The 284,525-nt window shown below is 49.3% G+C and overlaps 4 protein-coding genes across 4 annotated transcripts; 3 read left to right on the forward strand and 1 right to left on the reverse strand.

The window, feature by feature from the left end:
• Window positions 1-1,081: 1,081 nt before the first annotated feature.
• On the forward strand, window positions 1,082-18,745 carry ACCSL (1-aminocyclopropane-1-carboxylate synthase homolog (inactive) like). Its single transcript, XM_040980271.1, has 15 exons — window positions 1,082-1,576; window positions 2,718-2,777; window positions 3,175-3,245; window positions 3,647-3,716; window positions 3,970-4,036; window positions 4,971-5,068; window positions 5,378-5,455; window positions 5,776-5,876; window positions 6,779-6,868; window positions 8,194-8,239; window positions 8,333-8,474; window positions 10,401-10,543; window positions 10,628-10,781; window positions 11,821-11,902; window positions 18,037-18,745. Exons 1-15 carry the CDS (start codon window positions 1,082-1,084, stop codon window positions 18,743-18,745), a joined length of 2,406 nt encoding a protein of 801 aa, XP_040836205.1.
• A 2,172-nt stretch (window positions 18,746-20,917) lies between these two features.
• Window positions 20,918-38,686, forward strand: ACCS (1-aminocyclopropane-1-carboxylate synthase homolog (inactive)). The gene is made up of 15 exons (XM_040980142.1): window positions 20,918-21,125; window positions 22,755-22,814; window positions 25,722-25,792; window positions 27,384-27,453; window positions 28,194-28,260; window positions 29,453-29,550; window positions 30,747-30,824; window positions 31,583-31,683; window positions 32,315-32,404; window positions 33,872-33,917; window positions 34,037-34,178; window positions 36,861-37,003; window positions 37,082-37,235; window positions 37,355-37,573; window positions 38,451-38,686. Exons 1-14 carry the CDS (start codon window positions 21,000-21,002, stop codon window positions 37,471-37,473), a joined length of 1,365 nt encoding a protein of 454 aa, XP_040836076.1. The 5' UTR covers window positions 20,918-20,999; the 3' UTR covers window positions 37,474-37,573; window positions 38,451-38,686.
• Window positions 38,687-45,536: 6,850 nt separating this feature from the next.
• On the forward strand, window positions 45,537-190,700 carry EXT2 (exostosin glycosyltransferase 2). Its single transcript, XM_040980143.1, has 14 exons — window positions 45,537-45,665; window positions 57,654-58,219; window positions 59,445-59,534; window positions 64,975-65,091; window positions 73,244-73,439; window positions 76,090-76,229; window positions 81,310-81,403; window positions 110,053-110,184; window positions 135,496-135,685; window positions 150,831-150,997; window positions 178,551-178,694; window positions 180,134-180,262; window positions 182,614-182,696; window positions 189,515-190,700. The coding sequence occupies exons 2-14, from the start codon at window positions 57,684-57,686 to the stop codon at window positions 189,651-189,653; spliced, it is 2,157 nt and encodes a 718-aa protein (XP_040836077.1). The 5' UTR covers window positions 45,537-45,665; window positions 57,654-57,683; the 3' UTR covers window positions 189,654-190,700.
• Window positions 190,701-205,968: 15,268 nt separating this feature from the next.
• On the reverse strand, window positions 205,969-245,924 carry ALX4 (ALX homeobox 4). Its single transcript, XM_040980324.1, has 4 exons — window positions 245,419-245,924; window positions 213,534-213,844; window positions 208,060-208,188; window positions 205,969-206,535 (listed from the first exon to the last, which is right to left on the reverse strand). The coding sequence occupies exons 1-4, from the start codon at window positions 245,876-245,878 to the stop codon at window positions 206,206-206,208; spliced, it is 1,230 nt and encodes a 409-aa protein (XP_040836258.1). The 5' UTR covers window positions 245,879-245,924; the 3' UTR covers window positions 205,969-206,205.
• Between the last annotated feature and the right edge of the window lie 38,601 nt (window positions 245,925-284,525).

Here is a 284,525-nt window from a genome sequence, read left to right on the forward strand (position 1 = left end):
GGTATTGTCCTAAAGAATAAGCAGCAGTTGCTTGCCTATGGTTCCCTTACTGGGTTGTTGTTTGACTCTTTGATTCTCCAAAGTCTTAAGAAGGTTTTTCTTGTTATCCTAACTTCTCAGAAAAGAAGTTGATCTAAATACTCCAAAGCTTTTCAAGTGCAGTCCTTGGAACTTGCTAGAAATGAAGATTCTCAGATTTCGCTTCAGAATCAAACCCAAGAGTAAGACTTTGCTAATTGTGGCCTCACTAGCCCCTGAGGTATTTGTGGTTGGCTTCAAAGTTTGGAAACCAAGATACTGATGATGATCTTGACAATTTTTGATGGTCACCAGTAAGGACCAAGACAGCTGTCACAACTGGTACTTTGAAGGCATCTTTAGAAAGCCATATGAGGAAAGATAGAGGCCAAGTTTCTGGTAGGGACAAAGTGGAGGTAAATAGATACGAACAAGGGCTGATGTTCTTGAACACGGTCAGCAAACTTTAGCTGCAGAAGATCAGAGAGTAAAACTTTTTGATTTGGACCACAGCATCTCTCAATGGTGCTGTTGTAAAAAGCAGCCATAATCAGTCCGTAAATAAAGCTCAGAGTAAAACTTCATAGGGTAAGGTGACAGGTAAATTTGGCCCTCAGGCAATCATTTATTGACTTCTACTTAGCAAAATGCTTATTTACTATTTTTGTTACCATTTTTTTTAAAGCAGCAGAATTTATTTTTAAGTTGAAGACCCAACAAAGCAGGGACCCCTCTGTTGAAGAATCCAAAAGTTGCCGGTTCAGTTCCCCATTTCTTTGAAGTGGACCCCAGGGTTTTTTGACAGAATGAATTCTACTGCCATTGAAGTTGAGGGTTCTAGTTTCTCGACTTGGGTTCACTCAGGCATTGCTGTTGCACAAATAGGTGATTCTTCCTTAGTTACTCCAAGCTCATAACCAAGGAGTGGGCTGGATAAGGTCACCTCTGTTCCCAACCATGCCGGGAACTTTAAGGTTGGAGAACGTCTCCCTTGTTGCAGCATGATTCCCCTTTCTTGGTAGGTTCCAGGAAGCCTGCTGAGGCGAACACGAACACCTGGAGGATGAGTCACCGACCAGGCACCCCTACCGTCCTCCGCAGCCAGTCAAGGAGTCAGCTCCTTAGAGACTGTAGGGTCTACATCAGTCTGCTGGAAATGCTACTGGAATTACAGCAGTCTGTGCAGGATCACTTCGCGCACCTGAGAACCTTGCAGGAGGAACAGAGTCACACTGAAGCCATCTGCAAGCATGAAGACCAGCTGAACGACCTGATTCGCATGGTGATCAAACTCATGTGGTCTGAGGCTATGAGTGGCCTGGAGCTGCAGGAGCCTCTCTCAGTCCTAAATTCCAGGGCTGCTGTTGGAGGTGTACAGAGGGTGAACTCGTCCTCTCAGCCCTACCGCCCAACTCCCCAACAAAGTGAATCTGGAGCTACACTTGTCAGCCAGGACCTCTCCAGTCGTGGAATTGAAATCGCTGCCTCTTTCCAGTTGGGATTCCAGGACTACCAGGCCTACCAAAGAGACAAATACCACAAGGACAAGAACAGCATGGTAAGAATGAGAGGTGTTATCCCGGAGGGCCCCAGTCACTAAGTTTCTGATTTCTGTGCTAAGTGCTGTGTGTCTCTGCTTCACATCCTATGAAGGGAATGCTGATGTCTCCTTGAAGGTAAGGGCATAGTCACAGAAATTAGGTGACATGCACCAGAAAGTTGGAGAGTTGAATTCCGATTCCCTTAACTTCCTACAAGCATTCCCTAAATCCCAGATCTTGCCCATAAGCATCTAGTTTCTATGGTCTCAGGGGTGAATGAACCTGCTTTTATGGAACTTAGCAGAATGGTGAATGTGGCCAACCAACGGATTAATAATAATCCCAAGGGCACTAAAAGGGAACCTGATTCAGCTGTCTTGGCAGGTGTTTTAAAGACTGAAGCAGGTGGTGGTGATTCCCCAGGAATGAGTGCGTGGAAGTTATCAACTGGGAAGGAAGGCCCATGCAGAAGAAATGGAGACAATGAGTGCCATGGCGAAGCATGGACAGCCATGGAGGGATGTGTTCAATGACAGGCACAGACCAGAGGTTCTTAGTGCAATAGGTCCACAGCAGAGTACAGCACTCACCATGGCTTCTCTTATGCTTCTGTCTAAGTGAGGTGTGGCCAGTGACCATCTGCTTTTCTTGGGCTGAGTCCACTCCATTGTGCTTTGCGAGTCAAAATATCTTAATAACCTGGAGAGTCTTTATATGTAATTATGAATAGCAGAGACAGATTCTGGGCAAGGCCTGTGATGTTCTAGCAGGTGAATTTCTGCCCATCACCAAAGGTCATACAGCTGATAGAATATTGAAGTCTACTTGACATCCAGGATTATACAGAATATTCTTCCTAAGAGCTGAGACAACTCACATAAGGACTTAGTCTGGTGTCTTGCACAGAGTAAGAACTCAATGGCTGGTAGATATATAATGCTTATATTGAGACTCTAGATGGGAGGAATTTGCAAGCTTTAAGACTTTTGGTTCATGGGAAAATTCTAACACTTAAAGTTGTCAACCATAGATTGCAGTACTTCATGGGGAAGTGAGATCTCTATTGTGGTAACCCAAGATGAAATATTTCCCCATATGCTTGAAGCGGTCCATAAAGCGTAGAATGAGACACTGATCTCAAGCTCCTTCCATCTCCAGGGCTTCATTAACCTTGGCACCAGTGAGAACAAACTCTGCATTGACCTGATTACTGAGAGGGTAAGTTGTATATTGGGCTGTCTATGCTGAGCTTCACCCATTAAGCCCAGTCACTTTAGAATGTTCCTCAGCATTTGGTAGATAGAAGAGGGGGACATAGGGATTTGGGAAAGGGGTGGAGAAATCCTTCTAGAACAGTGTATGTAAGTTCCAGCCTATGCTGATTGCATCCAGGCGTATTCTCTAGTTGGGCTGCTAACAGTCTCTAGGTTGCTTCCCAGTGAGGTGTCTGTAGTTTCTGTGTGTTTTATGACAAGAAGATGGAGGCCTCTGGTCATTAAGACACGAGCAGCAAGCACAGCTATTCTTCCAGCAGGCCAACTATATGCAAACACTCCTGTGTATGAAATAGGTAGACCTTTTGATCTGGTTGTCTTTATGTTCTATTTGTCAACAGTTGTGCCAGAGTGACATGAACCACATCGAGGATGTCCTGCTGCAATATCCTGATTGGAGAGGGCATCCATTGTAAGTGACCCTCTACGCCTAGGCTCCTTCCTCATCCATGGATACCTTCCCTTGTCCAGGGAGAGTTCAAATACCAGATTCTGGGTTGGCTGCCCCCCCCCCCATTTCCTTGGGTAACAGCTGCTAGGAAATGCCTAGAGCTAAAGTTCTTTAACAGCTTCAGATACTAGAGATAACACTGTTCTACAATTCAAAAGGCTCAAGTTACTGTCCCAACTCTCCTTCAGCATCTGTGTGACTTGGAGAGTTGATAGCCTCAGTTGATAGTCTTGCAAAATGAAGTTGGACTGGATGGCAAAGGCAATTTTTAGGTTGGACAGTCTGTCCTTGGAAAAAGGTTGGGGTGTAGGCCCTGAAAGAAGGGAGCCTGGGAACCACAGGGTCTCTGGGTGTGTTCACAGCCTGCGGGAAGAACTAGCTCGGTTCCTGACCTACTACTGCAAAGCACCTGCCAGCCTTAATCCAGATAATGTGAGTCAGTCGCTCAGCCTTCCTGTGGACCTGGTAGTGGGCTGTTTCCTTGGGGCGGAGGGGCGGGCTCTTGATGCTTCCTAGGGGATACAAGCAGAACCAGTGGGAACTTTCAGGACTAGGGTGGAGTGAAGGTCTGTGGGTCCCAGTAGAAGAGGCTGCTTGTGGCTATTGCTTCCGGGGGAGGGAGGTAGCATGGCTGCACCTTACAGATACTGGTTTGTGATTTCTTTGTCTCGTACACTATTGTTAGGTGGTTGTTCTTAATGGCTGCTGCTCTGTCTTCTCTGCATTAGCCATGGTTCTGTGTGAACCAGGGGGTAAGTAGAGGGGCCCTACTTTCCATCCTGGCAAGATCCTGGCACCTGAGGGAATTCGCAGGCACCAGGCTTTAAAGAGAAAAGAACATCTTGACTCCAGGTCTTTACCTAAAGTACTGGGACATCTCTGATGCCTAGGAAGTCACCATATTTTAGGGCAGTGATGGGTTTTGATTTCCTCAAGGCGATATACCTCAGGAACAATGACAATGGAAGGCAACCCCTTATATTAGTAATTGGACTTTGCGGTTCAGTTACAACATAGAAAGCCCTGGTAACTGATTTAAACTATATGGACTACTTCCTACCTCAAAAAAAAAAAAGCCTAATTATAATTGGTCTTGGACCAAAGAAATGAGAGAGACCAATTCTCAACCTCCCTCCTAATGATGCCTTATCAAGACCCTGAGGTCTTGATGGTCTCTGGGTACATGCAAAGAAGTGGCCAAGATGGTTCTGTTGCACTAATAAGGACCGAGTCTTTGCTTCATGAGGCCAAATGCATGAGAAGAAAGACATATGATATCACTAGGTCCAAATAACCCAAGTTGTCCTTGTGCATGGGCATCCTTGCCCTCGAGTCTGTGGCCTGGAACAGATAAAACATTCCTGGTGCTCAGACAGCCAACCATCAGCAAGCCTAGCTTCACTTGTGCCTGGGACGCTGAGCCATATATAGCCTTATTGTTTGCCTTCTCTCATAATACACTCCAGGAGAGGAAAATAGTTTTGTTTCCAAATAACATCTGTAAGAATGGATAGTTTTGTAGATCCTGTGTGCAAGAACATTAATCCCTGGACGGAAGGGATGACCCAACTGACATTTACTGCTGGTAACCTTGTTGCTGGTGGGGCTGGGCATGGGGGTGGGGAGGTAGTGTATTCTGACAGAGGGAACCTGAATTGATAACTTTGCCTCCTTATGCCTTTCCAGATGCCTTTCTCATCCCCACTCCCTTCTATGGTGGCTTCATCTTTAGCTCCTACTTGTATGCCAAAGTTGAACTGATTTGCGTCCACCTAGAGAGTGAGGTCAGAATGGAGCCCTCCCCTGATCAGTTCACCTGGGCAATGCATGAGTCTAGAGCCATTTAAAGGAAATATGGGTCCTACCTTTATTTACTTGTGAGTGAAGGTCGGGGAGAAGGTAAAGAATGTGATAACCACTACACTACAGAAACGGAGCTAAGGGTAAAGAATGAACAAGGCTTGTGGTGGTACTGGCACCTGGCACAAAGGCCAGGGCTTGTGTAAATTCCTGGGAATGGATCTTTGAGGCCCAGGTGCTTTTCATGGTGGGGCAGGGTAGGGTGGCATTTCTCAGTGTTGCTTCTCTTCTAGATCACCGAGGAGAACACCAGTCCTTTCCAGCTCACTGTGAAAAAGCTGGAGCGAGCCATGGTTGAAGCTAGACTCAAGGTGAGGAGGAAATAACTATTTTCAGGGTGATCACTACTGGCTGTGAACAAAGTTCAGTACTGAGACAGGAGGACAATTTGCTCAACACCTGGTGGACTCACTAGTTGGAGACTGTGAATGATGCCCGAGCCATTTCCCATAGGGGCCATGCAACCAGACCCTCTTGCTTTCCCCTCTGTGGACATGATGGTAGGTGCTAACTTGAGATCCTACCCAGGTCGTCTTAATGTCGGCTACCAGGCACTTTGTCCTACAGGGCTGCTTGACTGCATTGGGGGTGGATGTGAAGGGCTCCTGTTCACTCACATTTGCATTCTTAGGGGAAAAGAGTCAAAGGCCTTGTGCTAATCAACCCACAGAATCCTTTGGGTGACATCTACTCCCAAGAGTCACTGAAGGAATACCTGGAATTTGCCAAGAGGTATGAGTTTCACCCCTCAAGACTCTGAGGTTCCTGAAAGGATTCACATCATTCATAGTCCACTCAAACTAGAAAATAACTTACCCTAAATAATGTTGTCAAACATTGCAGAGCTGCATACAATGAACTGAAACTGAATGTGCCCATGCATTTGCTGCTTTGATCAATCTGCCCTTTCTTTGCTATCTGTTGCTTAGTACAAATATTCACCCAATGGTCATTGTATACTTTGAGAATGTGTCCCTGTAGAACATCAATGGTCCATTGCTAAGAACATTCTAGAATCCTGAATCGGTTCTAGCTGGGCAAGTAAATTTTGCACTTTTTCTCAGAAGGAATAGACCTATTTAAACTTCATGGCTAACCCTAATCACTAATAGCAGAACGCAGGGATAGAGGCACAAACATTCAAGCTCAGTGGGCAAGACTTCAACAGAACGAGGTGTAAAGCCCAGCTCCAGCACCTGCTAGCAGATGGAATTCACTTAAAGGGAAACTAGGCTTGAAGAGGTTATCTGTGAAATGGAGATGACCACACAAAGGCTTGTTGGAGTAAATGAAATGATGTACATATATGGAGCTCACTTGGTGCCACCAACTCGGCTCAGACCCTGGCTGGGGATTCCTGATTGTATCAGACTAAAACACTGAAAGAGGGCACCCACCCTCTTTCCACTGGTCTCTGACGGTCGAAAGGTTCAAGAAGTTCTCATGTGTTTCTGTGTTCCCTCTAAGCCATGTTCAAGGGTCCCTTGTGATCTATCACCTCTTGCTACCTTACAAGGGTTACGTGGGCTGCTGGGGAAAATTGGAGGATCTTCTCTGTACCCAGAGAGGAACATTAGGTAAATGAAAATTGGAGAGAAGCTAGATCTTGTTCTTTCTCTTCCACCTAACTACAGGAATTACTTGCATGTGATCATAGATGAGATTTACATGCTCACTGTGTTTGATGACTCTCTCAAGTTCCACAGCGTGCTGAGCATAGAAAGGTGAGTTGTGGCTCTCATTGCCAAGTCCAGCTGAGACAGATTCCTGCTTTGCAGGAGTCTGTGTGCCATCAACTTATTTGCTATCTGACAGTGACTGAGTTAAGTGGGGTAGTGAGTATAGTAAGTAAAGCCTTCAACTTCCGTGTGTCTTCTAGCATAAATGCTATTTTGTATATAAGATGGCTTGAGATTGAGACAAACTATACTGGCAAAGTTTATTAGAAAGTGCCAAAGCAGGTCAGGGTGTTCCTGTAGAGCACAGGTAAAGCACACAGCAAGACGGAACTTTTTAAAACTTATTCTTTGGCCCCAGAGATAAGATTCCAACAAAGCAAGGGAAGGGCATTCCTGGCAGAAGGAACAGTTTAGCAAAGGTTGGCAGTAAGGGATAGATGAGGGGTGGGGGTTCTCTAGCACAGTGGGTAAGACTCGGCTTGGAACACTTGCATTCCATATTGGAATGTGGCTCCTGTCTTGGATCTTCCCTTTCCAAAGCCAGATTCTCCCTAAAGCATACCCAGGAAGGGAGCAGATGAGGGCTCAAGTACTTGGGTCCCTATCAAGTCCTTGGAATAGCTGGATTAAATTCCAGGCTTCTGTCATGGACATGGCTTAATCCTTGCTGCTGTGGCCATTTGAGGACTACATCAAGCAGTTGGGAGCTCTTTCTCCCTCTGCCTTTCACATAAAATGAAATTACGTAAAAAGCTTTTAAAATAGCTATAGGTGAGCATTTTCTAAAAATTGTGAATGGGACACGTTTAGTTAAGATACCTGTGCTCCATGCTGTGGCACCTGGCTTACTGCTCAGCTCCTCCTTTGCCTGTGGCTTCCTGACAATGCAGATCCCAAGAGGGAGCAAGTGCAGCTTCAAGTAATTGGGTTCCTTCCACCCATGTGGGAGGCCTGGACTGCTCCCAGCTCCTGACTTTGGCCTGGCCTGGTGTTCTGTATTGCAAAGATTTGGGGATGGGTGCTCGATAAGTCTGCCTCACAAAGTATTCAAGTGTGGGTGGCCCACATCTGGAGAGCCAGCTGCAAAGAAGGTAGCTTTGGAGCAGGTGTAGAAACAGCCCAAGTCAGGCTTCTGAACTGGACTTGAGGGTCCTATTCAGTGGGTGTGCGGGAGCTGCTCCATCTCAACCTTCATGGGGAATTTGTGACTTCTGGCTTAACTGGAGGAGCAGTTTCTTAAACTTTGCGATCCTCAGGCCATGCTGCCTAGGAAGGATCTGAAGTCTGTCTTCCCATTTCTGCTTATAGATCCCAAGTCTGCATCCTTCAAATACTTCTGCATAACTTTGATTTTTGCATTTGTTCTCCAGCTTGCCTGACCCCAACAGGACCCACGTGATCTGGGGAACTAGTAAGGTGAGCCCCAGTTGCCCATCCATGATGGGAAAGGGAGAAGTGAATGGAAGGCAGACAAACCAGATGTTCCCTCTTCTACCTCTCTTCCTCTAGGATTTTGGCATCTCTGGCTTCCGCTTTGGCGCTCTGTACACCCACAACAAGGATGTGGCCTCTGCTGTGTGCTCCTTTGGCTACCTCCACAGTACCTCTGGCACTGCCCAGTACAAACTACACCGCCTGCTCCAAGACAAAGGTACTGGGCTCCACCTCCAGGCCAGCGTCTCGGGCAGATATCATGGCCACGGAGAGTCCCAGCAAATCATGCTAGATTTGCTTGGGACTCTGGTGTGTTCTCAACTTGCTGAGTTCACTCTTTGTCTCACGTTAAACCATGGCAGGATGTGAAGTTTGGAGGAGGGCAGATTATAGCTCAGATGGGGCAGTCACATGTGGATAGGAAGCAGAGATCTTGTTCTATAACACAGAATGGTCTTTGAGTTGCTGCACTCTGCCTGGGAATAGTTATAATAGTTATTCTGAGGCCTGAAAGTAGAAACTTCAGAAACTGGTCTTTGTGTGATTGTCTTTTGCACCCCAACACTGTGCTCACTTCAGACAAAGGTAACAAGAGGTTCTGAAACTTAATAAAATCTAATCTTGCCTCCCCAAGTGGCTGAAAAAGAACCATCCTTGAAACAAGTTGACATCATAAGGTCTACGGCATCTACATTCACCTTCTCCATTAAGCTCAAGAGAATTCTGACCTCCAAGGACAATTCCCTCTTTAATGCCAAGGCCCAAGCGTGGCAAAGACCCCTTTTGAAAATTCAGATCCAGGCTGGAAGTTTTAAACTTATAGCTGTGATGTATTGAGACAGTCACGTCACTCGATTGGTTAGCTGAAAGCGAATAGCTTTTAAACAATAGATGGGCAAGAGGGTAGATCAGATGAAGGCCACAGGATAGTTCCTACGTAATGCCAGACACGTTGACATTTTGGCAGAAATCAGATCCTAACTAATAGAATATTGGTTTTTAACCTTGGATGCACCTTGGAATTCCTTGGAACTTCAATTTGAAAGTTGTTTTTTTAATCTAAAACACAGGCTATTTCTGTGACACATCAGGTTAAGCCTTCACCTGCAATGCTGGCATTCCATGCTAGAACACAAGTTTTAACCCTGGCTTCTCTGCTTCCAATTAAGCTCTCTGCTGATGTACCTGGGAATGAAGCAGAGGATGGCTCACATACTTGAGTCCCTATCACGCACATGGGATACCCAGATGGAGTTCCAGACTCCTGGCTTTGGCCTGGCCTAGCCCTGGCTATTGTGTTTTTGAGAAATGAACCAGCGGATGAAAGATCCCTGGCTCTTTGTCCCCATCTCTGTTACTCTTTCAAATAAATAGATGAGTAAACGATTAAGACACATAAACAGGAAGATCTTCTATCTACTATTTCACTCCTGAAATATGCATAACATCTGAGGCTGGACCAGGTTAACCAGGAGCCTAGAACTCAGTCTGGACCTCCTATGTGGATGGCAGAGAACTATGTCCTTGAGCCATCTTCTGCTTATCCAGATGTGTCCATGTCATGAGGAAGCTGGAATAAGGAGATAGGATTCAAACTTGGGCACTTTGACATGGGATGTAGGCAACACATCAAGTGGTGTCTTAATTACTTGGGAATCTTAAATATTGATGTGTGGGCTCCATCCCCAGTGATTCTAAGATCTAGGGGGTATAAACTGGGCATCAGAGCTTCTTAAAGCCCCCCCCCCTTGCCAAGTTCTATCACAGAGCTATAACAAAGAGCATCCCCAAGCATGCCTGAGGTTCTCTGTATCCTATGTGAGGTGAAAAGGACCTTGAGTTCTACTGTTTGCCCAGTGCACAATGGTGGCATCCAGTCCTCAGAGCTACCTGGGCTCCTTGTCTCAGGGGTGTGAACTCTAAGGGAACCTTCCTTCTAGACCATTAGGAAGCTTGTTATCAGTAGAGCCATAGAGGAGAGGTGGGTGGGTTGGGTATAACGGACGTCAGCTAGGCTATCAGGCTGAGTCGGTCTTGGTTACCAACATGGCTTGCATGGAATCTAAATGGGAAGCATCTGGGGAGGAACCATCTGGCAAATCCCTGCTATCAGTTCCATGATGGCTTTCTTCTGCCCATCCAGAATGGATCAACACAGTGTACCTGCCAACTAACCACTCACGGCTCAGGAAGGCCTACAATTATGTCACTGGTCAGCTGAAGCTATTGGGAATCCCCTTTCTCAGTGGTGGCGCTGGCCTCTACGTCTGGATCAACTTGAAGTCAGTGAGTCCAGGCAGTAAGAAACCTCGTGTACTCGGGTGGACCTGTCAGGTGGGTCTTAGGCTTAGCACTACTCTTCTTCCCTAGTACCTAGAACCATGTACATTTAATGAAGAACTGGCCCTCCATCAGCACTTTCTGGACATGAAGCTGATGTTATCTCGTGGCAAAAGCTTCAAGTGTAAAGAGCCTGGCTGGTTCCGCCTCATGTTTGCAGAAAAACTTCCAACGCTGGAAGTGGGTGAGTGGTGCTGGCCTTCTGATCCTGGCACTCCCTAAAGATACTCCACCAACTCCTCTGCAACTCAATACCTGAATCTTCCTTTTCTCTTTATTAACTCCAACCCCTCTCCACTTGTTTCCATTTGTATCTCTAATTTAGCTTCTTGGTATATAGAAATTGCCTAATACCTCCAGTTCTACCTGTTCACTTTTGATACCTTTTTGGATAACCACATTTTGCCTGCCATTGAGGGAGGCAATGGATCATATGTTAATATAGAAGTACTCTGTCAGGGGTGGGCATTCTGCATAGTGCTTACAATGCCATCTGTGATGCCTGCATCTCATTGTGAAGTAGCTGGCTTGAGATCAGGCTCTTCCTAATGCACACTTTGGGAACCAGCAAGTGATGACTCAAATAGCTGGGTCTCTGCCACCCAGTGGGGAACATCCAAATTGAACTTCTGGCTCCTGGCTTTGGCCTGGCCTAGCTTTGGTTGCTGTATGCACTGGGGAGGTGAACCAGTGGATGGGAGATCTTTCACCCAGCTTCAACAATTTTTAAAAATTGTTCATTCTTGTGGACTGGCAGTCTAGCAGGTATGAAGGGTAGATGGCCATAGAAGAGCCTGTAGTTTGGTAATACAAAGCTTCAATTCTGATCCAAGGGTATTGCATTCAATTACCTTTTACATGTCAGACACCTGCTGAGAATATAGCAATGAATAATTCATTGCCATGAATGTTTATGTTAAGGAATGTTGTTTGGCTAGTGGGGTAAACAGCAAATGAAAGAACTAAAGACCAATAGAAATCTGAATACAGCCAAGGCCATGAGCTAGGGCACAGGATTTGATAAGGGACATGGAAGCATCAAGCAGGCTGCTGATGCAATAAGGTTTTTTTTCAAAATCAGGTTTGTAACTTGGAAATCATGCTGGCATGCAGTAGTCTTGCACCCCAGACTTTTTTCGTCTGCCCCAAACTGCCTGTGTCTGGAGCCCACCAGAAATAATTGCACTAATGCTTGCTCCTGTCTCCATTTGTACCCTCTCTAGCCATGCAGCGGTTGCACAGCGCGTTACAGATTCAGAAACAGATTCAGGAACAGAAACGGATAGAGAAGATGCTGGCGGATGCGTCTGTTTCCCAGCCCCCGGCTCTATCCAATCACATGCTTGGGGCTGGGGGAGGGGAGGTGTGAAGACTAGGGTGTTGCTGTGACTAAGCAAACAGGCTCCTCCACAAACGGTCTTATCTGACCCACCATGAGCCTCCACGAGCTAAGCATTTGCCGTCTTAAGAAGCTTTGCCTCTTTTTAATCTTTGCTTTTATACCCAAAATGTTTTTATTGGGATCAGGATGGGAAGGTGTGGAGGTACCTAGATGGATAAAGGGAGCTGTCTGGGTACCTATTTTAGATGAGTTTGGTTCTTATGTTGATTACCTAATAAATTCCATATTCTCTTAAATCCCAAGCCTTGGACTTCTCATTCACTCTTCATAATCACCTTTAGGGGAGAGACTTTTAAATACTAAGGCAGGGGCCTGGCGCGGTGGCGCAAGTGGTTAAAGGTCCTCGCCTTGCACGCCCGGGATCCCATATGGGCGCCGGTTCTAATCCCGGCAGCCCCGCTTCCCTTCCAGCTCCCTGCCTGTGGCCTGGGAAAGCAGTCGAGGACGGCCCAAAGCTTTGGGACCCTGCACCCGCGTGGGAGACCCAGAAGAGGCTCCTGGCTTCGGATCGGCATAGTATCGGCCCGTTGCGCTCACTTGGGGAGTGAATCATCGGACGGAAGATCTTCCTCTCTCTCTCTCTCCTCTCTGTATATCCGCCTTTCCAATAAAAAAAAAAATAAAAAAATAAATAAATACTAAGGCAGGTCATATATCAAGTCTGTGGTCAGGGGCAGTTTAGAAAGGAAGCAGTTCCAATGGATGAATAATTTATAGGTGATGGCTGTCAAGTTCCATAGAATTCTCTTCAAGAATTATCTCCATCTAATGGGTATGTGTGTGTGTGTGTGCAATTTCAGCTACTTCCTATTCCAAATTCAGGTTCCCTCCCCCCTCCTAGTTTTTACAAGTCTTTTTTTTTTTAAGATTTATTTTTATTTCAAAGGTAGTTACATAGAGGTGAGACCAAGACCTTGCAAATGATTCACTCCCCAAATGATCATAATGGCTAGCTGAATCAGTTCAGTTCCAAAGCCAGGAGCCTTTCCCAGATCTCTCACATGAGTGCAGGAATCCAAGCACTTCAGCTGTCCTCTGCTTTTCAGGCCATTAGCAGGAAGCCAGACTGAAAGTGGAGCAGTCAAGATACAAACTGGAATCCACATGGAATACTGACACTGTAGGTGGAAGCTTAACTTGCTATGCCATGGTGCCAACCCCTTTACAAGGTTTTAAAATTACTTTCTGGTGACAAGCTTAGTGGCTTAGTCCATTCAGGCTGCTACAACAGAATAGCAGAAACTGGGTGATTTATAAACAACCAAGTTGGCTAAAGCCCAGAATCATTATCTTGGTAGATTGAATGTCTGATAACGGCTGTGCTTCCTATAACCCTTCACAGGGCAGAAGGTACAAAGGGTCTCCCTCTGCCTGCATGACCCAGTCACCCCAAGCCCAATGTGCTGCCTTGGGAATATGGATTTCAATATAGGACTTTGAGGGGGTGGACACACATGTTCATAGCACCTGAGGGTCTTCCAATTCCATCTCTAGTGTTCTCCACTATTGGAATCACAGTCAACTCTGAGCCTCTCTGCAGAGCCCTCACCCTGAATCTGACACAATAGAGCAAGAGCTACCACCATCCTCCAAACAACCAGAAAGCCCTCGGGGGAGCATGTGCCTGGCCCAGGGTGAAGACCTCACTTGGGATGCCCACACCCATCTCCGAGTGCTTGGGTTTGAGACTCAGCTCTGCTTCAGCCCAAGCTTCCTGCTAGTGCATACCTTCGGAAGCAGCAAGTAATGGCTCAAGTTGTTGAAACTCACACTGAGTTCTAGGTTCCTGATGTTAGCCTGGCCTAACTCCAGCTGTTGCAGGCATGTGGAAACTGAACTGGCAGATGGAAGATATGTGTGTCTGTCTGCTTTTCAAATACAAACCAAACTTTTTCAGGCTCATGTGTGGTGTTTTTGGAATTATTTAAGATGGCAAGATGATCCTGAAGCATTTCCATGTGGGAGTATTCATGAAATCTTTGCATGGTGGGGAAAGTATCAGAAAGTCTGATGTGTACATGAGTGTGCTCCAAAAAGTTGGTGCAAAAATGGAATTAAAAGATTGACGCAAACAAAATTTGGTAATCATGCATAGGTTATTTCATGATGCATATTTCCCATGAACTTTCTGGCAACCCTTAGTGTACATTCATAGATACAGAGCTTTGAGACACATTTCAGATGTGCTAGCTGTTCTTCAAGCTGAGTTTGTATGACCCAAGTGGAGGCAAAGGCATCCTCAAAGAGTGAGTACATGTGCCCATGATACCAACCCTTTAAAGAGAAAAATAAGGTGTAATTTGTCTCCTCGAATAAGGAACACAGGCCATAAATGTACTAACGTTTCAAAACTTCTACTCAAGTGACCCACATCCTGAACAAGGAATAGAACATTTCTACCATTCAAGATAAGAATTTCTTGCTCATTGCCAGCCAATTCTTGTCCCCATACTTCCCCATGTATTAAATTCTCTAGACCCAATTTTTATTAAGATTGCTTAATGTTGTACTTTGAGAGGCAGTGCTCACCCACTGGCTCACTCCCCAGATACCTTCAATAGCTGGGGCCTCACCAGGGCTGGGCTAGAAATGCAATGCTGGACTATTAAGTGGGTGGTAGGAGCCCAGTTGCCTGAGCCATTACCCTCTGCTTCCCATGGTTTACATCAGCAGAAGCTGGAGTCGGGAGCTGGTGGTAGGAACAAAACCCAGGAACCCAGTGTTCACTCAAGTGCTCACTCAAGTTCTGCCAGTTTTAGTACTCTGTAAATGGAATCACAGTGAAGTCCTGTGTGTCCAGCTTCACTCATCAACAAGTAATACTGATCCATGCTACCGTGTGTTAGTAGTCCATTCTTCTTTATTGCAGAGGAATACACTTGCATCAATATTTCATGGCTTGTTTATTCATTTACTGTTGAATATTGGGGTGTTTCTTGTTTGGGGAGCCTTGTGAATCAAAGTTATGAATATTTGTGCACACATTTTATGCTCATGTATTTAATTTTTACAGGTAAATATGTAGAAAGAATAGGTCATAGATTGATATTTCATAGAATGAAATGAGCAGATTTCATTCTGCTTTCAGTGTACTCTTGGGCAATTCACATGGTTTTCGTGACATGTCAGCATTTTTTTTTCTTTTTGAAAAAGGTGAATTATTTGAATTTGCATTGAATTATTGAGTTCTTTCTAGATTCTAGATACAAATCCTTTGTCAAACACTTGTCCAATCTAGGATTTTCTTTTTCCTTTTCTTAGTAGCAAAAGCTTTAAATTTCCACGGATCAACTTTTGGTTGTGCATTTTGTGTCTAGTCAGATTTTTGGCTGTGAAGATTTTTCTTCTGCAAGTGTGTTAGTCGCAGCACTTACATTTAGGTCTATTGTCTATTTTTCAGATAATTTTTTGCATGTGGTATGAGATAAAGATCAAGGTTTAGCCCTTATGGATACTTTCTTCCTTTTCGATTTGTACACTATTTATTTATTTATTGTAATTATACTTCTAGAATCTCTGCAATAGAACCAAATAAGTAGGAGAGGGCATCTTTGCCAAGTTCTCCAACTGAGCAGGATTGAGTTCAGTCTTTTGCTCTGAAATATGTTACTGTAAGTATTTTTCAAACTACTGAGATAGAAGTTCCTTCTGGTCTTAGCTTGTCAAGACTTTCACCATCGATGGGAAATAAATTTTGGCAGATGTTCTTACTTGCTTCTATAGAGATTATATTACTTTTCTCCCTTAATAAAGTAAATTACATTGATTTTTTGTAAAGCTATTGAGAAACCAACTTGCTATTCCTTCAGAAGGATCCACTTGGTGTCATCATGCATCTTCCTTTTAGATATTGTTGGATATGGTTTCAACACATTATTAAGAATTTTGCATCTTGGCTCAGTGTCATAGCCTAGTGGCTTAAATCCTCATCTTGCATGTGCCTGAATCCCATATGGGATCTGATTCGTGTCCTGGCTGCTCCACTTCCGATCCAGCTCCTTGTTTGTGGCACAGCCTCAGGATTCTGCATCCATGTGGGAGACCCAAAAGAAACTCCTGCCCCCTGGCTTTGGATTGGCTCAGCTCCAATCATTGTAACCATTTGGGAATTGGGAAGATCTTTGTTTCTCCAGCTCTCTGTAAACCTGATTTTCCAATAAAAATAAATATATTTAAAGAATTTGCATCTATTTTCCTGAGGGGCATTGTTCTGTGATTTTGGAGGGATAATGCATTATTTGTTTTGATATCACAATAATAACAGCCACAAAATTGTTTTAGGATTTGCCTTGGCACATGCAGCATGTTCAAGTTTTCCATGTTTTGTGCCAGTTTTAGTAATCTGTGTCTTCCAGTGAAAATTTCCATTTCACCTAGGTTTAGTGATTGGCATAACATTGTTTTTATTTATGTTTACTTATCATCCTTTCTGCAAGATCTTCTCTTTCCAGATATTGTGAATGTTACATCAATTGTATGAATCTTTTCCAAGAACCAACTTTGAGTTTTGCTCGTATTTTTGTGCTATTAATTCTTTTCTCTATTTTATAAGCATTCTTTGTTTCCTTTTCTTTGCCTAGGGCATCATTTGGACTTTTTCCAGCTACTTAATGCAGAAGCTTAGCTCACTGACTTTAAGCTGCTCCTTTTCCAATAGAAGCATTTCAAGCCACTCGTGTCTTTCTAAGCACTGCTTTAACTATAGCTCATAAATTTTGATATGCTGGGATTTTATGATCCTCCAGCTAAAACTATTTTCTACTTTCCCTTGTGATTTCTTCTGCTTTTCAAAATCTACGGGTTAGTCAGCTTATGTTTCTTGGTTTCTAGGTATTTGGCGAATTATTCAGGTCCCATTGTTAATGATTTTCACTTTAAACCCACTGCGACTAGAGTAGATGGTGTGATTTCAGTCCTTCAAAATTTACTGAGATTTGCTCATGGGTGCACTTGTTGGAGCGTCTGATTTAACCTGCTCAGTGCTTCACGGGTAATTTTGCGATTGCTCTGTATCATAGTCTATAAATGTCAATTAGGTTAACCTGTTTTATAATTGTTCATCAGAAGGCCCATTGTTCTCAGTGGAAGTCTGCAGTCCTTAACGGTTTATTTTCAAAGATTCATGATCTAGCTCCTTCCTCCCAGATTTTCTCCCAATCCCCTCAAGCTCCAGTGACAGTGGACTTGCTGGGTTCTGTTTTCCCACCTTCAAGTCCCTGCCAAACTCCTCCTTCTGCTCCAACACCTCCAATGTGCCACGGCTCTGTCTTCAGAACCCAACTATCGCTTGCAATGAACGCATGAGGCATCATCCCCCCACAGTATCCTGCAGCCTTGCTAAATTCACTGATTAGCCACAGTATTAAGGTCATTATTATTAGTCCCGTGAGTAGGCCATTAGTATTCGCCCTAGTATCCTTTAAATGAGTGAAGTAGGCGTTGTCTGTGAATAGAAACTATTTTCCATCTTCCCTTTTCAGGGTGCGTGCTTTTTCTTTATTGTAGATGTACTGCTAAGAATAAAAGCAGTGAGAGAGGACACTCTTGCCTTGTCCTGTTAAGCGTCTGTAGGGCTTTGAAGGGATGGAAATAATTCTCCCTGCTGTAGGTACCCACGGCATCCAGAAATTCCCTTTTAACTTATTTGAGAGGGATGGAGGGAAGGAGACTCCCCACTACTACCTGCCTCCTACAGTGTGCACAGCTGGAAACTAGTCTCTGAAGTGCAACCTTCTGCAGGGGTTCACCTGTGACAGGGGACAAAGATGTCCCAAGCGGCATCCCTCAGAGTTCAGGAGTTGGCTTATGAGCTTTAAAAGGAGGACAGAGAAACTGCAAACTGAGGGAGAGAAAGTTGACATCAGAGGCACAAGCGTTCCCAGGGGCTCGCTTTGCTAAACTCTGAAAAGCCGAGGGGTGGTGAGCCTCCTGGTGCCAGCCAGGAAGGATCCCAGCCAGCTCCGGGCTGGGAGCCGGTGATCAAGCCCTTCCTGGAGGACTCTCCTCAGTTCCAGCCGCTCTTCCGTGTTCGGCGTAGGCAGGGATCGGCCAGCCACCCCACCCCACCCGACCCGACCCTACTACCACCAGCATCACGCGTGCGCCCCCCTAAAGCGCAGGCCTCGGCCCAGGGGCTTCATTCACCGAGCGCCAGGTGGGGCAGATGCGCTCGGGGCAGTCCCGGAAATCCGGCCCGGGCGCCCCGTGTCCGGCCGCACTGGTTCCGGGGCCCTCCCGGACTCAGCCGCGCGTCCAGCACTGGGGGACAGCCTTCGGGCCTCAGATCGCACGTGAGCAGAGCGGTGTCGGCGCTGCCGCCCAACCGGGGCGGTCCCCAAGCTGGCCGAGAAGCTGACAGCCGGGCCTTCTTCCCTCCGTGCGCTTTACGAAAGCGTCTCGGCTCTTCCGTCTCGACCCGCGCACACTTCCTCCCGGAATCCGGGAGCCGTCTCTCCCGTGGCCTCCTCCGTCCTACCGGGGAGGACCTGTCGGTGTTTAATGCCCGCCAGCCGTACCTCTTTGCGGAATCCCAAAGCCGATCTCCGACGTCTGTGTGGCTGTGCGCTCCCGGTGGACACCTGGAGCCGGGAGCGGTTCGCTCCCCGTCCCAGGCCGAGCCCCTACGCAGGCCTCCTCTGCCAGCCCCGCTGCCACTCCAAAGACCCGGGCTATTCACCGAGGTGAGCGCTGGGGAGAGCCCAGCCAGTTCGGGAAGGGCGCTGAAGACTTCGTGGAGCGTAATTTAGCTCCAAGGGGGTCACTGGGCTGCCCCCTCCTCACCTATCTTTTGATATATCCAAGCTTGTACGCACACCAGGACTGGGAAAATGGGGGAGGTGTTGTGAGGTTGATCAGAGATCACATTAAACACAAAGATGTTGAAGTTTACAGTCTGTATTTACTGGCTGGATAGCAGCCACAGAGCAAGACGCTGATAGACTAAAGCAAAAATGTTTTTAAACCTTAAAATCACATCCTGTTTGACACAGGTGACAGAGGGAGCGATCACGCAGACACAGTAGCGTAATTAACAGCCTTATTGTGTATTCTAATGGTGCTAGGCAGTCAGATGGTCGACCTTCCCCTTATCCTCAGATTAGCACTGAATCAACTACAGTCCGGCCAAAACACAGGTCTTTCATATCAACCTTTACTAGGCAGTGAGCCGTTGAGATCTTGGGAGTTGCCATGCATCCCTAGAAGGCTCCAAAGAAAATAACCCTTTGAGGAAAGAGTACCCAACCTTGAGAACACAACCCTCATGCCTGCTCCCTGCTTGCTGTAGCCTAGTGATTCCTAGGCTTAAACATGCTGGACTACGAGGTGACGGTTACCACGGTAACCGGAGGAGGGCAGAGCTTGCTGACCCTGATCTCAGGCTGTGACCCAGAAGGACAGAATTCTGAGGCAGTGGGGTCACTGCTTCACCAATGAGGGGCTGAAACAACCCCCGCTTCATCTTCTGTGTCAAAAGGAGCTAAAAAGCTCCTGCAACTCTCTTCCTGGCTCTTCTGCCTCTGTAGCCCTCTCCTTCACCTGTGTGTGCCTGCTACAGGGGAAGGGAAGCCCATGACCATGGTTCCCTGAAATAAAGGCCATCTAAATTCGTTTGTATATTCACCTGAGTTATTCTTTCCCTGGTGGTTGGCAAATCTAACACAAAGAATTCCTAAGAGTTCCACCTTTGTTGTAGAGGTGGGGTGACACAGCAACTGCTGTGTTGTTGGGTGGCCTCCATAAAGCTAGGGTTCTTTGCAGTGTTTGGATCCTAGCTAGTCTGATCACTGTGGGGGAAGCAGAAACTGCTTACCAGAGCTAAGTAGGGTGAGACCAGCTGCTCCTGGCATCCCATCCCACTAATGCCAGGTTCCTACCCATCCTCTGTTCCAGACCACCAGCTTGTCTCATCCTACCATTATGCCATCAGGTCCCCAAGTTCTGCGCTGCTAAGAACTTCATTTTCTCTCTCTCTCTCTCTCTCTCTCACACACACACACACACACACATACACACGTGTTTATTTGAAAGGGGGGAAGAGCATTGGCAGCACAGTGGGTAAAGCTACCACCTATGATGGCAGCATTCCATATGGGCACTGGTTGAAATGCTGGCTGTTCCACTTCCAAACCAGCTCCTTTCTAATGCACCTGGGATATCCAGAAGATGTTCCTGGCTCCTGGCTTCAGTTTGGTCCTGCCCCAGTCTTTGGGGCCATTTGGGAAGACCTCTCCTTCTCTGTCTATACTGTGCCTTTCCAAAAAATATAAAATAAGTCTTAAAAATTGATATCTACCCATTGATTTACTCCTCGACTGTCAACAATGGTCAGCGTGGGGCCAGGCCAAAAGCTGGGAACTCCAACTGGGTGACCTGTGTGGGTGGCAAGGACCCAACCACTCAGGCCATCGCCCGCTGCCTCCCAGGGTGTGCATTGGCAGGAAACTGGAATAGGAAGCAGAACCAGGACTCACACCCAGGCACTCCACTGTGGGATGCAGGCGTCCCCAGCACCACTTTGCCAAACACTTGCCCTGCTTACAGACTCAGCCCATTGAACCTTAGCTAGGATGGAAAAAGAATCTCAGGGGCTTCTTTGGTTACAGAACAAAAAACTTACACAGGTGTGGAAAAAGGGAAAACAGCAATAGAGTAAGGGTGTGTAAAGCAGGTGTACTCCTGGCACGGACTAGCTGCTTATCAGATGTGGCTTGTTGGAATGATTGTGCAGGTTGTAACAAAGGCAGGAAGTGGTCAGTAGATATTGCCCATCTCCAACAACTGCCTAAAGAGAGCCCTTGAGCAGGCCTGGGCATTGAGTGCTGCTTTCTTTTACAGATGTCTGCCCTTTCTTCGAAGGAGTCCAAGGCCCCTGCCACCTGTCTGGGTCCAACTTCCACACAAGACCCGTGCAGTGGCGACAGGGATGATCTGGAAAGTGAATGCTCCAGGACACCACATCAGAAGCTGCTGGGGGCCTATGCGGTGGGCGATCCCACTGCCATGGTCTCCTGTGACAGCCCCTTCTTGTCCTCTCGAGGCAAAGTCATTAAGTGGTTCTGGGACTCCGCTGAGGAAGGTTACAGGACTTACCGTATGGATGCATATGATGAGGACAAGAACCCCAGCGTGAGTGAAGCCCCCTCCCCACTGGGACCCAAGAGGGGGGCTGCAAGGTGGCCTAACTCGCTATGGCTGATAGAACCCAGCTTGCTCTTTTCAAGTGAGAAGAGTGTGGCTGGGCCATGTGTTTTTGCGGGCAGAGTTAAACAGATTTGTAGACGGATGGGTTGTGGATGGGAGGAACCTCCCAGTTTTTTTCTTTGCTGTCGTCTTAGCTCATTTGAGTTCTGCTTTTATTTTTTCTCTTGTAAGATTTATTATTTATCTTTTTTTTTTAATTTGGAAAGTCAGATTTTACAGAGAGAAGCAGAGACAAAGAGAAAGATCTTCTGTCTATTGGTTCACTCCCCAAGCGGCCACAGTGGCCAGAACTGAGTGGATCTGAAGCCAGGAGCCAGGAGCTTCTTCCAGTTCTGCCACGTGGGTGCAGAGTCCCAAGGCTTTGGGCCATCCTCGACTCTTTCCCAGGTCACAAGCAGGGAGCTGGATGGGAAGTGGGGTAGCTGGGACATGAGCTGGTGCCCATATGGGATCCTGGAACATACAAGGTTAGGACCTTAGCCACTAGGCCATTGCACTGGGCCCTGAATTATGCTGTTTCATCTTGCTTTCCTGCTCCTGGTAACTCAGAGAGCAGGAGTCAGTTGGGCAGCAGTCTTGCACTGCACCCTCTCTAGGGGTCTGGAAGGGAGAACTTGGCTTGCTCCCTCCGTCCTCCCTCCTAATGGAATAAATGCACAGAGAGAGGTGGCTGTCAGGCCTCCTGGGGTAACATTCACACAGAGTATCTTCTTGATCTATTTCCACCCTTGTCTCTGTATCCAAGTGCCAATTTACCATGCTTATTCTTTCATCCTGTAAACATGTCCTGAGTCTGCCTATACCCTTTGAGAGATGTGTAGTAATGTCTTGGGCATGCGTCCGGCCATCAGTAGGGGAGACATCACCTCCACTAGTCCCTGTGTCCTGGGCCCAACTCTGACCTGAGCTGTGAAGGAGATAGGTAAAGGGCTAACTCGTACTCTGTCTCTTTATGTTTCACAAATACAAAACAAATTTTTATTTTAAAAATGCTAATGGACAGATGTTGTACCTAGCTCTTAAGGTGCCTGTTAGGATACCCGTGTTCCCCATTGAAGTACTTCTGCTCAACACTCAGTTCCCGCTCTTATCTCCCTCCAGCTTTCTGCTAATGCACACCCTGGGAGGCAGCAGTGACGGCTCCGCTGGTTGGCTGGCTGCCACCTGGTGTTCTTGGCTCCGCCTTCAGTATAGCTCAGCTGTTTGGGACGTAGGCTAGTGGATAGGAGCTCTCTCTGGCTGTCTCTCTACACATTAAATAAGTAACTTTTAAAGAAAGATGACTTTTAGAAAAATTGTCTACTGGACCCAGAAGAGAAGATGACTTCTGGGTGATGTTTGGAGGAGGCTTCCTGGAAGAAGTGATATTAAGACATCTCTCTAGAAATGGGGAGAGGGGATCTGGGAGCCATGGGGCAGGACATGGCTTGAGCGGGATAAGGGGAGTAGTCACAAGGGTGGGCTGGTGGGTTGTGGAGGATCTCTGTGGGCTCCTCAGACCTGTCCCTGGTACCCTCTATCATGCTTATACTGCTTCTGTCCTCTCATCCCCAGGGCATCATTAATTTGGGCACCAGCGAGAACAAGCTCTGCTTTGACCTATTGTCCAGGCGGGTAAGTCCTGGGGGGTACCACGAGCTGTGTCACCATCCTCTGGAGGCAGCTTTGCTGGAATGTTGCCTCTGCGAGGGCCTGTAAAAGCCTCGGCAGCTGGGGCCTGGGAGTCAGGGGACCCTCGGCTCCAGCTCAGCCTTGGGGACAACTGCCTGTCTCCTCTTGGGCCTGTCACTTCCTGCTCCTGCTCTTGTCTGCTCAGACTCTCGCTGGCCCAATGCCTCCTGCTTTCTTGGCCCCTTGGTCTTAGAAGGAAGATGCTCCATGCTGTGTAGTGGGTATATCCCAGCTGGCACTTTAGGAGAACAAGATAAGACCCTCATTACAGTTCTGCTGATTTCCATAGCATTGTGGAACGCGGTTGGGGAGGAAGAGAAAGAGGCATTGCAAAACACTGTATAGTCATTGCTTCATGCAGGCCTGAGAGGAGATCATTTCAAATGCATGAATGGTTATACCATGCAGTAAGTCAGGAGGCAGGGATATTTGAATACTTCCCACCTTTGTTTTGAGGGTAATTCATTTAATTCTAAAGCTTATGTTAATTTAAGTTTACTTCTTAACATGACTTGCAAAATGCCTGGCAGTTTTGTAGTTAAATTTCTTGAGCTGGTCTTCTCCAGCAAGTCACAGCGAGCCCCTGTACGTGGGTCTCCCCAGGCTGCTGTGTTTGTTTGGATTTGCAGAAACTACAGTGCTTACCTCAAAGGAGCCAGTTTTTAAAAGTGAATGAATCTCAGCTTCTAAAAGCAGAGGTGGTAGGGAGGAGGTATTTGAGGGTCTTTATTTTTTGTTTGTTTGTTTGTTTGTTTGTTTTGACCATGAAGAGGAATCTTTAGGCACAGCAACTGAGATGCCTCTTGGGACTCCTTTGTTCCATGTCATGGTGCCTGGTTTAAGTCCTGGCTCTCTAGTATCAATTCCAGCTAATGTGCACCCTTGGGAGACAGCAGGTGACAGCTGACACAATCGGGTCCCTGCCACCTGGGAGACCTGGATTGAGTTCCCTGCTCCTGGCTTTGGTCTGGCCCAGATGCAGCTGTTTCTGGCATTTGAGAGAAAAACAGGCAGATATAGAAATCTGTTCCACTGATCTGCTCCCCAGGTGACACCAGCAGTGGGGACTGACCGGGCCAGGTCCAATGTAGGAACTAGAAACTCAATCCTGGTCACCCACAGGGTGGCAAGAACCAGCAACTTGGGACATCATTGTCCCAGGATCAACATTATCAAGAAGAAGGAGCGAGAAACTGAGCCAGTTTGTCAAGCCCAGGTCCTCTGGTATGCAGTATGTCTGTGTTCACTGCTATGCCACTCTGCTTGTCACAGTAGATTTTAAAGCCCTGTCTCACCAAACTCATCTCCTCCTTCTAAAACAGCTCAGCACTGAAATATACGCAGGCTGAGCCACATATATCATTGTAAATATTCTGCTAAAAAGTAAAAAAAAAAAAAAAAAGACAAATTTAATTTTAATGTGTTTTATTTCATCCAATATCTCTAAATTGTGATATCTTCAATATATAACTGATGTAAAAATATTAATGCTATATTTCACATCCATTTTTATTTTTTTAAAAAATATTTATTTACTTATTTATTTATTTGAAAGGCACAGTAACAGAAGGAAAACTGAGAGACACAGAGAAATTCCATCCACTGGTTCACTCTTCAAATGGCTGGGTATGTCTGAAGCCAGGAGCCAGGAGCTTCTTCCAGGTGTCCCACGTGGGTGCAGAGGCTGGAGCACTTGGGGGAATCTTCCACTGCTTTCCCAGGCACATTAGCAGGGAGCTAGATCAGAAGTAGAGCAGCTGGATCTCAAGCTGGTACTCACATGTGGCGGCTTACCCTGCTATACCACAGTGCTGTCCCTCACATCCATTATTCACACCAAGTCTTGAGAATCCAGTATGTCTCAGTTTGCGCTAGCCACTGTTCCAGTGGTCAGTGGCCATGGTTGACCAGTGGATTCCCTATTGGATTGGCTGTAAGTGATGAAGAAAGGGAAAGAAATTTGCACAGATATGTAGAAGTGGCTGGTTCTCGTTCTTCCTTCCAGTCCCACTGCCCAAGGCCCCATGTATAATTAGCCATTCTTTGACTTGTGATGGCCTAGCAATGACTAATCCAGCACCTGTCACGGAGTGGATGGACTAGAAACTGCTACGTGCCCTGAGGTGGCCCAGAGCCAGCAGGAAGCAGTAGTTGAGTCCCTCCAGGAGGTGAAACCAAGACTAAGGTGATGGCACCATTTCTGGAGCCTCTTCCATCATACCTTGCAGAGCTCAATGTTGTGCTTTCCCCTCCTTGTTCTGCCAAATCCACCTCCTGAGAGAAATACCGTAGAAAGAGCACTGGGTCAGTAATCAGAAGTTCTAGAGTTTTGGTCTCTGCCACCTGCTGGCTTTGGAATGCTGGCCAATTATCCCACTTCCTCTTCTTCTTTTCTTTAAAGATTTGTTTTTATTGAAAAGGCATATTTACAGAGAGAAGGTGAGGCAGAGAGAAAGTTCTTCCATCTACTGGTTTATTCTCCAATGGCTGTAACAGCCAGAGTTGAGCCAATCTGAAGCCAGGAGCCAGGAGCTTCTTCTAGATCTCCTATGTGAGCGCAGGTTCCACCTCTGTTGCTTTCTCAGGCCACAAGTAGGGAGCTGGATGGGAAGTGGAGCAGCTGGAACACAAACCAGTGTCAATATTGGATCCTGGTGTTTATAGGTGGAGGATTAGCCAATTGAGCCAGCTCAGCAAGTGCCCACCACCAAACCCACTTCTTTGAGCCTCAGTTTCCATGCATGGCTGCCTTTCTTGTAGTTTCTCTGATGAGCAGAGCAAGCCCTGGACTTGAAGGACCTGGTGCTGGGCCGCCAGCCTTCAACCCTGCTCTTCTCTCCCTGTGTCCAGCTGACTCAGAGTGACATGCTGCGGGTGGAGCCGGCGCTGCTGCAGTATGCTGACTGGAGGGGACACCTGTTGTAAGTGCTTACTTTGTAGCTTCCCTGGGAATGGACAGAAGTGTCTGGAAACATTTCAGAGTCATCATAATGGCAAAGGGACATGCTGTTGGTGCCTAGTGGTACACACGAGGTGTTGCTGAAGCTTCAATATTGCCCTGAGGGATAGTCTGCCTCCAACCCCAAAGTCAATAGTGGCAGGTTGAGAAAGCCTCATGCTGGGGACCTGGTGGTCACAGGCCCCTTCAGACACCTGCAGGGAACTGGTGTCCCTGCTAGGCCCTTCTAGCTCAGCAGCTGCCAGCTAGGTTTCACGGGCCTGGGTTGGAGGCATGTGGACAGGGGTCAGGGGAGGAGTCCTTGTGCCTACCTCCATTGTAGCTCTGGAGGAGCCAGTTTGGGGCCTTTGCCTGCTAGGGAGCTGGGAAATGGCAACAGGACTCCCAGTATCTGTTCTCACTGAGCACATCCTAAGACCCAGACCCTGTTTATAGGGCTTGGTGGCCCAGCAGGACTCAGTATCAAGACTGGTTCTGAAGTGCACATTCTCAAAATAATTAAGTCAGTGGGTGCTGGAGGCACAGCCATGGGCTCAAGTGTGGACTCAGCCGTTTTGTGGTGGTGGTGGTTCATATTTCTGTTTCTTGGAAAGGCGGAGTGACAGAGAACAGGAAAGGCAGAAAGATTTTCTATCTACTGGTTCACTCCCAAGGGTCACAATGGCCAGAGCTGAGCCGATCTGAAGCCAGGAGCTTCTTCTGGGTCTCCCAAGTGGTTGCAGAGTCCCAAGGTTTTCCCAGGCCACAAACGGAGCTGGATGAGAAGTGGAGCAGCCAGGATATGAACTGGTGCCCATGTTGGATGCTGATGCTTGCAGACAGAGTATTAGTCAGTTTCCCGAACTCTGCCACTTTTTTTTTTAGATTTATTTATTTTTATTGGAAAGTCAGTTATACAGAGAGAGGACAGACAAAGAGGAAAGATCTTCTGTCTGCTCAAGTAGCTACAATGGCCGGGGCTGAGCCAATCCGAAGCCAGAAGCCTGGAGCCTTTTGTGGATCTCCCACACAAGTGCATGGTTGCAAGGCTTTGGGTAGTTCTTGATTGCTTTTCTAGGCCACAGGCAGGGAGCTGGATGGAAAGTGGAGCAGCCGGGATTAGAACAAATGGCATCGGTCTATCAAACCTCAGTTGCTGTGTCTGTGGAATAGGAATAGCAGATGTGTCTGTCACACTCTGTTAAGATTGAGTAAAATTCTCCCAATAGCATCTGTACATGGACGGCTCAGTAAGTGTTCACGTAGGAGCTATGGTAATAGTTGCGACAGTTGTGGTGTTAGAATCACTGCTGGTTCGTCATGCACAAGTGTCACATTTGACATCCCTGAAATCTGATGAGGTGGCGGCTGGGAGTCCTAGAACTGCCGAGCATGATAGTGGTAGCACATGTGTGTATAAGAGGAGGGTGCCTAGGAATGGCGTTGGATCCTCAGTGTGGTCCCCCATGAGGACCCAGGGGAGAGGAATGGCAGCTGCCTGGAGGAACTGTGGAGTGGGATGTGGTTTGGGAACACTCTGGTACACACTGCCTACCTGTCTGTCTCGTCTCCAGCCTCCGGGAGGAAGTGGCCAAGTTCCTGTCTTTCTATTGCAAGAGCCCAGTACCCCTCAAACCAGAGAATGTGAGTAGCCCTCTGCCCTTTCTGCTCTTCTGCCACCCGCCCCCAGCTTCCAGCTTTTGTCTGGCCAAAGATAAGGCAGAGTTAGGGTCTGCCTTTTGCTTGGAGTTTACTGGGAAGCTTTTCTTGACATGAGAGAAAGAGGTAGGCAAGGAGGGAGCCAGCGCTGCCACCCACTTGTTTACTCTCCACTTGCCCAGAGCAGCCAGGGTCAAACTAGCCTGAAGCTGGTACCCTACTACCTAAGTATCATCTGTTGCCTCCTGGGGTGCACATCAGCAGGAAGCTGGCATGGGGAGGGGAGCTGGAGCTGGAGCTCAAGCACTCCATGTGGGATGTGGGCATCTCAGGTCATGTCTGGGCTGCTGCACCAAGCTCCCTGCACACACTAAGGTGGAAGTTGTTTCCAAGCAGAGTGAGGAGTGCCTCCCTCCTCTCCCCCCTGCCCTATCAGCCCTTCATTTTTAGTCTTTGGGTTGTTTCTGCTGATGCTGCACGGTAACCTCGTTGTAGAGCCCTGGGCAGAACTAGCATGGTGACCTGCTCCATGCTTTCTTGCCCAGTTGATCTGGAGCAGAGTCTCATGAATGAACTTGACCATTAGGCGTGGCCTCCAGGTACCTCCCTGGGCTGGTTTGGAATCAGGCCTCCTAGGGCATGGAAGAGGGCTCTGTCTCTACTCCTGTGTTATCCTTGCTCTCTCCTCAGTTGAGTCATCTCTGTCCCATGTGTGTCACCCCCAGGTGGTCGTTCTGAATGGTTGTGCCTCTCTCTTCTCTGCCCTGGCCACGGTGCTGTGTGAAGTCGGGGGTAAGTAGACTCCCTGGTCCACCACGTGCTGGAGGCTGCCCAGCCTCGTGGGCTGTAGTGGGATGGTTTGGACCTTAGAGAATAGCCTAGACCTTGCTTGACTTCAGTGAGTGGCTTCCTTGGGAGTGAAGACACCTAGGGGAGGTCTAACGTGATGTCAGGTTCTGGAATTCCTCTCTGTGACTATCATGGCTTGTCCTTACCGCTCACATGGTGGTTATCGCATCCTTATGTAACAATGTGTCTTAAACCAGGAAGCAAGGGATGAAGTATGGCTGCCTCCTTTTTATCAGGAGGGGAAGTGGAAATTCCTTTTCTTCACGAAGTCCCAGGAGAGCTGCCTACATACTGACTCATAAGTCCACTCCTGGCAAGCAGGACCAGGAAAGCCAAGCTTGGCTTGGGTCCAATGGGGTTGATCTCCCAGGGCCGGGGGGTGAGGTTCACCTTCTTTGCATACAGTCCTGGTCATAGCAATTCTCTTGGTGAGGAAAAAAATTGGAGTGGCTGTGGAGTGGGCAGGCCAAGTGCCTGCTGGAAGAAATGCAGTCAGAGTAGGGACTGGTCAGGACCAGGGTTATCGCATGCAGGGGACATGGGCCCATGATGTTGTTCATGACATCTATTGATCATGTGCTATCTTCTGGACACTGACCTAACACTGATCATGTATCCTCCAACTCTCCTATGAGACAGAGTCTGCAGTTATGCCCATTTCACAGATGAGGAGACCAAGGCAAGGAGGTGAAATACCTTGTGAAACTCACACAAAGAGAGGGAATAACTAGGATCAGAACCATACAAGGAAAGAGCCATTGTAATGACACAATAGGCCAGTCTACCTATTTTAGACCATCAGGAATGGGGATTATCTCCAGAAATATATTTGCTTCCCTGGTCTGTAAAATGAGAATGTTCTTCATGCCTGCTTTGGAGAGTGATGGTCAGGATCCAATAAGATAAAATGAACGACATGGTCAGCCTGGGTCCCTGCTCAGCAAATGGTATCTGTCCATCATCGCAAAGGGACTTATCTCCTGAGTGCAGTCCTTAGAAGAGTTTTGAAAGAGTGGGTACAGGCACCAGATGTTCCCTAAGGATTTTGAAGACTTGGAGAGGCAGTGGGACCAATGGACAGGGGTCTAGGCTATTCCCGCCAGAGCATGACAGGTCCTGTCCACTCCACCCCCAGAGGCATTCCTGATCCCCGCCCCTTACTACGGAGCCATCACCCAGCACGTCTATCTGAGTGGTAACGTCCGACTAGTCTGTGTCTACCTGGACAGTGAGGTAAGAGTCCCCGGACACCTGGGGAGATCCTGGCCACTTCCTGTGTCTAAATCTGAAGGTGGATGGGAGAGGAAGTTAATGCTGAGGCCACTGGGGTTGCAGTGAGCAAGGAATGGAGCCTTCTGTGGCTACACGGCTACCCAGAGGGCCCAGGCTCCAAGTCCTGGATCCCTGTGGTCAGTGTAGAAGCCAAGTCAGTCTCAGACATGGCAGAGCAGGAACAAGCCATAAAGATCTGCACGTGGAAATCCTGGGACACCAAACAGAAATCCCCGTGGCCTCTGCCAGCAGCTTGAGAGTAAGATGGCAGTAAGAGGAGGGAGTAGCCCCACCTGAGTGTTTGGAGAATGTTCCAAAGGGTCTGGAGATTACAGGGGAGGAGAGACTCAATGGCTCAGGTCTAGGGGTTGGTGAATCTTTTTTTTTTTTTTGGAAGGTCAGATATACAGAGGGTGATTCTTTTTAAAAAGATTTATTTGTGAGCCTGGTACAGTAGTCCAGTGGCTAAAGTCCTTGCCTTGCACACACCGGGATCCCATATTAATGCTGGCTTCCTGTCCTGACCACGCCACTTCCCATCCAGCTCTCTGCTTGTGGCCTGGGAAAGCAGTTGAGAATAGCCCAAGGCCTTGGGACCCTGCACTTGTGTAGGAGAGCCGGAGGAGGCTTCTGGCCCCTGGCTTTGGTTTGGCTCAGCTTTGGCTGTTGCAGCCACTTGGAGAGTAAATCAGCAGATGGAAGATCTTCTTCCTCTCTGCATATCTGCTTTTCCAATAAAAATAAATAGATCTTTAATAAATAAATAAAAGATTTATTTGTTTGTTTGAAAGAATTACAGTGAAAGAGGAAGGAAAGGAGAGCAAGGGAAGGGGAGGGAGAGATAGAGTGGGAGATCTTCCATCTGCTGGGCCACTCCCCAGATGGATGCAGTAGCCAGGACTGGGCCAGGCTGAAGCTAGGAGCCAGTCGCTTCTTCTGTCTCCCAGGGGGTGGCAGGGGCCCAAGGACTTGGGTCATCTTCTGCTGTTTTTCTCAGGCCATTAGCAAGGAGCTGGATTAGAAGTGGAACAGTCAGAACTTGAACCGGTACACATATGGGATGCAGTTGTTACAGGCGGTGGCTTTATCCACCATGCTACATTGCTGCATCTGAGCCCTTGTGTTTTGAATGATGGCTTTGGTGGGTCTTTTTCTAGGTCACTGGGCCAGGCACGCGCCCTTTCCAGCTAACAGTGGAGAAGCTAGAGGTGGCCCTCCAAGGAGCCGTTTCTGAGGTCTGGAGGTCAAATCAAGTCCAGGGCTGGGAAGAGGGAAGTGGGTGGATGTGAACAGGGCATGGACCACCTTTCTGTGGAAGTGGAGCTTGTAGGCTCTGGTAGGACAGGTGGAAAGCAGGTAGCAAAGAGCTAAGCTGGGAGTTAGACAGGATTTTCCCAGGGAGGGTCTCTGTATCAGGAAAAGACCCCAAAATGTTGGTGTATGGATGATCTACGAGGGAGCTTCATTCACACTCGCCCTGCCCTCCCAATCTGATTCTGACTTGGTGTACAGGGGCAGAGTGTACCCATAGTTCAATAAGTCCCTAGTACCCTGAGGGGTATGCAGCTCACTCCAAGGGCATCTGAGGGCTCCCCACAGAGACAAAGGCCTGTATGTCGGGGTTCCTCTCCAGCCCATGTTGTAGCCATCTGTCTCCCTCATTGCTTTTCACCTTGCCCGTTAAAGCTATGTGGGCTCATTGCATGAATTTTCATGTGCAATGCCCTACGCACACTTCTCCCACAGAGGCACCCTCCACTGGCGTTGATGCCCCAGGACCTTTGTTTTCTCTGCAATTTTATCACAGTCACAATGCTGCAGATGCACTTCTGTGCCCTTCTGGTTTGCTTCATGGAAGGTCATGCATTTGTCCCCATCACATGCCCACCCCCACTAGTGGAGGCTTGGGGGTGCGCCCCAGTGATGGGCTTGGCCTGAGAGGACCAGGTACCTGAGAGCTCCTGAGAGTCTACTGCCTCCTGCCTGGTTTCAGGGTGTGAAAGTCAAAGGCCTCATCCTCATCAATCCCCAGAACCCGCTGGGTGACGTCTATTCCCCAGCAGAGCTGCGAGAGTACCTGGAGTTTGCTAAGAGGTGAGGTGCCCACACTGTCCCTCCTCCCCTCAATGCCTGCACAAAGCAAGCCTCTGACATGGACTCTGGAAGACCCTGATGCCTTCTTTCTCCCCCTGTGCCCGCCTAACTGCTTGGATCATTCCCTGACAGTGGAGCAGGGAAGGGGGGGTGACTCATGGGCTGTCATTTCTTCTCTGCTCCCCACATGTCTTTAGCTATAATGGCTATCATATGTTGCCTGGCTTGGGGGCCAGGTGCTTTACTAAGCACTTTAGGGGTACTGCATTTTGTGTAACCCTCAAACACCCCCAGTGTTAGGAGTGGAGTGTGGGCCTGTTCATTGGTCAAATTGGGGTGGAATGCGGGCATGTCTGACTTGAGCCCTGGTGGCCCTTGATGGAGGTCTCTGGTGGCGCTGCCTCTCCCCTATAGAGCTTGAAAGACTCTGCTGTCACCTGCTTTGTGTATGTGGACCCCTGTTCGGTTAAAAAAAAAAACCTAGATGAAATGAAAGTGTTTTTGGAGCACCTTGATAACCCTGGGCTAGCCCGTGTTCTCTCTGGATTTTTATGCACTGGCAGCCACCCTTGGTCAGGACACGTTGGTCTATAAATCAAGTTCTCTCCTCTCTGTCACCTGCTGCTGCCAGGCATGAGCTGCACGTGATCATGGATGAGGTCTACATGTTAACCGTGTTTGATGAGGCAGTGGAGTACCGCAGCGTCCTGAGCCTGGAAAGGTGAGGCTCTCCTGACACATAGAACTCTGCCAGCCCCCAGTTCTCTCACAGCGCCCTGGCTTCTCTGACTCAACCCACAGGGCAATGCCTCATCCATCTGGCTGGTCCCACTGGTCCTCAGGTGCCCGAGGGAGGAGGGGGTAAGAAGGAGGAATGGGCTGGATTCACGGTTTTCAGTCATTCCATGGGTCGGCACGCACTGGCCTACCTTGCTGTCTCCCTCAGACCCAGGGTAGCTCCAGTTTAATTCACTCATTTAGTCATTCAGCAGATACTTCTGGAGCCCCATGCGTGTGTCACTCCCAGCTCTTTAAATATTGGGCTCCAGAGAAATCTGTTTCAGGAGGAGAAAGAAGAGAGGGGAGGAGAGAGGCATGAGAGGAGAGACATGAGGAGTGGGGGGGCGGGAAGGGAGAGGGCTCTTCTGATTCACTCCCTAAATGGCCACAACAGCTGGGACTGGGATCGGCCAAAGCCAGGAGTCGGGAACTCCATGCACCTGTCTCAATATCTGAGCTATCTCTTGGTGTCTCCCAGAGTACATATTAGCAGGAAGCTGATGCAAACCCAGCCCACTCTAATAGGACGTCCCAACCAGTCTTGATTACCTGGCCAAACACCCACCCTAAATCTTGGACTTTGTAGTTAAGTGAAGAATTTGTAGCCAAATCACCTTACGAACACTTGGGCCCACCCCCTGTGAAGGCTATGAATGTGACCTTCATAGATTGCAGCAGTTGTCAAGCTTTGTTCAAGACCTCCACACTGCCGAGTCTGCTCCATTAGCTCTCCTGGGGAATCTTACACTTTTCATAGGCTCCCCTGGGTAGTCCTCCTCATTCTCTGTTGGCTCACCCAGGGAGTCCTCCCCCTTCTCTGTTGGCTCACCCAGAGTCCTCTCCATTCTCCATGGACCAGAAATTTAGCAGCCAACTACACAGCTGATCACTTGGTTACAGCAATGATAAGTGGTAGAGTGAAATCTGAGAGAGAATTTCTTGCTTGGGGTATACCGCTGGCCTATCTGCTGGGAGTGGTCAAGGAAGTCTTTTGAGGTTGAGACACTTGAGCTATAAATCAGGAGGCCCCAAAATTTTCCCGTGATGTGCCAGAACATAAGTGTTTTAGATTTATAGGCCGTCTGACCAATGAACATCTCACTCCCTCTGCCGCATGGACAGTACGTGAAGGAATGAGCATAGCTGTGTTCAAATAAAACTTTATTTACAGAAACAAACAGCAGGCTGCTTTTAGCCTGTGGGTTACACCTTGCTAAGCCTGCTCCACAGGATGCCTGGGGATCAGTATTTTCAGAGAGGTACAGCAGAGTCTGGCTCAGGCCTGGGACCAGATGCGTCCATCCATTTCATATGTTCAGGCAAACACATATGAGCCTCCTCCCCATCCTCCCACGCCACTCCCACTTCTGTGTCATGCTTGTTTTTTCCCACTCTGTGCTCTCTGCAGGCTGCCTGACCCCCAGAGGACACATGTGATGTGGGCTACCAGCAAGGTGGGTTCCTGGTTGGCCATGGGAGGGCGTCAGGGAGGCGGGAAGGCAGAGGGGCTGGTGGAGTTGGTCTCCTGCGGGAAGCACTGGCTGGCCCCGAATTATACCATCTGTTCCTCTAGGACTTTGGGATGTCTGGGCTCCGCTTCGGCACGCTCTACACAGAAAACCGTGATGTGGCCACTGCTGTGGCCTCCCTCTGCCGCCATTATTGCCTTAGTGGCATGGTCCAGCACCAAGTGGCACAGCTGCTCCGGGACCACGGTGACTGCCTGGGGCCCAAGACCTTAAAATGAGGGGGGGGGGGGAGGACTGTACTGAGTGTGGGATTATAGATGCTTGTCCCCTGAGAACTCATGGCAGTGATTAAGCACGCCAGCCTTGGGCCCACTCTGGCCACCTCCTGGCTGAGCAGCCCATTGCTCCACACACATCGCCTCCAGCCGGTTTTTTCAGCTGTGAATCAGGGTTCCTAATGACACCTGCCTAATGGTGCCTCCTAATAGTATGATTTGTAGTTAGCTTAGTAAGCACCATACCTGGCCGGTAATGGGGACTTAATTGGTATGACTCATTATTATCTGCAGTGAACAACACTTTAAAAGAGAGCAGGAGCTGTTTAGAAAAGATTGTTATAGTGAAGCCTTTCTCTCTGGATCTATTCTGTTCCGAGGTCCGCATGGTGAGTGTAGATATTTATCTTTGATTGCCACCCTTTATTGAGCCCTACAGATGCTCTTCTTGTACCATCTACTTTGTCCCTATGAGAATCCCAGGCAGCCAGAAGCCCTGTTGTCCACATTGTCTCACAGATAGCCTGACACGAGCCCCAGGGAGTCCACACCCAGTGCCGCTGCCGATATTTAAAAACACGGTGACATCAAGCATTGACAAGGACGCAGCTGGTACTCTCATGGGTTGCTGGTGGAATGTCAGGGGGTTCAGCCACTGTGGAACACAATTCAGCAGTGTCTCAGAAAGCAAAGCCCACACATGCAGAATGACACAGTTAGCCCATCCCTGGATACAATCCGGCTCTGTGCAGTGATGGTTCAGTTGGTGATGGGTGGTTGGTGATCGTATATGATCTGAAAATGTACCCCAGTGATGTTGTAGCCACCCTGGCTTTGTGGAAGTACCCTCTGTGATGTTCACATGACTGTTGAATTGCCCTGTGGCACATTTGCTCAGAACACTTCCTGATCTTTAGACCACACGTGACTGTCTTGGTCTTCAGGGTCCCACACATCTCATGAACGTTTAACAGCTATAATCACAGCCCATTATGGGACTCAACCCAGATGTTCTTCATTAATGATTGAACACGTGGACTGTGGCACATCCACACAGTGGAGCACAGTTCAAACCCTGTGACAGCATGGGCCCTTCTCAGGTCATCTGGCTAAATGCAAGGGAGCTAGTCCTGGAAGATGACGTGCTCTAGGGGTCTACTTCTGGGACCTTCTGGAAAGTAAGACGTAAGGCTGGATCGGTGGTTGGTGAGGAAGTAGTGGAGGGGGTACTTCACACAGCATGAGGGTGCTGTTTGGTAATGTGGGCTGCTCTGAATCCGGACTCTGGTGAGAGTAAGACAAATCTATACATGTTGTACATTCCCAGAACGTCACACAAAGATGCTCAATTATGAGAGGTGTAGCTGCCCTGGGCTTCACTCTATCGGGTGCCATGCTGGGGCCATTCTGGGCCTGAGCTTTGTACTGGCTATGTAATGTAAAAACATAATTTTTAAAATGTATTCATTTGGGGTTTGTACTATGGCATAGTAGGCTAAACCTCCGTCTGTGGTGCTAGCATCCCATATAGGCACAAGTTCAAGCCCCAGCTGTCCCACTTCCCATTAAGCTACCTGTTTATGGCCTGGAAAAGCATGGGAGACCCAGAGGAAGCTCCTGGCTCCTGGCTTTCCATGGGCTCAGCTCTGGCCTTTATGGCCAGTTGTGGGAGTGAACCAGTGAATAGAAGATCTCTGTATCTCCTTCTCTCTGTAATTCTTTCAAATAGAAATAAAATATGCCTGTTAAAAATGTGTTTATTTATTTGGAAAGCAGAGAAGAGACAGAATTGCACAGAGAAAAATTGTCTGTCTGCTCGTTCACTCCCCAGAGGCTTGCAACAGCTGGGTCTGGGCCAGGCAGAAGGCAGGCGCCGGGGGCTCCCTCATGGGTGACAGAGACGCAGGTACTGGCGCCATCGCCTGCTCCCTCTCCACCCCCTGGGACAGGCATTCACAGACATCGGGGGTGGAGCCAGAGCTTGGACCCAGCCACTCTGATGCTGGTCATGGGTCTCCCAGGTGGTTTCCTAGCCACACTGCCACCTGCCTGTTCCCTAGAGCACCACTTTCTAACTGAGCAGGCCCTTGCTTTGCTTCTGTCCTGAGAAACTTGGCACTCTGAGCTACAGCATGGACAGCATGGAAGCAGGACCTGGAGCTGCCAGGGCTGAGTCTCAGGATTTACAATCTTTTTTTTTTTAAGATTTATTTTATTTTTATTGGAAAGGCGGATATACAGAGAGGAGAGACAGAGAGGAAGATCTTCCCTCCGATGATTCACTCCCCAAGTGAGCACAACGGCCGATGCTATGCCAATCCGAAGCCAGGAGCCACTTCTGGGTCTCCCACACGGGTGCAGGGTCCCAAAGCTTTGGGCCATCTCGACTGTCTTCCCAGGCCACAGGCAGGGAGCTGAATGGGAAGCGGGGCTGCCGGGATTAGAACTGGCACCCATATGAGATCCCGGGCGTGCAAGGCGAGGACCTTAACCACTGCACCATCGCGCCTGGCCCGATTTATGGTCTTGATCTCACCTGCCAGCACGCCATCTCAGTGGGTACCTGGTAGCATTTTTCTTTCTGTCCTATAAGCAAGGTAGAGTGGAGGATTGCTAGAACATTGATCTTTGACCTCCCTTTCACCCTAAACAGACTGGATCAGCCAAGTATATGTGCCAGAAAACCATGCCCGGCTCAAGGCTGCCCATGCCTACATCTCTGACGAGCTCCGTGCTCTGGGGGTCCCTTTTCTGAATCGTGGGGCCGGCCTCTTCATCTGGATCAACTTGCAGAAGGTAGGAGAGGTGGCTCCAGCATCCTTCCAGGAGGGGAGGGGCTCAGCTGTACTCAGAGCCTCTCTTGTGTGCTCCTAGTACCTGCCGCAGGTCACCTTCGAAGAAGAAAGGTTGCTGGGTCGCTGCTTTTTGGACAACAAGGTGCTGCTGTCCCCTGGTAAGGCTTTCCAGTGTAAAGAGCCAGGCTGGTTCCGCATGGTCTTCTCCGACAAGGCCCACCGGCTCCGTCTGGGTAAGGCAGCCCACCTTCCCTACCACAGCATCCTACTGCCTCTTCATCCTGTCCCTACTGCTTGTCTGGCCCCAGTGGCTTCAGCCATCCATCCTGACTGGTCCCTGCCTCCCCTCTAGGGATGCAGAGGGTCCGGCAGGTGCTTGAAGGCAGATCCCAAGTGGCAGAAGACCCATCTCCAGCCCCATCCCCGCCACCTCCATCCTGGACCGAGGAGCCCAGAGACCAGCACAGGTGACCTGGTCCCTGCCTCCTAAGCAGCCACTGCATCTGACCCAGGACCTGGTGTGGCTGCAGGCAACTGGCTTCCCAGGAAGTTGTTCAGCTCAGTTTTACCTGTGAGGAAGAACTCTTTTCTTGCCTTTTTCAATAGCAGTGGGAGACTCTTTCAGCCAAGATTCAAATTTAGCTGCCCTTGTCTTCTACTAATCCACATGGTGATGAACTTGATGTACCTGCTGTGGGTCATTCACAGGTTGAGGGAGTCCTGCCTGTTCTCAGCCACAGCCCTCAGTCTCCAGGGAGCCTAGCAAAGAAAATACAACTGACCTAGACCTTGTTTTTCCTGGTGACTTTATGTGTGGTGCTTGGTTGCTGGGAAACCAACCAGAGAAACAGCACCTCTGAGAGCGAGCATGTCCAGAACATTTTTAAAAAGTGGTACTTCCCCAACAACAAGGAGGATGGAATTAATCCTGTTAACTCCCATCAGGGGAACAGGGGAACAGGGACTCTGGGGGAAGGGGAAATGACATGTCCCCTCCAGCACCTGTCTCCAGGACCCTCTTCCCCTCCTGCCTGGGAAGGAGCCTCCCTCACTGGGGTCCCCAAAGCCGAGTGACCTAGCGATGACTATGGGGAGAGAATTTGGGACTGGAACAGAGGCTTCTGTGGGCCAGGCTGATGGGGACTGGCCTGCCACGCTGAGTGCAAAGGGCCGCCTATTCCATCTGCGGACGCGCATCAGCTCAGAGCCTAAACGAGCTTTCATCTAGCCTACAGCTCCTGCTTAGGAGAGTGGGAGCTTTCCTGGTTCCTCCTTTAAGAAAATCAGTGCAATCAATTCTTCCATTCTATGAACCGGACTGTTTGGTTGAAATTTGTTCTCCTTTTTCAGAGTGCCATTCATTCATTCATTCATTCATTCTCCCCTCCCCCATATTCTGTCGCATGCTTTCTGTGTGCTAGACCCTGTGCTGGGTAATTTATTTACAGGTGGGAACCTGAGTCTCAAAGAGATGGCATGATGCCATCTATGATGGCCACGCAAAAGCATCTCAGAACCAGGATTCAAAGTCAGCTGTTCTTGCCACACTCCCCACAGCAGCTCCAGCAGCCTCCCGCTCCCTCCAGTCCTGAGAACCAGCTCTGCGTTGTCCCACCATAATCTGCCATCTCATACATATTCATTTTGTTTGAAAGAGAGACGGAGATATTCCATCCCCTGGATTATTCCCCAAAATGCTCACAGCAGCCAGGGCTGGGCCAGGCTGACTCAGGAGCCTAGAGCTCAAGTCTGGTCTCCTCCGTGGGTGGCAGGGGTCCACGTACTTGAGCTGCCTCCCAGGGTGTATAGCAGCAGGAAGCTGGAATCAGACGTGAACCCACGCACTCAACTGATGTGAGTATCCAAAGTGTTAGCTTAACCACTGTACCAAGTGCCCACTCGACCTTTAGTTATTTTGAATGTCATTGGTTATAGGGAACACTACCTTTCTATTCCCGATTGTGAAAAATGCCGGTGTCAGGATTGGTTGTGTTGCAATGGGTTAAGTCTGCACCCTGTTACTCCAAGCCCATGTGAACATTGATTTGAGTCCCGCCTGCTCTGCTTCTGATCCAACTCCCTACTAATATGCCTGAGAGAGAAGCAGAGGATGGCACAAGTGTTTAGGCTGCGTGTGGGAAACCCTGAAGGAGGTCCCGAGCTGCTGGCTTTAGCCTAGCCCAACCTTGGCTGTTATGGCCATTTGGGGAATGATCCAGTGGGTGGAACCTCAACTCTCCCTCTCTAACTCTGCATTGCAGATAATAAATAATTTTTTAAAAAGATTTATTTGTTTTAATTTAAAGAATAATAGAGGGGGAATGGAGAGAGAGAGAGAAAGAAAGAGAAAGAAACCAAGATAGATCTTCCATCCACTCATTTACTCCTCAAATGGCTGCTATGGCCAGAGCTGAGTTGGTCCAAAGCTAGGAGCCAGGAGCTTTTCTCCGTCTTTTACATATATTTTAAGGACCAAGAACTTGGGCCATCCTCTGCTCTTTTCCAAGGAGCAGGAACATTAGCAGGGAGCTGGACCAGAAGTGGAGCAGCCAGGACAAAAACAGGTACCTATATGGGATGCTGGGCCCAACACAGAGGATTTTCTGTGTCACCAGGCTGGCCTCAAACATATAAATCCTTTTTTTAAAATTTAAGATGTATTTGTTTTTATTGGAAAGGCAAATCTATGGAGAGGACAAAGATCTGCCATCTGCTGGTTCATTCCCCAAGTGCCCACAGTGGCTGTAGCTGAGCCAATCTGAAGGTAGGAGCCAGGAACCTATTCTGGGTCTCCCCACACAAGTGCATGCTCCCAAGGCTTTGGGTGGTTCTTGACTACTTTCCCAGGCCACAATCAGGGAGCTGGATGGGAAATGAAACAGCTGGGACATAAACTGGCACCCATGTGGGATTCTGGCGCATGCAAGGTGAGTATTTAACCACTAGTCTACCATGCTGGGCCCAACAAATAAGACTTAAAAAGAAAACAAACCCAGGAAATGCACTCCCAGTTTATATAAGTTAACCTAGGACAAACTCACCCTCCCTCTAACTCCTGAACCAAGGTTCCATTTATGAAGTTCATGTGCCCCATGGAAATAGCAACAGAGATAGAGAGTTCAACGGAGATGGAGATTTCAACAGGCACTCAGGAGAAAGCAGTGGCATTTGCAATGGCTTGAAAGCAAATAGTAGAGCCGTCTGTGCATGCACAGTGTTGCAAGGCCAAGGCATGTGCAAGGTGAACTCTTGGAGAGGTTGTCCACAGGGAGCAGGCTGGGGTCTGGAGGAATGTGTGTGCCATATTAAGGAGTTATCTGAACAGATGTCCCATCTAATCTAGTGTTTCTTTCCACAGTTTTGGTAACCCACAGTCAACTGTGGTTTAAAAATGTCAAGGTGGGACCCAGCGTGATAACCTAGTGGCTAAATTTTCACCTTGCTTGCACCGGGATTCCACATGGGCACCTATTCACATCCTGGCTGCTCCACTTCCTTTCCAGCTCCCTGCTTCTGACCTGAGAAAGCAGTAGAGAATGGCCCAAAGCCTTGGGACTCTGCATCTACATGGGAGACCCAGAAGAAGCTCCTGGCTCCTGGTTTTGAATCAGCATGGCTCTACTGTTGTGGCTACTTGGGGAGTGAATCAGCAGATGGAAGATCTTTCTGTTTGTCTCTCCTCCTCTCTGTATATCTGCCTTTCCAATAAAAATAAGTAAATCATTTTTTTAAAAAGTCAAGGTGGCAGGGTTAGGGAGGGCACTGTGGCATAGTAGGCTAAGCCTCAGCCGGTGGTGCTGGCATACCATATAGACGTTGGTTCAAGTCCTGGCTGCTCCACTTCTAATCCAGCTCCCTGATAATATACCTGGGAAAGCAGCAGAAGAAGATCCAAGTGCTTGAGCTCCTGCACCCACACAGAAGAACTGGATGGATCTCCTGGCTCCTGGCAGACCAGCCCAGCTCCAGCCACTGTGGCCATTTGCGGAGTGAACTAGTGGATTGAAGATCTCTCTCTCTCTCCCCTTCCCCATGTCTTGCCTCTCTTTGCAACTCTGCCTTTCAAAGAAAAATGAATGGTTTTTTTTTTGAAAGAAAATATCAAATGTAATGTAAAACTAAAGAAATAAGCAATCCATACATTTTAACCAACTTTTATTACAAGAAGTCCTTCTGTTCTCCTACTATGCCAATTTTGTGTTTTAAGCTGTATCACAGGTATAGAAATATAAGAGAAAAGTGGAATTGTGCAGCTTGCTACTGTCTGTGATTCTAGGCTCCTGCCAGACATCTTGGGGCATGTACTGTGTGGTATAGGGACGCTGCTGCAGGGGAGTGGGAGTGTCAGCAGGTCTGAAGCAGGAATGTGGATTGCCTGTCCTCTCCAGCTGCACTTCCTGCTGAGAGCAGAGGGGTTGGCTGGGGCAAGACGTAACCTGGGGCCCAGGGGTCTTGCTCATCTGAACCCCAAAGGGGCTTTCAGCAAGGTTTGTAGGCCCAGCAGGGACCAGGGCTAGGGAAGCTTGCTTTTGCTTCTTAAGGCTCAACAAGCTCGGATGTTTGATAATGTACATGCTTTGTTCGTGTCCATGGGGGTTGCTTCCAGGTCCCTGTGGGTAGCAGGATCTGTGGGTGCTCTCTGTTACATAAAAGGGTGTAGTATTCGCATGTAATCCACACACATCCTCGGGTACACTTATGTGAAAGAAAGACACACACAGAGGGAGTAGGAGAGGGAGGGAGGGAGATAAGAAAGAGTTCTTCTAACCACTGATCTACTTAACTGCCTACAACAGTCAAGGCTGGGTCAGCTCAAGCCAACATCCAGGAACTCTGGGGATCGCACAGCGATGGCAGAGACCCGCTGAGCTGTCACTGCTGCTCCCCAGGGTGTGCACGGACAGGAAGCCGACATCGAGTGTAGACCGAGGGCTGGAACTCAGGCACTCTGACATGGAAGGCAGGTGTCCCAAGTGATGGCTTAGCTGCTGTGCCAAACACCTACCCTTCATATACTTTAAGTCATCTCTAGATTGCTTATAATGCTCAATATGATGTAGTGCTTTGTAAACAATTATCATGTTGTATGGTGCAGGGTAGTGTTTAGAAAGTTATTGTTAAAAATAATCGTGTCTGAGGACTGGCTGAAATCATTCTAGATCTTTCGAACTAGACACAACCTTTTCATCTTTTGAACCCTAACACTTGTTTATATAAGCCACATTTCATACTCTACCTTCAGTAGTGTTACTTGTGTATTTGTTTGATTCCTCTGTGCTCATTAAGAAAAAAAGATTCATTATTTGAAAGAAAGAGAGAATCTTCCATCCTGCAGTAGCCAAGGCTGAGCCAGGAGCCTCTGCTGGGACTCCCGTGTGAGTGGCAGGGGCCCAATCACCTGGCCATTTCCATTGTTTTTCCTAGGCTATTAGTGGGCAGCTGATCAGCAGTGGAACAGCTGGGATATGAACCAGTACCTCTACAGGATGCTGGCATTGCAGGCAGCAGCTTGATGTGCTATGCCACAATGATATCCCTGAGCTCCTTTTATCAATTCTACAAATAGTTATTGAGTATTTGCTATCGGTTGGGCATGCTGCAAGTGTAAGGTCATAAAAAGTGAGTAAGGTAGTTTTCTGCATAGATCTGGCTTGGTAAAACTCTTTAACACAGAGAGTCCTCATTAATGAAAAAATAATGATTAATTAAAACATGTTTTTAAAAAATCTATCCCAGCTGTGGGCTACAGCTTAGGTTATGTTGTACCTAGGCAAGGTTACACTGCTGTGAGAAAAGCAGCTAATAGCTGGCAGGCATCCTGGGCCAGGTTAATGCCAAATCTGTGTTAACCATACCAGTGTGCCAGTATGGTTGTCTAGCCTTTTAATTTTATTTTTCTAAAGATATGTGTGCATGTCGGGTCCATGAGTCCTGGGGATGGAGCGTTCTGGCAGGGTCCAGGTCTCCTGGCCTGGGTCCTTAGGCCCATCTGCACAGTAGATTCCAGGTCCATGAGCCCTGGGGGGCAGGGAGTAGGTCTATTGGGCCAGGGCGCCATTGACGCCAAGTGAATCCCACTGGCTGCCTGGTAGCACAGTTATGGGGGCTTGGTGTGTGAGCTTGCAGGGGGTCTGGATGGTGGCACAGGTAGGGGGTATGGGGACACGAGGGCTCATCTCCAGGATTGGTGGTCTGACAAAGTGCATGTGTCAGAACTGGCCCTCCTTGGGAGAAAAACACGGAGCAGTGGACGGCAGGCCCTGATGCACATGGAGGCTATGGCAGCCCATTGGTGCCCACAGAGGACATCTGGTACCATAACAGGACGGAGGACAAAACATCAAATATCTGGGGAAACGGAGACTTTCAGGTCAACTATGTCAGCCAATGGGGATTGGAAGAAATTCCTCATCCTTGGATCAGCGAGATCGACAGCATTTCAGAACTATCAAAGCCACCTGAGCAGAACCCTCGGGACATACTCCACATTGGTGACCCTGGGATGACATAGGATGGTCCTTCCCCATCCCTGGGGTACTCGGGTACTGGGGTGACTGGGGAGCTGGGTGTGGCATCTCCTCTTTTCTCCCGCCCCTTTCCTTCAGATACAGAAAGAACATCATCAAAAATAAAATTTAAAAAACTCATACGAAGAAGGAAAAAAAAAAAAAAGAGGGTAAAGCTCCCATCCCACGACAGTGTTGTTGATCTGTTTTTGAAAAGTAGAACTCCTGGGGTGAGAAGACTTACAACACAGTGGCACTCATGGATAGTCACCACTGTCCCCGATCCATGTGTCAAACGGGCAAACGGTGCTGGATTCCTTATCACTGGGATGTGTATTCAGATGGCAGAGCAATGCTGTCTTGGGTGTGGAGGAGGAGAATGCGTTTGTCCCAAGCCCCCAGATCTGTGACAAGCAGGCATTTACTCTCAGAAATGTTCCTGGGAACTCTGTTGCAGTAGGGAGCCTGTGTGCAGAGTCAGAGCCAATGAACGTTTTCTCATTTCAAGGCGAATGAACACTGAAGCCATGACAGCTTCCTGCAGAGGGCGCTGAAGCATAGCTGGGCTCAGGATGGATTAGATTTCGCAGGCTAGACCCAAAACTCCACTCTGACAGCAACGCAGTCCCCATGGGGTCATTTTCCTTGTTAATTAATTAATTAATTAATGAAAAGGCAGTTCTTGGGCCCAGCGTAGCAGCCTAGCGGCTAAATTCCTCGCCTTGCACATGCTGGGATCCCATATGGGCACTGGTTCTAATCTAATCTGAAATCTGACTTTCCAATAAAAACAAACCTAAAAAAAAAAAAAAAAAAAAAGGAAGGAAAAGGCAGATCTACAGAGAGGAGGAGAGACAGAGAAAGATCTTCCACCTGCTGTTTCACTCCCTAAGCGGACACAACAGCCTATCCAAAGCCAGGAGCCAGGAACCTCTTTCAGGTCTCCCATGCAGGTTCAGGGTCCCAAGGCTTTGGGCTGTCCTTGACTGTTTTCCTAGGCCACAAGCAGGAAGCCGGATTAGAAGTGGAGCAACTGGGACATGAACCAGCACCCGTATGGAATCCCAGTGCTTGAAGGGAGCCAGTTGAGCCATTGTGCCAGGCCCAGGGTTATTTTTTTTAAATCTCTCATTCATATCACTCTGTACTTTGATTCACTGGACACGACTACTGTCTTACTACAGGGATTTTTCTGCGCTTGTTTAAAGCTGACTAATACAGATTCACAGGAAGAAAATGAAAATCCCTCCGTTTTTGTCCCCGCAACTACTAATTGCTCTTGGATTCCTGCCAGAGGGGAAAATAAATGCCTGAATATGAACATCTGTTTGTTTATTTTTCTCTCTTCTGCATACATTTTTTTAAACCTCCTGGTCCAATGCTTTAGATCATGCTTTCTTACAAATGTGTCTTGGCTCTATCTTCCTACCAATATATTTTGCAGTTTTGCATTTCCTTCCATTTTAGCCATGTCCAATAGTTTATTTTTGTTCATTCCAGTATTTTTTCTATTATTAGAAATAGTCCTTTTGTGTCATTGTCTGTACCGGCAATGTCAGGACACAATTGAATAGCACATTGATGGGCTTATGACTGCTTATGACTATTGTAATAATATGGGAGAAATCAGTTAGGAAGAGGGAACTTGGGGAGGAAGGGAAAGAAAGTCCCAGAGCCTACAGAATTGTATCATAAAATTAAAAATGAAATAATGAGGGGAAAAATCTAGTCCTGAGTGTTTTTGGCAGGTTTTGTTGGGACTGTTGGAAGAGTGTGGTCATTTGACACTTTGATGCCTAGTGTCAGGCTGGTGTATCCAGGAAGATTGCACGCTCCCCAGCACTGGTCGCGACCAGTTTCCGCTTGAGAAGTGGGGCGCGGGGACTCCCTTGGGCTGCACCTGCCCGGGGAGCCCATCCAGCGCGGCCCTGACTCCTCCTGTCCAGCAGGGGGCTCCCGCACGCGCAGTGCGCTCCGTGTCAGGAGCCGCTGGACCGGATCCCCGGAGTCGTGTTCCTGGCCCGGCCGCGTAGCCTTGACCCGTGGCGGTGGCCGCTCCCGACTCGGTGCGGTTGGACCCGGGCAGCCGTGGCCGGCGCCCCGCGGCATGAGCCGGTGACTGAGCACCGGGCCGACCGGGAGGCAGCCGTGGCCGAGGTAAGCGCGGCGCGCGAGGGCCGCGGCCGGGCGCGGGCCGGCGGGGAGGCTCGGTGGAGGCCCGTGGGCTGCGGGGCCGCGTCCTGGCAGCTCCCGCTTTGCCTGCCGCATCCCACTCGGGGGTCCCTCGGCCACCCCTGTCCCCCCAACAGCTGGCCTGCCCTGAGGACCCGCCCACCCTGTCCCCCCAGCGGCTGGCCTGCCCTGAGGACCCGCCCACCCCTGTCCCCCCAGCGGCTGGCCTGCCCTGAGGACCCGCCCACCCCTGTCCCCCCAACAGCTGGCCTGCCCCGAGGATCCGCCCACCTTCCGGCGGGACCTCCCCTTCCTGAGAACTCCAGGGATGCCTTGGCACCTCGCCTTGGTGTGGGACAGGAAAGGTGGCCGGGCCGCAGTGGCATGGCTGTCCACTAGAAGCTCCGGGATCGTTGGTTAGCCAAATCAGGGTTAGGGTGGCTTGGAGCGTGAGGTCCTGGCTTGGTCTGTTTCCTGGGAAGTGCTGCTGTAGTTGGGCCCTTGACTGACTTATCAACAGGTGTTCTGGCTGTAAATCTGTGATTGCCCGAGCGCTGTCAGTTCAGAGCTGCCAGGCTCAGTTCCGGGAAGGAGACCTGTGGGTGGGTTTCCACGGTAGCCCCTCACTTCCCTGGTTGCAGGCTGCCTGCCTGGCTGTGAATTCCAGCTGCCTCGTTTTCTGGTTGTGTCGCGTTGGACACCTCTTCTGGTACACTTTCCCTGGCTGTGAAGTGACAGGAATGACAGGCTGTCACTGAGCATGGTTACGATGATGAAATACGCCAACGTTTTTGTTCCAAGGATTTATTTATTTTCCTTGAAAGCCAAAGTTTACAGAGAGAGGGGTGGGGAAAAACAGACACCCAGAGAGATCTTTCATCCACTGGTTTATTCTCCAATTGGCCTCAGCTGCCAGGTCTATACCTGGCTGGTCCTTGGAGCCAGGAGCTTCTTCCAGGTCTCCCAAGTGGGTGTACAGACTCGAACCCTTGGGTCATCCTCTGATGCTTTCCCAGGGCATAAGCAGAGAGCTGGATAGGATGTGGAGCAGTTGGGATTTGAACCGGCGCCCATAGAGGATGCTGGTGCCACACGCAGAGGATTAGCTTGCTACGCTACTTTGTGGACTGAATGTGGAAACTCTGACAGATGCTAAATGAGTCCTTGCTGCCTAATGGGAGACCTGGATGAGTTTCCTGCTCCTGGCTTTCACCTTGACTCAGCCTTGGCAGTCATTGGAGTCTGCAAAATGAACATTTAATAACTCTTATTTCTCAGTTTCTCCTTATGTCTATGTCTCAAATAAGTAGGTAAATAAATAAAAGTTTAGGAAAACCTTGCCATAGGAAGAAGTGAAGCGTGGGTCTTCCTGCTTTTGCTGACTTGGTTCCTTTGCTTTCAGGAGAGGTGTGAGGGGTTTAGCTCCAGTGTCCCACTGGCTCAGGGAGTTCCCCTAGGGGGGTTTCTGTAGGAAGGTGAACCGGATGAGAGCCTGTGCCTGGAACAGTGGATGCTGTGGACTGGATAGAACCTGACTCAGCAGGCAGAAGTTATCCCCCAGCTCATCTTAGACGTCAGTCATTCCAGGAACAGAAAATGTAGCTAATCCTGACAGCAGGTTGGGATTCAGAAACTTCGCTGGTGACTCAGTGCAGTGTGGCTGGCTGGGTGGTGCCACCGGCCCTCAGGGACAGAGCTGCGGTGTTTCCAGGAGGTTGAGGTGTGTGGGACTTTGGTTGGACGTGTAGAATAAGCAGGCCTTGGCAGCAGAACCTTTGCAGTCTGTCACCTTTGGGGCAGGCAGCACTGTTTTCTTTGGAGGGAAGGTGTGTGCTGTGTTGCCTGCAAGGATGGTGCAGGCATATCCTGCCTTCTTGGCTTGTGCAGTGAGAACTCTGGGGGTTCATCTGTGTTTCAGAAGTAACACTAGAGGGGACCTGGCTCTGAGGTGCCACAGGAAAAGTCACTGCCTGCAGTGCCGACATCTCATCTGGGCACCAGTTTGAATCCCGGCTGTTCCACTTCCATGCTCAATGTGCCTGCGAAAGCAGCAGATGGCTGAAGCCCTGGTCTCCCTGCACCCATACGGGAGACCCAGAAGAAGCTGTGGGCTCCAAGCTGTGGCATGATGAAGTCCCTGGCCCATTGTAGCCATTTGGGGAGTAAACGAGTGGATTTAAAATTTTAAGATCTTTCTCTTCCTCTGCCTTTCAAATCAATCAATAATTAAAAAAAAAAAAATGCTAGCCTGTCTAGAGTCAAGTTTTACAGGAGGGATGTAGGTAAGCCCAGGGTTTTATAGGCAGCAGTGGGTGGCATGAGGGCATTTGAATAGAGATGGGAGAGGCGCTACTGGGGAGTAGGGACACAATACTCACGGTCTCTGGAAGGATCCAGCCATCTGCTGCTTTTGGAAGTGTCTTCCAGCTCAGGACAGGCAGGAATTGGAGGAAGCTGAATGCTCCGGGTACCAAGGGATCTGGGGGAGGAAAGACGCATTCATTCATTCAGCAAACATTTGTGTGGACCTGGCCCGTGTCCTAGTGCCATGTCCTAGATGCTGGCTGTACTGAATAGATGGAAAACTGAGTATAACAGAGACAACAGCAGGACCACTAATCTACCCTTAAACACCACCATCCCATGTGGGTGCCGGTACATATCCTGGCTTCTCCACTTCCCATCCAGCTCCGTTTGTGGCCTGGGAACGCAGCCAAGGATGGCCCAAAGCCTTGGGACCCTGCACCCATGTGGGCGATTGGAAGAGGCTCCTGGTTCCTGGTTTCGAATCAACTCAGCTTTTGCCATTGTAGCCACTTGAGGAGTGAATCAATGGATGGAAGAGCTTCCTCTCTTGGGTTCTCCTTCCCTCTATGAATCTGCTTTTCCAATAAAACAAACAAATAAATCTAAAGGAGAGAAAGAACAGCTAATGGAAATGAGGGCGTTGTCAGCGCGTGGGGCAAGAGGGTGACGGGGTGTTGTGCAATGTGGGGGACCAATGAGGTTCTCTGTCTCCCCAGCCCTACTCAGTATGGATTGGTTTTTTATTATTTTTCCACTTACCGCCCCCACCCCTGTCCTGTTTATTTTATTCCAAGTGTTTTTTCCTACCCCATGTGCATGCTGTCTCTCTCAACGTTTTATTCCCCAGAGTTTGAGGAGACTTCCTGGGGTCTGTTTGGGCTGGTGGGCACGTTACCTGTCTGGGGGCACCGCTTGGCTGGTGGGGATGGGCTGTGGCAGGGGAGTGCCAGAGTATCCTGCCCTTTCTGGGACCACTCAGGGATGGGTGCAAGTTCTTCAGCAAACTCCCTCAGAGTGGAGTCCTTCCTGGTCAGCCATTGGCAGTCAGCAGGAGTCACACCTGGTGGCTTCCCCTTCCTATCCAGCTTCTCCCTGGATACGTTGGACTCCCGTGCTCCCTTTCTGCAGGTCCTGAGCTGACTTTTCAGGGTGGCAGGGCACAAGCTTAGCTGGTACTAGAAGCAGCTCTAGAAAGCAGGTCTAGAGGATGGCCTTGGGAAACTGAGGGCCCTTGGAACTGTAACATCATGAGTGCAAGACTTTCTCTTTCTTTTTAAGATTTATTTATTTTTATTGGAAAGGCAGATTTACAGAGAGAAGGAGAGACAGAGAGAATCTTCTATCCACTGGTTCATTTGCTGAGTGGCTGCAACAGTTGGAGCTGAGCCAGTCCGGAGCCAAGAGCTTCATCCTGGTCTCCTACGTGGGTGCAGGGTCCCAAGGCTTTGGACCATCCTCAACTGCGTTCCCAGGCCACAAGCAGGGAGCTGGATGGGAAGTAAAGCATCTGGATACTAACTGGTGCCCATATAGAACCCTGGTGCTTGAAGGGAAAGGATTAGCCAGTTGAGCCAGTGTGCTGGGCCCAAGTGTAAGACTTTCTACAGGGCTCTGTTGGGTGAGATTGAGGTTGAAAAGCAAGCATTAGGTGCAGAACTTGACAAGTACCTGGCCCATGGTGTTGAAGAGGATGGTGGAGCTGCCTGGCTCCTGTTATTTCCCATAGATGGTGGAGTCGAGTGGAGCCCCGGCTTAGCACAGCCAGGCATGAAGGCGGGACTCACAGTCTAAGACAGACGGTTCCATGGCAGTGTCTCCCATGGAGCACCAGGCTCAGGGTGAGGTTGCGCTCGAGGCAGGAGTACACGGGAAGGTGGACATCCAGGGCTGAGCTAGGGACGACACAGAGAGCCCAGGGTTCCCAGGTGCCCTTGGGGACACTGGTTTTGTGGGCGTGTCTTTGCCTGGGACTAAGCAGAGAACCCCCATCCCTGTCTCGCTGGAGCCGGATGTCTTGCAAGATGAAGCTTGTCCCTCTCACCCTTGGCCTCTACCTTCCTGTGCAGGCAGGTGCAGTCCCTGACAGAGCAGCAGCACCTGGCCCTGGGGACCGGCTGGAAGGGAGGGTCACATGCGGTGGGGATAGGGTCGAAGAGCGCTAGCTAGGAGGGCAGCATTGTCGTCTGATGCAGGGCCAGAGTCTATCCTAACCGCTGCTGGGCAGGCTCCTTCAAGCACAAGCGCCTGACACCAGCGGTTCTCACCTGCAAGGGTCTTTGCCTCCCCCAAGGGACATTTGGCAACATCTGGACATGTTGTTGGTTGCTATGGTTATGGGATGAACTGCCTACAATGGATGGAGTGAAAATGGCCCCAAATACCCTCTCCTGCCATGAATAAGATGGAGAAGGCAGATGGCAGAATCTTGAGGAAGAAGATAATGAGGAGGACAGGAAAAGTGGGACTTTTTTTTTAAAAGGATTTAAAAAATATTTGTTTTAAAGGCTAAGTTACAGGGAGAAGGGCAGACAGAGGTCTTTTATTTGTGATTCACTCCCCAAATGGTTGAGCTTCTTCCAGGTCTCCCACGTGGGTGCAGAGGCCCAAGGACTTGAGCCAGCCTCTGCTGCTTTCCCATGCCATAAGCAGGGAAGTGGATCGGAAGTGGAGCGGCCAGAACATAAACTGACGTTCCTGTGGGATGCCAGTGCCTCAGGCAGAGGATTTCTTCACTGTGCAGGCCCTGCAAGTGGAGACTTTTAAGTTATCACTGAGGCCAGAGACACTGCACCTGCCCACACTCCCAGGGGTAAGAGCCCCCGACTCCACCTGGTAACTTGACCTGCTGAACGAGGGTGCAGTGTCTTTGAGAAGCTCCTCAGGTTGGGCTCGCTGTTCTATATCTGCCCGGATTGACGTAAACAGATGTTACCGCAGGACTGGGTTCCCAGGTGTTGATGTGGATGATCGGATCCGAAATGGCAGAGGTCAGGCACCTGTGTAGGGCAGAGAGGCTGGGCTCACACCAGGGGCCTTCTGACCCCATGTGATGCTCCTGGGGCATGGTGCCCTGCAGGACACTGATGATGTGAAGCTGGCTGCCCTGTTAGTGGACTTGTCTAGCCAGGAAACACATCTGAGTTGGCACATTGAAGGCCAGTGCCAGCTGCTGCAGTGGGAAAAGCCAGGCTCTCACCTGGCTTCAGTGCAGCATTTGATCAGAAAAAGTATGCAGCTGGGAAAGTGAGAATGCAGTCTGTGAGGGCCATGGGCAGCAGGCTCCGGGCTGACACCAGGCGTTGCCAAGCAGTAGTGAGGAGAGGAGTTCCATAGCAGTGTCCTCACTCCCGTTCCTCCTGAGGGACAGGTGGCATCTATCTGGGTCTGCAGAGGCCGGAAGCCCAGCAGCCCCTATGGTTCCAGCAATAAGTAGCTTAATAACCATGCTTTGCAAAAGTAATTTGCACAGTTTATTTGAAAGACAGAGAGAGAGAGCAAGAGTGAGAATGAGCACACTTGTGTCCACTGGTTCACTCCCCAAATGCCTGACACCTACATGGCAGGATGGAGCCAGCTCCCCTTGGCAGGTGGGAGGGCCCATCACTACCGTATTCCGGAGTCTGCATTTAGCAGCAAACTGGCATCCGGAGCTGGGCCAGGAGTTGAACCGAGGAAGTGCCGCACTGGTGTCCTTAGGTGACATCTCCAGGTGAACCCTGTGCGTCGGCTTTCCCTTGTGGGCTGCTCTTCCCTCGTTCCCTTACTCTGACTCCCCCTCCCTTGTAAGTTAACTACTTGCACCCTGGTCTTTGTCTCTCCTCTTTTGCCTGTTGGAGGCAGCTATGGTGGGTGTTCTGAAGCTATAACAGTTGGCAGGCTCTGGAGTGATGGTTGCCAGTGCCACTCTTGGCAGAACTTGCAGAGCCCTTGGGGTGGGCTCTGCAGTCAACTCAAGTTCCCCTCGTGGGGGAGAGCCAGTGGTTGCCTGCTCGCCAACTCTAGTGTCTGCTTGTGGTTTCACTTCTGCCCATCTTTCTCGGGGGTGTGCGGTGCTGGCCCCTCTCCTGCAACCTTCCCTGTCTGGTCCTTTTGTCTGTGATCGGTGTTTTGTATGTGTGTTTTGTTTGTTCATCACTCGTTGGAGTTGTTCATCTGTCCTCGCTGGTCACGTGTGCTGCAAAGATCGTCTTCACCTTTGGAGCTCGTCTTCAGTTCTCATGAGGTTCTGCTGGAAACGTTTCTGAACTGTGACACTGCCTTTGTTCTTGATGAAAACATCGCTTACCTGGCACAGTGAATTTAGCATTTTACCTGTTCCTGGTTTATACTTCTTGTATTTTGTTATAGAAATGACTGTCTGCCTGAAGGCATAAATATTCTTCAATTGTGTCCTAAGTATTTTTAGAGTTTTACCCTTTGCAATTCATTTACAAATATAGTTTAAGTAGGTTTTCCTCCCATCTGGTTGCTTTTAGTGTTTTTCTTCCACTTTCTTTTACGGGCAGTTTGCTTTCTTCATTTCTTGATTTAATAGTTGTGTATTGATACAACCAAGGGGGGTTGTGGTGGTGTGTACTCTGCCTGAAGTTGAGCCTTTTGGCTCTGTGAGTGGGAATCTTGGACCATCTTTGGATCCCCATGGCTGCGCCTGCATGTGTCCAATGTCACGGAGCCTCCAAGAAATGAGAGTGAAGTAAGCAATTCATGGCAGGATTATGGTGACAACACTTAGGACCCTTTGGAAGGGTCGTGGGGACCTTGTGGGATGCCTGGGTTTTGAGAACCACTACCCTGACATGCAGGGATCACGAACGACATCACGGCCTCTGCAGGTGCACTGGGCAGATTCATCCTTTCTCCTCTGAGTTCTGGCATCATTTCTGTAAAATCAGAATATGTGAATATTTGTTTGGACCTGGAATCTTTTCTGTGCTTGGAATTTTCTGTATTTTTAAATTTTTTATCTAGTTAATAATTACAGCTATTCAGGTTCACTTTTTCTCCTTGAGCACCACCACCTTTTAAAAAGATTTATTTTATTTGTTTGCAAGGCATAGTTACAGAGAGGGAGAGAGAGAGATCTTTCATCAGCAGATCTGTTCCCAAATGGTCAAACCAAAGCCAGAAACTTTTCCGTTTCTCCCATGTAGGTGCAGGGACCCAGGGACTTGCTGTGTGGGGAGCTGGATTGGAAGTGGAGCAGCTGGGACACCTGTGGGCCTCATGTGGACTAGATCAGGAAAAAGCCAGGCTGGGCTGATTGTTCCTACTAGTGCAAATAAAATTAAAGTGGGTGAAGGTCGTTTGGGCTTAGCTGCAGCATCAACCCGCAGAAGCTAGCGCTGGGGGCTAATTCTGTCAAGTCAAACCACAGAAACACCTGGAGAGTGCATAATCTGGGAGTGGGAGAGGCCTGGGAGGGAAATAGTGGGCTCCTCCCTCTTGGGTTACCACTCCCACAGGAGGGCAGGAAAAGTAGGATGGGGGCTGGGGTGGCTAGGCAGAGAGGCACTCAGCAACATCCATGAGGGCTTGATTGTTGAGCTGGTTAGATGGAACTAAGCTTCAATACCCATTGACGTGTACAAGAGCCAAATGGGATGTGGGACAGACTGGACTAGTCTGCTACACATACTGGCAAAGCAGGGTAGGGGGCGGGCCTGGTGGGGTTATTGTGGGTCTCTCTGACTAGGCTGCAGCTCCCTCTGGTTTACGTGAGGACTGAGTACGTGCTGGGCAGAACCAGGCTGGACTGCAACACCCATTGGTTCCAGTGGAAGTGGGGGTTGAAAACAGAACCAACCCAGCAATTGCAACCACCAGCTGATCAGGGTGATGAACTGTGCCAGACCCTGTACTTGCTAGTACATACAAGAATCTGGTCTGGGAACACCTCAGACAAAGTTTCTTTGGGGATCTCCCCAATCAAACTGCTGGACTCAGAACCCTAGCCATGAAAAGACAGAAGACAAAACAAGTCAGTCAACCACTTCAGCCGTATGTTGGCAGGGCAAACAGACTCTAAGATGGACTGTGTCAATCAGTGGATTCTTCAATGACCTCATCATGCTTGGAGTGGCGAGACTGGCAGCAATTCATAACTATTGAACTATCAAACCACTTGAGCAAGAATCTCGGAGCTTGCCCCTCATCTGGGACCTGGGGTGGGTGGGAGACTGGGTGGGGCTTCTCCCTCAATATTCCCCTTTACCTCAGATACATGAAGGAAACAATATGGGAATAATAGTCTCACCCACTTTCCTGTAGCCCTTGAACCTTTTTATGCTAATTAGCTATGTAAAGATTGTCAAAAACATAATTTAAAAAAATGGAAAAAGTTAAAAAAAAAAAAAAGGAAGTGGAGCAGCTGGGAGTTGAACTGGCGCCCATATGGCGTGCTGGCACTGTAGTCAGCAGCTTTACCCACTACACCACAATGCCTGCCTTGAGACTTGATAAATCTATTCTTTAAGAGTCTTCCCACTTCTTTTCTATGTTAGAGTATATTGGCATAAGATAGTGTCTTACCTATGTGCAGTTTTTAGAATTATCCTGCCCTTCTGATTGTATATGTTTATTCATTTTTATCTGTAGCTTAACAAATTCATTGTAACAATCTCTTTTCTTTCAAGACAGAATACAAATTATGAACCTGAGGAAAGTGTTCACAGCACACACAGTCAACAAGGATTGCAATCAGTTATGTCAAATGTCATATTTTTTAAAAAAATGCTGCTTTTTAGCCTTGCAGATTATTTGTTTTGTTTAAATATTTATAAAGTTTATTTATTTATTTATTTGAAAGACAGAGTGATGGGGAGGCAAACAGAAAGAGAGAGCGAGATCTTTTATTTGCTGATTTAATGCTCAGATTTGGGGCTGGACCAGTCTGAAGCCAAGAGCCAGAAGCTCTGTCTGGGGCTCCCATGTGGAGGGCAGGAACTATAAGAATTTGAGCCATTACTGCTCCTTGCAGGGTTTGCATGGACAGGAAGCTGGCAGTGGAGGCAGTGGGGATTCCCATCCGGGCACTCTGATACAGGATGAGGATGTCCTGGGTGGCATCGGAAGTGTGCTCCTTCTGGAAGCCCGGCCCGGGCATCTGGGTGTCAGCAGACCCCCCTTGAGGATTGCCCTCACATGCTCGTGAGCCACACGCGTCGTCAATACCCGGCCCAGCGATGTACAGTTCTTTACGTGTGTTCTTCCCCAACCCTGCCAGGGAACTCCCAGGGGACCCATGCAATGGCACGGAAGCCACCCATAGCATAGGGTGGGCCTGGGTTAGGATGAGAGTGAGCCGAGCTGATACGCATACACCATATACACATATACCATATACACATACACACACACGTACCAAAGACCGTCGCTCAGCTGGCATGTGCAAAGGTATGTTCTTTAGTCCATGGCGGGCAACTTCCTTGATGTGCTCCACTTCCTGCTCTTAGAGAATTGAAGTGACTGCGCAATACATTGTCTGCAGGGAGCTGTCAGCAGTCCCAGCCTTCAGCATTGGGCAGGAAGCAGGTGCCTTGTGTAGGCCGTGCTGGAGGGGCGTCATTCATCCCAACATGCAAGCGGTCGCTCAGCCCTCAGGTGGTCTCTGAGCTTTCCACTCTCCTCGTTCTCCAGTGATGGCATTTCTGAAAGATCACCAAGTAGACTGAGACTTCGACATTGCATTGCCCAAGTGGCTTGGAGTCGCAAGAGCAGGCTGTGGCAGCCATGGCAGTCACCCTGCAGGCCCTGCCCTCCACACATGGTGCTGGGCATCAGCTCAGGGAGGTTGCTTTGGGAGGGATCTTCAACTGTGCTCTGTTGGGGAACTCTTCATTGTCAGCCGAAAACCGGGTATTTTCTTTCTTTTTTTTTTTTTTTAAGATTTATTATATATATATATTTTTTTATTGGAAAGGCGGATACACAGAGAGGAGAGACAGAGAGGAAGATCTTCCCTCCGATGATTCACTCCCCAAGTGAGCACAATGGCCGATGCTATGCCATTCCAAAGCCAGGAGCCTCTTCAGGGTCTCCCATGCAGGTGCAGGGTCCCAAGGCTTTGGGCCGTTCTCGACTGCTTTCCCAGGCCACAAGCAGGGAGCTGGATGGGAAGTGGGGCTGCTGAGATTAGAACTGGCGCCCATATGGGATCCCGGGCGTGCAAGGCGAGGACTTTAACCACTGCGCCATTGCGCCGGGCCCTGGGTATTTTCTTTATGTCTCAGTTGGCTGTTGCATTTGCTTTTTGCTGTATAACCACTTACCCCCAGACTCAGTCATTCAAAACGACAACAGCAAGCACTCACTGGTCCCTGATACTGCAGGCTGGGCCTGGCTTGATGGGCAAGGCTCCTCTCTGCTGCACACAGCCTCTTCAGGGCCTCCCCCAGCATGCCTCCCCCTGGGGACCCAGCAGCTGGGAGAGGGTCTGGGGGCGACAGAGCAGAAAGTTCTAAAGTTCCGAGCTGTTGCTTCTGCCATGTCCACTTGGTCAAGGCATGTGGCAGAGCTGGCCCAGAAGCGGGGGGCAGAGACGGAGCCTCAGGAGTGGGGCTCACAGGGGAGGTGGGGGTGCAGTGGGTCTGTGGCAGGCTGTTGATGCCCGCCTTTGAAAGTGAAGCCCCACACTGCCCTTCTCTCTTCCTCCTCTCCACTCCCCTTCTTTCCCTTTGTCTCTCCTACCACACCCTTAACTATCACATTCATCAAACACATCCATATATATATTTATTTATTTTATTTATTTATTTATTTATTTATTTATTTTATTTTAAAATGTAAAGATTAATCTTTTCCTCTGATGACTCTGTACTTTATTGACACTTTCCTAGTGATATTTGGGAGTCAGAGAGAGAGAAGGGGAGAGGAGATTAAAAGAGAAGACACTGTCCTGTCCGCTGGGATACTCTTCAAATGCCTGCAACATCTGGGACTGGCCCTGGCCAAAGCCCAGAGCTACAGACTCCTCCCAGGTCCCCCGTGCGGGTGGCTGGAACCCAGCAGTTTGCCTTCTAGGGTCTGTGTTAGCAGGAAGCCAGAGGGGACATGGAACCCACCAGGTGAACCAGTGTGGCTTCTAACTTTCTGGCCAAATGCTTGCCCCCTAGTGGTGATTTTGTGTTGTGCATTTCATTATTTAGTCTTCCCTTACTAGAATGCTAAGAGGAGGTTTTGCTTTCGTCCTTTTTTCCAAGGCGGATGCTTACTACTGATTGGAATAAATAAGTAAATGAAAACATATGTTAGAATTATCAAGAAGCATTTTGTATCATTTTGTATCATTTCATGTCAGGCAAGTATTTCCAAGTAAAATGAAGTAACTATCTTTAGCTATTCCACTTTTGAGTTTGTTTCCTTGGTCAGCACCCCAGTTCTCAGCACCCCCCAAGTTTACCAGCTTATGCTGTATAGTTATATTTTTAGACTACATTTCTATATGACATATTTCTACAATTAATGTTATACTTTGCTATAGGATTTCATTGTACATAGTTGGATGTATTCATTGAAAGAATCAAATATCCCAGTGTTCACTTTTTTTTTTCCATCAAACCAACTTAAGGGAAAGATACAGGCTTATTAAAAGTTGAACTAGCCCTTCTAGAATGTCATTTGCAGCCCTCCCTCACTGACTTCTCCCTTTCCTGTCCTCCTGGTGACCAGGCGTGCAGGGACGAGGCCGTGTGTGTCATTATGTGTGCGTCAGTCAAGTACAGCATCCGGGGTCCTGCCCTCATCCCGAGGATGAAGACCAAGCATCGCATCTACTACATCACCCTCTTCTCCATCGTCCTCCTGGGTCTCCTCTTTACGGGCGTGTTCCAGTTCTGGCCACACTCCATCGAGTCCTCCAGCGACGGGAGCGTAGGGAAGCGCAGTGTCCGGGACGTGCCGGTGGTCAGGCTGCCGGCTGACAGCCCCATCCCGGAGCGGGGCGACCTCAGTTGCAGAATGCACACGTGCTTTGACGTCTACCGCTGTGGCTTCAACCCCAAGAACAAGATCAAGGTGTACATCTACTCTCTGAAGAAGTACGTGGATGACCTCGGCATCGCGGTCAGCCACACCATCTCCCGCGAGTACAACGAGCTGCTCACCGCCATCTCGGACAGCGACTACTACACCGACGACATCAGCCGTGCCTGCCTCTTCGTGCCCTCCATCGACGTGCTGAACCAGACCCCGCTCCGCATCAAGGAGACGGCGCAGGCGTTGGCCCAGCTGTCCAGGTCGCTAACGGGTGCACGCCAGAGCCCCAGGGGTCCTTACGGCAGCCAAGGGAAGGAGAGAGAGGAACATGTTCTCTGTCCCCTGTGAGCCAGCGTCGAGATGCTGCCGACTTCCCGACGGGCCATGCAGAGCAGTCCCCCAACTCCAGCACCTGCGTAGGGGCAGATTACACACTTAAGACGGCTCCGCTTCCCCTAGTTTTCCTGTGGCGCGTAAGCATGCCCCTCCATCACTTACATAACAGCCGTGCACTGCAAGCCGTCTGTAAATATAGGTTAGCCCAAGGAGGAATTCCATAGCCCTGCGCTTAAGGAATACCATCGTGAAGAATTGATTTTCCTCATTTGAGAGGAAGGGCCTTTGGCTGCGGATCCACATCCCCAATGCCAGCAGCAGCAGGGATTAGCATTCAGGAGCGCAGTCCTGCCCTCCCCCCCCATAGGCGACAGGAAACCTATTTCTTGTGCCATTAGTGCTGCCTCCCAGGGTCTGCATTAGCAGGAAGCTGGGATTGGGAGCCCGAGTGGGGAGCCAAACGGAGGCACCATACCGTGAGATTACCATGAAATGCAGACGTCTTAACTGTTAGGCTGGATGCCTGCCCCCATCGTTAACTGTTGTGACATCACTCTTCAATCATTTTTCTATTAAAAATATGTTTTTGTACATATGCATGGATAAACTTTTTTTCTTAAGAATGAAATCACACAGTACGTTCTTTTTGGCTTTTTTCCCCCTTCTTAATGGAGCAGGAATATATTTCCAAATATTTAATGTTTTCTTAATCATAGTTTTCAGGGTTCTTTTTTTTTCCCCATTTTGTATTTACCAGCCTTTTTAATTTAAATTTTCAGGGTTCTATAGTGCTCCACTGTGGATATTCCATAGTGTATGTAGCCAGCCTTGCCTTGTGTGTTTGCTTATTGTCAACTCTGTAACCAATCGGCAAGCACTGACGCAGCTTTCAGAACTCTAAGGAGCCATGTCATAGCAGACAGGTTTGGGAACACGCCCATCTCTTTCTCTGCCAAGGAGACAGTCTCATGCCCGATCCACTGCAGGGACTAGGGGATGTGCTGGGTGCTATGGCTCAGTGCCCCTGTCGGTGCTGGGTGCTATGGCTCAGTGCCCCTATCAGGTGCTGGCAGGGGTCTTGGCTGTTTCCTGTCTGGTCATGGACTCTGCTCACACGTGGCTTCTCCCACGGGCTTCGTTTCCTTACAGGTGGGACCGAGGCACCAATCACCTGTTATTCAACATGCTGCCTGGAGGTCCCCCAGATTACAACACTGCCTTGGACGTGCCCAGGGACAGGTGAGTGCGTCTGTGTCCTGGGGCTGGGGAGGTGGTGCGTGGTCTCCATGGAGCAGATAGATGCAGCCCCTCTAAACCAAGAGGGACACACGACCCTGGGAGTAGAACGGCACAGGTATTTCCATAAGACCCGCATCAGTTGAGACCTGCTCGAGTGTGTTGGAGGAAACTGGCTACAGTGAGTGCCTTTGCGCAGTCTCTATAAAACAAACAAACAAAAAATCTGTTTTCTAAGCTTGGGTTCTGGGTGTCAGAGGCCATGTTTGTGATGGGCTTATGTCGGTTCCCTCTGCCTTTGGGCTCCCTTGCTAAAAGTAGCCCTGTGGGTTGGGGAGGGAAGAGGCTGTGGACGTGTGGCAGAAAGGCCTGAAGCCCATGACTTAGGGCCAGGGACGGCGTGCCCTGCTGGCCTGTGCTCTCTGCCATGGCAGTCCCATCTCACTCCTGCCCCCTCACCTTCCTCACTCTTGTTTTCTTTCCCTCCCCTGTAGAGTCTCCCAAACAGGCATCTATGTTCCTTTGCCCTGGACATCTGCCCGTTGTGCTCAACTCAACCCCTGTGGCCTGAAGCTCATGGAGAGCTCTGGAATGTGGGGCTGAGTAAGACATTCTTCTCAGTGCGTGGGTCCAGGCCTGGAGGGAAGGGGGAGGTTTGGGCCCTGTAAGTGGCCTGGTTAGTATTTAAGGCTTAGGAGCTTACCTGTGAGCTCATTTATCCTTGGTCTCATTTAAGTTGACACTTAACTCTTGGAACCATTGTTACTGAGAGAGGTTAGCAGCTGTCAGAAGCTAAGGGGCCGTTTATGGAAATCTGTATTCAGGACTGCTTTCCCCCAGAAGATTAGATCGACATCTTCTTGGCTCTAAGCAATGATCTCGAGCCAATTTTGAGTTTCTGTCTGGAAATAACAACTCTCACTGCAAAGAGTGACCCTCGGCTTTGGTACAGAAACCCCTGTGGACGATAGGGGGCAGCCCCGCCACGCGGAGGCGGCAGAAGCCAGCCGCCAGCGCAAGGGGGCTTGCTCCAGCATGGGGCTCCCACGCCAGGATGGGGAGTGCGTGGGGAGTGCGTGGCGCTGTGCGTCTGGTTGTTCAGGGGGAAGGAAACTGATTTCATGAAAACAGACGGAGGACAGGAACCGTGGGTGAGGCAGCATCCTCGCCTCTTGTGCTTCTTGGCAAAAGGGCTGTTCTGCTAGGGAACATTTCACTTTATGTTGGCAGTTTGATAGCTGCATGTGTGGTGGAGCGGGATACCTTTTTTTTTTTTTTTTTTTTTTTTTTTAAGCAAGCACATGTGTCTGACACGATTTTATTTTGCTGCAGGAAGGTATCAAGCAGGCAAGAGAAAGTTTGTGTGCTTGCTGGTGCCTCTGGGCTCGGGGTCGTGGTTTTTCCCATGATTACGGGCAGTCTAGAGCATAACATCAACGCCATGGTCCCGCTCCGTCTTCCCACGCAAGACACTTCCCTGTGAGTCCCAGAGGCCTTCTCAGTGGGACAAGGAACAGTAGATTGGATCCTTCATTTTTCATATCCTTGGTCCTTGCTCTTAACTTCAGAGGAGGCAAGAACCACAAATATAGAATAGTTTGTAGCCGGGGCTGACTGTCACCGGTGGGCTAGATGAGTCCGTCTTGAGAACGGATGAATCAAAAGGTGGGGAGTAGTAACTGGAGAATTATTTTGCTTCAGGAAATGCACAGGGCTAGACCGAGGGAAGTGTCCACTCAGTGACCGAACCTGAAAATTTGAATTCCAGAATGTTGCAGCAGCCATGTGACTGACTGGGTCAGGGATGTGGAACTGGCAACGTCCCTTTGTATATTCCCCAATCCAGGAACTCCCAGGACTCCGAAACACTGCTGCTCCCCAGGCTTCTGTGTTCCCTTTTCATGGCATCCGCTACTTTGTTTATCTTTAGGTTTATCAAATCTTCTACCTACACAGACAAAAGGGTTTCCTTTGAACAGTTTGTAAATATATGGAGAGAAAATGCAAAGCTCTGTGTTCAGCCCCATCAAGTGCAGCCGACTGGCGGAGTGCTTCAAAAAAGTGGGCAGAAAATCAAAAAATTTGAAATCCATGCATCCTTGGGATCTGAAAAAAAAATTCATGGAAAGCATAATGTTATGAAAAAAAATACATGGATTTCAAAATTTCTGGCAGTAAAGTAAGCTTACCTGTTCATTTCCTTTTCCATGAACTTTTGGAAGTACCTGTGTAACAAGCAGAAGAGCTAGGGGAATACGTGTAGAGGGCCGGAGTTGGGCCAGGGCAGGGACGGGGAAGGCCGGCAGTGACCGAGACCCCCGGGTCAGAGGGCCTGGCTCAACGTGCTGGAGAGCTCTGCCAGGACAACAGTTGGCTTGTCACACTAATACTTTTTTTTTTTAATATTTATTCTTTTTTTTTTATTGGAAAGGCAGATTTCACAGACGAGAGAAAAAGAGAAAGATTTTCCATCCACTGGTTCACTCCTTAAATGGCTGCAGTGGCTGGAGCTAAGCCTATCTGAAGCCAGGAACTTCTTTCAGGTCTCCCACGTGGGTGCAGGGTCCCAAGGAGCCATCCTCGACTGCTTTCCCAGTCCACAGGCAAGGAGCTGGATGGGAAGTAGAGCAGCCAAGACTTGAAGTGATGCCCATATGGGATTCTAGTGTTCACAAGAGGAGGATTGGCCAATTGAGCCACCACGTTGGGCCCTGCACTAATACTTTTTTAGCTCCAGGTTTTCTATGCAGTCTCCTGTAGCTTTGGAATGGATCCTAAGCTTGGGGCCACATAAAGGGAAAACGGAACATGCTCAGAAATTTCACCTTTCGGGGCCCGGCATGATAGCTTAGTGGCTAACATCCTTGCCTTGCATGTGCTGGGATCCCATATGGGTGCTGGATCTAACCCCAGCTGCACTACTTCCCATCCAGCTCCCTGCCTGTGGCCTAGTAAAGCAATTGAGGATAGCCCAAAGCCTTGGGACCCTGCATTCACGTGGGAGACCCAGAGGAAGCTCCTGGCTCCTGACTTCAGACTGGCTCAGCTCTGGCCATTGCATCCACTTGAGCAGTGAATCAATGGATGGAAGATCTTCCTCTCTGTCTCTCCTCCTCTCTGTATATATGACTTTCCAATGAAAATAAATAAGTTTGTTTAAAAAAAAAGTGGTTTACCAAAAAATCTGGAACAGATAGACAGAGAACAACAGGGAAAGCTTAGAAACAGGCAGAAAACGGTCAGCGTGGATTCACTTATACCTCACTAGGTGGGACACAAAGATTAGTTACTCCTCACTAGGGTATTGAAGATTTCTCTGCACACTCCTCCTAAAACTGTTCACCTAAATTGTTGACACATGTCTTGTTAGAGTTATAGAGTTAGACTACCCGAAAACAGCCAGGTTCAGCAAAATCATGCTTCAATGCTATAAACTGCTAAATACTAAAATTAAAATAGACACGAGACAGCTGAATAGTAATCTATAGCCATTTTAAGGTGTATAGAACCCGGTTGTATATAAACTAAAATTGAAATGTCAATGAAGTAGTCACAGGATGTAGTTAAGAACTTGCATTTTTTTTTTTAACATATTGGTTACTCAATACCATGTCAATTAATTCCATAACGTTACAAATTGTTACTGATGCTATGTCGGGGCTTTTAATTGATCAGAATGATACTCTGCTTGCTTTACCTTCAGACCAGAGATGGTCTCCCCAAGAAACCATTGAACTTATCTGGACAATAAGATGCTGGACTTTATGCTTGGTGTATGCTTGCAATGAAAGATTCTCAGCTGAACTTGAACTGTGGTTATGCAGCAAGGTGGAGGAACCCACCATGGGGGGAGAGTTTGGGGAGGGGTGGGGAGAATCCCAGTACCTATAAAACTGTGCCACATAATGCAATGTAATCAATAAAAAAAAAAAAGTGGTTTGCAAAAAAACTGGAGATAAAAAAAAGAAAAATTTACCTTTCAGTCCACGTAAAGTGTGTTCTATAAAGTGAGTGGCGTTCAGATTGTTTCCTGTATTCTGTGGATAGGGCAGCCTTGGCTGGATGCAGGGAATGGAGCAGAATTCTAGTGAGGGTTGGTGCTGGTGAGGCCAGGTTGACCAGTTGTCGTTTCTGAGATGGCACGTGTCTAGTGGCTCTAAGTTGTATGTTCTTCTGTCATTGGTCTTTCCCTCTGACTCCCCAGACTGATGTGCAGGTTGGGGCTACAGGGATGGAAGGACAGTATCTGCCGGCATGGAGGACACCGGGGTCCCTTTTCTTCATACATGCTCTCCCCCTTTTCTGGGTCTGTGATACAACAGCCTAATCCCCCGTGACTCTGGCTGCTCTGGGCTGCCTGGATGCCTGTCTACTGGAGCCATGTCTGCTGAGCCACGGGCCCCAGTACGGTCTGCTTGCCATCATGCTTGTGGAGCCTGCCCAAGTTCAGAGCTGCATGCTAATCAGGAAAAACAAGACCGTATGTTGGTACTGAGGATCACCATTACACTCTGCAGAGCAGACTGGCAGCTGGAGAGAATCGAAGCCACCACGTCACCTCACTCACCAGTGCTTGGTTTCACTAAGCAAAAACAAGCAGTGTAGGATTTCCAGGGATAGCCTAAAAGTCTTTGAACCTAAACCGGTCATGTTCGAAGGGAATGCAGGTTGTCATCAGGACGAGGAAAGGATTGGTAGCAATCAGCATTACAGAAAATGTGATTTCTTGGTTCTGACATCTTGGCTCTGACTGTGCAGTGCCTGCAACTGGTGCAACCCCACCCTACGAAGTGATTCTGAGGGCTCAGGGGCAGAAGCATGGAAAGTCGGGGTGGTACACACCTGCCCCTTTTCTCTGGTGGAGTGTAATGGTGGGACCTGCCAGGTCCAGTGAGAGCAGCGCTGTTCCTGCTCTCTAGTTAGGGAGGAGAAAAGCTCCTGCAGGTGGAGGACCCCCTGACCAGCAGCTCTGGGCGGGGATCAGAGGACCAGCGGGCCACATGTCTTGTGGGCTGTGGGGCCTTCTGGCCACTGCTGCTTTCCATAGTTGCTCTCCCCTCAAGGGCCAGCGGGTAGGTGGGAAATGACTGCCCGTGCCAGCCTTCCCAAGCAGGCCTGTGTTGGTTCCTGTCCCGGTAACTGGGCTCAGGATTAAGTGTGGCTTTGTGAGGAGGTGCAGGTGAGTAGCATCTACAATTTACAGAGGGTGACCTTGGAGCAAGGGGTCTTTTACACAATGGAAAGTGAGCCCAGACAGAGTGGAACCCTGCAAGACCTGTGGTTCTGGGATAGGACACCCCGAGTGTAGGGAGTGGGGGAGCGTGCCACGAACGTTAGCCAGCAGGCATATTCAACTGGGTCATTCCCGTCTGTTTTCTGCAGAATGTGTCAGAGTGAAGAACCTCTTTTTGGTTTATTGTTTGAAACAGTCCTTTTCTTTCAGGGCCCTGCTGGCCGGCGGTGGCTTTTCCACATGGACCTACAGACAGGGCTACGACGTCAGCATTCCGGTCTACAGTCCGCTGTCGGCCGAGGTGGATCTGCCCGACAAAGGCCCCGGGTAAGCATGGCTGGCTGCGGCTCTTCCTGAACCTGCAAGCCACCGTGAGGCTTGTGTTATGCCTGTTGTGGCAGTGAGAGAACGTCAGTGGCAGGCTGGGGTCCTTGGGTCTGCCATCTGTCCCAGCCAAGCCTGCTGGCTTGTTACTCTGTCTTAGGACATTCCCAGTGCCCTCTCTCTCTCAAGTTTTCCAAGCTGGGAATCTACCTGGCAACCTTTCACTCCTTCCTCTCCTCCACTTTCTGCATGAAGACGATATGTCTCGGTGGCTCTGCATCCAGAACATTCCTCAGGTCAGCCTGCTTCCTGTCTCTGCAGCTACCTCAGATCAGGCTGCTGTCCTCTCTGCCCTGGACCGCCGAGAGGGCTTCCTGTTTCCCTTCCTGCCTCTAGTCGGACCCCTGACTTCATAGCACCCTTACGATAAAGCGCAGACTTCTCAGTGTCTCCACTGTGTTTTCTGTCTTGTGGCTGAGACCAACTTGTGAAGCATCTTTTAGCCATTCGTCTACAAGTTCTGTAATTCAGATCACGGATAAAGCCCAGTGAGATTCTTTTTTCCTTCCACCCTCCAGCAAGTGGTCAGTGAACCTGTTGTTTAGCTCATCTTCCTGGAGTTTGTGCCTTTAGAGCACTCCTAGGGTTGACTTATATTTATTATTTATTGTGATCCACTAATATACCACAAAAACCATTCTTAAAGTGTACAATCAGTGCTTATTTAGTATCTTACAAAGTTGTGCAATTATCAATACTACTAATTACTGAACATTTCCATCAGTTCAAAATAAATCCAAACAACCAAGTTTTGAAAAATCTTGCAGTGAACATCGTGTGTACTGCTCCCAAGATTCCACTCTTGGCATTTTACTTATCCTAGCTTTCTATGATCCATTTTAAGTCTTCCTCTCTTCTTACTCACTATGAAGTTGGACATAGTCTTAGTCTGTTTTCTGTTACTGTCAGTTAATACCATAGACAGAACGATTCCCAAGGAAGCATGGTCATTCAGCTCTAGGCTCTGCGGGCTGGGAAGCCAGGTCTGGTGAGGTCCTCCTTGCTGTGGGGGCTCTGCCGAGTGTCTCAGGAAGCTCAGTCCTGTTAACGGGGGGCCCTTCCTCCTAAGGTCGCGTTAGTCTTCATGACTTCTCCTGGGTTCCACCGGCAAAGACCACAGTTGGATTAGGTTGCTATTCTCTTCTTCCTATAAAATGGGAAATATATTTGAGCATGAATTTTGGTGGGTGCATCCAATCCTAGCAGATACTGATTTTGTTTTTAGCAGTAGTAATATTTATGATGAAATAGGAGCAAAAATGGGCCTATACTAAATTTTTTTCTTAGATTTTCATGTTGTGTGATTCTCATAGAAAATCCTTAGACTTAAAAAAAAAAGTAGTTCAGGCCTTGTTTTTAGGTTCTGTTTCCATAAGTTAAGGGAGGGTGAAATGGGTGAGCCCAACTGGTACCTTTTGGGGCAGTTGAAGTGTTTGCATGAGATGCAAAAAATTATGCTCAGTAGGGAGAAGAGTTTACTGCTTCTGTGAGCATTTAAATGTGTGCTAAAGAATTTTTTTTTTTTTTGCCATTTTTCTTTTTTTTTTTCCTCCGAGAGTTTTGGAAATTTTAAATTCAGTTCAGGTCGGTTTGAACCTTTAGGGAAAGCCTGTTTGGACCAAGGCTTGGCCAGCCTGGTGGATCTTGGTGGGAAGAGAGGAGTGAATTTGTCTCTAGGAGATCTTGGCCATGTACCGATTTTTAAAATTTGTTTCTAGATTCGTTTTGCTTATTGGAAGGAGAAGGAGTCAGATCTTCCATCCGTTAACCCACACCCTAAATGCCATCTGTGCCCAGAGCCAGGCGAGGACAAAACCAGGAACTTGATTGGGCAGGAACCCAACCGTGTGAGCCATCACCTGCTGCCTCCCAGGGTGGGTGGCAGGAAACTGGGGTCTTGTGTAGAGCTGGGACTCAAATGGGAGCACTGGGCTACAGGAAGTGGGCGCTCTGGCTAGTGGGCCAAGTGCTCACCCTAGCCGTTTCGGATGGCCAGGGCAAGAGAGTGCACGGGAGAGCGTCCCCAGGACCAGTCTCAGCCTTCGTGATCTGCCAGGAGACCTTGGAGAACTCAGCGTGGAACTGTACTCATAGCTGTGATTTATCACAGCAGGTGCATACAAAACAGCGACAGAAAAGGGAATAGACCCGTGGGGTGAGACCCAGGGAAGCCAGGCGCCAGTTGGTTGCCAGGTGGTTTCTTACTGCGCAGTCACCCAGGGCATGCTTCATTTCCTCAGCAACAAATTGTGACAGCTGTGAGATGTCCTCCCAGGGCGTCACAGCCTCCGGGCCTGGGGCCTTTCCGGGGAGCTGATGGCATTGTCTGTGACTGCCTGGCACACACTTGGAGCAGAACTCCAGACTCCCAGAAGCAAAGCGTGGGGTGGTCACATCAGGTTGAACAGTTGGAACACAGTGAGCCACTCTTTCCTGTCCTGGGATGGTAGAAAGCCTTCCCAAGTTCAAGTTCTCCAGGGCTGGCTGGAGGCCACTCTCCCAAGCAGGCCTTCCAAAGGACAGCAGTCCAGCTAGCTCGGTTAACTCGTTTCTGGCTGGGTAGTCCCTGACAGTGAGGAATTCAGGTGTATAAGTCAGCAGTGCCAAGTTGAGAATCCCGGGACCGGGTGGAGAGTGGCCACGAGGAGGTGCTGTCTGCCCCTGGGCTTCCTGTGGACACAGTCTCTACAGGGACTGGTCTAATCTCTGCTCTCTAAACCAGCCCTCTTGGGTTACTTAGGACTCTCGGTTTCTTTCAGATTTAGCGCAAGGAAGAACATCCTGGAAAGATCTGGTGAAAGCAAAGTGAAGGAGTTGTGAGAATCAGTTGTGAACAATCTGCTTGGTTGGGGGCACGTTGCTAGTTAATTTACCCTAAGTTGTCAGACACAACGAAACAGAAGCTCTTTCATGACATAAGTTCAGGTTTCCCTGTCTGTAAGATCATGCAGCCCCAGTGACTGGGGTAAGAGCATCCAGTCTGAGTTCTCCCTCCCCTGGTCTTTGGTGCATGACTACTCCGTTTCCCTGCCAGTGTGCAGCTGGACCATGCATCGTGGGCTGACTTAGGAGACCTCTCCCTTCCTGACATCCCCTACCCCCAATCAGGTAAGCTTTGAACTCTCTCTCTTTCAGGGCAGGAGCCCAGGGCCACCTCCAGTGCTGCTCCCAGTGAGAGTTGCTTTATAAGGGAATTCCCACATCTCTCAAGGGCAACCCCAGAGAGCCTTGTTTTTATTTTGATTTGAAATCTCCCTCGGGGAATTTGGGAAGCTGAGCTTGGCTATTGATAGCTTCTTCTCACAGCTGGGCTGGCCTCAGCTGGAATTCCTGTCTTTTTCCTCTTACGGAGAACTAAGCTGGGAGTTTACTAGCGTTCTGTAGAGGGAGACTGCAGATTTCTCAGCACAGTTTTACTGGGAGGAAGCGCTCAAAGTCAAGGGCTGGTCATTTTAAGGTTGTCAAAGGAAAAAACAGTCCACCATAGTTTGCTTAGAACAGATGTGGGCATGCTCCCGTGGGTGAGCCAGCCTGCTAACTGGGGGTGGGGAGCAGAGGGCGGGGGTGGGTGGCGCCCTGCAGACCCTTGCTGGCGTCTGCACGTTGGTGTTGGACTTGGATTCACGGTGGAGAAGGACCCTGTTATCCTGGTAACTGAGTCTCTGAAACAGAACTCTGTTTCTTAACAGTGAAATCTAACCCCCAGAGCCTTTCTTTACTCAAGAGTTTCCTTGACATTTCTTTGACCACACGTTCAGGTCTGGATTTACTTCTGCATCTGCGTAAATAGACATCGCTGCGCGTCTACGTGTATTGAAAACCGTGCATTCGTATCGGTTTCTCCAAGGCCGCTGCACACCGCAGGGGCCTTCTGGTGTTTTTCCATATTTGTCACTCCTGTCTCTGTGAGCAATCTGGCCTCTGTTAGTCTCAGTATCTTCATGCGTTTGGTCAACCCGCTCCTGTTATCAAACTTGTGTTGGCACCACTGCTCTGGCACCATGTCCAGGCCCTCCTCACACCCACCTGACTCTGCCCGCTCCACCCCTGCACTGATATCTCCTCTCTCTTCTTAGGTTCCCACCCTGGGATTATACTGCCATCATCACCATCTTCCTTATAACTTGGACACCCTTGTTGGCTGGCCCCAGCTCTCACTCTATTCTGGGCTGCCAAGACCTCATCCTAACCTCACTGGCTTCTGGCATCAGAGGCAGGAGTGCCATGGCTGCTGCATACCCCCACTCCCAGCGTGGGAGCCTTCCTCTTCCTGCAAGAGCTTTGATGCCCTGGCCTGGCCACTTCCCTGCTCCTCCTGTAACAGAAGGGCTGCCCCTCAGTTTCACCAGTCCATGTGTGTCATCTCTTCCCTCACACCCACCACTGCAGACATGCCCTCTGTTCTCCTGGGAGCCCTGCTGTGTAGACACTTGCTCCACCCTTCTTGAGTGCCCGCATATCTGCTCTTGTTCTGGACACCCACAGAGCGCTTGCTTTGTTCTTTCACTTGAATTACTTAGCTGGAAAGACTCCTAGAATACCTAGCAGGTTCCAGTGCCCCGTGACATCAGAGAATCAGGCTTTACTGGTTGGAAGAACCTTCAGGGATTATTTAGCTTGAATGTGATGCGTGATTTCTCACCATAACTTTTCAATGAAAACTTCCCTGCTGCAGAGTGACGGTTCACCTGCTCCCTCACTAAGGGCTTCTTCCCCTTCTGATAGCAGTCCTTGTTTCGGCTGGGATCCCCGCCTGCTTGTGGTTTTGACACTGAATCTTTCTCTTGCTTGACAAGTTCAAGTAGAGAAATAATTTCCATGGAGATGGTGTTGCCTCTGCGACTGTGACCTTGCCATCACTATGCATTCCCTCTGAAAGTGATCGCTTTCACAGAAATGACTGAGGCTCAGGGCTGGGTGTCCTGGAGTCAGCTTCAGAGTCTGGAAGGAATACTTTTGGTCCTAGCTGTTTGACACATTGGGAGAAATTGTAATTTCAAAGGAAACTGATTAGGGAAAAGCAACCTCCTGTAGAGGTGATGGTTACTCCCCTGTATCTTTCTTTCTCTACTTCCTCTTGTGCCTGGATCTCAGCTTCCACCCAGGGCAGTCGGGAGGACATGGTCTGCACTTAACACTGCTAGCACTGGTGGTATTGAGCCCAGAAATAAGGCCAGTGTGGCTGAGGGATGGAATTTCTCATTTCATTTCATTCTAACCAGTTGAAATACAGATGGCCTCATATGGCCAACTGCCATTGGACCCAGATGCTGCAGGGAATCTGCCGTTTTCATTCTGTCCTAACTGTGATGGGGGGAATACCCTTTGGCACTTAGTACAGCTGAATAAACAAGTCGCTGGGGGCGCAGAACTGTAGCCTAACCACTGAAGTCCTCTTCTTGCACACGCTGGGATCCCATATGGGTGCAGGTTCTAATCATGGTGGCCCTGCTTCCCATCCAGCTCCCTGCTTATGTGGCCTAGGAAAGCAGCAGATGATGGCCCAAAGTCTTGGGACCCTGTACCTGCATGTAGGGGACCTAGAAAGAAGCTCCTGGCTTCAGATTGGTGCAGCTCTGGCCATTGTGGCCACTTGGGGAGTAACTCATCAGACAGAAGATCTTCCTCTCTGTCATCCTCTCTGTATATCTGACTTTCCAATAAAAATAATAAATCTTAAAAAAAAAAAGTTGCTGGAAGACATGATGGCGAAGATTGATAAGAGCAGCCTGGCTGGGCCGTGTGTTGCTGTTTTCCAGAGTTTGTGGAGCTGATCTGGCGCGTGAAACAGGTGCAGCCTCTTCTGTCATTGCTTTCTGGGCCTTCCGCCTACAGCTCAACTCAGAGCAGCAGCAGATGAGCTGCCCAAATAGAGTAATTATTCTGTGTGGGTAAAGTCAAGTCTCCTTTGGACCAGAGCTTCCAAGTAAGTCTAAGAAATGAAGAAGAAGTAACCCCTTCCCTCCTTTTCTCCCTAAAGCACAGGGAGGGAGGGAAGCTTGCAAACTATCTTAGTTTCCAGGCTCGCTGTGCCTGGTGTCATTGCCTTTGAGAAATGTGGCACCGACCTTGCCCTGGCCTGTAGCAGCTGCCGTAGCAGCTTGAGCTGGCTGTAATTGAGTTCAGCTCCTCAGGCAGAGGGTCTGATTTCTTCTGGGAACCTGCTGGGTGCCTGGTCTGTTCTTGGGTGCTGGTTTGCTGGCTCCTTCCCCTGCCTAGCCACTGTGCTCTGTGCCCTCTCTCTCTCAGTGCCCCCTCTCCATCTTGCGAGCGCCTCTCCTTCCAGTAGGGCATTGCTTGCTATCTGTTCTCTCTCGGGGGTTTAGTCGTGCCAGCAGGCCCCAAGGTTACCCAGGGTGAGGCAGACGGGGTGCGGGGTGGGGCGCAGGGGGAGGTAGGGGCCTTTGGCTGAAAGTACCACCAGAGACAAGCTGGTGAGGAATGTCTACTTTATTATGCACAAGTTACAGGTTTTAAAGGGTAAGGAAGGGGAGGGCAGGAGGGAGTCTTCTGGCAGACCCCACACCCACCAAAGACACTGTAATTGGCTGTATGACAGGTCTGTCTCCCTAGATTTTCCAGTGATGTCAGAGGTCATGTTCAGGTGTACTCCCCTTGACCTTCTAGCCATGTTGGAGACCACACACCATGTGTAGGCCTGAAGGCTGGGCCTCAGGCCAAGGGGAAGGTTAGGATTAAGCCATGCCCTTCAGGCAGCAGGGCGGGGGTTGGGGTGATTGCCCACAGTTCTCCCCAAAATCTGCCCTCAGATTCAGGCTCTCTAACTTTGTGCTAACATGTTTATCTCTGGTGGCTAGCTCCTCAGCACTTAGCCTCTTCAGGCTCCTTTCTTTGAAGCATCCTTGGCAGCCAGATGTTAAGGCTAGCTCCTTGCCTTGGTGAAGAAACTGTTTTACAGTTCTTATTTTCAGTTCCCAGGTCACATGGCCTTGAGGGTGGGGACCGTTTCTGTGGCTCCTCCGTAGGGTGGCAATGCTACTTGACAGCTTGCCTTTCAAGCTTCCTTCTTACCCAGATGAAGGCTGCAGCCCACTCTCACTTCCTTTTCACGTATATGTGAGCATCGCGTGCTGGAGCAGACGTTTAGTGGTGTGATTAAGCTGCATCATCCCACCTGGAAGTACCTGGGTTCAAGTCTAACTCTGGCTCCTCACCTTGAGAAGCACAGGTGCTGGCTTATGTCCCTGGGTTCTGGCCACCTGCGTGGCACACCTGGATTGCATCCCAGCTTCTGGCACCAAACACAGCCTACCCCCCAGCCATGGTGGGCATTCGAGAGTAAAACTGCGGTTGGGATCTTTCTCTCTTCCTCTCTCCCTACCTGTCAAATTGATAGAATAATAAAAATAGTATTTTATATTTGTTACCAGAAATGCCCGGTGGATTCTTTCCTCAGCTTAGTATAGAAATAAAAAGCCGGGAATCTGTTGCTGACAGAAAAGTTTATTTGGGAAGGGACCAGGTGAGCAGGGAAGGGAGAGGGAAGGGGAAGCACCTGTGGAAAGGAAGCCAGGAGGTGGGGGGCCTCTGAGGGAGAGACACCAAAGGTTTGAGGAAGGGTCTTGGGATTTTAAGCACCCCCTGACCCCTCCTTGTTGGGCGGGGAACCTACAGGTAAGATGTTCCCTCCATCGGTGGTCTCTTAATCAGGTGGCAGTGTTGGTGCCGCCCACCTGAAGGTGTGGCCTGGATGGTCTCATATTCATTCCAAGAATGGATCACTTTCTCTCTTCCTGTGCACCCATACACACACGCGCGTGCGTATGTGTGCTTTCTAAATTTGGCATATTCTAAACATTTTTATCACAATATTTTCCCAGATAAAATGTTTGTGACTACATAATATTTTGCCATGTGAAGAGACTATGCTTTAATTTTTATAGCACACAACATATATTTGGTCTCATACTGTATACTCTGTCCCCTAAAGGCCCTCTTCCTTCCCAAGAAACAAATCAGTAGGTGTCAAACTTAGCAAGAAAATGTCCATTGCTCTAAGTCTAATGTCCAAGTTTGCCTTTCCTTGATGCCCACACCAGCTGCCATTTCCTAGTGCCCTGCTTCTCTCCTGCAGCCCACGGCGGTACTTCCTCCTGTCCTCTCAGATGGCCATCCACCCCGAGTTCAGAGACGACCTGCAGGCCCTGCAGGCCCAGCACGGCGAATCGGTGCTGCTGCTGAACAAGTGCACCAACCTTTCAGAGGACATCCTTTCCTTCCGGAAGCGCTGCCACAAGCACGAGGTCTTCGACTACCCCCAGGTGCTGCAGGTGCGTAGCATCGACTACCTCCAGGGGTTGCAGGTGAGGGTCAGTAGAGGCCATCTCCAGGGAGTCAAGCTGACCCCAACAAGGAGTTATCTGGTGGGGAGAAGAGGTTGCCTTGCCCTTTTTGGTGTCTGCCAACTGTCAGTGCTTGTGTGTGTGGCATGTCGTGTTCATGCTCCTTTCAAACATTGTCCTCTAAGCACTCCAGTAGATTCACAACAGCAACAACAACATATAGACAGAGGAGACACATGTATTTTTGCTTTTACCCCTTCTGTCCATCAGGAGGTCCAGAGAAACTTAGTTCTTTAAGGTGACACCTAGCAGCTCCCAGCATGCCAACCCCAGAGCCACCATCATGTTTCCTTGGGAGTGGAAGGGCCTGTGTGGCCATCCTGTTGCTTTGGTTTTGGAGTTTTTGCCACCCTTAGCATATGTCACCAGGAGCAGGAATGCCAGCCCCGGAATGAGGTCATAGGCTGGCAGCGCCCCACCGCCCTGACTGAGAGTAAGTCAGCGCCTTCAGGGGTGTTTCATACGCAGGGTGTTTGACATTCCGGGGGGCGGGGACAGGAAAGGAGACTTTTTCTTTTAAAGATTTATTTATTTTTATTGAAAAGGCAGATATACAGAGAGGAGGAGAGACAGAGAGGAAGATCTTCCGTCTGATGATTCACTCCCCAGTGACTGCAATGGCTGGAGCTGAGCCAGTCCAAAGCCAGGAGCCAGGAGCTGTTCCAGGTCTCCCACACACAAGTGCAGGGTCCCAAGGCTTTGGGCCGTCTTTGACTGCTTTCCCAGGACACAAGTAGGGAGCTGGATGGGAAGTGGAGCAGCCAGGATTAGAGCCGGTGCCCATATGGGATCCTGGCACATGTAAGGCGAGGACTTTAGCCACTATGCTATCACGCTGGGCCCAGGAAAGGAGACTCTTAAGCTTTGTTCCCTAAGTATTTTAAGCACAGGCAGGTTCTAGGAGAAACACCAAGGAGCTGGTGTGGTTTCTTATTTTTGTTTTTGTTTTTCGATCTCCAGAGAGCTAGCCCATACTGAGATGGTTAAAATACTTTCTCTCAAGTGCTGCATCTGCCTCTGGAATGTCTGACTGATAACAGTGGTGATGGGAACAGGGGTATTTATAGTAACCCTTGTCTAGACAGGAAAAATGGCGTTGATCAGCATGCGTGCCCACATGTGGCTGCTGCTTGCACCTGCTCCTGCGGGCGCCGTGACGGGCTCTCCCCCTCTGCTGCCGCCGCTTCCTTCTCCCCCACCCAGATAGGGTTGGCAATTCAAGCTCCTCCACAGCTTGTCTGAACCTCGCTTTTCTCTGGCTGTAAAAATTAGATTATATGTGTGTGTGTGTTAACCTTTTTTTGTTGTTTTTTCTTTCTTGCCTCCCAGGAGGCTGAAACAGGGAGAAACACAATGGCATATGATCAGAGTCTTTCCTTAGGTTTGCCCAAGAGAACTATTTGCACTCCTAACACAGCTCTCATTTTCCCAAATATTCCCTGTTAGGTGGGTGGCATGCCTGAAGGAAAAATAAGAAAAAGTTTTCAAGTTGGTCCTTTTTTGAGATTGGTTGTTTGTAAGTAGAACAAACCTGCCTTACTGACTTTTGAAAGGCACCACAGTCATGAAGTCCTGTATGCAGATCACATTGCTAAGTGGCCTGAGGAGGGGAAAGGTAAAGAGAGGCTTGGTATTTTCCCTTTAGAAGGATGGGTGTGGAAGTCAGGCTTGGGGGCCATGAAGACCTGTAAAATCATTTAATCTGGCTCTGCCAAGGCCACTATTGGCAGGGCTGGAATTGCACTGCATCTTTAGCTCATTTTTAAGTCATCATTCTGTATAACCTAAGATGCTGTAAATAGCCAATGGGCCCTTGCAGGACAATGGTTCCCTGTCCTGGTTTAGAGGGTCCTGTAGCATGTCCCAGACAAATAGCTAAATTTCAAGATAGCAGATGTTAAGTTCTACACTTGGGGCCTGCACATGTGCCTTGGTGTGAGCACAGCACCCATGGCTAAGGGAAGACAGTCTGTGGGAAGGTCTATTGGTTAGCATCCAGAGGAAAACTTGACATTGGCTTCAGGCTTTCTCACCATGTGCGATGTGAGGTGTTGATAGAACATTGAACACCGAAATGTGGAATGTTACTGCCAGTTAAACTTCTGAAGTTCAGCATGTTGGAACTGTTTTTGTTTTTGTTTTGTTTTGTTTCCTTCTTTTTTTTAATTTAAAGACAGACAGTGTGTGTTGTGGTATGTTACTTCGCTCTCCAACAGCCACTGAGGGTGAAGGCAGACCTTGGGAAGCCAGTCCAGGTCTGCCATGTTGGTGGTGGGGACCTACTGTCTGAGTCACCCCTGCTCCCTCCCAGCGTTTGCATTAGCAGGAAGCTGGGCACAGGAGCTGGAGCTGAGACTCAAACTGAGGTACTCCAACCTGGAACGCGAGTGTCTCCAGTGTGGCATATGGGTGTCTTAACCAGTGTCTCAGCTGCTAGGCCAAACACCCGCCCCTCTTTTGGCTAAGATGCCCCAGTATTGCTTAGTTTTAACCCTTTGGGGAACCCCGTGGTCTGCAGGAATCAGAGTAGATCAGTAAAACTGATTGGTTACCCTCACCTGTCTTTGTATTCCTGCAGGAAGCCACTTTCTGTGTGGTCCTCCGTGGAGCTCGGCTGGGCCAGGCGGCACTGAGTGACGTGTTGCAGGCTGGCTGCATCCCCGTGATCATTGCGGACTCCTACATCCTGCCTTTCTCCGAAGTCCTCGACTGGAAGAGGTGGGCATTCCCTGCTAGTCAACTTGAGTGGCTCCACACGTCTTAGAAATAAAAAGTCCCATAGGTCATTGGCGCCTAGAGCTAGGTCTGAGAGCTGCGATTTGCGCATTCCTCCCTGAAAATGCAGCTTCAGAAATGCTCCAAAAATTGGGGAACTCTTTGAGTCTGACACGGTGCCCCAAGTGGGAAGTTCAACAGCTAAACTCCTGTGGTGGTCAGTCAAAATGCAGGCGCTCTAACAATACCCCTGGTATGCTGTCTTCAGGTACTTACGTGTGTGACAGAAATAAATTTCGACTTTAGACTTTCTGGGCCCCATCTCTGAGATATCTTCATTGTAAATACAAATATTTAAACATACAGAAAACCAAAAGTCCCTGAAATCTGAAACCTTTGCAGTCCCAGGCATTTTGACTGTGAGACACAGCCTGTACTCGTTGAGACTGTTTGCACTGCGTTTTCCCCCCAAGAGAGTTAGTTCACAAGCTAAGGCCCCCGGGGGACCGTGTGCGCCAGCTGGCTGTTTTTGCCAAGTCAAGTCTTGCTGAAACAAAGCCACACCACTTCATTTGTGCCATTGTGTTTTTTTGGCACAGTTGGGCAGTTGCGGGGACTCTCTAGCTTATGAGGCCTGAGATGCTGTCTGTCTTGCCCTTGGAGAAAAGTTAGTAACCCCTGACCTAGAGTCGTGATGACTGCTGTGACTGCAGGGTGGGCTCACCTGAAGTGCCTCAGGAAGGACTGCTTGGCCTTATCCCTAGGGATTTGAGCTTGTCAGATCCAACAAACCAGTAACTGGTTTGTAGCCCACGATTGAGTTGGTTTGCTCTGGGAGCCTCTGTCAGATTGGCATAATGCACCTGCTAGGGGTAGAGCACCTCTCTACACAGGCAGAAGCTTAGAACTCTTTCCAGTGTTCAGATGAACAAGGAGTTGAGTCTGCGTGATTATGGCTAGTAGTGCCATTGTGGGCAAACTAGCCCCACATCCTCAAGTGCCTTCCTTGCCTCAATACTTTTGGACATCAAAGGTTTACTGGAAACGAACTCCTCTGTCTTACTCTAGTTATAAATTACTTTCTCCCCTCTCAAAATCTTTGGTTTTTCAATCCAAATTGGATTATCCCAAGTATGTGTGCAATTTAAATAACACAGATTCATTCATTTATTCACTGATATTTGTTGGAAAGCCTGTTGTGAAAAACAGAGTTTGCGGGCCCGGCGCGGTGGCGCAAGTGGTTAAAGGTCCTCGCCTTGCACGCCCGGGATCCCATATGGGCGCCGGTTCTAATCCCGGCAGCCCCGCTTCCCTTCCAGCTCCCTGCCTGTGGCCTGGGAAAGCAGTCAAGGACGGCCCAAAGCTTTGGGAACCTGCACCCGCGTGGGAGACCCGGAAGAGGCTCCTGGCTTCGGATCGGCATAGTATCGACCCGTTGCACTCACTTGGGGAGTGAATCATCGGACGGAAGATCTTCCTCTCTGTCTCTCCTCTCTGTATATCTGCCTTTCCAATAAAAAAATAATAAAAATAAATCTTTAAAAAAAAAACAGAGTTTGTTTCGGAGCAGGCTAGAATCTAGTGGGGGAGGACAAGCCAGCCACTGTAACATTTTGTGGTAGACACATAGCAGTTATATACACAGGGTACCATGGAAGCCAGAAGGGGCCAGGGAGCCTTGCTCGGCTTACAGGGCAGGAGCAGAAACAGGTGTTCTCTACACCTTGGAGCAGTCCTGAGCCATCTCCAGCATTTACCCACTGATGAAAACATTTGTAATTTCCAGGCCCAGAATTACAGAGATGACCAAGGTTCATGGTTTAATGCTGGATGATAGATAAGCAACCCAGCAAATGCCTGGCACTGGGCTAAGACATGGGCCTAGCTTGATGGGCAGCTGGAGGAGCGAGTGGGAGCCATGTGACCCTGTTGGTGGGGGATTGGCAAGGGCTGCACAGAAACGATGACTCAGGCTGAGCCTGCAAGGCTGTCTTGGTGAGCGTCCAGAGCCGCTTGCATAGTTGCAGATGTGGGGAGAGTTACAGAAGGGCCCTGGACGAGGGGTCAGAAGGCTTTGGTTCTGGCCAGCTTTGTGATTATGGCAAATCATTTAACCTGGCTTTTTACTTTTTTTTTAATTCCTGATTTTTAAAAAGATTTTTAAAAGATTTATTTATTGTTATTGGAAAGACAGATTTACAGAGAAAAGGGGACAGAAAAATCTTCCATCTGCTGGTTCACTCCACGAGCAGCTGCCATGGTTAGAGCTGAGTTGATCCAAAGCCAAGAGCTCGGAGCCTCTTCTAGGTGTCCTATATGGGTGCAGGAATCCGAGGACTTGGGCCATTCTGCACTGCTTTCTCAGGCCATAAGCAGGAAGCTGGATGGGAATTAGGGCCTCTGGTACACAAATCAGTGCCATATGGAATGCTGCTGCTTGCAGGCAGAGGATTAACTAGTTGAGCCATCGCCTCTTCATTTAACCTGTTTTAAGCCTTGGTTTTCCCATTGGTGTAACAGGAATCCCTTATTTATTTTCACAGATATTATTTGTTAATTTTATTTTAATGCCGATAACATAGTTGCGAGGGATGCATGCCCATGTGGGCCTACGGTGGCCAAGGCATGGAAGAAGGTGGGTGGGACAAATGTTTCAGTTTTCCTTTTTTGCTCCTGTATCCATTGTGGTAGAAGGGCCACTCCTTGCTGTCAAACTACATCAGCACCTGAGGAAGGGGGGCAGTCCTATGATAATGCCTTAGAGACCCCGGTGTGGGACAGAGTGTTCCAAAGCTGTTACTTGAATGGTTTGATAGTTCTGCGATTTTGTTGAGTTTCACCAGAATTAAGAAAAATCTTTCCAAAGTCTCTTGGTTGGCCAATTTCACTTTAGTGCATCCACAAACTCAGGAACATGCTGCAAAGCTTGGCCAGGAGAGGGGTCCAACTTGTTCTGCTGTGCATTCTCTGACAAGGAACACCACATCGTATACTGGCCTAAATGAGCTGGTTGTGTGGATTTGAGCAAGCTGCCCACCACACAGTTACCAGCAACTAAGGAAACCTAGTCCCAATGCATGTACTCCAAGGTTGGACCACATATATTGTGATTTTTTTGTGGGGCCTGGGTTTGAGTCTAACTCACTAGCTAAAGATTGCCCCAAGAAACCTCGCCTGGGGTGACCTCAGACTTGACTCTTGTGTGCACTAGCCAGTGCAAGGTCATTTCCTGCATCAGTCAGTGCACAGTGGATGCAGCTGCTTGGTCAGCTCCACCCCCAGCCCCATCCTCTCATGCAAATTGGTGGGTGCAACAGCCTAGGCCAGCCCAACCATCACAGGCCCAGTCTTCACACACACCAACAGGTACTGTGGATTAGTCAGGGCAATGCCCGATAATCCCCACCAGGCCAGTGCCCAGCCCTGGTTTTTGTATGTACTAGTATGTTCTGTGGGCCTAACCCAGTCTGTCCTGCATCCTATTCAGCTCTCACACATACCCCAGGATACTGCAGCTTAGCTCAACCTGACTTGCCCCAGACTCAGCCCATACATGTGCTGCTGGGTGCTCCTGCCTTGACCAGCCTGGCCTGCCACCAGCCCTGTCTGTCATGCTCACCAGTAAAAACTGCATCCTCAGCTAGGGAGTGCCCACAGTTTCTTTCTCACGCCCACTCCCAGCCTCCAATCTTGTGCTTGCCAGGAGATATTGTGGTCCAGCCTGACATGATTCACTTAGTCCTGGCAGTTGCCAGCAGCTGCAACAGCTTAGCCCAGCCTAGTCTGCCCCAGACCCAGCTCGCATGCTAGCTGATGAATGCTAAAGTCTTGCCTACACTGGCCCACTCCCAGTCGCAGTTTTCACACTCACCAGTGGAAATAGTGGCCTAGCAGAGAAGTCCTAGATGTTCCTTCACCAGGCCTGCTCTTAGATGGGTCTTGTGTGTGCCAGCGGGTGCCGTGGCCCAGTCTGAGATGGGCCCCAGTATAACCATTCACCAGCAGGTGCTACAGCCTGCTCAGCTTGGCTTGCCCCCAGTCCCAGCCATCCTTGGTATAGCAGCCTAGCCCAGCCTGGCCTACCCCATGTCTTCATGTGAATTGGTGGGTATTATGATCCAATCAGCCTGACTTGCTCTTGCTCATGCCAGTGTGTGCTGTGTTCTGACCCAGCTCAGCCTGCCCTCAGACCTAGTTCACACATATGCCAGCAGCCCAGCCTGGCCTGGCTTACCCCAAGTTCTGGCTCTCATGCTCACCAGCCAGATCTATGGCCTACTAGGGTAGTTCACCAAGCTCCCTACCAAGCCAATTCCCAGCTGCTCCCCAAACTGACATGCCTGGCTCTCACTGGTGTTTTTCTTGTAGTTTTGTCTAATACTTGAGTTGGACTGAGCCTGTGGGAACACAGTCAGATCTTGCCACACCTTTGCCCAGAACCTCCCGGTACTTTCCGTTCTAGAGGAAGGCAGGTCTTCCCAGGGCTCCTGCTGTGCTGGATGCCTTTCTCCACTCCACATCCCCTTATCTCCTGTTGTTTTCTCTCTCATTTCTCTGTCCTAGCCATGGCAGCCTCTTCACTAGTTAGTCCCTCTGTTGGGAACAGTTTTTCCACAGGCATTTTTATGGCCCAGTTATCCCCTTCCTTTCCTTTTTGATTTGTTTGTGAAACCAGGACTTCCTTAAGTATATGCCAATATATTTGAGTAGATAGCTGAGGGAGAGAAGCTACTTATTTAATGAAGCTTACGTAGGGAGACAAAATTTTACATGCAGAGGCCCTTATGTAAAAGGCTAGAGGTGCAGTATATTCAAATGACTGGTAACAGTCCTGATGTGGACAGATCCCACCAGTGACACAGAGCCAGAACAAAAGTCTAGTGGAGTTGTGGATGAGGTGTGAGAGTGCAGCTGGTGGACAAACTCCTTTGCAGAGCATGCCCATGAGGAAAGGAGGGAAAAGAGAGAGAGACAGAGAGAGAGAGAGAGCAAGCTTGTGGGGAGAGCTGAGAGGGCTGAGGGACTACTGAAAGTGTGGGCTGTAGTCTCTGTGTGGGTCACTCATTTTGCCATCGTCCCCCAGAGCATCTGTGGTGATCCCAGAAGAAAAGATAGCTGACATGTACAAGATTTTGCAGAGCATCCCCCAGAGACAAATCCAAGAAATGCAGCGACAGGTAAGAGTGCCAAGCAGCCATGCCCGGGTATGGGGGGGTGACACAGTGGTGCTGGATTCCTCTGTATTGCTCAGATATAGATGTATAGCAGTGAGTTAATCTCCTCACTGTTATCAACGGGCCAGACTTAATGCTTCATGTATTTTTAAAGATTTATTTATTTATTTTATTTATTTGAAAGAATTAAGAAGAGAGAGTATAAGAGATTTTCCATCTTCTAGGTTACTCCCCAGTTGGCCTTAACAGCCAGGAGATGGGCCAGGCCAAAGCTGAGACCCATGAGCTTCATCTAGCTCTCCCACAAGGGTGCAGAAGCCCAAGCACCTGGGCCATCTTCCTTCTGCTGCATTCTTGGGGAGGTTAGTAGGGAGCTGGATTGGAAGTGGGACATCTGAATCTTGAACTGGCACCCCTGTGCCATACTGGCACTGGAGATGGCAGATTCATTTGCTGCATCACAGTGTCAGCTCCACATTTAAATGCTTAAACAGGAAGAAGTATGTTTACAAAAGATAAAAAGGCCCTGGCTGAAGGCATGGTGAGAGTTAGTGCAGGTATTCGGTCCACTGTTTATTGACTGAGTTTCTTGTCTCACCGTGATTAAGCCTGTAGATTCAGGAGGGGAAGGGTTTAATGTCCTCTCTCACGGTGAACTCTATGCCTTGTCCAAGCCGTCATAGACTCAGCTATGCAGCATTCTTGTCTGAGAAGAAAAGAAACCATACATTGATTTGAGGCCTTCTGTAGTTTTCACTCATGTTTGTTTTATGTTTCTGGCCTTCGCTGATGTTATTTAGCTACTGACCTTATCTGAGTTTTAGTGAATCAGAAAAGTCAGTGCAGAAGTCTCTAATTTTTCATTCTAGACCAAGGTCCTTAAAACTCATGGAGAAAAAAAAAAATGCTTCTTAAAGACTCACAGGGGTGGGGTTCTCTTTGTAAGCTTTTAGGATATTGTTGCCTATCCTCATAAGCAAACATAGACTCATAGGCAACACCATCTTTTTTTAAAATTTACTTATTTATTTGAAAGGCAGAGCTAGAGAGAGAGAGAGAGAGAGAGCTTCCTGCCACTGGTTCACTCTCTAAGTGGCCACAACGGTTAAGGCTGAACTCTGCCAAAACCAGGAGCCAGAAGCTTTCTTGGATCTTTCATGTGAGTACAGGGGACTAAGTATTTGGGCCATTTTCTGCTGCTTTCCCAGGCACATTAGCAGGAAACTGGGGAGTACAGCAGCCAGAATTTAAACTGACCTTATGTGGGGTACTGAAATCACAGGTGGAAGCTTAACTCTCTGCATCTCAATGTGAGCCCTGATACTAGGTTTTAGTTTTAAAAAGGTCAAGAAAAGTTCCAGAAGAGACACGTGAGCAAGATTTTTCAGGTACCTTCTGCCTCCACCATCCTCACGCTAGGAGAGAGTTATGTGATTTTCAGAGCAGAGAACCCGCCATCATCACAGGAACTTGTTATTGCGTGAGAGGTGGCTGGAGCCCCAGGCCCTGGTCACTCCCAGGAGTCGACTCCGAGCTGTAGAGCAGTGCACGTGGAATGAAGGCAGGTCCTTTAAAGCAAGATACTTATCAGTTATTTCAGCTCATATTTACTCGGAGATCAAAGGCTTGGGCTTGAGCCTCATTCTGTCCCTGTGGTCTGCTTGGCCAGACTTGGATTTCCTCATTTATTAAATGAAGGCATTGGCTCCATCTCCTGTGTTCTGTACAGCTATTTTAAAAACCTTATGACATTCTCAGGCCTTGGCCACTCTCCTCAATGGCATTAGTAATTAATAGTGGTCATCTCGTCTTTCCTTGAACTCCCCTGGCACGAGGGCCAGTCACCACCCCTCCGGGAGAGGACACTCCATGGTGACTGCTCCCAGAAGGAAGGGGCTCTTCCAGTTGCTGCCGCCCTCTTTCCCCAAGCAGCCTGCTGATGGGGCTCTCATGCCTGCCATCCTACTCCCCATTCTCGGAGCATTCTCTGCTCCTCACATGGCCTCCTGTCTTCTCTAGCCCTACCCTCTCTAGACTGGACTGTTTTCAGCGAGATAGGGGATAACGTTGTTGTAGGAATTCCCGGTGGTGTGTAAAGGACAACAAGGTTCAAGCACTACGGGGAGCCAATGGACACTCTCCCACTCCACCCCTGCCCCTCACACTGGGACAACTGGATGTTGTCTTTGTCACCCAGTAGGCGGGAGTGGGGCACGCAGTTACTTTGATTGACATCCACTGTCAGTGGTAAAGGTCTCATCTCTCCAGGATGGGAGAGTGGTATTCTGTTCTATAACAAGGCATCTTCTTTTACCTTCTGTTAATTTGATTGTAATGAGAGTCACTAAACAGTAAGATTAAAACAAAAATAAAATAAGAATTAACATTTACCTGCTTTTGTGAAGTCTTTAAAGGACTCTCCCAAGGGCACTTAGGTTTGCATCTCCCCCCAGGCACAGGCTGCTGGGGGAGCCTTGTGGTTTGTTGCCTTAGCGCCCCAGATGCTAGTTAGGGGACCTGTGGAGACTGCTGTGGCTTAAGGAGGCTGCACAGAGCACTGTAGCCAGCAGAGGTCTCCATTTGCTTTTAAGTGGTGCCTTTTCCATCTGGGCCTTTAAATCTTCCCCAGAAATGCAAGAGCCTTGAGTCCCTTGGTGCTCCGCTAGTGCTCGGCTGGACCTTATAGGACTCTCTGGAGACCAGGTCTGCTGGAGGCAGGAGAAATGGCACTTAGCATGGGACTTTACGCTCGCTGGAAGGGCTCAAGTTAGCATTTTGGAGCTGGTTCGAATTGTGGGGCAGGAACTTGGTGAAAAAGTCCCTTGCGGCAGCATGAATAGAGGGGCTGCAGTCTGCCCAGTGCCTGCACTAGGGACAGCCCTTGTCAGGACTTGAGAATTCAAATGAACTGGGGCAGGAAAGCATCCCACTGGAACCAGAAAAAGAAACTGCACTCCCCAGTTGACCTTGGGTGCGGTGGTGAAGCAGCCATAAAGTTAAAAACCAGGCTAGAGGCTAAAACCAGGTAACAAGACCAGACTTTGGAGGAAAAGCATACGTGTGTCTTGTCACTGATCTCAGGGCCACAGGATGGCAGACAAGCCCTGAGAGATGATGGCCTTTGTAGAGGTAATTAAAAACACTTCCCTAAATGAGTAGAGAATAGTAATTGTAACAATATAAAGCCAGCTAATCAGCTGGCCTTTTATTGTCCTGTGGGCTAATTAGCTTGTGAGCTTAATTAATTTATTGAAACCCTAAATTTTTTTTCCCCAAAGAGAGATCATGGCAGAAAATACAGCAGTCTGAAACCCTCACTCAGAGAGCTACTAGTCCTCTCCTTGGAGGTGTGAGTGTTAAGTGCAAAGCAAGTTGACAAGATGGTGCCCATTTTCCCAAGCATTTCAGGCGCCTGAAATGGAAGTGGGGAAAATTGGCAGGCTGGACTTATTAGGGAGGCAGCATTTGAGGTAGACCTTGAAGGTGAGGCGTTTTGTCCGCTGTCTTTCTTGCTTTGGAAGGCAAAGAGAAGTTTGCAGCTGAGTATAACATTTATATCTCAAGTCTTGCTTGCGTCATAAGGAAAAGCACTCAATCTAGGGTTCTGGAAGGTTGGGGAGGCGCTCCTTGTGTAGCTAGGACTGTTTGTGTGCACAGGGTGGAAGGTTAAAATTGATGCCTAGTTTATCTCTCGAGACGAGTTTCCAAACATTCTTTTATTGGCCAGTGGCTCCACCAGCAGTGACCTCTGACCGCAGCCACACTAGGAGGTGGAAGTCAGGAGCCCGCCTTACCTTTGAACTCTTCTTTGTACTGGGAGCCTTTGAGGAGGCAGAAATAGCCAGCATCTTCTTTTCTCTGTGGTCTTTGGCACTCTGGGCAATGTGAAGAGACCCGTGTCTTTTCAGTAACACAGAACCCATCTCAGTGTCCCTTTCCTGTTTTCCCATTAATCATACCAAGTACCTGCGCTGCAAAGAGGTGCTGGGCATGGAATGGACTGATGAGGATAAAGACAGAAACACTCTACTTGCAGAAAGGAAATCCCTTTCCTGCTAGCTGGGCAGGATGGGCCACAGAATGGGGGTCACGTACTTTATTTGTAGCCCCTACCATAGTGGGTTTTATTTCTGGTATTCAGTGTCTATCACCAGAGTAGTTTAGAAACTACAAATGTGAAGGGGTCAAAGACTATACAGCCAGCGTTCTCTGCCATGGGTCAGCTCCCAGGTGGTATGCTGAAAATGGGAGGGAGGAGGCTGTTTGAGGGCCAACGCTCTCAGCAAATGGGCCATGAGGACATGCAGCTTCGTGAGCCTCCCTGGGTCCCAGCTGTGTCGTGAGATGGCAGAAGTTAACTCCCAGAAACCCATGTTGCCTTGCTTTTCCTGCTTTGGATTTCTGATGTGGCTTGAGTCTCCCCAGCTCTATCACTGAGACCATTGGCCATGGGTTCTGTTTCATCGTCCCTCCTCCCCAAACTGGGAGGGGTAGGGCATCTTAAAAGCGAGGACACAGATGTTACTGTACACCATGCTGCCTCAGCCAGCTCTTAGCAGCCAGCCAAAGTACGATGATTTTGCTTAGAGTATACATTCTTCCAATCTTGGATCTTTCGTCATGTGCTTTGTGGTGCTTTCTGATTGTGATGTTTGAAGATTGTAGAAACACTTAGCTGCCCAGGTCTGCCATCATGGCCATGACAGTCCCATCTGTGTCCGTCTCCCCCACCCCCTGCCCCGCATAGTGCAGTGTACAAAGCAGACTGTCAGCACGGGAGCATGGTAAGCACTGGGAGAGTGAGCTGACTGTTTGGATGGAGGATCAGGAACCATGAAGTAGTTCTCCCGCTGTGAGAGCCAGGGAGTGCATGTCGAGGCCCACAGAGCTGCTGGGCCTGGCTGGAAGGCGGAACTCAGCACCCTCTTCCCAGCAGTTCAGTGTGACCCCTTACTGAAGAGTCTTCTCCAAAAGCAGGAAGCTTGAGAGCTTTAGTCCTGGATACACCCCTGGGAATGCAAGAGAGGAAGGCACCAAAGAGTGCTCTGGTGATTTCTAGAATTGGTATCACAGTGTCTGTCATTCTTATCCACGCCATTCCTCCACCACATGTGTGCTATGAAATTGAGAATTTTAAAAATACATGTCAATTAAACTCAGAGCTTTAAATAAATAAATATATATGTATATATATATATATATATATATATATATATATTTGTCACATACTCCCCAGTTCACACTCAAGCTGTCCTGCCCCTGTGTACCTCCCTGCCCCATGCTGGGTATCCGGCCTCTGCTTCTGTCCTCACCCAGAGAAAGCGACTGGAGTGTATCTCGGTGAGCAGAGCATGCTGATCTGACCCAACTCTTCCCGTGGGACACACACAGCCGTGATTTTAATGCAGAGCAAAGCTCTCAGGCCGGCGGGACGGGCCACATGTGATGGGTGCAATCTCTTGTGTGGAATTCTGGAGTTCCTGCCTTTTCAGTAGCTCTGTTTACTCTGGGTTTGTGGTTTCCCCTGGTGTGTCAGCCCATCCCGTGATGGGCCCCGGTCAGCACACGCTGTCTGACGTTGGATACAATCAGAACTCTCAGAACCGGAGCTCTGGAGGAAGAGCATTTTTGTGTGTTCCACTTCTAAACTTCTTCCTCTTCTTCTTTTTTCCTTTTTAAAAGTTATTTTTAACTTTGTTATTAAGAATCCTATTGGAAAGAGATTTTTACCATGTATCTGATGGGAAGCCAAGAAAAGCATCTTAATAGAACTCTCTCAAATTTATAGCGCACCAGAGCCTGTAAATAAATTTTTCTGTCTTTAAGCTCTGGCTGGGCTTGCTGTTGTTTTGTATAGCTTCTGAGATTTAAATCCTCACAGTCCAGATGGAGAGAACATAAGGTGAGTTTTCCCTGGCAGCCCCGCTCTGGCTTGGCTGGAGGCTAGCCTCACAGCATAGTGGACGGCCCTAAGTCTGGATTGGGGCATGGAGCTCATTGGGAGGCCAGTTCTGACATTTCCCAGAGCAGCTCTCCCAAGCTTTGCTGCTCATGATTTCATACCGCAAAGCAATCAAATCACCCCCATACGAAACAACTGCCTTGCTCCTGCTATTATACAGACGTACTGATAGGGGGTTAAAAATAGGAAGGCCTGTGGATTGCTGGGAAGGGTACTGCCAGTACCACCTTAACTCCTAGGCCACCTCAGGGCTCAGATGGGTTAATGCCATCAGCATGGCCCCTGAAATGGGAGCAAATCAGGAGGCAAAAAGCATCTTCAGTGTTGGGAGTCTGGGATGGGCTGTAGGGGTCCCCACTGCCACCTGGAGGTTTGCAGCTGTGACAGAGGGCAGCCAGTCTGGCGACGCCAGGTGCAGCTGACCCAGGCTGGCTGCAAAGTGCTGTGTGCAGGCAGCAAAGAACTTTGTGGAAGATTGGAACGGAGGGAGGGTAGATGACAAGTGGCCTGCAACAAGATGTGTGAGGAAAGGGGGCACACTGTCTAACGAAGGCAATTTAGACAGAACGAAACCCGAGAGCTGGAAGGAATCTGAGAAGCAATTGAAGCCATTCCTCATATTTCACAAATGACAGATAAGCCTCCGAGTTCAGGTGAGCCTGAGAAGGTGTCGTGGGGCGGGAACTAAGCTGACTCCCTGGCTGGTGACTTTTCAACATGTCTTTGAACTATGTACTACTATATCTTCCAAACTAACTGTAATGATTTATAAGATCATGAAATCAATTTGGTGGGTCAAGACCGACATTTTATGTAAGGGGACACTTATCAGGGAGTATTATACATGGTTTGTTATTTCAGTACCGTGAAGTCATACACAATGTATTTATGTTTCTTACTTTTGAATGGGGAACACTTGAATGTGAATCTAAGCTTTGTGGGTCTGCAGCTTTGTGACTAAGGGCAAGTTCTTAATTTTCCCAGGCTTCCATTTTCCTCTCTAGAAACTGGGGCTGATAAGATTCTAGAATGCCCCTTGCTGGGTGGACTAAAGGAGATCATTAGCTTAGAGCCTGTGGGGTCTGGTCCCCACCGCCCACCCTGCTGGCAGCTGCCACTGCTGGCAGCTGGACCAGGTCTGCATTGGAGTATTGCGAGGAGCCCCTGGGTGAGTGGGGCTGGATCTTGGTAACTGCTCCAAGTTTCCCGCATGGATGTGTTATGCATTTGCTTCTGGGCTTGGAAATTTAAAGCATAATATATTCCTGTGGGTTTGGGTGTATTGTTTACATTTTGGCATGGAAAGCGGGGTCACCTCTCTGACTTTCTGTTAGGGTCAGAATGACTTGTAGGGAGATAAAAATCAGTGATTTCCTAGCTGACTTTTTTTTTTAAGTACAGTGTCATATTTAAATAAAATTATTGTACTACTACTTTTTTTCACCTTTCCAGTGGGGAGAGGAAAAATTATTCCAAGTCTTTTCTTCACACCCCTTCTTCTAATCTGTTTTCTGCTCAGTCATGATTTCTATTCATTTTGTTACATAAATAAATAAATAAGTCAGAATTGGTGTTTGGGTAGTGAACAGCTGAATTGCTATGGAGTCTGATGCGTCTGAACTCAAAAAAGTTCATGTGAGTTTCAAGGGTCCAGGCTGGCTGTCTCCTAGAAGCTGCTGTGGGGCCGGTCCTTCGGGGAGAAGAGGTCCCAGGGGTGCACTTCCATGGCCCTCTGTTTCTCCCCTTCCCTCTCCTCTAGTCTGCTACCCTGCCTCCCTTCCCCCATCCATTTCCAGCCGCATCCCATGCTGCATTTAAAATCCCCTTGGAGAGTGGAGCCCAGCTCCAGCCCCCAGATGATTCAGGCCAGGGGCTAAAAACACTCTCATAAATCTGCAGCTCATTTTAATGCCACGTTAAAACAGTGTGAGCGGCTGGTTTCCGTGGCCCCTGCCCTTTTTCTTTATGGGCTCCTTTGGCTCTTCTTTATAAAGAGGCCCTGTGCAGTCATTTTAAAGTTCTTATCAGTTTGCTGACAGCTATATGGGCCTTTCTGCCGAGTCCAAGAGCTCAGGCCAGCGTGTGAAACTTCTGATATTAAAATTGGAGAAAGCGGCCAGGCACAAGGGATCGGGTGGTAGAGCAGTGATTTGTAGGTAAAAAAAGACCAGGAGATGATTAACCTTTGTGGGTCCAGAACCCCATCTTTGGCTGTGGATTGGGGCGGAGAGGAGGGAAACGGGCAGGCCAGGCAGGAGTTTTTCTTGAGTTTTAAGTTTTATCCAATGATTGCAAATGCGACTGCGCTGGTACCTCTCGCATCCGCAGAGGAGTGGGGGCAGGATTAGGGCAGCTGGCGTGCAGAGTCCTTCCCACAAGCAGTCTGGCTGGCTGGGTCGCTGCCCTCGGGTCTGTATCAGCTCCAGCTCTGGTGCACAGTTATCAGACTGTTTGCTGCCCGTTTTAGGTCAGATTCCTCCCTCAGTAATCCCCCGGGTGCTTCCTGGAAACCAGGTCTTCTGTAAATGTCAGCCCCGGTGCTTGGCTTTTCTTCCCAGTCTCAGTTACAGAGCAGTGGACGGGGAGCTGCCGCTCGCTCTTGCCTGCCACTTTTCCTTTCTTTCTTTGCTGGAATCTCTTGCAGCAGACAGCTGAGGGGAAGGAAAAACCATTACTTGGACCTAGGCCAGTGGCTTGATGGGAGCTTCAGGTCTTTGGCATCTCCTGCCCAGAATGTTTTTCCAGGCTTTTTTTTTTTTTTCCAAAGAGCATTCTTGCTCTCTCCTTTCAGCTTTCCAACCTGGACTTGCAGAGGTGGGGGGTACCTCATATTCGACCCACAAAATGTACTCTCTGACTTCCTGCTCAGGGTTCTTCTACCTTTTAGGAAGAGATTTGTAGTGATAAGCACACCTCCTGGGGATATCTCTATCTGGCTATGTATTAACGACTCTGTTCCCCGCTTTTAGCATGAACATTTATTTTTCCTTTTTCAAGTCATCTGGACATGAGCAGTTTTGTAAATGTAAAGTAGTCAGAACCTGGGGATGAGGGGAAAAGCAAGGAATTTTTATAGTGGGTTAACCAAACATATATAGCTGTTGATCAAGGGGGTTGTCCCTGAGCGAACAGTAAAACACACTGATTCATTTATTATTTGTATAGCTCCTGGGGAGAGAGTAATTAGATCTCCAAACCAAATGGACAAGCAAACCAAACAAAATGCCCCAATCCCCAAAGCGGTTGAATTACGTGTTCATATTTTCCTGTTGACTAAAACAGAGCAGCAAACGGGGCATTGTTGCTTGTAGTGTAATTTAACAGATGAAATAATTTAAGTCTATTGGAGGTTGCCCCTAAATCCCTGTGGGGACTTCAGAAAGCTCATGGCAAATAATGGAATTAAATGCTAAATTCATAGAATCCATATAAAATTAAAAAATTTTTAAGTCCCTAAAAATTTTTCATACTGTATATTTTCCATAGTTTTGAAATTTTATCTATTTTGTTCGAAAGGCAGAGAGAGACAGACACATACATAGCTCCAGTGTATTAGTTTCTTCCCCAGAATTCTGCAGCTGCTGAAACTGCCCAGGCAACTCTGGAAGCTGAGGACTCAGGGTAGGTCTCCCACATAGGCAGCAGGGGCCCAGGACTTGAGCCCCTGCCTGCTGCCTCTAAGGGTACACACTAGCAGAAAGCTGGAACTGAAAGCGGAGCCGGGATTCAAACCCAAATACTCTGGTATGAGACGTGGACATCCCAGTGCAAACTGAGATACCCCCCCTCAAACCTCAGCCCTGCTCCGTGAGCTTTATGAAAGCCTTATTTATATACGGATTTCAATTTTTTTTTGCATTCTTTTCATTTTAGAAAAATGGAATTAAAAGATGTATTTATTTTTATGCAAGTGGTTTTTTTAAATAAATGTGATTTTTTTCCATAGACTTTGTGAAATCCTCACGTGGGATCCTGGATATTTTTCACTGCATGAAGGTCATTGTGGTTGGAACAGCTTGTTTTCTCCAAGGGCATTAGTTTGATAACTGCTTCTAAAGCTAATTATGGGTTAATCCCTTGCAATGAGTCCCAGTATGGCACATTGTTTCAGGAAATGGCCTCTCTAATAAAGGTTTTAAATATTAATTTGCTGCCTCGGTAAGAGTTGCCTAACTTTGGGGGGCTGGTGTCCCATAGGGGAGCACTATCATTTGCCAGCTGTTTCTGAAACATAAGTGCTTGTTACAGGAAATGCAGTATAGGAGTTGTGAATTCATTACATTAGAAAAATATCTAGGTATACAAAACAGCAGCCTGCAAATTATCAAGTGTTGATATGTTTTTTAGAAAATTCTGCTTTCAAGCCTTCAGTAAATATCTGAGTCATATAATAAGCCATTTTATCTCTTTGCACAACTTTAACCCGTTGTGGATACTATAACATGAAAACATGGGCAACAGTAGAAATAGAGGACTTCTGTATATAAATGTCTAGATAATATACTCACAGCCATTGTCTTCCTCAGCATTGCAGAGCTGAGAGAATATGGAGTTGTCTCACTATTTTTGGCCTGGCATAATTTGAGGTTTTGCAATACTTTTTACTCTTACAATTTCATGTAGAATGCTGTGGCAGCATTTGTTTCATTGTCTTCAGTTAAACCTGTTAATGATCCAATAGATCTGGGCTGGTATAAAAATAGCTTCTTGGGAAGCATGGCTGGCTATGCAGTTACCACTTTCTTAGAAACCTGAGGGCTAGCTCGTTACGTTAGATACGACTTCCTGCCCAGACTGATAGGGACTTGAATAGCAGGAAAGTAGCTTACTTCTCATAATTCAGATTCCAATACTTTAAAAAGCATTATTATTATTCTTTTAAATAGAGAAAAAGAGTGTACTCATCTAGCTCCATAAGACTAAGGCTGGACTGGATTGGAAGTAGGAGCCAGAAACTCAGTCCAGATCTTCCATGCGGGTAGCAATCGTGTGTCTCACCCCCACACGGCACTTGGGTAGAAGCTGATACAGAGAATGGAGCTGGGGTGTGAACTCAGACGTGGCCATCCTGACTGGTAGCTTTGGTTCTAAACCAAATGTCTGCCACCCCTCCCCCAATTCTAGCCTCTTTTTTTTCTTTCTTTCTTTCTTTCTTTTTTTTTAATATACTAAATGGAGCAAGGAGTTTCAAGTTTTGAAGACCGTATGCATACTGAAGTGTTTCCAGTGTTTGGTTCATCTGATCAGATCTGGGTGACCTCACGTGTGTATCATTTGTATTTCCTAAAGGCCTTTGAGTTTTTCAGCCTTTGTGGCTGAAAGATACAGATGGAGGGATGAATAAAGCAGAGTAGCCTCTCGATATGCAGGGATGAGAACAGCTAGAAGCTGATGGTACGTGGGTGGTCTAAATAATGTCTTCAATAACTCCGCTGGATTCTCACCAGCTCTGAGTAACCACATTGATATTCCTCACAATCACTCTTCCTAGCAAGTTACAGGTAACTTAGCATATGGCATATCAGCAAGCATATGCTGTGGAATTTTTTTTGACATATTGGAAATCACAGAAGAAAAGGATTTCAACTGTCTAATCAACCAGGGTAATGATTTAAGTAAAAAAAAAAAAAACTTATTTTATTTGAAATGCAGAAAGAGAAATAGATCATCTTCTCTCCATTAGTTCACTTGTCAAATGCCCACAACAGCCAGGGGTGGGCTACTTCAAAGCCAGGAACCCAGAACTCTATTGATGTTTTTCATATGTCTGGCACAGACCCAAGTACTTAAGCCATCACCTGCTGCCTCCCAGGGTGCACGGTAGCAGGAAGCTGGATCAAAAGCAGAGTTGCCAAGACTCAAATCAGGCATTTGGCTATGGGCTGTGTACGTCCCAGGTGGCAGTGCTTTGGCACAGATCTTTGTATCCCTCCCATGGTGATTTGTATCAGAGTTGAGGGAGGGATTAGAACTAGGGAGGAAGGGGTGGGTAGACAAACTGCACGTGCCACACCCTCCAGTTCTGATAGGCTCCCCGGGCAGAGGACAGGGATCACATTTGATGGTTGCTACTAACATGAACCACAGGTACCATGACTCAAGTGAGAAATAGCAAAGAAAAGACGTGAAAACTGTGCACATAGCAAGTGTAGTTATTTCATGCGCCTCCCCCTGGTGAAAATTCCCAGCTGTTTGCTACCCCTTTCAGGCCACATTGCTAAGCCTTCAGTAATCTCCTTGAGTGCTCTGTGGAAGCCAGGCCCTCCATAAATGTCAGTGTGCAACCGCTCACCCTTTCTTACCATCTCAGTTTCAGAGACAGGGACAGAGAGCTGCTCCTTCCTGTCCGCTACTGCTCTGCACTTCTTTCTCTCTGCTGGAATCTCTTGCCACAGATAGCGGAGGGGAGTTCTCTCTCAGGACCACCAGCGGGGCCAGTCCCAATATCCTGTATTCCAAAGACAGTGCTTTGCAGCAGGGACACAATTTAGAGGGTACTTGTGTGCACTGGTCAGGTGGACCATTGAGTTGTGGCCTTGACCACAAGACCGCAAGAGTCTCCATTTTCCTTTTTCTTGGGAACACGTAGTAATAGTGGGAAGGGCTGCTATGGGAGCTAGATAGTACTCTCTGCCAGTAAAGTAAAATACCTTCCCCAAAGTGTCTCCTTGGTATTCTCTAGAGGCTTGACCATGTGGACCATACCCTAGGGGAGGGAACTTTGCTGTATCCCGCATGTCATGGTGATGGCTCTAAGGTGCAGAGAACCCCTGAGGTCTGTCTGTTGGACGACTGTCCCCTCAGTCCCTTCACATGTTGGGTTTGCCTGTGTGTTTTAATTAAAAGGGACAGTCCTTTCAAGTGAGTCTAGTTGGAGCGAGGCTTGTTTTACTTTTGCCTTCTCTAATCAAACAAACCTATGCTTTCTTTCTCGTGGTTTTAGCATAGCAAACATGGGAAACCTCACCCCAGGCAGATTCCTCCATAGCTAGGTGACCCAATTCATGCCCTTATTTATTTATTTATTTTGGATGCCAGATTTTGACAAACAATTCCCAGCCAGCCTTTCAACTCTTGTATGGAAGCAGGCAAGAGAGAGAGTAGGTCGGCTGCTGGGAGGCAGAGGTATGGCTGACTCAGGATGGGCCCAGCAGACATGAAGCCCTAGACTCTGCCGAGGAGGCTTGACCAAACACAGTTTTATTGGTTAGCGGCTCCTGCTTTAGTAACCTTTCACCTCTGTGGCTCTTGGCAGTGCAAGCCGCTGGCCAGCCTTGCCTTTGAACTCCTCATGGCTCCGGCCACCTCAAAGGCTCCCAGGCAGAGCCGTATGTTTTCCTTGGGACCCCTCTCCCAGCAGGGTCTCAGCAGTTGGGAAAACCGATCCTGCCTTAGAGCACGGACATATTTGAAGGTGAGACCCCTGAGACTTGAAACCTATGGCTTTCTATTTCAGGAGCTGTCTGTCACACACGAGGAAACATGAGTCGGCCTTCTCCCTTCCCTCCGCGACCTGTGTCTTTTCCCAGAGGACAGGAGGTTGCCATGTTAGAACATTCCCTAGGAGTATTTTTAAGACCTCTCGTATCCTCAGGCTCTTTCCCCCACCAAACCCCCATTCTTCTGACTTTCCCCAAGGAGTGTTTATTTTGTGCAGTTTTTCTTCTTTGTCCAATACCCAAGCGTCTAAGCTGCAAGCCACTGTTGGTCTCTGAGAGATCTCCCTGACAATGATGAGGCCATGGAGAAGGTCCCAGGGGCTCACATGTCCCATCTGTGCTTTCTATCAAAGCCCTTCAGCCTGGAACAGAGCAGGTGTGTTTTACCTGCCCTCCTGTGTCCAATTCTCCTACAAGGGAAATGAGATCCCGCCAGAGACAGCGATAACATGGCTGGCTCCACATCTGCTTGGGTTCTTACCTGAGGCCCAGGCATGAAGCATTTGGTACTGAGAGGCAAACTCTGAGACCTGGGGATATGAGATGATTTCCAGGTATCTTCTTTGGCAGGAAATCAAATTTTCCACTCTAAAAATATTGAACAGAAAATGGCTCTTCTGTCCATGATATTTTCATCTTAGAAAGGGAGGATTTAGGGAAGGGTGTTTACTACAGTGGGCAAGACACTTGTGGGAATGCCACTCTTGCAGAGTGAGAGAGATCACACCAGACAAGTTTAGGATGCATTAACGAGTCATTGCTTGCCAAGCTTGGTGATGGCAGCACATATTACTCCAGGAACCACCAGCATGTTTGGAGTCTCCCCTTCCAAATTACAGCCGTTCATCTGATGATAACGGAACAGAAATTAGCCAATGAAAAGTCACAGTGGCAATCCAGTCTGATTCAAAACCCTGAGAAGAAAAAATGGTCTTTGTGAAATCCGTCTGCTAAACTGAAGACTATATTCCAGCTTCCCCAGCAATATAAATTATTCTAAGAGGCCTGCAGTGAGCAACCTGGACACACTTACAAAACTGCAAATGTTCAACTCTTCCTGGCTCCTCTTGCCCCCATTTACATTATTGCTAAGCCTCTCCTGAACTCTTGAAGGCACACAAATTAGAAATACAGAACATCTTAGCATTTTCATCTTTGCTGACTTGCTCAAGTAATGAACAGAGGGTGAGGGATATAGACATACAGGGGCCATATTCAAGGGCTCTCTCTGTCATCAGAGTCTGTCCACAGGAAGCCAGAGAGCAAGAGGGCACTAGGGAAATCAAGAGTCAGAGTGCTAGAGCAACGGAAGCATGTGACAGAGAGAGAGAGAGAGACCACCTCCTCATCATGGGCAACAGTGCAGTAGCACTCCCCTTCCTCTCCCCACTGCCTCAGGTTCCAGGTGATGATAGGTGAGAGTGTTATTTGACTCACTTGTGAGCAGAAAGGATTGCATAGGTGGGGGAGGTGTGGTTTCCAAGCTCGTGACCCTGAACTAGCTGCCTGAGACCATAACACCTCCATCCCAAATTGGAGTGCCTGGGATCAGGGCTCACCTCCGCTTCCACTCCAGCTTCCTGCTGATGAGCACCCTGAACGGCAGCAGGCACCCATATTTTGATACTTGACCTTACATGGGGGACACCTAGATTGAGTCCCTGCCTCCCAGCTTCAGCCTGGCCCAGCCCTAGCTGTTGTGAGCATTTAGGGAGTGAACCAGCAAGCAGGAGCTTTTTCTGCCTGCCTGCCTCATTCTAAGAGGTCCGCAGTGAACAACCTGGACACACAAAACTGCAAACATTCATTTCTCTATGCTTTTCAAATAAATACCGTCGAATGAAAAAATGGAAAGAAAAAAGGAGCAGTTGTTATCCTGGTGCAGTGGGTTAAGCAGTCTGTAGTGCCTGTTGGAATCCTAGCTGCTCCATTTCCCCGCTAATGCACCTGTGGAAACAAAGGAGCATGGACCCTTACACCCACATGGGAGACCCAGATGAAACTCCTGGTTCCTGGTTTCAACCTGGCCCAGTACTGGCTGTTCTGGCCCTTTAGGAAGTGAACCAGCAAAAGGAAGATTGATCTGGGCCTGGTACAGTAGCCTAGTAGCTAAAGTCCTTGCTTGCATATGCTAGGATCCCATGTGGGCACCAGTTCATATCCTGGCTGCTCCAGTTCCTTCCAGCTCCCTTCCTGTAACCTGGGAAAGCTGTGGAGGATGGTCTAAGTCCTTGGGATGCTGCACCCATGTGGGAGACCTAGAAGAAGCTCCTGGCTCCTGGCTTCAGATAAGATTTAGTCTCTGAACCATCATACCAGGCTCCCCCCACCCCAATTTTTTTTTTCAAGATTCACTTTATGTATTTGAAAGACAGAGTTACTAAGGGATAAGAGTTTGAGTGAGAAAGAAGATCTTCCATTCACTAGGTGACTCCTCAAATAGCTCTAAAGGCCAGGGCTGAGTTAGGTCAAAGCTAGGAGCTTCATCCAGGCTCCCATTGGGTCACAGGATCCCAAGTACTTGAGCCATAATCTGCTGCTTTTCCCAGGCCATTAGAAGGGAACTAGCTAGAACACAATCTAGGCAACACCAGCTTTGCTTACCACCACCAAAGTGATAGCCCCCTTAATTTTTTTTTTTCCATGCCAGAAATCTGATCTGTTTGGCTATACTAAGTTCCTGGTCATACCTATTTCATATGTGTGTTTTTCAGAGCTTGGTATTCTCCTTGGCCAATAGCCCGGAGTGTATGTTATTTATAAACCTAAGGAGACACAGAAGCTCCTGTATTTTCCTTCTGTGAGACATGCAGATATCTCAAATTGTTCCTACTGACCCGTTAGCAGAGCTTACTAGCACCACACACCTGTGTCACAAGCCGCAACGTGTGCATTCATGCTAACGGGCCAGACCTGGGCAGGCGAATTTCTGTGTTTCATTGGCTGTTTTTTTGTACTCTGCATTTTTTTTTTTTTGCTATGGACAGTTCATTGACATCAGTGGGGCCTTTAACCTGTCTGTGGACCTGAGAGATGAGCTTCATCCTTAGTGAAGTAGTTTCTTTGATTTGAGCAGCTAAACGCCTACTTTTCTGGTGATGTGCATTCTTCAGGGTGACGTGTGAGTTGCTGGTCGCAGCCATAGAGAAGCACACCTGAGTGCTAGCAGTGGGCAGGAGCAGGAATGGTGGTTGAACACATGTCTCGTCATTCTGTCCTTTTCAAGATTCCAGTGCATGATGTTTGGTGAGTCCGTTGCCTTCAGACATCTTCATTCCGCTGTCTGCTTGTTTTTATATTCCTTAGTAAGGATTAGATTCCAGCTGTACAGGTGTAACAGTTACAGAGGAACAAGTTCAAGGGTGAAGGTGAGTATTGTGTTGCCTGGACAGCTACTCCCTAAATGCTGTTGAGGAAACTTCTTGCTTATTATTATTCCCAGAAGGGTCTTACAACATCACTCAAGGCAGACTGGGAACAGCCATTGCCACTGTATGAGGTCAGAGGTTAAATGCCTCTCTTAAATTAGCTAAGAGCACATGGGACCATGTCTAGGGAAAGGAGACTTCTGGAAAAGTTGAACTCTGCCAAACATGAGGAATCTTATAGTCCTTGATTGATTCCTTTTCTAAGGACCACAGCACAACAGCTGCTCTGGTGTTAGCTGAGTTACATCAGGAAGTCTAGAGAAAAGCAGGACCAGTAACCCCCATGAACCTGTCATCGGCTCAATCGTCTCATCATAAAGTAGGGATAATGTCCTAGAACTGTAAGGATTAAATGAATTCATACAAGTAAAGCACTTAGACCAGTGGCCAGTACAGAACGCAGGCTGGTTTGCGCAGCAGGTGACACGTTGAGCCCACGCTGTATATTCAGCATGGTTGTGAGCGCTGGCCATGCACGAGTTAACAAAACAGGCATGAATCACTGTCTACTTGGGTCTTAGATTCCTCATGATGGTAACGGACATCAGCTGTCACCTGAGGTCAGATGTTGGAGGCTAACTAAGTGTGAGCATGAAAGTCACCTTTTCATGTTTTGTCCGGGGTCCTCGGTCTTGTACCTGAGAGAATATGGCTTCAGAGATGTTCCTGTATGGGAGATGGGCTATAGGGTGTATATTCTTGCTTTTGTTTTCTGTTTACACCCTATCCCCAGCTTTGCTTCTCCACTCTGGACTCTTAAAGAGGAGCTGGGGATCCCCATGCTTGACTCTCAGTGCTCCAGGCACTGCTCCTCCCTCTACATCCTTTCTCTGATAACTCAGGGCTTCAAACTTTATAGAGTCAGCCTTGTAACCCGATGCCACGCAAGCGTGTAAGGAGCTTGTAAATGCATATTGGCCCTTGGAAGAAACCACTTTGTCTAATTAAAAACTCTTGTGAACTTGGTGAGTACACTGTTTTGCTATCGGGAAGTTTTGCCCTGGACTTCATCATTCAGACTTTTTCCGATTATTAAGGAATATATGCCATCACTATTTGATTTTTCTGGTCACTCTAGCTGCATGTTAATTCTTTAATCGCCCCCCATAAATATAAATACTGAGGCTGGAGATGAAAGGAAGGAACACTTTACTTGGAAATGGATGACATGTGTTTATTTATGGGCCTTTGGGGATGATGGGCGGGGGGCAGGTTGCAGCCAGCTCTGTTTAAGAATCAGGTTTGACTACTGGTCTGTGGACTGACTTTGCTGACCTTTGACTGATTCAGAGCTTAGCATGGGAAAGTAAAGTCTAGAACTCCTAGAAATCAGGCCACACAAAGGGGAAATTGTTGTATATCCAGCTTGGCCTACAGGGTTGGGGCTGTGACCACTACAGAGAGTTCTTCTGAACTGGGGGACCATCCTAGGAGGGCCTGACCTAGAAGATGAGGTGAAGCCTCTTCATCTCAGTACAGGAGGCAGGAGGCTGAATGGTTCCTAGAGATGCCGGGCGTGGACCAAGAGGGAACTTAGTGAGACAGGTTGTAAGCAAGTTTTCAGAGTCCTGAGAAGGGTGAGAAAGAGAAGAGTTCAGTAATGGTTCATGTTAAGGTGGATTTTTCCCTGTTTTCATTACTTAGGTAGAGAGTGCTATTAAAAACAAAAAAAACCAGAAAACAAAACAAAACAAACAAACAAAAATGCTGCCCATAAACTGGGACCGACCGTGCCATGGACAGGTCAAAAAAAAAAAAAAAAGGCCAACCCACTGTGGACTCTGAATTTTAATATTTTAGAAGGCTGGAAATATGAGATAAACTTAAAAAAAAAAAGAAAATTAAGGTTAAATTCTAGGAGAGGTTGATTCCCAGCAAGGATGATTGGGTTCTGTGTGGGATCACAGGGGAGCAAATGTGGGCTCACTAAGATATGAGGCCCTGAGCTGTGGCTTTGGGGCCAGTGCTGTAGTGCAGTGCGTTAGGCCATGGCATGCAATACCAGCATCCCATGTTGGAGCTCTACTTCCAATCCAGCTCCCTGCTAATGCTCTTGGGAAGGCAGCAGAGGATGGCCCAAGTGACTGGGTCCCTGACACCCATGCAGGAGACCTGGATGGAGTTACAGACTCTTGCCTTTGGCTTTGCCTAGCCCTAGTCATTACCACCACTTGGGGAATGAACCAAGGGATAAAAGATGAAATCTCTCACTCTGGCTCTGCCTCTCCCTCTCTCCCTCCCCATCCCTCTCCCTCACTCTTCTTTTCACATAAATAAGTCTTTTTAAAGAATGGTTCTGTATTGCTGTTCTAAAGCAGCACTGTTTGTGATAGATAAGCCAAGTTAGTCAATTTTGCTGCGGCTGGGAACATTTCTCTGACAATCAAGATAGAGTTCATCACCTAATCTATTCCCATTTTCTGGGACTCAGGCCTTATTCAATAGAATGTTCAGACTCCAGTGTCAAGAAGCTGTGAGAAACCGAAGAAACCCAGCACCCTAACACTGGAATATTTATGTGCTGTTTTCTTTAATCCTTGCCCGCAGGTAGGAGCTAGTAAATTTTGCACTTCTGGGCCTGCCAACAAAGAGTGTGTGTTCTACTTGGGAAGAGAAGTGTGCTTGCTTGTAACAGAGAGGGATGGAGAATAGATGATGCTATTGTGAGAACTTCAGCGTTACATGAATTAGAAAAGAAGGGTCTTGGGGTAGTTTCGAGAAGGAGATGAACTTTGAAATACAGATGGGATTTTTTAAAAGAACCAAGCTTCCATTTTTTAAGAGCAGTTTTAGATTCACAACAAAACTGAAAAGAAAATACAGAGAGTTAGCAATGTAACATGACCCCTTAGACAGGCTACCTCCTCAGCTGTTGCCATTGTACCCCACAGTGGTACTTCCCGTTCCGGAACCTATAGTTGTGTTTCCCAAAAGTTTACGTTTGGGTTCATTCTGCGCATTGTGCATTTTGTGGGTTTGGACAGATGTGTGATGGTGCATGTCCACCGTGTGGTATCATTGAGTGCCTTAAAAATGCTCTGTGCTCTACCTGTTCATTTCTGCCTTCACCCAACCCCTGGTAACCGTGGATCTTTGTGCTGTATCTGGGGTTTTGTCTTTCTTGAAGTTGTAGAGGTGAAACCATGTGGTATGTAGCCTGTTCATACTGACTTCTTTCACTTAGAAATACATATTTAAGCTTCTCTATGTGTTTTCATGGCATGAAATTTTGTTTCTTTTCAGCACTGTATAATATTCCGTTGTCTGGATATACCACAGTTCATTTACTCACCCACTGAAGGACAATTTGTTGCTTCAAGTTTGGGAAGTTATGAGTAAAACTGCTTTAAACATCTATACATCCATGTGTAGCCTTTTTTTTTTTGGTATGGGCATAGATTTTTAATATGTTAGAGTTTCACAGAGCACAGCTGTGAGCTCATTCAGTAAGAGTAAAGCTCTGTGGGAACCTGACAAACTGTCTTCTGCGTCCTCTTGCCCCACATCTTCACCAGCATTACGTGTTGTCAATGTTTTGGATTTTTGCCATTCTAATAGGTGTGCTTTGGTATCTCCTATTAATTTGCAACTTCCTAATGAAACATGGTGCTGGACATTGCTTCATGTGTGTGCTTGTATCACATCTTCTTTGGTAAGGTGTATGTTTTGCATTCTGGTTGTTTATCATCTTGTTAACTTTTACAAGTCCTTTGTATATTCTGGGTAACAGTTCTTTATCAGATGTATCATTTTGTGTGTGTGTGCCAAGTAATGGTCATGAGTTTGTTGGGCTGGTGGAAAAGTGATTTGCCCACATTATCAGAGCATGATGAGTTGAATGGCCTGTGGATATGTATTAGTTGGGTGTCACAGGCTCTGTGGGCTGTTAGGTGTCAATAGAGGGGATGAATGTTGGAGTCCCTGAGTGCCACACTACATTCTGGATTACAGCTGTGCTTGGTGGGGAAATAAAATATAGCTACAGCCACCAAAAACTTGTGAAAGGAGCTCTGCTGTTCTTACGTGGATCAGTGTCTACGACTTTGGTGTAAAATTCCAGTGTGTATTTAACTGAGATGTGAGGTGCTGTGTTTAATAACAGAAGATGATGAGGCTGAAGTGGGGAAGATTGTGCTGGTTAGTAAGAAAATGTCTCCACAGGCAGCAGGAACTTCTAAGAGGAGGCAAACAAAACAGCCTCTGAATTCCAGGGGTGAAAGGAAGAGCACCTATATTTTACATAGCAAGTGATTTTAACTGTAAGTGCATAGGCAAAATATGTATTTTAGGTAGAGGACAAAGATTACAGTATGTCGATGCATTCCCCATGTATTACCTCATTTGTTTTTATTTTAAAGAATGTAGGTTCTATTTATTACTTTCTCTGGAATTCCAGAGTCAAGGTATACCAAATATTTGTGATTTTTCCCATTCCTCCAGAGAAACTGATAACATGGGCATAATGCAGGCTTACAAAGCCTCCCAACTTCACCCCACAACACTGTTCATGAAAAGTGCCTTAGAGGGGCTATGTTGATATTCTTTTCGTTCTCTAAGTTTAGGTAAGTTGTCATTCAACTGTTTATAAAAATGGAGTAAAGCAAAAAAGAATAACTTGCCCTCAAAAAGAAAAAAAAAAAAGGTGGTGTGGGATAGCTTCTAGTAAAACTCAACTAGAAATGAGGATGCTTGGATTCTAGTTTGGATTTTGGGGGCTGTCTGATAAAGATGGTGGGTCTCTGTTCTGACCCCTGAGGCCATAGGGAAGGTCATCAGGCTCCTGATTTTTGCATTGTCACTGTTGGAGCAGGTCAAGAGGAAAAGGAGCTATGGAGTACCGTGTGGCCTCTGGACAGGAGGCCCTGGAACATTGCAAGTGCAGGGGACATGAGGAGACTCTGGACCATGTGCTGGGAGTATTTTACTGTTTCAGTTTCTCATTTTATGTCTTTCTGTATTGTCTGTCTCAGAATATCAAAGTAGTTATTACTGTTTTTAGTCTAAATACTAAAGATAGAAGTAGTTTATGTGCCATTTTTACAGCACTAGAGCATGCTGTATTTGTGTAGTTACTCTCAACCAGTCAGCTGTACCTTCTTTGGTTTATCTTTCTTTCCATTTGCAGGACTTTCTTGGCTGTTTCTTTTAGGATGTATCTGGGGGCAATAGCTTTTCTCAGCTTCTGATTCTATGGGAATGCCTTTAACTCTCTTTTCTGTCTAAATGATACTTTGCTTGAGTACTGTATGTATAGTTAGCAGTTTTTCTCCTTTGATGCCATGAATGTCACATCCCACTCTCTTCCTGTCTATAAGGTAGCTACCTACACATTCCTAGTCAGGCAAATCGGCTCACCCTTGTGTGCTCTGTTCTTGTGAAACTTCGAGAATTCTCAGTTTGTAACCTTACAGTGCCGATTATAGTATTACTTTGGTATATTTGGTTTAGCTTGAACTTCTTCTACCTGCATAGTTGTGTTTTTGTGAGGGTGGAGAATTTTCTGGTTTTTACACCTTTGGCCTTCTCTAACCCCTCCTGAGATCCATTGACTTGGATATTTGCTCTTTTAATGCAGTCCTAAAGTGAGCTTTTTTTTTTTCATTCCTTTCCACTGTGTTCTTCTTTGTCTATTTCCAAGTATGCTGTCTTTGGGTTAATTCTTCTCTGTTTGAGTTAGTGTACAATTGATGCTATCTATTGTGTTTTTAATTTCACTTAGTTTACTTTTCAGCTCAAAGATTTCTATTTGATTATTTAAAGATTGTGTGTACATGTTTTTAAAGTTTCTTTATTAAATCATTGAGTTGTTTCTGTATTTTCTTAAAGCTAAGTTTCTTTGAAATAGCTATTTTGAATTCTATATCTGAAAATTTGTAGATATCATTTACTATATAGCCAGTTTGGGACATAATTTGCTTATTAGGTGAGGCCGTGGTAACCTGAAAGTTCTTGATGTTGTCCTTTTTTTTTTAAGATTTATTTTTTTTTTACTTGAAGATTTACAAAGAGAAGGAGAGAGACAGAGAGAAAAAAGAGAGAGATCTTTCAGCTACTGGTTTACTCTCCAAGCGACTACAAATGACTAGAGCTGAGCCAATCTGAGGCCAATTTCATCCTGGTTTCCTACATGGGTTCAGGGTCCCAAGGACTTAAGCTGTCCTCCATTGCTTTCCCAGGCCACAAGCAGGGATCTGGATCAGAAGTGGAGTATCTGGGACACCAGCCATTGCCTACATGGGAGGCCAATGCTGTAGGTGAAGAGTTAGCCAGTGCCAGTCTTAAGTTCTTTATGTTTGTTGATATATTCTGTGCATTGAAGGTTTAAGCACTTCTCTTAGTCTTCATCATCTGACTTTGTAGCTCTCCATCCAGAAATTCTAGCATTCATAGTTACTGTCTCTGAGCCCTTGGACGCTACCACTGTTGAGATTTGTTGTCCACTGTTGATGTGTTGTTGCTATTTCAGCACTAGAGGGCACACCTACCCTAGGTTTCCCCAATATGAAATTACTGTGTTGCTGAAAGTGAACCAGGAAAGTTCTGAAAGAGAATGTTCCATACTTTAAGCTTCTACCTGAGACCAGGCTACATCCAGATGTCTCTCACAATCATCAGTCCTATGGAGGCTCCCTAGCATTCTATCTGGCTGTGGACCTCATCTTGGAGAGATCAGTCCCAGGTTGGTCTGCAATGACTTAGAACCATGTCTCTTCACTTCCCTTCCCTTAAGTGGATGGTTACCTCTCCATACTGTGCTGTCTGGGGTTGGAGGAGGAATGGGTGGACAGTCCTGTGGCTACCAGTGCTGTAAGGCTGGTGGAAAGCCTGCTGAAACTAAGCCACTAACCCGAGGATTTGGATTGTTAGCATCTGCCCAGGGTTGACTTTCACTAGCTTACCACTGAATTCCAAGATGCAGTCTTGGCCTCAATTTTGTCCCTTTTTTTCCGCCTTATAACTGGAATTTTATTCCTCGTTGTCTACCTGGTGTTTGAGGGAGGAGGAAGTCCTTTAGCTGTTCAGGTTGAGACTAAGCCGAGTTACACCTGAGTCTTACAGCCACCGAGCACTACTCAGCTCCATGTTGGCTTGTAGCAGGCCCGTATGAGTTTGACTTTGCTTCAGTCCAAAATAGGATCTGACTTACTAATGCAAAGATCTCTACCTGATGCCAATGCAAGTCTAGAGAATCCATCTTTGAGTACTCCTCTAGGGGTAGGGCTCTTTGGGCTGTGTCTGGTGCTGCATCCAAGCATGACAGGCATTGCATAGAACTCCAAGGCACAATTCTGTACTCAGTTCACACTTCATTACTCAAGTGGCTGGAATTCTGCTATCTGCCAGAAGTTAGGAGAGAGGTGATGGACGGAATACCTTGGCTGCCTGGCCAAGCAGCGTCCAGAGGCTCAGTGTGTGGGTGTTAGTCTGGGAGTAAGAGTAATGGGTCCCCATCTAACCTTAGATTTTACTATAATGGGTTTGGTACAGGGTTTTGGTTCTGAGGTCTGGGCTTAGCTTTCTTTCAGCCTCCAAGGCAGGAGGAGTAGACTTGCTCTACTTGTTAGAGCTGAGTGAGGAATGGATGACATAGACAATTCTTTTTTCTTCTTCAGTGTGTCTTATTTAATCTAAAACCAACCACCATGGTCTTTGTTATTGGGCTTGGGAGAGTTTCTTCTCCTCCAGCACTTTTGAATAGCAAGAAGTTCAACAGATGAGCAAATTAAGAATAAGGCAGGGTGCTCCCTAACTGGTGTTTTTAGGGTGTGCCCTTAAATTTATATGTATTCCTCTCAAGCACATCCAATGGAAAAGAAGTTTCAATGAATGTGGATCCCCTTTCTAGTGCTTCTAAACTGGTTGATGATACACACTCAGTTGTAAGAGTTTATTAACATTTTGGCTGCTCTCTCTGGCTATTTTGGTATCAGTTTCTACAGCCTCTGTTTGTGCCTTTTCCAAGCTGAAAGAATTTCTAGGTCCCTGTTCCCCTTGGAGAGCCCCTTAGACCACTGTGTCCACTGGGCTGCATAAGAACAGCAAGCTCTGGGATGGGCCAAGACAGTTGTGATGTGTTCAGCTCTATGGCTTTCTCCATCCTACTCAGAGGAGGATCCTTTATGTTGAGAGAGCCGAGGGGTTGGAAGAGGAGACAAGGAGCAGGATCTAAGCATGTTATGTGTCACTGACACTTGGGGGATTGAGCTAGTTTGTTTTTTGTTCATTTTCATTTTATTATGTGGATTTCATTTAAAAAATCTTTGTTATATCAGAATGAAACCACTAGATCTGGGTCACATTAGGGAATATCTGATTAAAAGGGCCATACAAAGGTGATTAGTTTGTTGTAAGGCCTGGCAAGCCATTGCTGAATGCTACTTGCGGGTCGTTAATGTTGTCAAAGGGGGTTGGTACTGTTGGACAGGTGTTCTGGCTGCTCTGGGTGTAACACACCTGTGGCATGGCCTGAAGACCATTGCCTGCCCCATTTCTATCTTGCTGGACCTTTCAGGAGCAGACTTCCTTTGTTCTACTTCAATCCATTACCCCATCTTCCTTGTGCCTTTTATAATGTGTTATATAAGATGCAGTTTCACTATCAAAGGACGGCTTTCCTCTGACCTCCTGGATTGGTACTTAGAGGGTTTGGAAAAGTTTCATGAGGTGCCAGAGCGCCTGTGTCACTTCATGCCTGTGAGGGAATGGAGTCAGAGGATTTTGCTCTTTCAATAGATGTTGAATTACCTGCTCTGGGAGTTCAGTGTTGAGCAAAACCAGACGTTTTCCCACTCTCCTGGGCTGTCCTATTTCCTGGAAGCTTCGCGATTCAGCCATTAGCAGGGGCACTGAGCACTGTCTTTTTCAGCAGAGTTCTGTCACACTCCCACAAGATGTGTTTTATTATTTCTCTGTTCTCTGCTGGGTTAAAGGGTTTTGTTTCTTCACTGTCTCCAGGAATTGGGAAAAATGTAGGATCCCATCTTCTCTCCCTCGCCTATTCTCACCCCAGAACAGTGCAACCAAGCATCACATGGATCCCAGTAAGAAGGCAGGATGGAGGGATGTCTTTTGCTGACTGCCTTTTCCACACTTGCATTGAGTGAAGACTTTGTAATACCCATCCTAGCACTCTGTGTGACAGGTGATGTGATCTTCATCCTATAGATGAAGGAGACACAGAAGGATATAGGTAACTAAAAATCAGGCAACGGTCTCCCTAACTGATGTCCTCGCACCATACCTTTGGGCTTCCCTGAAACACCTGTTGTTGCTATTCTTGTTGACTTGACTTTGTTGGAAGCCAGAGAAACCGATCTCATTTAGTTGATGTGTAAACTGTTTATGCCCCAGTCCTTTTCACCTGATCCAGCCATGCCCTGCTCCCTGGGAGCTTTATCATAGAGATTTTTATACTTTCATGCTATAAATTCTGCGCATTTTATAAAATCACAGTGTGTGTTTATTTTTCACCAAGAGAGGCTCAAGGCTTTGCTCAGGCTTAACATTGATATGACCTGTTCCTGTGTGACTTCAACCTGTGTGGGCTCTACAATGCTGAGGGCGGCTGCTGGAGAATGTTCTGTTGAAAATGCTTCAGATGGGTCTCAGTGTGGCCTGTGTGTTGGGGGGAACCCATGGTGAACATTTATGTGCATTCGCTCTCTGGCTGAGCACAGAGGTACTTTTGCAGGTTGCCAGCATAGCGGAAAGCTCCTTCCTCTTGTTGGACAGCGGCTGGCACTGCATCCTGCAAAGGACTATAAATTACAAAGCCTCTCCAGCACGGGAAGGGGCTGTGAACATCCTGCAGAAACAGTTAAGCTGGAGCACTCACACTGGAGCTGTGATTATTGGCATGACTTGCTTCCTCTCTGAGTGAACTGCAGTTGGGTGGGCAGGGTGAGACAATCTGAGTCATCTTAAATGAGAAGCTCTGTCCCATGCTTGTGTCTCTGTCTTGAGTTCTAGGAGACTTGTTTCAGGTCTTTGTTTTCTATGAAGTCCCCAAGCACCCAGATTGCACGTAAGGAAAAAATGTTGAGACTTCTAAGTTTGAACATGGTTCCTTTGCATGTGCTTTAAGATCAAGGAATAATGATAATAGGCCCAGTTGTGTAAAAAGGGGGGTGGTAAATCTAAAGATATATGCGTGTTGGTTTGTGGACCCCTGTGTCTTAGTAAAATTTTATACCTTTTAGTTTCTTGGAAAAGAACCATTTCCTAAAAGTTAATGTGTGCTGGGACTTTAACACTCCAGAATGAAGTAGAAAGATCTGAACTTAAGTGAGGAATCATAGATTTGAGTTGTAACTTCTCATCTTTGATCTCAGTTTCCTCACATGTAAGATGAACATCTCTGCCACCAAATAAGCGTTAAGCTGATTAAAAAGACTAGATAATATCGTGAGCGTGAAAGTGTTTTTTGTAACAGGCAAAACTGATGATTGCAAAGATTTTTTTTAAATGTTATTTCTATACCCAGAGACCACACAATCTAACCACAAAGAAAAAAATGCTCAGTGAAAACAGAAAAACAACTACAGGCCAGTCGAGAGCATTCACTAGCCTGTATAGTAAGGCACCGAGTGCTCTGGGGTTTTGCAGACAAGGGAGACCACTAACAGTTGGAGTCATCAGTAACAGTTGCTTCAGGTCTAAGATGGATTCTTTCAAGGGCTCGTAAAACTCAAGTACTTGGGCAGGATGCAGAGAGAGAGAAAGCAGCAGTGTGACTTTGAGCAGGAATGGGAATTAGGGTGAATGGAGCATATCCAGGAAGTAGCCAAGACAGCGGCTGGACCCAGGTGGGGTAGCTGTCATGCCTTCTCATGACCAGTGGAGAGATTTTCCAAATCATTCAGGTGTGAGCCTAGGCTGTTCACTCATAATAGAAGGAACACATGCCGGGAAGCAGAACAATCATCAAATATAGGCTGGAAAATGTCCTATTCCTCTACTTCTCCTTGTTATCCTTCTTGTTTCCCTTGGTGAAATGTTCGTGTGTGCACCCCATTGCAGAAATCCCAAGAGCCTCTTCTTTTCAGGCGAAAGCAGGGCTGTAAGCACGAGGGGCAGATCATCCACAGCAGCCTCCTGCCTTTGTTGAGTCTGCTTTGGTGGCCTCGGAGGCTCACATGATAATGGCTTGACGTCCAGAATCTTGTGAGAGTGAGCTATGGATGGCGCTTAGTCTGGTCATGGCATCTGAATGTGGGGCTCGGAGAGTTACTGGACGAGGCTGTTAGAGCGGAGTGCCTGTGATGCCAGATCTTGGACTTTGAGCCTCCAAAGTTGTGCCAAAAATAACCCTCTTCTTTAATGATCAGCCCCACTTGGCATCTTCGTTGTAACCATGTAGACCAAGTTAGGAACTGAGTTTGACCTCTGCTTCATTACAAGCCATCTTCTTTTTTCTTTTTTTTTTTCTTGTCTACTTTCCCCTCTTTTTTTGTGTGTGTGAACCAAGATTTATTTATTTACTTATTTATTTATTTAATGATACAGTTCCATAGGCTTCTGGCATTTCCTTTATCCCAGCCCAAAGCCATCTATTTTCAAAGAAATTTTCTGTGGTGTAACAGTACTGATACCTTACCTCACATGGTCTGCTGTATTTAAGTTGAACTCCAAGTGCATTCCCTTGGCTGGCATTCCATTCTGATCATGCTTGATCAATGCATTTCTTGGGTGGAACAGGCTTGAGGAGCAGGGAGACTTTGCTGTGGGAATAAAGGAACTTCCCAGACCTGGAATGGCCCTGCTGGAACATCCTATTCCCACTGCTCACTTTCCTGCTCACTAACATCAAGTTTTGTATTGCAGGCGCAGTGGTTCTGGGAAGCATACTTCCGGTCAATTAAAGCCATCGCCCTGGCCACCTTGCAGATCATCAATGACCGGATCTATCCCTATGCAGCGATCTCCTATGAGGAATGGAATGACCCTCCCGCTGTGGTAAGTGAATCCCACCACCGGCCACACAAGCTATGGTTCAGCTATCGGGAAGGTGGAAAGGAAAACACTGCAGTTGTAACAGTGATTTAAATTCTCACTTTCTAAGATGAGCGTGTGCTTTGTATTTCAAATAGTTTTCCTGATGCTGAAGAAGACAGTCTGTTTATTATTCATTGCAGAGATAAATGCGGAAGCCTGAGGCTACCTGAAAAATCAAAGATAACCTGATGGCTTTTGCAGCTGTAGCACTTAGAGCTCCTGACAAAGTTGTATAAGCAACTCAGTCACCATGAGTTCTGTTGAGAGGGCCTGATCTCAGCCGAGGACTGTACGGAGTGCTCGCTGTGTGTGATTGCAGTTAACATTTCCGGGACCCAGGAAAGTCAGACATGAGCAGAAATGACGTGGAAGCATCTGCAGGCACTTGGTCAATGGTGGGGCCAAGGCTCCATTTCTCTCCATCTTCCTTGCCTAAAGGAGTCACAGACACTTGGGTCCTTGTAGGGATTATGACAGTGGCTTCCAGCTCTGCTTTCATCCTCCTGGAAAATGCCTGGAGATCTAAAACTGGCAGTTGCTGCCCCTTAGCTGCCTGCAAGCGTACCTGGCCCTGCAGCTCCCCAGTCTTGACTTCAGGGCTCTCAGAGCTGGATCTCTTCTTCATTGTTCCTTGTAAACATTGCCATCTTTCTGGCCAGCTCACCTTGTCCTCCAGTTCTACCATCTCTGAGTGATGCCAAACACAGCCACCTGGCTTGAGACGCAGTTTTGTCCTGTCAACCTCCTCTTTGTGTCTGCCACCGAAGGTGACTTTCCGGGTTGTCCTATTCGTACATAAGTATAATTATCCAAGTTTACAACACAAATAGCTTTTTGCTTCATGTATACTGTCAGTAGTTTCTGGGCTTCTTTTTTTTTTTTTGAAACTTATTTATTTATTGGAAAGTCAGATATACAGAGAGGAGGAGAGACAGAGAGGAAGATCTTCTGTTTGATGACTCACTCCCCAAGCAGCCGAAATGGCTGTAGCTGAGCTGATCTGAAGCTAGGAGCCCAGAGCCTCTGCTGGTTCTCCCACATGGGTACAGGGCCCCAAGGCTTTGGGCCATTCTCTGCTGCTTTCCCAGGCCACAAGCAGGGAGCTGGATGGGAAGTGCAGCTGCCGGGATTAGAACCGTCACCATACGGGATCCCTGGGCGTTCAAGGCAAGGACTTTAGCCGCTAGGCCATGCCGCTGGGCCCCTCTGGGCTTATTTCTATTTCACTTTGGGTCTACTTCAGTTTCTTAGGATAAGCGTATCTATTCATAAACACTGAGGCTGTGTTCCTTTTTTTCTGTTTTCTTGCAGTAATACAAGGAACATACTTTCACAAATGTTTATACTAAAGTGTGTGAATTTATCTAACAAATTAATTTCAACTAAGACATTGCTTAAAGAAAATATAGTTTGAATGTTGAAAGAGAATTTTAAAAATTGCCCCTTCAATAATCTATAGCAATTTATAGTTCTGTAGGTAACACTGTGGGTGTCTGAGTGTTCCATGCTTTCCATAAGTCCGAGTTCTTGAGTATTTGCTCATCTGTGAGTTGAGTACATCTCCTGTGTGTTTTTCACGTGGAAGGCTACGACCTTGGTCATGCTACCCTATATAATCCTGTTTGTGTTTTGATTGGCATCACATAAATTTTTAGATTGTCTCAGGTATTTTTTCACTCTCGAGGCATTTGTTGAATGCCTGCTGTGCTCCAGGTGGTGCTCCTGGTACTTTGAAAGTCTCAGTGGACTAGGTAAAGAAGCGCCCATGCTTTGGGACTGCCTCATTGCAATGGATCTTGCTATCTGACAGACAGACCTGTTTAATAGAAAAATGTAAGAGATTTTTCACAGGTCATGATAAATGCCTTTTTAGGCTTTTTAAGCTCTCTTATGCTCTGATAACTGCTTCCTGACATTGTAGTTGGATTATCATTTCTATGACACATTTTGGCATTAATTTTGTAAGTCTTATTGAGGTCTACATTTTTCCCTTTTTGAGTGAGTTCTGCTGTATTTTCTAGATGTATAATCACATCTACAAATGCTAAGTTTGATCGCTTTTCCCAATGTGTTTTTTTCTGTGTAACTACATTGGCTAGCACTCGGGGACAGTGGTCAGTTATGAAGTGAATGTTCAAAGAGTAGATAGAGATAATGAAGTGGCTCCTCCAGAAGGAACAGAGGTACAGAGGGAGGAGGGCACATGGTGGCCTAGAGCTCCCTGGACCTCAGAGTGGCCGGAGGAGGGAAAGGGAGGAGCCAGAGAGGGCCCAAATCAGAAAACACCTTTCCTCGGGTGTCGGAGTGTCATCTGTGGGAAATGGAAAGTTGCTGAGGCATTGGGCACAGGGTGTAAAATTGCATTTCAGCTGCATCTGACACCAGTGTGAAGAATGGATTGTGCACTACAGCAGGGTAAGACAGGAAACAGGAGACTAACTCAGTAACCCAGGTGGGAATCAATAGAGCACAGATTTGAGCTATGGCTAGGGGAAGTGACTTTTTAACCAGTGAATGAAGGAACATTGCAGAACACTGAGTGTGTAATTTATCCAGATAGGGAATCTGGACAAGCGCGTCATGGGTGAGGATGGCATTGCAATCCACATGTAGTGTAAAAGCAGGGCCTCCCGTAGTCAGACTCTCCCTCTGTTGCCTTTGTAGCTTCTCCCTCCTGCTTCCTCTCTGGGAGCTGTATGTTTCTTCCTGTGCATGCCCCATGCCTCCCTTCTCAGAGCCTGTGTTGACCTTCCACTGCATGCCTTTCTGCATCGTGACCTCCACCTGTCGACATTTGATGCATACGCCAGTGCCTGTTCGTATTCCCCTTGAGATCTTCCCAACGCTTAGGCAGGAAGTAATCTTTTCCTCCTTGTAACTCTTAGAGCATGTTGTCTCTGTTTTCTTTCCTGTCACTTAACATGTATAGAAGTACAAGCTCCTGTAAAGTTTTAAGCACCTGAAGGGAATTTTTGGCTTATCATGATATTCTTTGTAATACCTGGGACAAATGTGATCCAGGCAGCAGGAGACCGTTGCTATGTAAAGGAAGGAAGGAGGGAGAGAGGGGAAGAAGGGCTTCCCAGGACTTGAGCAATCCAAAACTCATCACATGCCAACAGTGTATCTGTTATTGTATTTGATCCTCACCACACTGAGAAGATAAAGGAAAGTGCTAGATTCTTTCTCACTAGGAAAGCAGTCCTAATGAAACTCAGAGTGCCTAATAACTTCTCTCAGGACATGCGTTGGGCAAGTCACATACACCGCTAAAGACCCAGGTCTTCTACCTGGAAGTATTCTGGAATTGCCGCTGTGGTTCTCTGGAAGCCTTGGAGCCTCCCGCGGCCTGAAGCACTGCTGCTGTGGCCGGCATATGGTACATGTTTGAGATGCAGCTCGTCACATCTGCTGCTCTGTAGGAGAATTCACACAGGTGGGAGGGTCGTGACCCCAGCACAAGTGTGGAAATGGTGAGGCCTTACCCTGTACTTTCATCTAACACGCTAAGAGGAGTTTAATAAGGATAAACGGTTTACATTTTAAAAGAACATAGACCAGGAGGAAATCAAAGATGAAATTCTTCATTCTGAAACAGCGTGTTAGAGTATAGGACAAAATGGTCCAAGAGCTGAGCTCTTTAGCCACTTGGCTAAGACCATAAACATGAAAAATATAATTTCTAGATATACAACTAGAAAATGGAGTCTGCGTTATTTCCTTTAGTTCTTTCTTAAATAGTCTTGATTAAGACCCGTTTGGAAAAAAAAAATCCTCTCCAGGGCCTTTGGTGTTCATGACAGTTCTGGGAGCTCGGGTGATGAGTGTGCTGATTGAAAGCAGTCGGTTGTACATTTCTGCATCTTCAGTGAGAGCTTCTGACAGGGGTCTGAGGAGCGATGATTTGTTTGTAGATAGCTTCTCCCTTCCAGAAATATTTCACCCACTCTCAGTGCAGTGGCTCAGAGTCCAGCCTGCAGGGGAGTCTTCCCCCCACTAGATTCCATCAGATTTATAATGTCAGACACCCCTGAGGTGGGAGTAGGTATGGATCGGGGCCAATAAATCAAGGAATTGTCTGGGCTGTTGGAGAGGAGCTGTCAGGGCCTCAAGCCATGCACAGAGCACGCTCAGCCTGGGGAGAGGAGGCAGGAGTCCAAGGCTGTCTTCTGGCCAGGTGTGGCTGCTTCGCTTTCATGTGAAATGGTCCACGTGTAGGAGGAGACCACAGGGAAGGGTGACCTCACATAGTCTTCACGTGGCACTACACCTTGAATCCTGGGAAAGCCTGACACCTTGTCCTGGAGCATTATCTGAAAGCTGAAGCTCTGTCCAAACTGGAGACCACCTCTTTGTTCCGAGTCTTCTCTTTGGGAGGTGTTTGTTACCCAGTTAAGAGTCTTTGTGTTTGTGTCATGAATGGTCTTAGCTTCTCATGTCAGAAGTTGCGTGTGAGTTTTAACATCACAGTCTCACCGCACTTTGCTTTTTTCTTCCTTTGTTAGATATCAGCAAAACTTTATCATCTCCCCCAAATACTCTACTTCTATAGTATTTTGGCAGCACTGCCGTTCCCAGTCCGCATCATACATCAGGGCTAGCCTGGCCAGCTGGGACCTGCTGGACCCCCTCCCTTGCATCATGTCTCTTCTGTGCCAGAACTGCGTGGATCAAGGGGACGGAGGCCAAAACAGGAGTGCATTTACTTGAATTTTTGCATTTTGGCATATGCCACCAACACCACATCCTCTCAGAAAAGTTTTTTTTTTTTTTTAAAAAAAAAAAGAAAAAAGTGATTTGATCTTAAGTCTTTATGGGAAGTAGTTTTCTGTATTTTTTTTTTTTGCCAGTGTGATTGGAAAACTTATACTCCACTTATCAGCACATCATCATTTTATTTACTTTTTATACTGAGTTTTATTCACGCTTCTAAGTGTAGATTATGCTAATTAGATGTCCCAGATTTTTGTCTTACCTTCGTTCCTTATGCCAGACCTAGAACAGAAAGGGGAACTTATAGAGGAGCCCATACTATTGCTAAAAACTGGTGAAAAAAATGGGGAAGTGACGTGAAATGGATGATTGGATCCAGCATAAGCCTGAAGCTGCCTAACAGAACCCACTCCTTGGAAATACCTGCAGAATGACACTGAACTGCATTTAGCACCTTAGATGGACGTGGAAGGGAGGGGCACACACTCACCCTTAACCTGGAGATTCTGGGTATCTTGGTCTAAGTCCATTTATTTTGAAAAAGCAGGGTCTGGGGATGGGCCAGGTGAGAATATTGACAAAGAGCACTGATTGGCAAATACCATCCATGAAGACCAGCAATGGACAAAACAAGCCAAGCTTGCTAGGGGCTGTGGCTGTCACACTTTCCTGAGCACCAGATAATCCTGTAAAGCTTGCTGCAGTGGAGTGCTGCCATCCCACCCCACGAATTCAGGCTGGCCAGGAGCCCAGCATTTGCATTTCTTCTTTTTTTTTTTTTTAAGATTTGTTTATTTTATTGGAAAGACAGATGTACAGAGAGGAGGAGAAACAGAGGAAGATCTTCCATCTGATGATTCACTCCCCAAGAGACCACAATGGCCGGTGCTTCACTGATCCGAAGCCAGGAGCCAGGAACTTCTTTCTGGGTTTCCCATGCAGGTGCAGGGTCCCAAGGCTTTGGGCCGTCCTCAGCTGCTTTCCCAGGCCACAAGCAGGGAGCTAGATGGGAAGTAGAGATGCTGGGATTAGAACAGGCGCCCATGTGGGATCCCGGTGCATTCAAGGTGAGGACCTTATTACACTATCATGCCGAGCCCAGCATTTGCATTTCTAACAAGTGCTAAATGTCGGTGTTCATGCCACTGGTTTGGGAACTGTATTTTGCCATGGACTTCGACTCACTCTGTGCAACCCAACTCAGCTGCCTGAGTTAAAAGCTGTTCCTCTCTCCCCATCAGTTCCTCTGCTTGACCCCCTTGGGTTTGTTGTACTAGATGCATCTGGAGACTCAGTTGAGCCTTGGTTTCAGCTGCACGAGTTGCAGCTGCCTATATTTGGGAGTCTGGGACAGCAGCTCTCAAAATTATGGTTGTACAGGCAGCTGAGAATATCACGGAGCTGTAAATACTAACAAGCAATAAATCACAGTGCAGGATGAAGAAGCCCCGCAGCTCTGATGGACGAAGCACAACTCTTAAGTTGAAAAGATACCAAGGCCCGGTGCGATGGCGCAGTCCTCCCCTTGCACGCCCGGGACCGATGCATAGCATTGGCCGTTGCGCTCACTTGGGGAGTGAATCATCAGATGGAAGATCTTCCTCTCTGTCTCTCCTCTCTGTGTATCCGCCTTTCCAATAAAAATAATGATAAAAATAAATCTTTTAAAAAAAAAGAAAAGATACCAGGTTAGCAGTCTATTTAATTCAACACTGTGCCATCCAACTTCCAGGTTGTGGAATGTTTCTCTGGAATTTGGAAGCCTGCCCTGGAGGTCTTCTTTTTGGCTTATTCATCCTTCTTCACACTGCCTTGAGAGCATAAAAATGGGGATGAAATTCAGAAATTTTAGCTTAAATTTTAAGTCTGTTTAAGTTGTTGGAATCAGTTGTGTCACAGCAATAGAGTCACACTAAACACAAGTGATCCAGTGTACTGCTCTAAATTTCAGCCCTTTCTTTGAGGACTCTGTCTCCTGTGGAAACAAGTTAGAAAGTCTCAGTTCACCAGCATCTGGGTGCTTGGGAAAGTTGAACTGGGTCCATGCATGGAGGGATGCAGGTAAATCCCACGAGCTGAATCTGGAGACCTAGGCAAGTTTCAGAGAGAAAACAAGCAGGCATGGGGCCAAAGCAGATGCAGGCAGGGAATATGAGGAACGTGAAAAGACCAACTCAAGGGTGCTGGTAAGATAACTCTGTCATTCCTGTCTTCTTCACGGGGCAGGGGGAGATCTGCCCGTGGAGTACACATCCACACGCATGCAGGTCAGCTCACTGTGAGTCCAGGCGGCTGGAGGACTTTGCACACGTTGCTCTCCAGCCATGTCCTTACCCTCCAATGCTTGCTGACGGCTCCAGCTGTCGTAAGGCAGAATGTGACTGTTTCCTTCCAACGCACAGCTTGTGCAAGGGAGTGAGGAGCATGAGAGTCTGTGGGAACCTGATTGGGCAGTGGACTAATCCAGAACATGCTGGATATTTTCACAAAGCCATCCTTAGTGCAGCAGCTATCACTCCTTAACACATCAGGTTCCCTGTTTCTGGACTCTGGGAATTCCCTCTTGGATGTCTGGGCAAATGGTTGTGCAACAGTTTTCAGAAACGTGTGTGGCTGAACATCACCAGCTCAAGACGATGGGTTCTGTTTCCATTTCTAAATTCTCTGTTCTTTCCCCTGCTGCCTGCCCCACCCCAGCCCCAGTTAAATCACAGGTGGGTCATTCCAGCTGCAGATTAGAAACATGTTCACACTGTTCCAGGTAGAAGTGGATTCTTCATTTGTTGGCTTCCCTACCCTTGCCTGCCCCACCTCAATTTCTTAGTTGTTGCTTTCAAAAGTGTGTGACTCCACACATGATGGCTTACACATCCAAACCACAAAATAAATGATGACTATCAGTGCCTGTTCCCAAGGCGCAGCTGCTTTCAGCTCTTCTAACTTTCATCTGAGACTTTCTTCCCATCTCATTATCCACCAGATAGTGACATGTTTAAGGTTTCTTACCCAAGCACCTTTTTTTTTTTTTTTTTTTTAGAAAAAGAAAACTTACTTTAGAGAGAAGTCATTGGCTGGTTAGCTCTTCAAATGCCCACAATATTCAGGGATGGGCAGGTCAAAGTCTGGAGATGGAAACAGTTCAGGCCTCTCATGTGGGTCGCAAGGACCCAGCTGCTCGAGTCATCATCCCCCCGCCGCCCCCTCACCTGTCAGTGTGCATTAGCAGGAAGCTGGACTCAATCCCAAGATCTCCCAAACGGGGTGAAGGAGTCAGGCAGCATCCGTGCCAGGCCCAAGGCCTGCCACAGAGACCTCTTTTTAATGCCTTTGGCCTTGCACCTTTTCTTCTCTTCCCGCCCCATACTCATTGCCCCTCATCCACCTTTCTGGTTGGGTTGTCTCATCATTTTTCCTGAAAGCGGTATTTGTCCTGTATGTGTTATTGGGACTACATGAATGTAGCTATCTGAGAATGTAACTTCTAAGAAAGAAACTATGGGACATCATTTTTTTTTCCACCTTGCATGTCTGGAGGTATTCCCATTCTATTTCACATGTTATATATAGTCAGGCTGATGTGATGTGTTTTGGTTTACTTTGTTTTGTTTTCAGAAATGTCTATGTATTCATCTCTTGTGTTTGAAACTCCCCATTTTTTAAAAAAATATATATATATATGTATTATTAATTATATTGCATTATGTGACACAGTTTCATAGGCTCTGGAAATTCCCCAACCCCTCCCCGTACCCTCCCCCCATGGTGGATTCCTCCACCTTTTGAAACTCCCCATTTTAATCTTGAGAAGTGAGATGTCATTGTAACTCATGATCCTTTCTGTGATCTGTTTTTCTCCTGGCACATTTATATTCCAGAATTTGATGATGAAATGCCCTGGGATGTTGGTGTTTTTGGTTAATTGGGTGCTGATTCAGGCATTTAAACTGGAAATGCTGTTTAATGCCAAGTGATATTTTATTGTTTTGATAATTCCTCCGCTTTCTCTTTCCTCTCTTTGTGGAACTTCCATTCCCATAGACAGTAAATGTACTAGTTTGATCTTTGTTGCTTGTTTTTAATGTAGTTGATAGGCAGAGAGGGAGAGCCAGGCAGAGAGAACTCCATCTACTGGTTCACTTCTCAGATGCCCTCAGCAGCCAGGTCTGGGCCAGAGCCAGGAGCTGAGAACTCAGCCTGGGTCTGCCACACGGATGGCGGGGCCCGGAGTGCTTGGCCTACTGCCTCCAGGGTCTGCCTTGGTGGCGAAGCTGGAGACAGAAGCCTGAGCAAGGAATCAAACATATGCCTTTTGACATGGGATGTGGGGTTCTTATCAGCTGATCTTTAGACTTGTTAGTAAGCTCTCAGATATTTTTCAATTTTATCTCCTAAACCTTCTTTTGATTAAAAAAAATTTTATTTGCTTTTAGTATCTGAGAGTTTTTTTTTCTCCTGACATCCAGGGAATATTTTTTATCTTCCCCTTCTTGTTTTAAGGATGCAGCATGGTCTCTTTAGATAGCATCGTCATTTATCTCTTTGTTCTTCAGCTCCCTGTGTATTTTTTTCTGTGACTTTTTTTTTTTTTTTTTGTCTTTAAGTTGTCTTGAGTATTGGAAGCTTCCATCACATGCCAGGTGATGCCTGGTAGTCTGCTTGTATGTGAGTGGGCTCTGAACCCAGGGCTGCGGATAAGGCTCCTGGGTTTGGGGGTGTGGCTGGGCTGGGCATCCCAGTTGTTTACCCACCTGGTGATATGGGGCTGTTTTTCTCCGGCTGGTTCACTGACACAGAGAATGAAAGCCTGTGCTCCTTAATCCGCAGGGTTTGGGGTGGTGTCCTGCCCTGCCATCCTAGAGGCTGCCTCTGAGTCTGAAAACTCGCTAACGCATTTTCCCCAGAAGATAATCCTCTCTGGCAGTGGGGAGAGAGTTGTCCCGTCTGGGTTGGGTCTAAAGGATCCTGAGACTAAACTGTTCCCTGTTCTTGTTCTGTGGGCCCTTGCCTCCAGGACACTGAGTGCCGCCAATTCCTGCATCTTGCTGTCATCCTTGGGAAGTTTAGGATTGTTGATTTATTTCTTCTTTATTTTTTTCTCTGCTACATAGTTTGTTGTTTGTGGCATCTACATTTTGTTTGTTTAAACAGACCTAGAAGATCTCTAATTTTAACTTTTATGTTGACATAGTTTAGAATCAAAATTTTAAAAATTACGCAGAACCTGCCTGGGTCACCATCACCCAGACTCCCACATGCTAGTGTCTTCCCCCTGGAACGTGATGCCCCTTCCCCGGCACTGTGTATATTTTGGACTTTTTAGACATTACACATGTGTTGCCCAGTTACCCCTAAACACATCCCCGGCCACATCATCTGGAGCCCAGTGCTGCTAGAATATTATTTACTCCATGGACCCGATAGATTTTTGTCAATTAAAATCCCAGACCACACATTGAGGTCAGTTGTCCATCTACCTGCTGCCTTTCCTGAGTCTGAACAATTCCTGAGTCTTTCGACTCTGGCCCGTTAGAAGAGAACGTGTCAGCCATCTTGCAAGATTTGAGCTCCTCTGCTGCTCTTGATTGAGTCCAGTGATGTGCTTTGGACAAGAAGTCCCATACTCACCTTCTCTCAAGCTGAAGCTGTCCTTTGCTCCCATCTCTGACGTCTCTGACGGGGCCTTGCAACAGAAGTTTCCACTGGGTTTCTTCAAGGTCAAGTTACTGTCTTCTCTTTTTGATTGTGTTGTGGGGAAATACTTTGAGACTGCGTAAATATCCTGTGACTCCTCCAACTTTCACCGCCTGGTTTGAGCTTCCACCGGTGAGCCTTGCCTGAATCAGATGTTGCAGTGGTTGCCAAACGGTGATTTTCTAATTCTCACTTGGCTTTTGCAGCGGTTTTCCCTGTCTAACCTGAGGAGTGCATCATTTTTCAGCTGTGGAAAAATCTCAGCCACTTTCGCTTTCCATATTAACACGTCTGTAATTCCTACTAGGAATCCTATTAGATCAACTTAGACCTAATGTCCTAACCCCGGTTTTATTTTTCATCAGCTTTTCCATGTCTTGTCTTCCTGTGCTACATGCTAGATAGGTTTTTTTCTGTTTTCTTCAGCTGTGACTAGTTTTTTTGTGTTTTTTTTTTCACCAATTCATTGTGATTTAAAAGTCAGTATTTATGGGTCTACATCCTGTTTCTCAAATAGATGTGTCATATTTATTTCTTCTTTCATATCTTCAGTCACTTGAGACCCTTCAAACTCTCTGATTATACATATTTTTGAGTCATTTGCCTGCTACTGTTGATTGTATTGCGTTGTTGCCTAAAGTTGCATAATGTTGGAGTTTGAGTTCATCTTCAGTGAGGTTTTCTGTGGAAATCTGCAAGCTGTATTAGGGGATCCGAGGGGCTTCTAAGAGGTTCATGGAAAACATGCATTGGCTTCAAATTCCATTTTGCTACAAACACTGTGATGTGTTGTCATACGTGCCGCTGTGTGGCAGTGATGCCTCTGAGTTCTGCAGATTACCAGTACCATGAAGGTCGGAGACAGTGAGGGAAGAATACAGGGGACAGTTTGTCCGCGTGGACCCCTGACTTAGAGAACACTCGGTGCTTTGTCAGTGAGACCTGCTCGTCCCCTGCTGGTACAGGCAGCCACAGTTGTGTTCTCTTCATTTCAGATATGGTATAATGTAATAATGTATCTGTTTTAATGTGGCCGCTACAATGTTTCTAGCTTGTGTTTCTTGTGAATAATGCTACTATGAAAGTTTTTTTTTTATCCATATGTATAAGGGCACTTCAAGTTTTTGCAAAATGCATATTATGGAAAAACTTATGCATAAGCTTATTTTATTGTTTTATTAAAAATTTACTTGGAAGTCAGTTACAGGGCAGGGGGGTGGGGGCACAAAGAGAGAGAGAGAGATGTTCCTTCCACTGGTTCTCTTCCCAAATGGCCACGGTGGCCAGTGCTAGGCTGATATGAAACCAGGACCCAGGAGCTTCTTCCAGGTCTCCCACAAGGGTGCAGAGGCCCAAGAACTTGGACCAATCTTCACTGCTTTCCTGTGCAATGAGCAGGGAGCTGCATTGGAAGTGGAGGAGTCAGGACAAGAACTGGCACCCATATGGGATGCTTAGCTTGCTATACCACCACACTAACCCCACACTTTAAAAACTTATTTTCAAAGTCCACATTCCATGAACTTTTTGAAGTGTCCTCATGGTTTTCAGAGTTTGTGTTTTGCTTCTTCCATGTGCTCCAGGGAAATCATAGAGGTAAATCATTTTTAAAATCTGTTTCTCAGGGGTTTCCATGCTATACTTTAAAACCCCAGGCCTAGCCCCTGTTACTGCTCTGAGGGGAAGGAAGAGTCCCCTCAGTCCCTCACCACCCTAAGCACGGGATGATAATGTAAATGGTTTTTGTTGCTTCTGTATAGTAGGAAGTTTGTCTGGTCTAGCCAACATCACCTGTGCAGGCCTTTGAGAATTCTGGCTTTAGATGCTAGTCTTACTTCACAGTCCCTTCTTTCCTGGCCTCCAAGCTCCATCACTTCTTTTCTTCTCCTTTTTTTTTTCTTATCTATTTATTTCTATTGAAAAGTCAGATATATGGAGAGGAGGAGAGACAGAGAGGAAGATCTTTCATCCTATGATTCACTCCCCAAGTGGCCACAATGGCTTGAGGTGAGCTGATCCCAAGCCAGGAACCAGGAACCTCTTCTAGGTCTCCCATGCGGTTGTAGGGTCCCAAAGCTTTGGGCCGTTCTCAACTGCTTTCCCAGGCCACAAGCAGGGAGCTGAATGGGAAATTGGGCCATTGGGATTAGAACCAGCGTCCTTATAGGATCCCGGTATATGCAAGGTGAGGACTTTAGCCACTAGGCTACCACACTGTGCCCATCTTCTGACAGCATGAGCATTAAAACCCACATCCCCTTACCGATATCTGAGTTTGATATCCAGCTTCAGTGCCTGAGTGCAACTTCCTGCTCACACAGGCCCCAGGAGGCAGTAGTGATGGTGCAAGTTATTGGGTCTCTGTTAGTCATGTTGGAGAACTGGATTGAGTTCCCAGCTCCTGGCTGTCATGGGCATTTGAGAAGTGAACTGGTGGACAGGAGCTCTCTCTTTGTCTTTCTCTCTGCCTCACAAATAAAATAACCAACAGACACACAACCCCAAGCCCTAGTGTTGCCCAGCCTAGCAGCAACTTTGTCCTTTCTGGTGTCACTCTTTGTGTTCGCCAATTATTTACACTTTGCTCTGTTTTTGAGAAACTTATGGACCTGACTTCCTGGTAGCTATTTCAAAGCTTTTGCATTATATGTTGTCTTACATTTCTGCATATTTTTCAGCAAGAAGGTTTTGAAAAGGAAGGCTTTACCTGTTTTACCTCCTAAAAGTCTCTTGAACTCTGCTCTGTCCTTGCCTGTTCTCCTTGCTTCTTGCTCCCCTTTTCCCCCAGGCACAAGTAGAGTGAAAATAAAGTACCATGTGCCTTCCTGGAGATGCAGGAGAATACAGAGTGAACATGTGGGGTTTCTCTCCCGTCAGCTGAAAAGGGCATAAAAGCCTGGGTCCTAACTGCCAATGTTCTGAGCTTGGATGCTGCACACTGTAATTCCATCATTCCAGAGAGTTCCTGTTTCTCAGCCCACTGAAGTCTTCCCCCTAATATGTAACTGCCATCTCTGATATAGGCACTGGCTTCCCACAGAAATCCCTGTGCCAGGGCCAGAGAATGAGTATTCCAAGTGTGGGATAGTCAGATGCAGTTGCAAGTTTATTTTACCGCTCATGAGAAATAGTACTTTAAGCTGTCATTAACATCTTGGGATCATAAAACAGGCTTGTTTGTTTGGATCAAATAAGTTACTAGTTTGGGTTGTTTTTTTTTTTTTTCTCATTGAAGCATTGCTTTTAACTGTTTTCAGCATGCTTCCACAGTAACAGAGCCAGGGATAATGATTGCCTGTTTGAATACCACACTCTAAAAATAATCCAGATCTTTTGGCGCTGTCAAACAGCTGAACCGTTATTTTTAATGTATCAAATTATAAACCAATAAAATCAATGGTGTGGTGTCTTTGCCAGTGTCTTAGGCAATCATACCCTAAGATATATTTAGTAAGGTTTATTGCTTACAGACCGATATAACTCATGAATTATTAAAAGTATCAGATGGAACCCCCTCTCTCCTCATTCCAAATTCTAATGGCTTGTGTCGAACCATTTAACTGGCTTCTGTCCATCCCATGGGTGGAAGCCGCAGCCAGATGAGAGCTCTTAGAAACGACTGGCTTCCTTTCCAGGCACCAGGAGGCTGAAATGTCAACTTTTTCCTCCACTACCTGAAAAGCCATCAGTGGCCACCCTTCCTGCACGTCTTGACAGTAGTTTGGCTTTATAGCAGAAGGGTGGGCATGTAGCCAAATGTGAATTTCAGTGCTGTATAAAGAAAAAAAAATGCAGTAGCGAAAACACAGATAATAACAGGAATTTTCAAGAAGCATTTAGATGGGCTTAACCTGGGAGCCTTCTGTGAGCTAATTGTAGCACAGACATTTCTGCAGGGTGAGTTCTAATCCCTCTCTTCACTTTAGATGATGGGAGTGATTTGAGATAATTTACTGAATCTCTTCGCAACCATTTTCCCATCTGGGGGACTGGGTCTAGGGAGAATAATAATTTCCGGGCAGTGGTGTGACAGTTAGCAACTGATTAATAATTGTTGAGTAAAGCCACTGAAACAGGCATTTTGGAATCAAAGCTGGCTTCAAAACCATTGACTCTCTTGACCCTGTACAGGCTTTTTTAATCTCTGAAGTTCATTCTCGTCATCTGTAAAATCTTGTTAATACGTACTCAGTAGAATTCTTATGAGAGATCATTACTGTGTGTCTGTCGCTCCTATGAAAGGTGAAATGCTCCTAGTAAGACCGGTCTGGCGGCTGGTCCTCTGTGCCTGTAGGGAATTGACTTGAGGACTTCCTCCAGATACCGAAATCTATGGGTGCTCAAGGTTCTTACAGAAAATGGTGCACTATTTGCATATAACTTTCACATCTTCCCATTTACCTGAAATTGTCTTTAGATATCTATAGTACCTAACAGAATGCAAATGTTTTATAAATAGCTGTTATACTGTTGTTTAGGGAATAATGACAAGTGAGACATCTATACATGTTCAGCATAACATTTTATGTGTTTGAGTATGTCTCATCTGCAGCTGGCTGGATCTGTGGGTATAAGACCTGCAGTTATGGAAGGCTTTTCATTTAATGCCTTTTTAGGCACAGATTTTAGAGCTGACTGAGATTTATAGGAGATTTCAGTTTTTTGCACCCAGATTGGTCCTCTGATGTTTTTTGTTGCACATAATCCTGGCATCCTCAAGAGCGGCATTCTATTAGCTCCGTGTTTAGAGAAGAAAGTAGGATATTTTTATTTCAAGGCCCACCTCCTTGTTCTCTCATTTTGCAAACGAGGAAATAAACATTAAAGAAATGTGATGGCTTGCCTACCGTAGAGAGTGTCTCTTCCATGTTCCGTCTATTATAACATAAGGCCAAATTGTCATAATAATTGTGTTCTTCTCACCCCAAACTTGAACCCCCAGTCATCCGAAGAATAGCTTGGTTTAAATGAAAATTGAAAGTATAAATGTGAGGGTAGAAAGACTTCCCTGCAGGGTCAGGGATTGTGGTACAGTAGATTAAACCACTGCTTGGGATGTTCCCAGTACCTGTGAGAGTGCCTAGTTCAAGTCCCATCCTTCCCACTTGTAATCTAGCTTCCTGCTGATGTGCTTGGAAGGCAGTATATGAAGGCTCAAGTATTGAGTCCCTGCCGCCTCTAGAGGAGACTTAGATGAAATGCTGGCTTCAAGCTGGTCCAGTCCTAGCTCTTGCAGACATTTAGGGATTGAACCAGCAGAAGCTAGGTCTCTCTTTTTCTCTTTTTCTTTCTCTTTTGCACTTTCACTCTGCCTTTCAAGTAATAAATAAGTATATCTTTTAGACTTCTGGGGTGGCATTCAACCTACTGATAAAATGCCAGTTCAGATGCTTGTGTCCACACAAGCAAGGTTTGATTCCTGGCTCCCAGTTCCAGCTTCCTTCCAGTGCAGGCCATAAGATGCAGCATCCATGTGGGAGACTTGGATTGAGCTCCTGGTTCCCAGCTCTGGCCCTGGGCAAATCCTGGCCAGTGTGGGCCTTTGTGGGCTCTTTCTGAACATTCTCTTTGTCTCTCTTTCAAAAAAAAAAAAAGAGTCCTATTCCTGACTTTCTGGTACATTAGATATGCTAAGTGACCTTCCTAACTGAATATCTGTGATACTTACTGAATGTTACCCACCCACCCCAAATCAATACATAACCTTACCTGGTGTGAAAGCATGATAGTTGCTGATTCCCAAACAAAGTGGAACTATATACCTTGGGAGTTGAGTGACAGCCAGAGTAAGGCTTTGCTATGGAGATTTATGTAGCATTTAAAGATACAGGGCTTCCACCTGATAACTGAGTGTAGTAGAAGATGAAGGCAGGATCTAAAGCCTGCTTCTTGTCCACATGGAACCTCCTAGATGATCTCTATGCCTTCATTGAAGGGGTATAGAAGTAGTCATCCTGTCTTGGCTATCATGCTGAGCAGTGCTAAGCACTGCTACAAGTATGGTGTCCACTTAAACCTAAGAAGGGAATTAATTGAAAGTGGCTCTGAGCTGATAGGAACCATTAGAGGTAGACACAAAATAATTCTTATAGATTGAAAGAAGGGAGCAGTGTGCTGGCTAATCCTATATCTGCAAGTGATAGCATCCTGTTTTGAAGTCATTTTTTGTCCCGGCTATTCTACTTTTCATCCAGCTCTGCTGCTTATAGCCTGGGGAAAAACAACAAAGGATGGCCAAAGTTCTTAAGACTCTGCAAGCACATGGGAGTCTTGGAAGAGGCTTCTGCCTCCTGCTTTCAGATCTGCTCAGCTCAAGGTGTTGCGACCATTTGGGGGATGAACCAGTGAATAGAAGATCAATCTCTTTGTAAATCTGCCCTTCTGACAAAAATAAATAAATATATTTTTTTAAAAAGTGTATCTCCTGCTACTTCTATAGTCAAAAATCTACATGCTGCTATACATTAAAAAAAAGCTAATGAAAATGAACAGCTTATCATTTCAAAACTATAAACCTTTAAGTAAATAAGACAACATCATGAGTGAGAACCCAGAGAAACATACCTACACTAACTTCCAATGATGAGACTAGATTGGGTGGCATTTGACTCAAATAAAACTTCCAGAAGGCTATTCTAAGAGACAAGAGAGTAAAACACACACACAAGAAAGAAAAATGAAGTAATGTGAAAAACACAGAGACCGGGTTCAGTACACATCCAGTCAGAGCTCCAAAAGAAGGAGAGAAGGGGAGTAGAAATAGGCCCTTTTGAAAGAATAATAGCTGAGTATTTTCTATACAGGAAAACTGTCAGACAACAGGTAGAGTAAATAAAAATAAATCCACGGGGAGGCAATCACAAAAGGATGGGACAGGATCTTGGAAGCTTGCAGACAGAAAGGCAGAGACTGGCAGTGACTGCTGTGGTGACCCCATGTTGGCCTGTTTGACCCAGTTTCTTCAGGTCTTAAGAGGTCCAGAACCTGTTGCTTTCACATATATACTTGTGGTCAATGTGTCCCAACTCTTCCTTGTGGAAAAACTATTGACAATAGATTATAGGAATTCTAAATTTATAATTCACCCTCTTATCTTGGCCAAACCTAAAATCTTAAAGGTTTTTATCCTTTTGTTTGATTCATCTTTCGTGAGTTTATGCATTGTCAGTGAGATTTGGCCTTTGATGTTATTCTTGTTTTTCACAACAATCATTATTTGAGAGTGAGCTGAATGAAAGGAATGCTGTAAGCACACAGATGTCACCCTTTCTTCACACCTCCTCTCTGGAACCAGGAGATGCTACCTGAAGATGCTGAGGGTTGTAAGTCTCCAGGCCCAGCTTAGAGCAGACCTGTGAGTGGCTGAGGCTGTCGAGGTTTAATGGTTAAGGCAACATGGGCAGCATTACTGATTGCCCCCTTCCAATCTCCCTGCAACCATTAACATAAATATCATCTCACCATTTTGGACAAGGGACACCACCCTTATGCATGTTAGTAATATGAGGCTAATGCTTAACCCCTTACTTTGTTTCATGTGCCTCATGAGCCTTGGCCGGTACCCACCCGTAGGGAGTCTCTGTGAGCCAAGAGGAGAACTGAAAGGGTTAACTCCTCTTGGTTTTGCCCTTTGACCACTTCAGGATGAGAGGCATGATGAAATACTTTTCAAAGTCTTCAGTGGAAACACATCATGCATAATTGGAGCAAAAAAGAATAAATCAAAGCTTTTTCCCCCTTTTAGTCTGGTAATTCATAATTGAAACCACATTGAGGTAAGAGTTGATAACTTCAAAACAACCAAGAAAACTGGCTTTGCTATCAAGGTAGGAATAGGTAACGCTGGTCATTACCAGGACCTCAAAAGCTTCTATGAAACATGCCTGTCCTCTTCCTTTCTTCTCTGACTTCTCACTTTTCTGTCCAGACATAATACCTTTATTTAAATCTAATATGAACTGACTCAGATATCTGCTGAAGTCTCCTATTTTCACATGAAGTTATGCATAGTGACATAAAACATCTCTGATATGGTGAGTAACACTAATAAAATTCCAAATCGTTATGCCCTGTAGCTTGATCTCTGTTGTGCTGGACTTTTCAACTCTTTAAGGTTGAAAGAGGCCTGGGGGTGGTAATGCAATGTGGTTTTCTTCTGTCAGGGCTGCACAATCCCTGAATAGCTCAGCAAGAACACTGCAGCATGGTAGCCACGGGCTAGGCTTTTCCTCACCATGCCGCAGTGACCTGGGCTAGAACAGCATAGGCCAAGCTCATCATGCAGGGCTTCTGTGACCTTCCGACCATCAGCGAGTAAAGCAGCATTGTGGCAAGGGCCTAACAACCTCCTTCTGCAGAGTTGCCAAGAACACAACTAGTTGTTTGGATCTCAATCTCTCTTGAAGGTGAATGCCCTTTGAATTGGCCTTTGCCTGAAAGCCCCAGCTGCCAAGATGTCTTTCTGAAACCTGAGTCCCACAGCTCTCTCTCACTAGTTTTTCTGCTCCCTGCTAACTCAGACAGCGGGCTCTCCACACTAAGCGACAAAACGACAAAAACTTTTCGACAGTGGTGTTGTGACCAGACGCTTGGCACAGCTCTTTTGGAGTGCTGGTGTGTGACTGCAGTTTAACCATGGAAACTTCTCACTGGAGTACCATCGATGAGTGATTTGTTGTAGGAGTCAGAAGGGTGGACACAAGGTGAACACAGTTACTCTGGGCAAAAGCTGCTTCTCTGTCAAAAGAATACATCCTTTTGGTTTCTTCCCCATCTGTGAGTGAACAGCTTCACTGGGGCATTTGAAATCTGCATCAATCTCCCGGATGCAGAAGGTGCAGCTGCCACTCATGGGCTTCGCCTCTCCTCCGGGTCTCTGTGGCTGAGTGCCTGGCTCTGTGCCCTCTCCAGCTATAATGCAGAGTTCCTCAGGCAGCAGAGTTAATTGCCAGCATTGTTTGCCTTTTCCCTGGCAGAAGCCAGAACCTTGAGTAAATTATGGAGGTTTAAATTTGCTTGATTTCCTGCAGAAAGTGGGGTCAAGAGGTCCCAGACTGTAGACACTCTTTGGTCAGCCAGCAGGGGATCCGTTCTTAAAGGTATTTCAGGGGTGACTAAATGCCATTTTTGAAATATCTCCATCCAGTCCATTTTTTCCTGTGGGGGACAGTTTGTTGACTTTAGCCCAAGTGTGGTGCTGTGTCCGTGTGAAGCTCTGCACCCCAATTAGGGCCTCCTTTCTTCATGCTACCACTGGGCTCATACAGCAAGTGGGATCAGGGCCAAGGAGGTGACAGGCAGTGGGCACAGAAGCCTCCTTGCAGATCAGCATTTCCTATTTCCGGCCTCTAGATTTATCAGCAGGACAATACTCAGAAAGAAAATTTCAAAAGAAACTAACAAAAAAATTAAACTTGTAACAGCACTTGTATCCTTTAAGGCTTCTCTTGGCATGGCTTCCGCCTGCCTGTGTCTGACTTCCTCCCATTTGTGTTCCTCCCTCCTCCTCCTGGTACACTGTGACCTTGTCTTTATACTTGCTCAGTTTGTTCACTGATCATGCATGTGTATATATGACTACACACATACACACGCGCACGCACACACACACACACACACGCACTTATTTGAGAGACATGATAAATCAAGGAGTTCCCATTCAGTGCTTAACTCCCCAAATCGACACCATGGCTGCTGCTAGGCTGGGCTACAGCTGACCACCGGGAACTCAGTCCAGGTCTCCCACATGGCTGGTAGACACCCAGGCTTTCAAGCCATCACCACCGGCTCAGCATTGTCGGGCAGCTGGAGCTGGCACTCAAGTGGTATTCCAATATGAATATACTGGTGTCTTAACTGGTCTTTGGATCACTGGGCCATTGCCTTCCGTGCTTCTCCCATCTGGCATTTTTGACCATTCCTCTCCTGCTTATCCTTGGAATTCTCTTGGGTTTCCTCTTGACCTCCCAGGTAGATGGAGGTGAGTTTAAGGAATACCTTTAACACTCTGTGTGAATGGCTTGTTATTTGGCATGATACTTCGCCTTCTTACCTGTGTCTTTCCTGGTGGATGACCAACCTTTTAAGAGGAAGGAATGTGTCTGTCTCTTGTGTCTTTAGCACTTTTCCAGGCTTATGGATCAATCCAGGAAATGTTAGCTAAACTAATGAGAACCAGAAATAATAGTAGCAGGAATGCCTGCTGAATCCCTAATACCAGCACTTCAGAGGTAAGAAGAATATAAATTGGGAAGAGCTGTTTGTCTTAAATCACCATTCAGAGAGTTCTGTGCTGAACCATCTGCTAAGTGTTAGTGTCTATAATCTCATTTAATCGCTGTTAGCCTGAAAGACAGGCACTGTCACATTCCCATTTTACAGAAGAAGAGTCTGTTGCTTGCGGACCTGACTTCATGCATCACAAAAGCAGTAAATGGCAAAACCCAGTTAAACATCCCTATAAAAACCTATGCTTCTCTAGAATGCTTAGTGTGGTAGGCTTCTTGGTAAGGACATGGAAAGTGAATTGTTGGAAATCATTTCACATTTCACCTCACTTATTTAAGTGTGACTTGGCTGTTCATAGCCACACATCCAGAGGACAAACAGAACACGGCCCCCACACATGCTGTGAGTATAACCTGTGTGGTGTGTGCCAATTTTTGATGAGTTCACACCAGGCCACTGTGCTGGGTGCCAGGTGTTCATGGCCCTTGCTTTTTTGGAATTTTTAGCAACAAGCTAAAATCTGAGGAGTAGAGAAGATCAAGAAAGGCAACGACATCAGTGGAGTGTATTTGGATAAGAAGAGGCAGAAGTAGAGTTGGGTCAAACCAGGCCCTGAGAGCCCGACAGGGTAATGTGCTGAAAGAGGCCTCGGTAGTACCCTGGCTTGAGTCTTGCCAAAAACAAAACCAAGAGAAATGGGTCCCTTTATGCAAGATGCTTGCACCTGCCAAGTGCCCTGCAGGTATCAGTTCATCTACATTGAATACTGCTGCCAAGAGAGTGATGGTTGAGGCTTTCATAGGAAGCTGGGGTACACAAGAGCTCAGGGCTGTGACCCAGGTTACACCACTGGCAAGTTGAAAGATCCCAGACTCAGATTAAGGACTGGTGATTCCCAGCATACCCAGGGGTGCTGACTCACTGTGGAAGTCCTAGGCATCCATCCTGGCTGTATGTCCCACCGTCAAGGACGGGACCTGTCTCTTAGTAACTATCTGCCCAGTAGCTGGGCTACTGCCTCCCGCGTTCATGGCAGCTTCTGTGTTTTATGGGAAAGTGTTGGCCAGACTTCAGGCCTCACTGGGCTCCTCTGTGTACTCTGTCTGCTCCACAGGCTGCCGGCTCTGCTTCTCCAGTTTCCAGGCCCTGTTTGGGATGCAAGTGAGCAGTGTGGAAAAACTGAACAGCAGGAAAAACAACTGTCCACTTCCCAGCCAACCATCCCCTCCTGCCGTCCTCCTCCTTCCCCAGCCATCCACTTCCCAAGTGAAGCTGGCACAGCAGAGGACACCAGATCTGTTGTCTTGCTAGGCCTTCTGGCTCCTTCTCCTGGGCAGTGCCTTGAAATCAGAGCCAGGCTGCCTTTCAGGAGGTGCCTCAGTTACATTCCAGGGCATTCACTTTCTGAAAACAAGCTTTGCATCTCTCAGGGAATTTTCCTCTGCTCTTGATGTCATAAAGGCATAAAGTGTGCTGGCCTTTTCTACCTTCTCTCAAAGAACAGACCTCATTTTGTTGGAGTTTTAATAGTTTTTCCTTCTGTGTTTGCAGGGTATTTACTTTTTTAAATTTATGTGCACACTCTATGTCAGTGTTAGGTAGTTGGATGTTTTTATGGCAGGCATTCTCTGAAGTCCTGGGCTTGGATGGGTTCTTGCCTGTTGACCCAGACTGCAAAGAGTCAAGAACTTTCAGGACCTTTGTCTTGGAGAAGAGCTGGAGGAAGCAACCTTTGGAGTCCCCATGCTACCATTTCCCAGCTGTATAAAATGCTGACGCTTGCCCAGGACTCCGAGTGTCCCTGGAGTAGAGTGTGAGGAACCCTGGAACCCCTGCTGTCTGGGTTCACACTGCTAGAGCTCCCACCCAGAACATAGCATTGGCTGTGGTTAGCCGTTGCTAACCCTACTGCCAATCATCTGTGAAATGAGAACCACCAGGAACCCTCTGTCTTAAGGGTTAGTGTAACTCTCTCAAATGAGAGAATACCTATAAAGTGCAGTGCCTGCTCCATCATTCTCGGCTCTTTCACCTGAAATGGTCACACATGAAATGATCTCTCACCCTTCTTTCAAAAATTTTATTTTATTTGTTTCTTTTCCACTTATCTTTTCCACTGATCTTGTTGTAAGAGACCACAGAAGTAGGCAAATGGGCTGGGTCTGCGGATGAGAGACAATGAACCATGCATTGTGACTTAAGCACAGGGCTAGCTACTGACTTCCAAAAAGCCAGCAAGAGATGAAGAATGAGATTTGGGATAGAAAAAAAATTTTTTTAAGTTCCTGAAACTATAATCAGACACTAAGGAAACCGAGACACCTCCTTAGGATTCCAGCTCCATGTCCTTGCGTGATGTCATGAGAACCCCAGGGTCAGTCCCAGTAAGATAACCTTTCCTATTGTGTCTCGCTGTTGTGAAATCTAATTAGGGCATGTTGTGGACATTTTGGCTTTAATATCCTGATTACTCCAGGCATCCTGCTCAGCCGCCTTGAGTTCTCAGCCCATGTGTACCCCATGTGTTTGTGTACATTTCCTAGGCCGCACTGTTACATCTGGCAAGCAGCTGTGGCCGTGCACATGGTGATGGGTGTCCATCAGGGATATGGATGAGATGGACACAGGACCCTGGGGATCCCAGAAAGAGTAAGGCAGCCAGACCAACACATAGGACGTTTCATGCTGAGCCACTTTCTAGCAGAGATAGAGTTCAGTTCTGGGCTTTCCACACAATAACTTACGGACATGAACTTAATGCCACTGAATTTTATACTTGAACATTATGAAAATAACATTTGATATTATACATGTTTGTTACAATTTAAAACATTAACAGTGTAACAAGCTCAGACTCTTACATGCTTGAAATGGTTGGATTGTGTGGTTTATGGGTTATATGCTAACAAAGCCGTTAAAAAGTGTAAGAGCATTTTAAGGATCCTTTGCTATTTAATATCAGTTCAAAAATATTTTTGTTTCCATTGCTGCTGTATTTAACTTATGTAGTGCTCTCAAAATCATTTGATTCTTTTAGTGTAATAGTTTAGCAGAAACAGATAGAATTACTCTCATTTTATATTAAACCTTTATTATTGAAAAGAATGACCAACGTACAGAGAGAGTTTTAGAATTAAACAGTGGGTCTCACATGTTCACCATCTAGATCCTCACTTTGAGATGAATTCCCTTAATCTCGTCAAAGTGATGTGGCTTCAGGTAGCAGCAGCAGCAATAATTTTGTTTTATCTTTTGTTTGTTTGGATTTTTTATTATTATTAGTCTTTTTTTTTTCCACTTCACTGTGCTGGCTTTTTGTTGACCACTGTCCCCCCCCCACACACACACACACACATTCTCTTGAAAGTTTGTACGTCTTGGATCCTCTATAATGAGAACTTGTTGAATTTCCTGGATAGATGTGTTTTTCCCATATTCTGTGTTTTCTTTTCCTGGGACCTCCTATTAAATGGTTGTTGGACCGCCTGGGTTTCTCATCTTTCCTGTTCATCTCTCTCTTTTGTTCTAGACTGGAGTATTTTATCTTTTTTCTTTTAGTCTTTCAGTTCTCTTCTTTAGGAAAAAAAAAATATTTAAACTATCATGTTTTGTAATGCCTAAGAGTTCTTTCTGTTCCTTGATAGATCTTTTTAAATAAAAGTAGTGATTTATTTCCATGTCATGGGTGGGAAATCTTAGCTCCCGGAGGATATAATTTGTTGGTGGCATTTTCATGTCTGGGCTTCTTCTATTGTCTCTGCTTCCTCTGAGTTTCTTTCTTTGTTCCTCTGGTTTCTGTTGTTCATGCTGAAGATGCTCTTGAAATGTGTGTAGCTCTAGAATCTGGTCATGATTAGGAGGGGCATTCTTAAAAACTGGGAGGCTGCCTGCTGCCGGGAGGGCTTTCCTGTAGGTGGAGGGGGTGCCACGCTAACCTTGTGGCTGCCCGCATTTGAGGAAGAAGATGGAGAGAAGGGCTGCAGGATGTTTCAAAGGCAGATCTGTAGCCTGCTTCATCCTCCCAAGTGTGCCGGTTCATCCCTGTGTGGAGTGGCAGTTTTGGCAGAGGAAGGAACTTGCTGGCCTGGGCGAAGACGGGCTGTGTGAATCTGAGTCTGGAACCACTCCTCACACAGATCACTGCACCTCTCTTCCTGGTTTAAACCTATTCCTCCCCTTTCCTTTCAGAGGCACCCAGTAAGTTTAATCCCTGGGTCCTTTAGGGTCCCCAGGTTGAAGCTGCTTACCTTCATGGCTTCTCTCCTGCTGGGGACTTAGGTCTTCCTCTCGCACCCCTCTTCTGCGGCCCCTCCTGCTTCAGGAAGATGGGAACGTCCCCACCCCACTGCTGGTGCTTCCTCCTTCGCCTTATCGTTACAGCCTGATCCCCTCTCACTCTCCTCAGGCGCCATTGGAGGGCAACCAGGGAGGGAATGGAGATAGTTACCTACCCCCTTTTCAGGGGCACCAGAGCCAAACTGAATGAAAGGAAGTCCCAACAAAGCAAGGGCAGAAAGCCTTTCGAAGGTGGCCCAGCTCTTGGGCAGGTCATCGTGAAGGCCCCCAGATCTGCCATGTGTGGGTTTCGTGACAATAGTACTGCACCAGCCCCATGACCCATGCTTCTCTGTCCCCTTGCAGAAGTGGAGCAGCGTGAGCAACCCCCTCTTCCTCCCACTGATCCCACCACAGTCCCAGGGCTTCACGGCCATCGTCCTCACCTACGACCGAGTGGAGAGCCTCTTCCGAGTCATCACCGAAGTGTCCAAGGTGCCAAGTCTCTCCAAGCTGCTGGTTGTGTGGAATAATCAAAATAAAAACCCTCCAGAAGGTAAGGAGCGTGAGCACGTGGTGTGTTCATTACCCCTCTTCAGGCTGTAATGCACTGTCAGCTGGATTGATTTTGGATAGCCAATATTATTTGCATCCTTTGTTTTGAGTGAGTGTTCCTGTTTTGTCAACAATATTCTTCCCGCGGCAGCCTGACCCCGGTTTTCTCAGTCATCTCGTTCATGTTCTGGGGTGGCCCATTGAACTCCCAGCCCCGGCATCTTCTGTAGCCACAAGTGTTTGAGGACCCAGGGATCAAGAGGATCAAAGGCTGTCAACCTCGGGAAAACAGACTTGAGCTGATGTGTTTACATGGAAACGCAGCTTAAAAGGCATTCGTTTTCTCCTTTCTTATCTCTGCTCTGATACTCTGCTCTCCCTTTAAAAGAAAAAAATGGATGGCCGCCATCTGATTGGAAAAGCCAGCCGCAGAACATGCACTGCGTGCAGGCTCACTGTCAGGCCTCAGAGGGCTTGTCCTGAATCATGGTCTTCCTCGCCTTGGCCACCCCTGCAATCGGCCAGCTGGCAGCTAGGGTTGGGAACTGTATGATTCATTGGATTTGCTTTTTAATTCAGGATGCTCCGAGTATGTTCCACCTGCATTTAGTTTCTCATTCAGTCTGTCTATTACTGCTCCTAATCCCAGGGACTTCAAAGCTCCTGCCATTTATAGCCTATTAAAGCCAGGAAGTTTCTGATGGATTAGAGTGAGGAATGAGTTTGAAGTTTGTAATGTGCACCACTGTCACCGATAAGGACTGGTTTATGGCCTGACAGTAGTATCTGCACTTTTTATGGCTTGCCCCCTTTTCACCGAATAGACTGATGGAGGAATAGGCAGCCAGCCATGGAATACCATGGTAGATCAGAGTCAAGGCTGGGAAACAGAAATCTACCTCAAGGAGAGCCTTTAGTTCCTCCTGAGATATTGCAGTTGCACTTGGTGCGATTTTATTTCCCGAAAGTATCATCTACCTTCTTTTTAGCTTTGCAGAAGGTAAAATGGCTCTTTTAACTGAAGAGCCCACATTATGCTGCGATGCATGCATTGTTGCTTTTTTTTTTAATTAACTGATTTTGTTTTTGCCATTCTTTTTTCCCCTCTCATTCTTTATTCTAGAATGTGATCAGTTTTCTGGATCTTTGGTTATTTGTTGTTTTGTTTTGTTTCATTTTTGTTTTGTTTTTTGTTTTGTTTTTGTCTGATTTAAATAAAGGAGCGGGACAGTAGCAGAAGAAAAGAAGATATTGGCAGTAGCTGGGAAGGGAGGATGAGAGTAACAAAGGAAAGAACAGGCTGATAGAGGAGATTCCAGGGCACTGTGGGGAGAAGGCCCCCTCCACCTGCTAGCGTGGGCCCATCAGTACTGCTCACCTCTCCGCAGAGAGAAGTGAGCTGGTTGCTGTTAATACAGGGTGTTCCAGAAGGTTACAGACCCCTCCTTCCATGGGCAGTGGCACTTCCTGTCTCTCTGTGTTCATACATATTGCCATGCTCCTGGTCACGTGGCCACCCACACTCAGAGCATGCCTCAGGCTCCTCTCGAAGCCCTACACATGAGTATAGTTTGCAAGTTTTGCTGCTAAAGACAAGGGGATTCCACCTTGTAGAAGACCCAGGTAGGCACTGGGACTGGAGGGGAGCTCCTTACAGTACTTGAGTCACGTTTTTTTAATTTGTATATATATTTTTATTGGAAAGGCAGACTTCCAGAGAAAAGGAGAGACAAAGAGAGAGATCTTCCATCTGTTGGTTCACTCCCCAAATGGCTGCAATGGCTAGAGTGGAGCTGAGCTGTGACTATCTGATCTGAAACCAGGAGCTTCTGCCGGGTGTCCAACATGGGAGCAGGGTCCCAAAGCCTTGGGCCATCCTCCACTGCTTTCCCAGGCCACAAGTAGGGAGCTGGAAGGGAAATGAAACAGCCAGGACATGACTAGGGATCATATGAAATCCCGGCTCTTGGTGAGTGTGTAGTCATTGAGTCATTGTGCTGGGCCCTTCTCATGGGCGGCTGTTGTTGCAGGACTGTGAGAAAAGAGAGAGCCTCCTAGCATAGCCATACCTAAAGGCAGTGCTGCACACACAGGCATGGGAGTTGGGTGCTCAGTTTCCGTTTTTTGGTAGAACCTGGTAAAATGTAGCAGTTAATTTTATGACCAAGAGTTTAATTTATTTTGCAACTCTTTTGGCTCTGAGGGCAAGACAGAGTCCTTAACTGATGAGGCCCTAATGTTAACACATTTCAAGACTGCCCTGCTGGTGTGTAGGTCAGGGCTCCATCAGTGTGGTTGTTTGGGGAGCACGTGAACCATACTCAGTCTTCTGTGGGGTGTTTGTTCAGTTGGTAAGCGGTGCTGTCAGTTTGGGTCCCCATGCCAGCAAAGGCATCTGATTTTTCATGTACAACATTAGTAACATACATATTTAAAGAAAAGAAAAAAGCCCAAGTCCAAGGCTTTGAAATATTAGAGGCGCAAAAATGATGTTTTTCACTTTCTCTACATTTACTAAAATAAACATTGTGGTTGAAGTGTCTGCTGCCGGGAGGATTAGTGTAGGCAGAAACTTACCCCGCCACATGCACTATTTTTTTTTCTTTTTTCTTAATCTTCAACCTAACGAGGTATTTTTTTTCCCTTTTGGTTACAGTTACATCTAAATTGCCTGGTTTGAAATTCAAGTAAATACTTAAGTTGAGGCAATAGAACTTTCCAGGGACTTTTCATCATGTTGGGCTTGAGCTCTGTCAGAAGCAAAAGCAGCCTGCTGCCTTCTCCCTCCCAACTCTTCACTTTCCAAACGGGATGAGTCCAAAGCTGATTGAGTTGGGCCGCAGTCCTGTGTTACCCTGTGCACCACAGATAGGGGCAGCCCAGCCAGTGGAGTTGACACCAGTGGGCAGAGCAGGACTGGCCAGGTGTGACAGGTGGGCATTCCAGCAGAAGCATCTGCCACCTTCCTTTCCAGCTGAATGTGGGGACTGTGGGGAGTGATTGTCATGGGCACCAGCCATGCCCCACACAAGGCAGGCCCTGTGGTCTCTGGTTTGTATGGAGAGGATCTCTGATCATTTACTTTGTGGCTGTGTGGGAAGCAGTGAGTGGCAAGACGGGCTTGGAGCATCTTTAATAACCCTGAACATTTTATAGTGCCTGCGCCAACTCGCAGAGAAATTGCCTTTGCCCACATCTCATTTGGTACCCGGTGTGGGGAAAAACGTTTATCAATATGTTTATTTAAAAACCCTTGATGGGGCCCGTCGCGATGGCGCAAGTGGTTAAGGTCCTCGCCTTGCACACCCAGGACCCCATATGGGCGCCAGTTCTAATCTCAGCAGCCCCACTTCCCATCCAGCTCTCTGCTTGTGGCCCGGGAAAGCAGTCGAGGACGGCCCAAAGCTTGGGACCCTGCACCCGCGTGGGAGACCTGGAAGAGGCTCCTGGCTTCGGATAGGCATAGCATCGGCCGTTGCGCTCACTTGGGGAGTGACTCATTGGACGGATGATCTTCCTCTCTGTCTCTCCTCTCTGTATATCCGCCTTTCCAATGAAAAAAATAATAGAAATAAATCTTTAAAAAAAAAAAAAACCCTTGATGGGGAGAATCAAGATGGCAGAATAGGGTAAGGACACATTTAAACAGATGGAGAAATATTAGCCAGTATGAGGCAGAGAGGGCATATTCCAGGAAATAGAAGAGGACAGAACAATAACAGAGGGGTACCTGGAGACTGACAGACACAGGAAAGAAGTGGACACAACAGTGTGGTGTTGCAATGACCGATACCCCAGCAGTATTCAGCACTTGTGATCTGATCTCCACCAGCAGCCAGAACTCCACCAGCAACAAGGTGGGAAGGGATGTTTACCAGGGGCTCCAGAGGTGAACCCAGACAAAGAACTGCTTGTACTGCTCATCTGTTTGATTTGACCAAGAACAGTGACAGTGCTGCATCCCAGACAAGGGGTACAGGAACAAGGTGGATTTCACAACCCAGTCCACCTCCTAGAGCCATATGGGGTGCCATTTGTTTAAGGAGGCAAGAGCTGTGGGGCATGACTGCGAATGCACGGAGCTGGGAGTGAACTCATTTCTGACTCAGTGAACTGCAACACCATGGCATCCTACAGGTTCCACACAAGACAGGTCCGGGTAGCCCTCAGACCTGACAGCCAGCAGATCAAGAACCCTAGAAGTGGCACATCAAGTACCATTTCTTACAGTGTGGCAAAGAATTTAAGACTTCAGGGGACAACAGTGAGCTGTGCATGCACTGAGCTTGGTGAGAACTCACTGAGCTCAGTGGATTGCACTGGTCCCACAGGAAAATAATACTGACTATGGCATTGTACAGGTCAAAATACGTTCATGTGGCCCTCAGACCTAACAGCCAACTGGTTCTGGCATGATCAGCACCATCATATAGGGCAGCTGGTGTCTCCTTAATCCTGGGACCTATTCCAACTGGAAGTGGGAGAAAGGTTGAACAGACAACAGTACAGCCTCAGCATGGTATCACAGGAGGTAGAGACCAGGGAGCCAGGACCAGCCACTATGGAGACCATGGTGGAAATCTAACATAACAACCCAGACCTGGAACACGCTGGAGGATTGGCACAAGTGACTATAAACAAAGAGCCATGTACCAACTGCAATAAGTAGAAATCGAACTATAGACCTGTGGGTGATAGAGATTAGAAACCTGCCCCAAGAAGAAGAATCTGATAACCAGAAGAACAATGACCAAAAGCAAAAGAAGAGACAGAGGCACAATGAATTATTATTGAAGACTCCCCTGCAAAGGAGTAAAACCCTATGCCAACCTCAGAGTTCACTGAAGAAGACATCGAGAAAATAAGAGATACAGAATTCAAAACACTTGTTACAAAACTTCTTATCAACAATGAGAAACATGTAAAGCAGGCATTCAAAGAATATGTTACACTAGAAATGAATCACATAAAGCTGATATATCAGAAATGAAGAATACAGTGGAGCAAATTGAAAGTACAGTGGAGAATCTCCAGAATAGAATGAAGGAGGCAGAAGAAAGAATCTCAAAATTAGAAGATATTTCCTGTCACCATGGGGAAACAAAGAAAAAGCTGGAAGCAGAGCTGGATCTGGCCAATAACAGTATTCAAGAATTGAAAAACACTAATAAAAGGCCAAACATGAGAGTTATGGGAGTCCCAGAAGGTGCAGAAAGAGAAGCTGAGTTTAAAAATGTGTTTAATGAAATAATAAGGGAAAATTTCCCTAATCTAGAGAAAGAATTGGGAAACAACATCCAGGATGGACACTGTACTCCCAACAGAATTGACCAAAAGCAATCTTCACCAAGACACATGATTATCAAGCTCTCTTCGATCGAACATTAGGAAAAGATCCTCCAATGTGCATGTGAAAAAAATCAAATGACATATAAAGGAGTGCCAATTAAACTCACAGGAGACCTCTCACAGGAAACTACAGGCAAGAAAGGACTAGAGCGACATATTCCAGATTCTATAAGTAAATAATTATTAGCCCAGGATAACATACCCAGCAAAACTTTCCTTTGTCTTTGAAAATGAAATAAAATTCTTCCACAGTAAAGAAATTTAAAAGAATATGCCTCTTCCAAATCTGCCCTACAAAGTATATTTAAAGATGTTCTCTTGACAGAGAAGAGGAATTGTGCCCACCAAAACCAAAGACAAATGTGAGGAACATCCCAGTAAAATAAAGACTAAATCAATGAACATCCCATTGCTAAAATGACAAAACCAAATTACCACCTATATGTATTAACCCTGAATGTAAATGGCTTAAACTCATCAATTTAATGTCATAGATTAGACTAGAGTAGACTAGAGTAAAAAAACAAAACCCATCTATTTGTTGCCTACAGGAGACATATCTCACCAACAAAGATCAGCGGAAACTATATCTCATGGATGTGAATTTTTTTGTTAGTTTTACCTCTTCAAAATACTTTCTTCTCATTAAATTCTTCACTGACTCATAGATCATACAGTAGCACAATTTTCTTCAAGAAGGTTCTTGATTTTCTTTTTCATTTCTTCAGCGACACATTTGTCATTCAGTAGTTGTTTAACTTTATGGTGCTGTTAATTTCTCTTTTTTTCTTCCTGTTGTTGATTTTGTTTTGTGGCTTTTCATTTAAGGAGATGTATAGTAACTGTGTAATGGAGACTATCGTATCTAGTAGCATGCTGTTTAGCTTCATGGCATTGAAAATTTCTATTTTTCCTTCCTGTTGTTGATTTTGCTTTGTGGCTTTTCATTTAAGTGGATATCTAGTAACTGTGTAATGGAGAATATGATATCCAGATGTGAGAATACAATGCAGTATGCATCTCTACTTCCAAAGATGTATTTCCAGTGAAACTGTTTACTCTATCTTGACAGTAGGATCCTGGACTGTGCCATTGTCCATGCCCACAATGATGGACATATGATTGTATATGAAAAACTCTACTATAGTAATAATATAGGGGAACTCAATGAGTAGGGAGGGAATTGGGGAGGGAATTGAGGAGGGGTTAAGGGGAAATCCCACGATCTATGGAACTGTATCATAAAATGATAATAATAAAAAAGGAGTAAAATTTAAAAAAAAAAAAACCTTGATGAGGCTCGTGTGGTGGGTAACACACTAATCCTCCACATGCCGCGCTATATGGACACTGGTTTATGACCCGGCTGCTCCACTTCCAGTCCAGCTCCCTGATTATGGCCTGGAAAAGCTGCAGAGGATAGACCAGGTCCTTGGACCGCTGCACTGATGTTGGCAACCCAGAAGAGTTTCCTGGGTCCTGACTTTGGATCAGCTCAGCTTTGGGCATTGCAGCCATCTAGGGAGTGAGCCAGTGGATAGAAAATAATTAACTCTCCCTCTCACTCTGTACTGCTAAGTTTCAGGCAAAATAAATAAATCTTTAAAAACAAAATGAAGTAATTCTCCCTGTCACCCCCACGTCCCCATTGTATGAAGGGTTCTTTTTCTCCTTTTAGCTGAGCTAAAGCTCATACTGTGAGATTGTCAAGTCAGCTATATCAACTGTTTTTCATAAGTCAGCATTGTATTAGAAAATTCTCGGTTTCCAGGCTTCCTTCTATGGGTGCAGGTGAGATCTGTTTTGCCTGCTACAAACTCACAGAGGGAGACCCAGCTATAATAGCCTGTTGTTAGCAATTGGAATTTAAAGGAATAAGACTCCTCCGGGTCTGAGCCATAGAATTAGGGTCTGCAGGTTTGTGGCCCTGAACTGGCTTCCCTTCACATCCACCAAGCTCGTACACATCCCTCTGTGGAGACCTAGTCAAGTTGTCAGCACAGACGTGATGTTCGCAGGACTTCACCACGACCCCATGTCACTGTCCCCATTCGCTGCGTGCCTTTTACTCCCTAGGAACAGGAGCCCTGCTGGGAGCTTGAGACGTTTTGTCTCCAGTCTTTATAACCTGTCTGCAAGGACTGTTCCCATTTTACAAATGTAGGAAGGATTAAAGTCAGCTTGGTGGAGCATTCTGCCTAAAGGACAGAGCTACTACCATGGCAAGAACAGAAGCAAACCTCTGGATGCAGAGGGCCAGTCTTGTGTGCTGAGCCCTTTGTGTCTATGTAGGCAACCATGTCACTGCTGGGTGGAGGGGCGGTCACCATGCTTTGTCTGTGCTTGGATCTGAGATTGTAACAAACAACTGGATTCTCATAACGGCCTCAGATGACAAGCAAATTGATTTTCTTTTTTTTGGGAAAATTTTCTTTTAATTACATTGCATTATATGACACAGTTTCATAGGCTCTGGGATTCCCCCAACTCCTCCCCATGCCCTCTCCCCATGGTGGATTATCTCCACCTTGTTGCAATATTATAGTTCAAATTCAGTCAAGATTCTTTCATTGCAAGCATATACCAAGTATAGAGTCCAGCATCTTATTGCCCAGATAAATTCAATGGTCTGAAGGTAGAGCTGGCAGAGTATCATCCTGATCAATTAAAAGCCCCAACGTAACAACAACAATTTTGGGAGCGGGGGGCGGGAATCTTAAAAGTAAGGGAAACATTAAAAAACAAACAAGCAAAAATTTCTGTTCCTTATCTATTCTCTTTCCTGGCTCATGCTCTCTTCTCGCTCTACTGTTCAGTTCTCACATCTTTTCCAAGGCAACCTTTCCAGAAGGTTCCAAGGCAATCCTTCCTGAAGCCCAGGGCCAGGTCAGGGCACCCTGTTTTGCTCTTGGCTGTCGAGGTAACAGTTGCTCTTTGATAGCTGCTGCACTCAAAACCCCTGTCTGCCCCAAAAAGGATGCCATGGAGTTCCCTTGCGGTCTGAAGGAGTGAAAAACAGCGCAATTCCCTTTACAGCCCATGTGACGTGGTGACATTCTGTCCGACAACTCCATGGAGTTGGAGGCTCCTTTGGCCAGAGGTGACTTGCAGGCCTCCCGGGCCTAACTTGAAACAGCAGAAAACAGCGCCCCAGCTTTAGGCAGCTGCTTAGGTTACCTTGTACCTAGGCAAGTGTTACACAGCTGGGAGAAAGCAGCCATTCTGGGCCTGATGAATGCCAAGTTTATGTTAACCAGACTGGTGTGCCAGCATCGTTGCCTATTTTATTTTATTTTCTTTCTTCATTGTTTTTCTGAAAGTATGTGGAGATGGGGAGCTCCAGGACAGGACATGCCACCCTGGCTCCTGGGTGCTGCAGGTGCTTGAAGAAAGGGAGTCTGGGGACATATGAGAATAGAATCAGCTGGGGGTATTTGACAGGGGAGGAATGACTTCTGGGGGCTTCCATGTACGTGGCCACTGCCCTTACAGTTAGGCAAGGGAACTTAGGGTAGCTTAGAAGGGTGAAATTGGAGGACATGTCTGGGTGAGACCAAGGTACCTGTGCACATGGGAGGTCTGGTCTGAGCTAAGGAGCATTGTCCACTTTCCTCTGGTACACACAAAAGCTGGGGCTAAGAGACAAATCTGGTTGGGCTAGGCTGCAGTACCAACCCATGAGTGTCGAGGCAGGAAATAGGACATGTCAGGATGGACCATAGCACCTTCTGTAACACAAGAGAAGTAGATCTGGGAGAGATTCTGTAGGGAACTTATGGACGCACTTCTATGAGACTACAGCACCCACCGGTTTGTGTGAGAGCTGGGAGTAGTGACAGACTGAGCGAGGCTATACCACAGAACTTACCCAACAGGAACTTACCTGACACTTTTGGGGGCCAGGGCTGGAAGGAGGCTGAGCTTGGCCATGCTGCATTACCTGTCAACACATGGAAGAGCTGGAACTGAGGAAAAGCCATGCCAAGCAGAGCTGTGGCACCCAATAGCATGTGTGGGATCCAGGGCTGGGAGCAGGCCTGGTGGAAAGAACTTGGGGTACTCACCTACTATGCCAAAGCCCCTGCTGGGGAACACAGTAGCTGGAGTTAAGGGCATACCATGCCAGGCAAGGCTGCAGTACTCAGCATTCGTGTGAGCCATGTATGGTGACATGCCAGGTAGGAGCAGGCTGTGGCACCTGCTATCACCCATAAAAGCCAGGACAGAATGTTGACCCTGCCTAGCTGTGCTGGGCTATAGCCATTGCCAGCAGACACGAGATCTAGGGCTAAGGAACAAGCTTGGTAGGAGAACTTTTGGGATTCTTCTGCTGGGATATAGCTCCTACTGATGAGTACAACACCAAGAGCTGTCATTATGGGTATAGGTTAGGGATAGAGAGGGATGGGGGCTCTAGTACCCACTGGTGTTCATGAGAACAAAAATAGGTGTGAGTTGGGCCACTCTGGGTCACAGCACCCATCAAGTAACTTGGGAGCCGTTTCGGGGGTGGGCACACTGGGTTGGGCTGAAACACCCACTGGTAAGAGCCAGAGTGGGTGCAGGCCAGTTAGACTGGGGCACCATGTCCAGTGGTACCAGGACTGGGGGCCAGCCATGTCAGACCGGGCCACAGTACCCACTGGCTCGCACAACATCCAGGGCTCAGAGAAGGCCTGATAGAGGAACTTGGAGACCTTCCCTACTAGGCCATAGCTCCTGCTGGTAAGCACTAGGGTTGGAGCAGGCTAGACCAGGCTAGGCCACAGCACTCATCAGCACACATGTGGGCCAGAATCCAGGCCAGTGCACACACTGATATGAACAAGAGCCAGGATGCGATGCAGGCCAGACTAGGTTATACTATAACACCCACCAGATCATGTGAGAGCTGGGACTGGGAGTAGGCCAGACTGGGCTAGGCTGCTGTACCCTGCACCAGTGAGAGCTGAGGTAGGGGTAGGCTGGGCTGAACCAGGCAGGAGCACCTGCTGGTGAGTGCCAAGACTGGGAGGTAGGCTATTTCAGATTGGGCAGCAACACTTGCTGGCATGCACAAGACCCAGGGCTAGGAACAGGCCTGATGGGAAAACCTAAAGGACTCCCCTGCTGGACTACTATTTCTAGTGGTGAGTATGATAGCTAGCCAGTTCAGACAAGACCATCAGCTGGCATTTGGGCTGGGTCTGGGACCACATCAGGCTGGACTGGGCTGCTGTACCCACTGACACAATAGAGATCCAGCTGACCTAGGCTGCAGCACCCCTTGGCTGGCACAAGATCCAGGACTGGGAGCAACATTGATAGGGAAACTAGTTACTCCCCTACTACACTGCAGCTCCTGCTTGAGGACATGAGAACCAGGGCTTGGGGCAGGCCAGGCTCATCAATGTGGCAACACCTATCAGCATAAGTATGGACCTGGTCTGGTGGCGGGTCAGGCTGAGCTAAGCTGTAGCATGCATGGTGTTCACAGGAGCTAGATGGGATGTGGGATGGACCACTGGCACATGCAAAAACCTGGGCTGGTGGGGCTTATTGGGGGGCACCGTGGCTAAGCCACAGCACCCACTAGTGTGCCTGAAAACTGGACCTGTGGTGGATTGGGCTGGGCCAGGCTGCAGTTTGCATGAGAGATGGGTCTGGAGGCGGAGCTGACCAGGCAGCTTCATCTACTAGTATGTGCATTGGCTGGTGCAGGCAACAGACTAAACCTGAGCATGCACTAGCTAGGCACTCAAGAGTCAAGTCTGAAGTCAGTCCAGATAAGGTTTCTTGAAGGACTCAAACCCAAGCTACAGGGAAAATCATAATGTGATCCGATCTTGGAGAGCATGTATTGGGACTGGGCCTCCTCAGTTGGTGCCTATGCAGTGGATAGCAGGCCTAGATGCACACTTGGACATGACAGCTAGCTCATCTACACCAACAGAGGGTGAGTGCCTTATCAGAGGAATAGAACAAGTTGGACCACTCTCCTGGCCAAACTTTGCAACATGTCACTGGGCCTGGGTATGCACTAAGGTGGACTTGGTCAATGAATAGACCTTAGAAAGATTTTCTCAACCCTGGAACAACACAGGCAACAACTTCTCAAAACTATCAAAACCACTCAGGTAACACTCCAGAACATCCTTCCCCACACTGGGATCTCTAAGGTGTTATCCCGCCATTTAAGAAGTTGAGTTAGTTTGACAGCAAGGAGAAGTCTGCTCCCCTCCCCTGCCTGCAGACCAGGATAATTAAAGGAGAAGAACTAAAACATTTGTTATGTCCACCTTCCTCCATGCCTTGACCCTCCCCACCCTAATCAGAGGCCAACATGGGCATGCATCCATCTCAATTATGTAAATGAGTAAAAATAAAATTTTTAAAAGAAAAAAAAAAAGAAACATATTTCTGAGAAGGCCACACCTTATTCTGCAGTTCCTTCTGCACCCTAAGTTGTCCTTGGCTTTCATCGCTCTCTATAGTTGTTCTCATCAAAGACTTTCCAGGGGCTGGTTGGTGCTTTATGGGTTCTGTCTCCAGTAATCCTGTAGCTGTCTGTAGAGGAAGATTGTGGAAAGCTGTCTGGAATTGAACATGCTGTACACACTCTGAGTGAAAGTCCACATCCCACCCAGCACACGCGCCTGTTTCTACTTAGCCAAAACAGCCTACCTCCTCTGGATGCAGTGGGAAAACCAGAGCTCTCTGTGGTCCCTTGGAATCAAGGGAAAAAAAAAAAAAAAACCCATTCTTTTGTGCCATCAACATGTGCATCTGTCTCAGTTCTCAAGGATCGAGAACTGGTATTGGACTGGTCATAGTTGAGCACAGAGGGCTTGCCCCTGAGGCCAGCATGGTGACCTAACAGGTACCACTTTGCCTCTACTTACCAAGCCTCCTTAACAGTCCTCTGGTTCTGGAAATAGATGGGAAGGGACAGCTCTCGTTCTGTGGCTGTCACCCATGTGCTGGGCACCGTGCCACTGAAGGCAGCTATGTTCACCTGCACAGGAAGATGGCATTGTTCCTCCTGCGTGGTTGAAGAAGCAAGTTTAGGCTTGTTCAGGGTCACATGGTTAATGATAGTGAACCAAAACAGTGTTTCCTGAGATTCTCTGTGATCTGTTCCCTCCTCCTGAAATGCCAGGCCCTCCCCTTGTTTAGTTGCCCACCTGATGTCAAGTGGAAATCTGGCCTCAGTATATTTAAAGTAAAAGCCATGTGTTGCTGAAGGCATTTGATATCAGTTTATACCAGCAGAGTCTGTACCTCTTTTATGTCTAAGCCCGTTTCCTTGTTGTTTTCAGCTATCCATGGGTCACGGCTCTAGCTCCAGAGGCCACAGAGTGCAAGGCCCTTTTCACCCAATAACCTTGCTGATATCTCAAGTGTATTAGTCAAGGTCCACCTAACAGACAGAAGCCATATGCAAGGATTTGAACAAGAAGGCTTGACTGTAAAGAGTTATGAATTTTTAGCAGGATGTATCTTGTCACTGGTAAAGTGGTCCCTGAAGTTAGCAGGATAAAAACTTGGAGATTGAGACCTTATGGGGACAGAGGCTGCAGTTCACTGAATGGGGAGGTTGGCTGAGGGGAACCCGGGCCAAGGCTGATGCCAGCTCTCCCTTGAATACGCACAGAATTGCACCGCTCACTGTCCACAGGTGGTTGCATTTGTTGGTAATCTGGCAAGAACTTCAGGGCAGTGTCCCTGGAACTTCCTGGAAGGGGAGCTGGCTGAGCTGCCAGAGGGGGCATTTATAGAAATGACTAGGAAACTGCCTGCAGGGGTGCTGGGAAATCCACTAGGATTGGGGCACTCAGAGCCTGAGGGCTAGCGTCCCCAGAGATACCTCTTAGGCTTGCAGGAGGTGAGTGCCACTTTCTGCCTGCTTCCTGGCCAAGAACTTCAGGAGCCAGCCATGAAAGAGGTCCACCTCTGCCAGAACAGCCCACACCCTCCTGTTCTCTCCCCCAAGTGGCCCTCTAGCTTCCTCCACAGGCACGGCTCAACACCATGCCAACTTCACGGCAGGGTAAGAAAGGCTGGATCTGAAGCAGAGAGGCCATGAGTTGGTAACTGGCACACTTTTTTTTTTTTAGGATTTATTTGCTTTTATTGAAAAGACTGATTTATGGAGAGACAGAGAAAGTTAGCACTTTCCATTATATTGTGGTTCCCAAATTCCAACCCAGAGTCTAGTACAGCATTTCTGAAGAGTAAGCCGGACCCCAGGGACTTCCTTGAGATGCTTTCAGAGAGCCTGGTGGTTGGAATTCTTTTCATAATATTCCTAAGTCACAATTTCTCTTTGGTTCTCTTACAAGTACAAACTGGGATTTTCCAGAGGCCATGTGAAATGCAATGACATCATCACTCCGATGGCTAATGGAATGAATGTGTGCTTGTGGATTCCTATGCTTTAGAATACCCTCAATTGGGGCCCGGCGCCATGGCCTAGTGGCTGAAGTCCTCACCTTGAACGTGCCAGGATCTCATATGGGCGCCGGTTCTAATCCCAGCAGCTCCAGTTCCCATCCAGTTCCCTGCTTGTGGCCTGGAAAAGCAGCCAAGGATGGCCCAAAGCCTTGGGACCCTGCACCCACAAGGGAGACCCGGAAAAGGATCTAGGCTCCTAGCTTCAGATTGGCGCAGCACCTGCTGCTGTGGTCACTTGGGGGAGTGATTTATCAGACAGAAGATATTTCTGTCTCTCCTCCTCTCTATATATATCTGACTTTGCAATAAAAATAAATAAATCTTTTTTAAAAAAAATACCCTCAATTGGCATTTCTGATACAGTAAATCATGATGCTGTATGTGTGTGTCCCATATAAACAGAACTTATGATTTTTAAGAGCATAAAAGGAATCTGAAGATAAAATGTTTCGGGACAAACTAATTGACAGCTGGGCTGTTACTGTCTGCATTTTAAATATTATCAGTTAATCCTGTACTAAGAGGATTGGAGGAAAGGCACACTCATTCCATGAGATGTCCTTGCATGCGCAGTTTAGCAGCACAGATGGCCGTCCGTCTTTGCACTGTGCGGGTTTGTGGTAGTGGGTGGTGTCTCGAGCCCCAGCTGTATCCCTGGTGTAGGTAGGGTGTGCTAACCTGAGCGAATCACACAGGATTGACTAGAGGTGGTAGTGTTCTGAGAACAAAACTGTGATCCTGAGAATAGTGTGATAGGGACTCTTCCTGTCACTGTGGCCTTGGTCAAGTCATTTTGCTTCCGTGCCTCTCACTGGGAAGTTGAAACCACTTAATTCCTTCTGCTTAAAACAGTAGAGAGCTGCTAAAGTCCTCACCTTGAACGCTTTAGGATCCCATATGGGCACCGGTTCTAATCCCAGCTGCCCCACTTCCCATCCAGCTCACTGCTTGTGGCCTGGGAAAGTAGTTGCGGATGACCCAAAGCCTTAGGACACTGCACCAGCATGGGAGACCTGGAGGAAGTTCCTGGCTTTGGATTGGTGCAGCACAAGCCATTGAGGCTACTTGGGGTGAATCATCGGATGAAGATCTTCCGCTCTGTCTCTCCTCCTTTCTGTATATCTGACTTTGCAATGAAAATAAATAAATCTTTAAAAACAAAACAACAACAACAAAAAACAATAGAGAGGTGGGAGAGTATGTGTGTGTTGATGAAAATGTGAGATTTCCACCGTGGAGCCTCTGTGACACGGGCTGGGAACATCAGCTGACTTCATCTAATTTGTGACACAGTGCCTTCCCCACGTCAGCTCACAGGAATTGGGAAACTAGTAAATACCTATTTTCTTTGTTTGTTTTTTCAGATTCTCTCTGGCCCAAAATTCGGGTTCCATTGAAAGTCGTAAGGACAGCTGAAAACAAGCTGAGTAACCGCTTCTTCCCTTACGATGAGATCGAGACAGAAGCCGTTCTGGCCATTGATGATGACATCATTATGCTGACTTCCGATGAGCTGCAGTTCGGTTATGAGGTAAGGAGCCTTAAAACCGTATTGGTATGTGTAATGTCTCCTATCACTCACTGTTTGTGTCTCTTACAACAGAGTTTTCCATGTTCTTCTGGAAAGTCATGGTTTCTGGAATCTCCCAGTAGAGTTCAAAGTGTGTGTGTGTGTGTGTGTGTGTGTGTGTGAGAGAGAGAGAGAGAGAGAGAGAGTGAGTTAGTTAGTTATAGAGCTGTTCTTTTAAGCCTTAGGGAAGCCCTGTCCCATGATAATTGTGCAGGTCACCGGTTTGGGGAACTCCCAGGGATAGTCCCAGGAGACATTTTCAAAAGAGCGTCTAGAGCATTTAGCAGGCACTTAATTGATGTCTCCTTGACCAGCACTTCCCCCTAACTCAAGCAGCTGGGCAGCGCAACAATAAAAACATCAGTCAGCACAGAGGCTGGTGACACTGACAAACAGAAAGCAGGCCCTGTTGATGGCTTTCCGTCTCGCCCTCTGCGTTTTAAGTGGAGGGGCTGGCTGCCTGTCTTCAGGGAGAAACAATCTCTCTCACCATTCATTCAATGTGGCTGATGGATTAGGCTGGGTTCAAGGGTTAAGTACGGAGACCAGGAAAGGTCTCCCCAGGGGAAAGTGCCAGAACCCAGGCCTGGTGAAAAGCAGTAGGAATTGATGAGCCCCGTCAAGGAAGATGACCATGCTGACCATCACGAGCATGATGGCGACAGGCAGGGGCCTATGACACCGGGTGGAGTGGCGGGATCAGAGGCATGGGGTAGAGTGGAGAAATCATGTCCTTCCCCCACCCCCACCCCAGGGCCAGTCTGCCTTAGGAAGAAAGGAAACCATCTTATGGAAATTTCTCAGAATTTACTGCATTCACAATTCTTAAGAAATCATGAAATTGTATTAAATGAAACTGTATCTCTCACACATTCTCAACCCCTTAAATTGAAGTGCCTTTTAAAGGATAAAGAAAGAGTAACACCAACTCCATCACCACAATCACCACCAAAAGTTTAGAAGCTCCAGTTTTACCCCAAGTGTTTTTGTTTTGTTTTTGTTTTTACTCATTATTTTCTTTATTTTTGACGATCTTTTCATAGTTAATTAGGGTAAAAAGGTTCAAGGGCTACAGGAAAGTGGGTAAGACTATTATTTCCACATTTTTTTCCTGTATCTGCAGTAAAGGGGGAGGTAAAGGGAAAAGCCCCACCCAGTCACCCACCCATCCCAGGTCCCTGATGAGGGGCATGCTCCTAGGGTCTTGCTCAAGTGGTTTTGATAGTTCAACAGCTATGAATTCCTGCCAGTCTCACCACTCTAAACACGATGAGGTCGCTGAAGAATCCACGGGTTGACATAGTCCATCTTAGAGTATCCGTTTGCCCAGTTTTTCACTGCCAACATATGGCTGGGGGTAGTTGCCGGACTTAGAACCCTAACCATGAAAAGACAGAGGACAGAACAAATCGATCAACTACCCCAGGTATTTTTAATGTGGCTCCCTTTGCATGGCAAAGAAATTGTTATAGAATAGCTTGTTGGGTGATACTAAGGTTGATGTTGTTGCTGACCAGTGAAAGGGGAATAACTCATTAAACCGACATTTGTCTTCTTGGAGTACATTCTGAGAGCTGTCTCACCTCATCACATCTAGGGTTGTGGATGATATTTACTAAACTGTCATTGTTTAGGAGGGCAAATGGCTGACTCGTTGCTCCAGCTTAGCTATAAAACTAGTTGTTTCTCTTCCTTGCATCTGATGGCTTCAATCTTTGCCTGTTGTGTTTTGTGTTTGTGACACAAGTAAGGTGGAAAAATAGAACAATCACAATGATACAGCCAAGAGAAATAGGTGCTACCTTGTGAGTGGCTTCCTGTAGTCTGAAGGAAATCTAATGAAGAAAGGTGGACTCCATGTATTCCTGGAATTTGTTTTTTTAAGCTTGAGTTGAAACACTGAGGTCTCATGAACATTGACACCTGGGTTCCTTTTCAGTCTTGTATTTGTTCCCAGCAAGAAAGAGGGTGTTTGTAAGCGTAATCGCAGCCCTTTAAAGCATGACCAGTGGGTAGTGTGAGGTTCCATGTTACTCCCAAAGAAGAATTTCGCATTAGAGGAGCGAGATCAGGAACAGACCCATCTCCACTGGTCTGGGTCTTCTCCAGACACAGTGACATCCACCTTCACTAAGCAACATACTACGTTCCCATCACAGATCTATTGCCAAAATGAGTAGGTGGGTTTTGCTATCTCGTGCTAAAATTAAGAAAGCTTATGTAGACAGTTTGCCTGAATTCACAGAGCTCCCAGTTGAGATTTAAATGCATGTTTCTCTGACACTGTGCTGTCCTTCCTGAGGGTCTGACCCTGAATGCACAAGCCAGAGATCACTGAGCCTCGCAAGCAGTAGTAAAGCCATCGTTGTGTTATTTGCCCACTGGTAAAGTATTATTAATAAGTTAGGATAGCTCTGAACCAAAATTCCTCTTTCTTCACTGACCAGTTTATGACCATGGATGAGATGTTTGACATCTCTGGATTTTAGTTTATTTCATATAAGATGCCAATGATACAGAGTGGATGTTTGGCTTAATGACTAAGATACTCGCATCCCATGTTAGCATATTTGGTTTGATTCTAAGCTCCAGCACCCAGCCTGCTACTAATACTGACCCTAAGAAACAGCAGTGATGGTCAAGTAATTGGATCCCTGCCACCTATGTAGGAGCCCTAGATTGCATCTTTGACTACTGGCTTCAGCTTGGTCAGTCACAGCCTTTAAGGCATTTGGACAGTGAACCAGTGAGTAGGAGCTCTCTGTTTGTCACTCTGTCAACTTTTAAGTAGCAAGACCACCTACTTCACAAGTTTATCATGTGCCGTGGAGTAAATTACATAGTGCTTGCCACATATGAAGTGCTAAGTGCACTTTCCGTGCGATGGATAGTTAGGTCACGTGCTCTCCAGATGCCATTTTGGCTGCTTCTACTATTGTGAATTACTAATGATTCCACTCATGGCTCTGTTGTGATGTGTGAAAGATTGTCTGCTGCTTTTGCTGTTTCTTGGGGACATTTCTTTCCTGAAGAGGACACTTAGTTTGGTTTAGATCCAAGAAGACAGAGATTATGATTCCTCAAAATCCCATTTCTATGCCAGAGCCTAAGCTTACTTTTTAATGTAGGCATTGGGAACAAATTGATAGAACAAATAAATTAACTAGTTAATAAGAAGAAGTACTTCAGGGGAGTTGTGTTGAAACCAAGAACTACTTCCTTGTGACTTTGACCGTGATCTCTTGGGGTTATATCCATCTTGTTGATTCCCTCACATCCTTTGACACTCAGCACAGTTGTTGCCATCTCAAAGAAGTTCTCTAGAAGTCTCATCTAGGTTAGATTCACAACATGTTGAACCTTTTTGCAATCAAATAATTAATTATGAACTATGTTATGCAGTGTCTTCTTGTTTTCTTATAAAATATAATCACTGTAGGCCAAAAGCCATGGCTGTCTTATTTGTTGCTGTACAAGCCTAATCCAGTTCATTACATTCAATAGTCACTGAATAGTGGTTGATGAGTGAGTAATCGCCATCGTAGGCAGGCAAGTGAAAGATGCAGAACAGCTCATTTCGGCCCGTGTGCACTTGCACTTTGCTGTGAGATGCAATCTGGATACAACCATTTTGGAAAGTTTGCAGTTTAAAATGCGAACCATGTGTCTACCATTTGAGCCAGTCATTCTTCCTATGGACATTTAACCTAGAGAAATAAAAACATACACAAGTAAAGACGGCTATACGAATGCTTGCACGCTGGTGCTGTTAGCAGCTTTGGGTTTCAGTACCCAAAAACTGAAGGAAAAAGCGATGTCTAGCAGCACTTCCACAGATGAACAAATTGTGGTATATCCAAACAGCTGTAGAATACAACTCAGAAGAAATGTAACAGAGGGCACAGAGAAGCTCTCGGGGAGTGGCTATCTTACTTGGGGTAAGAGCTTTACTGATGCACACACATGTCAGATTACATCAGTCACGCATTTTCAAGGTTCAGTTTATTGTTTACTGTTAATTGTTAAAACTATAAAAGAAGCCATATTTGTATTAGCATAAAAAGGATACCGTTGAAAATTTTAACAAAATGTGTAGTAGATACATTTCAGTGAAACATTTGTTGCAGAGAGAAATTGAAGGACAACATGATACATGGAAAAACATTCTGTGCCTGTGGATTCATAGGTTTACTGTGATTAACACGTGAATTCCCTCCTGATTATTCTGTAGATTCAATCACAGTCCCAATCTCTGAAGGCCTTTTTCCATTGAGACTGACAAGCTAGTTCTAAATCTGTAACAGAAATACAACATATCTGGGGCCTGGTGGCATGGCCTAGCGGCTGAAGTCCTCACCTTGAACGCGCCAGGATCCCATATGGGTGCCAGTTCTAATCCCGGCAGCTCCACTTCCCATCCAGCTCCCTGCCTGTGGCCTGGGAAAGCAGTCAAGGATGGCCCAAAGCCTTGGGACCCTGCACACATGTGGAAGACCCAGAAGAAGCTCCAGGTTCCTGGCTTCAGATTGGCGCAGCTCTGGCCATTGAGGCTGCTTGGGGAATGAATGAACAGATGGAAGATCTTCCTCTCTGTCTCTCCTCCTCTCTGTATGTCCGCCTTTCCAATAAAAATAAATATTTTAAAAAAAAAAAAGTTCATGGAAAATGGAGTTAAAAGATAGTGGAGGAGCCTTAGGAAATACACGCAAGGACTGGGGTCCCAGTTATGCTGGAGCTAGGAGCCAGAAACTCCAGCTCTCCTGTGTGGGCAGCAGACTTAAGCACTTGAGCCAGGATTTGCTGCCTCCCACAGTTTGCACTGACAGAAAGCTGAAATTGATAGCAGAACTAGGCCCTGAATCCAGGAACTCTGGGAAGCAGGCATCCCAAAGAGTATCTTAACTGGGACTCCAAACACCCATCCCCAACCATGAACTCTTTAAAACTCTTAGATATGGTTAATTTTTTTTAAAGTATCAGCCACGTCAGTTCAATGTAGACAAAGCAATCTTTTCACTAAATAGTATGGGAACAAATTGATAGCCATTGTTTAAAGAAAATTATGACCCCCCCCACCTCTGAGGTATAGAAAATTTAACTCTAAATGGATCCTAGTCCCAAATATAAGAACTAAAAGTATAAATCTTCTTGAAGACAACACAGGAGAAAACCTTAGTGTCCTTGAGCTAGACAGTAATTCTTAATTAGGATGCAAATCATATGACTTGTAAATGAAAAAAAAAAGTGGGTAAATTGGACTTCATCAAAATGAGCACCATTTGGAAAAAAAACACTTGAAAAACCAAATCATAGACTGTGGAAAGCAATTTGAAAAATCTGTATATAAGGAAGTCTGATTTATTAGCTAGCTTTTAGTACTACAACAAAATGCCTGAGATAAGTTACTTAGAGCTTGCATTTATGAAATCCAGCTCCAAGAAGTGGTCCCCTGAAGTTGGCATCTGAAGTCACTAGGGAATCAGGAAGCAAAGAGGCTGAGTCCTTGTCAGCTTTTGTAACCAGCCCCGTGTGTCATCTTCTGAAGGCACATCCCAATGCCCCAAGCAACTCCCCATAAACTTAACTCCTAACCACAGTATTTGGATTAAGTTGCCACCCGCGTAGTAATACTAGCTCTGACTTTAGATTTGAAATTTTGCCTGAGTTCAGAAGCCATTGCATCTTGTATGTAGAATATTTTTAAGAACTCCCACAACTCGGGCCCGGCGCGGTGGCGCAAGTGGTTAAAGGTCCTCGCCTAGCACGCCCGGGATCCCATATGGGCGCCGGTTCTAATCCCGGCAGCCCCGCTTCCCTTCCAGCTCCCTGCCTGTGGCCTGGGAAGGCAGTCGAGGACGGCCCAAAGGCTTTGGGAACCTGCACCCATGTGGGAGACCCGGAAGAGGCTCCTGGCTTCGGATCGGCATAGTATCGGCCCGTTGCGCTCACTTGGGGAGTGAATCATCGGACGGAAGATCTTCCTCTCTGTCTCTCCTCTCTCTGTATATCCGCCTTTCCAATGAAAAAATAATAAAAAAAAAAAATAAATCTTTATAAGAACTCCCACAACTCAATGATAAGAAAATAATCCAATAAAAAATGGATAAAAATGTTTAAGTGGCCACTTCACGAAGGAAGACATAGAGTAACAAAAGAAAAATTGGGCCAGTAGGATTGCATCTAGTCTGTACAGTCAGTGTCCTCCAGCTGGTAGTATGTCGGAAACTTGGTCCTGAGGTTGTCAGTTTGGAAAACAGTGGGACCTTGAGGAGCTGTGTCCTGGGGTGGAGGCCCTCAGGTCATTGGAAAGGGCTCCCTCAGCAAGGATTGAGGAAGCTGTAACAGGACGCCTATGAACAGGAGTTGTAGAGTGAGCTGAGTGCTGAATCACTCTTTGACTTCCTGCTTCGTGAAGTGCCCCCTTCCTCCCTTTTAGCCCTTCCCACATGCTGAAAATGTAAGGGAGGGGGCTAAAAGGACAAGAAGATAATAACCCCAAGAACCACCCACCACCCCAAAGACCAGAGGAACAAAGGAAAGGAGGGAAAGGCTTGGGGTTCTTAGAACGTTATAGAAGGGGCCCACGGCAGTGGATGAGCTTTAGATGTCCAACAGGGAGCCACTGGCTGCCCCCCAGGACCCTCCTCTGAGGGGACTAGCTGAGGCTGGTCTGGTGAAGGAGGTTAGGATCACCTGCTGCGGCTGGACCTCAGTGCCACCCAGGCTGCAACAAGGGAAGCCAGAATTAATCCCTTCTCCAGGTCCTGGTTTCCCTGTCACTCTGGAGAGTTCCCCTTTGACAGAGCCCAGCAGGAAACCACTCAGCAAAGGTGGAAACTTACTTCAAAATCTCAGATGTAGCATCAGGACACAGAATTTAGGATTAGAGGTTCCGGCCCCACCGTCCAATCACTGGCCCCTCAGCATCCATCCACCGCCTTCCACACAGGATCGTTATGCCTTCCTACCAGGCTGCCGCTATTCTTTATGCAAATACAGCGCTCTCATTCCCTCTCCCCGGAAAGGTCCTGGTGGTCATAGTGTCAAGCCCTGCACAATTGGTACTCTTTAATTTAGCCACAGATCACTTGAGTATTTTTGTGACTTCAATTCACCTTCTGGATAAGACTGGATAAGCACATTCCATTGTGCCCTTGCTAATTATAACTAGAAGCCCTAGATAACATACTTGGGCATGGGAGGTGTTGGGGTGCAGCAAATTAGGCCGTTGCTTATGACGCTCACCTTCTGTGGCAGAGTTTCTGCTCAAGTCCTGGTTCTACTTCTGGCTCAGCTTTCTGCTGACACAACAGGGTCCCCCTGGGGGACCCCTAAAATGTTCCAGGCTCCTGGCTGCAACAGCCAGGAGTAAGCCAGTGGATGGGATGTCTCTCCATCTCCTCCTTCCTCTCTCTCTCCCTACCTATCACATAAATAAATAAATAAATAAACCTTTAAAAAGAGAAAGGAGAGGGAGGAAAGGAAAAAAGAATATTTCTTTATTTTCTTTTCTTCTCCCCTCCACCCCTCCTTGTGGATCCAAGCTTTGGTGCTGGAGAAGCCAGATAAGACTAACCTTAATAGGTACAGATTTAAGAGAAGAAGAAAGTCCCACTTTCTCTCTCTGGGAGAGGAGTGGCCAATGGATACGGCCTTTGCGAGTCTAGCAGCTCTACTTACAGAAACCATACTTTATTATTATTATTATTATTATTATTATTATTATTATTATTAAGTCAGATATACAGAGAGGAGGAGAGACAGAGAGGAAGATCTTTCATCTGCTGATTTACAGCCCCAGTTGGCCACAATGGCCAGAGCAGAGCCGATCTGAAGCCAGGAGCCAAGAGCTTCTTCGGGATCTCGGTGCAGGGTCCTAAGGCCTTGGGCCTTCCTTGACTGTTTTCCCAGAGCACAAGCAGGTAACTGGATGGGAAGCAGGGCTGATTAAAGCTAGCACCCATATGAGATCCCAGCGCGTGCAAGGCAAGGACTTTAGCCATTAGGCTACTGCACCAGGTGCTCAGAAATCACACTCTTGCTAACTGCACTGTGGTCAGGCAGAACCCACCTGCCACCCCGACAATACAATGCTAGGAGACAGGTCAGCATGCATATGCACATGTACACACACTCCGCTTGGTGGAGCCATTCCTGCGCTGCCCGAGGTAGATGTCAGCCAGGAGGCTGTAGGGAAGTGTCCAGTCGCCATCTCCAGCCTGTACTTGGCTTGCACAGGCCACAGAGGCAGCTCCCAACCCTTCCCACCTGGAGAGTAGAGGGAGGGAACTGGGAAAGGGAGTCTGAAATCTGTGTGCGGTCCCCAGCCTCTCCTCCCCTACTGTCTCAGGACGCCTAGACTTTGAACTGACTGGAATCCATGACAGTAATGGGTGGGGCCATGCCCAGGCCTCTGGGTAGCAAACATTTGTGCAGACCAGAGTAACACTGCAAAACTTGAAAAGGCAATTGGACGATCAGTACACAGCCAGGTCATGCATTCTGGACCTGCACTGCTTGCTAACATAGGAAACTAAAGTGGAAACCAGCATCTTCCAACAGCTTCTGCAGTGCTCCAAAATTGCTTACAGCAGAAAGCAAGAGAGCTGCCACTTCAGTGGGAAAAGGTAACTAACAAGAGCCAACACCACAGCGACACAGAGGTTGGAATTTTCTGAGACAGATTGTAGAACAATTAGTACCCAAAGAAAATCTTATATGTGATTGTGTTGAAACAGTTGGGAAAACTCTCAACAAACAGAGTGGAAATTTTTATGATACCACAAATTGAAAACTAACTGGGTGGGCTGAGAATCAGAATGGAGATGATGGGAAAGAATTGGTGAACTTGAGGACAAATGAGTAAGAATCACCCAGGATGAACAACAAGAAGAAAATAGATTTTTAAAAAAAGTGAAAAGAGCCACAGGAACCTAGTGGCACAATCACAGAAAACATGATATTCCAGTTTCAGAAAAAGAAAGAATATAAGGGTGGATAAAATATTTTTTAAAAGAGGATTGGAGACATCCAAAATTTGACAAAAAAACAATCTCACAGACTCAAGAAGCTGATGAAACCATGAACACCTGAGAGTCATGGTAAGAATAAATTACAGCAATTCTTAGTGTTGCAAACAGAAATCAGGGCCAGCAGTGTGGCCCGGTGCATTAAACCGCTGCTTGCCTATGATGCTATGATGTTGGCATTCCAGGTTCACTCCTGCTGTTCCACTTGCACTCCAGCTCCCAGCTAATCTGCCCTGGAAAGCAATGGAGGATACTTGGTCCCTGATGCCCATGGGAGACCCAAATGAAATTCCAGGCTCTTGATTTTTCTTGCTGCCATTTGAGGAGTCAGCCAGTGGGCAAATTGCTTTATCTGTCTCCTTATATAACTCTGCTTTTCAAATAATGAATAAATCTTTTTTTTAATATATATACAAATTAGGAGAAAGAGGAAAATAAATTGGCTTTTATGTGCAAACGTGCATAAAGAAGAAAGCATGTGCAGCTGCCAAGTTCTCTGTTCCCGTTGTTGGGTTTTAGAACTTGCTCCACCTTCTCCCATTCCATGTGCTTAGTCCTCGGCCAGCTAGCTCCCTTGCTTACTGACCGATGACTCGGTAATGCCTCTGGTGTTATTAAGACTCTCCATGCCTTCCTGCATCAGTTTTGATAGGTTGTGTTTTTCAATGACTCATTCAGTGTTTCCAAACTGTAGAATATGCTGGTATAGAATCATTCATGAAACCCTGCCGTGGTTTTAAAGCCTCTTGGGTTTTGCAGTGGTGTGCTCATTCTCATCCTGCTTTTGGAAATGTTTGCTTGTTCTCTGCCTTGATCAGTCTTGTTAAAGGTTTATCAATGCCACAGTCTTCTCTAAGACACAACTTTGGGTTTTCCTGGCTTTCTTCTTGCATGTCTGTTTTGCACTTCAGCTAATACTGCCGTTCTTAACTCACTCCTTGATTTGCATGAGTCGCTAAACTTTTCCTAGTCTTGTGACTTGATAGCCTAAATCATTGATTCCTATATTTATTTTCCTAATAGCCATTTAAAGCTGTACTTTTTAATTAGTATTCTTTACTCATGCCTGAGTTGTGATCTGTCGTGTTTTTACTATCCTTAAGTTCAGAATAATTTGTAATTTCTGTTATCTTATCTTCCTTGACCTATAATCGTATAAAAATGCATTACGTTTATCAAAGTAGTCCATCTGTTTCTTTTTGATTTCTGGCTTTATTCTACTGCGAGCAGAAAACATACTCTACATGATCTCATTATTGTGAATAGTTGAATCTTATGGCTCAGTAAAAGGCATATTTTGGAAATTCTATATGCCTAAGAGGAGAACATATTCAACATATTCTGCAGGTGTGGATTTAATGCCTCAATCCATTAGGTGGGGTTAGCTACCTTAGCACCTTTAACTCTTCTTATTTGAGAAGCAGGGCAGAGAGAGCGTGGTTGAGCGTGCCTATTGGCTACCCAAATGCCTGCAAAGGCTGGAACTGGAGCCCAGAACTAGGAATTCAGTCCAAGTCTCCTGCAGGGTTGCAGGAACTCACCTGTCTGAGCCATCACTGCTGCCTCCTGGGGTCTACAGCAGCAGGCAGCAGGGAGCAGGAGCCAGTGTGGGGAGGCAAACCCGGGCAACCTTCCCATCCATTGGGCGAGAAATCATTGCAACACTTTGAATGTTCACATAATCCAAACATTCCCCTGTTTATCTTTCCTCTGAGAAAAGCATCTTTGTTTCTTTTCTTCCCCCATAGCCATTATCATTTCTGCAATAGTTAAACACATTATGCTAGTTTAAACTTTTTAAATGTCTAAACACGGTGTTTATTATGTGAGAATCAAAGACCAGCGATGAAAGAAACTGTTTATTGTGGTTCCAAAGAATTTTTAGAGACATCAGGAGAAACAGGGAAGTCTCCCATTGGGGAATTTTTCATCAAAGGGAAGCCAGCCATCGTCTTGCTTCTAGAGTGGTTTACTAGTCCTGCCTGGAGATGGAATGGACCACATGACTTCCTGAAACTCTTGCTGGTGTCACAGTTCTCAGGACAAGCGTGCAAGGTGTGATTTCGTGAAAGGGGTGAGGGACAAACACTGCTGTGCATAAAAAGCAGCAGCTGCCTTCACTTTCTTATGAAATGCATGAGGATCACGAACGTGAGCAGCCCAGGTCCTTGGCAGCTGTGGCCATCTGCGTATTAGAGGTTGACAGCAGAGTACGGAACTCCTCTTAGTGGAGGAAGCCACAGCAGAATATAGTGACCAGAGCTGGTTCTGTTCATGATGCTGACGGTACCTATTCATAAACACAATGTGTATAGATTCATTTCTTAATGTGACCTGCGTGATTTCCACACATGTAAGGACAGCTTTAAGGCCGTGTTGTGGCACAGTCAGAAGAATGGATTCACAGATGGGTTTAGAAACATCAGATGACAGCATGCAGAAGGGGCCCAGAGCTTACAGGAAAGGCCAGCTCTTGCACCACATACTTCCTAAGCTACAAGTGTAAGCCATGTCAAGGTCACCGGTGCTGGGAGAACTGCTTGGATGTTGACAGTGAGTCCTAGAATCCTTTTCCAGGCAGAAGTCATTAGAGCCACCACAGGCCTTGCCCAGCCTTTGTGAATACCATAGCACATACAGGTGATGCTGGCTGTGCCCTCTGGAGCTTGTGGTCAGGACTGTTTTACCCCCTCTGAGGCTCACCCCGGCCTCACTGCTGACAGGCTCAGAGAGTCAGATCCCCACCTGCCTTTGACCCCTTCATGGCACCCAACTGGAAGGCTCTGTGTAAAAGGAACAGGAATGAGGGAAGAGCAGGGAGAGACGAGCATTGTTCTGGCATAGCGTACTAAGCCTCCGCCTGCAGTGCCAGTATCCCATATTGGTGTTTGTTCAAGTCCTGGCTGCCCCACTGCCAATTCAGCTGCCTGTTGATGGTATGGGAAAACAATAGAGTGTAGTTCAAATCCTTGGGTCCCTAGCTCAATATGGGAGACCTGGAAGAAACTTCTGGCTCCTGGCTTTGGATCAGCTCAGCTCTGACTGTTGCGGGCATTTAGGAGTGAGCCAGCAGATGAAAGATTTCTCTCTTTGTTTCTTCTCCCTCCATAAAACCTGCCTCTCAAATAGAAATAAATAAATATTTTAAAAAGCAGGGAGGAGTAACACAGGGCCATAAGAGCACAGGCCCTTAGAAGGGATCCTGGCACCTCCTGGTCCATCACTGAAAGGTTAACTGGTACCCCAAAACATCCACTGTGGCAAGTTCTTGGCAATGCAAGGCCACACCGCAGAGGAAAGGGCTTTCTTCCTCCAGTATCTGTGGCTGGAGCCCACGGGCACCCAGACGCCGTGCTGTGCATCGTTATTTACTTCATGGGCAGGAGACACAGGGGTTGCTCGCCCTGTGAGAAAGGCGCGTGGCTTCGGGAAATGCACATGAATGCACATCCAGCCCCAGATTGGGAGCTAGGCCTGCTTCTCCCTGGCCCCGCCTGCCTCTGGCTTGTTTGACAAGCCCTGGTGAGCTACCAGATGTGGGCTTTCTTCTCGGCGCGGGAGAATTTATTTATCTGTTTGTGTGTTTTACCAGGGAAGTATCTATTGAGTTCTTGGTTCTCGTTTGCAAGGGGTTCCTGGGGGAACAGTAGCAGCGTCTAGTGTTACTCCAATGTTGGATATCTTTCTTTCTTTTTTTCTAAGTTTGTCTGCTTTATTTAGGACCTAAAGAACTGGGAAATAAAAAGCCACTTATTCTCCTCTCCCCCACCCTCAGGAGAGACGGTTTAAAACATATGGTGGAAAATGAGCCGTGGAGACTTGGCTGGATGTATGAAGCCGTGGATTTATTTTTCCCTTCATACTTTGATCCACATTTCCAGCCATAAAAATTATTAGTAGCACTTAAGTGTTGAACACTTTTCACCTGAGAGATGTGGAACACTCTTGGCCGATAGTCCCCATGATAAAGTGAGTACTTCCGGTGGGCGTGGGAGTCTGCCCAGAGCGGCCAAGAGCCGTGAGGCGTGCAGTTCACTCGATGCTCTCCACGCACAGCCAGCGTTCCTGTGGGTGAGTGAGTGCTAATAGGTGGTGAGAATGTATTCATATTAATTTGTTCAGAATGTCCCAAGGTCATAGCAGGTATATGTTCACAAATAATCAAGGCAAGGCAGCAGAGCAGTAGGGGTGCCCCCTTGTTTGTTTCATAAGGACCATAGGAGAGTCTTGGTCTTCTGATGTTGGCGGCTTGGTGTCTGGAGTAGAATAAGAACCTCAAGCAGAGACAGAGAACTCGAGTGGCTGTTTTGCTTCAGTTAATAGTGGACACGGGATTGGTTAGGTAAGAGGGCCAGCTCATACACAAGCTCAGAGGCCAATTGGAAAGTTCCAGGTGATAGGTAGGCAGTAGAGATGCCATGCAACAGCCAATGTGGTAACACAGTGGGATAGAGTTATGATGCTGGCAGCCCACATGGGTACAGGTTCAAGTCCCAGCTGCTCCATTTCCGATCTAGCTCCCTGCTAGTGTTCCTGAAAAGCAGCAGGGGACAGCCACAGCCAAAGCAGTTGGGCCCCTGTATTCAGGTGGGAGACTCCAAATAAGCTCCTGAATTTGTTTCTCTTACCTGGTGTGGGCTGTAACAGGAGGTCTGGGAGTCAGTCCAGCAGCTGGTGCCATGCCCCAGCTGCTGATTTGTGGGATGCACACAGCCACCTTTCCCAAAGCTGAGCAGGGCCAGTTTTGTGTGGATCTGACACTAGAACATGACCCTGGAGCCCCATCCATTTTGCTGTAGCTGAGCTTTTTGAGCACTTACGTTTCTTGGGCATTGTGGTGAACCCGCCAAAGGAGTTGAGTGCTGTTATGTCCTCTTTGGGTTTGGGGAGTAAGTGACTGGCAGTTTCTTTGGGTACTTTCCTGACCCTGGCCATGATGGTATCATTACAGTGTGGAGAGGATATCTGTCTAGCTGTCGGTTAAGTATCAAAGAGTGACTGTCTTAGCCATCACTGTCTTCGGCTGGGAGTGTTCCCCCAATAAGGCACAGTCAGAACTTCCTTGAGACACAGAAGACCATGCCCTGAGATGAGTCGTGCCCTGGAGTGTTTTCCACAACATTTGGGCTCCTTGTTTTCAGTCCGCAGGAGAACAGGGTCTCTGTCTGGCCTTGCCTAGCTCCACCTTGCATTGATTTACACCTCCCGAGACTTGGTGGGGAGGGGAGAGCACACGTGTGCCGCTGCCACCGCCAGTGCTGCTGAGAGAAGAGCCTGTGCAGCGGGCCAGAGGCTGTGGAGGTGCTGAGAGACAGCGCCAGGAAGCCTGACCTCTCCGAGCCTTTCTGAAGCACCCTGTCCCCATGGAGAAGAAGTCAAACAAATATTAAGGGAAGGAAATTGAATATGTGTGCCAAACATTGCAATACTATCTGATCGTTTGCAAAAGCACCCAAATGGGAATTCAAGTGGAGTGCCACTTTTTTCTTCCCCACTGAGCCAGTTCAAACAGCAAGTTCAGAATTTGGTTACCCAACTATTAACAGGATGCCGAATGCAGGCCCAGAGCTCCCTGTCCCCGAAAGGATGGCTCATGCATCCATCTCCCCATCACCAGTAGCTCTTTCTCCACACTCCCAACCCACATAATGCAGGTGGATTTGGGTAACATCTTCATGCATTGAGCAGGAGCCTACTACCTGCTATACAGCACCAAGGAGGAAAGAGACCCTTGCCCCAAGCCCTCCTGGAGCCAGCCCGATGGGCTCTTGCCAGCGTCTCACCTAGCCTGGCCTTCCCCTTGTCTAAGTGCTGCCAAGCTCTCTTGGGTTTGTATCTCAGTTCCTTAAGAACCAGCACTCATGATATGGGGTGGTTGCTTTCAAAAAGGTGCATCAGCATTTGATGGCATAGAGAACACGTGCACCCCACCCCACCCCCGCCTGCTGACAGGCCATATCTGCAGCACTCTGCCACCCCGAAGGCATCCACATGTCCAGGGCTGATTGCACCAGAAGCTACCTGCTTTCTCCTTGGGATGAGTCCCAGGAAACCCTGGCTGCTTCAGACTCTACCCCGTAACTTAGAAAACAGACCTTTTGTCATCCTGAGATTCTTCTGTACCTTGATTAGGGTAGAGATGCCCTCGAGGACACATGTGGTTGTATAGGATGTGACTCAAGGCCAGGGGCACAGGCCACAACAGCAACCTGGCCCTGTCCCCACCAGCTCCGTCAGGGGCCAGTGCCTGTAGCTTTCAGAGGAACTTCCAAGTGTGAAGCCACATCATTTGTTAGGAAATTGCACAACACTTGAAAACTGTAAGCCTGAAGCAGCAGTGGGGATTGCTGTTGCATTGGACACAGTGATTCCCCATCTGAGGAGAACACAAAGGAAAAAATAACGTTGAAAAAGTGAGAGTGGTCTTTGACTCAGAGATGTCCCAGCTGCAAAGTGCTTTCTAGAAAGCAAGATGAAGGAGTCAGCATGATTTTACAGCTCACCTCTCAGATCGTGTTTATTTTTTGGTGCTTGAAAATTGATGCCTAGGGCTCCCATTAATCATGATTGCAGTCTGTTTGCTACTGTCTGTTGGCTGGTTTAGATCAAAAGCTGGCAGCCTTTAAAAGTAAGGTTTCTAAGTTCCAACCAGCCTTCGGGTGGGGCTGGAGATTGGAAGGGTTGGACGGAGGTGGTGGTCCCAGGCTGACACTCTGCTCCTGGAGAGGAAGGACAGGCACGCTGGTGCCACTAAGAACAACCACAGCAGAGGTTTGGGCCTTTGTTGAAAAACTCTACTTAAGTGTTGGATTGTATCTGCCCAGTTCACTGCTCCATGCCTAAGTGCTTGCACATGATGGATGCTCCACCAACCAGCACTAGGTGAATTGAAGGTATTTGGACATTGAGTTTATTTGTAAATGCACTTCCTGTAAATTGAATCCTAAGGAACTGTTGAACATTAAAAATGGTTCCATGTTTTGTGTTTAGTGAAAGAGGATCTGCTCTTTGCTGGCCTGCTAAGTAGGTAACAAAGAATAGTTTCATAGTAATTGTTTATTTGATTAGAAACAATGGACATCATTGCTAACATTGTGATTTAACTTACTTTTCTTCCTCTGAAGCAAAATCCTTGAAGTTTTTTTTTTTCTTCTTATTCCCTGCTTCCCACCCCAACCCAGAGATGTTTCCATCCCTTTCATTCCTTTTGTTCTTTTGCCTGTGTTCCAGCTTGCTGTGTAGTTTTTTTAAACATGTGCCATCAGCTTTTCTGAATTACAAGGACTTTGGGACTTGCTTTTTGCTTTGTCTCTGCACTCGGTCCCAGGGGTATGAGACAGTCCCTTAAAATTTGAGGAAACAAAAAATGCTAATGTAATTCTGTGGAGGAAGAGCAGACTTCTGGGGAGGAAAAAATTGATGCTGAGAAATTGGACATCCAAGAGCAAAAAACTTAACCTTGACCTAAACTTCATACCTCATATAAGGCTCCATTGAAAGTGGATCACAGGCTTTAACATAAAACATAAAGCCATACAACTTTTAGGGAGAAAGGACCCAGGAGTAGGCAGTATTTTTAAATTTGACATCCAGAAGCATGACCCATAAAAGGAGAAATTTGTGAATTTGACCTTATCAAAATTACAAACCTGTTTTACAAAAGACAAGCCAAAGACTCGGAGAAAATATTTGCAATTCACACATCCAACACAGGCCTTAACATCCAGATTATACTAGGAGTCTTCAGAAAGGTCATGGAAAAATGTGTGTAATGCGAAACCACGTATGATCTTCAAATTTTGAACCAAAATTTAAACGTATATTTTAATTCCATTCCCGTGAACTTTGTGAAGTGCCCTCAGTAGTAAAGAACAATTAGAAGTAGCCAGAGCACACCGACAGGCTTTCCACTGAGGAAGACTTACCAGTAGCAAATCAGCACCAGCAAAGCTATTCAGGAGCCGGGCATTGTGGGGCACAGCCATGGACCTGCCACTTAGGGTGGCTGCATCCCATATCAGACTCCTGGCACTGCTTCCGTTCCAGCTTCCTGCTGATTGCACCTTGAGAGACAGCAGGGGAGATCTGGATGGAGTTTGAGAATCCTGGCTTCAGCCCAGCCCAGTGGTGGTTGTTGTGGGCAGCTGGGAGTGACCCCAGGCATCTCAATCCTTTCCTTTCCCTCCCCTAGTGTCTCTGCTTTGCAGATAAATGAAAATAAATAGACATTTTTTAAAAAGATTTTATTTATTTTTATTGGAAAGTCAGATATACAGAGAGGAAAGGAGATAGAGAGAAATATTTTTCCATCCTCTGATTCACTCCCCAAGCCGCTGTAATGGCTGGAACTGAGCCAATCCAAAGCCAGGAACCTCTTCTGGGTCTCCCTTGTGGGTGCAGGGTCCCAAGGCTTTGGGCCTTTCTCAACTGCTTTTCCAGGCCAATAGCAGGGAACTGGGGCCACCAAGACATGAACCAACACCCATATGGAATTCTAGCATGTGCAAGGCAAGAATTTTAGCCACTAGGCTACCATACCAGGCCCAAAATAAATAGAATTTTAAAAAAGGATGATCAGCAGTATAAATCATTAAGAAAATGCAAAATAAAACCCATCACTTTATCATTTCACACCCATCACAATGGCTAAAATAAAAAGTGACAACAGCAAGTACTGGTGAAGATGTAGAGAAACTGGGTCACTCACACTTCACAGGTGAGAAGACACTTTGGTCATCACAATTAAACATGCTCTTTCCACACAGCGTAGCAGTCGCTGTCTTGGACTTTCATCCCAAAGGAGTAAAAAGCTGTGCTCACGTGAAAACAGGTATGTGAGTGTAATATGGCATTGCCAAGAACTAGGGTCAGCCAGCTGTTCTTCGGTGTGTCAGTGAGTAAACAAATCATGGTACAGGCCTACTTTAGATTACTATTCAGTAGTAAAAAAGGACCAACTTTTGACATATACAGCAGCTTGGATGAATCTCCAGGGAACTAGGCCAACAGGAAAAAAAAAAAAAAAGCAGTACCCAAAGAATTTCATTTCAATGAGTATAATCTTCTTGAAATGACAGAATTGCAGGAACAGAGGAGAGGTGAGTGGTTGTCAGAGGTCAGAAATGAGGGTAGCAGTGGTGTCTTAGAAGATAGCCCCTTGTGATGGACCATGATGGATTATATCAAGGTCAGGATCATGTTGTGACATCATTGTGCCGTTCTGCAAGAAATTACCATGATGGGGCTAGGTGAGGGTCCTGGGCAGAGGGTACCCATGGTTTCTGCATTCTATCACAAGTGTATTCATCTCAAAGTATGTTCAATCAAAAGTAGTGGGTGTTTCTGGAATTGTCTGAGTCTCATGTGCCAGTGAGTTACTAAAGCAAGAACGCCCTCATCTCTTCATCCCCAAACTGAATAACCCTCATTTGCATTTGGATTGCCCGCCTTGGATTTGGTATCAGATTTGGTATTTTTAAGATAAATGGAAAAGCTATGTTTTGGTTGTTTTTAATGCTGAAGAGCAAAATCTCTTAAGACAGTTGGGACTTTATTCTAGTTTTTCCTTCTATGGTAAACCAGCCCAAACCATTTTTTTTGGAAATGGATGAGAAAAGCCACAATGAGATTATGGGGTGTGAACACATACACAGAACATACACAGCTTACTATGCGATGATTTTAGAACCATATTCATGCTGAAAGGCCATCCAGGATTAGAGTGATGGAGGATTCCTGTGAGGAGAAAGCAAAGGGATTTGGCCAGTTGAGCAGGTGCATCCGTGATTGTGAGTGATGGGGGTCGCCAGGGCATCCACTCCAAGTAAGGAGAAATTACTCCCCCTTGCGAAGGATAGTGAATGTCACTGGCCCCATGTCACTTAACCTAAGCTTCACAAATAGCCACTGGAAATTGTGAAGGCCCAATCGATGGTTGACACGGTGACCAGAAGGGGACGGAGCTTACCTCAAGCCTGGTATGTCACTCTAACCTCAGGCTGGGACCCAGAAGGATGGAATTCTGGCGCTCCCCCCAGGCAACGGGGTCACCACTGCACCAATGACAGACACCAACAAGTATTCCCCACCAAATAAGGGCTGAAGCAACCCCGCTTCAGCGTCCATGTTAGGGGAGAGTTTAAAACTCCCTTGTATGTCTCTTCCTGGCTCTTTTTCCTCTATAACTTTCTCCTTCATGTCTCTTTGTCTGTTACACAGGGAAGGGAAGCCTGTGACCAAAGTTCTCTGGAGTAAAGGCCATCTAAATTCTTTTCTATATTCTGCTGATGTGTTCCTTCCCTGGTGGTCGGCAAACCTTACACCAATAATGGGAACTTCTGAGAAAAGCCATCTCTGGCTTTTTCTGTCTGTATGGAACATGAAGAGAATACTCTCTATTATAATTTGGCTGAGCAATCTCCTGAGACAAGACTTAAATAGTACAGTCCACATTGGGGCTGAGGTTATGGAAAGAGATAGAATTTTATATTCCATGGGTCTAAAAGAGCATCAAATTAGAAAGCCCATGACCCGATTCTGACCCTTCTCTTCCTGCTCCCATTCCCTCAATGCATCTCTCTCCTTCCCTTCTATATTATCCCCTAAGGAGTCCATGGCCTTGTGAAAAACAGTAGTCGGGTTGACTCTTGCCTGCAGCCACTTTCTGCAGGTGTTTTCCTTCTCTGCCTCAGAGCCTCACGGTTCCAAGGTTCCAGTGTGGCCTCCGGAATCGTGTGGAGAGTCCAGAGTTTGCCACACACAGCTCACAGCAGTCCCTTCTTTGAAGTGGCTTGAGCAAGTGGCTTTCTCTGCGATGTGGAAGCCACATTCACAAAAAGCCTTCAGCCAATACAAGACAGGTCGGTGCTGCTGGGAGCCAAGGGTTTAGCCATGTTCCCCTCCCTCACCCCACCCCACCCTATTTGTTTTCAGTCTGTTCCCAAATCTGCCCTGGGCCAGCCCCAACAGGAAGGCCATTGGTGCAGAGTGTGACCTCAGACATGGCACTCTGACGTCTTTGTCATCCTTTGTCTTCCGGGTGAGGGACTGAGTTCAGGGAGGTGAGGACCTCCTTAGACACTGATAAATGAATGATCATGCTTCACAACCAGGACCACGTGGGGCATTTGGCCCAGAGGAGACTTGATGAAGCAGCACACCCTGGAGGAGCCACTACCTGCCCAAGTTCTTCATGTTTTCATCTGCCTTCCCAGCAATCTCTGAGTTTACAGATCCCGGAGACAGCGTAGACGGGGTGGCTGCTGGCACCACAGAGTGAGCCTCCTCATTATGGTCCATGGGCAGCAGGCTGGTATGCCATGGGCTGAGCTACTACCGAGAAAAGAGCAAGGCCAGTGGCTCAAAGTCACTTCTCCTGCAAGACCTTCCCAGGAGTGGCAAACCATAGAAACGGGACAGTGTACACTGCCATGTCACCCATGCCAACTCCACTCTGCCCCTGATCTGAAGAAAAAACTTGAAAAGAAGAAATAATGTGTGCCCCAGCACCAGTGCACTCATCCCAGCCGGACAAGCCAAGCAAATGAGAAGGCTGCCCAGATCCCAGGAGACTTCCCACTGTCCTGTGTTTGTTGCCATGTGGTTTGAGTCAGAAAGGCCGCTGGGGCCGACTGGAGTGACCTGGCAAGTGACTCTTAACATGCGATACAGCATGCATATGTCTTGGTCAGGTGTGCTGATCAGCATTAGAGCCGCGGCAGGCCTTTGCCTGTCCTGCATCAGCCCAGCAGCACCCCAGGCATGAACCAGGACTCCTGGGCTGTCTGCAGAGCACCCCCTTCACAAAACTGCACCCCCCTCCCCTCCTGAACCAGTGTAATCAAAAGCACAAGCTGGAAATGAAATCAATCACTCTGTTCCACTTTATCTGAGAAACTCCCAAGTTTCAAAGGTGTACTCTGTTCCCAGAGGGCTGAGCATGAACCTTGTGCTGTCTCCTGTGGGGAAAGCAGCTCAGAACCAAAAGCAGCCAGCTGCCCCTTGCTCAGGTCACAGCCCAGATGGCAGAGGGACCAGAGATTGAGTGGCATTCACACCTTGGATCCCCTGCAGCTCTGCCTTGGCCAACCCATGCGTGGAAACACATGGTTTCGGCTATGTCGTAGGGTTCTGACCCACTAGGGTAAGGAGGGGATGACCAAATTCAGAGAGTGCATGCAGGGAAAGAAATGAAAGTATTGCCCAGTTTGATGCATTTTGATCCATACCCACCCCACTCACTACCTGCTATTCCAGCTTCTGGCCCTGCTAGCATGACATCCTTCTCTCCCAGTAGCCAAACCCCATGGAGCTGTGCCTTTCAAAGGATGATGACTTAGCAGCCACTTCAGAGAGTGACTTACGAGTTCACAGTCACACATCCCAGATGGATACCACCTGTGGGTACACCTTCGCCCTCCTACCCAACCCCCTCTTTGCTGAATCTGAGTGTGGTTCACACACACATACCCTGAGCTGAAAATGCACTCTCTGAGCTGGCTTAGAATATAGCACAATATCCTCTTCTCAAAACATTCCTCGAGCGCCCGTGTGTGTGTGTGTGTGTGCGTGCGTGCGTACGTGCGTGTATGTGTGGCATTTTAGACCAAGCTAGATGCCACGTGGGCCCCGCCCTTTAGAAATATACAGCTTGAAATAGATAGCAGTCAATGGGCTCACTTTTAGGGAATAGGTCAGTGAAAAGGGAAGAGAAAATGTTTTAGCCCCTAAAGACACAAAAGGTTACTGAATCCAGCCGTGTATCTTGCAGATGGCACAAAGCTGAACTCCATGTGTAGGAAAGATAGTGCAGTCTGCCACTGACACAGCTGGTCGTGGGTCTAGTCTAGCCATGACCCCCTGGCGCACTATGTATAGGACGCTGGCCTCAGTCTAGGCCACCTCCTGTGGGCAGTGAGACAAAAGCAGAAGACCCTAGTGTGAAGCCACATAAGAGGGAAAAGGACTTGGAAAGTGGCCAAGTCAGCACCGCTGGGAGTCCAGAGGGGAGATTTCTGTGATCAGGTAAAAGGTATTTAAGTTGTAAAACACAGAATGGAAAGGAATACTTGGAGGAAGGTATTGTGTTGTTATAACCTGCTCACGGCTCATGGTATTGCCAAGTCCCTGACCAGGGCACAGAGTTTATCCTGACAGTGATGGCTCTGCATCCTCAAAGAGCTGCACAACTGCAGACAGCTGAGGTCACTGCAAGCTGAGGTCACTGGCCCCAGGGGGCTTGAGAGCAGCTTGGAGGACCCAAGAGCCCCAGGACCTGAACACCTCAGGAAAGCATGCTGACTGGCTCTATGGGGGTTCGATGAGGATGAGGGTGCTCGGGCGCCCACACTCCCTTACACAGAGGCATCTGGTAGTAATGACAGAAGGCTGACCCCAGAGCAGTTCCCTGAGGTGGAAAGAAAAAGAGCTGAATGAGAGTGGGGGGCTGGGTAGCTAGGCAGAGATGCGGGAGGGAGAGGAAGGGGGGCCAGGGGTGAGTAGAATTGAGCCCACAATCCAGCTCTGCTCGCTGGGAAAATGCTTTACTGTATACATAATCGACTTGGTGCTACACGAGGGCGCGATTAGAGCAGGCCCATCCCGTTCCGCTCCGTTCCGTTTTGATCCTGTAGTCAGCTGCGGAGTTATAGATGAAGTGACAAGGATGGTATCTTGATTGTATCCAGCTGCCTCGAATAAGTCAAGGGCAGAGAGGCACCGCGCGGGAGCGGCGCCCTCGGAAGGCTCTGAAGGAATCTGAGATGCAGGATGCTCCTGAGGCCTTTTAGAGCCGTGTGGTTTAGCATTCTGTGACCCAGTGTCACCAAATTAAGTCCCTCTGGAGAGAAGTCTGATAAGTGACTTCAGCTAACAGAGGGCTGAACTCTCAACAGCACTTGACCCTCCGCCTGAACCAGCACGACGATTACTGCTGTAAATGGGGGCCTTGTAACGCAGAAGAATCCCCTTGGGGACCGGGCTCTGGGCTTCCTTGAGCAGAGCAGAGCAGAGGGAGGGAACAGATAGCTTCCAAGTGCGGCCAAAGTGGCAGCTGAACTGGATAACCCTGTCTCCCTCCCCTCCTCCCACACCTCACGCTCTGCCCCTAAGCTTCACCCCAACCCCCCCCTCCCCCCCAGTGCTGGGTTAGGTGTGCTTGGGGTCCCTTCCAAAAGCTCTGTGGCTCCACAAAGTGAAGCAGCCGTGGTGGCAGGTGCTGAGCGCTCAGGAAAGGAAGCCGGCATGTGGTGCCATCAGTGGAGTTGGCCAGTTAAGGCTCACAGGAAGGGGGGTGGCGGGGGAGGGCAGCCTCCCTGGGCTCCGTAACACCGTGTTGGTATCGTGTTATTTTAATCTGCTGCAACACAGCAGCACAGAGTCTGGAGGAGGCAGAGCAGGCAGCCGCAGCACTCATCAGAGGAAATGCCTGACATGGTCTTGTTTGTCTGCAGCTGTTAGGACAGTGCCTGTGGCTGATTAACTCCACGGGTTCGAAGGTGGTGTTAATGAGGCTACCGTTGTGGACTGGAGCGCTCTCTTAGGTGAAACTCTGCCCATAACCCCACACCACACGCGCTCAGGTTCCGCTGGCTCATCAAGTCACACAGGTTGATCACACGGAGAATGGGCTACAACACTGGTAGTGACTCAGCAAGTACCCCACAATTGAACACATGTGCCCCAGTGCTCTTCACACACAGCGGATGTCGGGTTATTATAAATGGGGCTGCTGCTGGCTGCTGCTGCAGACTTCCTGAACCGAAGTGCCCCAGCTCTCCCTGGAATCCCAGAGAAAGAATCCAGGCCCTGCTCATCCCTTGACCTGCTTCAGATCCTGTGTGTGCGAGCACTCAGCAAGTGTGCATGTACTAATGCCAAGGGCTGGACCCTGTCCTTTTGTGCTTGGGACACTGTCCTGTTGGAGCTGAAATTCTACAGAAGGAAGAAAGAATAAATAATTGCAGAAAGTCAAAGTCTTGTAAAGAACACATAGGGTGAAGAGGCTGTGATGGGGAGGGGCTGACTGGAGTTTTGGCGTTTTCTTTTTTTTTAAAGATTTACTTATTTTTATTGCAAAGGCAGATATACAGAGAGGAGAGACAGAGAGGAAGATCTTCCGTCTGATGATTCAGCTGAAGCTGAGCCGATCCGAAGCCAGGAGCCAGGAGCTTCTTCTGGGTCTCCCACGTGGCTGCAGGGTCCCAAAACCTTGGGCCATCCTCAACTGCTTTCCCAGGCCACAAGCAGGGAGCCTGATGGGAAGCAGGACTGCCAAGATAGGATTAAAACTGGCACCCATATGTGATCCCTGCGTGTTCAAGGCAAGGACTTTTAGCTGCTGGGCCACCACGCCAAACCCAAGATTTTTATTTATTTTTATTGAAAAATCAGATATACAAAGAATAGGAGAGACAGAGAGGAAGATCTTCCATCCATTGATTTATTCCCCAAGTAGCCACAACAGCCAGAGTTGCAGCAATCCAAAGCCAGGAGCCCAGAACCTCTTCCAGGTCTCCCATGCAGATACAGGGTCCCAAGGCTTTGGGCTGTCCTCGACTGCTTTCCCAGGCCACAAGCAGGGAGCTGGATGGGAAGTGGGGCTGCTGGAACACAAACCAGTGCCTATGTGGAATCCTAGCATGTGCTTCTAGGCTACTGCACCAGACTCGGGGTAGTGTTTTCAATAGAGGAAGGTCCAAAGAGGCCTCTCAAAGTGGTTGACATAAGCAGGGACTTGACGAATGACCAAGCCAACCTTTAGAACAGCCACAGGACCCCTCCAGCTGAAAGAAATAGCAAGTGCAGAAGCCTTGACAGGTTAGGCTTTGGTGAAGAAGCAGAAAGAAAGGTATTGGAGTTGGACCCAGTCAGTGGCCTAGCAGCTGGAAGTCCTCACCTTACACATGCCAGGATCGCATATGTGCACCAGTTCTAATCCTGGCAGCCACGCTTCCCATCCAGCTCCCTGTTTGTGACCTGGAAAAGCAGTCCAGGACGGACCAGAGACTTGAGACCCCACACCCATGTTGGAGGCCCAGAAGAAATTCCTGGCTCCTGGCTTCTGGCTTCGGATCAGCGCAGCTCCAGCCGTTGGGGTCACTTGGGGAGTGAATCATCAGACGGAAGATTGTCCTCTCTGTCACTCTTGCTCTTTGTATATCTGACTTTGCAATAAAAATAAAATAAATATTTTTTTAAAAATAGGTGTTAGAGGGCCCGGCACAGTGGCGCAAGTGGTTAAGGTTCTCGCCTTGCACGCCCGGAATCCCATATGGGCGCCGGTTCTATCCCGGCAGCCCTACTTCCCATCCAGCTCCCTGCCTGTGGCCTGGGAAAGCAGTCGAGGACAGCCCAAAGCTTTGGGACCCTGCACCCGTGTGGGAGACCCGGAAGAGGCTCCTGGCTTCAGATCGGCACAGCATCGGCCGTTGTGCTCACTTGGGGAGTGAATCATCGGACGGAAGATCTTCCTCTCTGTCTCTCCTCTCTGTATATCCGCCTTTCCAATAAAAAAATAATAAAAATAAATCTTTAAAAAAAAATAGGTGTTAGAATGTGGGAGAGGCTGGGGCAAGAGCACAGGAAGGCGGGGTGGCCCTCACAATGGGGCGGGGGGGAGAAGTTGTGTATGACCTTAAGGAAGTAGGAAGTCATTTTGGGTTTTGTTCGGAGAGTGGGGCGTTTCTTAAAAGATGTGTTGGGTTGAATTGTGTTCCAACCCTGTCCCTCAGTATGTGAAGTGAGTTAGAAACAGGCTTAGAGGTAGTCATGGGGGAAACGAGGTCATCAGGACAGCCCTAATCCAGCACAGCTAGTGTGATAAAAGGGGAAGGGGGTGGGGGCGGCGGGGGGGGGGGGGGAGACACCAAATGCCATAGGGCACAGGGGCGTGGCCCCAGCAACACCTGTGTTTGGGACAGCCAGTCTCCAGAAAGAGACAAGCAGGAGGGAATTCCTGACACACTGGTCTGCCCTGGGGAGGGGCAGGGCGTGCCCTCACTGCACCCAGCAATGCCACTGGAGACTTGTTGGCTGCTCCAGCATGAGATCGTATCTCTCACACACATACACGCAGAGTGAAAATAATTTTTGAAATACAGAAAAAAAAAAAAGCACACTAGATTAAATTACCCAGTACAAAATATCCTGATTTTCTTCTGGGATGTGATCTTCTGGGATGCTGTGCAGCAAATGGTGTGGAAGGGCAGGCGTCACGTAGAGGAGGCCTGTTAGAAGCACTCCCAGTAACCTTGGTGAGGGATGATGGTGGTAGGAGCCAGAGGGAGGGAGGGTGGTAGACGTGATGGCAAGAGGCAGTCAGGGGCAGAACCAGCAGGGCTTGACTGATGGATTGGATAGGAGGACAGGAATGAAGGGTTGACTTCTAGCTTTGGGGCTTGAGCAATGGGCTGGCTGATTTATTGAGATGGGAGAAGATGGAGAGAGTGCCTTGCCTGGAGATATAGAATCAAGAGTTACGGTTTGGACATGTTAGGTTGAGATGCCTGCTGTTTATCCAGGTGGAGGTATTAAGTAAGTGGTTGGTTATCTCAGGAACGTTCAGGGCCAAACATAAATTTAGAGGTCATCAGATTACAGGTGGTTTTTAAAGCGACTGAAACGAGAGGAGATGACTTAGAGAAGGAAAGTTTGACGACGAGAATAGAGTTTAGGACTGAGTCCACCGGAACATTATTTCGGTGTGTGGGAAAGGCTCAAGAACTAGCAAAGGGACTGAGAGAAGAGGCTGCATGAACAGCCCACAAATCATGCATGCTGTCATTGAGGTGGACCATCTTCCTGTCAGAGGCAAACTAGACACCACAGAATTACATGGAAAGGGCATTGGAAGGGCGCATGCCAATATGTGCAATTCTGGCTCATGTAACAAAAGTTTTTAACATTCCCAACTGTGGAGGTCAAGTGTTCATTTCCAGGATTTTCCAGATTATAAAACCCAACAAATCCTGTCTAAATTCTCAATAAGTCCTAAGGACAACAGTGTGTTCAGGCAAAGTAGATACTTTTTTGTTTGTTTTTGTTTGTTGTTTTTTCCTGAATAGGCTGTTGTGTCAAGTCTCCTGATCACTAATTTAATACAAATCAGAGCAGTTGGATTACAGGCAGGACTCCACGTGTCCCTCATGTGGACATTCCTTCACTACAGACCCCGTTTCACTAACCCTGTGTTCTGAGATTGCATACCTTGGCCTAGCTAAGTCAGCGGTTACCCCCACGTTACTTGAAATGACTGTGCTTGTCTGGGAACTTGGGCAAGAAACCAGAGTCCACAGCTGTGCTTGAACGCCGGCCTGACTTGCATCCGTCCAGTAGAAGCTCCTCAGAGGCTTGTTCTGACCTTGGTGGTTTGTAAAGCTCTGACCCGGGCGGCCACAGAGGCTTGTGACGGTCCTGCAGCACCGTGACGGCTTGTGTTCCAAACTGGGAGCCCATCACCAGTGTCACCATTGTGCTTTTGTCCTTAGGTCTGGCGGGAGTTTCCTGACCGCCTGGTGGGTTACCCAGGCCGCCTGCATCTCTGGGACCATGAGATGAACAAGTGGAAGTATGAATCCGAGTGGACCAACGAAGTGTCCATGGTGCTCACAGGAGCGGCCTTCTACCACAAGGTGAGCAGTGCGGGTTGGGACAGGCGAGGCTGGACTGACAAAACCGTAGAGTAAGGCACACAGTTTGGGGAATCATTTTAATTCTCTGTGACTGCTGCCATAGAGGGACTTAGAAAAACCATGCTGTTTGATGTTCCTTTAGGAATAAATCAGTTGTTGGTCTAACTGCAAAAATGACCCATCCTTATAGTAGGAAGTAGAAAAACTTATGATAATAAAATGAAGAAGAAAATGTACTTGTGATCTTAGCACTTAGTGATAAAGTTTTAATTATTATAGATTTAGAATTTTTTAGGTATCATATAACATTTGGACATTTGATTGGGCACACATACAATTTATCAGTGCATATATAGACCATGAACTGATCAGAGCAGGCACCAAGGCTTGCCATGTTGTTATTTTAAACAAATAGTTCATGTCTAATGCTTTATGGTTAATAGTCCTTTTTATAACTGTACTCATGACCGTTATGAAAGATTACTAGAAGTAAATCAGAGGGAATAAATATTTGGGGATTTTACATATCAGATACTTCAAGAAAGTCATGGGAAACTGGAATTAAAAATAATGCACATTTTCCACAAATTTTTTGAGGGTTCTCATGTGTGTATACCTGTCTGGCTATTGGTTTCAGTATTGTTTGTGCCCATTTGCGCCCTCACCAGCAAACTATGTAACACTATTGCACTGGACCCTTGCTTGCATATTGAGATATATGAAAATTTTGAAAAATAAACTTAGCTGCTTTCATCATGACAAGTGAATTTCAGAATTTTAACTTTGACTTGCTGACGAGTGAGGTCGAAATTCCTAAATTGATTAGCCCTTTGTATTTCTCCTCTGAGTTGCCACCTGAAGGTTTTTACCTCTTGCCAGAGAAAGATTGGAGAAAGATGCATTTGGTTTTGACTACTCCGTGTGATGGCAGAGTTTCCTGTGCGAGAGTTTAATTAGCCATAACAACTTCTCTGTGCAGCAGCAAAGGAACTGCTGTCTGGAGGGAGGGCTGTCGCGTCCCCGTGGTTGGTTGGCTTTCCCCATGTCTGTCTTTAGCTCAGCACAGTATTTTTCACAGCTGTAGACCCAGAACTACATTGTTCTTAGCACGACAAAAAGCAAAACCCTTCACATAGAGTTCCTGGGACTTGTGGTAGTTGGTAGACCGTGTACACACTTAATTTTTGACCCATCAGTTTCTTCACTACTTATCACAGGTTTCTCATTTTCTTTCCACTTACAAAGCACATCTGTGTAAAAGACACCCACTTGCAAAGCACATCTGTGTTAAAGACACTTGCTTTGAGCCATCTGATGATGCAGCCTTGTGAATGATCTCAGGAGAGCCCACCATCTGCATCCCAGGTCCAAGTTGCTCCTTGTGCATCAGCCACTAGGCCCTGCTGTTAAGTAGTTCTTCTTTTTGTCTCACCTTACAGTATTTTAACTACCTGTATACCTACAAGATGCCTGGAGATATCAAGAACTGGGTGGATGCCCATATGAACTGTGAAGACATTGCCATGAATTTCTTGGTGGCTAATGTCACAGGGAAAGCTGTCATCAAGGTAAGACCCTACCACTCACTGCCTTTGTTAAGTCTCTGTTCTCTGTGTCAAGGAAGTTCTTGTGACCAGAAACAAAGAAAGCTCCCTTTTAGGTTAAGGTTCTATGATGGGCACTGTCACACTGGAAATTTGAAACTTGGCATTTGTCGCCGCCCAGCAGCAACACTAAAAATGATGAGGCATACTCTTGAGGGTCTGGGAAAAGCCGGAATCACAACCGGACCCCTCACTGCCAAAAGCGGCTGTGTTTAAACCCTTTTCTGTGCTGCCCCTTTCCCCATTGGCCTTAGCTTTTTCTCTGCCACTTCTCCAGCCCTCTCTCCGCCACCCTTCTTCATTCTCTGTCCTTCTCCCTTGTCCCATCTTTCTCCGTCGTGGTCATCTGTCTGTCTTAGTCATCCGTCTGTCCGTTCTATCCATCCATCATCATCTGTCGTTCTTCCGCCCATCCGTCCGTCCCAGCTTTTACAACGGCTGCTTTTATATCATTCTCCACCAATCATTTCTCCCCCTAGGTCCACTTGGCGCTATGTGATAGACCAGTAGCAATGACATCATTGCAGCGAGGACATTAGCCTATCCCTGTGACTTCCTGTTTACCTGCTGGCGAGACCAACTCCACCTCCTGGCCCTGGGCCAACCACCATCTTACAACGGCCCTTCCCAATCCCAGGAGTGGCTTTAGCACCCTGCTCTCCACAGGCATTGATAATCTAAATGTGTTTTTTTGTTTGTTTATAACCTTCAGTGTCAGAGAGAAAGGCTCTAATGGTCCATCTGCAAATCATATTTTAAGCCAGAACTAAATTTTGTGGACAAAATTTCTAAATTTTAGAATCCAGCTGCCTTTTTATCAGTGTGCAGGAAATTATGTAAGTAGCAGTGGTTGTCCTAATCATTACTTTAAAATGTTGGAAACCTGTATTTTAAAAAGTGCTCTTCCCCTAATATTATTTTAAATAAAAAAACAAGGGTAGAAATCCTTTGGGCAGGCTTTGTACCTGAGCAGATCCCAGATCGGTGGGAAAGGTAGGCTTCAGGTGGGCCGATGCATCTTGTCTCTGTTTCCTTCCAAACTCAAATTCTGCATAGGCAACTAGGCAGTGCTAACATTCCCCCAACAGTGAAACCTGCCCCACAGGGCCCCTGATGCTGGGGAGGTTTGTGCCGGAGCATTGTCATGGTGTGGCATCCTCCACGGGGCTGTGATAGAAGACACATTAGACCAGCTTCACAAAGGAAACGGGGAGTCCCTGCTACCACTGTGCTCCCTGGACTCACCCTGAGCTCCAGCCCACCAGGGGATAGTCAAGGGACATTTTTTTAAGAGACCCCTGTCATCCTCAAATCTACTTGTCCACATGTGTCACCGTGGTGTTCTTAGTGCCGGCAACTTCCTCTTCCAGGCATAGGGAAGGTCCTGCCCACATGGCATGCATGGCTCACAGAATCACTTGGCCCTCCCCTGCCAAGGCAACCAAAGAGGGGCCGGGGGGCTCAAAATTCGATGAGCCTGTGGCAGGCTAATGTTTACACTGATCATTGCGTTTGGCCTGCAGTGTTACAGATATTCAAATAGTGGCAGGAAGAAGGTTCCCCATCCTGTGTCTCTATGGTAGCTTTCCACGTCGCCATGCTGTCCATCACACGGTAGTTCTCTGACTTTCTCTACCTCCTGTTCCTTCACGAAGGTTCCCTGAGTTAACCAGAAAGATCACCAGGGAGTTGAAGGTTTAGGGGAGGGAGTGGCTAAAAAAAGGATTCAGAGGCTTAAGGTCCTTAGAGTTTCTTCCTAACTCAGAGGAACTTCAAAAGAAACTGGCATCTCCAAGAGTATGGTGCGGCTCCTAGCATTTGCCTTTAGCTGGAAAGAGGAGAGAGGGCGCCTATTGGAACTAAGGTTACCGTGAAAGTTATGGGAAGCTGTATTTCATCGCCCTTATGGCTGCAAGAACAAATGGTGTTTATACAAGGACCTTGGCAGTGAGAAAACAGTCATTAAACAGGAATTAAAGAGCTTGTCATCACCACTTCTTTCCAGCTACAGAAGGCGAAAGCCCTCCAAGTCTCTTTTATTGGGCCCTTGTGATTTGTGCTGTTGGCTGAGCCAGCCAGAATCGAAAGGAGGAATGGAGAGGTGTGTGTGTGTATGTGTGTGTGTGTGTGTGTGTGTGTGTGTGTGTGTGTGTGTGTGTGTGTGTGTGAGTGCGTGTGCACGTGCGCATGTGCACATGTGCCTGAGCCCGTGCAATAGTTCAGTTTACAGCACGGAGCATGCAGAGTAGTGGCACTGCCTGATTTTATTGTCCTTGGCACTGACATCCAGGTTTATTTTTTATGTCCTTCTTTAGGTTACCCCACGCAAGAAATTCAAGTGTCCTGAGTGTACAGCCATTGATGGGCTCTCCCTAGACCAGACACACATGGTGGAGAGGTGAGTGAGCCCCCAGCCCAAAGCCTGCCCTTGCCTCTGATCCCCATTTCCTGCCCGGAGCCCATTTATGGGACTTGGTTGAAGATATAAGGACAGCAGCTGGTAGCCATAGTCACCTCCTCTTGCACTGTGGGAATTGGGCTAGTTCAAGCACAGGTCACTCAAAGAATTAATTTGGAATGCTCCTCGCTCAATTTGTAATGGCTAGAAGGGTCTTAAATATAGCTGGCCTTAAGCCCCAGAAGCCACATTCACTCCTTGTGGACTAAGCACCTACAGTCATTGGAGGGGAAGCTGGTTCATTCCAAGGAAATACTAGGTTACTTGGGGGTAATTTCTCCAGGTTACAATAAAAGCTTAAACAGAAAGAACTAACTCAAACCCATCAGAGACAAATTACCTTTGCTGACACACCTAAAATAGCCACCAAGAACAGCTCAGAGACCAAGCTGTCTGCGTTACGGAGGGGTCAGGGCAGCCCTGAGGTAACCCCTTTACTTCCGTTCAGTGCATCACCCAACAGACAGTGTGGGTAGCATGCAGTCCTAGGCTTTGTGAGGTGGGCAGAAAAGATTGGAGCTGTTACCTTTCCCTAAGACCATCTTGTATAGACCCAGTAGTTGTCGCTTATATACTTGGCATTCCCCAAGAAACAGCTGCTTACACGGGCCGGTGAGTGTTGGCATCCCAGGAGCAGTACTGTCCAGGGCCCTAAATGGGCACAGAGTGCTGAGGGCCCTTTGAGAGTGAGATCCCTGTTCCAGTTTCCACTGATCTCACATACATCAGCTTACAGATTTAATTTCTGAAACTTGTGAGCCGTATTTAAAAATCCTTCAAGCTGGAGGACTTTGCTTTTTTTTTTTTTATTTTTTCCACAAAGGTTTTTTTATCAGGCCTGGATTCTTCTATAATGTTAGTGCTCTTTATTACTTCCTAACTAGTCTCTCTTTCATACCCAGTGTAAGTATCTTTCTCAAATGACATGACTGTTACCAACTGTTGATATGAAATCATATTGTTGTGATTTGAAAAATAGCTGTCCCTGATAATCAAGCATTCCTCAGCCCAGGGCAATGACATCAAGTCTCATAGCTCGTTTGGGAGAGACCCCAGTTATAATGCTGTCGTCCACATGAAATTTGTACTTAAACTTAGCCCATTTTCTGTGTGGTAGGAGAAGTCTTAGTATTAAGCTACATGGTTATTAATTAGACTGGGTTGAAATGAGTGAAAGGAGAAAAGTGCACTTGATAATGACCTTGAAGTTCATGCTGAGGCTAAACGGCTCCCTCCAGCACCACTGAGATCGTAAAACAAGTGAGGAAGCTTAAAATGCAATGGGATTTTCAAGAGATAGCATTGCTGCTTGACCCTGAACAAAGCAGTTAAGAAAGGCAATGGAGGCTCCCCAATTTTTAAGAAAATATTTGAAAATGGATCTTGAAGTTGTTAGGCTTGAATCAGATCATTTCAGAGTGTTATAATTAACACCAACTTCACGTACCTACATATATTTATGCATGTTTGTGTGTGTAACTTAATCCAAAGTTATATAGATATGTGCCCAACAGAGGCTCAAAGTGCTGTAATTAATTGATCAAAGTAAAAAGACAAACTTCTTGCTAGAGTGACCATTTGGAGTAATTTTGTAAAGATTCGGGCCAGGCACAGTAACCTAGTGGCTAAAGTCGTCGCCTTGCACATGCCAGGATCCCATATGGGGGCCTATTCGTGTCCTGGTGGCCCCACTTCCCATCCAGCTCCCTGCTTGTGGCCTGGGAAAGCAGTCAAGGATGGCCCAAAGCTTTGGGACCCTGCATCTGCATGGGAGACTCGGAAGAGGTTCTGGGCCCCTGGCTTTGGATTGGCTCAGCTTCAGCTGTTGTGGCCACTTGGGGAGTGAATGAGCAGATAAAAGATCTTCCTCTCTGTATATCTGACTTTGCAATAAAAATAAATAAATTTTTAAAAATAAGAAAGAAAAGAAATCGCTAGGATCCCAGTCAGGGAAATTAAGCAAGGAGACCCAGGAAGGGAATTGATTGGTAAAAGTGCCTGATCAGCCTGTCCACTCACTAGCACGCAGGTGCTTAGAATTCCAGCTGGGCCCGGGCGTTAGAATTCTGCCCATTAGTGCCAGACTGCAAGAGGCTTTGAATCCCCAATTAAGGGGCTTGAACTCTTTCCAGCAGGCTCCTGGTAAGCCAGAGTGTTTGAGCAGGGAGCAAACTTGATCAAAGTATTGCCTTGAGATTAGTCTGGAAGCAAAGCGGTGCCTAGAGTCTAATGACGGGTGAGGAGATTTAGGGGAAGAATACCAATTAGGAGCCTGGAACTAACCTGAGTGTAGAAAGGAAGAAACAAATTAAATGGCAGGAGATTTTTTTTTTCCCACCAAAGGAAGATGTACCAGAACTTGGTTTCCTACTAGATCTGTGTGGGAAGGTTAAGGAAAGGGGATTGTCAAAGATAGTTTAGATCGGGAGTCTGAAGGAATCCTTATGTCTTAAATAGTTAGTTAGGAGGAGATGTTAATTAGGGAAGGGACTGGGGTGAACATTTATCTCTTTAACAGTATAATTTTTTAAGATTTATTTTATTTGAAGGGCAGTTACAGAGAGAGGGAGAGGCAGAGAGGTCAGCTTCACTCCCCAACAGACAAGGGGCTTGACTAGGCCAGAGCCAGGAGCTTCTTCCATGTCTCCTATCTAGATTCAGAGGCCCAAGCAGTTGGGCCAACTCCTGCTGTTTTCCCACATGCATTAGCAAGGAACTGGATCAGAAGTGGAGCAGCTGGAACTCAAACCAGCATCCATTTGGGATGATGGCCCTGTGGGCAGAAGCTTAAAATGCTATGCCACCATGCCAGCCCCGCATTAGCAGCATAATTAATGAGGATGGGACATTTTAAGCACAAATTAAATTCTGGAATAGAAAGGTAGGGAATTTGGGGTCTTGCCCTCTGTAACCAGATGTAGCTCTAGCAGGCAGCTGAAAATGTAGAACTAGAAGGAAGTTTAAAATAAAGCTAGGTATTTGGAAATCATCTCCCCAGAGACGGCAGGATCCTGTGTAGTTGTGCAATTTCAGAGGCAGAAAGGGTCATGAAAGCGGAGAAGCCACCAGAGAGGCCAGGGAAAAGCCAGGGTCTGTAGTGGTCAGAAGCAAGGGCGGCCAGGGAACGTGCAGCCTGGGAAATGGTCTTTGAAGTCAGTTGTTATTGGTGACCTTAAAGTAAGGTCATAGGTTGATGAAGCAGAGGGCTGTGGAGTATGAGTAGGTGGCAAGGAAGTGGAGTTAATGAATGCAAACTTCCCTTTTGGGAAATTTGGTAAAGAGTAGAAGGAAATAAATCTTGAAATAAATGAGCAACTGGAAGCAAAACTATTTGGATTAAAGATTGAGTCACTGAATTATTAAATAAGGCACTTAGATTGGGAGGGAAGCCATTACTTAAGCCATCCTGAGTCGGCCAAGAGATGGAGTTACAACTGGAGACTGGTTCGTTTGTTTTACTTTTTAATAGTCCCTTTTGTACAATACACATTTTGCACAACCGCATCAAAGCAGCTAACCCCTTTACAAGTGTATGACCTTGTGGTTCAATAGGCTTATTTATTCCTGGGGCTGGGGGTCTGGAATCAGAAGTCTCAGTGGTACAGAGTGGTAGCTTTACTGCCCAGCATCTGTGACCAGAATTATCCAGACAGTTGACAGACAGCAAAAATTGGAGAAAAAAGAACATCATCTTTGATTCAGGGCAACCTTGGTTCAAATTTTAAAAATTAACTTATTTTATCTGCACTTCAGTCTTTTCATCTCCAGAAACAGGGATGCATTAACCCCTGTCAAATGTAATGGCCACTCATTGGTTCAGCAAATATTTACTGGGCATCTATGTACCATGCACTGTGTTACGTGCTGGGGGCAAATAGAATCGAAAGCACAATGCCTGGCAGTGTTGGCATCCTTCTCATCCCCCCCAGCATTTTCCTCAAAGCTCCTGGGCGCCTTGGATAAAGGTTTGGCTTAAAAGGGACAGCAGAAAGCCGCTAGTCCCATCTTCCCCAGACACTGGTGTCCCTTCCAAGCTAGCCAGTGGCAGGACTCAGTGTGTTTGCACTTGACCTCACAACCAAGGCAGCTGCCACCAGGGAGCCGGACTGTTGGGTAGTGAGTGGGCAGCCTCTCCTATGTGTAGAGGAGAAAGAAATGCTCAGAAGACAAGGATTAGCCAGGGGCAGCCATCAGTGGGTGCAGCTGGCCTGCGTGCCCGTGTCCTCTTGTCTGTGGCCCATGTACCCACTTGCTGGCAGCTCTTACTCCAGGGGAGGCAGTGTCCTCACTACTCCTCCTGGGATCAGCCACGAGGCTGCTGGAGTCAGCTAGGAAGCAGGATTAATTATTCTTTCAGTCATACTCATTAGTACTCAGTCTGGGCGAGGCTGGGCTTGGCTGGCCAGAGCTCAGGTGACCAAGAACTAGAAACCAGAAGGCCCTCTTCATGCTTACAGAGCAAACAACTGTAAAAAGCAAAACCTCAGAGGGTGCCCGCTGCCTTTGTCTGCGCTGCATTGCCATCCTCTGGCAAGGGAGGCTCTTGTTCAGTGGCCCACCACATTTGGTGAAAACTCACCCATCTTTCCTCAAAGTCTCCTCTTAATGTGACACCCAGGACTGCCATGCTCCAAACCCAGAAAACTGCTATCATGAGGGAAGCTCAGTTCCTGGCAAGCCCTGGCACTGGATAACACCAGGAGCACACTCCAAGGCCAAGGCGAGCCTTGCTGGGAAGTCCAGTGCCTTTGCTTTCTAACTCTGAGTCCTTGGGCAAGTTATTTAATCTTTTTGAAGATAATTCCTTTTTTATTCCATTTTATTTTGTGTTTGAAAAAGAGAGATACAGAAAGAGGGCATCTCGCATCTGCTGGTTCACTCTTCAAATGCCCATAATAGTGGGAGCTGCGCCAGGCCAAAAGAGGAGCTCAACGTTTAAGCTAGGTCTTTCCCATGGGTAGCAAGGGCTCTACTACTGCAGCCCCGTTGCTGCTCCTCAAGGTGCAATTTAACAGAAAGATGAATCAGAATACAAGGAAATATAAGTAGGACCCTACGCCGGAGGGTTGTTGTAAGAATTAAGTGAATTCTCAGTTTAGGGGGCACAGTGCAGTAGCCTAGCAGCTAGAGTCCTTGCCTTGCATCCGCCAGGATCCCATATGAACTATGTCCCAGCTGCTCTACTTCCCATCCAGCTCCCTGCTTGTGGCCTAGGAAAGCAGCCGAGGATGGCCCAAAGCCTTGGGACCTTGCACCTGTATCAGAGACCCAGAAGAAGCTCCAGGCTCCTGGCTCCTGGCTTTGGATCAGATCCAACCATTGTGGCCACTTGGGAAGTGAACCAGTGTATAGAAGCCCTTTCTCTCAGTCTCTTCTTCTCTCTGTAAATCTGACATTCCAATAAAAATAAATCTTTTTTTTTTTTTTAATTCTCAGTACAAAGAAAACACTTTTCATACAGCTTGGAACACAACAAGTAACACTTGTTGACTATGATGTTGGGGCACAAAGATACTAGGTGGAAGCTCAAAACGATCACAGTTTTTTTCTTTTATAAACATAATGACCAAGAATTCATAGTAACTATTAATTGGTTTCTTTCTAACCCCTGAAGTACTTGAATGAAAACCTGTGGATGAACTAGTTTGAGCTACAAACATTTGGTGCGGTGGTTCATCCACCACTTGGGGGGCCCACATCCCACATCAGAGAGTCTAGAGTCATGGCTCTGCTTCTGGGCCCAACTTGTGCTAATGCGCACCCAAGGAGGCAGCAGGTGATGGCACAAAGTCCCTCCCTGCCACCCAGATGTGTGGGAGACCCTGATGGAGTTCCCGACCACTGAAGTGAGCTCAAGACTGGAAAAGTTTTAACATTTTGAAACAGGATCTCTGAGGATAAGGAGACTTCATCTGCCTGAGCTGCAGCTCAGCCCCTGATTAGTTTGGTCCCCGTGTACCTCTCAGGTGCCGTGGGCCCGACCAAGGCATGTTGACCTTTCTGAAATCCATCCGTGATGTCCCCTTGACTTCAAACGCAGCTTTCCCGGGCTTGTTTGCCCTGTCTCGTCTGGTGCTGATGCGTCCTCATTACCCAGCTGTCACACTCAGTTGGTCTGATGGACCCCAACCTTCCCCCCCCAAAACATGCCTGACCTGCTTACCTCTACACCACAGAGGGGGTTGCCAACCCAGCTGTGCGGGGAGAAGGACATGGCCAAAACCCACCACCTTTCAGCAGTGCTGTGCCGGTCCCTAGCCACCCATGACAGTGACAAACATCGTGAAGGCAGGGCTTGTGCAAGCTGACCAATGATTGCCAGGGGATGGTCACCATGGGAGCACCAGACATGCCTCCATCCTGAGATTTAGATACCCTGTTTCCCTTCTGGAGCTCAGCTCCAAACAGCTTTTTCCTCTACTGTCCTTTGTGTTTCTGCAGCTGGCAGAGATGGGGTTAAGGACTGTGGGCAGTTAATCCACCTGGGGTTGAGGCCTGCTGCTAGAAGGAGCTGCAAGAATGAGTGGAATTTCAAGGGGGTGGGGAAAGATTCTGACCTCTGCAGGCCCCATCCCGCATCAGGCCTCTCTGGGGTCCAGCCCGGCTGCACCTTTTTTAGAATGCGGGAGCTTGGGTTTCCTTTGTTGCTGTGGAACAGGATGCAGGAGTGTTTTGAACATCCGCCTCTTTCACCTTGTCCCACCTTTCTCCATTCAGTATCCGCCTGACTGCTCTCCCCTATCCCCCAAACTCCCCAGGTCTGAGTGCATAAACAAGTTCGCCTCCGTCTTTGGGACCATGCCGCTGAAGGTGGTGGAGCACCGAGCTGACCCTGTGCTCTACAAAGACGACTTTCCTGAGAAGCTCAAGAGTTTCCCCAACATCGGCAGCCTGTGACCTGCGCAGGGGACCCTGCAGCGTGCACCCCAGGAAGGGTGTGGCCTCCTGGGCCAGTGCCCAGCCACTCAGCAGCCTGGGCGCAGCAGCCCGCGTTGTGCAGGCTCCCTGGCTGTGGGAGCACCTCTGGCTCCTCCCTGAAGGGCCACATGGAAGTCTTGGGGGAGCCTGCTCTACATTTCAGTGCAGCTCAGCTGCCTGCCTTTTGGTTTCCAATCCGGAAGGAAACCTGACTGTAAGACTGCTGGAAAAAAGAAGGCCGTCAGTCCAGGTCAGATCCGGGGACTCCATACCTCACTTCCGGTTACCTGGCCATCAGTGAGTTCTGCAGAGAAGCGGCCCATCCTGGAACTAGCTGCAGAAACCAAGCCTGTCTCGGGACCCGGCGCACTGTCTCAGGCAAGGGGGGAGCCCCCACCACTCAATCAGGATCCTGTCAAGTCCATCAACTCCTTCTGTTTATTTGGAGCTTTGCGGGGGGGGGGGAGTGATTAAAATAATGATTTAATTTCTTTTTTTTTTTTTCTACCATGTCTTCAGCACGAATTCTTAGGAATCCAGGGACCCATCCACCCTTCTCCTTTTGTGTGTTTAGCTCCATCTTTGCATTTCTCGGCAGTCTGGGGAGCCACACAGCCAGGAGGGGTATCAGGTCCCATGTACTTCCCACGTAAGAAGGACCAAACACTAGGCACCACCAAGAACTGATGATTCTCAGAACTCCCTGAGGAGTCAGTCCTGTGGGTGTGAGCAGGTCCAGACAATGTCCTCTCAGTGTTCCTGGGGAAAGGCAGGTGGCCTCCAAGAGCCTGCACCCAGCAGGGTGCTTTCACTGGTACTGTGTTGTCAGAGTGGAGGGATCCGTGACCCTGCCTCCCAAACCCAAGCAGATGCCAGATCTCACCCACCCCTCCCCCTACTCTTTGGATATAAATGTAACATTAGCCAGGGAGGTTCTGGCTATCGTTAAATGGGGCTGTAACAACTGCTTTGCAACAGTTGCCTGTATCCCTAAATCATTAAATTTCAGCATTTAGTAATACTGCACATGTGTGAATTCTACCTCCGTAAGCCCAGTTGATGAACAAATCTACTCTGGTGAATGTTAAATGTTAGGGATTGGAAACAAATTTTATCTGGCTCTAATATTAAGATTAGCCACAGTTTTGGGCTTTAGCCATAACATATGTCCCCAGCACACAAAACGCATAACAATTTGCTTAGAATATGGATATAATCATAGAAACCTTAGTCATTTGCCAGGCGGAGACAATCTATGCCGCCACCCGTCGTTCCGGGGGAAGCAACTCGAAGGTGAGGGCTCACTGAGCTGTGGCTTGGAGGAGAGTCGCTTCAGATGTGTTGTCGCAGACAGGATGGGGTTCAGGAAGAAGATTTGAATAGTAGAGGAGAAAGTGAAAGCCCTGGGAGTTTCAGCTTGGTGCTTATGAAAGAGCAGTGGTGGGAAGTGAAGGATCAGAGACCGCCTCAACCAGTTCATCCACTTTCCCAGCACAGACACCAGGGCTGTGGGTGTTTTCTATGCCCCAGTGTATCACCAGATGCAAACACAGATGCTTAGGGTGTTCTTCCAGCTGGGATGCTGTGCACTGGCCAGCAGGAGACGTGGGAAGGCCTGTTGTTCCTAGCATGAGGATGGCATGATAAGCAGCAAGAGACGTGTGTTATCATCAGTCGGCAGTCAGCAGCCAGAAGCGGATCCCAGCAGGGAGGATGCCTGACCTGGCTCGGAGTTCTCTAGATTGTCTGCCAAGATAGGGGTGTGGCTCCCCTCGGAGAATGGTGTCCACAGTGCCTTGGGCCTGGCTCCTGCAATTGTCTATCTACTCAGCAGCAAGCGCTCCTGGTGGCTGATCTGACCTGGTTCTGCCTCCCAATGGGCACATTGCTTTCCTTTTTAAAACGGTTAGAAAGCCAAATCTTTCACCCAAGATCCCTGGGAGCCACAGCAGCCAGAAAACTCCATTTGAGCATCTCACTGCTTCTGGACGTGGCAGACATTAGATTTTGCAACATAGCACAAGACAAGTTATACTGTAAAAGAAACAGGGACAGTCTAGGTTACTTAATGCCACCTTTGAAAGTTCTACCCCCATGAATGGGCAGGTGGTACAGTCACGGTAGAAATTCAGGGGACTCTTGAAAGCGATGTGATTTCCAGGCTCAGAGAGGGCGGGGGACGGTGCTCCTTGCTGGTGTATCTGGGGCTGCAGAGCAGCGAGCCTCACCCGTGAGCTTGGGTGGGATCATCTGCCTCAGTATGCCATCCAGCCTGGTTTCAGAAGCACAACAATAATGCTAATTAAAATGTCATGTTCTGGCCTACAGCAGACAGCAGCTGGTTTTCGATTAAGCAATCTTTTTAAAGAAATTGCCTCCTCCTGGCCTACAGAGAAGACAAACTTGAATCAGCCCTGGCCCTGACCCAAGTGTGTGCGTGGAGTCACTGCCTTGGTGGTGTCCCCAAGGACCAAACAGGGATGGGTCCGTTTGGAATGCCAGGGCAGGAAACAGAATTCTGTGTTGATGAGTGTTTGATAGTATTTTTATCTCGGGTAATTGACCAAGCCTCACACACACTTAGGGCTAGAGCCTTCTATTCTGAATGGATTGGAGAGGAAAATAGTAACTTTGGCTCGCAGCATCTCTGGTTCTTTCCTGCCAGTGTCACACTGCGGTCTCCTGTCCTTAGTGTCACCAAGTTCAAAGTCCCAACTCCTCAGCACTTTGACGGACTGGTTTTGCTGCAGCCTGTTGGGGACAGTGGCCATCCTGCTGTCCTGTACTGGGCAGAACTGGTTGTTTAATTAGGCGAACTCCCTGCACCCATCCTATGACCCCAGCTTTGCCCTGGGGTTCCTGATGGGTGCCTAGCCAGCCAGGAGGCTGGGGGATCCTCATACCAGAGGACACCAGGTATGTAGCCAGGCCTCTACAGCTGTACTCCAGGCCGAATCCAAGAGCCTTTGATGGGTTTCAGCCACTGCAGAGGGAGGCCTGGGAAGGGGGCTGGGTTCTGCTGAAGCCTTCTCTCGCTGTCCTGCGGCCAGGGGTCCTGGGAGTAGCCAAGGGAAGCGCTGCAGAGACTCGGAATGTTAAGGGTTTCCCATGGGCTCCCCATCCTGAGTCTGGCAGGTTCCTTGGCTTTGGGGATGATCACAGCCTGCAAGATGGACCATTTAAGACAAAAAGAATTATTAATTTTTATTGGAAAGGCAGATTTACAGAGAGAAGGAGAGACAGAGAGAAAGAGCTTCCATTTACTGGTTTACGTCCCAAAGGGCCACAACAGCCAGAGCTGAGCCAATCCAAAACGAGGAGCCAACAGCTTCTTCCTGGTCTCCCATGTGGGTGCAGGGGCCCAAGGACTTGGCCCATCCTCCACTGCTTTCCCAGGCCACAAGCATGGAACTGATCAGAAGTGGAGCAGCCGGAACACGAACCAGCACCCATATGCGATGCTGATGCTTGCAGGTGGAGGATCAACCAGATGAGCCATCGTGCTAACTCCAGCCAATTCCATTTCTCTCCACCCGGGTAATTGGCGAGAACCAGAGAAGCCGCAGCAGGCTGCTCCAGCCTGCTTGGCACCAAGAGGCAATGACAGAGAGCAACCCCCTAACCCCAGACTTTGTCCAGCCACTTCTCAAGAAACAATCCTGGCAGGGATGCTAACCATACTGGCAGGCAGCTGCCAGCCAGGAAGGCTGGGGAAGCAAATGGAATCTCCCACAGCAGAGCCTGGAGGTATTTGAAACCCACAGGGCCTGTTCCAGCCCACCTCACTCCTGGGCTCTAGCCAAGCCCCCAGGGCTCCCAGCCTTGGCCAGTGTTTGGTGCTCCTCTTGCTTTTCTGGGACCTGTTTTGTCAGGCCCATGAGGCCTGAGCATCTGAGGGGGCTTCTCTGAGTGAGTTCCCAGCAAGGTGGGCATGCTGATGGGCACCATGTCCTGGCTTTAGGGTCAGCACTGAGTTCACCTGCAGTAGGAGATGGCATAGTACAATGCTCAACCCACAAGCTCACCTCCACTCCTGTTGAATGGGTGCACAGGGTCTCTCCGCGTATGACTGTGTGGCCTCCAGGGTCTGCATGGACAACGTGGTGCCATGGCCTCCTGGTCTCACGCCCATGTTGCTGGCCAAGAGGGAGGAGTATTAGGAAGGGCTTGATTCCTCCCAGCTTTGCGGGCCACTTTCTTCTGGAAACAATTGCATCCTTAGCTTCTGTGCCTGTATTTCATTTCTGCAGTGTGGCAACCCTTCTAGGTTAGAATTCTGCTCATCTCTGCTGTTCCCCAGGATGACTCCTGGCTGCTTCTGCCCCTCCTCCCCATGGAGGACACAGCTGACAAGCAGGGGACAAAGTGGCTCTCAAGAAGCCCCAGGCAGCTGTGTCTGCTAGAAGCTTCCTGAATGCAGCGTTGTCTGGGTTGGGAGCTGCCGACAGGGCAGGGGGATGGCCACAACCATGGCTCAGGGCATCACATCACTTCTATTTATAGCTGCACATAAGTGTGTCATTGGGTACCACACCCAAGGGTAGACTCAGGGGTGTATGGTTCTCTTGGTAAGCCCAGCCAGAGAATGAGCACCTGCCTGCTGATCCAGGTAAAAGGGCATTTGTTCCATCACCACCGGGTAGCAGTCTCAGGAGCTGTCTGAGACACTGTCCTGTGCCCAGGCGCTCTGATTCTAACAGTCCATCTTGAGTTCTCCAAGACAGGAGTCAGCCTGCTTTAGTCAAAGCTATAAGTGAACACTCATTGGCTCCATCAGCTCCAGTGGATACTGGGATGGAAGCATCCTTTTTTTCACTGCACCTTCCGCTGCACCGGCCCAAAGAGACTACACCCCCCACGTCACAGTTTCCTTCCCCCACTGGAAGCTGGAGATGGCAAGCTCTGGTGAGAGGGAATAGTGTTGGCATCTCTGACCAGACTGTGCCTGGAACAGTGACATAAACCCTCTCCTGGCCCCTACCGTTAGCTTGGAGCCTGGACACTCTGGATCCTGTCTGGGCCATCAAGCAGGATTACCAAATGAGTGGTGCTTTGGCGCCCTAGTCCTTGTGGTGCTCTATAAATAAGCCCCGTGTTTATTTTCCTACGTTATTGAAACGAGCACTTGCGATCTGGGCCCAGAGCACGTCCATCCGGTGCCTGGTGAGGGCCCCCGCATGGTTGCTGTCTAAAGCGATTTGGAGCCCCCGGCCCTGTGACTTGGATGGGGCTTAATTTCAACAGAGAGTGCCGTGAACAGCCCCATGTCTGCTGCTCTTCAGGTTTCAGATTTGCTGCCCGCTTAGAAGTCCAGTTCGTGTTTCTCATTAAAGGGCTAACAGCCACAATTGTGGTAATTAACGAAAATTGTGTGTTGGTGGCAGCAGCTGCTATAAGGTTTCCAGTGGTGGCTCTTCAGGGAGCTCCTAAGAGGCTCGCTTCTGTCCCCTCCCTTCTGCCTGCCCTGGGCCCAGTGCCCCATCCTTGTTTGCTGGCTAGAGTCCCAGCAATTTCTCTCCTAGCAGCCTTGTTCTTGTCACCAGGGTGGGGTTTGATATGTTGACAACTTGGCCAAATGAGGTCTTCATTAACTCTCTCTTTTCCAATGCATGGAAGATTCGAGAACTTTTTCGCCCCTCTTCTCTTCATAGCACCTTCCAGAATCCCAGTTATACCTTGGCCCTCTCCTGGACTTGTATGGCTGAATTCCCAAAAATGACAGAGAGATACGCCTTGTGGGCACTACATGGAGATGGCAGCTTGTGGTAGTGCTGGGATGCGGAGACCTCCAGCAGCCCCCAGCAGGGTATTATCTGCCAGGAGGGCATCTGGGAAGTGGGGCATGTTCCGAGCCAGGACTTTGAAGGAGCAAATTCTATCTCCTTCAGGCCTTGACAGTGTGTTCAAAGTGTGCCTTGAGACTGGGAATAGGGCTCAGTATCATATCACCTGTAAGAACATATAGCTGTGTATGTTCTATAGGATTTCTCTCTTTCCAGGGCCAAATTCTCATTTTCAGAGTTGCCCTAGTTGTACTTCATTTAAAAATTTTCATATGCTTATAATTAAATTGAATGACCATTATCTGTTTCTGGGATAGGTCTGCCACACCTCCCAGGGGGGAAAACTCCATGTGGACACAACCTGAACCTGAAGGCTATTAAGAAAATCATTCATAATAAAAATTTTTCTCTTTCAAAGGACTAATACAAAGTGGGATTTTCACTCATGTGTTTTTAGTCCATTGAATCCCAAGGATTCTTTTCTCTTTAAAAGTTAAAAACCGTGGCCAGCCTGTGTTCAAGTCCCAGCTGCTCCATTTGTGATCCAACTCCTTGGTAATACACCTGGGAAAGCAGTGGAAGATGACCCAAGCGCTTGGCCCCTGAACCCACATTGGAGATGGAGAAGAGGTTCCCCAGGCCAGCCACTGCAGCCAACTAGAGAGTGAATCAGAGGATAGAAGGCCTCTGTGTGTGTGTGTCTCTCCTCTCTCTCTATGGCTTGGACTTTCAAATAAGTAAATAAATTTGAGACACAGAGAGAAAAGGCCCTTGGGTAGGCACATGCTATTGTAAAAACAGCAAGACCCCTTGGGAGTCTGCAGTACACTGAGTGTGGGGACAACAATAGAAGTTGATTCCAGAAACTCAGACCAGCACCACACTGTGATGGGGTCACATAGGCCAGTGGGATTCTAGAATCTTTGAAAAAAAAAAAAAAACTTTGTTTGAAAGAGGTAGAGATCATGCATCTGCTGTTTCATTCCCCAGATGGTCACAATGGCCACAGCTGAGCCAGCTTGCAGCTAGCATCCAGGAACTTCATCAGGGCCTACAGACCTGGGCCATCTGCTGCTGCTGCTTTCCCAGGCATGTTAGCAAGGAGCTGGATCAGAAGTAGAGCAGCCGGGCCATGAACCAACACTCGCCTTGGATGCTGGCGTCACTGGCAGTAGCTTTCCATGCTACTCCACAGCATGGAAATCCCTGGGCTCTAGATTCTTAATTTGAGCAAGAGAGGAAGACACTAGAAAGTTTACCCGCAGCGGAGTGATGCATCAGAAAAGATCAAGTCAGGTGCTTTGTGGCAAATCAGCTATGAGGAGCCAGACCCAAGGCAGGTGATGGGGATGCCACTGTAGGGGGCCCAAGCAGAGGATGGCGCATCTGCTTAGTCCAAGATGGCAATATGAATGGCAAGGGCTCTGCTGGGTGTCCTGGTGAGTGGCATATACGCGAGGAAAGCAATGGTGGGTTCACAGCAGACCCGTAGGTTCTTCTCCCAAGTCATCATGTGTGGTGCCGTTAACCAACGCATGGCAGGCAGCAAGGTAAGGCACTGCTACTCAATCATTTCTCGGGCTTGTGGCTAAGATCAAGCATAGGAACTGCTGCTGAGAGGAAACATCCAGGGTTTTACTTGAGGTTAGATTGTGATGGGTTAACACAATTAATGAAATACCTGGAAAAGAAGATAGGGAGAGAGAGATGAGGGGACTCCAAAGGTTCATGGAAAATAGAACTTTAAAATATTTTCATCTTAGTGAGAAACACTTTTGAGATCCATGTCTACAGGGGTGTCTTCAGAAAGTTCATAGAAAGTTCATGTTATGAAAAATTGGTGTAGACTGCTAGTTTTGTTGCATTAAAAGAAAAGTGTTCTTTAATCCATGTTTCCATAAACTTTGTGAGGTGCCCTTGTACATGAGGCTTTATTAGGGAGACTGACTCCTGGGGTTGCAGAGGTTGAGAAGTCCCATGACAGACAGTCTGGTATGAAAGCATCAGATGGGTAGCTTTTGATCCAACCTGGCAATCCAACTGTGGATGTGGTCCTGCAGCCCCCGGACCAGGGAGCCCAGGAGGCAATCGTCCAGGGGCAGAAAGAGGAGGGAGGTCCAGCTGCAGAAGGGAGTTCTCCTGGGGGACCTGAGCTAGTCTGGTCCAGGTCAAGAGCAGGGCTTGTCCAACCTGGACCCCCTACCTGCTGGGCACACCCAACAGTAATAAGGCAGCAATAGCAGAACTGACACCGAAAACCAGCCACCATGGGCTGAATTACAGAGCCCACCTCTGAGGCTGGAGTGGGGTGAAGGTGTTTTTTGGGGAAGGCCCTGGCCACGGCTTGATCTGAATTGGTCTTGGCCTTGGCCTCAGCATTGATAGGGAGCAGCTTGTACTGGGATGTGATGACTTCAGCAGGACTGACAAGGATAGCCAGGCTCACCCAGAATTTCTTAGGACCAGCTCATGCCCTGGGACTGTGGGGCCCACATGCTTCTCCCTTCTTTCTAGGACACACACACATCAGCTGCAGGGCTTGTAGGTCATCTGCTGATGCCCAGCCCATGACACTGCAATATGGGCCAATCAGGAGGCATGAAAGGTGGCATGAGGTAACCATCTGCACACCAGGAGAGGCTTCCACAGGAACCAGACTTGCCAACCTGTGCACCATGAACTCCAGCCTCCAGGAGCAGCAGCACCACTCACTCCCCACCCCACCCAGCTAGTCCATCAGTACACCACCAGGGGACCCCAGAGCTGGGTGGTCTGGTGACACCCTGTGGGACAGAATCCAGGCTCTGGTACCCACCCTTTGCCACCTGGATGGACATCAACCCCAGGGGCCCCTTCCCAGTTCCCTCAGAAGGCCCAATCCTGCCTTTTTGTGCCACTTGTCCCCATCTCAAAGTGTTTCAACTCATAACCACCTTGTGAGATGGGCAGAAGCCAATCAATCAGCCGCAATTCACGGGTGGCAACGTGGACAAAGAAAGCATTTGACAGGGGAGAAAAGCGTTGCCAATAAAAGCTACCATAGTGGCTTGCCTATGGGAACAACGAGCTGCAAAGCCAGTTCTGGATGCCCCAGGTGGCCTGTCATTCAGATCATGTGACCTCCTGGGCAGCACTTTTCCATGCTTTCATTTGGACAGAGCTTCCGGTCCAAAACGATCTGGGACAGGAGGTGTAGGCTGCTTCTGTTTCCGTCCGTGCCTCAGGCTCCTGCCTCTTCCTTTATCATCCCAACACATGCACATACATTTCTTTCAGCCCCTCCCCCAGTCGCCTAGCCTGGCCCTAATGTCTTCACCAACGGGAAACCCTCCCTTGCTGCAACAGCCTGGAAATGACCAGGATACCTTATAGGAGGACAACAGAGAAGGGCTGGGGAGGGGAAGGGTGCTTATGGAGTCACAGGGGGTGTTACAACCACGCTGTCCCCTGCAACGAAAAACCAAGTCCTGCCTGGGACTCTGGGGTGCGCGCAGTCCATGATAGGTCTGCCCACCCCCCACACACACACCAGTAGAACCAGCTTCTTAACACATGGCATGCACATGGCTGTGAACCAAAGCCCCTTGTGGAAGCCTGCCGTTCCCCCAGCACTGTTGGGATGTGTTGAGCTTAAAAAAGAAAAAAAAAAAAAGAAAGAAAAGAATCTGCTTGGAATCACGTGGGATTCCTCGGGAAGATGTCAGCTCTCACACCCACTGTCCTCTGGCCCCAGCTTGTGTCTTGGTCTTCGGGTTCGCAGTCTGCAGTCCTATTTTGGGGAAGCGGCTATTTGTGGAAGGCCTATTGTTCCTTAGCTGCTGAGCAGACAAGTCTGGACCTGTGGGAAGAGCTGCCCCCCTTCCGCAGCCCCTGCCCTTGCAGTTGGAGATGCTGCCTTTCTGTGTGCCAGTGCTTGGCAGACAGTGTCTCGTGCAGGAGGACCAGAGCTGTGGGCTGCAGGAGGAGCTGCAGGCCAGAGCAGCAGCTGCTGGGCCTGGCCCCAAGGCAGGAAAGGGGCTGTCTGTCTTCAGGCCATAGCAGTTGAGTGAGGAGGGCTTGCTACACAAGGATTATCCAGGGGAGGATATTATCTATGGCCCAGCACAGGAAAGTAAGTTTGAACCCAAGGCCAAGCAGCGGAACTCTTGTAACCCAGGACCTTTTTGCCATCCCAGGAATCGGGGGAAGGGCAGGGCAACAGGGCAGGGGCTGCACCACCCCTGCAGGAACACTAACTAAGCGAGGCCAGAATTTCTGTCCCTACCACGACTCAGTACTCACGCATAAGAACCCAGGGTCCAGCCCAGCATGATGGTTCAGTAGCTAAATATTTGCCTTAAATGCAAGCAGGGTCGTGTCCTGGCTGCTCCACTTCCCATCCAGCTCTCTGCTTGTGGCCTGGGAAAGCAGTGGAGGATGGCCCAAGGCCTTGGGACCCGGTGCCCATGTGGGAGACCTGGCAGAAGCTGTTGGCTTCAGCTCCGGCAGTTGGGACCATTTGGGGAATAAATTAGAGGACAGAAGATCCTTCTGTCTCTTCTCTCTGTAAATCTGCCTAATAAAAATAAAGAAGGATGGATGTAAGCTGTGGGACTCATACACAAACACTGTGTGGTTTTAGCTAGGGAAGTTGAACATCCACAGGCTTTGGCATGAGGAGTCCCAAAATAAAGCCCACCTGGATACTGAGGCACAAATGTACTCAGACCATCTCCCAAGCTGTCAGTGCAGCCTTAGCAGCCCGCATCCCGAGTGGCTACACCCGCCTGTACGCTGCAGTTTTCGGGGAGACACACGGGGGCGTGAGTGGAGACAGCCTCCCTTTGACTCTCCGTGTGGCCTCTCTTCCTCTGTTCCATGCCCCAGAAGTGATTGGTGTGGAGAGTCAAAGGGCTGCTGTGACCCCGAGCCTGCCTATGTGACTCCTGCCATTTTTTTCAAAAAGACTAATATATTTTACTTGAAAGTCAGAGTTACAAAGAGAGGGAGAGACAGGCAGAGAGAGAGAGAGAAATCATCCATCCACTGGTTTACTCCCCAAATGACCATAATGTCTGGAGCTGAGCTGATCCGAAGCCAGGAACCAGGAGCTTCATCCAGGTCTCCCATGTGGATGCAACAATCCAAGGCCTAAGTCTTAAATCATCCTCCATTGCTTTCCTAGGTCATTAGCAGGAAGCTGGATTGGAAGTGGAGCGACCAGAACTAGAATTGATATCTATATGGGGGTGCTGGTGTCACAAGCAGAGCTAGCCCCGACAGGTATCATTAAAAAATAAAAAAGCAGGGCCTGGCACCGTGGCCTAGTGGCTAAAGTACTCACCTTGAATGTGCTGGGATCGCATATGGGCGCCAGTTCTAATCCTGGTAGCTCCACTTCCCATACAGCTTCCTGCTTGTGGCCCGGGAAAGCAGTCGAGAACGGCCCAAAGCCTTGGGACCCTGCACCCGTATGGAAGACCCAGAAGAAGCTCCTGGCTCCTGGCTCCAGATTGACTCCCCTCTAGCCATTACAGCCACTTGGGGAGTGAACCGACAGAAAGTAAATCCTTCTGTCTCTCCTACCTTCCCAATTGAAAAAACAAAACAAAACAAAAAATCTTTTAAAAAAAATTGCTTTTGAGAGTAGGGGACTCTGGACCCAATGGTCAGGACGCTAACCCTAATCAGACTGCCTGGCGTTGAGGCTCAGCACGCTCGCAGACTCCAGTTTCTGAGGGGCGGCAGTGGTGGCTCAGCCGGCTGGGTCCCTGGCACCCACAGACCGTGAGGCTCTGCCGTCCAGGTGGGAGGCCCAGATAGTTTTAGGCTCCGATCTCAGCCTGACCTAGCTCTGGCTGCTGCAGGTGTTAGTGGAGAAGCACTAGTGGATGGAAGAGCTTCCTTTGTGTCTCTGCCTTTCAAACCAATCAATCTTCTCCAGTCTTTGTTTTTTAAGCATCCGGGAGTGGGTATCTAGCCTCACCGTCAAAATGTCAGTTGGGGGCCCAGTGCTGTAGCCTAGTGACTAAAATCCTCACCTTGCACACGCCGGAATCCCATATGGGTGCCGGTTCATGTCCCGGCTGCTCCACAACCCATTTGGCGCCCTGGGTTGTGGCCTGGCAAAGCAGTCAGGGATGACTCCTTGGAACCCTGCCTTGAGGTAGGAGATCCAGAAGCAGCTCCTGGCTTCAGATCGGCTCAGCTTCAGCCATTGCAGCCATTTAAAGAGTGAACCAGTGGATGGAAAATCTTAGTCTCTCCTTCTCTGTGTGAATCTGCCTTTCTGATAAAAAATAAATATATCTAAAACAAAACAAAACCAAAAAAAAAAAAAAAAATCAGTTGGAACACCTGCAGCCTGTATTGCAGTGTTTGGGCTCAGATTGAGGTCTTGGCTTCCAACTTCCACTTGGATCATTACTGGCGATTGTGGGTGTGTAGCAAATGAACCAGAAGGTTGGAGTGCAAGAGATAAAACTTCAAAACCCCGCGGGCACGCCTCCTGCAAGGGAAGTTCGTCCCGCAGTGTGCAGCAGAGCCAGGATAAGGTCCTTCCTCTCCCAGCGGCCTGTTCTCTTGATGCCCATCAGCTGGCAGCCTCCATGCCCTGGCTCCCCTCCCACTCTCAGATCATCTCTTGCCAGCAAAGCGGTCCTCAAGAGACATGGTGGAGGACACGGCGAGCTGGTTACAAGGACCCTGGGGCACAGCGTGTGCCAAGTGCACAGCTAGCTGCCACTGTGGCCCATTCTGCTGGCTGAGAGAGGGGCTCTGGCACCACCCCCCCTCCCAGCCCCCGGCAGCTCCCCTGCAGCCACAGCACAGCCCAGAACCCCAGAGCGCCATGCACCCCGTCTTTGTGCAGGAGCTCCAGCCGGCCACCTGCTGTTAATCTAGCCCCGGTAATCCATTCTGTACTGTGTCAGCAGTTCAAAAGGGCACTGTTAGTATTTTTTGCCGACTTCAATTAACGTGAGATTTCAGAGGCCCCTCTGATCACATTTCATCTGTCACAAGCCAGGAACAAAACAGACAGATTCCAGCGGAGAGGAGGAAGGAGAAGGAGTTTATTGCAAACAAAAACAACCAAACAGCATGGGCTGTGCCCAGCTGAGGGTGTTCTGCTCTTCGTTCCCCTCCGGGCTTAGGTCCCCCTAAGACCACTTCCCTCTGTCTTCCTCCCCCTCCCCAAGGAGATGTAAGTGCAATAACTTACTGTAAAAGGCAGGAACATTTCCCTTAATAGTTTGCTACAATGTAGTTAGTTACATGGTGGTATAGGCAGTAACACTTTATGGAACCAACCTCATTTTTTTTTTGGTACATTTTTCTTACATTTTTCATGTATATTTTTAATATTCCACCCCAGGCCATTAAGCTAAAGGAAAAGTTGCATTTATACAGGGTTAAAATATCTTACAATGAGAACAGTAAGTATCGGTTGAGGTTCATGTTCCGTCTAGCACTCAGCTCTCTTTTTCCATCACTGCACACCCCAAACAAAGTATCAGGCGCTGCCAACTGTCTTTCAAAATCAGTAGTATAAAGGTCTAGCTCTATGGATGTAAGTGAACGGGGCAGAAAGGAATGGGCAAGGTTGGCTAATGTCATGTCTACTGCTGTATCCTGCAAGACAGGAAGTGGGGTTGGCATGTCTGAGATGCAGAGCTTCTATTATCCCCTTCTGGCACAGTGTGATGGCCGATTATTGTGCTGGGGGCTAGATTGAACAATCTCCCTCCCACAGCGGGGCCCAGCTGGGCCTTTGCACCTGAGGCTCAGACCAGGAACCCCAAAGCACCGTCCTTGAAGATGGTCTCAACCGCTTCATGGTCCCAAGTGCAGGGACTGCATAAAGCAGGGGTCCTGGGAGACACTGCTTTTGCCTGCATGGCTAACATGATAGGAGAGTAAGTGAGCAGGCCCCCCCGAGCAGGCGCTTGTGTATGTCACAGCAGTATATGCTGGGGGAGCCCTGTCACCTGTCATTCCCATCTCCTTGCTGTGTCTTTGAACTACCCTGGCCCCGAGGCTAGGGGCACGGCCACGAAAGCTGAAGATCAAGTCTGGTGGAAAGAATTCAAGGAAAGTTGCCAAAGCCTATGTGTTCCAAGTGCCAACTCTGGAGACCAGCCTCTCTGTGCACCCACCCCACAGCCCTGTCTCCTTCCCCTGGGACGGGTGCAGCCAGGGCTCTGTGGGGTGCAGGGGATGGGGGGGTGGTAGTAGCACCTTAGCGCTCAGCCTTGACTGTGACACTGGTCTCTGCAGGGGCCAGCTGCCCGCTCACCCGCTTCCTAAGCAGTGGCCTGAGGACAGCCTCGCCTTTCTTAGCTTATTCGCTGAGCAGTGGCCTCTCTGCCTGGCTCCAGAGGCAGCCGCACAGCCTCAGTGTACTTAGCTGTCCTAGGCTCCCAAGAGTCACGGTCCTGTGATCTCCTTTCTGAAGACATGGGAGGGAGGGGCTGGGGAGTTCTGCACCTGCTGCTCTTATTGCCCTGAATGCCAGATGCGGTCCTTGGAGCCCGGGCAGCAGATTGGGTTCCTCTGTCTGTCTGTCTCTCTCTCTCTGCTCACCCTTGGTCACTGGTGGTCAGTGGTTCTGGGGGCATTTTACTGTATGAGGAGCGGGGCTGGCTAAGGGAGACTCCTTAGAGACACTGCACAGGTCAAGGCCAGAGCCAGAGCCAGGAAGCCAGCTGGGCGAGGCGAACAGTCCTTGCTGGAGGCGTGTTACTTAGCTGTGCTGGCAGCTGGATGGCCATGGCCATACCTTCTTCTCACAGAGGACTTTCCCTCTCTAACTTCTGGGTGGGAACTTGCCTGATCTGGCAATAGCCTCAGCCACAAAACAGACACTGGAATAAACAGAACCCAGGAGTCCCTTCCAGAAGCAGCTAGTCTTTTCCGGAGCCAGGTCAGTTCCCTTCTTTTGAGACCAAACGAGAAATGTCGTTTCCACCCACCTTCTCCAGCTGCTGGAAACCTCTAAGGAGGACCCTGTGGGCAAAGGCCCCCAGCCTCCAGGCCTTCCCTGCTCTCTCACTAAGAGTTTGAAGAGTCCGGGGGCTCTCTGTGAAACCAAGCTCCTCAAACACACACGGGTCAATGCCAAACTTCCAACCAAGAACATCCCAGGATGCTGCTCACCGTTCAAAGAGGGGATCAAGAGCCCAGTTCTCAAAGAGGTCTCTTGCTAAGGGATGCCAAGGCTCGCTTCTTTCCAGAGCAGATAAGAGCAGGCAGGGAGGAGGGTGATTCTTGGCAGCCCCCTCTCCTCCGCAACCACTCACCAAGACCTTGGGCAACTCCAGGACATAGTTCTCACCTGTCAATGTCAAGGTCTTTCTCAGCTCAACCCTGGGGGACCCAGCACCCTGAGCCTACCGGGGCTGACGCTGTTCACTGAAAGCCACGAAGGCAGAAGGCAGAATGTCAAGTGCAGCTCGCCAGCAGCTCCTCTGCTGGGGGTCCTGTCTCGGGACGGTCACTGTGCACCATCAGCATAGCACAGGACTGGGGCCTGGCAACAAGCCCCAGCTTACATGTGTCAAGTCAGGTAGGCAGGTGGGAAGCCTGGCTCCAGAGGCATTCCGCTCCCAGGGACATGGGCCTACAGGGGCTCAACCCCCAGAGCCATCCCTAAGGCTACAGAAAGGGGCTGTGTTCTGATGCTCCAGGTAGAAGGGACAGGCAAGGGCAGGCTTTATGAGAGACTAAGGGGGCTACCAGGAGTGGAACACAGAGCCCCCACCTGCCCTGGGAGGCAGGCACTGGACAGGAATGGGGTGGCACCAGAGATGAATGGAGAGGGCAGCCAGTTCGCAGCCATGGAAGCACCCTCCTACTCAGAAGCTGAACCTGGCCAAGTGGCCTGTATGCTGCTCCTTGACCCGAAGGTACCAGCTTGTGTGTTCCAAGGCCTCGACACTGCTGCCCAGCTCATGATGGCCAGTGCAGGACTGGGAAGGCACACAACCCCTCCAGGTCCTTCTGGACGGGTTCTGAGGCCAGGGGAGCAGAGCCTCCAGCATTGCCTGGACGGAGAATAAAGCATCCCAGACTCCTCCCGCAGCCCTTTCCCTTTGCAGAGCTTATCTTCCAGCAAGTAGAGTGTGAGGTCCAGCTTCTCCCCAGTGTCCGCACAGATCTAGTCTCCAAGAGGCCACCCCGCCAGAGCCCGGCTGTCCCGGAAGCCAAGGTGCTGGGTGGTCACGTGGATCTCCAGTCTGCCAATCCTTTCCTTCGGTGGATCCAGGACTCCGTGTGATCTTGGGAATAAGGGGTCACGGGGGCTGCAGCCGACCAGAATTGGGCAACCTGTTCTTTGAGTACAGCCGCCAGCCTGGTGACCTGGGTCGCCACAGAATGGTGAAGCACGGACCAGACTGGGCTGTCGAGGCTGGGTGGGAATATAGTTTTGACTCAAGGTCAGAAACTCAGCAGGGCGGGAGCAGGAGGCGAGAGGAAGGGCCCTCCAGAAGATGTAAAGCTGCAGGAGGCCACCTGTCTTTCACTGCTGCCTGTGCCAGGGAGAGGCAGGGACCTGCCGCCCCCTCCCTCCCAGCGATCCGCAGGGCCTCAGACGTGGGGTGGCTGAAAGTGCTGAGGGCCAGGCCCCTGGCCCAGGCCAGGTTCCTAAGAGCAAAGTCGAATGGGGGAAGAGGGAGAGGGAGGGCTGGGGCCTGGAAAGCATGGGTGCGGCCGCAGCACCGAGGCAGCGGCGGCGGGCAGGGCGGGGGGACGGGGCAGAAGGGACCCTGTCATGTGGCCCACGAGATGGCAGCGCTGTGCTCCTTGGCCTTCATGCGCAGGGCTGCAATGCTGGATGTCTTGCGGTCAGGCTCGCCGTTCAGCTCGTAGCCGTTGAGGCCTGGGCTGAGGCCTGCCGCTCCGAACAGGCTGCTCATGTGTGTCTGGCCAACGTGACTGCCGGCCCCTGAGACACTCAGGAAATCAGGGACGCTGCTGGCCCCCGAGCCAGGAGGGTGAGCATGAGGGGACATGCAGGCGGGCACAGGGTCACAGGGGACCACGCAGGCTGGCACTGGGGATGCGGCCCCGTTGTTGCCGATCCAGGATGGGTTCTGAATCTAGGAAGAGTGAAGGGACAAGGCATGAGGGGCTGGCGTGGAGGGGGCTGGCCTCTTCCTCCATCCTCCCCCCATCCCTCGCTGAACCCCCTCCATGCTCCTGAGTCTACTGTTCTATTGAGAACGTTCCTGTGTGCTGAACTTCAATGGACAGTGCCATGGTGTCTGCTGCAAAACTGGTAATCCTGAAGCTGGGCACCTGAACCAGGTGAGACCATCTCAACCCAGAGAGCTTTAAGGTTGGGAGTAGAAGCTCTGGTTCAACAGGTGCAGGTGACAAGTGGAGAATTAAGTCCTCGCAGAAGCCAAGGTCAGCAGCTGAGCTTCCAGAGGTTGCCCTGAGGGTGCCAGGGTCCCAGAAGGGGACAGAGGGCCCAGGTTGGACAGCCACATGTCCTGGGATGCAAAAGGTGGTCATGTCCAATGCGAGTGGGCGTTTCACTTCACCCCTATCTTCCATCAGGGCATTGCTATTTCTTTACTCCCATTGGCCACCTTCCCATGCCCCCTAAGTGTTTAGCAGGAAATAGATGTGGTGTGTGAAGGTCCAGCTTGGCCCATCAGGGTCTTGGCAGACTCCAGCTTACCTGCCCTCCCAGTGGCTGGCAGACTGGCCATGTCATGTACACCCTGTGGCTCAAGAATATGGACAGCTGGTGGGTGTCACAGTACCCCCCACTTGCAAGATACCTTGGGGCCTGCCATCTGTGGTGGGAGGGTGAGGACGACCCTGGCTCTTGGGCACCAGAAATCAAGGCCCAAAGCTAGGGACCCTACACCTACGTAGGAGACCCAGAAGAAGCCCCTGGCTCCTGACTTCAGATCGGCGTAGCTCTGGCAATTATGGACATTTGGGGAGTGAACCAGTGAACAGACGATCTTTCTGTCTCTCCTCTCTATAAATGAGTTGCCTTTCCAAGAAAAATAAATAAATCTTAAGAAAAAAAAAACAAAACAAAGGCTTGGTTCCACAGCAACGTGATGAGGCGATGAAATTTTTAAGCCTGGTGGGAGTTCCCTAGGTTCCTTTGCAAGGGATTGGGAGAGCCCAGCTGTCCCCCTCCAACCCACCGCTTACCATAAGCTCCTCCCCACACAGACATGTTCCTGCCATGGTGTGTTTCCACCAGCCGCCCTTACCAGACCCCAACCCAAGGGGCCACCTCATCTTGGAATGCTGTACCTCCAAAGCTGAGAGCTTTTTTTCACTACACAAAGTTTGCTGTCTTCCATGACAGTGACAGAAAGCTCACTCAGTATAGCGGCTCATGAAGCCACTCTCGCTATCCCAAACTTGTCTTGCCTGAATCCAGCCAGATCTTGGATACTGATGACAATGGTGATGATGATGGGCAGGAATAGCCCAGAGCTAGCCACCTTCTGGTACAAATAGGCACACAGCTGGATTAAAGCTAAGTGGTCACCTGGAGCAGGCAAGGACCTAGCCCCAGCCCTCACTAGCAGCAGGAGCCCGTTCTGAGTTTTGGGGTACGGGGAGCAGAGCGGCCAGTGGCAGTGCCTCACCTGGGCGTAGTTCTCCGCTCGGGTAAGGAGGGGCAGCTCGTAGGCTGTGGAGAAGTGGGTTCGAACCTGTTGCATCTGCCCAAAGCGCTCCCTCTTTCTCCACTTGGCTCGGCGGTTCTGGAACCAGACCTGCAGGATAAAGCAGCCGGGTGCAGGGGTCAGGCAGTTGCAAACCGACCTCTTGTGCCTCCCACCTCTAGTCGCGATGTTTTTGTCGAGGCTGGCAAGGGTACAGGTCCAGTGAGCCCTGGCCTTCATCCTCAAGAGCTTGGGTCTAAAATCATCGACCCTGAGCCAGGGAGGGGAGCAGCTTGGTTTTGGACTAGAAACCAGGTTTTTCTAAGCTTCAGAACCAATAGGGGACAAGCATTATGCACATGTGACCTATTACTTGTTAACTCCCTAGTGGTCCCCTGACCAAGCTCAGCCTGGGTGCTCCAGACCCTGGGAGGGAACCCAAGAACAAAGCTGCACCTGCTACCCCAGACATCCTGTTCCCAGATGGCCATGTGTGGTTCCCAGGAAGCACACTCGTGGGGCTAAGGGGTCCCTACCCACTCCCCCACATCCTCCCTGTAGCCTTCTTATTGGAAACAATCTCCCAGATCAGACCTCCCTCCAACTTGTTTAAGCAAGGAGGAGCCCTGGGGACTAACAGGGGATGCTTGACTGGGCGAGAGAGTCAATCAGGGAAGGCTCCTGGGAAAGAGGACCCAAGCTGGTCCTTGAGTGCTTGGCTAGAAGGAGCTAAGTCCAGGCCTGGCTTCAGAGATGGTAAGGCAGTTCCAGAAACTGTGAGATGTCAGGGATAGGGTAGCCGTGGGAAAGCAGGGAACAGGGAGGCGGAAGCCAAATGAGGGGCTTGCTGTAGAGGACGGGGGTGGCCTGGTGCTGAGGAGCCATGGAGGCCCACCTGCCACAGGGCACAGGGTGTTTGGCGGGAAATGCTGGATCCATTTCCTTAACAGGAACATGTCCACGGCCAAGGGCTCCCCCTTGGGATCTGCTACTCCTGATCCATTACTTGGTTGCAGTGTGAAGTGGGCACACCTATCAAGCAGCTCCCCCAGACATAACCTGGGGACCAAAGCCCAGGGCAGTGACCAGGACCCTTGGCTAAAGAGTCATGCAGAGTCCAAGGTGTCGCCCCACTGTGTGGATGGATAACCTTCCCACTCCCATCACGCCCAGCACCGCCTGCTACCGAACCACACACAGCAAGAGTGGCCCTGCCTGACCCATCTGCCTGGGAGCAGTAAGCACTCCTCCCGGACCTAGGGTGAGGAGGGAGGAAGCTGCCTGGGCTTCCGGGAAAGCTGGCTGATGAGTTCAGGGGAGCACAGCTAGCCTCACTGTCTGCATCTGTGCAATGGGGCAGGCATCCGTGCAGAGATCTTCACAGGAAAGGTGCCTGGTGTGCCAGCAGTGCGGGAGGGAGATGATGGGAAATGCAGACCCCAGGCCTTCGGAGGACTTGCTGTTTGCTTTCTTACTGCTCCTGACCTTTCTCGCTGGCTTTTTTTTTTTTTTTTCTGGAGGAAAGGGATCAGAAATGTCGAGAAGGCCGAGAGGGGGGAAGAGATGCACCCCCTCCCCCCCGCTGCAGCCCACCTTCCCATTCCTGACCCTTGGTACACGTGAGGGTGAGAGCACACACACCCCTCCCAGGGGTGTAGCACACTCCTTGGGGACTGACTTCTCCTGGACTGCTGGGGAAGGGGGCGTGCCAGGAGTGCGGGGGAGGGAGCTGTCTCAGGCCTGCTCTGGAAGCTTCCAGGCCCAGGTTACTGCCCACAGGGAGCCTAGGGCACAGAGGGGGGTCTCCCCTCTGTACTGCCGAAATGGGATCCCCCTTTATCAGTGGCCTGGCCTGGGGGTTGGTGGGGGGGGGCAGGAGAGAATGAATCAGAGAGCTTGTTTTCATTTCATGTTTAATTTCCTGCAGGCTTAGTTCAGTCTTTCCACCCCTGCCTCAAGCCTCCCAGGGTTGGCTGTGGGGGGAGCCGGGGAGGGGGAGGGGATGGACCTCAGCTCCTTTCCTGCTGGGGGGGGCGGGGCAAGTGCAGTCTGACTGCTGCTGCTGCTGGGCGGAGTGGGGTGGGGGAGAGGTGGAGATGTTTCGCAGTGACTGTGGGTTCCAGGTGGCAGGAAGGGGGAGAAAGACCAGGGCAGGGCTGGAAGGAGTTGGGGGTAGCAAGAAGTGGCTAGTGGTCAACATGGGTTCTAGAACTTAAGGGAGGAGTGTGGGGGCAGGGTGGGAGGGTGGAGGGAGCCTGTTACCGAGGCAGGAGGGCAGGGGGTCAGGCTGAAGGCTTCCACTATGGAAGGCAAGAGCAAGAAAAGCAAGGATAGTGAGGCGCGGTGGCACAGAGCGGTGACCGTCTCCTCCTTCCCCCTTTTGCCTCTGCCTTTTCCCCCTTCTGCTCTTCCTTTTCTGGCCAGGTCAAGCCTGGTTGGCCATGCAAGACCCTTACTCCTCACCAGGCCCACTGGCAGGGCACCCCTCCATGGCACACCCCCCCCGCCCCAGCCTCCGGCAGCTCTGGGAGCGCGACCCTAGGGAAGGGAGAAGCTCCACCACCAGGTCCCAATGGCATCCCAGGACCACCCCGCTCCAACACCCTCCGCCCCAGGCCCCTGGGCTCAGCCAGCCACAGACCTTTCCTGAGGACTGGGCTGTGCAAGGAACCAACTGTCTTGGCGGAGGCCTCCTAACCGCAGCCCATCTGGGGCCAGGGCGGGGTGGCCCAGGGCGGGGAGGCCTGTCTTATTGTCTTCAGACACCAGCTGCAGAGATGGGAATCCCAGACACAGCAGAGAGAGGCCCCTGCAGCCCCCTGGAGCAGGGCCAAACCCTAGGCCTCTTCCCAGGAAATGTCCGTCTTGGATCCCCCGACCCCGCCATCGCCCCTTGCTGGCCCTGTCACCTCCTCCTTATCCCCACTGGCATTCCATGTCGGGCACCTTAAACTAGCTTGCCACCAGCTGAACAGAGTCTGCAGGTAGGGGAGAAGTGTTCCATGACAGCCCCACCCCCACCCCGGACACTGCCAGCCAGGCTCAGAGCTCAACCCAGCAATCTGACGCACACGGAGATCCCACCCACCCTGCTGCTGCTACACAAAGGAAAGGACATGGAATAATCTGGCACAAATCCTGGGACGGCTAACCAAAGGCAATGAAGCCCTGGCCTGGGATCCAGGGGGCTGCAATTCCAAGGCTCCACACCACTGCGGTGTCATGGTCAACTCTAGGCTATCACATCCCACCTCTGGGCCTCTTCCAGGTTGGCTGTCCCAAGAGATCCTGTGATCCCTGCCTGCATGATTTTTCTGAGATTCCATGATCTTTCTATCAGGCAGTAAGGCACACAACCCATAAAGGTTCCCCTTTCTGCCTTGGCTGCCACGAAGCTCAGGGTCGATGTTTGAGCTCAGTGGTAACTAGTGACCCTTAGCCTAGACTTTTCACTTAATTGCATCTCCATTTCAGCATGCTGTTCTTATTCTTAGATTAAAGCAAGATCCAGGGGCCTAGCGTGGTAGCCTAGCGGCTAAAGTCCTTGCCTTGCATGTGCCAGGATCCCATATGGGTGCCAGTTTATATTCCGGCGACCCCACTTCCCTTCCAGCTCCTTGCTTGTGGCCTGGAAAAGCAGTCAAGAATGGCCCAAAACCTTGGGACCCTGTACCCGTGTGGGTGACCTGGAAGAGGCTCCTGGTTTTGAATCCACACAACTCTGGCCATTGCAGCTACTTGGGGAGTGAATCAATGGATGGAAGATCTTCCTCTGTCTCTCCTCCTGTCTATATATGACTCTCCAATAAAATAAAAAATAAATCTTAAACAAAACAAAAAAACCCAAGAGCCAGAGTTGTGGCACATCAGGTTAAACTGCCACTGGCGATGCCAAAATCTTCCATCAGAGCACTGGTTCAAGTCTTGGTTGCTCTGTTTTTGATCTACCTCCCTGCTAATGCACACAGCAAAGCAGCCAAAGATGGTCTAACAATGCGCGTGCCTGCTTCCCATGTGGGGAAACACATATGGAGCTCCAGATTTCTGGCTTCAGTCTGGTGCAGCTCCAGCCACCGCAGCCATCTGGGGAGTGACCCAGTCGAGGGAGGTCTCTCTCCCTCTGGAAGTAGACACACATTTGCACGTGTGTGTACGCAGAGGCAACACTATTTTTCCTATATGGCGGGCAGAAAACCATCGTGCAGGCCTCAGCGCCATTCCTGTTTGTGCTAAACAGGGCGTGTTCCCTCCTGACACAGGAAATTCTAACACTGCAAGAGATACGCACACTCACACTGAACACAAGAGTGGCTTTGCCCGCCTCAATGCAATGCCTGCAGGAGTGTGCCAGGCTTGCCACAACAGCTCCATGGACATCCATCGACTGGAGCCGAGGACAGGTTCGGAGGGGCCTGCTGGTGTCTGCCACACCTTGGGCTGGAAAAGCAGGAGCTGCTGGGCCGTCCTTCAGTTTAGCTGAAGCTCACGTTTTGTTGGGTGGATTTTTGCCGTCTGGACATTAGCAGCTCAGCAATCTCTGCTTTGCTTCTGGCTCTTCCCTCACTATGATTTCTGAGCACAGAGTGGAGTCACTCCTCTCTGGTGCAAGCAGGTCAACGAGTCCACATATCCTTACTCTTTGGCCCTGAGGCTCTGTGTTTGACCTGTTCCTCTAAGCAGTGCGAGTATAGAGACAGTTCAATAGTGCCTGCCCTCAAGGAACTCGCCTTCAAGTGCAAAGAAACAAAATACTTCAGCCAGTCATGCACTCTAGAAATGAGATAAGATAGGATCATATGGTGGAAGGTGACCTGGTTGTGCTGTGTTGGTTTAGGTTATTTTGGGTGGCACTGAGTTGAGTTGGATTCCACGGCGCTGTGTCGGGTTGTGCTGGGTTCTGCTGTGTGGCATTGCTTTGTGTTGGGTTGTGCCGTGCCGTGTTGGTTGGGTTCTGTTCTGTTGTGCTGAGCTGTGCTGTGCTGTGCTGTGTTGGGTTGGACTGGGTACTGTTGGGTGGTATTGTTTTGACTTGGGTTGTGCTGGCTGAGTGGTGCTAGGTGCTCCTGCTGTAGCAGCTGTGGTCAGGAGGACTTCTCAGAGGAAGCATGCTGGGTTAGGATGTGAAAGCTGGAGAAAGAGGCAGCCATCCCAGACTGACCGAAACATTTCAGCTACTGCCCAGGAGCTGCTTTAAATGTCCTATTTCTGGTCTGAAATGAGAGCTCTGGGTGCATCATGAGAGGGCCCAGACTCTCACACCCTCTGCAGCCCAGAGACCCAGCTGGCAATTTCCTGCTCCTCCACTTGGGGCCCTCCCACTTTCAGCCCTGTCCCCCAATACAGACATAAGCCCACTATGAAAGTGGATCAAAGCAGAGGCACTCAGGTCAGGGCCAGAGACAGGTTGGGCACACTTGCAGCTCAGTCAGGTGCCCCCAGCTGCAGCTCTCACTGACCTGTACACGTGCCTCGGTGAGATCCGTCCTCATGGCCAGCTGCTCCCGAGCGTACACATCCGGGTAATGGGTCTTCTGGAAGACCTTCTCCAACTCCTCCAGCTGGTAGCTGGTGAAGGTGGTGCGATTCCGCCGCTTCTTGCCCTTATTGCTCTCCGAGTCAGCCTTCTCCAGCGGGCTGGGGAGGTCGGTGCTGGCCCGGTCCTGGGGCCCCTTCACCCCAGCCTCCTTCACACTGAGGTAGCTGCCATCCATGCCCACCGTGTCAGAGTCAGGTGGTAGCTCCGGCTCTCCCAGGGAGCTCTCCTTAGCTGGGAGGGGAAAGGGCGAACAAAACAAGATCAGAAACTATGGCTAAACCAAGTAAGACAGGACAGAGTATTGGGTGGGGAGAACGTACCAGAGGAGCCATGCTCCCCGAAACACATTAGGGGTGAAGGTGGAAGGCTGAGGATCCCATGTGTTACCCCCATGTGGCAAACCCCCTTCCTGGGCTTCTTCGCCATCATCTTGAGACGTATGTCTTCCAGCACCACTGCTACTTGGCTCTGGGTTGGTCTGGTTGACTTCAACCCCTTTTAATTCCACTTGAGTGATTCAACAGTTCATGGAGCCTCTGCCTAAGGAGCCAGTGTGAGGGGTCCCTTCTTGCCTGACAACCCACCCTCCCACTGTTCCCACCTACTGTGCAACGGAAGGGACTTCTCGGGCTGGTGTGATAACCTAGTGGCTAAATCCTCACCTTGCATACCCAGGATCCCCTATAGGTACTAGTTCATGTTCTGGCTGCTCCACTTCGCATCCAGCTCCCTGCCTGTGGCCCGGGAAAGCAGTCGAGGACGGCCCAAAGCCTTGGGACCCTGCTCCCATGTGGGAGACCTGGAAGAAGCTCCTGGCCTCAGATCGACTCAGTTCTAGCCATTGTGGCCACCCCAAATACCAAAACTTAGATTCTCTAGCTCTGTGTTTTGGGCAGACTTTATTTAATCACCCTACATCCTCAGTTTTCCCCTCCATAAAACGGGAGCAAAGATACCTATGGGATTTTCCTTCTCAGGACAGTTGTGAAACCAAAAGTTAACAAGCAAGGCTCCAACCAGTTCATGGCCACAAGCCCCTGACCCTAGGGAAGTTCCCCAGGTGTGAAGGTCTCTGTGTCTGGGAGCCTGGGCAGGGCCCCAGTCCAACACCACAGGCAGCACAGCGCAAAGCTGCAAGTGCCTTGCCAGTTACACTCTCCTGAGTATGAGCAGGCAGACTGCAGGGGACCAAGGTGGGGCAGAGCAGCCGGGACGTGATGCATGATGCCCCATGAGCCCAGGCATGTGCCTGTGTGTACACACACTCACACACAGACATGGCCACAGCTTCGGTGACATTACGCAAACTACAGCTGGCAGCTGGACGGAGAGCTTTCAGCAAAGATATTTATCTTTCTGGCAGACAAGTAAGTTTTAAGTTTGGTTTTTTTTTTTTTTTTTTAAGGAATTAAATCTCACCCAGCTTCACCAAAAATAAACATCCTTCTTATGTAACTTCCTGGAGGCCAGGTCTGCATTGAGGGTGGGCAACCCCTGTGCCCTCCAGCCTCCACACCAGCTCTGGGACCTGAACCTGTAATCCTGTGTACCGGAGGGGACTGGGACAGGGACCAGCCGGCACGATAATGGGCAGAGAAACCCATGCTATGGGAACCAAGGGATGGTAGGCATCCGCAGAGATGCCTGCTTTATTGTTGTTATTTTATAGATTCATTTTATTTGAAAGCCAGAGTTAGAGGGGGAGAGAGAGGGGGCTTCCATTTGCTCCACCAGTTCACTCCCCAAATGGCCACAACAGCTGCAGCTTGGCCAGGCTAAAGCCAGGCCACAAACAGAGAGTTGGATGGGAAGTGGAGCTGGGAAAGCAGTCGAGGACAGCCCAAGGCCTTAGGACCCTGGCACCCACGTGGGAGACCCGGAAGAGGCTCCTGGCTCCTGGCTTCGGATCAGCTCAGCTCCAGCTGTTGCAGCCACTTGGGGAGTGAACTAGTGGAGAGATCTTCCTCTCTGTCTCTCCTTTTCTCTGTAAATATTACTTTCCAATTAAAAACTCTTTATTAAAAAAAGAAATAAGAAACGGGGCAGCCAGGACATGAACTGGTTCCCATATGTAGTGCTGGCACTGCAAACAGTAACTTCACCCAGTATACCACAACGCCAGCCCCAGAGTCTCACTTTTAACTATGGGGAAACTGAGTCTGTCAAGAAGAGAGGCTGTGCCCTAATAACTGCCAGAGATGAAGCCTCGAGCTCCTGGCTTGCCCTCTGCTCCCGGCCCTGTACTCTTGGGCCGTTAGCCCAGCGTCCAACAGGCAGGGGCAGGATGTAGTTCATCCTTTTCAACATTACAGCCACCGAACACGGAGGTCCTGACCCTGAGGCTGGATCACTCCTGAACAAAGGGATCCACCAGCTTCCTGGGTTCCCCAAGCTCTGAACTCCAGCCACCAGCCTAAAGCATCCCTTTTCTCCAGCTGGCCTCTAAGATGGCATCAAGTGCCACCTCCTCCAGGCAGCCCACCAAGACTACAACCACCCTCTATCCTCTGCTCGGCCTCTGCGATCAAACCTGTGTTTGCTGACCTGCTCAAGCTGTGGGCGTTCAGTTCCATCCACGTGTAGTCAGCTCTGGAGCCAGTGCCATGGCATAGCAGGCTAAAACTCTGTCTGCTGTGTCAGTATCCTATGTGGGCACTGGCTCAAGTCCCAGCAGCTCCACTTCCGATCTAGTTTTCTGCTTATGGCCTGCGAAAGCAGCGGAGGATGACTCAAGTACTTAGGTCCTTGCACCCATGTGGGAGACCAGGAAGAAACTCCTGGCTCCTGATAGTGTCTCAGCTTCGTCCAGCTGTGATTGTGGCCACTTGGAGAATAAAACAGCAGATGGAAAAATCTCTACGCCTCTATTTTTCTCTGTAAATCTACCTTTCAAATAAAAATTTAAAAAACAAAAATCTTGTAAGTCAGTTCCCCAGCACTGGGATGTCCTGTCATTTGTCCTTCTCAGCCCAGTTTTAGCTTAAAACAGAAGGCAGAGCAGTAGGAGTTCACCCAATTTCCAGCAAACATCACTGAGCTCTCATTCGGAGGGACTGTGTGTGCACCTGCTGTGTCCCAGTGCTCAGTGGGGTGCAGGGGGTGTGGCAGCTGAATGAATGGGGGTACCAATTCGTCCTCCTGCAGTGAGCAAGGGGGGAGGGACCAGGGCACACTACAGAGGGGCACACAACATCCAGTGCCAACCATGCAAGGCCGGCAGCTCACGTGGCAGGGGCCCGGGACCCTGAGGGACTGCCCCCCGCCTCCGCAAGGAGCAGCCAGGGTGCCTGTTGGGATGGGGAGTGGAAGACAGGAGATGGGAGTCATGGCAGAGCCTCTGAAACACAAACCAGCATCCAGGAAATCTTGGGCAGTGTTTATCCGGTGCCCACAGGGCTGGCACAGAGAGACAAGGCCCCCTGCAGTGTGCCAGACCACTGGACAGGCCTTCCTCAGGACTCAGCGACCCCAGCGCTGGCATGAAGCTGAGCAGAGGGGGGCCCAGCCTAGGGCCAGATCACCACCTATAGAGCCAGCCCCCTCCCCCGTCCACTGGGAAGCAGCTCTGGGCTGGGGGTCCCCTTGTAGAAGGTGGGGGAGCCCCATGGGGCTCATCCCAGGGCTGTGGGACTCTGAACAACACAACTGCCACCTGCAGCTTCCCCAGTCTTTTTTTTTTTTTTAAAGCAAAATATTGATTGATTTGAAAGGCAGAGTTTCAGAGACAGAAAGGATCTTCCGTCTGCTGGTCCACTCCCCAGATGGCCACAACAGCCAGGTCAAAACCAGGAGCCAGGAGCTTCTTCCAAGGTCTCCCATGTGGATGGCAGGGATCCAAAGCCTTTGGCAATCATCTCCTGCTCTCCCAGGCGCGTTAGTAGGGAGCTAGATGGGAAGTGGAGCAGCCGGGACTTGAATCGGTGGCTCATTTAGCATGCTGGCATCACACTGGTGCCACAGCGCGGTCCCAGCTTCACAATTTTGATCTGGAAGTAAATCCTGGGGTGCTGATGAGAATCGAATACTGCGCATATGTGAAACACGCATGTCCACTCGTGAGACACGCAGAGCAACGCATGACTCACGGAAGGTATGTGCCCAGGGCAGACGCTCTGACGTTGAGATCAGGTTAATATTATCTTCCTCGGCTGTAAATGATGCAGTTCAAGGTTCTGTGGCCAGCTGGAAGTCACAGAGCACCCCCTCACCATATCCTGACTTCCTGCAGGGATGCGCCATACATCCCTTCTTGGAGCCCTCTTTTCAGTGGCCAGACCGCTCTGGCTGTCAGCTCTCTGCTCCAGGCATGAACAGAAAACTTGTCCCTTCCTTCCATTCCATTCCGCCGCTCCCCCACAACACAGACACACACAGACACACACACACACACACTCTCTCTCTCTCTCTCTCTCTCTCTCTCTCTCTCTCTCACTCACTCACTCGTCTTAGGTCTGGGTTCACCTCTGTTCCAATGACGAATCTAAGGAAAGCAGGTGGGGATCTGTGAGCTAACGGTGTGAAGCTCTGAAGCCATTGGGAGGATGCAGTGTGCACAGACACACTCCAGAGAGCACGGCACCAGCCAGTCTGCCTTTGAAAATGGGTGTGAGGACCACGAGTGTGGTTGCCTATGGGCGAGTGTAGGATGGAGTGGGCATGCAGGTGTGTGCTTGCAGGCACCTGGCAGGTGAGATGTGAGGGTGTGTGTGCAAGTTTATTGTGTGTGGGTGTGTGTTAGTATTGTGCGTGACTCTGTATTAGTGAGTGTGTGTTAGTGACCGTGTGAGTTTAATGTGACTGTGGGAGTGTACTACATGCCCGTGTTTGAGTACAAGTGTGAGTGCACAGACCTGTAGATGTGTGTGGGTTGATCTGGACATGGGTGACATGTGTGTGCGTGTTTGTGTGTGTGTGTCTGTCTGCTCAGGCCGTGTGTACGGTACATCCGGCCGAGTGTGAGCAGTTTTATCCTCCACGGGCTTGCCTGCAAACATCTGTTCTCCTGGGACGCACTGTTCACTCTGTTCTCAGCCAAGCTGGCTCCACACACCCCGTGGCTGCATGCATGGCACCGATGTAATCTCCTTAAACTAAACAGGCCAGCATGAGGCCCTTTCATGCTACTTAAAGGGCGCTGGCAAAACCCACGGCTGTCCAAACAGTCAGGCAGGGGTGGGACAGAGGTAACAGATTGGGCATTGATCACATCCCCACCAGGATCTGCCACCTTGCTCAAATGAGAACTTTTAGGTGAGTTCGGTGTCGTGCTGGAGGGGCCTGCAGGTACTGGGTGACATTCCAGTAGAGCTCACCTGCATGCCCTGCTCAGTCCAACAGTGTGTTCCCCCACTCTAGGGGTAACCGTTCCCAGAGACGTGTGGCCAGGACTCAGGTCAGCCCCACTCAGGTGGCATGGGCACATGCGTGTATCTGCATCCAGTGCCCAAATCATCAAGCGTGAGAAACCGCCCAGGTCACAGAGGCTAAGGCAGAATGAGGATGAAATGGAATGTGGGCTGCTGAACGGGATGCTGCAGCAGCCACAGGGCCTTGGGTACAACCAGGGACATCCAGAGAGGTCGTCGCTCACGGTGGGACTGTGAATCGTAGGATTAGACACAGACAAGACCAGGCCGGCCCCCTCCTAGGCCACTGCTGAAAAGAAATGAAGACTCATTGGTGAAGCGGGGGAAAGCGAATGTGCAGACATATGTTTGGGGCAGCTCGGTTCTTAATCACCCCAAACCAGAAGCACCTAAGGTCCTTTCAAAGCAGCATGTGGGGACAGATGTATGGAACCCCCAAATGGGAAACAGCGCCCAGCAGTGAAAGGACCAGAAGACTGTTGTCTGCTCCTTTGGGGGCCAATGTTGGGGCACAGTGGGGTGAGCCATTGCTTGCAATGCAGTGTCTCAGGTGGCAGCAGTCAGTTGAGACCCAGCTGTTCCACTTCTGATCTAGTCTCCTGCTAGTGCGCCTGGAAAGGAAGCAGGTATTGGCACAAATGCGTGGGCTCCGGCCATCCATGTGAGAGACCTGGATGGCATTCCGGCATCTTGGCTTCACCCACTACAGCCACTTGGGGAGTAAACCAGCAAACAAAAGATCTCTCTCTTTCTCTCATTTTTCTCTGCTGCTCTGCCTTTCAGTCAAACAGAATTTTTCTAAAATGAAGCTCATCTCCCAAATGGCTCAATCGGTGAGTCCACACAGCAACCACGTGACAGCCTGGGAACGTCTGAACTGCAGGGCAGCACTGCAGATCAGCAGGTGCCAGGTGGCTGGCGGGGAGGGGACGGCTTGTCCAGAAGGGGCTTTCTGAGGGCAGGAGCACGTGACTCCAGCCACAACCGTCCCGAGTCTCATGATCATCCAAAAATTAATGTGTCAGCACGTTCCAAAAAGTGTTCAACCAGAGAGAAAACACAACATGGCGTTCAAATGCAAGAAAGAAAACAAAATAAATTTAGATAAGTGAGGAGTGGGTGCCTGGGGCTGCCAGAGACAGGCCATCCCATGGCCAGCTGCCGGAGACTGGCCCAGGGACCCAGGCTGCCACTGCCTAGGCGGGACACCCAGATGGAGCTCTCGGCCCCTGGCTTCCTCCTGCCCAACCGCCTCCCCTCCACAAGCCAACTGAAGGCATTCTTGGGGAGTGATGCAGAAAATGGGAGATATTTTTAAAAAACAAAAAATTTGAGTTTATGTGATTTTTATTCAGAAATTCTACTTTGGGGGATTTATTCTGAAGAAGTAATTATTGATAGGTCTGAAAATTTACCTAGAGCAAGCAGCCCGTGGCGTTGGTGTGTCCGCGCAAACGCCAGCGGTCCCTGGAGGACCCAGCCATGGGACACTGGTGCAGCTTTTCCAAAGAGAGGTGCCTTTGTGTTTGCCTTATCCTGCACCCTGTTCTTGGCATTGAACATACATTATTACATCTTTGGGGTTTCTGTTGTTTTTTGTATTCCATCTGCCTACTGTCCATAAAACAGGAAATACATTCAAATACATTGTATTTGATGAACAAATGAGGCTGAGAGAACAGCCTTTTAGTTCAAGGGACAATGTTCGCCTTACTTTATATAAAGCCAATTTCCACACAAAAGAGAGGCAGATGTAGAGTCTCTGTCCTGAAGAAAACAAAAGAATTTTCTGGAAATACGAGTGTGGGCTGGCTTTTCCATTTTTTTCTTCCAGTTTGAATTAATTTTCTCTTTTCCCACGAGCAGGTTGTAACATTCTCTGAGGGTTGGGAATTTGCTTTTCTACAATTTAGTTATTTATTTTACCTGAAAGAGTTACAGAGAGAGGAGAAATAGAGATCTCTCCCACTGGCTGGTTCATTTCCTAAATGGCCACAATGGCCAAAGATGAGCTGATTCGAAGCTGGGAACCAGGAGCTTCTAGATGTCCAATGTGGGTGCAGGGACCCAAGGCCCTAGGTCATCCTCCACTGCTTTCCTGGACCACTATCAAGGAATTGCATAGTTAAGTGCAGTAGCCAGGACTCAAATGAGTACCCATAAGAATGCTGGCCCTGTAGGCAGAGGATTAGCCTGCTACACCACCACCGGGCAGTCCCAGGTTGGGAATTTAAGTCACTGTATGGATGCCCACATCCTTTATCAAAGAGCACCAGTTCGAGTCCCAGCTCCTCCACCTCTGACATGGCTTCCTGCCAGTGTGCACCCTGGGAGGCAGCAGGTGCAGTGCTGGGTCCCTGGCACCCATCTGGGAGACCAGACCGAGCTCCAGGCTCCTGTCCTCAGCCTTGCCTAACCCAGCCCTGACTGGAGCACCTGGGGAATGAACCAACCAATGGGAGATATTTCTGTTTCTATTTTCTCTTTCTATCTCTTTGAACTAAAATAAACCATTTGGAGGGGGGTGGTAACCTTGTAAAACTAAAAGGTTTTTAACATGGAGACGGCACGAGCCCGGGGCCTCCCAGGTTTTCTTGCTCTGTGACCCGTCTCCACTGTCAGCACCCTCACATTCAGCAAGGACAACATCCACACCACACGCCCGTCCCACCCCAGCCTGTCCCCTGAGGATGACAGGACAACCAGCTCACGCACAGGCTACCCTGCCAAGCTGGGACTTCCCATAAGCCCAAGGACCTTGGCAACACCTCTCCAGCCTCGCATGGCACACTCATCTAGCAAAGAGGGTCGCTGCCGAAGCCGGGCGTCCCGGTTTAGTGGTTCGTCTGAATCCCGCACAATCTGTCCACATGACAATCAGGCTAAGCGTGGCACGCGGGGCTTGACGGCAGGAGGACCGGGCCCTTCTGCTCACAGACTCGCCTTCTCCCCGCCACAGTACACGGCCTGGCACCCTCCTTTCTGGGGCGTCCTACTCTGAACCCCTTGTAGTCCACTATGACTATTTCCTGTGTATCACTCGCCTTCTCGGTAACTTGTGTGGGGCTTTTCCTCATTACGAGGCATTCTCTGCTTTACACAGTGGATTTTTTAAAAAATATACCCAATAAGCAGGGGTGCGAAAGGGTTTCCCATGGCACAGCCAGTCAAGCTGCCGTCTGCAGTGCCCGAGTCCCATGAGTGCTGGTTTGTGTCCCGGTTCCTCTGCTTGTGTCCAACTCCCTACCGATGCACCTGGCAAACTGTGTGACTCCCTGACACCTGAACAGGAAACCCAGATGGAGATTCTGGCTCCTGGCCTCTGACCTACCCGGCTTCAGCTACTGCAGCCATTTGGAGAGTGAACCAGAGGATGGAAGATCTCTCTCTTTCTCTCTCTAACTCTGCCTTTCAAATAAATAAGTGCTTAAAAATCCAAGAGAAAATTGTAGCGCACATCCAAAAAACACAGACATGCCCAAAACACTTTTTGGGTAAACTCTTACCCTTGAATGTAACACTATATTCTCTGTATGAGGTTTGCTCTGCTGCTCCCACTGTTGAGGGCTGCATAGTATTCCATGGCATGAGAAACTTGATCTAGCCACTTCTCTATCATTGGGATATGGGTTTCTGACGGAATTCACAACTGATCGGGAATGAAATCCTTGTCGCTGTATCTCTCACTGCATCCATAGTGATGGCCTCAGCAACAGCAAGAATTAAAAGTACTGAGTTCAATGACACACACAGATCTTCAGGCCTTGCTATGCACAGCTATTCTGTCTCCCAGACATGTGTCAATGTCCTCAGCTCCCAGCCTGGTGGCCACCCCCAGCAAAGCCAACACTGGCCGTCACCTTGGTTCTTCTGTCTTTGCCAGCCTGCCGGATGGCAGCAAGATCAAGTTGTCCTTTGCCCACTTCCTACCATCGAAGCAAACCCTGCCCTTGTCTGGTGTTCCTTCTGCTATAAATGGCCTGTTATCAGTCTGCGGTCCAGCCAACGGTCACCCTTCTTCCTCTTGATTCACCCCTTCCACAGTGGGTTCTGCTGTAAAGCTCTGGTTCACAGGTCCGCCCCTCGCCAGCCCAGGAGAGGCCTCCCCAAGGCACTGCTGGGCCCATGAGCTGGAGCCGGGTCTGGCGGGAGCAGGTGCTTCGGACTGCACCCCTGTACTAGCTGCAAACCAACCTGTGTGCCTGTCTGTGAGAGAAACCAGAAAGGCTTTCAGAGGTCAGGCAGCTCTCACAGCCCATGAGGGGAGGCTGAGGCATGGGGCCGGAGAAGGGGACCTTGCAGGAAGCAGGGGGAAGGGTGGGAGGGTGCTGAAGAAGTCAGCCACAGGGCAGGACATGAACAGCCAAAGACCTCGTGGCTCCTCTGGCCCTGGGCGAACTTCCCGGCTTCTGTTTCCTTAGCTCAGCAATGCTGCGTGAATCCCAGCCAGAGAGCCGGGTGAGAAGAGGTTTTACAGGGACGCAACCCTGCAGGAAGGCAGGACAGACGAAGCGTACCCACCCTGGAATGTGCACCCAAAGGGCTGCTTCACTACCCCCTGTATTAACCCAACACCCAAGTAGGCAACCTCGAGCCTGAAGTTGCTCATGATAGCCACCAGGAGGCACTGCAGTTCCAATAAAGCATCTCTGACCTGGAGGTGGTGCCCCTTTGGCCCCGGAACTAGGTGATGTTTCTGAAAGTTGAGCTCAAGAAAGCCCTGGGTCCCAGCTGGGAAGATGTGCCAGTCAAATAGTCATGCGGTCCTACTACGTGTGCCCCTCAGAGAGGGTTCCCATCAAGAACCAGGAAGGACTTGGCATTTTACAAAGCACCAGGACATAGGTATCTGCTGTGGTTCTTGCCTCCTGCCCACCACACATGAATTATCCCAACTCCACAGCCCAGAAACCGAAGCTGGAGGTGGCAGACGACATGTCTGAACGACACGGGAAGAGGCGGAGGAGCAAAGACTGGCACAGCAGCCCCAGGAGCTTCCCCAGGGCAGCCCCAAGGACTAACCCTTGGACATGGCCCCCAGTGCACAGTCCACGACAGGGAGTATCTGGAACCCCGAATGCCGGACGCGGCCGTGGCCACACAGAGGCACTTGGAGGCAAAGAGGTGTGTGTTGGTGGCTTACACAGTTCAGGACATTATGCGCATGTGTGGATAAACAGTTATCAACACGCTTACATGCACGCTGGGACTGAGATTCAGGACAGATGGAGAAAGAAGGCGCAAACACACGGACAGCATCTGGAAAATCGGCCCTCTCTTTCTTAAAGATTTTTTTTTTTGAAAGATTTACAGAGGGAGAAGGAGAGACAAAGAAAGACTTCCATCCTCTGGCTCACTGTCCAAGTGAGCTGCAACAGCCAGAGCTGATCTAATCTGAAGCCAAGAACAATGAAGCAGGAGCCTCCTCCAGGTCTCCCACGTGGGTGCAAGGCTTGAGGCCGTCCTCTGCAGCTTTCCCAGGCCACAAGCAGGGAGCTGGATGGGAAGTGGAAGAGCCAGGACACAAATCGGCCCCCATACGGGATCCTAGCACGTGCAAGGTGAAGACTTTAGCCACTAGGCTATCACGCCTGGCCCATTTGCTCGAAGTCCAAAATTCATTCCAAACAAAAAAATTTTTTTAAGCATGAGGATAACCCACCTTATCCCAGATCGGCCCCCCTGCAAAGCTGGCCAGCACTGGAGCTCAGTTTGCAGCCCACCATCTGGGCCATCTCCTGTCCGCTGCCTCCCGTAGGCAGGCAGGCACACTGCAGGCGGGCATGCACACTGCGGCTGCCACCCACGGGTGAATGGCGACTCCAGGGACAAGTGCTGCTTCCCAGCCTTCTGCCAGCATGCAATTCCCCACAAGCACTTTCGTGACCCCGCTGAAACTCTTCTAAAGCCCTGCAGGAAGTAGTGTTTGGTTAGCCAAGGTCAAGTTGCTGCTGGAACACAAGAATAAAAACAGTGTTGGGACTGTGTGATCTCCTATCGACTGGTCTGCAATCCCAGATTCCCTCACTGATGATGAATCCTGCCCTGAAAAAAGCTCACCCGGGGTGCCCTGAGCCTTCCAGACCCACCCAGCACCCCCGGCTCAGTCCAGCCCACTGCACCTGTGCTCATGACATTGACCTGAACCTAAAGCAGAACGATTTCCAACACCACAAAGCCCATCCGCAAGATGTCCTTAGATTTCCTAAGGGGCCCAGCGCAGTAGCTAGTGGCTAAAACCTCACCTTGCACGCAATGGGATCCTATACAGACACTGGTTCATGTCCCAGCAGCCCTGCTTCCCATCCAGCTCCCTGCTTGTTGCCTGGGAAAGCAATAGAGGATGGCCCAAAGCTTTGGGACCCTGCACCCGCATGGGAGACCCAGAAGAAGCTCCTGGCTCCTGGTTTTGGGTCAGATCAGCTCCAGCTATTGTGGTTACTTAGGAAGGGAACCAGTAGGTAAAAGGTTTTTCTCTGTGTCTCTTTTTCTCTGTAAATCTGCCTTTCCAATTAAAAATCTTTAAAAAATATTTCCTATAGGGCCCAGTGGCTAAATCTTTGCCTTGTCCATATGGGTGCTGGTTTGTGTCCCGGCTCTTCCATTTCCCATCCAGCTCCCTGCTTATGGTCTGGGAAAGCAATGGAGGATGGCTCAAGTCCTTGGGACCCTGCACCTGCATAGGAAACCCGGAAGAAATTCCTGCTCCTGGCAACGGCACCCGTTCAGCTCCAGCCATTGCGGCCATTTGTGGAGTGAATCAATGGATGGAAGACCTTTGTCTCTCCTTCCCTGTTAATCGGCCTTTCCAATAAAAATAAAAAGAAGAAGAGGAGGAGGAAAAGAAAGAAAAAGCAGGGCAAGTCGTGAGCAAGGTGGAGCAAGGCTGCAGGGCCCTGGGGGAAGGACACTGCGTGACTTGGCCCCGGGGGTCCCGCAGGGAGGAGCGGCCCCTGCCCAACGGGAAGGTCAAGGGAGGCTCGGGACTGGCATGGTCACGAACGGAGCATTGCACACCAAGACAGTCATGGCGAGGCTTGTTGCATTGGATGGGAACACTGCCCCCTGTCCCTACCCCGTGTGCATGGACCCTATGCTGATGAGGACAGTGACCACAGCCATGCCATGCCTGTGTCTGATGGTGGTCAACCCTGTCCGCCATCTCCCTGATCATCCCAGCTCCGTGCAGCTCTGCCGCAGGGTGTGTGCGGCTCAACAACATCCTGGCACTTCCCAGGGGAAAGAGGGAGGCCCTGGCTGAGCCTACCAGCAAAAAGCAGAAACAGTGTCCCACCTCTGCCCCCGACAAGCCCGGAGGAGCACACAGAAATCCCAAGGCTAAGGGGAGGGGCGTGGAGGGGGCTCGGCCGGGTCATCCCAGTCTTAGCCCTGTGGTCTGTCTACCACGTGGCCTGGTCACGTCCCACCCTCAGCAGCCCCCTTGCACTACCAACCAGCTCCGCAGAGAATCCATAGTCTCACCTTGGACTGCCCAGCAGATGGCAGGGAGAAGTGAAATCCTACAAAAGGCATGAGAGAGTTGGTCCTAGATTGCACCTGGGTCTCCATCCATTCATTCAATGTTTCTAGAGCACCAGGAAGGCACTGGTGGTTGGAAATGACAAATGCAGTCACATAAGCTCCCTCCTCGCAAAGACTCCCCGGGGAGAACAGAAGGAGCTGGGCAGAGCAGGACACACGACAGGTCCTGGGCAGCTGCTCCATTGCCGCGGACAGCTCCAGCTCTCTGTAGGGAGAACTCTGAGGTGGTGGTCAGGGCGATGCACGTGACAGCCACGACAGCCAGCACGTTCCCCAACGCTATGAGAAAATGAAAGGCTATGAGAGGAGGTGGCCAGGCTGTCCTCAGAACAGTGACCTGGCCTCACGTGCCTCAGTTTCCTTCCCCAAAAAGTAGGACTAAAGAAGCCCTCCCTGACCCCAGAATGACTCAGAGTGCATGACCGCTGACCACTGCCTGACACACAGCAAACTCTCGGTCCCCAGGATTCCTGCTCTGTGCCCTGGTCACATGGCCCTTACCGGGTTAGGCAGGTTGGGAGAGCCGGGCAGACGGAATAAGGGCAAGATGGCTCCACTGCATGTCAGCCCTCCTGCCTGCTCCTCCCAGGTGCCCAGAACATGTGTAAACCCGAAACCCGTAAACATGGCGACTCCCGGAGTCCATTTCATAGGTATATATCTATAAAGAAATATGTAAATGCTGATGTACAGGAACTGTAAACCACTGTAAAAATCAGACCTTAAGGGCCCAGCGCATTGACCTAGCGCATAAAGTCCTCGCCTTGAATGCGCAGAGATCCCATACGGGCACCAGTTCTAGTCCCGGCAGCCCTGCTTCCCATCCAGCTCCCTGCCTGTGGCCTTGAAAAGCAGTTTAGGAGGGCCCAAAGTGTTGGGACCATGCACCAGGAAGGGAGACCCGGAGGGGGCTCCTGGCTACTGGCTTCAGATGGGCTCAGCTCCAGCTGTTGTGGCTGCTTGGGGAGTGAATCAACTCCCCAATGGATGGAAAATCTTCCTCTCTGTTTCTCCTGCTCTCTGTATATCTGAACTTGCAATACAATTTAAAAAGCTTTTTAAAAATCGGACCTTAAATGACTCTATATTCCATAAATTTCAAAAATCTTTCCTTGAGGCTGGTGTTGTGGTACCACCTACAGCACCAGCATCCCATATCAGCACAGGTTCGAGTCCCAGCTGCTCCGCTTCCAATCCAGCTCCCTGCTAACGTACCTGGGAAGGCAGCAGGGCACCTGCACCCACACAGGAGACCCGGAGGAAGCTCCTAGTTCCTGGATTCAGCCTGGCTCAGCTCTGGTTGTTGTAGCCATTTGGGGGGGGGGGGAGTGAATCAGAAGATGGAGGAGATCTCTGTTTCGTTCCATACCTCTTTCAAATAAATAAATGTTTAATAAACATTTTGTTTTGGAGAGAGACCCTTCTAGCAAATGTAGATGTTCACTGAAGTTAGCCTGGAGGTGAAGACGTAAACCCGGAAAAGGGACTTGCAATTCTCACTGCTGCATCAACCCATTAATGCAATTGGGGTCCACTGTGCGCCATGCCCACGCCTCACTCCCATGATGCTCTGGGTGACAGCTGAAGGTTCACCAAAGGGGCTTTTCTGGAAGGACTGCTACATGGAAGTTTCCAGCTGCCCTCCACCTGTCACACCATGTGGGAGGTGGCAAGAGAGACTGTTCCAGAAATGTGCTCCTGCAGCTATGCTAGAAAATCCAGCCCAGGGCCTGGCGTAGTGGCTGAGCTGGCTAATTCTCTATCTCGCAGCACCAACACCCCACAGGGATAACAGTTCATGTCCTGGCTCCTCCATTGCCCATCCAGCTCCCTGTTTGTGGCCTAAGATAGCAATACAGGATGCCCAAAGTCTTGAGACTCTGTACCCATGTGGGAGACCCGGAAGAGGCTCCTGACTCCTAGCTTTAGATCAGCACTGGTGGCCAGTGAATCAGAAGATGGAAGAGTTTTCTCACTCTTTCTCTCGCCCCCACCCCTGTCTCTCCTTGTCTCTGTGAACCTGATTTTCAAATAAAATAATAAATCTTTGGGGAAAAAAAAAAAAGGATAGAAAAAGAAAATTTCAGGCCAGTGAGTGAGGACTGGTGGCAGGGACACCCAGGTCACCTGTGCAGATTTGAGTCCAATGTCACCACCCTCCTTGGGGCTTCCCTGCCACAGCCTCCCCAGCAGGCATTCCATCAGAGAGCACAGAACTAGGCCGAGGCAAGCCCATAAATAAAATGCACAGCACCCTCACCCAGGGCAATGTCTGGTGGATCTCCCCTCGGCCTTCAACCTCCCCTGGAGCCTGGCACCCCACAGATCCTGTGCCTGTCAGCCAGCCTGTAGGGGCACTCCCACTCCATTTCAGCCACACCATGCGTTTCCCTTCACTTGAACCTGGAGCGCAGCTACAACAGCAGCAAGCATGTCCTCTCCCGGGACAGGAGGGACAAGGCACGGCAGGTGCACAAATGGCCAGACTGTTGACTACAGTGCTGAAGTTCAGACGGATGAAGGAGACCAGCACTGAATGAAGGACTTGCTTAAAATCTCGGGGCTGGCGCAGTGATGGAGCAGACTAGCTCTCAGTCTGCGGCGTCGGTATCTCCTATGACCTGGTGCATCAGAGTTCCAACCCGGATGCCTGTTAAAGGCCTGGAAAGGCAGTGGAGGACGGCTCAAGGCCTTGGAATCCGGCAGCCACATGGGAGACCTGGAATAAGCTCCTGGCTTTGGATCAGCCCAGCTTTGGCCATGGAGGCCATTTTGGGGAGTGAACCAGAAGATGGGAGATCTTGCTCGCTCGCTCTCTCTCTCTCTTTCTCTCTCCCCTCTCCTCTCCTCTCCTCCTATGTGTAGTTTTTCAAGTAAAGTCTTTTTGTTTAAGGTTTATTTATTTTATTGGACAAGCAGATTTACAGAGAGACAGAGAGGAAAATCTTCCTCTGATTTACTCCCCAAGTGGCCGCAATGGCTGGAGGTGTGCCAATCCAAAGCCAGGAGCCAGGAGCTTCTTCCAAGTTTTCCACGCAGGTGCAGGGTCTCAGGGGTTTGGGCTGTCCTTAAGAACTTCCCCAGGCCACAAGCAGGGAGCTGGATGGGAAGTGGAGCAGATGGGATTTGAACCGGCACCCATATAGGATCCTGGCTTGTGTAAGGTGAGGACTTTAGCCACCAGGCTACTGTGCTGAGCCCAGTAACTCTTTTTTTGTTTTTAAATTGTGTCTACAAGATTGTTAGAAATTCAAAATGTTGAGAGGATAGTGCCACCTGAGCTCCGGTTCAAGTTTCTGTGCAAATGCTGGGGTTAGGTGTGGGTTGGCTCTCTGCAAATGGCTCTTGGTGAAAAGCATTGAAGATGGTGACATCTGACATCCACCACAGACAGTGGCTGGGCACAGCTCTGCCACTGATGTTGGCCTGTTTACAGGAGAAAGCGAACTCCAATCAATCTCTGCTTTGCAACGCTTGGTCGGGGGCCAGTGTGGCGGTGCAACAGGTAAACTTACAAGTTATAGTGCCAGTATCCCATACGGGTGGAAGATGGGCCCAAATATTTGGGCCCCTGGCACCCATGTGGGAGACCCAGATGAAGCTCTGGGCTCCTGGCTTCAGCTGGCATATCCCTTGCCACTGTGACCATTTGGAGGGTGAACTAGTGAATGGAAGCACTCTCTCGCTCTCTTTCTTTCTCTCTTTCTCTTCAGTTCTCCCTCCCTTTCTGTAACTCTTTCAAGTAAATACTTCCTTAGAAATAAATAAAATAAAATGCAAGGTGCAGAGAATACAATGTAGCATAGTTGGCTAAGCTGCTGCTTGCACACTTGCATCCTATATTGGAGTATTGGTTCCGGTTCCAGCACCTTACTTCCGACCCAGCCGCCTGCTAATGCATGTAGGAGTTCAGGAGAAGATGGCTCAAAGCCTTGGGCCTCGCCACTCACATGGGAGACTGGAATGAAGCTCCTGGCTCCTGGCTTCAGTGTGACCCACCCCGGGTAGTTGTGGGCAATTATAGAGTGAACCAGTGGATAGATGATCCTCTCCCGCCATCTCCTGCTTTTCAAATAAATACATAAACATAAACACATCTTTCTCAAATAAATAAAATGCGCAGCATCTACCCTCTACTGAGAAAATCTCAGCTGCAGCAGACACAAGGCCAGGTCAGCTCTTTCCGACCTGCATGACTTCCTAGTGGAGTGAATCCCTGTGCTTGGCATAACACAAAATTGGGTTCTCCAGAATTTTCTCCTAAGGGCCTGAATCTAGGGAGACTGGCTGGGTGCAGCAGGAGCCAGGCATGTGTGCTGACAGCGGAGGCCAGTCCTGGCTGTCCGCTGGCCTCACTTCAGGCCAAGCTCCTGTGCCGGGCCAAGGGGAGTGGAGAAAAGGAGGGAAAGCCAGTTCTGCCCTCCTGGTCCAGGGTGGGTAGCCTGCACACACACACACACACACACACACACACACACACACACACCCTGCTTCTGAGAACTGGGTGGCAGGGGGGAAGGCAGGCAGCAGGGTCGGCCCACACCCTATGCCCCAGTTCACAGACTCCCGCACATGCTGGGCACAAGGACTTAAGGAGCTCACAGTAGCAGAGGGGTGGAGGGGGACAGGGGCTTTCGACTTCAGACCTGTGTCCAAACAGCAGCAGAGCACCTGACAGCTCATTCTCCAGTGAAATGCATCCAAGGCAGGTGTAACTGCCTGTCAGGGTCTCTGTGCAGTCTGGTTGAGGCATGGCACCCACAAAATCATCTCTATAATCATTGTCAGCAGGTGCTGACCATTGGTGATCCAGAAACTTCTCTTGGTTCTCTCTCCCTGACCTCATTTGAGCCTCCCCATTCTTCTAGGAAATAGACACAACTGTGATAGCCCCACTTTGCAGATAAGAACCCAGACGCAGGGAGGTCAACCTCTTTGTCTAAGGCCACTCAGCTATTCCAAACAAAATCCTTTTTCCAGAACCCTGACCTCCTCTCACCAAAGGCATCTGAAGTTCCAGGCAGCTTGTGCAACCCAACTATGAGACAGCCGCAGTTTCCAGAATTTTCCAAAAACACCAGAACTTGTGCCTTTTCCTTGCATGGGGCGCTTGGCTGCAAGGCAGGCTCAAGCAAGCCTCTTGATTCACCGGAGTGGAGGGTGGACGTGGGGGTTCCCAGGCAAAACATACTGCAGTCTTCTCCTTGGCCCTCCTGTCCGGCCCTGCCCACGGCCTGCCACTCCCTGGATGGCTAGGACAGGAGGTAAGGAATTGCAAACATCTCATGGACAGCAGCTCAAATCTTCAAGACACGTACAAGGCGCTCAGCATTGATTGCAGGCTTCCACTGAAGGAAGAATTGAGAATCATCTCAATAAAGTATGGAGTCCCACCAGACTCGGGCCTCTCATCAGGGTGGTGGTGCACCCCAAAGCCCATGAGGAGTCCCTAGAGGCCATGTTGTGATCAGATGGCCAGCTGGGGCGACACAGGTATCCACCCCCTGCCCTGGTCCACGCCTCTGCCCTCCAGCCCTTCTCAGCTTTACTTCCTGAAACACAAACATATTCCTGAGCTGAACTTCTGCCACCGCCTGGAGGCAGAATGACCCTAAAGGCTCCAGTGTGCTCTATGATCCTGAGCTTGACCTCAGATGGCTGTGCTGGGCACAGGCCGACAGACCTATGCGGCAGAAGTTGGGGCTCAAATGCACAGTCAACTGCTTTTCAACCAGGGTGCCAGACTCTTCCACGGTGAAAGGAGGTGCTTGCAAAACTGGAGGCTGCATGTGGAAGAGGCAACGGCAGCCACGTCTTATGCCACACCCACAAGTCAGCTCAAAGGATCAGCAACCTACACTCAAGATCCAATGCTACCAAAGCCTTTGTTAGAAAACATGGAATACAGCTCCACGATGCTTTGCGTCATCCATTTCTTGGCTGGGACACCCACAGCACAGCAACAAAAATCAAGTCCTGACGAGGACTTGATCCAAATTAAAAACACAGATGTCAAAGGAAGGGGTAGGGTTTGGGTACAGTACTTAATGCCGCTGTGTACCCTCCTGACTCATAGCATGAGTGCACGGGTTCAACTGGCACCTCCCTTAGTGGATTTCCAATCCAGCTACCTGCTAACACACACCACGAGATGCAGCAGGAAGCAGCTCAAGTCCTTGGGGCCCGGCCACCCACCACAAAGACCCCCCCGTGCAGTTCTGGGCAGCAGGTTCAGCCTGAGTCAGCACTGGCTGTTGCGGGCATTTGGGAAAACACTCAATGAATGGAAGATGCCTCAGTGTGTCTGTCTGTGTCTCCCTCATCACCCAGAAAGGGAAAGGATGATCCCACTGAACGAGAGAATATAGTTGCAAATTCTATCATTGATAAGGGATTCAAAACACACAATTCCTACAACCTGACAACAACAAAAAATAAGCAACTTACTTGTGTATCAGAGAAGATACACGAACACAGTCAATAAGATATGCAAATAGCCAGGCACAAAAGACAAACACTGCATATTCATGAGATGGCCACAGTAGGAAAAGTCATGGACAGAGATCAGACAGCTGGAACAGAGCTGACCAGCGCCCGTGGGGGAGGGGCACGAACAGAGCTGACCAGCGCCCGTGGGGGAGGGGCACGAACAGAGCTCACCAAGGCCCGTGGGGGAGGGGCATTGCTACACGGGTCAGAGTTTCTGCTTAGGATGATTTCTTACATTTCTGGGAGAAGACAGCGGCGGTATTTATGAAACACCATTAAAGGGACCAACACCACGGTGTGGCAGGTCAGACTTCGCCTTCGGTGCCTGCATCTCAGCATGGCCACCAGTTTGAGTTCTGCCTGCTCCACTTTCCAGCCACCTCCCTGCTAACGTGCCTGAGAAGGCAGTGGAGGATTTCCCAAGTGCTTGGGCCGCTGCCCCCACGTGGGAGACACAGAGGAAGCTCCTGGCTCTGCGCTGGCCCTGCTCTGACCACTGTAGCCATTTGGGAGTGAATCAGCAAATAGAAGACCTCTATTTCTTCTCTCTCTGTAAATTTGATTTCCCAATAAGAATAAATAAATGGGTTCTTGGACAGTAGCTTAGTGGCTAAAGTTCTTGCCTTGCAACCAACTGGGATCCTATACGGGTACCGGTTTGTATCCTAGCTGCTCCTCTTCCCATCCAGCTCCTAGTTTGTGGCCTGGGAGTCAAGGACAGCCCAAAGCCTTGGGACCCTGCACCTGCATGAGAAACCTGGAAAAAGCTCCTGGTGCCTGGGTCAGCTCCAGTCATTGTAGCCACTTCGGGAGTGAACCATCGGATAGAAGATCTTCCTCTTTGTTTCTCCTTCTCTCTGTGAATCTGCCTGTCCAATAAAAATACATTTTTTAAAATAAATAAATCTTTTAATTGTGAAAAAAGGGAGCCTGGCACAGTAGCCTAATGGCTAAAGTCCTCACCTTGCCTGCACCAGGACCCCATGTGGGCATTGGTTCTAATCCTAGCAGTCCGCCATTTCCCATCCAGACCCCTGCTTGTGGCCTGGGAAAGCAGTCAGCGGCAGCCCAAAGCCTTGGGACTCTACACCCACATGGGAGACCCGCAAGCAGCTCCTGGCTTGGGATCAGTTCAGGTCCGGCCATTGTGGCCACTTGAGGAGTGAATCAGCAGATGGAAGATCTTCTCTGTCTTTCCTCATTTCTGTGTATCTGACTTTTCAATAAAAATAAATAAGCCTTTTAAAAAATTGTGAAAAAAAAAATACTGAAGGTACAAAATGCCACCAAGTTTTAAAGGTGGTTAAGGTGGCAGCTTCTATATTAATCATATCTTACTACCATAAAAATTGCAACCCTAATGAAAATGAAAGTTTTAATTGTTTTTATTTTTTTATTTTTTTAAAAGATTTATTTTATTTTTATTGGAAAGGCGGATATACAGAGAGGAGAGACAGAGAGGAAGATCTTCCGTCCGATGATTCACTCCCCAAGTGAGCACAACGGCCGATGCTATACCGATCCGAAGCCAGGAGCCTCTTCCGGATCTCCCACGCGGGTGCAGGGTCCCAAAGGGATCCGGGCGTGCAAGGTGAGGACCTTAACCACTGTGTCACCACGCCGGGCCCAAGTTTTAATTGTTTTTAAAAAGACCACCCTGGGTGCCACAAAGGACCCTCCACTTGGGGACTCGCTGTACACCTCCCTGCTCTGAGCCTTCCAACAGCATCCAGGAAGTCAGTCCCACCCCCTTCCACCCCTGTCCCACCCCCTCCCACCCCTGTCCCACCCTGGCAGGAAGTGCGCTAGCTCTCAGCTCTGGCCCTGCCCCTCCCTGGGGCTGCTGCTGTGCACATTCCAGTCTCCCAGCCTTACTTCCTGGTGGCTCCTCTTTCCTTGCAGCCTCCTTGGGGCCGCCTCCAGCTCCTCTGGCTGAGCAGCTCCTGGTTCCACTTCATAGTTTTGCCCTCAGGAAGTCTGAGTCCTTTTGCACTTCCACTGCCTGTGGCACACTCCCAGGAGGCTCCTCAGGGGCACAAGGCAGCTCCTTCCCCACCAAGCCCCAGGCCTGCTGGGCAGAAGGAGGCTCTGCCAGGACGCCTATCACCTAACTGCCTCACCAGAGGGAACCCTTCCACAGCTCCATCTATACCACATACCCCAAAGTGCCCACCCAGCTCACCGTGACAGTGAACACCACCTTGGAGTGTGGCCAACACCCCAGGCTCAGGTCTAAATGCTTTGAGTTCCTTGGAGGGTGGGGGTGGGGGGATCCCTGCATCCTCTGCTTGCAAAGAAGGAGAAGGCAGAGAGCAGGAAACCTGGCCAAGGTCACTCCACCCTCCTAGAGGGGCTCTGCTGCAAAAGGGGACCAGAGGGAGGACTCGGGGAAATGGACAACCTTCAAGTGGTCCAAGTGCAAAAACTGCGGAGGGTGGTAGCCTGAAGGACCACTCACTGCTGCCAAGGGCAGAGGCCAGGCCCTGGGAGCACAGGTGGGATTGCGGGGCACGGGGAAGATGGGCAAAGAGGACCGGGAAGCATCCCAGGCAACAGGTGGGCCTATAGGCCTTGTGGGGACACTCGCAGCCTGCCGGGGTGGGGTGGACAGTGGGTGGGGATTAACAGTTTTTTGGGGGGTGGGAGAGTGCCAGCCCAGGGCTGCAGGCAGCAAGGACCTAGAGCTACTTCAGGAAGTGGGGCAGACCTGAAGGAGAGGAGAGAACATTCTACACCCTGCCCCCTACCCGGGGCCAGAGCTGACCCTGGGGAATGGGCAGTGTGGCAGTCTCCCTACTCTAAAGTTCTCAACGTCCCCACTCCCAAATTCTCAATCCGGGCCTCAACTGGAAAGCTGCATAGAGCTCTTGTTATGCTCACGTGACACATTCTCCCTCATTGGTTATCTGCGGGAGACTTCAGGCTCTGCAGAGTTTGAAACAAGCTGAACCCCATGCTTGCCTCCCCTGTCGGGTCTCACAGCTATCCCGTGGCCTCACTCTATCACAAGCAGAGGTGCTGGCATGTTCCTAGGGCTTCCAGAAACTCCTACAGAAATTCTTCATACCACTCACCGGGCTCCCACACCACACCTGGTACTCTGCTGTCCCTGACATGGGTGGAGCAGCTGTCCCCAAGTTCACCATCAGGTCCACAAATGTGGCCTGACAGGTGCGGGAGCCTGCCTTTGACCCAGCATACCACACCACATGCCCAGGTGCAACAGCAAGACCCAGCGCAAGAGCCTAGTAGCTAAATACTTGCCTTGTGTCCACCAGGATCCTATATGGGCACTGGTTCATGTTTTGGCTACTCCACTTCCCATCCAGCTCCCTGCTTGTGGCCTGGGAAAGCAGTCAAGGACGGTCTTGGGACCCTGCACCCCCATGGGAGACCCGGAGGAAGCTCCTGGCTTTAGATTAGCTCAACTCTGGCCATTACGGCTACTTGGGGAGTAAATCACCAGATGGAAGATCTTTCTCTGTCTCTCCTTCTCTCTGTATATCTACCAACAAAAATAAATAAATAAATAAATAAATAAATCGGACTCAGCACAATAACCTAATGGCTAAAGTCCTTGTGTCTGCCGGGATCCCATATGAGTACCAGTTCGTATCCTGGCTGCTCCACTTCCCTTCCAGCTTCCTGCTTGCAGTCTAGGAAAGTAGTCGAGCATGGCCCAAAGCCTTGGGACCCTGCACCAGCATGGGAGATCCGAAAGAAGCTCCTGGCTTTGAATCAGCTCAATTCCAGCCACTGTGGCCTCTTGGGGAGTGAACCAATATATGGAAAATCTTTCTCTCTGTTTCTCCTCCTCTCTGTATCTCTGACTTTCCAATAAAAATAAATAAGTCTTTAAAAAATTAAGAAAATCTTTAAAAAAAAAATAAGAGCCTTTGGGGTGAAGGTCAGACCCCATCGGATACATCTTGGCATCTCTGGTACCACAAAGCTGCCTCCTTCTCTCCCAGTGGTCCCTCCTTGTACAGCTGACTCACCCCCTGTGCCACTTGGTTTGCATTTTTGGATTGTGGGTGAGCACAGTTACAGTATCCAAGGACTGGGATGGGGGTCACATGAAGGGGAACAAAGGAAGCATGTGCACCTGGCCTGGCACACCTGGCAGCACAGCTCAGCAAACTTGGGCTACCGTGGGTTCCCACAGCCAAAAGGAGCTTGGCTGCCAACCCTGACACTCCTTGGCCTCGTACCCCATTAACAGATAGAAAAACTGAGGCAAAGAGCCAGGCCAGGCAGGCTGGACTCTCACCACCTGGCAAGCTGGGCAAACCTCCTCTCTCCTGCGGTATAAGGAATTTAACAGAGTGGTAGGGGTCCCCCAAGGTCTCCCAGTCATTCCCTGCTGGGTTCTCAACCACAGGCTTGGACCATCACTGAGCACTGTGGGAGACAGGAATCCCAAGGTCATATGTCAGCTTGTCCAAGGGGAGGCAGACATGGTCACCGAGTTGGCCTCCCAGCTTGATGCTGAGAGGTAAACCAGACGTGGATTCACCCCATGGGACTTCAAACAAGGCCAGCGGACCTCCAGACACTAGGGAAAGCTCATCCTCCCCACTCCAAAGCCTGCTCAGAATCCCACCACCATCATCACCATCCGCCAGACCCTAGCACCCAAAGAGCAGCATGGTAGATGAGGCTGAGAACCTGGCCTTGCGAGGTGCATCTGCACCTGTGGGACAACAGGGAACTTCAACCACTGGGGGACATCCCTTCGCAGGCAGAGCAGGCCCACCTGGACCCATTCCATGAATGAAGAAGTTGAACAACACTAGAGAAACAAGCAGTGAGAGCACTGGAATCCAGAGCTCTGGATCCAAGGAGAAAGCGTGGGGCGGGGCAGGGAGGAGAAAGTCAGGAAGCCCCAGGGTCTCCACCTCCCCAGGGAGGAAGCCTGGTCCAGGCCCCACCCACCTTCCCTCCATCTCCTGGGATAGCCAGTGGCCACAACACCCTGGGGCATCCTTCCTGCCACCTATGGCCCCTAGGAGGTGGGGGAGGTAGGGGAAAGTAAGCTGACCTGCCCCACCCCACAACCTCTGCCTGGCCTGGCTCCAGCTTGTCCTCTTCTGGACCTGAAGAGCGGGGAGGAAGGAAAAGAGAGGGATGCGGGGGAGGAAGAGGGGCAGGTCCACAAGTCTCAGAATCCCCCAGGAAGCTTGGCACCAGGACCCGCAGGGAGTCTGGGGAGCAGTGGATGAGTAAGTAGCATCAGGCGGTTAAGTTCCTCAGTCTGTGAAGTAAGGCATTCCAGCCAGCGGTGGCTGTCATCTCTTCCAAGCCTGGGCGGGACCCCCACCCCGCACCCCGCCCTGACACCAGGACCCATTGTGTTTGTGGTAGGGAAGGCACCAGCATTCCTGGATGCAACCAAGGCCCCCCCCCCAGGGCCTGGCCCGGACTCCTCCTGGGAGCAGAGAGGCCTCAGCTAACCCCAACAGGGCAGGGGGCGGGTGGCAGCAGAAAGCAAGAGTTTCCGCCAGGAAAAGGTCACACGTGGGATAAATCCCCACAAACTCACAGTGCTCTCAATGCCCCCCCAAACTCCAGGAGCTCCCGTTGGGGTCTGCCTTGCATCTGAGGAAGAGTAAAAGGGACAGCCAACACCTGCCCTGTCTGTGACAGCAAGCCACCCAGTGCAGGGTGACAGGCTTAGGAGGAAAGCGACAAGGTCCTGCCAACCCCTTCTGCTTCCCCGTCTGCACCAGAAGAAAGGGAATGAGCACTGTCCCCTGCCCTCCGCTTAGATGACTGCGGCAGCGCAGAGAGGCGGGAACTCCATTGCCTACTAGGGCCTCAGTTTTCTCATCTGCTAAATGGAGTTTACATGGTACATAAAGATGACATCCAGGATAGCTTCTCTTCCACCACGACCACGGGGCGGAATATGGCACTTAGAGAGAGCTGTAAGCCAGGAGGAGGCCTCTCTGAAGAGTGCTGGCCTGGGTACATCCCATCTAAGGGTCCCAGAGAAACACTGGGAAATCCTGCCTGTCATTCACTGGACAGGACCGCACCCCACCGCACCCCCATCCTCCCACCCCACGATCAGCAGCATGCAGGGCACTGATTCCTCGGTTCCCTGGGTGTACAAGTCTAGAAGCAGCAGCTGCGTTACGTGTGGGCTGGCGGGGGGGGGCCTGCAGGGCTGGCCGCAGGCGTCTCCCCTAGCACAAGGGCACATGACTCCTGGCACAAGCATTGGGGGACGCACACACTAGCCAGTACAGGTTGCTCTGCAACACAGACAGCAGGGCTCAGACCGAACGAGTCTGTGCAGTGGGTGGCATGCAGCTGCCCTCATTCATACATTCATGCTGTACACATATTCACACCAAGCCACTACACACACACATAGCCAAACAAAAATGCTGGGATGTGGCCTTGTTTGGGGGGTGGTTGGTAATATTGGGAGGGAACTCTCATCTTCCAGTCAGGCAACAGGGAACTCCAGTTGTCTACACTGGCAGCATGTTACTGCGACAGCTCGGGCGGTGGCGCTGGGCGTGTGCTCTCAGAAGGTCCAGCCTTCAGCAGGCGCCCAACACATGCAACAATAGGAATGATGAGTAGAGACAGGAAACATGAGCCTGGATCTTGGTCACAGGTGGCCATGAAGACACACACAGGGTGGAACACCCCTGTCCATTTTTACACCCCCAGCCCAGAGCCTGCATCTAACAACCTTCCTCTAAGACTGCTGCTGCTGCAGCTAGCCACTTTGCATGCTGGGACAGCTGCCTAAGGGGAAGACCCTTATGTCTGCTGTGTAATATAGGAAGCCATTCTCCCACACAGAAGGGCTTGTGGGAGAAACGAAGGGAGACAAGGATGAAGGTCGGCCTAGGACTGACAGCATTTGCACAGCGCTGAAAGTTGCCATGGAGCAGAAAGGACTACTGCGAGAACACGCTGGGAGTACAGGAGCCTCGCATGTGGATCTCAGAGCCCCGCTGGGGCTGTGTGCCTTCTTAGGACATCAGTGTGGTGCCCTGCTGCCACGCAGCCTTCCCAGCACTCTGAGAGCCAGCTGTGCCACTGGGACCAGGCAGGAGCACAGGGGTCCTGTGGGTCGAGCAGGGGTGGGAGCCCGCGGCCACCGCCCATACTCCTGGCTGGGAGTTGAAAGAAAATGAGAGAAACTGCAGTAGGAGGCTGGGGAAGCCCAAGCCGGCATCCTTTCCGGTTGGAAGGCACTGGGACACAGACCCCGGGGAGCTCCGGGAAGCGCCACTGGGAGCCGTCCCAAGCACAACCAGCCTGTAGTGGCCGGGAGTGCTTCGCAGGCAGAGCTGCTCTTAACCACTGCTGGGAAAGTCTTGAGGTCCCTTTCCCAAGGGGCACCCTGGGTGCTGCAGCGACTATTCCAGAGCGGAAACCCAAACCCGCTTCCAACCTGGCATGGCCATCTCACTTCCCAGCCGGCCGACTCCCCACCCCATCACCACCGCCATTCTTCACTCCTTCACTGGCCTCTCCTTTCTCCTGCTGAGTCTCAATTCCTGCCTGTCGGCAGCTGCGGAGTGGGACGGAACAGGTCTTTGCTAAGATCAGACAGAAAGACTGAAGCCGGGGAAGTCTGGTGCCCGCACCCACCTTCCTTCCGGAGGGCGCTGGAGGTCTGGCCACTTCTTTGCATTTTTGCCATCTCAGCGGCTTAAGCCCTTGCGGGCTACTCTGAACCTCCAAACTGGCTCTGGTGAAGGGCAATGGACACTCCCGGACACGCAGGTCCATGGGCACCTCTGGGCGAGCATTCCTGGAGGCTATGGGAAAGCTCAGCTATGGTGGATGGCTGGAGCTGGGAATGCTGGCTCGCTGGAGAGAGGCACAGCTTCCTTCAATCCAAGAACCCTGTTTGCAAGAAATGTCCCTTCTCTCTGAGGCCAAATTAGCCAAAGGCACACGACCTCCGCATCCAGGAAGCCAGCAACATCCACGCAGGATTCAAAGGACAGTGCTCGCAGCCTTGACTTCCCAGGCCATCTGTACAAAGGTGTCTCGCCACGCCGCCTGGACAACGTGGCTGCTGCGGACACACACAGCCAGGTGGTTCCAGGCAGGTGGCATCTGGATGCCAGAGAGCACTCTCCTCACCCCCCATCAGCAGCCAGGTGGGCCAAGGTCTTTCGTTTTTTAGGACAGATTTTTTTTCTCTGCTGAGGACGTTGAAGGTGCGGGTGTTTCTGAACTCTCCCAGCCAGCGTCTGGTCTGCTCACGCTCTTCCGCCCACCCAACTCGCCTTTCTCGGCGCCACCCCTGCACCCTGCAGCTAAGCCCACAGAGCTGTGGAAGCTCTGGGCAGCTCCTTTCCCTGACTTGTCCCCCGCCCCACCACCAGCGGTCAGCGAAAACGCCCCAACTCTAGCGGAACTTGTGCGAGGACACCCGGTCGTCCTGGTCACTAGAAGGGTCAGTGCCTCGCCAGCGCACATTTCAGTTTAGCACGGAGACAAAACATGGCACAAATCTTGGCGAAGAGAGGCGGGCTGAGGCCACCGAGCAAAGGTAGCTGGGGTGGAGGAAGCCCCCCAGCTGGCCTCTGAAACCCAAGTCTTTGGGGATTTTGGTGAGGGTCTCTAGTTTTGTTTTCCTCCCGCGTGAACCGAATCCTGGGTGCAATATGCACCCAGCTCTGGGTACGGGAAGTCTGGCAGGGAGGGGAGAGTCTCCCCTCATTGTACCTTGCCTTTGAATCACCTCTAAGAAAACTCCGGAGTGTCCAGGTCATTCACGGGATCAAGAAAACAACACCTGCTGGGAATACAACAGAACACCACGGATCCCCAAGTCCCTTTCGAAATATTCTTAAAGCAACTTACAAAATCACTCTCACCTCCCGAAGTTTTCCTGCGCATTCACAATACAAACAACAACAAAAAAATCTGTCTCGATCCCGTGTTGGTTGTATTCCTGTTCACCTACCGCCAAGCTCCAAATACCAGATTTGCAACCCAAGCCTTTTACTTTCCTATTTAACCTCACGGGTCTGATTATAAGCTGGTCTTGTGCAGCAAGCGGGAAGCTACCAAAACTAACAAAATAAAACAAAAAGTTACAGCATCTAGAAGATGCCCCCTTTCTCCCAAACCTGCCTGGGGTCACCTTTTCAGGACCACCCCTCAGTTCCCAGTCTGCCAACTTCCCCAAAGGTATAATCGTGGTCACCCGCCAGCCCTTGACCTTTCTAGCCTCATCTCCTCCCCCATTTCTTCAGGCTAATTTCTCCTCTCTTTCAGTCTTTCAAAACAGGAAAATCCACCTTGGTCTTTGAATGAAATTTACACACACTCCTGGAAGTCTCATTGGTTTTTGTCACTCGGAAGCAACAAACAATGCCGGCCATCAACCTTTACGTTTAATACGAAATCTCCAGACCCAGCCCACAGTGGCGCCCCTAGGGTTGTGCCCTGGCCGTCCTGGCATCGCCTTAGACCTGGGTGCCGAGCATGCTGGATGCCGAGTTTGGTGCAGGTGGGTGGGTAGACAGCGGGGAGAAAACCTGTGTGCGCTGAATCGAAAGCGAAAGAGGAGGATGCAGGGCAGTTTTCCCCACAACTGCCCAGCGCCCTTGGACACAGCAGTAAGGCCTGGTTCTCCAGACTGCTGTTCCAGGAGGGAGTGGTGGCCGAAGGTGCGAGCCTGACACCGGAGCACCGAAAGACAAGTTCTCTGGTGTAGCCGAGAAACGTCGGGTTTCTGACCGAGTGTCCCAGGCCCAAGCAGCGCGCTCTGGGCTTCAGTCACCAAGCCTGGTGGGAGCTTGCAGGGGTTGGGGACTGACCACAGCAGCGGAAGGATCAGGGCTCTTTCCTTCATTATATCATAAATGTGAGGTGCCCAGGGCAGACAATGCAATCACCTTGGTTGCTGTACTCAGAGAGAGCGCGCGAGCTCTCTTCTCTTTCGGTTCTTTCCGCAAACTCAGAAAAGACCCCGAGACAAACTCACTCCTGGGTCCTGGCGCAGCCCCTGACCCCGCACCTCCTTCATCCAGGGTCACACGGAAGGAGCGCCCTAAGCTGAGGCGAAGGCAGGCAGAGGCCTCAGGGTAGCTCTTCTAGCATAGCAACTCCTTGGGGTCTGGCCCCATCTCTAAATCTCCAGCGGCGGCAGCAGCAGCGCCGCCATCAACAGAGACAGGCCTAGCCCCTCACCTCCCTGCCTCTCCCCGCACTTCTGGAAACATCCAAAGACTCTTCCTTGTGCTACACTTTGGCCCTTTGCAAGTTCTCGCAGCCCGGAAGAGACCCCTTTGTCAGTGTGTGTGCCCGACTCGCCCTGCAGTTTACAGAGCCAACGGAGAAACACAGGGTCACCACTGTAAAAGGCAGCTCCTCGCCTGGGATGCCTCAGTTTCCCCATCTTGGACTGAATCGTTCTCCAGCAAGGACCAGAAATCTATCCCTCCCCCCAGGGGACTCAGCTGCTGGGCAAAGGCAAATAAGCGATTTGCAGTTGGTTGTTGGTGGTCGGTTTGTCCTAGGGAGCAGTACCGTGGGATCCGGTCCTGCTTCGAGGCTGCCTCTTCCCCACTTGTGGCTGCTTACAGCTCTGTTCAGAGCAGGGGGAGGCCCTTGGAGGACACACAGACAGGAGAATAAGGGTGGCACAGGGGGAGCTTTTACGAGCCTCTCTAATGATCCCCAAGAGGAACCAGGGGTTTAGAGCAGTTACTGGCTCTGGGGTCACACCATGGGTCAGGAGCAGCCCCGGGTCAAGTGGTCACTGCATCCCTTAGCCCCTGTAGCTAATGCAAGAGGAGGCAGAGCACAGGCTGGCTGTGGGGGCCCAGCAGGGCACTGGGGGGGGGGGCAGACAAGAGCCCTGAGCTTCTGGACTAGACCTCAATGTCTCCTACGGCAGAGGCTCCAAGCTGCCTCCGGGCTCTCTGCCTGGTTAGAGCTCAGGCCTGCGCTCAGGGGGTTGCGCTTGGTGAATTTCTTTAAAATAGGAAACTCTGGTGCGGTGGGAAAGAGAAGACACGATCAGTCCTGACTGTGCCAAGCTCAGGGAATCTGCTTCCCACTTCACGGCCTGCTTCTCCAGCACAGACCAGAAGCACGGGGCTCAGGAGAGGCCAGTGGCCATGATAGGGGCACCTGCATGGAGCCCAGGGCGGCTGAGAGAGAAATGGGGAAAGCCGCTCATCTTCCTAAAATCTGCCTTCAGTTGTGCTCCGTGGGTCTGGGAGTACATGGTGTGCTCATGAGTGTGTGATCACGTTGGCTCGTACAAAGTGTGTGTGTGTCTGATGAGTATAGACAAGTGTGTGAGAACCAATGTTAGTTGTCAATAATCACCTATACACGAGGGTTGGAATAAGAGCAAGGGGAAAAGCTCAAAACTCTCCTCAGGTCATCCCCACCACCCAGTTGTCTTCTCTATTCCGTCTGCCCTACTTCCTTCCCCAGGCTTCCCCATCCGGCCTGGAACGGGGCAAATTCCCTTCTCGGACAGGACAGGACCGGCTTAGCCCAGCAGACCTCAGAAGGACAAACTGACTAATTCAGGACTCTAAGTCCAGAAGGGGTATGGGGTTTCCAGTGAGGATGACCACCGAGGCTCCCGACCTGCTCTGGCTTCCCACTGCCCTTGAACAGTCTTGGGGCTCCGCAGCGGATCGGGCTGCCCAGGATTTCTGTCGGTCTGCGAGATCTAGAGGGCTTGGAGGTCGTTCGGGTCAGCTTTTGCGGGTGCCCGGGCGGGCGCCCACGTCAGGCCCTGGATGCTTGGAGCCCTAGGTCCCGGGGCTCCGAGGCTGCCTGCCTCGTAGTCCGCTCGGCATTACAGCCGGCAGCCTTCAAAGGGTCACCCGAGGGAGATGCGCACGGGGAACCGTAGCCTGCTGGCCCTCAACATTCGCTGGCCGCGCTCCCCGGGACTCCGGACCCCGGGACCCAGGATTCGGCTCTTCTAAGAACCCCCGCAGTCGTTTTGCTCCGCTGTGCGACGAGGCTCCACCTGTGGTGCTAAGGGTAGAATGGGGGAGCCTGGGCGGCGGACGCCCGAAGTCTCCGCGCCCGAAGCGCTGAGCGTCGGCTCCTTCCCAGCTCACGCCTCGAGCCAGTACCAAGCATTCGTTACCAATACGGCCGCGGCCGTAGCGTAAGCCGGAATGATTTTGGTGGGGAGGAAACGGCGAAGAAGAGACCGGGAAAATCGACCTCCAAATGCTGCACGAACGTGGCCGGCCGCCGGGGATACGCAGGAGGCGAACGGGAGCTGTGGATCCTCGTGTCATCCCCCGCTGGATCTGCGCCTCCCGCCGGCAGGCCCGCCGACCCCCAATTTTCCCGAACCCAGCGAGTTTCGGGATGCCGAAACCTAGACACTCCGGGTCGCCGGCCCCAGGCTGGGGTGGCAGGGGACGCACGTGCACTCACCGTAGCAGGGGACCTGCAAGGCCGCGTTGTGGCCACTGCCGCTTTCCTGCAGTTTGAGGCTGCCGTCCGGGGGCGTCTTGCAGGCTCCTCGCTGCAAGTAAAGATGCGGTGGCTGCGCGGGTGGCTGAGGCGGTGGTGGTGGCGGCGGCTGGGGCTGCGGGGTGGGCGGCTGTGGCTGGAACTTGTTAAAAGAGCCCCGTGCCCCGGCGCCGCTCTCCAGCGGGGCCGCCAGGTCCTGCTGCTGTGGCTGCCCTGCGCCGCCGTAGCGGGTCCGGCTCTTGGCGTCCCCGAATGCCTGCCCTTTGGTGGCGGCCGACAGGAAAGTGGTGCCGAACTTGTCGCCGCCCGGGAATGCCCTGAAAGGCGACGAGCCCTCCCGACTCTGCGACACCGGGCTGTAGTAGGCGTCCATGGCAGCGGCTGGCGACTCGCAGTAAGAGACGCACGTCTCCGCGTTCATGCCTGGCTGGCGCGGGCGCGGGGCGGGGGCGCGAGCGGGGGCGCGAGGACGCCGCCGCGCGCGGGGCCCCGAGTTTGGAGAGGCGAGGAGGTGGTGGCTGCTAGCTCCACGCCCGGCCTGCTCGCTCGCTCGCTCACTGGATCCCTCCTCCTCTTCCTCCACGCCAGCCTGCCTCTCTCTCGCTCTCTCTCTCTCTTTCTCTCTCTCTCTCTCTCTCCCTCTCTCTCCCTCCCTTCCCACAGCTGGTCCAGGGAAAGAACCGAAGGCTGTAAAAAGATTCAGATGTTTCGGAAAGTTGACCAGATCTCCCAAACCCTCTTAAGGTTTTTGAGGCGGAAAAAAAAAGATTTTTTTTTTCTTGACTCGCTCCTACTCTCCTCCTCCTTCTTCCCCCTCCCCCTTCCTATTCTCTTTCCTCCGGCTTCGGCCCCTCCTTTCACCGTCTACGGAGATGTTTCAAACTCGCCGGCGGGGCTAGACAATCCGGAGGCGCCCCAGGGCCTTCCCAGTCTAGGCAGGGATGAGGAGGTGCCAGGACCCCAGGGATTCCCGAGGTTTGGCGGCGAATTAGTGGGTTGTCGGGGTTCCGGCCTTGAGGATGAGGGAATGCAAATTTTCATGACAGGTAAAAGGGGCGGGGGAGACCCTAAAGGGATTGGACCTCTGGGAAGTGGGCCAACTCTTGCTGGCGAGGGTTTGGAGTCTTGCACGCGCAATTGGCGCAGCCGCGGGCCTTCCCGCAGGTTTCCAGCAGGTTTCCCGCAGGTTTCTCTTGGTTTCCAACCGGTCTGCCCTAGTCCAGGCGCCACACCCACACACACAGACCCAGACACCGGGAGTTGCCCGGGGCACCGTCTTGTTAATTCTTTCCCTTCCCTGTTGCGGTGCTGGCTGCAGCGCAGCCGGGTCTGCGTGCGCCCAGCCTCTGCTGGGCCTGGCTCGGGCAATTTAGGAGCGCAGCTCCTTCCCAACCCTGCCTGCACTCCCGGAGTCTGCGCTCACCCCAGGGAAGATTTCCAGGCACAAGTGCGGCGGGGAGAGAGGACTCCGGAGGATCTTCCCCTATCCCCCGTTGCCCGATCGGAACGTCGCTCTCTCACCAGCTCAATGATTGCGGGGCAGCAGCGGCGAAATGGCGAGGTGGTCTCTGCGAAAAGCAGAGGCTGAGCTAGGCTGGGCTCCGATTTGCCCGCCGACGATCTCCTCAGGGCTTCTAAGAGGGGACCTCAGAGAGCGACGAATTCTTAGCACAGTGTGGAGCTTCCTACACAAATGGCCAGGCGCGGGAGTGGCTTTATTGGGGCCCTCGATTTTCCCACGAGCCGTGTTTTAGCTCAGGGAACTCTCACCTGGCCGAGGTCACTCGGGGCGGAAGGAGCGGCTGCAGTCGTGAACCGACGCTGAGGTTAATACCCCGAGGACGTGGGAGAGGCGATTGCTACTTGGAGTCCTCTCCTTCCACCGCAGTGCTAAAGCCCGCAGGCAGGGCACGAAGCTTAGCAGGAAGGCTGGGACAAGGGGTGCCGCAGCTGAGCTCTCGGAACCAGAAATGTGACCGGCAACCTTCTGCACCTAAGGGACCACCCCCCCCCCCAAATTCCCCCAACCCATTCGGGCTGTTTCTGGCCCCACCCCACCCTTTGGTATCTCTAGTCCTTGCTCTCCTGCTAAGTGCGCGCTGCCACATCTGGTTTCCATCACCCGCTTACCTTGAAGTGCTCGTTAATAAAGATATTCCTCAACCCGAGCCAGGGGCAGGCAGGCCCAAGACCCCTCCCCCCCTCCGCCCAGTAGGAACGAGGTCTCCGGCCAGCACGCGGAACCAGACCATGGGAAGGTCTGTTTGTTGAGTGCCCACTGCATTGGAAATCTTCCCAACGTGGCCATGCCTGTGTTGCACAGAGGTAGACCAAGTCTCCAAGAAACCAAATTATTTTCTACTAGCTTTTAGCAGCCAGGTGAGTGAGCCTACCGTCATCCTAAACTCTTCTTGGCAGTCCAGGTTCCTTAATTTAAAAAAAAAAAAAACATTTTCCAAAAGAGATTTATTTTTACGTACTTATACTGGAAAGGTAAATATACAGAGAAGGAGACACAGAAAGACTTCCTTCCACGCACTGGTTCATTCCCCAAGTGGCCGAAATGGCCAGAGCTGAGCTGATCAGGTGGCAGGAGCTTCTTCTGGGTCTCCCACATGGGTGCAGGGTCCCAAGGCTTTGGGTCAGTCTCTACTGCTTTCCCAGACCACAGAGAGCTGGATGGGAAGTGGAGCAGCCAGGACGCACACCAGCGCCCATATAGGCTCCTGGCGCTTGCAGGATGAGGGTTTAGCAATTGAGCCTTTTTGCCAGGTTTCCTTCTAATCCCAAAAGCTGCCAAAATCTCACCTGTGCACCATAGCACAGGTGTACGGCTCTACCTAGATTTCCCCAGTGTAAATTTTGTATTAGGTTGATGATTTTGAGTTGCAGCTAGAGTACATTCCTCCAGGAAGTCTTCCTGTCTTCCTCTTTACCAGGTGGATGCATCCACTTGCCTACCTCTGGAACCTCTTAGTTGTCTGCTAGGCTGTTTGTCTGACCAGGTGCGCAGGTCAACCTCCTGTGTCAGTATCCCCCTCAGGACAGCTTCCTGGGTGTTTTGTAGCAAAAACTATTAAAGCACGAGCTGTAGGACTCTACCCCTCAGTTCCTTCTGACTGCCCCATGCGGCTCGAAGTTCCAAGATTCTTTGTTTTCCCAGCCAAGGAGAACTGGTCACCCACTCACATCCCTTTCAAGCACCAAGCAACAAAATGGGTAGTATGCCAACTCTTGCTCAGCCTGTGCCCCCAGAACAGGGCGTTCTCTTGGAGTGGGTGCCAGCGCTTACTCACCGCAGGGCATGGCACGTCAGGGGCTCTTGTAAAATGGGTGTTGAGAGCGTGGAGGAAAGAGAATGACACGCATTCTCAGAGAGAGGCATTTTTGTCAAAGGCTTCCAAGCCAGCAGGGGACTCCAGTCCCCAGCGCCAAAGCAGCCTGCGGGCACCCAGATGGTGGCTGCGGCTCCTTCCCTTCTCCATTCCTTTCAGGAGATTGAGGAGGTGAACTTTAGCTTCCCCAGTGGTTACAGTATCGCGAGCAGTTATGCAATAACCGTAGGAACCTGTGAGCCAGGTGCACTCCCTGCCATGGTCTCCTTCCAGGAAGCTTTCCGCTGAGGCCTCTCACCACCTCCCCACCCTGAGTCTGTATTCCCTGCTTAATTAACTGCCTTGTTATTCAACCTTTTCCTGGCCACCTGGGGATTCAGACCCTCAGCCAGAATCTCTCTGGTCCTATGGAGGTCCTACAAGCATGGAATCAGGATCTCCCAGCCTCTGCATTTGACTTTGCAGATGGACCAGGGGAAGTGTAGGCACACATGCCTGTTAGTGAGGAACTGCCTGCAGCCACTCTGCAACAGCGCTCTGGGCACACTGCTGGAAAGAATGACCTGGGACAAACACACCTGCACTGAGCGCCTCTCCCAACACACCTTTCCAAGGGAGGATGCCATGCCGGCAAGTGTGGCTGGAGGTCTCCATGGGCTCAGCCATGGGTTCACGCATCCATCCATAGTGACAGCCAAGACTCTCCTGTGAAATTCCTTGGCACCAGTGCGTGCATCTTCCAACTTGCTGCTGGCCGCTGGGAGGGCACTCAGCTTAGCCCTGGTCCCACCCCGCTTCTGCTCTCCAGGTTACCTGTTCGACTGGTAAGCTACCTTTTGCGGGCGCAGGTTATATAACACCAGGGAATGTTGCTGTACAATCTCTTCACTGTGTCCTTTCGCCGTGGCAGTCAGTGGCAGTCTGCTGCATCCTGTACCTTCAAGCCCCAGCAGGTGCATCCATTTTTCCCTCCAAATTTTCCCCATCTAGGAATGGGGAGTCTGTGCACTTGAGAGAAAGAAAAGCCTGAAGAAAGAGTCTTCCTTAACTCTAGCATTGAGGATCATCTCATCTGGATGGGGGGGACCTTCCTTCGCCACCCTAGCTGCCTACCTCTGTCATAGACAAGCCTCTTCTCTCATATCTATCACAATCCAACAGAACCTCTCATCTGTGTGATTTCATTGTCTGTCTTCCTGCTTGAATGTGTGTCCACAGCCACTGTCTACAGTGTAGACTGCAGTGCTCTTCTCACACACCTGCTCCATGGGGCAGAGGATGAGGAAATAACAGGGACCAGTACTGAGGGGCTGGGCTGGGGCAACTGCCCTGGTTCCCTTGACTCAGGGCTGGAACGCCTAAAGCTGAGCCCAGGGTGGGAGGCTGAGTTGCTTAGAGGGCTCCCCATAGGAAGGGCTCCTCTCTTTCAAAGTGAAGGTGACAGTCATAGCTATTTTTCTCTTCTTTAAAGATTTATTTTATGGATATGAAAGACAGAAAGAGAGAAGCCAAACACACATTTTCTATCCTCTGGTGCACTCCCCAAATGGCCACAGCAGCCAGAGCGGAGCTGATCCAAAATCAGCTTCTTCCTGGTCTCCCACGTGAGTGCAGGGGCCCAAGCACTTGAGCCATCTGCTGCTTTCCCAGGTGCATTAGTAGGGAGCTAGACTGGAAGTGGAACAGGAAGAGGACTTGAATAGCTGCTCACACTGCACGGAATGACTAAGCCCCAGCACCACCTTTCTTGATAGGGGCCCCACAACGTCCCACTCACTCAACTGCCCAGCCTGGACAAACAGGGGCCCATAGTGAAGCACCGCAGAAACTGGAGCTTGGCCAATCTACCTAAAATCAACCTGACCCTATCACACCTCAATTTCCATTGTAGGTAGAGTGTAGGCTACACCAAGGTTACCAATCAGGTGCACTGCTTGGCTGGAGGTTGACACTCTGCAAGTGGCAGGAGGCTACAAAGACAGCTCAGACAGTTGGGGTCCCTGAAGCATCCTTGGGACACTTGCTGAGGGTACAGGAAGAGTTGAGGTTAGAAACTCTGAGGTGCAAAGCCCGTGAATTTAGTGCAGAGAACTCCCTGTCCTGCAGACAGGGGTCGCAGACTTCCTAAGCAGTGGTATGAGGCAATTGTTACAAGTTAGTTCTTTTAAGATCTTTGCTGCCTCGAAATACCCCAATGGGGTTTCCATTATTTTCTTTTGACAATGTTTTTTTTTTTTTTAAAGGAAGGGTGTGGTGGGGGGGCGTAGTTTAATGATTATAACGCTCCAGTCCCTTGTGGGAGGGCCTGGTTTCCATTCCAGGTTCCTGTTAGTGGGCCCCTGAAAGGCAGCAGGTGTTGAGTTAAGTTAATTGGGTTCCTGCCACTCAAGTAGGAGACCCTGAGCACTAGTTCTTTCGCGGCTTTTGGGGATTGAGGGAAGTGAACCAGCAGATGGTAGATCTCGCTGTCTCTAAAAATAAAACAACAAAACAACCAACAGAACAAACAAGCAAAAACAAATCGAAGCAGCGGAAAACAAAACATGGGATTGCACAGTCACTCAAGTCACAGGGTAAAGGCCAGGACTTGAGATGGGATCACAGGTGTCTTAAACCTGAGCCCAGGCTCCTGACCACTGAGTGCATTCTGCGTAGTCCTGCTGAGCCACACCTGGCTGAGCTACACACCGGTGAAAGGGCCCCACTCCTTGGGCAAGGCGCCATCAGGGAAAGCCCGCTACCCGGGGAGCGCGATCGAGCCGCCTCAGACCCTGCGCCAATCTCCCAGGATGCGGGTACCACCGCATGCTCTTAAAGAAGGGTTTTTTGAAGCCCGCACACGGACTTTGCCGGAGAAGGTGCCAGGCCTGCCTAGCAGGATTGCGGGTGCACCTGGGGCCTTTTCCCCTCAATCGAACTAGACGGAGACCTGCACCCCAGATTTTGAAGCTGAACTTTGCTTGTTCTGGGCGCTGGTAGAGACCTTACTATCTGCCCTCCCTCGGCTCAGATTGTTTCAGATGGAGCAGGGGAGCGACGGGTCTCTATGAAACCTGCGTTCGGGGGCGACGCGTCACTCATCTGGGAACTGCGCGGATTCCGGGTAAGCTAGATGTTCCGCTCACCAGCTCTGCAGTCTAGAACGTCCCTTAAGTGCAAGGCAAGAGCAGTGGTAGCACTTAAAGAGTGATCGCTTAAAGTCGTTTCCAGGTCTTGCCTGTCTGCTCCCGGGGCTCGGGCCGCTGCCTGAATGCGCTCGCAGGTCGGGGGTGCGCGGAGCCGCCTGCCGCGTCCTCCCGAGCAAGGGCGCAGGCTGCGGAGAGCGGAGCTGACAGCGCTGGAGGCAGGGAGCCTGTTCCGGAAGCCTCCGAGGTGAGGCCAGCCCGCACCGGACACTGGTGCGAATCGGAAGTCCACCTCTGGGGTGCGAGCCTGTGCCTCTTGCTTAAGGATTACAGCTCAGAACGCAGATCATTGAAACGTACAAATCACTCCCAAGCGTTCTTAGCCAAGCTCCCGGCCAGGTGTTTGGACCAAAGCCTTCCTTCCTGCCTCTCCTGTCCCTTCTCCCTAGGAAGCCCGGTACTCTAAGGTTTCAGCGGTGGACCCTCCCGTCCCACACACACCTCAGACCACAGGGCCGTAGCCACCAGGAGGGCAGAAGCGAGGCTTAATTTCCTGATGTGTTTGCCCGGCCTTTGCGCAGCTGTTGGTTCAGGCAAACACCAGCATGTATAGCCGGAGAGCTTGCTACCCATTTTTCAGCATGGGAGTACTGTAGCCTGCGGCAACTAAGTGGTCTTCCGTAGCCACAGCCCTGGACAGCACCCGCCCCCACCCATCTAAGTGTGTGATGTTGACTGTCTTTGGAGAGAGGGTACAAAACTATGGGCTTAAGTTTCCAGGGAGTCCCCTTGCTCCCAGAAGGTTTTAAGCCCCTGGTCGGCTGAAACTAGCCCTTTGGGACAAAGCTGGGTTCGCCCTCAGAGTTCTCTGTTCCTTCAGCTCTGAACTGAGGTGGGCCTCCATACTCCATGCTTTCCTCTTCTATGCCATGCAGCCCATGTGCCACCCCAAAAGGCTGGCCTCACCGTGATCCCCTCCCATTGCCCTTGACCTCCAGGAGCCCTTCTCCCCTGAGGTTTCTTGCATCTGTCACTTGCCCCCTCCAAGGCCTGGTGGGCAGCCAGTAGCAACTGTGTAGACTCCACCTCTTCTGCTCCCAGTTGCTGCCCTCGCAAGTGGCAGGGAGGAGCCTGTGGCATTTTCAGCATTAGGGCTGGGCTGGGACCACCTGTCTGTGTTGGTGGGGAGGTCCCCCAGGGAGGTTAGCATGGAAGGAAGGGCGGAGGTAACAAATTGTCCCCAGTAACAATTCCATGGTTAGCCAGTTCAGGTTTGAATCCCATTCTGTTGCTTATTGGCTGTGTGCTATCTGCTCAGTGACTGTCTCCATGGGCCTTAGTTTTGCGTCCTGGAAAATGGGGATTATAATCTACCTACTTAGTTGGATAGCTGTAAGGATAATTTCTAGTTTCCGCAGTACTCGCATGCCGGGTGCTTTACCCAGCAGAGGTTGCCAGATAATAAACAGGGCAACTGGTCCCCAGGCTTAGAATCTAGAATCTTTGTCCTAGCGGCACAGCATCCCCGGCCCACAACCGGGACAGACATTTGGCCTCCTGTCCCTCCCCCCCCCACAACCAATGCCTGCCAGGAGGTCCTGAGCTAGCACCCGTCCTAAGCGGGGACGGGGAGGGGTGGGGCTGGGAGCTCACTTTCGGGATCGGCAAATCTCCAGGCTTCTGATTGACAGGCGGGTGGGGAGGCTGAGAGGAGGGGAAAGCGTTGCAGACGGCAGGGGCTGGGAGGGTAACCTCCACCGACGACCGGGAAGCTGGGGGAAGGAGGGGCGAGGAAGTGAAGAAACCCTCACCAACAGCGTTTGGAAGGTAGTGGGTACTTAGTGAGGGCGGTTTCTGCGATTCTGTCTCCGGCCGTTCTGTCTAGCTGCCCCCAGCCTCTTCAACAACCTCCTTCCGGCGGGGGCTGAGCAGGGGACTCCGGCGGCCAGACCTCTTCCCGCTCCGCCCGAGGCCCTTGGCTCTCTAAGACAGGAGCGCGCGCAGCCGGCCTCTCCTCGCGGCCCCGCATCCCCGGAGCGCGCCTAGAGCGCACAGGTGTGGGTGGACCGAGGACGCCTTCCCTCGCCTTGACCTCGGTGCAGAACAGGGGGGCGGGGGGGAGTCCCGGGGCGCTGCACGTCGCTTCTCCCCACTCTACTCCTCTTGCGAGCACCTCCGCCGCGCGCACCTTGAGCAGCCCTGGACTGCAGCAAACTGATTAGCAAATTCAAAAAAAGAAGCCTATTCAAAGAGATTTAAAATAGTGATAATTTCGAAAGCCACCCAAGTCTATAGCCTCGAGTCTTGCTCGGACCATTTCAAGGCCAGCAAGGTGAGGCTCGGAGGACCAGGTGCGGCGGCGTCCACCTGGGCGGATCCCTGCGACCCGCTCCGCTTTCCCAGTCTTCACCCAAGTCTCCGGAGCCCGAGGGCGTCAGGACGGGCAAGGAGTCCCCTAGGAAAACGTGAACTCTGGGTAGCCTGACCCCACAGCTCCCTCCTCCCAGCCGGACTCTCCTGCCCCCTGCACCAGCCGGCCTGGGAGCGGGAGGTAGCGGGGAGGAAGCAGCTGCTCTGAGATAAATTCGTTTCCAGAGCGGGATCCGGTAGTGAATGGAACCTGACCTCCCGCTCTGCGTTCCGTTTCCTCATCTGGGAAGAGGAGATAGTTTTGTATTTCTGTTTTCTAGGATTATAAACCAACCGCTGGAGTAGGCTCTGCCTTATTTTCAGTTCTTATTCTTTGCAACCGCTGTCGGGTTTGTCCAGACGTGGAGCAGCACGCCGGCTAGCTTTGTGTCCAGTTGTTGGAGGTCACTCTGGGATGAGTTTCCCCCGCAGTTTTTGTACGGGGGCGGGGGGGGGCTTCTGATGCCACGTGCCCTGGGCTTCCACGGCCCTCAGTCCCCAGGTGTGGACAAGGAGTCGTTTCAAGGACGGTTTCCTTCACCAGCACTCACTTGGTCTCTCCCGTACTGCAGCGGTGTTAACCTACGGGGTGTGTTTTGGGGGAGAGGAGTCCTTGGAGGCAGGGGTGTGGTGCTGGGGAGTGAGAGTGGTTACCACAATTAGCTTACCTAGTATTAACCCTCTGAGAGGCAGGTGCCGTGTAATTGTAGCCCCACCTCCTTGGTCGGCTTGCTTGTTTTCTTAGATAAACTTCACCTGACACCAAGCTACCCACTGTGAACCGAGGTATTTCCTCCGTTCTCAGTGTGGTACCACCTGCTAGCTTTAAATCCGAAGCATTTTTATCCCCTCCAAAGTACCTCTTTCCCTTCATAGAAGCAGCCTTGTGTGTGTGTGTGTGTGTGTGTGTGTGTGTTTTGAGGGGTGGGGGGAAGCTCCAGGGTGTGCAGCTGACTTTTCCGTGCCCCCATAAGGAGCTTTTCCACATGATGGGCAGAGTGGATGGCAAAGAACCCACAAGCTGGGAGGTGGACAAGTTTATCCTGAACCCTTAGAATCAGAGAGAGAACCAGCGGTAGCTGCCTGTCACAGCCTGCGGGAGTGAGGATTCCATAGCTAGAGCACACCTCGGCCCCTGGGGGTCTCCACCTTTCTATGGAATTCATGTCTCAGATTATCTGCGAAGAGGCTCAGCCCTGTGCAACAAGCAGTCAGATGACCTGTCCATTCCCCCTCTTGGCCACTGACTCCGTGGCTGCTGAGAGCCGAGCCCACCCTACTCCAGTTCCCAAGCCCAGAAGTGAGCAGTACCGGGCCCCTCTAAGGACTGGAAGGTAGACGCCCTCCTGGTTTGCTCAGTTGTGGTGCCAGCCTTTCCCAGGGACTCATTCTCTCCACATGCCCCTCTTCTGTGGCTCCCCCCTCTTCAGTAACATTTAAAGACACTTACCCTTGGGTTTAGGAACAGGCAACCTGAATCTTCTAAAATCCTCTCACTAAGTTACAAATATGCTTCTTTTTTCCCCTAAAGATAGTCTCATTTACCAGTAGTTAGGAGCTGGATATATATTTCATGGTGGTAGTAGGGAGGAGTGGATGACAGCTAACCTTATTTTTTTTTAAGAGTTATTTATTTTTATTGCAAACTCAGATATACAGAGAGGAGAGACAGAGAGGAAGATCTTCAGGAAATGATTCACTCCCCAAGTGACCTCAAGGGCCAAAACTGTGCTGATCCAAAGTCAGGAGCTTCTTCCAGGTCTCCCAAGGCTTTGGGCCATCCTCTGCTGCTTTCCCAGGCCACAAGCAGGGAGCTGGATGGGAAGCAGGGCCATCAGGATTAGAACCAGTGCCTGTATGGGACCCTGGCACGTTCAAGGCGAGAACTTTAGTTAGCTGCTAGACTATTGCGCCGGCCCGACAGCTAACCTTCTTTCAGCTTACTGCAGGTATATAACCCCAACTTGACATGCCACCCAACAGGGCTCTCAGCCCACTGTCCAGTCTAGGATCTCTATTCTTAAGTCACTGAGGGATCCATGGAGGTCATTGAAAGGTGGAGGGAGACCAGAACCACTGCCTCAATCGTGGGAGTACAAATCCACAGAATTTTACACATGGAGACGGGTTCCGTTCCTGTGATCTCGTTGAAGGGCATTTTTATACAGAAGGCTAGAGACAGACACTGTGGGTTTTTGTACAAAGAAACCCTTGGAAAATGCAGCATCAGCCAGAATCCAAGTGTGTACAAACGGACAGGCAGGAAATTTCACTCCCCCCAGCGCCTTCAGACAAGCTTCATAAGGGCGCCATGGGGGCTCCAGCGCTGTTCGAGGCCTTTTAAGAAAATTGCAACTTTGGCTAGACCCTGAGGGTGTTGGGAAGTTGCACACAGATAGCCACAGCCCCTCCTGGCATCTCCTCCTGGGGTGAAGAGGGAAGGGCAAGGGTTTTGCTCAAGGAAATGGGGAGAAGGAGGTGATGGTGGAGATGGGGCTGGGGCCAGGAGGGGGTCCTTGGCAGAACCCAGAGGTTCCCAGGACAGAGGTGACAGCTTCCTCATGGAGTCCCAGGGTCGCCACCTGTGTCCTTCCTGCCGCTCGGATTTATAGAGTGTAACATTTTAATAAAAAACACACACCCCTTCCCATTGGGGTGCATTAAGAGATTTTTAACAAAACACTGCCATGTTGCTATAAATTTTTCTCCCAGCACCCTCGCAAGTAATAACTCAGCTCTGGCATTTTGCATTTAATGTTTATTTTGATGGCTACATTCCAGACTGAGTTGGGGCTTGGGGTGGGAAGGGGTAGGAAGAGAGGAGGCCAAAAATGTCTTCTCTTCCCTAACCATTAGCTGTGTGTTTTTAATCAAGACCCCACAAATGGCTCACGAACACTGGGAAAGGAAGGAGGAGTGGGGGGAATCACGGCACCTTATCAGGAAGAGGGAGTGGCCTCAGCTTTCTGGAAGTAGTTGGGGTAGGACTCTGTCCCCATGGGTCTCCCACCCCCTGCCCCATGGGTCTCTGGGGGTGTCTTTCGTACCCCAAATACTCTTGTCTCTTATGCCCAGGAGAAACTTTGGGGACACAGCTCCAGCCTCATCTTTCTGGAAGTACCCCTCCTGCTTCTCTACTGGAGTTGTGGCCCCCTTCCCTCCATCCTACCTGCCTCTCAGCAGGAGATCTGTCTTGGGCAGAAGAGGGGCCCAGGGCAGAGCCTGCTGAATGACTGACAGAATGTATGAATAAAGCAGAGGGCTGGCCAGAGCACTGTTTGCTTGTTGACCTGCCTGCCTGCTGCCAAGGTAGCTGTTTTGGAAAGGGTCATTATTTTGGTTCTTTTTTTTTTTTAAGAGTTCAAAGTCGGATGGAAGCAAGCCTTCTGGTTTGCAGGGGCCCCAGTTTGCCACCATCTGCCACCTGAGGACAGCTGCTGCAGATCGTAGCTCCTCGCTGTCCAAGACGCCTGCTGCCTGGACTGCAGACTGGGGCTTGCGAATGCGTGTTGGCTGGTGAAGGCTCAACCTCCCCATTCTGGGGCCAGGGATCTCCCCAGGACCCTCCTGTTTCCCGGCTTCTCCTTCCTGCTTGTGCTCTCAGGGTGGGGGTAGGGGGTGGGGGACTCCTACTCAGCCCCTAGATTCTGGAGACTTTCCCCAAGGCTTGTTCAGGTTCTGAGTGGATAATGAATGCAGACATAGTGTGGCACCTTCAACAGGGCAAGAGTCACTTTTGTGATGTGGGGACATGGACGCTAGAATGATTGGGGCTCTGCCTCTTACTGTTCTGAGACCTCAGTTTTTGTATCTGTGCTCTAGGAATTGTTTTTCTCGGGGGGCTGGCAGGATTTGTTGAGAAAGGTCATGGGCAAATTGTGTAGGAGTAAGTGTTATGCTCTCTCTACCAAGCTGGGAGGAGTCTCAGCTGTGCACCTGCCGCTGGCTGAGCCCTGAATGTGCTAGGCTGGCCTGACAGAGGTCCCTGTTCTCTGTGCTCCCTCTGCCTTCAGCCTGCGTCCTTCCCTGGAAGAAGGGCAGACTCCCTTCCAGCTGCTTGGGTTTGGCCTGCTCTGGGTAGAAAAGTCACACCTCCAGCAAGATTCCAGGTCTGCACCTGCTACTTATTAGCTGTGCAATCTCCGGTGAGTTACTTCTCCTCTCTGGGCCTGTTTTCAGACTTGACAAATGAGTGTAATAATGCTGGCCCTGATGCACTGTTGTGGGAATCGAGGGAGATGATGGAAGGCCCGACACATGGCAGGCGCTTCCAGATGTTTCCCCCGTCGTCTTCCTCTTCCCAAGAATCTGACAAGCAGACACTGCAGCTGACTCAGCCCCAGTGCCTCTCCGCGGGCTTCCACACAGATGGCGACTAACGGCTGCTGTGCGGGCCACACTGGGAGCTCTGAGGGCCACCGCACTGTTCACCCCAGCTTTCCTCTTTTTACAAGCTCCCAGCCTGGCCTGCAGCGTTTTTACAGATGGGATAAACACTTCCAGGGCAAAGCCCGGCTCGGCCAGTCTTGGCTCTTGTTGACGTGTTTCTGGGCCTTTCCGACAGGATCCCAGCCGCCAGCCTGCAGCCCCCGCTCTGGCTTTACTGGGTGCCGAGCACTTTACACCCCGTGAAACCTGCTGCAAATGGTCCTGGGCTCTGATGTGCAGCCCAGGCTGGCTGTGGCAGGGCGCTGGCCAGCTCAGCCTCCGCCTGAAGAAATGAAAGCCTGATGGGCATAGGGGTGGAGGGTGGGAGGTGTTGGGGAGGTGGTGGAGGGGGCAGCCAGAGAGTCGGGGCAGCTGCTCCTCTAGCTATGTTCCCTCTGGCTGGCAGACATCCTTCCGATCCAGCTTTGCATCTGCCATATAGAAGGGATGAGCAGCAATTGGTGCCATTTACTGAGCACCTATTTTGAGCACGAGACATTTCCCAGCTAAATCCTTCAATTCCTGCTTCTGGACCACCCAAGTCAGCTTAGTTAGCTCCCCCCCAGGGCCTCCTGCACTAGGGCGCTTATCACCAGTTGGAAGGATTCCGTTTATTTATTTGTTGTCTGCTGCTCATCTGCCCAATTATAGTGCAAAGAACTGTGTGTGTGTGTGTATACACACACACACAGGTCACCTTGGGAGAAATGCAGGGCTATCAACAGCTATTTGAGGAAACATTTTGTTGTTTTCAATGTTTATTTAAAAGGCGGAGTTGAGAGAACTTGTATTGGCTGGTTCTCTCCCCAAATGGCTGCAGCCATCAGGGCTGAACCAATCTGAAACCAGGAGCCAGGAGCTTTTTCTGAGTCTCCTGTGTGGATGTAGGGTCCCAAGGCTTTGGGCCATCCTCTGCTGCTTTCCCAGGCCACAAGCAGGAAGCTGGATGGGAAGTGGAGCAGCCGAGACACCAACCAGCATCTATATGGAATCCCAGTGCATGTAAGGTGAGGACTTTAGTCACTAGGCTATAGTGCCAGACTGGCCTGTGGGTTTCTATCTTGCCCCAACCACTCTCACAACCCCCCAACTCCCCCTCCCCGCCGCACCCCCTTCAACCCCGGAGCAGGAGAAGAGGAGGATGAAGGGCTATGTGTTTTCCTGGGTAGAGCTGCAGTGATTGCATTTGGGCAGCAGAGGGAGGGATGGAAAGGGGGCAGGGCAGGTGGAGGTTGTGAGTGGGAAGCTTTGAGGCCTGCACTGCTGCTGGAGAGACTCTGGAGCAGGGCTTGGGAGCAGAGGGGAGACACAAGGGTGGCCCAATGCCACACATGAGGGACATGACCGCCCTTTTCCTGTGTATCTGCAGTGACCCCTGAAGACGGGGCCACTCTTGTTCCAGCTGTGGCTTGGGATGGGGTGCATGGCTTTCAAGTGATCACATCTGTGTGCACATGTGTTCTCTACATGTGTGCAAGATGTATGTGTTCATGTGCACATAGGAGCTTGCTCTAACAGAAGGGGTGTGTGTGTATGAATGGCCTTGCATTTTATCCTCCTGAATTAGACCAAATCATTCTATTTTTTTTTGTTAAGATTTACTTAATTTTTACTTGAAAGAAGTCCACAGAGAAAGAGACAGAAAGAGACATTTCTCTATCCACTGGTTTGCTCTCCAAATGGTCGCAACAGTCAGAGTAGGGCTGGGCGAGTCCGAATTCAAAAGCCTGGAACCTCTTCCAGGTCTTCTCTGTGGGTGGAGAGACCTAAAGAATTTGGGTCTTCTTCCACTGCTCTCCCAGGTCATATGCAGTTAGCTGGAAGAGAAGTGGAGCAGCTGGGACTCGAATCAGCACCCATACAGGGTGCTGGCATTGCAGGCAGAGGCTTAACCGAGTCTGCCATGCTGCTGGTCCCAACTCTGAGGATTCCAAGTCTAGGTGCATGTCCAGATCCCTTGTGACCACTTTTATTGGGCAGCTTCTTCAAAGGCTGCTCTTGGTGTCCCCTTAGTTCTGTCTCGTGTCTTGCTCCTTGTCAGGGAGATCTGCCATTTGCAGGGAACAAGACTGAATGGCACGGCCAGGAGCCTGTCCCATTACTCTCTGCCCTTGGCCTCTAGTGCCATACCATTCAGATGAGGAGGATGACATTACCTATGGCTGGTCTTCCTTTTTGCAGACACATATCACACCCCAGCATTTATCATATCCCAGAAAGTGATGCTCAACTTGTTATGGCCAGGCTGACAGCATGAAGCTTCACTGTGTGAAGGTGCCATAAAAGGCAAACCTGCAGGGCCTCCCTGAGGAGGAGGAGGAGGAAGGCTGTTCCTGCCCCCTACACTGCCTTCTCTTCTGGTTTATAATCCCTTCTCTCCCCTCTCTTAGCACACTTCTCCCCAAGATCCTGCCTGGCTGCCTCCCCCTTCTTCCCCCGGGGCTGCCTGCTCTGGAGCCAGAGTTTGGCCAGGATGAAAGCGCAGGCCAGCCAGGCCCATAAATCACAGGGTCTGTGCTCCTTAACCCGCCCTATTAACCTCTGGCACGGGCAGGCATTAGGTGTTACACTTGGCGGCTGTGAATTACTCTCGCCAGTGAATTTATGAGGGCTGGGCCCCTGCTCTCCTGCTGCCCCTGCAGGGCTTCTGGCCCCTGGCTGCCTCAGTCCTTCTAGCCCAGGACTGCCCATTTGGTGTGCTGCACTGACTCTGTGCTTGACACGAGCTGGAGGGCAGGAGAGGGGCGCTCTTGGCAGCGGCCCTTACCGGACTCCACTGGCCACATTTCCTTCCGCAGAGGCCACAGCCTGGGGCCTGCACACACATTTCCCCAAGAGGTGAACGTCACAGTCTTGCAGAAACATTCTCCACTGCGCTTATTGAATTCTGACTGTATATTTGCTATCTTGTGACGAACAACCCTGGGCGAGGTTGGGAGGAAGAGGTGGGGTGGCACTCATTCCCTGTTCACAGACCATCTGCTATATTTCCTGAGTCCTGACGGTGTGCCTGCTGTTTCTCTTGTGACTGGGCAGGGGTCTGAGGGGGTCTGAGGGTGGGGTTTATCCTCTATTTACAAATGGGGAGAGTGAAGAGAATTTGCTGAGGCTCCGGTGGTGGACAGGCGGGACTGACCATGACCGCCAGCCAGAGTGGCCACATTCTAGTTTCCTCTAGACCAGGAGCAGTAAGGGAAGGGGAACCATTCCACAGATGAGAACATCAAGACCCCAAGAAACCGGTAGACTAGCCCCCAGGCACACAGCTCCCAGGGGGACCACTGGTATGGAGTCTCTGAGTTGCGCTGTGTACCCACTCTATAAAAAGCTGTGATTTTGCCAAAACGATTGTGCATGTGGACACCAGGACAGCTCTGTGAGGCAAAATGTGGTCTGGTTCCCCACCGCAGCTGACATTCGTTTATAGCCATGCGCACCATTGTGTGTTAGAGGTGAGGAGGAGGAGGGAGAGGAAGATGATGGCTCGCACCTATAGGTTGTTACCATGCACCACTTACTGTGACAGACATCAGACATGCAGGAACTTGCCTAACCTTCACCGCTGCGTTGCTGTGTTCATTTTAGGGAAGAGGTGACTGAGACCCCCTGCCAGCTCCTGAGCACCCCAGCCTGTCTCACTGTGCCCTGGAGGCAACTTGGACACAATGCCAAGGGCAGGCAATCTGTAGTTGCTGTTCCTCTCCATCAAGTCTAATTTAGATTAAAGGGTCTGCTAAACTAGAAGGCTGTTTCCCTCACCTTGCAAATGGAGGGCTTGGCCGAGCCTCCCAGGAAAGAAGGGTGAGTTGAAGTTACAAGGACCTGGTTCCAATCCAGCTGCCAGGGGGAGATTCTGTGGAATCCCAGTGGGCTCTAATCCAGTGCCTGGTGGAGGACAACTTGAACTCAGACACACAATGGGGAAGGCAATGTGGAGTACAGATTGGGGGAGACCATGGTAATGCATCTGCAAAGCTGAGGACCTCTGGAGAGCCCCCAGAAACCAGCTTTGCTGTGCAGGTCCCACCCGCTGGGGAAAAGGGCTCTTCCTTGTCTAGCTGGGTGACCCTGGGTGGCTCACCAGCTTCTCTGAGCCACTGCTTCCTTGTGTTCCAGTGAGGATAAAACATCTCGTTCTTAGGGTCTCAAAGGAGATGAGGTCCAGCAACATGAAGCAGGTGCATTCGAGGCAGTGGAATCTGATGCCAGTTGGCAGACCTAGTGGCTCTTCAGAGATGGGGAATGAATGACAGCCCCACACGACTTTTCTTGTGGTCAATTTTAGAGATTTCAGGTTGGGCATGAGGTTCAGAGCTGATCAGAAATGTATACCATCTTTCTTCCAACCAGTATAGGTTGTGCATTCAACGTTTTTAAGGAAAAGAGAGAAATGTGCTATTTTTCACTCTGTACACATAGATTACATGCTCGTGCCAATGGAATGAGCAGTTAGTTCATACCAGATGCCAACAGGCTGCCCCCATGCCAAGTGGAAATAAAGTTTTTTGTGTATATACACTTACATAAACTGATCTCCAGCCTTGTGTATAAAACCATATGTCTATCATGCTGTGTGCCCTGGATCCCTACCTATTCATAACAGATGTACATACGCCTATCTCTTCAGCGATTCCATCCAGCAAATGTTTATCCCTTGTTTACTCTATCTGTGTGTGTGTGTGTGTGTGTGTGTGTGTGTGTGTGTGTGTGTGTACTTGCAGACACACAGGATCATGTGTTTGCACATAAATAACAGACACATGGAGCTCATTGCAACAGATGCCAACCAGGAGGATGCGCCTTGCTGTTGAAAAACACATTGCGCTCCAGTTCCCCCGGTGGCTGGAAGTGGACCAAGCACCAGAACCAGCAAAGAGTGGAGGGTTAGGGGACAAGGGGAGCAGCACTAGGTGGACTGTGGCGTGTAGGGGGAAGGTTTTGGGTACCCTCCCGGGAGACCAAGCTCAAGCCTGGCCTTCTAAGCCCTTGAGGTACACCTGGCCCAGGCTGTCCCTGCATCTCTCTCTCTCTCTCTCTCTCTCTCTCTCTCTCTCTCTCTCTCTCTCTCTTTTATTCCTGTTGCTTTAATTGGATGCTACAACCTGGGAAACTGATCAAAGACAGAGGTTTGTTGGACTCAGGTGATTGCAGGCTGGCAATCCACAGACACGGCAGTGTCGCCTGCTGAGGAACCCCCTGCCACTTACTAGTGCCACTGAGGGTGTCCTGCAGTGAGGCCCAGCAGGTACACCAGCACAGCTGCCTTCTGCTTCCAGCACAGCCACTAAGGCCACCAGTGTGGAGGCCCATCCCTTGCCACTTCAGCTGGTCACAAAGGCCCCGCTTCCAAGAAGCATGACCCCGGGGCCTTCTGGGAGTACATATCCACCATGTGAACCCTGGGGGGACCCATTCAAACAGGGAACCCCTAAGCCATGCCAAAGCTGCCTCCTGGATATGGGTGGGTTCCTGTGCATCTCATAGGCTCCCCACCTGCTCCCTTATGGTGCTTCCATCTGTGGTGGGAACAGGCCAAGGTTTGGCACAGCAGCAGCTCCAGATGGAAACCTTAAGTGAGAGACTAAGCACGCAGCACCCTAGATAGATGGAGAGGGGAGGTGGCGGGGGGCTGGGAGGAGCATTCATCTAAGTTCAGCCAGGCGATGGAGCAGGGTTGGAGCACAAAGTCGATCTGTGCCTTGTGGACTTGCCCTGGAAGAGACCACGCAGCTCCCTTGCAGCCCTGGTGGACGTTACTGGGTCCTTGTTCCTGCGGGCAGGTTCTTGTCTCGTGGGTCCCCAGCTGCAGTAAGGGCTCGGCATGCATCTGCTGATGCAATGGATCCCTTGTGGGCCTGGACACAGACATAGGAGGACTGTAAGTTGCCTGGGAGAGCAGAAACTTGAGAGGGGCACCTTAGGAGAGAGGACAGACAGGGGTCTGTGGTGGAGTGAAGCATGGAAGGGCAGGATTTGGTCACGACTCTAGGGACTAGACACATTTTATCCCATTCTAGATATTTGCAATGAGCTCTAAAGGGTGAGGAAACCATGGATCAGAGAGGTGAAGCAACTTGCAAATGTCACACAGCCAGGATGTGACAGCCCAGGTCCGCTGCACCGGCTATAAAGGAACATTACTGCTGGTCCTGCTATGGCTGCCCGCCCTTTGCTTTCCCTTTTCTGTGAGTTTGGTGGTTCTAAGAGAGGTTATTTCTGGAATATTTACAATTTAGATAGAGTTCACCTTGGTCATCAGAGATGGCTTGGACCCCACTGTCACAAAAGCAAATTATTTGTAAACTGGCCTGCTGGATAAATGAATAAATGACCTTGAAGTGGCTCCTTGTCGCAGACAGCATAGTGGGCAGGCACCTCAGGACTGAGAGGGCCCGGGCTTCCTGGGTTGAGCTGAGGTTCCTCCCGCTGGGGTCCTCAGTCAGCCACAGGGGCCCAGGCAGGGCACTGTGGTTCCTGGCAGTGCCAGTGACATCGGCTGTCGCTGCCTCAGTTTCCGCTGGCCTTAGATGGGAGAAGGGACGTGCCTGCCAGAGCCACAGTCAGGGCAGCAGGGAGGGAGCACGAGGTGGGCTGTGTCCCCACCGCCTGAGCCTGGGCAGGCAGGTGCGACTCCTGCGGCCTGCCCAGGGTTGAGTTGCTGTCTAGACTTAGGGTGAGGCCTCGCAGAGACCTCCAGCTGGCCGGTCCTTCTCCTGCGCAGGCCGCCTCCCCTCGTGGCTTTGCTTCAGATAGGCCGCCTGTCTCTACCCTTGCGAGGGCAAAGTTTGGTGGAAGGGTGGGGGTGGGGAGGCTGGCCCTAGGATGGCCCGAGACTGGCCAAGGACTCTGTGTCCCGGCAGGGGCCGGCCTGGGGCTAGCAGCTGCTCCTCACGGGAGGGGCGGGTGGAGCGCTCAGGCCTCCAGGGGTCAGCACGGGGTGGGAGGTGGGAGGAGTGGGAGACGCAGCCCGGAGACCCTGGAGCTGCCCTCCTTCTCTTCTCCCAGAAACCGAAGAAAAGGAGCCGGATCTTGGGGAAACGGGGTCCAGTTTGGGAGGGAGGGGGCAGGAGAGAGGGGAGTGGGGCAGGTCCTGCATCTTCTGGAAGAATTCTCCCCCTTTGCACCCTCCCACTCTGGGCCACCAGTCGGGTTTTGCAAGCTCGTCCCCAGTTCCCGTTCCCACACTTTCTTCCTGGGTGCCCCTCCAATGCTCCCCCCCCACCCCCAGTTCTTCTTCAAGGGGCTCTAAGAAGGATGCGTTTTCTCTCCCAACAGAACAATGCCCTATTAAGCTAACGAAGGATTTGAACTTGGCCTGGGTTCAGCCTTTGATTTTTAAAGATCATTTTGGGACTGAGGAGTGAGAAAGCCGGCTGACGGTGGACCTTCTGAGCGCGCGAGCGAGCGGGGCCGGAGCCGGACTGGAACTTAGAATTCAGCCGACTCCCTCCCCGCCTGCCGCCCGGGTCCAGCCCTCCCTCCCCGCAGCCTTCGCTCACACAAAAGCCGGCTTCCCACATACTTCATGGGGATATTTTGAGTTAAAGTTTTGTTTACCTTTTAGAAAAGTTAATTAGTTCCTTTTGATCTCACGGGGGAAACCGCACAGGAAATTTTCCCCCAGAAAGTGTACACACGCAGGCACGCTCTGCCCCTCGGAGCCAAAGATATTCATTAAAACAATTCGTTTCGATTTTTAATTTAAAGAAAACATTTTACGTCGTCTCCCCGATTTATTAGCAAGAAAGTCGCCATCCCTGGGGCAGGGCGTGGGGAGGGTCGGGCGACCGCCCCTTGTGTTTTGGCAGTGCTGCCAGCCAACTCTGGGCACTTTACGGTCTGTCCTTAGTTTGTTTTTCTGCTTTAAATAACAAGAGGCTTCTGCAGAGACGTGAACCTTTCGACCACGCCAGATTTCAGTCGCTAAAATAGGAGAAATCCAGGGTTTTGGGAGATTCAGGCTGTATGGTTTAAATAAAGATATTTAAGTTCTGAAATATAAATACTGGCGATCCTAAAAAAACATATCATTGCTCTAAAATCTGAACCAGGCAGCGGGTGAATAGAGGGGAGAAAATGTTTACTTCTTTGAGGTCTATCTAATGAAATATAATAAATAGTACATCATGCTTTTTTCTTAAAAAATTATTTTTATCCTGAGAGCTATTTATAAGCAATACCTGGATTTGTAGCATAAGCGGCTTAGCTAAAAAAAAAAAAAAAAAAATCTCGACGGAGAAATGGTTGAGTTTTCAAAATGCGATTTTCAATCTTAAGCACATTTTCCACATCTTGGATAAGGGAGACCGGGGGACGGCAAATCGTGGGACTCATTTCCAGCGCAGATCAAGCGAGAAGGAAAAAGTCTGGCTTCAGTGAGAGCAAATGAAAAAGAGTGCGGATGGAGCGGGAAGGCTGTGGTCCCCGTGACTGAGAGGGGTGGGGGGCGAAGAGAGGGGGTGCAGATTGATGCGGCGTGGACACAAAGCCCGCGGGAAAGATGTTTTTACAAAAGAAAAACCACAGAAACGTAACAGCTCTAAAGCGTAGTGTTGACATCAGTGTATCATTTGGAGGGCATTTTAAAGGGTGCGCATCCCTTTCCTGCCCTGAGACAAACATTTGGAGATTGGAACTGTCGTTGTTGATAAAAAATTAAATGAATGCCCCCCACAAAAGATATATGAAAGGCATGTTAACATATGGGCCACTTGGATGGCGTTCTGCCGCGCGCACACACACCAGGAACTGATGACATTTTATTGTCACTCGTTGGAATTTGAATGTTTCTCAACTATTGCCTTTACAAACACAGCTCTTCATGGAAATTTTTGGACCAAGATTTTACACCTTGAACATAGATTTTTTCCACTTTTAAATACACTGCATGGTGCTCTTTTATTTTTAATTTTTTTGGTCAATGGTGAAGGCATGTGATAATAGGCGTAGGAGGCTGCAGGAGAATGGGGGTGCGGTTAAAAATGCTGACTAGGAGAGCAGCCATGAGGAAGCTGTTTATTAAGACGCAAGTTTCCCAGGTCTTCCTGTCCAAACTGGAGTCCTCAACCCTCTTGCAAACTGTCCTTCTGTAATGCAATTATTTTTACTTGCTTTCTGAGATACCATTGATACTTTCCTCTAAAGAAGTAGTTAGGTTTCTCTTACAGTTGGCAGGATTCTCTTTTCTCCCCCCCCCCCTTTAGGGAAATGAAACAATTGCATGTAGCACTTGAGGGGAGAGATTCAACAAACAAAATGGATAGAGATCAGAAACTTGAAATGCAAACACAATCCCCCCGCTCTGGATTTTCCCAGTCACAACTGAAAAATAGTTCCTGCGGCAGAGCACGGATGCAATTCCTCCCAAATCAATAGGCTTCAATTTTCCTTTTCTGCAGAAAAAACCATGTGCTCTGTGGCTAAAAGTTTTGGGAACTTGGGAGTCCTCATGTTTTTGCACGCTCTCCACCCACAACTTTGAGATTTCATTTAGATCTCCTGCCCTTTTCGTGAGGGGTGCTGGGAGGAACAGGAGCATCCCCACTAGGTTGGCATTCCTTTTCTGGGTACGTAATGGGCTGGGACAGAATCGGGGTTCGGGGTCCACATTTCCTGGGCCTGAGGCCAGAGTGAAGGGTGAGAAGGAGAGAGGGGAAGAAGAGAGCTTTGAGAGATGCTCAGTCCCAAAGGAGAAAACACTGGCGAATGATACAAAGAACAAGATGAGTAAATATTTTTCTAGCTCGCTTCCAAAATGCACGAAGCTACCCAGTTAGAGAAATGCGAAAACAAAATCGCCCTACCTTGGTCAGTTGCAAAGTAATGGGGGAACTTCTTTCCAAAGTGGTTATAACCCGCCCAGCCTACACCACACTTCTTACCTTAAATCTATACATTTTGAACAAAAACAGCTTGGAGCAATTCTCTCCAAACAACCCCAAATGTTAACCATTCCGTTTCAAGATCAAATTTCTCCTGTAGCCTACACGGTGATATCAGTTCTTTTTTTTTTTTTTTTTTTTTGGTTGGCATTCATTCCTTCCATCTCTTTTCTTTTTTTCCCTCTCTTGGTTTTAAATATGTATTCTTTTGTTTCCAATCCGCAGACATGCTTTTTTTCATCTTTGTTAATGCTCCCTCTGACGTGTGGATGGGTTGGGAGTCCTCAGGAGCCCTTTTCCTCGGGACAATTAGCCTCCCACTTGATCATTTTAAGACGGAATGATTTGTTAGGCTCGGGGAGTGGAGGCTTTCTCCCGCTCTCTTTTCATATTCTTGCAGATATGTAAAGTTTACTGCATGCTGTAAATATGTCAGCTTTGGCCTGGGAGTTTGCTAATAAAGAACTTAGAGCTATTATTGATGGAAAAGATAATGTTTTCAATAAGACTTGCAGGGGCTCAAGGAGGAGACATTGTACGGCCGCAAAGCGCAGGCAGGCGTTTGAGACGCTGCAGGAGTGCCCTGGCCGCCGTGCCAAGCTGTCACCTTGGCTATTTCTGGACTTTCTCCCGTGTCCTTGTGGATGGCAGAGCTGCGTCCCTTTAAGCATGGCACTCCCAGTCTTTTGTAGTGGCTGAGCTCATCAGAGAACTCCTGAGATCTTTCTCCCCCCTCCAAGGTTGATCCCTTCGGAGCCAGGCGCTGACCCCTACTGAAAGAAAGAAGAGATAGAGAGAGAGGGAAAAATACATATATGTTTCCACCTTTTCCGTGGCAGTCTCCTCATTCCTTTTCAAAGGCGACTTCTGGATGTAAATTGGGTTCACCATTTTCCTTGATGCTCTCTCTGGGGGATTACTCTTCTGCCTTCTCCCCTACAAAGAAAACCAGAAATTGTAGAAAATTTGGGCTACATCTTCTAGGCAGCCCGAGTCCCCACAATTACTCCCTCTCTCTTTTTCTTTCTTTCTTTCTTTTTTTTTTTGTCACATCTCCCCTCAGCCCCCATAACAGTTTCATCTGGTGTTAATGTGGCCGTCACATGGGCTGGCCCTCAGGATTCCATGCTCATTTACCATTAATCAAATGCATCATTATGAATTGTGTATGCATTTTACAGCCGACCCCAGCCCCGACTGCATGATCAAGTGTGTTTTTGAGTCAAGTTCAGTCACACAGCTTCCATCTGCCTGTGAGGATGCACCAGAGAGATTGGCTTTGTGTGTGTCTAGACCAGGATTCAGCAACTCGGAATCACAGGTTGTTAAGCCTTGTCACAGTTTTCTTTTTTTTTCCTGGATAATTCTCAGTACTTACGGGCTGCTTGCAGAGAGGCCAGATGAAGTAAGCAGAGAGCTTGGTTCCCAGAGGCCTGGGGTGGAGGTGAGGGTGGGGAGTGGGTGCCTCCTTTTAGCTGGGGGTGGGGAGGATTTTAGTCTTAAATTGCATTTTAGCGAAATAGGGACCAGCCACTCTAATTTGGAAGAATGTCAAGCATTTGCAGGCTGAGCTTGGAGGGGTGGGGGTGGGAGGCTGTGACATTGTTCCGGCCCTTGGGACCGTGGCCTGCAGTGCGCACTGGGGGCTCTGTGGGAGTATTCAAAACTCCAGAACCTTCTTTGGAGGGTTGCCTCCTCTCAGTGGATGGAGTTGCCTTGGCATAGGGTTTTTATTGGGAGTTGCTAGTGATGAAAGAACCCCCTCTCTCCACTTCCCCAGCTTCTTGTTGCAGGTCAAATCCTTTCCTGAACTGTCCCAGTAGTTTCAGGAGATGGGGCCCTGTGCTGTGCCAGGAGAAGGCCCTGGCATTGACCCTGCCTGGGGAGATGGAAAAGTCTGGAAGGGGGCGGTGTCTGATTGTCAGCAGCTACGAAAGCCTTTGATCGTGGAGAACTCCTAGAGGGCGCTGTTGGCTCCCCTCCCAGCAGAGAGCAGGCTTACTAAGGGGAGATCGCTTCTAAGGGGGACCCGCAGTGACAGTGAAGCCTGGTGCTGCGCTGGTGCCCTGCCCCGGGAGGGACTCAAGGATAGGCATTGCTAGGTGGGCTCTGGGCAGGGGCAGGGGAGCTGGGGTCTGCTCTGTGGTCTCCTATGAGTGTCTAGAGCCTCTGCTCTCAATGCCGGCTGGGGCACAACATCATGGACTTTTCAGCCCTGCTTGCTGGGCTGGGCTTGCTAAGCCTTTTCCTGGTGGTCGGGCAGGAGGGATAGTGTAGGCCTTAGTATGATGGCTCAGTTGGCCAATCCTCGCCTTGTAAGCACTGGGAACCCACATGAGCATCCACTAGTGTCCCAGCAGCCCTGCTTCCCATCCAGCTCCCTGCTTGTGGCCTGAGAAAGCAGTAAAGGATTACCCAAAGCCTTGGGACCCTGCACCCATGTGGGAGACCTGGAAGACTCTCCTGGCTTCAGATTAGCTCACCTTTGGCTGTTGTGGCCATTTGGGGAGTAAACCAATGGAGGAAAGATCTTTCTGTCTCTTTAAATCTGACTTTCCAATAATAATAAAAAAAAACTAATTAAAAAAAAAGGAGGGGTGGTGCAGAAGCAGGACAGGCAGACTGTCCCCAAACAGTCACCAAGCTGAGACACAAGACAGGCCCCCCTGCACACAGGCCGGGGAGTATGTGAGGACATGTGCATGCTTCAGGGAATGTGGGGTGGCACATGCCCCGGCCAAGCCTCAGGTGCCACCTTTGTGTCACTGGACTCCTGTTCCCATGTAAAAACGGCCCTCTGCTGTTCTTCACAGGGCCAAGGCAGGTGTGGCCCCAAAGAGCGGGTCAGCTGGAGTAATGCCATCACTACTCCGTGACACCTTCAGGGTCCCAAGAAGGGGTCAGCATGCAGTACAAGGGCTAGGGGGCAGGGCTTGGCCATGCTCACATTCAAGGTCATTGGCTACTGTAACTGGACAGGTAACTTTGCCTCAGAATGACCCCACGGTTCCCAGCTCCCCATGGGGCTCCCCTGCAGCCAGCACTCCTCAAAGACCCTCTTCCAAGGGCTGTTGAATCCTGTAGGAACCCTTGGGGGTAGGACCCTGAGACTCAAAGCTTTGGTGACTGGGTCAAGGTCACAGAGATCTCCAGACCTTTGGAAATCTGAACCCTACCTCTGTGACGAAGCCCTAAAACGTCAGGTCTGGAGAGCCCAGCAAGCCTATTCTGGGAGACAGGCTGGACTGCTGGGGAAAGTATTCATGGATGGACCAGCATGCCTGCGGTGCTGGCATCCTTTGTGGGTGTCCTGACTGCTCTGCTTCACATCTGTATCTCTGTTTACATGCCTGGGAAAGTAGCAGAGGATGGCCCCAAGCCTTGGGCCCCTGCACCCATGTGTGGCACTGGAAAAGGTTCCCAGCTCCTGGCTTTGAATCAGTCAGCCCAGCTTTAGCCTTTATGACCATTTGAGACGTGAACTAGCAGATGGAAAATGGCTCTTTTCTCTGTCTATCCTTCTGTTTGTAACATTGCCTCTCAAATAAAAAAATAAAATAAATCTTAAGAAGAAATGGTGGTGCCTGGGACACCTGCCTGCCGTATTGGAGCCCCTGGGCTCAGGTCTCAGCTTCCTTTCCGAGTCTAGTTTTCTGTAGGAGGAGACGTTGGGAGGCAGTGGTGATGGCTCAGAAGCGAGTTTCCAGCTCTTGACTTTGGCCTGGTCCCAGCCCTCATTGTTGCTAGCAGGTGGGAGGTCTCTATTTATCTCTTTAAATTAAAACAAGCAAGTACATGAAAATATAATTTTGGTTTGATATAAAACTTTTTTTAAAAGACTTATTTATTTTTATTGGAAAGTCAGAGGAGAAGAGACAGAGAGGAAGATCTTCTGTCTGCTGTTGCATTGCCCAAGTGGCCACAATGGCCAGAGCTGTGTCAATCTGAAGCCAGTAGCCAGGAGCTTCTTCCAGGTCTCCCTCATGGGTTCAGGATCCCAAGGCTTTGGGCCATCTTCTGCTGATTTCCCAGGTCACGAGCAGCGAGCTGGATGGGAAGCAGGACCACTGGGACAGGAACCACCATCCATATGGAATCCTGACACGTTCAAGGTGAGAACTTTAGCTGCTAGATTCACCATCTTGTTCTCCAAAACCATCGTGTAAATTCCTGGCTTTTTATTCTAGAAATATAGTGAGCTCATGTAATGGGGTGTGGTCTAACATGGGTGCGGGGGCCCAAGGACTTGAGCCATCCTCTGCTGCTTTCTCAGGCCATAAGCAGGGAGCTGGCTGGGAGGTGGAGCAGTTGAGACAAGAAAAGGTGCCTGTATTGGATGTGGTGCTTGTAGATAGATTAACCTGTTGTGCCATCACATTGGCCCCTGTTCTGCTTTTCAAATAGAAAGCCTTATGTTTAGAATGGGGGCCTGTCTGTCTGGGCCTTATCACCCCATTACGGGCTGAGAGGGAGACCTGCACACCTCTGGACATGTCAGGCAGCCCTTGACAGGTGTCTTGGCATGCGAGAATGCATACCTTACTGAAAGGCCAGGCTGGTTCCTAACATAGCCAGGGGGTGGGAGCGCTTGGGGAGGGTCCCAGGGAAGTCCAAATGCTGGCCCAGCATCACACAGGTGGCCAAGCAGGCGCTGCCAGGCACCTGGTGCTTCTGTAGCTTCACTCGCAATGCATTCAACTGGAGCATTTTGCCTTTAAGCCAAACCCATTTGTGGATTTCCAGTCACGTAAACTGTTTTGTAGGATACCAGGTTGACATGCTTTGCAGCAGAAAACCCTGGGGGAAGTCAGGGAAGGCTACTAAGAGCGGGTGGCATGCCAACTGACTCTGGAAGGCTACAGCAGGAATTCACGGGGAACTCAGGAGCTTTCCTTGTCCATACAAGCCCTTGTCCATACGCGACTACACATGACTGTGTGCTTCTCACAGGTGTCTTAGCAAAAGGGAAGGCATGTGTTTTAGTCAGCTTGGGCTGTGGTGGAGTCTGTAGGGGAAGTCTGGCCTGTGCCCTGTGCTCTCACCTCGTTTTCCCTTCAGCTCTGTACAGGGAGAACTCAAAGGTCACATCAGGGAAACTTTTCTTTTTCTGAAAATTTATCATATTTATTTGAAAGACATAGTTGAGAGAGATACTCCATCTGCTCATTCACTCCCCAGGTGACTATGATGGTTAGGGCTGGACCAGTTTGAAGCCAAAGGTTTCATCCAGGTCTCCCACATGAGTGCAGGGGCCCAAGCACTTGGGCCATCCTCCACTGACTTCTCAGGCACATTAGCAGGGAGCTAGATCAGAAGTGGAGCAGTCAGGACTCACAACACTATCCATATGGGATGTCGACTCAGCAGGTGGTTGCTACAACACCAATGTCAAGGAGACTTCTGCTTCTCCACTGTTGGGTTCCGTGGAGCAGAGAAGAGGATCTGCTGTCAGATTGACTGGGCTCCAGCCCTCGCTCTGCCATGTGCCTGCGGAGATCGTAGGCAGGCCCATTTCTTTGTCAGCCGACTGGGTATCACAACAATGGCCACCTTGGTGAGTTCTTGTAGGGCTTCCAGATGGTGCAGTGTGCCCTCTGAATGCCTACCATGTGCCAGGATGCCTGAGAGGGCTGGCATCTGGCATCTGGATGCCGCACATCCAGACCCATGTTCATCGGGGACCCATGTGGACCAGTGGGCTCAGAGGGAATTTCATCTCTCTACTTTTTCTCTCATTTCCCCAGCACCTGTCATGTCTTCACATCCCACCAGGCATAGAACTTGGTGAACCGTAAGAGCTGGGGAGGAGGGTGTGTGTGTGTGTGTGTGTGTGACTGCGGAGCCTCACTGGGTGATGGGACCTTCCGGTGAGGAGCTTGGCCAGGTCGCCTGCTCCAGGGCCATCTCTCCTTTCATCCTTTCCTAAGCATTAAGAAGGCCGAGAAGGCCTTGGCTTCTCTCCCTCCCTCCACTCATCTGTCGAATTGAGACATTACGGTTCCAAAATGGGCTTTGAGCCTGTAGAAATTAATCCAGTCTGGCAGCAGCTCTGAAAATAAACATATTGTTTCGATTGGTGTTGACATTTGGACTGTGAGAAGGTTTGAAAATGTAACTGGAGTTGGGATTTTCCAGCCCATCCAAGTTGCTCTGGGCGGCTGCTCCTTAAGTATCTACTGGGAATGGGTGAGGAGCCATCCAGCCGGCGTGGGGCCCTGGGCTCTGGGCTTGCCTTGCACCCACTCCATCCTCCCACCTCCCACTCCATGGGGGAAGGGGCGTATGTGTCAGGAGTGTGGGGGCAGCTGTGATGTACCTACCTATGATATAGGTGGCTGGTGCCTTCACAGGTTAACCCCCATGGGTGTCACATCAGCGATCCAGCCAAGTATGCATGGTTATCCCATGGTACAAATGGGGACACTGAGGCAGCCAGGGGTTCAGGAACGTGCCAAAGCCATGCAAGAGGGTAGTCCACTCTGGATCCCCATGACTTGCTCTTGACTACTGTATACCAGAAACTTTCTAGAAGATTCTCTTACCAGCGAAGTGGCTTATTGTCCCTAGGAACAGGATGGACCTGGAATGAGGTAGCCTGGGAGTCAGCTGCTGGCTCTATCCGATTTCTGTAACCCTTGTGGGCACAAAGCCCTCCGTCTGAACTTGCCTTCCTCTGGGAGAGCTGGGAAGTGGGTTTTTTTTTTCTCCCACCCTATCTTTCAAGTACCTGCTGAGCTCCCAGTGTCTGCCTCAGTTCCAGCCTCCTCTTGAGATCCCAGCAAGGGTGGAGTCAGCCCAGGAGAGCCCCTCCTGCCAGCAGAGGTGCCCACATGGCAGGGTCTTCGCTTTGGAGAAAGGTATAGAGACTTCTGGCACCTGGTGACTTCTGGTGTGTCCCAGGTACCGTCTGCCAAATGCAGAGCCCATCTGAAATGACTTCAGTCATCACATTGGCTGCTCCTGCCTCCTACTTTACACCTGCCCCTGCCATTGCAGGACACACTGGGATACACACACACACACACACACACACACACACACACACACACACACACACACACTCACCTCTGCAGGTGGGTTGGTTGGCCTGGCTTTAATTTTACTATGAGGAATTTGTTTTTCTTTTTCTAAAGATTTATTTATTTCTATTGAAAAGCTAGATATACAGAGAGGGAGATCTTTTGTCTTCTGGTTTACCCTCCAAGTGGCCGCAATGGCCAGAACTGTACCAATCTGAAGCCATGAGCCAGGAGGTTGGGAGCTTTGGGCTAGCCTGGTACCATCATAGGAGCATGAAGTGCTATGAGCAGGTGCCGCCTGGGACCGGGCTGCATGCACAAGCTGGGCACTTGGACCTGCCTGCCTTTTCAGGTCCGTGAGGAGCCCCTGGAGCACAACCACTCCTCCACGTAGCCTGGCAGAGTATGCTGGCCTGGTGGGTCAGTGCTCCAGAGTGTGGTCAGGGTGACCTTGCTCTCTATAGCAGAGACTCTCCTCTTTGGGGTGGCACAGTCCTAAGGTTTTGCCGGGGAGCGGACCACAAAAGGACCTTCAAGCACCTGGTTGGGTGGGGTGGATAATGTCCCTTCTCTCCACCTGCTGGGAGGTCCCTGCTCACACTTTCCTCTGGAGAATTTCTACTTAGTGGCACCAAGAAGTCCCCCCTGGATCTCCCTGCAGTGGCCCTCCTCCATGGGTCTTTATCTTTCTCTGTTTCTGCTTCCATTTCTGTCCCCCATGGGTCCCTTGCAGTGGTCAGAAGGACCTTAGCAACTCTCCATCTACTTCCTGGTGGCCCGGCTACCCTTTGGACCCTCTCCTTTCTCCTACTCTCTGACACCTGCCTTTTCCAACTCTGGCCTTTTCTGAGAAGGCCACATCCCACAGTTGCATTTGTGATTCAGCTTCCTACTCACAGCCTGAGAAAGCAGCAGAAGATACTCCAAATCCTTGGGCCCATTCATGCATGTGGGAGACCCGGAAGATGCTTCTGGCCCCTGTGTTAGGCCTGACCTAGCCCCAGCCATTATGCCATTTAAGGAGTGAACCAGTGGATATACAGTCTCTCTGTGTGTCTCTCTTTATCTGTCTTGCTGTAATTGTGATTTTCAAGTGAATAAAATAATTTTTAAAAAGATTTATTTATTTATATTGGAAAGGCAGATATACAGAGAGACAGAGAGAAAGATCTTCTGTCTGCTGGTTTACTTCCCAAGTGGCTGCAACAGCTGGAGCTGAGCAGATCTAAAGCCAGGAGCCAGGAGCTTCTTCTGGGTCTCCCATAGCAGGGCAAGATTGTCAAGGCTTTGGACCATCCTCCTCTGCTTTCCCAGGCCACAGGCAGGGAAGTGAAGTAGCCAGGACTAGAACCAGTGCCCATATGGGATTGTTGCATGTGCAAGACCAGGATGCTAGCCACTGGCTTACTACGCCAGATGCGAATAATGTTTTAAGGATTTGTTTTTATTGGAAAGGTAGATTCACAGAGAGAAGGAGAGACAGAAATATCTTTTGTCTGCTGGTTCACTCCTCAAATGGCAGCAATGGCTGGAACTTGGCTGGTTTGAAGCAAGGAACTGGAAACCAACTCCAGGTCCCCCAGGTGGGTACAGGGTCTTGAGGATGTTCTGACTGGTGAGTTGCTATAGTGAGAAGTAGAATGAACCAGGTCTGATAAAAAGTACATCCCTGAGCTAAATAGTAGAATAGGGGTTACCTTGGGGGATTGGATTGGCTACAAGGGACAGCAAAGGATGGGGCTTCCAAGAGAGTTGGGAATGTTCCATATCTTTAGCTGGCTACGTGGGCAAATATGAATGTAGAAGTCTATGAACTTGACACTTCAGCTGTGTATGATTGGCCCTCCTGGTGGAAGGTTCTGCAACTGTGGATTCAACCAGCTTGAGATTGTGTATTATGCAGCTGGGGCGTGTCTGGGTGGTTGGGTGTGTCTGCACTGAGCATGGTCAGACTCTGTTCTTGTTCTTTCTGCAACCGTGTGACAGCTCTCTGCATAGCATATACATTGTGCTGAGGTTCCACAAGCCATCTGGAGAAGATTTAAAGTATAGGGAAGGGGAAGGGTTGAGTGAGTTACACGTGAATCCTATGATACACTACATAGGGAACTTGGGCATGTACAGATTTTGGTGTCTAGGAATTTGGGGGTAGGGGTGGGGGAGTTGCATGGAATCGATCCCAGCACCTATAGGGGAACTCTTGTCTTTCTTTTCAAAGATTTTATCTGTTTGAAAGACAAGGTTACAGAGAGAGAGAGAGAGAGAGAGAGAGAGAGAGAGAGAGGTCTTCTACCCACTGGTTTACTCCCCAGATGATCACAATGGCTAGGGCTGAGCCAGGCTGAAGCCAGAGGCTTCATCCAAGTCTCCCGCATGGTTGCAGGGACCCATATACTTGGACCACACTCTGTTGCCTTCCCAGACACATTAGCAGGGAGCTGGGCCGAAAGTGGAGCAACAGGGACTGGAACCAGCTTCCTTACGGGATGCTGGCTTTCTAGGTGAAGATTTAACCCACTATGCCACAAGGCTGGCCCCTGGAGGTACAACTTTGTGCAGAAAAATGCCTAGCCAAGAGTGAGAATTGAGTGTTTTCAGAGACAAACTGCTGTTCTGTTACTTAGAGAAGGCTGCATGGATATTCATTGTGGTACAAGCAGTCTTCAAAAAGTTCCTGGAAAAAGCATCTGATGAGACATTGTCCATGGATTCCAATGTTTCTGGCATCAGCATATACTTATCATGTAAATCCATTTCCCACGAACATCCTAGAGCCCCCCTGTGGATACCTGTGCAGGTGTGCACCAATAACACACAACATTAACGGTGTGGATCTGAATGAGTACTGTTTTCCCCTAATGTGTTCTGGGCATGTCCTCTGATGGCCGCTGCTGTATGGCCTGGGTGAATCGGGGCAAGTGAACTCTGGTTCTTCCATACTCCCTGCAGGAAGGACACTCCAGGGGCATGCTGGCAAGCAGCTCGCAGAAGGAAGTGACCACTTTGTGCGGAGGGCTAATGCTCATGTGGTTAAGGACTTGAGGCCTCACTGTGCAGTTGACCTTGGCCTCTGGGCCTTATGTATACATCTGTCCCCTAAGAGGCAGCCCTGCCTTCCTGAGTAGCCCCACAGTTCTCTCTGGCTGTCCCTCTCTAGTCTTCCTCATTTTTATTTATTTATTTTTTATTGGACACACAAATTTACAGAGGAAGAAGGAGAAACAGAGAGAAAGATCTTCCATCCACTGGTTGGCTGTAATGGCCAGAGCTGAACTGATCTAAATCCAGGAGCCAGCACCCTGGAAACTCTTCGGGTTCTCCCACGCAGGTACAGGGGCCTAAGGACTTGGACCATTGTCTCCTGCTTTCCCAGGGGATAATCAGGGAGCTAGATGGGAAGTGGAGCAGCTGGGACATGAACCAGTGCCCCTATGAGATGGTGGCACCTGAAGGTGGAGGATTAGCCTGTTGTGCCATGCCACCAGCCACTACAAACATCCTCCTAAAGATAGCATATTCTCCCTCCAGGCCATCAGCTTCGATGGGTAGCTTGTAGCACACTGCTGCCTGCATTGGGACAGGAATTCGTTTTCTTTTATAGTTCAAGCATGGAAGCACTTACAATCACTTCTCTCCACAGCAGGTGGATGGTTGCAAATGGGGTTCTGGCTCAGGGACCAGGGACTGGAGTTCTACCTCACCTTTGTGTCCCCAAGATTGTTTGGGCAAATTATTTGCTCTTGGGGTCTCTTTTCCTTCTCTGCATCCTGGAGGATGAAGGGGCAAGTGCAGAAGTCTTCAGGACCTACCCTCTAATCCCAGCTGTCTGTCAACCTCTACTTTAATTCTTTCTTTCCAGAGCCTCTTTCCTTGGAGCTGTTCTCTGGGAAGCTGCATGGCTCCCACTGAGAGCTCCCCATGGCTTATGGATGGAGAAGCGTCCTGTGGGGTCTCTCTGCTGCCCAGGAGGGCTGCATGGCCACTCAGACTCTTTTTGTGGAGTTCTTCTGGGAAGCAGAACTCCACCCCTGTTGAAAGAAGTGGCTACAAGTACCCAGGCTGTGCTTTCATATGCTTGAATTTGGAGGAACTTCGTTTGTTCTGGGACTCTTGGTTTCCTTAGCTGGAACACATGGCTTGGGCTGTGCCTGCTGATGTCATGGGATAAGCAGAGGCGGGATCTGTGCAGTCAGCACACAGTCTGCCTCCCATGATCACGCTGCTCTTTCTTCTTCCTCTTAAGCAGTGAGATGCTCCAGGCAGCTGTGCTGGGGGTGTACAGCACCCCCTGGCCAGTTCGCTGGGATCTGGGTGGGGGTGGCAGCTAGGGCTTCCTCAGGCTGGTAAAGCCCCACACTAACAACCAGAGCAGCTCCCTCAGCACTAGTTCATCATCTCAGGGATATGGAAGTTCCAAGGCCAAGGGCAAGGCAATGGCTTCTGCTAAGTCCTCACTGCCTGTGGATGTCCATCCCCTGCCATTTGTCTGCACATGATCTTCCCTCTGCTGTGTGCCTGGATCCCCATCTCCTCTTTTATAGGAAGATCCTGGTCACGTAGGGTCCACCTGTGGGGCTTTATTGTGTTTGCTTTCACCCACTGCAGTCTGCCATGGGGTGGAAGGACTATTTTCAGGCAGTCCTTATGATGAGCCCAGGGCTAAGTGGCTTGCAAGCATTCATTCATCTTGTGTTCCAAGATCCCTAGGTGTATGCCATTACTACCTCCATTTTGGAGATGGAGAAATTGAGGCAAGGAGGAAGTAAGGCATTCTGCCAGTCATGTGGCTAGAAAGAAACCACGCACAGGCCTGAATCCAAGCAGTAATGTGTGTGGAGTTCATGCTCTTGAGCGTCATCATTGGGCTTCTCTGTGCTGTCCAAGGGGCGAGTCCCTGGCCATGTCTGCCCACTGCTGCTGGTACATGGGACTGTAGATCTGGGTGGATTCACCCATGACTAGTGGCTGCTCCATGGGGCCACCAGCTTGCCTGCTCCTGTCTCATTTTTGATGCCGGAGGGAAAACCATCTGGGTCAGCATGGGGTTTCCTGATTATAATTTATGCAACAAGTACCAAGAGCCTTAGGACATTCTTCCTCCCCCTATTTGTTCTGTCTTTGTCCTTCTCTTTTATCCCTAGGGCTCTGGTTTTCTGAGCACTTACAGCTCTTGCAGAATTCTCTCCCAAGTCGGTGAATGAGGTGCCTTCTCCGATATCCCTGAGTTACAGAAACGGAAACTGTGGTCAGACCAGTGCCTGGCCAAGGGTCAAGCAGCCAGTAAGTGGAATCTGAACCAGGGAATAATGGATTCTGAAGGCAAATCATCACCAACTTTCTTTCTTTTCTTTTTTTTTTTTAAAGACTCATTTATTTATTGTAAAAGAGTTGAAGAGAAAGAAGTCTTCCATCTGCTGGATCACCCCTTAGATGGTTGTGTTGGTCAGTGCTGGGCCAGGCCAAAACGAGGAGCCAGGAGCTTCTTCCAGGTTTCCCACACAGGTACAGGTGCCCAAAGATTTGAGCTGTCCTCTGCTGCTTTTCCAGGCCATTGTCAGGGAACTGAACTGGAAGTGGAGCAGCCCTGACACAAATCAGTACCCAAATGGGATGCTGACACTGCAGGTTTTGCCTGTCATGGACCCCTTTTTAACATTTTAGAGTGAACACCTTTGCCTATGACTCCTTAGGGGACATGTCCTTGTGTTTCCTCCAGAGCTGAGCTTCTGACTCAAGTCAGCAGTTTGGAAGGAAGAGTCGGGAAGGCAGAGGAGGTGGGTGGAGGCATGGAAGTGCTGGGTCAGTCAGGGAGGTTTGGACCAGCTGGGGAAGAACACAAGCATTGCAGCTGCTGGACCCCGTGGGAGGAGCCAGCATGGTGCTCTGAGAACCTGGAGCCAGCCTCTCCTCCATGGAGAGAAGTCAGAAGTGGATGCCTCAGTCTCCCCATCTGTCAAATGGGCCCAGACCTTGTGAGAGAACACCTCCTTACCCCCTGCAAACACTAGAGCGGCCATGTCTCCTGTGCTGGAGCTTGTCCCTTTTGTAGGAGCCTTGGGAGACCTTATAAGGCCGAACCTTGTGGGTGCAGATGCTGTCTCCACTGTGGGCGAAGGGAAGGCCAGACAGCTTGTGAGCTGGGGTCCGGTGGGCGGCGGGGCAGCAGCACATGACTGTAGGCTGAGATCACCGCCTGCTCCCTTCCAGCTGCCTGGGGGTATTAGGAGGCTGGAGGGAGAGGAAGCTCACTCTTGCAGAGGGGAGGGAGTGCTCCCAGGGGGCTGGGGAAGGGAGAAGAGGTGGAAGATGTTAATGAGAAAAACCTTCTTCGTAAGGTGGATGGGAGGGTTCGGGGCTTGCTGGGGCAGGGTCTGGCTTTGGCTACAAAATTCCTTCCCCAGATGCAGGGGAGGGTGGGGGTGGCTTGGGGTGCAGCTATGGAGGAGGAGCCTCCTGCAGGTCCTGCTAACTTAGACCTCTCAGGGACTGCCAAACCCCACTCTCCACACCGTGGGAAGTCACCTGGGATGGGGCCAGAGGATGCTGGTGGGGGAAGAGGAGCTGCTCTGGGATGGTTCCTTTCACTTTGCAAAGATCCCCTCTGCCCTCCCCTCTATGCCTTGCCCCAGATACCCTGCACAAGGGTTGCTATGTGACCCAGAGATGGTGCAGGCAGTGCCCAGGAAGTACCAGCCAAGATGGGCAGGCTACAATGGGTTGGGAGCGGACCATTCCTTCTTTCCTTCCTTTCTTCCTCCCTCCCTCTCTTTTCTTTTCTTTTCTTTTCTTTTCTTTTCTTTTCTTTTCTTTTCTTTTCTTTTCTTTCCTTTTCTTTCCTTTCCTTTCCTTTTCTTTTCTTTTCTTTTCTTTTCTTTCTTTCTCTCTCTCTCTCTTCTCTTCCTTCCTTCTTTTCTTTCTTTCCTTCCTTCTTTCTTTCTTTTCTTTCTTTCTTTCTTTCTTTCTTTCTTTCTTTCTTTCTTTCTCTCTTTCTTTCTTTCTTTCTTTCTTTCTTTCTTTCTTTCTTTCTTTCTTTCTCTCTTTCTTTCTTTCTTTTCTTTCTTTCTTTCTTTCTTTCTTTCTTTCTTTCTTTCTTTCTTTCTTTCTTTCTTTCTTTCTTTCTCTCTTTCTTTCTTTCTTTCTTTCTTTCCTCTATAACTAACTTATTTTTATTGGAAAGGCAGATTCACAGAAAGAAGGAGACACACAGAGAAAGATCTTCCATCTGCTGGTTCACTCCCCAAGTGGCTGCAACATCCAGAAATGAGCCAGTTGGAAGCCAGGAGCCAAGAGCTTCCTCTGGGTCTCCCATGTGGGTGTGGGGGTCCCAAGACTTTAGGCCATCTTCTATTGTTTTCCCAAGGCACAACAGGGAGCTGGATGGGAAGTGAAGCAGCCAAGATATGAACTGGTGCCCATATAGGATTCCGGCACTTTCAGGCAGAGGATTAGCTAATTGAGTCATCACACTTTATAACTTTCTAATTTTGCCTCCAGACGGAGTCCACAATATCTGACCTGCATCTGAAGAAGGGCCCTGCCAGTCATGAAGACAAGCTTCAGTGCAGCCAGGAAACAAGTTCAGAAAGGTCAAGGCCATCTGTTGAGCAAGGTTCAGGGCTGAGTCCAGATTTCCTGTCCTTACAGAAGAAATATTTCAGGGCAGGTGCTGTGGTGTATCATGGTAAGCCTCCACGTGTGGTACCAGCATCCCACTGAGATACTGGTTTGATACCCAGCTGCTCCAGGTCTGATCTAGCGCCCTGCTAGTGCACTTGCGAAGGCAGCAGATGATGGCCCAAGTGTGGGCCCCTGCCACCCATATGGGAGACCCGGATGAAACTCCTGGCTCCTGGCTAAAGTGACACCCTGGCTATTGCAGCCATTTGAGCAGTGAATCTAAAGATGAAAGATTCTCTTTCTCTCCCTCTCTCTCTCTTGCTCTCTCCTTCCTTCTCCCTCTGTAACTCTGTATTGCAAAGAAATACATCTTAAATGAGGGAGAGAGAGAAGAAATGCCTTATGACTTCTTCCACCCTCACCCAGGCTCCTTTGAGATGCCTACAGAGTTTCTGCGGGCCTGGAGAGAGCCCCAGCTCGGCATGCTGCTTGGAGGGGCAGGGCTGAGAGAGGAAGGGTGTCTGGCATTTGTCCTCACACGGCTCTTGCAACAGCCCAAGGCCCTGTTTCCTAGAACCGAGGACCCAGCGGAAGCTATGGGAGCAGATCAAAGCCCAGCGCAAGCAGGACCAGGCTCCCGGCGTGCCTGGGCTCTTGCTCCCTCTTCTGAACCGGATTTCGTCAGGAGTGTCCTTCATCGCTCCGCAGGGGGAGCGTTCTGGCGACATGGATGAATGCATCTTCCAGCCCCAGGCTAGGGACCTAGCCACCACTCCCTGCCCTGCCAACGGCCCGGCTGTACCCAGGACTCTTGTTGCAGCAGGCTGTGAGTTGGTTGTGGGGGAACCTCAGACAGGATGCTCAGCCTTTGAAAGCTGCTTTCATGGGCATCAGAAAACCTTGCCAGGTCAGAGGCAGCCCCTGCCCCTCCCGAACTGGTGAGAGATCTCTTATCTCATCTAACTTCCTTCTGGCACAATCAGGGCAACTGAGAAGGGAAGATGCTGCCCAGGCAAGCAATGTAGACCCTTCCAGAAGCCCAGACCAAAGGACTGTTGGAGAAGAGCCCTTGAGGGCAGGAAGTAGGTAGCTAAACATCCACACTCAGGACTTCTAGGAAAAACAGACCCCTGGAATATTCCAGAGACAGGAGCTCCCTGTCCTCCCCAGGCCTTGTATAGTTCCCTGTTGGGGAAGAGGGCAGCCTCATCTCTGCTCCAGATCATAAAATAGGCTTAATGGAAGACCTCCTCT

The sequence above is a fragment of the Ochotona curzoniae genome, unplaced genomic scaffold (genome assembly GCF_017591425.1).
Source record: "Ochotona curzoniae isolate NIBS_2020 unplaced genomic scaffold, NIBS_Ocur_1.0 contig_3432, whole genome shotgun sequence".
In the NCBI taxonomy this organism is placed as follows: Eukaryota; Metazoa; Chordata; class Mammalia; order Lagomorpha; family Ochotonidae; genus Ochotona; species Ochotona curzoniae.

Coding starts and splice junctions, on each gene's coding strand:
- ALX4 (XM_040980324.1), bottom strand. CDS start 245,878: ATGAACGCGGAGACGTGCGTCTCTTACTGCGAGTCGCCAGCCGCTGCC. Junction 208,189..213,533: donor TCACCGAGGCACGTGTACAG/GTCAGTGAGAGC, acceptor TTTATCCTGCAG/GTCTGGTTCCAGAACCGCCG. Junction 206,536..208,059: donor GAGCGGAGAACTACGCCCAG/GTGAGGCACTGC, acceptor CACTCTTCCTAG/ATTCAGAACCCATCCTGGAT.
- ACCS (XM_040980142.1), top strand. CDS start 21,000: ATGGTCTCCTGTGACAGCCCCTTCTTGTCCTCTCGAGGCAAAGTCATT. Junction 22,815..25,721: donor TTGACCTATTGTCCAGGCGG/GTAAGTCCTGGG, acceptor CCCTGTGTCCAG/CTGACTCAGAGTGACATGCT. Junction 30,825..31,582: donor TCCAAGGAGCCGTTTCTGAG/GTCTGGAGGTCA, acceptor GCCTGGTTTCAG/GGTGTGAAAGTCAAAGGCCT.
- EXT2 (XM_040980143.1), top strand. CDS start 57,684: ATGTGTGCGTCAGTCAAGTACAGCATCCGGGGTCCTGCCCTCATCCCG. Junction 81,404..110,052: donor TCCAAGAAATGCAGCGACAG/GTAAGAGTGCCA, acceptor TTTGTATTGCAG/GCGCAGTGGTTCTGGGAAGC. Junction 180,263..182,613: donor CAGGGAAAGCTGTCATCAAG/GTAAGACCCTAC, acceptor GTCCTTCTTTAG/GTTACCCCACGCAAGAAATT.
- ACCSL (XM_040980271.1), top strand. CDS start 1,082: ATGAGTCACCGACCAGGCACCCCTACCGTCCTCCGCAGCCAGTCAAGG. Junction 8,240..8,332: donor TGATCTGGGGAACTAGTAAG/GTGAGCCCCAGT, acceptor CTCTTCCTCTAG/GATTTTGGCATCTCTGGCTT. Junction 10,782..11,820: donor ACTTCCAACGCTGGAAGTGG/GTGAGTGGTGCT, acceptor TACCCTCTCTAG/CCATGCAGCGGTTGCACAGC.